This window comes from Pinus tabuliformis, chromosome 6 (genome assembly GCF_031772625.1).
Source record: "Pinus tabuliformis cultivar Carrire ecotype Pingquan chromosome 6, CPIR1, whole genome shotgun sequence".
In the NCBI taxonomy this organism is placed as follows: Eukaryota; Viridiplantae; Streptophyta; class Pinopsida; order Pinales; family Pinaceae; genus Pinus; species Pinus tabuliformis.
In genome coordinates, this window is record NC_142292.1 from 1,358,468,754 (window position 1) to 1,358,757,111 (window position 288,358).

Below are 288,358 nucleotides of genomic sequence, written 5' to 3' on the forward strand. Positions count from 1 at the left end.
AGCACAAACCATAATCACTAGTGCCACGCAAATACCTGAAAACCCACTTCACTGCTGTCCAGTGCTCCTTCCCAGGTTTTGACATAAACCTGCTCAATACTCCCACTGCATGTGCAATGTCTGGTCTAGTACATACCATTGCATACATCAGGCTACCCACTGCACTTGCATATGGAACACGGGACATGTCCTCTTCCTCTTCTTGTGTCTTGGGACACTGTTCAGCAGATAACCTCACGCCTACAGGAATAGGAACCTTCACTGGTTTACTATCCTGCATATTAAACCTCTGGAGTATTGTCTCGACATACTTCCTCTGGTTTAACCAGAGCTTCCTCTTTGACCGATCTCTTTTAATTTCGATGCCCAAAATATAGTTTGCAGCACCAAGATCTTTCATGTCGAATTTGGAGGACAATTGGGTCTTCAAATCCTGGATAATTTCTTTGTCATTTCCAACCAGCAACATATCATCCACATACAAGACCAGATAAATAATACGGTCACCAATTAATTTAAAATACACACAATGATCTGCTTTGCTTCTGGTGAAGCCAAGTCCCCGTATAAATGTATCAAATTTCTGATACCACATCCTTGGTGACTGTTTTAACCCATACAGAGACTTCTTTAACTTGCATACCAGTTCTTTCTTACCCTTCACCACAAAGCCTTCAGGTTGCTTCATGTAGATTTCCTCTTCCAAATCCCCATGAAGAAATGTTGTCTTCACATCCATCTGTTCTACCTCAAAATCAAAAGCAGCAGCAACAGATAAAAGTAATCTAATAGAAGTTACCTTGGCAATAGGAGAAAAAATATCACCAAAATCAATTCCCGGCACCTGGGAATAACCTTTTGCTACCAACCGAGCTTTGTATTTCTCCACCTTTCCTTCTGCATTTGTCTTCTTCTTGAACACCCATTTGCTACCAATGGGTTTCCTTCCAGCCGGCAACTCCACCAGATCCCAAGCCTCATTTTTGTGCAAAGATGCCATTTCATCGACCATGGCCTCTTTCCAGAGTTTTCCATCCTCTGAATCCACTGCTTCCTTCATAGTTCTGGGATCATTATCAGTAACAGACAAAGCAAAATTTGAACTGAAAGCAAATGGACTATACCTTTCTGGCTGCCTTCTTTCTCGAACTGATCTTCTCACAGCCGGAGTTTGTGGCTCTTCATCTTCTGATTCCTCCTCTGCTGCAGAGTCTGATTCTTCCTCCTTTGGCTCAAACTCTATCTTCTCAGGTTCCTTTGGTTGGACTTCATGTTGAATAACATCTTTTACCTCTCTGAACAACACATCTCGGCTGTACACAACCTTCCGTGTGACTGGGTTCCAAAGCTTATAACCCTTTAAACCATCCTTATACCCAATAAAGATGCACTTTTCAGATTTACTATCCAACTTGGTTCGTTTCTCCTTTGGAACATGTACATATGCATCACATCCAAATACCCTTAGATGTGAAAGAGAGGGTTTCTTACCAGTCCATACTTCTTGTGGAGTCTTATCCTCCAACGCTGATGAAGGTGATCTGTTGATTAGGTAACATGCAGTATCCACCGCCTCTGCCCAGAATTCTTGTCCTAACCCGGCACCACTGAGCATGCTTCTTGCCCTTTCCATCAACGTCTTGTTCATTCTTTCTGCGACTCCATTTTGCTGAGGTGTATATGGAGTAGTCTTCTACCGTGCTATACCACACTTATTACAAAATTCTTCAAATTCCTTGCTGCAAAATTCTCCACCATTATCTGTCCTCAGCACCTTTATCTTCTTCTCTGTCTGATTTTCCACCAGAGCCTTAAATTCTTTAAACCTGTCAAAGACTTCAGATTTCTTCTTAAGAAAATATATCCATGTATTCCTTGAGAAGTCATCTATGAATGATACATAGTACATAGACTTACCTAGTGATGGAACCTTCACAGGTCCAAACACATCATTGTGCACAAGCTCTAATATCTATTTCGTCCTCTTACCACCAGAGGGGAAACTCACCCAATTCTGCTTCCCATATACACAATTTTCACAGAAATCAAAATCCACAGAGCTATTATTCATACCTTCTACCATACCTTTACCATGAAGTATTCGAAGGCCCTTCTCTCCAATATGTCCAAGCCTTTGATGCCACAAGATGGTCTTCTCTCCAGAGACCACTAGATTCTCTACTCCATTTTCAGGAACCATAGAACTATTGCACCCATCAACAACAGTGCTACCTTGCAGCTTGTACAGAGTTCCAATCCGAACTCCCCTCATTAATATCAGTGCTCCTCGAACCATCTTGCAGGTATCTTTCTCGAACATCATCTTTACACCTGCATCATCCAACTTGCTTACAGAAATCAGATTTCTGGCCAATGCAGGAATATGTAGAACACCCGGAAGTGTTCTAACCCTTCCACCTTGCAACTTCAACTTTACTTTTCCCCGACCAATTATTCTAGCCTTCGTATCATCTCCTAAGAAGACATCACCACCATCGTATTTCTCATACTCGTAGAACCACTCTCTATGGGGAGTGAAGTGAAAGGATGCACCTGAGTCAATCAACCATGCCTCATGATCTACATGTGTACTTGAAGAAGCCAAGTACACATCCCCACCTTCATCTGAGGTGGTTTTCGCCTCTGCAGAAGGAGCATCATCAGATCCCTTTCCTTTATCAGGAGCTTTAGATTTGCAATCCCTTGTGAAGTGCCCTTCCTTTCCGCATTTCCAGCACACCACCTTTGTAGGTTTTCCTAGAGATTTAGATCTCCCTCTAGATTTAGATCTCCCACTCGATGACTTATTTTTGTTTCTGTTCTAGGACCGTCCTCGTACAGACAAGGCATCACCATTCTGGTTGTCCATATTTTTCCATCTCATCTCCTCCGTCAGCAAGGCTGAGACTATTTCATCAAACTGCAAAGCAGTTGCATTGCTACCTATTGCAATAACCAGACTATCCCACGAATCTGGTAGAGAACACAACAGGCTGATGCACTTATCTTCATCTGAAATTTTAATATCAACAGATAATAACTGACTTACCACAGTATTAAATGCATTAAGATGCTCTGTCATCGAGTCTCCATCTTGCATCCTCAGGTTATACAGCTTTTTCCGCAGGAACAGTTTATTCACCAGAGACTTAGATTGGTACAAAGTCCCTAACTTGACCCACAAAGCCTTTGTCGTAGCTTCCCCTGATACATTCAGCAATACTGAATCCGAGACACACAATCGTATTGTGCTCTTTGCCTTCCGATCCAACTTCTTCCATTCTTCATCGGTCACTCCCGATGGTTTAGTACCCGGATCTACCGCGATCCACTGACCTTTATCCACCAACAGATCCTCCATCTTGAGTTTCCACAATTCAAAATTCTGACCATTGAACTTCTCAATCTCTATCTTTCCACTGCTTGCCATCTTCTTTCACCACCAGAATCGATCTCGCAGATCTCCCACTGAACAGGGTCTACCACAGGCCCGAGCGAAACCCCTCAGCAACAAAGGCGTCCCCTTGAAGCCAAAATAGCTCTGATACCAAATGTAGGTTTTAACCCTGTACAGAAATTACCTGCATATGAATTCTTAAACAAAGAAAATAAACAATGCGAGAGCATAACCCATAAAACACATATGCACAGAGATTTTTCCCTGGATCCCAAAACCGGGACTACCAGCTTGATTTTTCATTATATTCCTTTCAATGTTACAATACATATTTATACATGCCGAAGCATCCAATACCATGGACCGAAAACCATCACGTCCAAAAAACATGTGCGAAAATCATGCACAAAACCATAGGTGGGTCCACCCAACCTAACATATGGTCCAAAACCAAATTTTTTTGGGGCGCTGCCCCGGACCCCATAAAGTGGGGTTACGGGTGCCTTTCAAACCCCCTATTAACTACGTGGAAATAATATAACACAACCCAACATCTGTGAGATCATAAATGTTAGCAATATCTTCATCCTCTTTCTTGTATCCTTGAGTAATCATAAGCTGAGTGGTCCAAGATCTTTCATCATGCGTGTTTAGCTGGTAGTGACGCTGGTAGCTCTCAATCAGAAGCCAAATCAAAGGGAATTTAAACATAATTCCTATCCAAAAATCTCCCATTGATGAAACAATTCGTGCATACTCGGGAACTCGAGTAACAACTATTACAAAATTATGAAATCCAAAGGGATCCCTTATCTGTGAAGTTTCGCTATTGGCTTCTGAACATTTCAACCTTTCCACCAATAATCTTCTATTTAGCTATGCAAAAACATTAAGACAAAACCCAATGAATTTTCTCATGTACTAGGATGAATTTTCCACCATGTTAGGAGTACTAAGAAATATTTTGAATTCTTGCCTCAGGGAAGTAGTCATACCAGGCTCTGATCTTATTCAACGTTGATGTCTCTTCATTCCTATCAGATGATGTCTTGGCAAGAATCCAATCGACTTGGATCCTCATAAAAGATATGAAGGCCTGTAGTTGTAAGTCTCCAACATAAGAAAAAATGTTTATAATCATTTGTAGACTGGCATGTTCAACAAATATATTGTGCAAAAAGAGTTCACACAACAAACTTTGTTCATCAAAAGCATAGGATCTGAATACATTTAAAAGAGTTCTAGTAGAAACACCCTTATAGGGTCTATTCTCATAGATATATTTTAATTGGAAAAGATAAAACTTTTCCCACCAAAAAACCAGATAAGATGGAGATGACACTCTGCAACCCAAAAGGTTCAAGGCTAACTCGTACATTTCTCTTTTATCTTCAGTCAATTCCTTAATTTCTTGTTGCAAATTCTGTCTATGTTCTTCCTTCTTCTTCTCATATTCCTTTCTCTCCTATTGTATGAATTATTTTGTCAGAAAATCCTCATCCCATTGATCCTTATGAGTGTGAATAATATTTTGATTCTCCTCTAAGGATATCACTCCCTTTTTCAGGGAGAGTGCCAACTGTTTCCAATTCTACAGTTCAGAAAACAATAAAAGTTTTTCTAAGTGCCAAGTTGCCTCAAGGTCTACTGTAATGGAAGGTGTAACAACATCTTGAGATTGGAGTTTTTATGCCTTAACTCTCGATTCCTATGTAATAATAGTTTCATCGATAGGTTCTTGTGGATTAACTCTCACTTTTTCTTCTTGAAAAACTTCTGCCTCGACTGTTGGTTCTTGTGTAACAACAGTGTCATCGACAGGTTCTTGTGTTTCAGTTTCAAGGTCAAATTCCATAGGGTGCTTTTTTTGTTTCCGTTTCCTGTGTAACAACAATGTCGTCAATGGGTTCTTGTGCAACAACTCCCCATGGTTTTGTTTGAGTTTCCTTCGAGATGGTTTTTGCATCACAGATTTTATACCCTACTATTGCCAGCCCTTTAGAACATGTTGTACATACAGGCCCCTGTGTGGTTTATGCTCCCAAATTATCGACAGCCTCTGCCAATGTGTCAAGACCCGCAACCCTTGTTTCCCTTTCCCTATCCTCTAATTTTCGCTTCAATTCTTTGTTTTCTACTTCTAATTCTTTAATTTTGAGCAACAGGGCTTGGGTTTCATTCTTACCTGGTGAAGGAGTATCTTGCTGCTTGGCCTGTTCTTCTTTCTTCTATTCCTTTGCGCCTTCATGCTTGTTGAACCTCTTTTCAGATGGTGGCAAGGGTTTTGATCGAGTGCCAATTTTGACCCTTCTCTTTGGTTTTCTACCATCAATAGGTATTTTCAGAAATCTTTTCCCGATTTTGACTCTAGAGGATTGCCCCTGCTTCTCAACTACATCAGTTATTCTTGAAGCATCTGTGGCGGTTTCAACATGTTTCTTACGTGAATTTCTTGTCTTTTTCTAATGAAATCCTCCAAGCTTTGCCCTTGCTGCTCCAGGGCCTCCAATATGATCAACTTTATAAGTCCATGATTAGTGATAGAACTTTCTCGGTGTGAGCAAAACCTTTACCACAACTGCCATATGCTTCAAGTTCTCCAACAGGAAATAAGGAAGATTGATCAATTGCCTATGCCAAAGATGATTCAACAGTGGAAAACGATAATTAAAAAATATCGTTTCATGCCCCTCACATGTAATATATTTGATGATAAACAAAGTAACATCATTCCAAGGTCATGGAAGGGAAAGGCAGTAAATTCCCCTTCCCTTCTTAACCAATTTCTCCTTTCCCTGCAGGAATCTAGTCTTCAGGGATGGGTCATTGATTTTCCATTTGAACCATCGTTTTCCTTCAGATTGAAGTGTTGTTACTCGAGAGACTTCTTCCTCTGTAACCTCCAACTTTAAACCTCTAACCTCTATTTGGTTTTTTTCCAAATTGAAGGAAAATTCTAGAGCAACTCTTTCATCTAACCCTCTTAGTCACTCAAAAAATTCGAGCCACCCTGCTTCTCAAAATATTTGGCAATCTTGTGGGAAATTCTCTAAATCCTTTATGGAATGTGGCTCATGTCTTACCACTGCTCCACCCATACTTCACTGTTACAGTTGATCCTTACTGCACTTCTGTCTGCTCACTATCACAATTCTTAATAAATCTATGCAATCAAGATGTGGAGCCTCGTTTGGGTGGATATCAGGGCAGTAGGAAAGGGTTTCAAATAAGGAAATCATGCAATGTGGGTTGTCATTTTGTTATTAATCTAAAGGTATGGAAGTATGGCTCAAATAAGGTTCACACTTGATGAAATGATTGCTCATAAAAAGGTGATAATGATTACAGGATTTTCCTCTCCAAAACAAATTATATTATGAATCACAAAATTATTAAGCCCTCGGGACTTAAATGTAAAGCCCATCCTCAACCGTAAAAATAGAATGACATATTAATTGCCATAACAACTAAGTAAAGTAAAAGAAATATACCTTTTTGAATGGCTTACCAGTGGGTGATGTAATTGATATCGACGACGACCACTAGTGACAAGGATTATTGAGGCAGACAGTTGTAACCGGTTCCCTGCTGTAATCATCTCCCACTAGATAGGTTGTCACAAATGTAACAAAAAATGTATTTCCTTGTGATAGCTAAATATTTATAGCAAAACTTTTATTACAATAAGATATGCACTGGAGAGTGTTATGCTCTTGAGGGGATTGCTAAAAATGATACAATAAAATGAATAAAACTAGACTTGTAACAACATAATATATATGTGTAACAACATGCCATTACAAAACATATTAAAAAGAGAAATATGTACCAGCTGCCACAAAGTAGTTTTCAGCTAATACAATTGTCTACCTTCATCCCATAAGAGGTTTTCATAGGAAGATTTATTATTATTATTTTATTTTTTATTTTCTTTTTCCTTTTTATTTATTTTTTATTTTTTATTTATATATTTTTTGGTGTGTCATCTTCCAACAAAAGTTTGTTTTCAGCTGCAATGCTTATTGGATTTTAAGAATTTGATAGCACAAGAGAATTTTCCTCTGCTTCCATAACTTGGAGATAAGGTCCCGTGACAATGTTAACAAATTAATCCTTCGAGGTAGGTTTATTGTATAATCGAAAACGATGCCCATGGGGAAATAATGACACCTTCAAATTGGATATGGTAACTAATTTTATAGTCCCATTGTCAAAGACACTATCTACCTCATTAGGACCTATATACCTAGTGCAGAGCTTCTCTTTGAACTCTTTCAATCGTGAATCATAAAATAGAGCCCAATCACTATTGGACTTAGATTTTGACTACTTTTTTACAGTGTTTCTAAAGCTTTGTCCTTGTTTAAGACTCCTTTTGCCTTTCTAATCACCATCCTTTCTTATCCAGTGCCTCATTTTGACTAAAAAAGGTGATTTGGACTCTAAGGTATGCAAATAACTCAAACATGTCATTTCTCTTTATTCTTAAGAAATTTGATGTTGAATGCTACCTAATTAACTAATCTACGACTTTAAAAGGTACTAATCGAATTTCCTGCAAATCAACTATCTTTGGGCAGATCCGTGATTTCCTGCAGAATACCAAGGATTTAATGCAACAACGTTGATTTCGTGCAGCAACGCCAATTTCTTTTAGAACGCCGATTTCCTGCAATAGCTTCCTTACAGTAGGCGGTTTTCTTATAGAAGCTATGAAGGTTAAAGATGTTCTAATAATCCTCAGGAGAAATGGGAACATGGGTTTTGTTTGAAAACCCATCCACATGGATTCTATCCTACTGAATGTTCCAAATTTGGTTTTCCTAACTGCGCAGGTTTTGTTTCAATCATCTATGTTGAATTGGGGAAAGTGGTTCATGATCAGCAAAGTTGGTTTTGATCCATGCTTCCAGTCATGGACCAAACCAACTATCTCCATACGCTGTATTTCTTTATTTTTAGCAATAACTGTAATGTTTACTTAATTGGGCAAAGGCACTGGTCTGCAACTTGTATAAAAAAATTTTATTCAATTTATATGGGGACAGAGAGACATACACCAAACTTCTGTATTGTTGTGTAATCATTTTTATTTTCAGATTAATGCAACTAATGTTCTGCTAATCTTGTTGTAAAGTTCTTTATTAATCAAGGGGTTGTGAGTGATGGAGGGCCCCCTTTACTCACAACTCCAGTAGCTAGTGCTTGTTACTTTATTTGATTTTCTGTATTAGAAATAGATCTGTACACAGTTCCATTCTTATTCCTTGTTTTTACAACAACACATGAATTTAATGATTAATGGTTGAGTTTATTGGATGAATGATTTAAATTTTATTAAAGGATAGATCTAGGTATGCATCTTGTTCTTAGATTTACATTGTGAAATTGAGATTGAATGGTTGGGAATGGGTGTGATATAATTGTTTTTGTTTATCTTCAATCTTTTTTGGATTTGCATAAGAAATCTTAAGTGTTGTAGAGAGATGACTTATCTACTCCATAGCCTTTGTTTCTAAGTGTAGATAGAGAGAAGAAGGATTTAGGATTGTGTGTGGCTTTCATACACTAAAAGTGTCAACTTGCATATATTTTGGATTGTGCCTCACAAGGTTACGATTACCCCTGGTTGAGAATTTATGTTTGTCAAATTATAAGTTTATAATTTGCCCCAACATTTTGGCGCCGTTACCGGGGATGTGCTAAGGGATGATACTGAAATTGTTTTAGTATGACTTTTTTTTGTCTAAGTTTTTTAGGACAAGGGAAGTCAAAGTGATAAGACATGGGTAAGGCCTACAAACCTATGAAAACTAGAATTCGCCGAAGCTACCTCCTGATTGTTTGGTAAGTAGAAATTCTAAACTTTGTCTATATAACGTATGAATAGGGGCCAATATACTAGAACCAAATTTTCAAATATTTCTAGTGGTGGTGTGAGCACTACTTCGTCCACTAAGAAACTGGCATGGAAAAATAAGTCTATAAAGAACAAAGCAAAGGAAACAAGGGAATCTAAACTGACAACTGATAGTCATGAACAAGGATCGATAACTAATCCTAAGCAGATCAATACCCCCATAGCAGATAAGGATCCTTCTATTATAGAATCTTCTATTGTTTCTCGTCAAGGATCTCCTCTTACTAGGGGGACATAATATTTGTTTAGTGGTTATCCTGAAGAGGAATTCCTCTTGCATCCTATTCAAGAAATAGAGTTCCAGACAATTGACTCTGAAGGATTTGTAGCTCACCAGGGTCGAAAGGGTTCAATATGGCTCATATAGAGGGTACTCGTACCACAAATGGGAAATATCATGAGAAGGGATAGGAACCAGTTACATTCGAATTTCCTATCAAATATTTTGTTGGAGCAAGTCAGATGAAAAACATTCCTCCCTCTTCTTTTCTTAATTTTTGTGGTACCTCTGGTGAACATCCTGATGCCTTCTTATTTGAGTTTGATGTATTATGCAAGAGCTACAATTATTCTTCAAATTCTCAAAAGTTGAAGTGGTTTCCTACCACATTAAAATATGTAGCCCTCAGGTGGTTTATGGGATTAAGTGCAAACTCCATTTCAACATGGGATGACATGAAGAAGGTATTCTTGAGAAAGTATCAAGATTATTGTAAAACTAGGAGATCAGAGAAGAAATATTTGGCATGACCTAGAAGGAGGAGGAAAGCCTAGAGGACTTCTTGGAAAGATTCCAATACAATTTGTAAATATCCAAGATGAACCAGCTGAACAAAGAAACCTTCAAGAAAATTTTGCTAAGGTCCATAAGACTGGAGTCTCTTAAGGTTTTGAACATGATGGGAGCAGGTGATGTATCAAAATTGAGTTATTATGATGTCTACGAGTTATGTTGACAGTATTCAAGGGGAAATTCTAAGGTTGGGAGATGATCAAGAGATACTTCTTCTAGATTCACTAAATTAGTTGCAGGGACTAGGGTAACCAGAGATGAAATGGGTAATTTATTTGAAAATTTTAAAACCGACATTCTTAGCACTTTGTCTTTACAGTTGGATGTTTTGCAGGCTAAGAAGAAACATGAGGAAGTGGAAAAGGACCTAGTTGTGTTCTGCTCCAAATGTAGGAAAAAACATCCCTTGAGGGAGTGTCCGGCATCCAGCATAGAGGTATGTCAAATCTATGAAGTTGATCATTCTACTGATAAATTTCCTTCTCTTCTAGAGATTAAAGAAGCATACTTAGCAGATCAAGAAGTTGTCAATGCACTTTATCCAATGACACCTCCAAAGCCATGGAAACCACGTCCTGCAGGTATGGCACAACAACATTTTCAATTTCCTTATACCCAGAATCAAATGTGGAATTTCCTAATAACCTAGTAGCCCTGGCCTCCACAACAACCTCGGCAAGGAAACTTTCCTTACCTTGTTGCACCAAATTATACCCCTCAAAAATTTTATTGACCATAAACCATAGCACAACAAGTGGCTCAGCCAAAACTACAACTTCAGTTGCCTACCCCACCGACTCAACCACGTCCCACACAACTTCCTTCCCAACCAGTATCCAATCCCAACAATAAATATGTCCAACCTACTCACAATGTTGGAGCAACTACTTATCCCACTTGTCTTACCTATTGTATCACACCTAAGCCTCTGCAGGAAATTTTTGTACCTTTGCTGCAGGAATTTCCTGCACCTCTGCAGGAAATTAAACTTAGGTAAGGAAGAGTGGTGACCTAACCAGGAAAATTGAAGATATTATAGAGGAAGAAGCCCTGATACACTTGAAACAGAAAATATACAAGAAACAATAGAGAAAAACATTCCAAGGTCACAAAAACCTTCCTCATCTCAAATTGTCCAGCCTCCTTTTCCAAAGAGGCTGGGGGTGAAACAAATAATGAAACAACGCAAGTTTGATCTAGTATCCGAATTAATAAATGTATGCATCAATATTTTGTTACTACAAGAAATTAGGGACATCCCAATTTACGCTAAAAATGTAGGGAACTATGCACCAAAAATCCAGGGAGACAAAGAAAAGAACCCTCTACAATTCAAGTAGGTGGAAAACTTGCAAGCCTTATGTCTACCGAATTTACCACTGAAATGGATGCAGACCTTGGAATCCCTATGGTTACCACCTTCATCAACGGATATCTAATAAGAAATAATTTAATTGATTTAGGTGCAGCCATTAATCTAATGACAATGGAAACATTGTCCCATATAGGATCCTTTGACTTACTTCCTACCCCTATTGTGTTATAATTAGTGGACAAATCTAAGGTCAAGCCAGAAGGTTTATTGGAAGACATTGTCATTTCATTAGATTCCTTGGAATATCCTACAATATTTTATGTTCTTCAGCCTAAAAGCAGTTTGGGAGGGCACCCTATGATCTTGGGGAGACCTTGGTTGGCTACAAGAGATGCCTTCATTGTGTGTAGGCCAAGAAACATGACCATCACCCATGGGGCTGAAACTAAACACATCAAAATATATCCCCCTACTAAACCCCTCTTAAAATCATAAGATACTCATTGGATTGATGAATAACATAATTCAGAAATAATCCATCTAGTTTTGACTATATCCCAAGCTATGAGCCTTAAAGAGAACACTGAGGAAAATTTAATTAATTTCTATATTTCAAATCCTGATTTTTCTCAGCATTCAGAGGGATAGTCAAGTCATGAGACAAATGTCATTGTTGATTTGCTAGAGAAAAACTTCCAAGATCATAATACAACAGCTGAATTAAATTCAGCCTTCTATCTATATTTCCTACATGTTCAATGACTGAATGTGGAAGCAAGGTAATCAAAATATTTCCCGAAAAACTTAAAATATCAATTCTACCTTAAATCATGAACAAGAAAATCAATTAAGTCAGACATTGAAAGACTTTTCAGATACATTTACTTGGGAATATACGGATATTAGGGGTATTCACCCGAACACTTACACTCATCATATTTATATAGAAGGAAATGCCAAGCCTGTAAGGAAACCACAAAGGAGGATGAATCATGCTTTGAGAGAAATTGTAAAATATGAACTTCAGAAGCTATTAAATGTAGGATTCATTTATCCTATTTCAAACATCCAGTGGGTATCTCCATTGGTTATTGTCCTTAAGAAGAATGGGAAATGGCGAGTGTGTGTAGATTACAGGGAACTAAATAAATCTACATTAAAATACCATTTTCCCTTGCCTTTTATAGATCAAGTGTTTGACACCTTAGCAGTAAAGATGTACTTTTCTTTCTTAGATGGGTTCAGCGGGTATAACCAGATCAGGATATCTCCATAGGACCAGGATAAAACAACACTCACATGTCCATGGGGTACTTACACATATAAGGTATTGCCATTTGGTCTATGCAACACACCAGCCACATTTCAAATGGTGATACTTGGTATTTTCTCTGATCTTTTACATGATTGTGTAGAAGTTTACATGGATGATTTTATGGTAATGGTTGATACTTTTGAAGAAGCTTTATTTAATCTTAGAATATTTTTGTAAAGATGTAGAGAAACTAATATTTCATTAAGTAATGAAAAATGTTTTATGATCATGACTAAAGGGATTGTTTTGGGTCATCATGTTTCTATTGCAGGAATTAAAGTTGATCCAGAAAAGATCAAAGTGATTGTGAAGATGCCTCCACCAACTAGCCAAATGGGAGTCAGAAGTTTCCTTGGACATGCAGGCTACTACATAAGGTTTATTGAAAATTTTACCAAGGTAGCCTCACCGCTATTTAAATTATTAACAAAAGAATATAAATTTTGTTGGAATGATGAATGTCAAACTGCATTTGACACACTCAAGGATAATTTTTCTTTAGCACCTGTCTTAAGAGGACTAGATTGGAAATTTCAATTTCATATTTCCACTGATGCCTCTGATTCAGCTATAGGGGAAGTGTTGGGCCAAAAGGAAAACCTCGTAACCTATGTTATTTATTGTGCTCGTAAAAATTTAACTCCTGCTGAATTAAATTATATTGTAACTGAGAAATAATTCCTTGTTGTGGTTTATACTATTATGAGTTTAGATATTACATCACTATCTATGAAGTTTTCGTACATACTTATCATTTGGCTATTTGGTATCTCATGAATGAACAAGTTACTAATGATAGAATTACTAGATGGCTTTTTTTGCTGTAGGAATTTGACATCACAGTATTGGATGGGCCAGGAAAACAAAATCAAGTAGCTGATTTCCTTTCTATGCTCAACCATGAAGGTGTGGATGTTCTTGTTAATGATAGCTTCCAAGATGAGAGCTTGTTTTCCATTTCTTCCAAATCACCTTGGATTGAAAATATGGCTAATTATCTTGCTAGAGGGAAGTTACCACCTTACTTTTCATCTAATCAGAAAAATAAAATAATTAGAAAAAGTGTTGCTTACTCTTGGATAAAAGGAGACCTGTTTTTCACTGGACTTGGTCTGATTATTCATAGGTGTGTCAGAGACGATAAGATATATGACATCTTGAGAGCTTGTCACTGTTGACATTATGACACAGGTTTGGCACTATGACATAGGTTTGGCGCTATGACACAGGTGTTGTCCTTAATGGAAACTCACTCAGATGACAGATCATAGTTCAAGCTCTCAGAATGAAGGAAAAAGAGCTATACACAGGTTCCCCTTGACCAAGCCATGTATACATGTGGGTTCACCAACCAAAAGGCGCGTATGCGTATACATGCACTTTCATGCAAGGAAAGGTGTGTACATGTTGGAGAATTTGGTTTTGGTCTGTGGTATTTAGACCATTGTATTTAGACCCATGGTATTGGTCTAAGGTATCTTGTCCGAAGTGTTGACCCTAGGTATTTGGTCCAAGGTATTGAGTCTAAGTGGTTTTGGACCATGGTATTAAGTAAGGCCTAAGACTATAAAAGGAGGAGGAGATCATTAGGCAAAATCACTCGAGTAACTGAATATCTAATAAAGAGAAAGATCTAGAATACTGATCATTGGGTTATGGTGCATAGTTGGATCTGAATCAAGGAGGAACCTGAGTGATTGAAGAAGGATAAGTTCTATTGATGGGACAAGATCTTAAGGCTTGAAGAGAAGTATATTTATGTGGTTTTGATCTTTTATCTGAATAGTTGGTGCATGTCATAATCTGTAAATCTGATGATCTGGGTATAACTGATGTCTGAATAGTTGTAAAGTTTAAATCATCTTTTACATATCTGTACGCAGGTTCATTACAGCAAGGGTGTGTATACACACTGGTTCAGCATTTCAAAACAACATATATGGAGGTTTGTCTTAAGCGAAGTGCGTATGTTTTAGCTACTTCTATTTTCTATTGCAGTGCTTTGGGTTTTGGCTTGGGTTCCGTGGTTACTATTACTGTGTTCTGGTTACAGCTTTCAGAAAAGTGATTGTTTGATTCAGTTTTGGTTGGTACAAAGGAGATTGGTTGATGAAAATATATTTGATGTTTGATTGATGTTATTGATGGATCCAATCTGAAAATTTATGAAATGTGGTCCCTGGAATAAAAGAGAAGGTTGTAGCCTTCTGTAGGTCAACACCTACATACTAGTACATCAACTAGTACAAGAACTAAGGGGGTTGTAGCTCCCTTCCAGGAGAAGCTAGAGAATGAGAGAAGGTTTTTTCCTTCCACAGGTAGAAGCCAGCATACTGGTATAAGACTGCACCAGTATAGAAATATTGTAAAAAGAAGTTTCTTATTAAAAGAAGATAAAGACAAATTACAACAGGTGGTTTTCACCCACATTGGGTTTCCACCTTATATCTTGTGCTCTTGTGTGTGATTTTCTGCTTTGTTTTTACTGTACCTGGTTATTTTTATATGGTTCTGATGCACAGATTAAAGATCAACATCTGATGAATTAACTAAATTATAAGTTTGTAGGATATACACTAGTTTTCTTAACAACAGTTGCGTATATACGCAAGAATCATTAGCTAAAGTAGCGTATACAAATCTAATTGTGAAAAGAAATATTATTGAATTGCTAATACTGACACCCCCCCCTCTTAGTATTATTTCCAACAATTGGTATCAGAGCATGTTCTTCAGAAGAAGCTTGATCGCTTGAAGGAAGATCTATCATCATGAGTAACTACAAAAGAGAGGCATCCATTAGACCACCAATATTTGATGGGAGCAACTTCATCTATTGGAAGGTAAGAACCACAACCTATATTCAATCTCTTGGAACCAATGTTTGGGAAATCGTGGAAGGAGGATACACTTTTCCATCAGCAATTCCTAGAGATATGGTAGGTAAAAAGCAGTATGAAACAAATGCCAAGGCTGTTAATACTCTATTAGGGAAACTGTCACAATCAGAATTTGTCAAGGTTATGCAACTCAAAATCGCCAAAGAAATATGGGACAAGATCATTCTAAGCTATGAAGGATACGATCAGGTAAAACATGCAAAACTACAATCTCTCAGAATTCAATATGAAACTCTCAAAATGCACAATGATGAAAGTATAGCTAACTACTTCTTACGTATAGATGAGATTGTTAATCACATGAAAAACTTCAGTGAAGAAATAAAAGAAGTTACTTTAGTTGGAAAGGTTTTAAGATCCTTGTCTTCTAAGTTTGAATCAAAAGCTTCTGCCATAGAAGAAACGCAAGATCTTCAGAGTATCACTATGTCACAGCTGCATGAAATCCTAACTACTTATGAAATGATAAAAGTGGGTCCATAAGATATGAGAAAAGCCGCATTCAAAGCTCAAGAAAAGGAGAACTTAATGAATTAGGACATACATCAGAAGCAGAGGAAGAATCAAACTTTGTCAAGAACCTTCAACAGGTTTCGGAAGATTCAAAGGTAAACTACCTTTCAAATGTTTTGCTTGTGGAAGAGTCGGTCATTATGTTGCCAAATGTCCTCACAAAGATAAGCTTGATAAAGGTAAGGAATCAGCAAAATGGAATAGAAAATGAAGTGTAAATAAGAAGAGCTACTATACGCATGAAGATAGCGATGGTTTATCAAATAGTGATGAAGATGAAAATAGTAATGATTATAGACTTCTGATGGCTTTTGAAGATGATGATTTCTTGGATTCTTTAGATGAAGATGGTCTTTATGAAGAAATTTCTAAACTTAAAATTTGTTTAAAAGAAAATAATATGATCATAGATACTCTGACATTTCAACTTGCTGAAAGGGAAAAACACAATGAAAAATTAGAATGTGAAATTGTGGGACTAAGAAAAGATATTGAGAAAACAAAAGCCCTCAATCTTAGATTTGCTAAAGGATCAGAAACTTTAGATGAAATTATCAAAGTACAACGTTCTCCTCTAATAAAGATAGGTCTTGGATATACTGAAGAAGCATCTCAAACACAGAAGTCGTCAACGTCCAAAAGATATCTTGATGTAGTAAGGAGAAGTGAAAAATTTGACAATCGTTAGCAAAGGTATAAAGTAGATCACCAGGTAAATCGAGTTCAATCTACTTCAAGGATGAACATAAGCTATAATCAACCACAGGTAAATCATTCTCAATCTGCTTCAAGAATGAATCACCGGGTCAATAGGTTCGATAATCACGGGAATTTCTTTAATGGCCAATGTTTTTCGTGTCATAACTTTGGACACAAAGCTGCTCAATATGTTGCTTACAAGACCATCATGACTAGAGAAGCATGAAATCAAAGGAATGTGACTCGGATCATGAAAAGGAACTATAATAACTTTTCTACTCTTGAAATTGAAATAGAATGCTCTATCTATAACAACTTCGGTCATGAAGACTCTTAATGAAGGAGTAAATTTCGGCAAACATCTCAGAAAGAGAAAGCTTCATTCAGTCCCAAAACATTGAGAAAGAAAGAACCACAAACTGAAAAATGTGGTATAGCCTTATATGAAGAAGGACAAGAAAATCAATGGTACATCGACAGTGGATACTCGAAACACATGATAGGTGATAAAGAAAAAAATTCAGTCATATAATGCCTTAGAAAAGGAAAGGAAGGTTTCATTTGGAAATGACACTCCTGCAATCATAAAAGGTAAAGGCTTTGTTCTCTTAAAAGAAAAGGTTAAAGCTGGGAATGTTATGTATGTTGATGGTTTAAAGCATAATCTATTGAATGTCAGTCAAATGTGTGATCAAGGAAACAAGGTAGTATTTCGATCAAATGGATGTGTTGTTCATGAGCTTGATACAGGAGAAATAGTGATCAAAGGCATAAGAACTCCAAATAATTTATACATACTCAAGGGAGGACAACAATAGTGTTATCTCATCAAAAATGATGAACACTGGCTATATAAGGAAAGCATCCAAATACTAGGTTGTTCACGATCTTCCTGACATGAGAATTCCAAAAAATACAATATGCAAATCATGTCATTTGGTGAGCAAACCAAAGCACATTTCCTTGAGAAGGAAGGATCAGATAGTAAGCCTCTTGAACTTGTCCACACTAATTTATGTGGTCCAACAAGGAAAAAGTCACCTCGTGGAGAAGAATACTTTATATTGTTCATTGACGACTTTTCCAGAATGTGTTGGATAGGACTTCTAAAGCATAAAGATGAAGCATTTGAAAAGTTAAAAGCCTTCAAAGCTTTGGTTGAAAATGAATCAGACCGCAAAATCAAATTCCTTAGGTCTGATCGAGGAAGGGAATTTACCTCAGATGAATTTTTTGACTTCTTTGAAGAACATGGACTAAGAAGGGAATTCTCTACCGCAAGGACTCCTCAGAAAAATGGAGTGGTAGAAAGGATAAACAAAACTATTCAACAAATGGCTTGTGCTATGCTAGATGAGTCTGGAACTCCTGCAACCTTCAAGGGTGAAGCTGAATTTTTTGTCATCGCTATTCTGAACAAAACAAACTTTCAGGTAAATAGCACTCAAACTCCACATGAACTTTGATATGGTAAGACTCCTACTATAAAATACTTCAAAGTTTTTGGAAGCAAATGTTGCATCAAAAGGACTAATGAAAAAATTGGCAAGTTTGAACCTAGAGAAAATGAAGGCATTCTCGTTGGTTACTCTTCTCGAAGTAAAGCATACAAGTGTTATAATAAAAGACTTGGGAAAATTGTTGAAAGTATTGATGTTGTGGTTGATGAAGTAGGAGAAAATCCAAAGCAGGTAAAAAATGAAGAGTGGGAAGAAGATGAGGATTATCCTTCCACATCAAACCAAACTAATGCTGAAGAAGAGGAAACCAATGAAGCACCAGAAGAGTAGATAATGGCAAAAGAAAAGACTCCATCTAGATATGTTCAGAAAAATCATCCAGAGTCTCAAATTTTGGGACAGAAAGAGGTAGGTGTGCAGACAAGAAGAACTATTACAGAAGCTTCAAGAAATATAGCATTTCTTTCCTCCATCAAACTACAAAATGTACATGAAGCATGCAAAGATGAATGCTGGGTCAAGGCCATGAATGAAGAGCTTGAGCAAATTGAAAAGAATAATACTTGGAAATTAGTTCCTAGACCTCATGATAAGAATGTCATAGGAACCAAATGGATATTCAAAAACAAGTTGAATGAAAATGGAGAAGTTATTAGAAACAAGGCTAGACTTGTTTGTAAAGGGTATGCTCAAAAAGAAGGTATAGGCACCTATTGCTAGACTTGAACCCATAAGAATGTTCCTTGCTCTTTCTAGCTTTCAAAAGTTCAAAGTATATCAAATGAATGTGAAATCTCCCTTTCTTAATGGAGATATAGAAGAAGAAGTATATATTGAGAAACCAAATGGATTCATCCTTGGAAATGATCCAAAACTTGTATGTAGACTCAGAAATGCTCTCTATGGTCTAAAACAAGCTCCAAGGGCCTGGTATTATTGTCTTGACAAATACCTTCATCAACAAGGTTTTTCAAAAGGATCAGTTGATAGAAATCTATATATAAAAATTGGCAATGATAAATTGTTAATACTTGTTATGCATGTTGATGATATCATCTTTGGTAGCAATGAAGAAGCCATGAGTCAAAACTCAGCTTTGGTAATGCAGAAAGAATTTGAAATGTCCCTGCTTGGGGAGCTCATATATTTTCTTGGTTTACAAGTTCAACAAAATAAAGAGGTATTTTTCTATCACAAACCAAGTACCTCAAGCAGATCTTGAAGAAATATGGCATGGAATATTCTAAACTAGTATGTACCCCTATGGTAACAGGATGCAACCTCAGCACTAATGATGAATCAATAGCAGTACATCAACCAACCTACAGATCCATGATTGGTAGTCTGCTCTATCTAACAGGTACCTGACTAGACATCATGCATGCAGTAGGAATAGTTGGAATATTCCAAGAAAATCCAAAGGAAGCACACCTTCAGGCAGTGAAAAGGATTTTCAAATATCTTCAAGGAACAAAAAACTTTCGTTTATGGCATCCTAGGGATACAGATCTTACACTTCATGCATATACAGATGCAGATTGGACAGGAAGCATGGATGACAGAAAAAGCACTAGTGGTGGTGCATTCTATATGGGTTCCAGATTAGTATCTTGGTTCAGCAAGAAGAAAAGTTCAATTGCATTATCTACAGCAGAAGCAGAATATGTGGCTACTGCATCTTGTTGCACAGAACTCCTTTGGATGATGCAAACATTGCAAGACATTCATATCACATGTACTCCACCCATCTCCATTTTATGTGATAATACAAGTGCAATCAGTATTTCAAAGAATACATTCATGCATTCCACGACCAAGCAGATACCTATCAAATATCATTTTCTCTGTGAACAAGTGCTTGAACAAAAGGTCAAATTGGAGTATGTTCCCTCCAAAGAACAACTTTCTGATATATTCACCAAACCACTACCCAGAGAGACATTTGAATATCTCAGACAAAAGCTCAGAGTAGCTGATGCATCATCTTGCTGTTGAAACCTATCTGGTTCAGAGAAAAGTGGTTGTACATGAGTTTCATGAAGCGTATCCGTGTACATACGCTGGTTTCTATAGATACAGTTGCATATATGTTGGTTTGAAGAAAAAATAGTGGTCCAGACTCATGATGAAAAGAGTCTGATATGGGTCTGATAGTGATCATATGGCACAGGTTCAGGGGGAGCATATACTTCTAATAATGCATTGTTGGCATTATCTTAGAAGATCTGGGTACAATTTCACAGCTGTTTTTGATACAGGTGGAACAGGTGCAAAGGGAGATCATTGTTGCTGGTCTAGATGGTGACTGACAAATGTTGTTGATGATAGTTGTTGATGACTATCATAGTCTTGTTTTAGATATTTTGTCTCTATGTCATGTATATCCTTTTCAAGGTCATGTAACGACCTATTTTGTTTCCCCATTATGACTGGGATGGATGATGTAATGTTCTTGTTTTATCATGTATAAACTTTTGGTGTATCCCCACTTGGTTGGTTGGATGAGTCAATCTTGGTATATCCCCACTTGGTTGGGAGATGGATGTATGTATGAGTCCTTGGTGATGGGAAGGTCATTTATGATGTATAGAGTCATGTTCTTCTTGTAGAAACTCTTTTTACAGACCCTGCATACAGTCAGGGGGAGCATGAACAACACACTTTAGCATATCATAGAATTCAGCATGTACTCAGGGGGAGCATAACCCTTTGCCCTTGATGACAAAGGGGGAGAGTGACTCGGGGTTGCCATGTTGCCATCAAGTCCAAGGGGCGAGATTCTTAGCATTATGACACAGGTTTGGCGCTATGAGACAGGTGTTGTCCTTGATGAAAACTCACTCAGATGACAGATCATAGTTCAGGCTCTCAAAATGAAGGAAAAAGAGATATACGCAGGTTCCCCTTGACCAAGTTGCGTATACACACGGGTTCACTGACAAAAAGGCACGTATGTGTATACACGCACTTTCACGCAAGGAAAGGCACGTACATGTTGGAGAATTTGGTTTTGGTCCATGGTATTTGGACCATGGTATTTTGACCCATGGTATTGGTCCAATGTATCTTGTTCGAAGTGTTGACCACAGGAATTTGGTCCAAGGTATTGAGTCTAAGTGGTTTTGGACCATGGTATTGAGTAAGGCCTAAGACTATAAAAGGAGGAGGAGATCATTAGGAAAAATCACTCGAGTAATTGAATATCTAATGAAGAGAAAGATCTAGAATACTGGTCATTGGGTTATGGTGCATAGCTAGATTTGAATCAAGGAGGAAACTGAGCGCTTGAAGAAGGATAAGTTCTATTGATGGGACAAGATCTTAAGGCTTGAAGAGAAGTATCTTTATGTGGTTTTGATCTTTTATCTGAATAGTTGGTGCATTTCGTAATCTGTAAATCTGATGATCTGGGTATAACTGATGTCTGAATAGTTGTAAAGGTTAAATCATCTTTTACAGATTTGTAAGTAGGTTCATTATAGCAAGGGCACATATACACATTGGTTCAACATTTCAAAATAGCGTATATGTCGGTTTGTCTTAAGCAAAGTGCGTATGCACGTAGGTTCGACACGTTGAAGTAGTGTACACCACATAATATATGTTTTAGCTACTTCTATTTGCTGTTGCAGTGTTTTGGGTTCTGGCTTGGGTTCTGTGGTTACTATTACTGTGTTCTAGTTACAGTTTTTAGAAATGTGATTGTTTGATTCAGTTTTGGTTGGTACAAAGGAGATTGGTTGATGCAGATATATTTGATGTTTGATTGATGTTATTTATGGATCCAGTCTGAAAATTAATGAAACATGGTCCCTGGAAGAAAAGAGAAGGTTGTAGCCTTCTGTAGGTCAGCACCTATGTACTAGTACATCAGCTAGTACAAGAGATAGGGGGGTTGTAGCTCCTTTCCAGGAGAAGCTGGAGAATGAGAGAAGGTTGTAGCCTTCTGCAGCTAGAAGCCTGCATATTGGTATAAGACTGCACCAGTACATAAATATTGTAAAAGGAAGTTTCTTATTAAAAGAAGATAGAGATGAATTGCAGTAGGTGGTTTTCACCCACATTGTGTTTCCACCTTATATCTTGTGTTCTTGTGTGTGATTTTCTTCTCTGTTTTTACTGTACCTAGTTACTGTTATATGGTTCTGATGCACAGATTAAAGATCAACATCTGATGAATTAACTAAATTATAAGTCTACAAGATATACGCTAGTTTTCTTAACAACAATTGCGTATATATGCAAGTTTCATTAACTGAAGTAGTGTATACAAATCTGATTGTGAAAAGAAATATTATTGACTTTCTAATACTGATTCACCCCCCCACCCTCTCAATATTATTTCCAACAGTCACGATGAACCCTGTGGAGGAAAATTTTCAGACAAGAGAATAACCTATAAAATCCTCCTCTCAGGTTATTATTGTCTAAGTATTTTTAAAGATGAAAAGGAGTACATTTGAAAGTGTGACAACTGCCAAAGAATAGGGCAACCTGTTCAAGTAAATGAAATGCCTCTGTAGACCCAAGTTCTCATAGAACAATTCGAGAGGTGGGATTTTGATTTTGTAGGCCCCATTAATCCCATGTCGAAAGGTAAGAAGTATATTTAGTGTGTCCTGATTATGTTACAAAGTGGGTGGAAGAAAAAGTAGTGCCTAAAGCAATAGAGAGAATACTGGTAGATTTTCTCTTTTCTGATAGTTTTGTAAGATTTTGGGTACCAAGGGAAATTGTTACTGATCAGGGCACCCATTTTGTATCTAAACTTGTGCAGGGAATTGTAAAGAAATATTAGATCACTCATAGGAAGTCCATTCCCTACCATCCATAGGCCAATGGGTAGGTGGAATCAACAAATAAGGTGTTGGAGACAATCCTGACTAAGACAGTGCAACTACATAAAAAAATATTCGTCAGATCGACTTCCAGAAGCCTTATGAGGCTATAGAATTACTTGGAGAAACACTATCATCTTCTCTTCATATGAACTGGTATATGGAAAATAATTTTTATTGCCAATTGAATTTCAGATTGAAACTTTTAAGATGGCAGCAGATTTGGGCATAGATTTCACCGAGGCACAACAACAGAAGATCCTGCAGCTCAATGAACTAGATGAGATTAGGAAGGATTCTTTTCAGCATACTAACCTTATCTAGTAGCAAAGGGATAAATGGCATGATAGATACATTAAGAAGAAGCAGTTTAAGGAAGGAGATTGGGCATTGTTGTTCGATTCAAAATTCAAGAATTTCAAAGGAAAGTTTAACACACATTGACTTGGTCCTTATGATATCGAGAAAGTCTTTGATAATGGATTTGTTTGAGTCAAAACAATAGATGATGAAAATGTCACCTTGTTGGTTAATGGGCATAGACTCAAATTATATCAGAAGCCCCAGTCTAAGGATAAATTTTTGGAGGAGATTGTGAAGAAGAAAGAGTTGGAAATGGTAGGAAAGGGGGGTATCTCTTTCATTACCTCTTCTTGATTTTCTGCCATAATAAATTGAGCTTAGTTTGTTCCTTCTCGTGCTCAGTAAGCCATGAGAGGAGTGTCTATTGTATACAAGTTTATTCCTTCTCCAGCTCCAGTAGACTATCTACAGAAAAGGAACCTCATTGGAGTTTTCTTTTTCAGTATTTCAGACTCTCTAAAATTGAAATCTGGTGAGGATGAATTGCCTTGGGCTCATTAAAATCACAAGACAGTATATCCCTCAGGATTCCCAAGTAAATTTTGTTTCATATTTTAATAAATATTTGATTTTCTTGCATTGGACTGATGTGGGATTCTCTAAGGCCCTCCTTCCAATAGTCTTAGCCCATCGACATCAACACATTATCTGGGTTCAAGATCAGAGATATGTGATGCGTTGAAGCCTGTATACATCAATGAAAAACCATCTCACCTGCAACAATGGAGATTCATCAAGGTTCCTTGACTGCTGGATCCTATAGGGGGTTTGACAATAACTTATCTATTCACACCTGCTAGGATGCATCGATTGTACCTTGGTCCTCACTTTCATTATTGATGATAAGCCTTACGTTGGTTAACAGTTGATCTTAATGACTGGTAATCCAACAAGATCATTGCACATTGAACTTTGACACCTTTATTCATGTAGCAGTGAACTGTACAAGGATAGGTAAAGATGGAGTTCAAAATTTTTCCTGCCAATAGATCTATGTAGGTTTTGGCATCCTTTTTATAGTATTTTTTGTTGATTTATTCTTCATTAGAGTTTATTTTCTTGATCCTTCACGTTTTTTTATGTATTTTATCATCCTATTCATTCCTAACTCCTTTTAGTATTTTTATTTGTTTAATGGGCCTGAGCCCCATATTTTATTGTTGACCCTATTATATATATATATATATATGTATGTATGTATGTATGTATGTATGTATGTATGTATTATTTTTATTTTATTTATTTTTATTTATTTATTTATTTATATATATATATTTCATTTGACTTGTGTATATTTTTGTTTTATTTTATTTATTTTTCCATTAATTATTTTTAATTTAGTTTATTTTATTTCCATTAATTATTTATCAAATGATCTTGCCTCGATTAGGATCTTCGCTCATTTTTATAATTTTTGACTCCCCTTCTTTAAAGTTTTTTTGTTTTTTTGTTTTGTTTTGTTTCTAAATATTATTTCTCAGAAACTAGTTGTTTAATATAGCGGTTACTTATTAATATTTGTTTTTAATAAAGTAATAAATTAACATCACAATTTAAATATTATTTTTCAAAAACTAGTAATATTTGGTTTTGTTTAATATAGCTGCTACACATTAATATTTTTAATAAATTAATAAACTAATATGATTATTTAAATATTATTTTTGGAAAACTAGGAATATTTAGTTTTAATAAATTAATTTAACTATTATTTTTCAAAAACTAGCCATTTAATATAGTCGTTACCTATTAATATTTTTAATAAATTAATGAAATAATATCATTATTTAAATATTATTTTTCAAAAACTAGTTGTTTAATATAGCCATTATTGAATAATATTTGTTTTTAAAATATTAATAAATTAATATCATAATTTAAATATTATTATTCAAATATAGTCATTACTTGAAATTATTTCTCTACATTGCTCTCTATTTAAGCCTTTGCCATAGTCCGTCTCTTCATCTAGTCCTAATGATGAACCACACTTGTTGGTTCGAAACACATTGGCCAAAAATTTATCTTATGTGATTTCTACTGAAAGACTTTGCTTAATAGATCAAAGACTAGTTAGCAATAAATGAGGCAACAACTTATAACAATAAATTTTCATTATCATTTTGTTAAAAATACAGTGGGATTAGTTCATAGGCATTTTTATTTCCTGTAGAAGTTATGAATTCATGCAGAAGGATTTCCTGCAGAAGAATTTTCATGTAGCAGAATATTGGTTGCTGCACTCCAATATTATTCAAATTATTCCAACAAAACATCTCTTCAAGGATCTGTCAATCATTAATTTGATTAATCGAAGTATTCAAATCTAATCAAAACCATGAGATTTCCCGATCCTGTACACGATATGGTTTTTAAAATGATTCATCATTACAAAGAAAGGGCATGCATCATCTCGAGGTACTTAACGGTCGGATTATAAGTTACAAAGGTAAAGTGCAATGTCAATTGCTTGAGGATTAAGGTAACGATAATTTTTTTTTTACATTTTTGCATCATTATGAGTCACGATCATCCTTGTTCAAAATGGAGACTGTCGCATGTAGGGTTCCACTCTTGATGCACCTTAAAATGTAAAACATTCATCTCTCTAATGAAATATTGCATAATGGATCATGATTTTAATCATGATCATGTTCTGCGCTACACAGACTTGCCTTTATTTCACTGTCACTTGCCTAATCGAGCCCTCCTCATTCCATTTGATCTCATAACAGTCCGTATAGGTTGTGGAAAATGTTGAAAGGGACAAATTGAAACCTTGCTCTCCCCTACTCATAACACATGGAAAAAATGAGGTCAGCTCTCTGATTTGAACCACAGGGTCCAGAGCTATTGGATGCATACCCTCAGAGCAAAAAACGATTGGAGAAGGCAGGGTGGCTACCATTTTTTGTGAAGTTCGATGGGCACAATTTTGAAGTGACCCGGTCGTTTTCTTTGAACATGAATGGAGAATGGGTTCAGGTTGGCAATGTGAAGTTTAGATTAATCAAAGAATTGGTAGCTCAAGCCTATGGTGTCCCATGAGAAGGAGAACGTTGGTTTAAAAATCAACGAATTGATAAGGAGATCTGTGGACCTTTCCTGAAGAAGGAGCATGTAAATCCAGATTGGGGAAAAGGAATTCAGTAAAACTATATCCGAAGTAAGTATTAGCACCTTCTATTTCTACTTCAAAAATATATTACATGTGAGGGTTGGTTCAGGTTGGCTTTTATGTTCCACATTTGGCTTCTTAGTTACTTTTGAGACAATCCTATGAATTTACCTCATTGTTTGAGGATGTCTCTATTCAAAATGACTACTTCCACTCAGAAGAGGGCAGCTAACATAAAGGAAATCCTCTACCACCATGGTCTAGTTAAGATTATCATGCTGAAAGTGTTTAGGAAACAAAAGAAAACTTGGGGGGAATTCCTGGTGCAAAACTATTTCGTGGATGAGGAAGAGGTGCCTAAATCAGAAACTGGAGATGCAGAGTCAAGTCAAAGGCTAAAGAAAGAGCCCTGAACTCCTACAAAAATAGAGAAAGTGCCTAAATTGCTAGAGAGGGAGGAGGCAACACCGAGTCAAAAATCCAAGAAAAAGTCACGGACCCATAGCCACGGAGAAGTGTCGAAGATCAATAAGGCTGAGCGAAGCCCGAAACGAGTAAAGAAGCCTTGAACCCATATTCAACTAGAGAAAGAAGAGAATGTTATGGTAGTCAAGGAGATTTACTAGGTGCAACTCCTCTTACCAGGCGCTTTACTAGGAGCCAAGAGACTAAGCTGGCCGCACAAGAAAGCGAAAAGGAGGGAACACCATAGACAATGGTGCAAGAAGACTAAGGAGTCCAAAGGGAACCAAATATAGATCAATATGGGTGAGATTGTTACTCAGGAGGACTAGGAAGAAACATCCCAGGAAACCCAACAGATGAAGGAAACCGTGGAGAAAACCTTTGAGGACCATCAAGAACTGGAGGGCCATAACTCTCCTCATTCCCCTCATGAAGATGAGGTGACCTCCAAGAGAAAATGATCGCGCAAGGAGCTGGATGAAGCTATAGTTGAGCTTATAGTGTCTGAAAGGGTCATGCGGAAAGAAAATGCAACTCTTAAAGAAAATAGTTTGCACCTTCAAAAAGAGTTGGATGAGTGGAAAACCAAGTATCAGAAGGCAAACAAGTTACTGAAAAAGAACCAAGTCCAAATAGAACATCTGCAGAAGCACAATGAGGAGTACAAAGACAGAGTCAAGGAGGTTGAATCCAACAGAGCATAGTTGGACCAGTTGGCTGTCATGGCTGCAGCACAAGGAGAAAATTGAATTTTCTTATATATATATATATATATATATATATATATATATATATATATATATATATATATATATATATATATATATATATATATATATATCAATTTTTCTTGCATAGGGACATGCAAGATGCTAAGTGTAGGGGAGATGTTGGGCCTATATTTTGACTACTTTTTGACAGTGTTTCTAAGGCTTTTACCCCCTTTAAGGCTCTTTTTCCTTTCTAGTCACCATTATTTTTTTATCCAGTGCCTCATTTTGACCAAAAAGGGTGATTTGGACTCTAAGGTATGAAAATAACTCAAACGTGTCATTTCTCTTTATTCTTAAGCAATTTGATGTTGAATGCTACCTAATTAACTAATCTATGATTTTGAAAGGTAGTAATCAAATTTCCTGCAGATCAAATAACTTTGGGAAGAACTGCGATTTCTTGGAGAAGACCAGGGATTTCCTGCAGCAACATTGATTTCCTACAGCAACAATGATTTCTTACAACAACGTCGATTTCCTATAGAACATTGATTTCCTTTAGCAACTTCCTTATAGCGGGCGTTTTCCTATAGAAGCCATGAAGGTTAGAGATGTTTCGATCATCCTCAAGAGAAATGGGAACTTGGGTTTTGTTTTAAAACCCATCCACATGGACTCTATCCTACTGGTTGTTCCATATTTGGTTTTCTTAACTACCCAAGTTGTGTTTCAATCATTTCAGCTGAATTGGGGAAAGTGGTTCACAATCAGCAGAGTTGTTTTTTATCCATGCTTCCAATCATGGATCAAACCAACTATCTCCATACGCTATATTTCCTTATTTTTAGCAACAATTGTAATGTTTACTTAATTGGGAAAAGGCATTGGCCTGCAACTTGTATAAAAATAATGTATTCAATTTATATGGGGGAAAAAAGACACATATCAAACTTTACTATTGTTGTTTAATCATATTTATTTTCATATTAATACAAGTAATGTTCTGTTGATCTTGTTGTAAAGTTGTTTATTAATCAAGGGGTTGTGAGTGAAGAAGGGCCCCCTTTACTCACAACCCTAGTAGCTAGTGTTTGTTAATTTCTTTGTTTTTCTGTATTAGAAAGAGATCTATACACAGTTCCATTCCCATTCCTTGTTTTTACAGTAGTGCATGCCTTTAATGGTTAATGATTGAGTTTATTGCACGAATGATTTAAATTTGATTAAAGGATAGGTCTAGGTATGCATCTTATTCTCAAATTTACATTATGAAATAAAGATTGAATGGTTGGGAATGGGTGTGATTTAATTGATGTTGTTTATCTTCAATCTTTTATTGATCTGCATCAACAATCTTAAGTGTTGTAGAGAGATGAATTATCTACTCCATAGCCTTTGCTGCTAAGTGTTGAGAGAGACAAGAAGGATTTAGGATTGTCTGTGGCTTTCATACACTAAAAGTGTCAACCTGCATATAAAATTCATTTCACCTCACAAGGTTACGATTACCCATGGTTGATAATTTATGTTTGTCAAATTATAAGTGTATAATTTGCCTCAACAATCGCCTTTCTGAAATACCTTATTTTTTAAAAAATTGTGATGCCACTTAGCCCTCTATTGTTGGATGATATTTGTTTGTTGAATGGAATCCAATGTATTCTCAACAAGTTCACTTAACTGATTTAACTGATGTTTCTGCGCTATAGTCAAATCTAGGTTCACTTGCAATGTTGTTTTGAATGTTTTTACTTCAAACTCGATAAAAAAAAATGGGTTTTTACAATATACCAATTCATATGGTGAAAATCTAGTAGTATTTCTCCATATAGTTCTATATTCCCATAGTGTTTCTGGAAATTTTTCAGTCCAGTTCCTGTGGTGGATGGCTACAATCTAGGTGAGAATTCCTTATATAACTTTATTGGTTCTTTCTACTTAACCATTTTCCTGTGGATGATATGCTGAAGTAATCATGTGACATATCTTATATTTCTCAACTAACTTATGGATCAAATGAGATGTAAACTTCGCTCCTCCGTCTGTCATAATTACTCGAGTTACTCTAAAGTGAACAAAAATGTCTTCAAACAAAGAGTCTAAAACAACATTCTCAGTTTCCCCGGTTAATGCCTTTGCTTCAACCCATTTTGTGACATAGTCTGTACAGACTAGAATGTAGGACTTCTACTGAGATGAAGGATTAATTGGTCCTACAATGTCTTGATCCCACTTCTAAAATAGTTCCAAAACTACTTGAGGTTGTAACGACATTTCATCTAACCGGAGTGGTTGACCCATTCTCTGAAAGTTTTCACATCCCTTTACAAATTTCTTTGCATACTAGAATATGGTAGGCTAGTAATATCCATTCGAAAGCACTTTATACTCTATCCCTTTGTCAAAAAAGTGTCCTCCACAAGGTTCCTCATGGCAGGCTTTGATGATATAAAAAATCTCATCTTCTCTAACACAACACCTGATCTGTTAATCTGGCCCTTTGTAATAAGGCTATCCCTTTACCCAAGAATATCTTGCACTCTGCTAAACGACCCTCTTCCTTTCTCTTGAGGACAGATGTTGTGGAAATATCCCTGAAGAAAGATAATTAGCTATGTCTCCATACCATGGTGAGTAAGTTGAAATAGCAAAAAGCTATTCATCTAAAAATAATCTTCAATGGGCATGTAATTATCATCAATAGTCAGCCTAGAAATAAAATCACCTACTGCATTATCTTTTCCAGGTTTATCTAACATTTTTATATCAAACTCTTTTAACAACAACAACCAATGTGTAACCCTACCACTAGTGACATGTTCATTCATTAAAAAGAGAATGGCAGAGTGGTCAGTGTGCACAAATATTTGATAACATGTGATGTAGTGCCTAAATTTATTCATAGCATGTACTACTGCAAGAAACTCTTTTTTGTAATGGTTTAATTTAATTCTGCTAGAGTTAGGTTCTTGTTGATATAGTAGATGGAATATGGTTGTTTGTCTTCAAGTTGACCTAACAGAACTCCTATAGCAGCATCAGATGGATTAATTGCTATATGGAATGGTAGATCCCAATTTGGTCCTGACAAAACAAGAATTGTTGATACACACTGCTTTAATTCTGCAATGGCTTGTTCACATTTCCTTGTCTAGACAAATTCCACATCTTTAGTAAGTAGAGAAAATAATGGGGATGCAATCTTTGAATTTTTCCTATAAATATTTTGTAATACCTTGCATGTCCCAAAAAAATACGTACCTCTTTTTGTGTTTTGGGAGCTAGAATTTTCACAATTATTTCTATCTTAGTAGGGTCTACCTTTATTCCCTCAATAGAGATATAATGCCCAAGCATAATTCCTTCATTCATCATCATGTGACATTTTTTAGTTCTTAAAGAAATATTAGTTTGCTCACATTGTTCTAATACATTTTCGAGATTGTCTAATGATGGTTCAAAATCATCACCATAACGTGTAAACTGATCCATGAATACTTACAAATAGTCATTTAGCAAATCTGCAAATATTCCCAATATTGCCCTCTGGAAGATTGCTGGTGCATTATAGATTCCAAAAGGGAGAAATTCGTATGCAAAAGTCCCACAAGGGCAAGTAAAGGTGGTTTTATCCTAATCCTCTAGATAAATCTGTATCTGATTATAGCCACTAAACCCATCCAAGAATGAAAATAATTTCTTTCCGGATAAGGTGTCAAGGACTTGATCTATGAATGGTAAAGGGAAATGGTCCTTTTGAGTGTCTTTGTTAAGCTCCCTATAATTCACATATATCTTCCACTTGCCATTGTTTTTAGGAATAATAAAAGGTGGAGATACCCATTGGCTGTCGGAGGGATAAATGAAGTTGGCATTTAGAAGTTTTTGCAATTCTTCTTTCACTACTTCCTTAAGTGATGGGTTCATACGTTGTTGTGGCTGCCTGATTGGAGTGAAATATCCCTTCAAGTAGATGTGGTGAGTGCATAGGTTAGGGTGAATTCATTTCATGTCTGTGTAATCCCATGCAAATGCCTTCCTATGTTTTTGTAATAGTCATAACAACACCTTATTCTGCTCAAGAATCAGGTTAGGGTTAATATTTAAACCTTTTCCTGGCTCTATTTCCACTGGGCTACTTTTGAGATTCAGGTTGGTTTTCATATGTTGTAGACTTAAATATTCTATGGTATCTTCCACCCCTAAATCATCGATAGAAATAACAACAAGGGAATTACTGATAAATCCATTGATAATATCATCCTCTATTTCATTCTTAAAATATTAGGCTTTGCTAAGAGTGAGGAGTGTTTGCGAATAATCTGATTCAGCTTCAAATTCATCCCATAAGCGATTTTCCAAACCTTTACTTGGTTTTACAAGGGGTAAAGGATGAGGTTCTTTGTGGCTTGTTCATATGAAATTGTCATATAGCCAGATCTACAGCCTATGAATGCATCTGCAGTGGCCAACCAAGCCCTTCATAATATCAGGGGATATTCCCCCCAAGTTTGATTTGGTTTGTAAAATAATAAATTCTGTTGGATACTTCCAGGAATCCACTGTGATCACTATGTCTTCCACCATTCCTTTAGGTTTAACACGTGACCTGTTTGCCAGTGCTAGCACTATAGGTGTTTGTCTTAGCCTGTGTAATCATAAAGTGGTGAAGATGTCCTTCGTTAATACATTGATTGATGCCCCTAAATCAATTAATGTATTAGAAATGGGCTTCTCATCAATATAAATAGTGACTGTAGGATTCCCTGGATCATTATATTTAGTTAAAAGAGGCCGACCGATCATCAATTCTGACATTTTTCCCATCACATGGATGGTAACAAGGTCTTTGGGCTTCCTTCTAGGTTTATTGACACATAGATCTATTACTATTTTCATATAAATGGGGACATCCTTAATAGCTTGCAGTAAGGGAATACTTATGTGCAAATTTTTTAACTCCTTGAGAAAATCATATTCGGGTTGTGGAATCATCCCAGTTTCAACTAGTCTTTGTGGATTATGGGGATCCTTAGTTACCATAACAACTACATTGACTGTGATAGGTGTATCATTTTTATTCAAATCAGTTGTTACAAGTGTAACAGCCTCATCAAGGTCCTCAATATCATCCTTAGATGATTCACATTCCTCTTTAGTAATAACAAGGGAGCTTTTTTGATTTACTACTTTTCGTGATCGAAGGTGGATTTCATTACATCCAAAAGGAGTAATCTAGTAAGTCTAGAAAGAAGTGGGGGCTTCTATATTCTAGGCTACCTTATTATTTGGGTTACTATAGGTAATTGGGGTCGTATGGGAGGAGTAGTAGCAAATGACGAAAGAGGTGGCAGTTGCAATTGTTGTTGTACTGGTAGTGTAGGAGGGGATGGACCTAAAGAGTTTCCCCTCCAATTATGAGGCTAAGAATATAGCTGAGATGGAGGATACTAAAAAGGTGGAGAAGGAGACCATTGGTTCCACGGTGAAGGAAATTGAGTTGGAGGAAGAGTGGAATACTGTCATGGAGATTGATGAGCATTATATACATTATTCCATGGATTAAAAGAAAAATATTGAGACATACCTAGTGGTCATGGTTTCCAAGGCTTCCTGGACCGGATAAAGTAGGAAGACTGTACTTCTTCACTTGATTCCTTGAGTATTGCTTTTAGTTTGGGAAGCTCTAGACAGTAGCATGTAGAATGCTCTAGATCACAAATATTGCACAAGTTGATGTTGTTAACTCTACATTCCTTCAAGGAATGTTTCTCTTTACATTTTTGGAAGAACACAACCAATAGTTTATCATCTTCATCCTGTTCCTTTTTCACTTGTGTTGTCTTCAGTTGGTCAGATAAGGTACTAAGAAGACCAGTCTTAAGATTTCCGATCTCGACTTTGGCCACACCTCCATTTGCAAATTTTTGTATTCTAACAAAGGCATCCCATGCCATATTTCTCCCCCATGACAATCCTCTCGAACACCATAAACAGAGTTTTATTATCTCATCAAATGGATCTTGAGATATATATCCTTGTCCCAATAGGTTCAACATGTCGAGACAATCATCTCTCATTCCTCATATAAATTTTATTTTCAAAATATCTAAATCGAAATTGCTACATTTGGATCTCTATAGATTATAATGGAATCATTCCACATAAGCTTCCAAGATTTTTTCTTCCTTCTGTGTCATTGTAAATATCTCCTCTCTCAAATCTTTGGTCTGGAATTATCCCTGCTATTTCGGCAGAAATGTAGTATTCATGTCTCCCCATGTCCAAATAGTAGTAGAACCTAGTCCCATAAACATCTTAGTGCTACTCCTTTCATAGTATTTGGGAATAGTTTTAGCTTTTGATCATCCCAAGTGTAGTCATATCTCTTGCATAGAACATCAAATTCAAACAAAAAAAGTATCAGGATCTTCTATAGTCAATCCTTGAAAAGATGGAAGGGATGATACAAGAATATATTTCATGGGAGCTTTTCCCCTTATATCACTTATTGGAAATTCAAAAGTGGTAATAGTGGCATATGTTCTATCATTGTTATTGTTCTTATTATCTCCCATTGTGTATTATCTTGATTCTTGTTCTAATGAGTACCCTCCCAAAGATTGTTCGGGTGAATGTTATGTGGATAAAGGTTATTGTGATGATTTTTCAAGTTGTTCTGGGGCTAGTTGTTTTACTACACTGCCTGAATCTGGGTATATATAATAAAATAATGTTCTTCCTATTCTAGTTATTGGCACCTCCTACTAGTTTTCCCCTACCCTTCTAAACCAAAATTATGGCCACTAGTCTCTCCTTGTTGTTCCTGAGTTGAATCTACATATTTTGGAGTTTGTAGGCTAGTTTGAAGAAGGTGGGGTCCTAAAACAGAGGAACCGGATATTCCTGGTTTTGATGTAGGAGTAGCAAATTTCTGTGAACTTGTTTTTCTTGCATCCCTATGAAAATTTGACTTCTCTCTCTACTTTTGATATCAATTCTTGAATAAATGTTTTTCTCCGTAGATCCGTATTTTTCTTGTTCCTTTTATGACCTTTTTTTCCTGTAGATTTATTAGAGTTCCTATGTTTCGTTATTCTTTACTCATACATCCTACACATGGACCCTATGTGTAATTATTTCACACCCTAAGTGTCTCAATTACTACAGTGGTGAGCCCACTCAGGTATGTTATAGCGATGCATAGGCTCTTATCTCTCATCTTACCACCCAACACCTGTGCAATTAGAAACATTGTATCAAAAGAAAATTCAAGAAAAAACACTCTCTGATTGTACCGTCAACTGCCTTCCTCGACAATGAGGCCAAAATTTTTGTGCTATTTTATTCACTCTTAAAACAACTGAATCACAAACATTAATTATCAACTAGGGTAGGTATTTTATTTCAAAGGAGTTGGCACTATTTGTGTCGATACATGAACAACCAGGTAACACAAAAATGTTGTTGAACACACTTGCAGAATTTAAAACATTCTTGTAGAAATGAAACTCACACTTGCAGAAATTAAAGAACACACTACAAATATGAAACTCATTCAACAAAGAATAAATTCACACTTCATAAGCTTCAAAAAATAAATAGGTGTGTCATGTGTTATTAACTAGAGTGAAACAATAATATAAAGCAACATACCATAAATCTAAAAACAAAAGTGTGTCTATTCAAAAATATATGCAACAAAAATATGAAATTCACATCAACATCTAAGAAAATAAATATACTACTAATATTGTGATCCCTGCTAAAGAGGAGGGTCCTTCCTCCTTAGCAGGGTGCAGGAATGGAATTAAACTACTTAAAGATTCAACACATAAATTGCAAAATCATCGCCAAGTACTTGCTGTATTAAAATAGCTAAAAGATACAAGATCAAAATATTAGTATTGTTCTAGATGTTTTCATCCCCTTCTCATAATACTGGGTCTTTTTACAAAGTCTTGCAGAGCCCCAAAAATAGGAAGCGAATCAGTCATGAGAATCTTACGGTTCTCATGCTAATCAATTTAACAGAAATGAAATAAAATAGAAGTTGTTACAACCATTCTTCAATTAAAGAACTATTATGGTTACACTACTTTTTATAGCTATAATGCTCAGGTTTTTTCAACCTTCCACATAGAGTTACATCTCATGGTTTTCAATAATTATCTCTAAAATAGTGGCCACGTCTTTAACAATTTGTAGTGTAGCAGAAACGTCACAATGTAAAAAAAAACTCGTGGTGTAACAACAATCTTTAGGGTGTAACAACATGTAACAATAGCAACTTCTTGCCCATAGTCTTTGGTAATTACAACAACACCTGAAATAAAAACACCCAAAAGACCTCTTCCATAATTGCCCTAGTCAGTAATTCCAAAAAGACATTGTTTCTTTCAATACTTAACAAAAATGGCATAATAATATGTCAGAGAAAAAAATTGCTTCTTAACTAGGGAGAGTGACATTATGTCAAGGGATTGATGGATTCAATGAAGGGAAATGGACAAAAACAAGGAAAAGGGTGCATGAAATATCCTTAAATAATGCACCCAACAATTAGAAATCAATATATACACTAAAACCAATGCATCATGTGTCAACAACCAAATAGGAGTAGAAATCAACCTCTACACTAAAATCAATGCATCTAATGCCTGTTATCAAATGGGACTAGAAATCAACTGTTACACTGAAATCAACTTATCTAATGCAAGAAATCAAATATGATTAGGAATCAACAACTAAATTAATCAATACATATTTTTAATGGAAAACCAAAATACTCATGAATTTCTAAATCTAAAACCTATCTATGTATTTGTCTATGTTTATCCGTTTCTTCTTCCCTCACTCTCCAACTTCCATATCCATGTATATCTCTCTCCCCCTCTCTCTATCTGTGCCCCCCTCCCTCTCTCCCCAATCTTTCTCTCTCCCTATCCCTCCCCTTCTCTATCTCTCTCTTCTTCCCTCTCTCCCCCTTCCATCTATATCTATACCTCCCTCTATCTCTCCTTATTTGTCTCTCCATCTCAACCCCCCTAGACACATGTCACACACTTTCTCTCTCTTCCTATCTCTCTCTCTCTCCCCCCCTCTCTCTCTCCAAATCGATCTATATCTCTATCTACCTATGTCTCTCCTTCTTTATCTCTCTATATCAGCCTACAAACATACACACACTCTCTCTCTCTCCATATCTCCCTCTATCTCTCTCTCTATCTCCATATCTATCTCTCTTCCTCCATCCCTCTCTTTGTCTCTCTCTTTTGATCTATTTTAGTGAAAAAACAAATTATTCATGAATTTCTAGATCTAACTTCTATGTATGTATTTTTCTCTATGTATCTCTTTCTTCTTCCCTCTCTCTCTACCTTCCATCTATGTGTCCATCTCCCTCCCTCTCTCCTTCTCTCTCTCCCCTCCCTCTCTCCCATATCTCTCTCCACCTTTCCCTCCTTATTTCTATCTCTCTCTTCTTCCCTCTCTCCCCCTTCCATCTATATCTATATGTCTCTCGATCTCTCCTTATTTTTCTCTCTATCTCATTCCTCAAAAAACATATCACACTGTCTCTATCCCTCCATGTATATCTCTCTTCCTCCCTCCCTCCCTCTATCTCTCACTTCTTCCCTCTTACCCTGTCTATTTGTATCTATATCTCCATCTGTCTCTCCTTATTTATCTCTTTGTATCATCTCACAAACATACATACTCTCTCTCCAGATGTATGTATGTATCTATCTATCTATCTCTCCCTCTCCCTCTCTCTCTCTTCCCCTTCTCTCTTTCTCTCTTCCTCTCCTCTATCCATATCTATCTCTTTTCCTCCCTCGCTCTCTTTGTCTCTCTCTTCTTGCCTATCTCCCCCCTCCATATATATCTCTATTTCTCGTTGTCTCTCCATCTCACCCCCCAAACATAAACTCTCTATCTCTCATTGTCTCTCCTTGTTTGTCTCTCCATCTCACCCCCAAACATAAACTCTCTCTCTCTCTCTCTCTCTCTCTCTCTCTCTCTCTCTCTCTCTCTATCTATCTATATATATATATATATATATATATATATATATATACCCCTCCTTATTCCTATCTCTCTCTCTCTCTCTCATTTCCCCTTCTCTCCCTCTCTCTCCCCTTCTCTCTATCTTCCCTCCCAGTCTCCTCTCTCCCTCACTCTCTCTCCCACCTCCATATTTATGTCTCCGCCTCTATCTCTTCCCCATCTTTCTCTATCTATATCCTCTCCTTTTATCTCTCTCCCTCATTTCCTCTTCATCTATCCCTAGTCACTCCTTGTTTCTCTCCACCTCTATCTCTCAATGTATTGTTTCTTCCTTTCCTCTATTCCCCCCTCTAAATCCATCTCTCTCCCTCCACCCCCCCCTTTCTCTCCCTCTCCCTCTTAGATCCAATCCCATTGCACTGTATTAAGAAAGTATCTAATTTAAAAAACATAATTGGTTGTAAAATATTAAATATATATTTGGATCAATCACGTGAAAGAAAATACAATAATATAAAACTTAGAAGAATCATGCAATATATTTCCTCTATAATTGAAAGTCGCTTTGTTTTCTCTCTTCACTTGGATCCTTGGTTAAGATGCATCTATCTCAGTTATTTTTAATATTATTTATATTATATAAATTTCACATATGTATATAAAAGTTTTCTAATTTTTTATTTGATTAAAGCCTCCACTCTATGGGAATATTTTTAGTAGTCATGAGCACGGAGGGATGGAGGGTTTAGATATATCTCAAAAGTGATCATAACCCTTTTGCTTTTAGATAAATTAATTTAAATTAAAATATTTATAAAATATTTTATTGTGAATTAAGTTATGGCTTTGGGCACTGGTATTGATAAGCCATGGTATTGGCGCATGGTATTGTAACATAATAATTAAAAGCCTATATCCATAAAATAATAATCAAAAGCCTCGTAGAAACACAATTGAATATCAATGGTGCTAATTGGTAGGATTTTCTAATTAAACAAGCGAATTGATGAGTGATGAGGGAGCTCAGGATTGTTTAGTGGTGGTAGCACGGTTAGGGTTTCCTCCTCACTTCCTGAAGCATCACAGTTTCTAGATCACCATTTCCTCAACCACTTAATCATCTTCACCATCACGGTTGGCATCAACTCTTTAGATTTGCTATCATCGGACCACCCTTCGTTGTCGTCGGGATTTTCTGCACGATGTTGGACATAGACGAAGATGTGGTCAATTATTCTACTAACCCTAACCCCTATGAACCTATCTGGACATGCCCTAATGATCGACCAGAGGTTTCAATTGCTGGGGTTTAGGGTCCACCATTTCCATAGTTTTTTGTTACACCTCCTTCCCATGTCAACCCCAGTCCTTCCTCGTCCGGTCTATTGTTTACTGTCCTCTCTATCAACTCCCTCGATCTTGACTGCCCACCCCTATCACCGACTACCCTCCACCTACTTGCCTCTTGCACATTGCCCTCCCCCCATTTTGAACCATTGCCTTATGATACTTCACCTCACCAAATAACCAATGATCTCCTCTCCTGTGTAGGGTTTTATTCTACGACTGGCCCCTCTCATCTATCATCTAATACTTTCACTCCCTCTGTGATGGAGTCGGTTCCCACATCCTCGCCTTCTGGTTGCTTCAATACACTGGTGATAAAATCTTGGGATAACTCCTCGCAGCCTCAGAAGGATTAGCAGGGTTCACAAGATCCCTTACAGGATCACCCAACTGTGTCGCATACTAGTAATAAAATGTTGAATGTGTTAAGGCTACCAGTAAGAATTTAGCATTAAAATTTGGTGAAGGAGTTCAAATGGGGGAATTTTTCAACACAAATAGCAAGGTTTTAGTGTCAAAGGTTGAGCTTATTCTGCTTCTTTCCTTCGCCTCTAGGTCAAGGATATTTGCGGGAATATTTTCAAGGAAATCTCGAACGTTCATACACTGGAACATGGATCATTTTCACTTATCTTCTAAATGGAAGAGTACACCACATGGGAACTCTTTGGGTATTGGCATATTGAGATGGCCCCAGTCTTTCTTAAGCGCTGGAGCCCATTATTCGATCCAGAACGGGAAAAAATTGGTGTTGGACCACTATGGGTTAGGTTTCCAAGGTTACCCCTCCACTTTTAGTCTGAAGACATTTTCACTTGCATCAGGAATGTGCTTGGTACCTTTCTGGATTACGACAAGATGTATGTCAGCTCTAGCAATTAATCTATGGCTCGTATATTGGTATACCTGGATACTAGAGAAGGGTTGGAAGATAAAATCACTCTTCAGTGGAAGAACTTCACACGCATTCAAATCTTGGATTATGAAGGAGTGCCATTCAGATGTCGAAGGTGTCATAAAGCTGGACATATTTATAAGGAATGTCCTCTGATTTGCTCGACTGTCACTCCTACCAAGGGTGCCAAGTATACTGCTCTTGTTGCACCCTCATTAGTGGTTGGAAAGCCACCTTAGTCCAATGTACCTCTGGCGATGGTAGGAGGATCAACTCGTCTGCCATCTACTGCCTCCCCTCGTCCTCCCTCCCCACCAATGACGAGATCCCGGGCTGCAACTACAACTGCTCACTCATCGAATACTCCTCCCTCTTGCTCTGTATCTGAATTTTCTTTAAATTGCATTGTTTAGCACTTGCATACTGCATTTGCATCTATTCCAGGAATTACTTCCGCTGCTATTACCTACCCCTAGACCTCCACCTACCTTCTATCTCGACTACTCCCCCTTATATCCCTAGTTTGGCACACTCATCCCTCCACTTGGATCCCTCGACTACCTCAGCTCACTTTCATACCTACAACCTCTGATCCCATGCATCTCATCCACCTTAGAATTTAGGGATTGTTTTAACCTCCCCACCTCGCTCCTCCAAGACCACTAGGGGCTGTCAATCATACATTTCCAAAGCTATCTTGCAGGCTAGGGTGGAAGTGGTGCATAGAAGACAATCCAATCTTTATTGCGTACTTAGAGCACTGACTACCCTCCCTTGGCCACCCTCATGAAGTGGCTTTCCTTTAACTGCAGAGGACTAGATAGCCCTCCCAAAAGAGTAGCCCTCAGATAATTATTTAAATTTGAGAATTTTGATATTATTTTCCTTCAAGAAACCCTTGTTTTGGCTGACCTGGTCGTTCCTTTTCTATAATCATTGAAGTCGAGATGGAAATTCCATGCACTTGATGTCATTGGGCCATCCGGAGGTCTTTCTCTGGGCATAAACCCTCACACTCTCCAGCTCAAAGCCTCCTATGGAGGATCTAGTTTCATCAGCATGGACATATACTCCTTGGAATTTGGCTTAGATCTCAGGGTTCTCAGTTTATATGCCCCCTGTCATAACAGAGTAGATTTTTGGAACCACCTCCTCAATCTATCTTTTGTCAGATATGAAAATATCATTTTTGGAAGGAATATGAATTTCTCCATTGGATATGGAGAATGTTGGGGGTGAAATTCACAAGTGGATCCCTTATCTGACACTATGGAGTAGCTTCATGAACAACACCACTTGATTAATATTCCTCTGATCAAATCTCAACCTAAATGGCTTAACAAAAGAGCTAGGGATGCATCTCTGACCTGATGTTTGGATAGGTTCCTCATCAAAGAGCCTCTTGTAAGAACCCTTTCAAATTATAGATAGTGAGTTGGATATGATGGAATATCTGATCATTCTCCCATTTTCATGGAGTTGTTGGGTCCTTTCCAGAAGCCTAGTGCCCCTTTCAAATTCAATTCCACCTGGTTAAAGGATCCAAATTACATAAATTTGGTCACGGATTACTGGTGCTCTCATCTACCTACTTTGGGGAGAACCATTGCTAAAGGATTCTTTCATAACCTTCTTGAAATCAAGAGATTATCTATCAAATGGGAAAATACAAATGAGATCGGGATGATCAGACTCTCATTACCATTGAGTCTAATCTGGCCGACCTTCTGGATGAGAAGGGACGAGGATTCATATCTGCGGAGGCTAAATCAAATCTCATTGAACTGGAGACACAAAGATCCAAAATTCTTAAAGATCGAGAAGAAACATGATGCCTTAGAAGTCAAGTTATTTGGCTTCAGGCTGGAGATGAGAATACATTTTTTTCCATAATTATGAAAAGGGAAGGAAGGTGAGCAACACCATTTGGCACATGCCATCTGAGGATGGTCAACTCGCTACATCCTTTCATCAACTGACACACCTAGGCAACTCACACTTCCAGAAGCTTTTCAAGGCTCCCCCAAGTGACACCCTTGTTGAAATAGTGCAGATAGCTCGTCTCTTCCCTTGGTTTTTTGACCCAGAAGAGGCTGGGGAGATCACAAATCCTGTTACTATGGGAGAATTGGAAAGCATGCTAAAATGGTTAAAAAATGATAAAAGTCCAGGACCAAATGGATGGACCATTGAGTTTTACTTATCCTTTTATGATACTATTGGAAAGGATATTCTAAAGGTGGTGGAGGATTATAGGATTTCAGGGAGAATGTACGAGGCCATCAACTCTACCTTTATCTCCCTCATTCCCAAAATTGACTCTCTTCTATCTTTCAATGACTTCAGACCTATTTCCCTCTACAACTATCTATACAAGATCATAGCAAAAAAATTGCCAATAGACTTAAGCTTATCCTATCATGTCATATTTCTCTAGAAAAAAATTCTTTCCTCCATAATAGACAGATTCATGAGGCTATTCACACTACTGAGGAAACCCTCCACTCCATTAAGATAAGAAAGCTTAAAGGTGCCATTCTAAAAATTAACGTCTCAAAATATTTTGATGGGGTGAGTTGGCTCTTCCTCAAGATGTTTCTCACCCACTTAGGCTTTCCTCCTCCTTTCATTAATTGGGTCATGTGCTACATCAATCATATCTATTTTAGTGTCACGATCAATGGATCCGCTTCCAACTTTTTTCATGCAAAGCATGGACTTAGACAAGGATGTCCCCTCTCCCCACTCCTCCTTCTGCTAGTCATGAAGGGGCTTAGAAGATTAATAGCCTCAACCAAAATAGAGGGGTGATTACAGTGTATCCATATATCAAACCAATGTATTCTCACCCACCTCCTATTCATCTATGATGTGTTCATCTTTCTAAATGGAGGCATTAGGGACATCACTGCATTCTATGACATCTTGTTGCTCTTCTCTTCCGCCACAGTTATGGAACGTTATTGATTGAAATCTACTATCACCATCTAAGCTTGTACCCCACAGGAAGCTCAAGTTGCACAATAGAAATTCTCATTCCAGAGCCATGAACTGGATGATGGGATCAAATACCTTAGGTTATGGATAAAACCACATTGCTACAAGATTTCTGACTGGATATGGCTTGTGGTTAAGATAAAAAATAGATTACTCAACTAGAACCAAAGATTCCTCTCTAGAGCAGGTCGATTAGAGCTAATTAAATTAGCCCTAGAGGCTACACTTATGTATTGGATGTCTCTGACATGGATCCCGAAAGGAATTTTATCCCAGATACAAAAAATTTGTTGCATATTCCTTTGGAATGGTTATAAGGAAGGAAAACATTTGGCCTGGGTGGACTGGAAACACATTGCAATTCCAAAGAAATGGGGCAGTTCGGGATTGAAAGATCTATCCTACTTTTCTCATGCTCTCACTACAAAGATGGCATGGCTTATCCTTATCTCTCATAGCCTTTGGACAGAGGTGACCTACTGCAAATATATCAGGCCACATCAGATAATGGATTAGATTCGTTTGCCTACATGACAGAGAAAGGGGACAACCATGGTTTGGCAAGTTGTATTACATACCTTACCCACCGTTAGGAATGGACTCACTTGGAGAATTAGTGATGGTCTATTGGTGCACATTGGAATTGACGCCTAGACAAGCTGTGGAAACATGTTTCGCCTCCCTCCTAATCTCATTCAATTTCTCAAGAGTGGAGATATTACCATGATTTCTCATATTGCTGACCTTGGGAATAGAACAGTTTTCACACAAGCATTAGAAATAGTTGAGCATCTAGGCATTCATGTGCATTGGAATCAAGATTGGGAGGGATATATTAATGTGTTGTCAGAGTCCCATGTTCGAATAAGGAAGGCGATGATGAACTCGTTTGGGACCCTGCTACTCATGGCACTTATTCCCCCAAATTTGGTTATCCCATCACACATGTTGCCCATAGTCTGCTTGAGCTATTATATTGGTGGCATAGTCTATGGGAATTAAAAGCTCCTTTGCGAACTAAATTATTCATGTGGAATTTCTTATGGAACAGGACACCAACATGGGTCAATCTTATGAATCAATTCTTCTCTGGACCATTGTTGTTCGTGCTCTGTCAACAAGCAAAGGAAAATAATGATCACCTTTTTCTGTTATGCCCATCGATGCTTCACATCTGGGAACATATTCTAGACACATTATCCTTAACCTACAGATGGCATGGTTTCAATGTCCTATAAGCGTGGGATCTCTGGAGAGATGATATCTTGAACCATAAATTACATTGTCTTCTACTACTTATCTGTTGGACTATTTGGTTCATGAGGAACAAGATTATTTTCAGAGTTATAGTGGTTCGATGGTTGTCTTCCATTGCCAAAATTGTATCTACATATCATGAAATCTCAGAAGAGAATCACACCCCTGCTAGCCACATTGTGGCACCTAAAGTCATCGATCGCACTCTACCTTGGGCATATTTTGATGAGGCAGCACGAGCACAAGCATTTGGGGAGGGTTATAATATTGCACAAAATTAAAAATCACCTCTACATAATTTAGAAGGGTTTAGGGATGGGGACAAACAATTTTGAAGAATTGATCTCTCTTAGACACCTTCCATTTTTCTCTCACACATGCATGCAATCACATTCAGATATTTGGAGATTCAAAAATCATCATCAATTGGTTCAACAACACATCTCCATGTCATATGCACTCTCTCAGAAACATTTTGGATGAAATCATGATCTTAAATTATCAATTTAATTATATCTCTTGTCAAAACATTTAAAGGGAACGTAATTCGATTGCCGACCAACTTTCCAAGGAGGCCATGACACATCCCAGAGGACTGTGGATAAGTCAGGAGAAACTAGCAGAAGAGAATTACCAGTATTATCATCGCCCCTACATAGATCTGTTGGGCATGGAATCCCCCCAAGGCATGTTTTGGGGCTTAAAGCCCAAGTTTTGACCAAATCTTGTTGTAAAAGCTCCGCAAATTGCGGGTGCGGGGCGTGAAAGTATGATAGATTCACAGGGTTGTCCGCCCTAGTTTTGTAATGTAATGTTGGCTGGATAGACCTACCCATGGTCCGCGGACAATGGGATTGTATAAATAGAGTGAGGCTCTAAGTGTAGAAGATAACTAAGGAATAACAAAGAGAATAGAAGAATGAGAAGTCTACGTGATTGAGTCGAAGGGTAAAGTGTGTATGTGGGTCGTAGAGTAGGAGAAGGCTCTGCAACTAAGTGTGCAAAGGCCTAGTAGTCCACATCTAAGTGCGCAGGGTGGGTTGAGTCTGTAACCATTGAAGAATAAATAAAGAGAGGTTATGCTATAATTTTGTGTATCTCTTCCTGGTTTAATGCATGCAAGATTGTATATAATTTGAAAATATATTGTTTATTTACTGCGTGAATCTGTATGAATGCTTTGTATTTTTAAGTATAACTTAAGACATTTAAGTAGGCGAAGGTGCTTAAATAATATTGGAATATAAATAAGATCTTGGGTAATAGCACAGGGCGTGGCACAACCCTTGGTTAGGGTTGTACGAAGGCAGGGTATCAGGCCACGAGGAACAGAAGGTGCGCGAAGCCACCTACGTGAAGGAACAAACAGTCGACCAATTGAACTCATTAGACATCTCTAGGGTGCGGAAACTTGGTTCTAGCACCCTCCCATACTACTTCGGGTGAGACCTCAGTCCGCGCTCTGTGGACTGTTTCCGAATGGGCCAGTAGTACCAGGATTTATTTGGCTAATTAACTCTGAACCTAGGTCAGGCCCCAACAAGCCAACCAATGTTTTTGTTGCCAGGACCAAGATCTGCATAGAGATTTTTGATGTTGTATCACTAGAATCCGACAAAGGAAGGAATTGAAGAGTGGTTGGATAGAAAGATTCACAAGTTCGTGGCGCAGGACAACAGGAAACCACAACTATCAAAGGAAGAGTGGTTAGATTGCTACTTGTATATGGAGATCCACAAAATTTTCTTTTCATCCTTCCCTACTAACTTGTACAAGTGGATCACGAAGCTAGCAGATAGCTAAGGAAGGTGTAAACTCGACAAACCTATTGTGTGGATTCCAGAAGTGGTGCACAGACTGGAAGCATCAGAAGATAAGATCGTGCACATTGTCGATCACTGGCTCGATCGAATCATAGGAGAATTCATCACCAAATTTGTAGTAGATACTTTAGTTAGCTATAGCGAGGTAGAATGATTCTTCCTCAAGGGACCGCGAGGTAAGTACGTCAAATATTTGAACACTTGGATTAAAATGCTACTATGTGAAAAGCGGGTTATGCAAATAAATTGAAGTTTGGGGTTACGTGAAGCGGGAGAATCTACATAAATAAAGGTAGCACAAAACTAGAGACTAGCCCCTTGATTTCACCTCCGAAAGGAGGCAAATAAGAGCTCGAGAATGTCTCACCAAGAATTCTAATCAATTTGATAAGGTATAGAATTCCGCGCATACCACCCCCACCCACACCACCACCAATTTCACTGTCTTCATCCCCAACTTCGCCCATCCCACCTCTGCCACCACCGCAAAGCAATATGGAAAGCAAAATAAAGCTACTAGTGTTCAAGGGAGTAGGGAATGAAGATCCATACCAATTTTGGTTCATGTTAAAATCTGTATGGGAAGCACACGGTGTCACAAACAACAATATAAAGAAGGCAACATTGGTCAGCGCTCTGCATGATCACACGCTGACCTAGTACATTAAGCATTCCAATGATGATTTGAATGCAGGGATAATGGATATCCAAGTTGCGCTAAACAAGGAATTTAGTAGGCCAAAATCAGAGGCACAGTCGATCATTGGATTCAAGGAAATGAAAATGATACCAGGAGAAACCCCGTGGGAGTTGGATCGAAGACTGAAGTGCACAATTCGTGAAGCGAACATGACCTTAATAGATGGGCAACATTGCGAATGGTTTGTAGCCTCATTAACACCACATCTACAGAACGCGCTATCACAACAAAGGCTAACCACTCAGGCTGAGGCTTTGGAGGTTGTGATGAGATTGCACGAGACTTCGATACAAGATCCTAACTTGGGAGCCCAATAGATTCATGCACAGTTGAAAAACTTGTGTCTTGGGTTGCAGAGTTTGAAACAAGACAGGATGGCTCATCTAGAAGTGCACAACAAGGTATGGTTCGTAAAGTGCAACGGCTAGGGGCACGAAAAGGACCACTGCTTAGTGTTCGCGAATTACTTTGCGCGACAAGGACCAATGCCATTAAGACCAGAGGCACAAGCAGGACCAAGTGCGGTGCGTACATTATGATGCACGATTTGTTAAATAGGAGGAAAACATGCTACAGATAACTGCCATCTACTACCGAAGTATACATATAATTCCCAGCAGTTGTTCTGTAATTTTTGCAGGTCAGTAGGCCATGATGAGTGCACCAGTAGAAGTTATGAATTGATGATGGATCACACTCCTACCTACAGAGTTCAGGCTAAAACATGGGCCCTCAATCAAAAAGTAGCAATGGCACACACTGGATTTTAGGGGCACAGATGAGGATGAGGTGGAATGGGACCAGGAAGAGGTTGCAGACAACGTATATGTTACAATTGCGGAGGGTTGGGGCATTATGCCCACGATTGTACGAATCCAACGAGACCATCATGATTATATTGTACATAGTTTGATCATGAGACGGAGGACTGTCCCACACTGATAGCGAGGTTTCACAGTAAAGGACAACTCCAGCCTCCCCTGACTCAGAACCTACAAATGATGAGGTATGAGCCACATGAGGAAGACCCTAATGTAAATATCGTGCTCTAGAGTGGTATTATGACAGGGGATGACAAGGCAAGCAGCCTAAAGAAGTACCTAGGTTTGCAAGGCTCCAACAAAGGAACCAGAATTTAATTTGGAGCGCGCTAAGGAGACCTTCATGGAAGTTAGGAGAAGCTTTGCAGATGCCTCTACTTTAGGAAGTAAAGACAGACTAGAGCTAAAAATGGACCCATCGATGCTCACTACATTCGTAGAGACCTGCGTGAAGTTGTTGCATGACAACAAGGCTATGAAGGGGCTACAAGAACTCATAACTAGATGCGCTGGGACCACGCCAGGAGAATCACGCATAGTCAAGAAGCACACGATGAAAACAGAAAGGGAGATGATATTGACCGCGCAGATAAGGGAATATGAGATGGATCAAGTGATCCTGGATCTAGGATTAGACACGAACGTCCTTCCAAAACAGACATGGGAGCTCATGGGCAAGCATGTGTTGCAATGTTCTCCTATCTAACTACAAATGTCAAACCAACAAAAGATCCTACCTAAGGGGAGACTGTGGGGAATTACAATAGATATTGAAGGAGAAAGCCCTCTAGCAGATTTCGAAGAGATAAATATTGTTGATGATAGAAATCACTACCCCATGCTACTGGGAATAGATTGGGCCACTGACATGAAAGGAGTGATAAATCTAAAGAAACGCAAGATGATTTTTGAGAAAAAGTCTCTGTGGGTAGTGGTATCTTTAGACCCTGCAGAAGATCATGCTACACAGAGCCAGTGCAGGACTACAACAATGACAATGACTTGGACTGTATCTACAAAATAATAGCACGAGATCAGGACTGGGTAAATCCAACTACGGATGGCCAAATCTCATGGGAGCATAAAAGCTCCTGCACATCATATTCTGACGAGGAGATAGAGCGATGGCAGAACTGTTTACACGAGGTAACAACACTCAACTATAACATGGTGACAAGGTCGCTACGCTGCGTAGCAATAGAGGTAAGAGATTTGCCTACGTATGATGGGTTGAGTGAGGTGGATGATTTCTTGAACAAATTTGAAAGGGAAGTATGAGAACAGCAGCGTTTCAACGCTCTGAAATGGGTACTGGGAGCTACACCCATAAGATGGTGGGGTACGCACCAATGAAGTTTTGATGACTAGTGCAAATGTAGAAGGATGATGCACATGCGGTTTGGGAAGCCTCAGATGCAATTAAAAGACAAGTATGATGGACAAGATGATCCACGTGCAAACCTCACGAAATCGACAAAGGTCTATGGGGAAGAGCCCCAATGTGAGTGGGTGCACCTGTTCTGTCATACCCTGGATATTATACCCATGAATTGGTATATAGAAACGGTGCTCTGCCATGGCACGAACAAATGGGATATCTTACACGAAGGATTCCTGTTAACCTTCACGTTTGAGGATTGTTGGTGGGATACTATTGATGATGTGCTACAAGTAGTAAAAGAAACTATCTTTAAAATACCCCAAGAGCCAATGGAATTGAATCAGCCTAAATGGGTGACGCAGCTGAGCTGCATGCTGGAGTGTTACAACATAAACATTGAAGAAGATGACGAAGATTTGTGCAAAGTTAACATTCTAGAAACTGAAGGTTATCGCGATGTTCAAGGGTCATTTATTGAAGACCATGACATTACCGCATCGGTAAAAACAAGTAGGTAAACATTGGTACAGAGGCTAAACCAAAGTATGCAATGCTTGGCGACTACTGGGATGATGCCACAGTGGATAAGGTCACTGAGTTACTCCGTGAGTACCAAGACTTATTCCCGACCATGATCACAGACTTAAAGGGGATCGTTGGCGATTTAGGGATAATGAAGATCACCCTAAAACCCGACACGAAGCCAGTTAAGTAGAGACCTTACTGCTTGAATCCGAAGTACAAGGAAAAGGTCTACGTAGAACTAGACAAAATGCTCGCAGTGGGAATCATTGAACCGGTGGAAAAATTCGATTGGGTAAGCCCTATGGTAGTACAGGAGAAGAAGCAGAAGGGTGAGATAAGAATATTTGTGGACCTCAGGAAATTGAATGATGCCTGTGTGCACGACCCATTCCTGACTACGTTCACAGACGAAGTATTGGAAAATTTTGGTGGGAAAGAAGCATATTCATTTACTGATGGGTTGTCAGGGTACCACCTGATCAAAATCACGTTGGAAGATAGGAGCAAGACTGAGTGTGGCTGCTTTCAATACACCATTATGCCATTTGGGTTAAAGAACGTGCCAGCCATCTTTTTGCGCATAGTTGTTGCATCATTCAATGAGTATATCCACAAATTCGTTGAGATATCTCTAGATGATTGGACTGTATTTAGATTGGTTAAGCACCATGTAGTGAGCTTATGCTTGGTTCTGGATACTTGCCGATGACACCAAATCATGCTGAACCTGAAAAAGTGTACGTTCCTCATTCTGCCCCAATCCTGGTCTTCTTGAAATGGGTTGTGGAGTTTCATGTCCATGTGGATGCGTCATCTATAGCGCTGGGAGCAGTGCTCACACAAGAAGGTGGAGTGGTCTTTGATCACCCTATCGCATTTTCAAGTCGCAGGTTTTCCAAAGCAAAAAAAAACTATTCCACAACCCAGTGCGAGGGATTGCCTATGATGGCGCACTGCAAAAATACGACACTATTTGCTAAGAGGACATTTCAAGATGTATACAAACCATTCCACGCTAAAATAATTGGTCAATAAGCCTGTGTTGGGGGGGCGCATATGTAGGTGGATCTTATTATCCCAAGAGTATGACTTTGAGGTCTTGGTAAAGAATGGATTCTTGAATGCAGGACCGGATCACTTGTCGCGTAATCTGACGGGCGAGGAACCTACTAGTTTGGAGGAAGGATTACCTGGTGCACAACTCTTTGTTGTGCGCATTGCAAATGGACACTTTGAAGATATAATCCACTTTCTGACAATAGGGACTGCGTCGAAGGAATACTCCATCCAGCAGAAGAAGGAACTGGTGGTGCGCGTGGCTGATTTTTCTGTCATCATGGCACACTTATCCAAAATGGGAAATGATGAGATATTGTGAAGGTACATACCTGAATTTGAATGAAGTTAGATCCTCACAGAAGCACATAGAGGTACTACAAGAGGACACTATGCAAGATGAGTGACTGCACAAAAAATTCTCCGCATAGGGTTGTGGTGGCCAACCCTTCACAAGTATTCAAAAGCATGCTACAAGGCCTGTGATATATGTCAAAGGACAGGTAAACCATCGCAGAGGGATGAGATCCCTTTGAATCCACAAATCACACTGCAGCCCTTTGAAAATTGTGCAATCGACTTTGTAGGACCTATCAAACCTCAAGGAAAAATGGGCACGCGATACATCATCGCCATGATGGAGTACCTGACTCATTGGGCAGAAACGTAGCCTGTCAAAGACTGCATGGCCACCATGGCTATGAATTTTTTGTTTGAACACGTGTTGACTCGATTTGGCTATCCAAAAATATTAATGAGTGATCGTGGTACACATTTCCTGAACGAAACCATCAATGCACTAACAAAATAGTTCCACGTGTATCATCAAAAAATCACATCGTATCACCCACAAGCCAATGGGATAGTAGAAGCATTCAACAAAATACTAGAGACTGCGCTAACCAAAGTATGCAACACACAACGGAGCAATTGGGACCTGCCCGTAACTACAGTACTATGGGCTTATAGGAAAACATGCAAGAAACTGATGGGACAGACACCTTTTTGGTTAGTTTATGGTGTGGAAGGTGTCATGCCAATGGAGTATATTGTCCCTAGTCTACACATAGCAACGCTTATGGGTATGAAAGACTATGAAGCCCTAGAAGAAAGGCTTCCACAATTGGAAGAACTCGAGGAGGAACAGTTCCTGGCTGGCTTTCATTAGCAGGTGTAAAAACACTGTGAGAAGGCCTGACACGATCGCCATATTAAGTTGTGCACCTTCAAGGTGAAATTAATGATTTAGTGATTTTGTATGATAGTAAGTTTGATAAATTCCTGGGAAAGTTCATAATGCATTGGTTGGGACCATATGTTGTTAAGGAGGTCACAAATGGAGGCACGGTACAACTAGTCAAACTAAATGGAGAGCCTTTCCGAGGCAAAGTGAATGGCAGCCCCCTACACGGGTGGCCTAGCTTTCTGACTAACCGGTAGGAGCATAGTCTTCGCACTCCAAGGATCTTGACAAAGGCATGGGACTATAAACGAATACAGGCGATACCGACACAGATGTGGAGAAGCACTTCCGACACAGAGGCCTCAGAACAATGTATCCAGCAGATATAGCAAGCAACAACTCAATATGCTGCTGACCTTGCGGCAATTCGAGAATAGTTAGAGGGACTCTGTGCAAAGATCTTCGCACCGACAGAGTGACTCAAGGGCGACTCAAAATTTTTGTGTTGGGGGCCTGTTGGGCATGGAATTTCCCCAATGCATGTTTTTGGATTTAAGGCACAATTTTTGACCAAATATTGTTGTAAAAGCTCTGCGAATTATGGGTGCGGGGTGCAAAAGTATGATAGAGTCACAGGGTTGTCCACCTAAGTTTTGTAATGTAATGTTGGCTGGATAGACCTACCCATGGTCCGCGGACCATGGGATTTTATAAATAAAGTGAGGCTCTAAGTGTAGAATATAACTAAGGAATAACGAAGAGAATAGAAGAATGAGAAGCCTACGTGATTGAGTCGAAGGGTAAAGTGTGTTTATGGATCATAGAGTAGGAGAAGGCTCTGTAGCTGAGTGTGCAAGGTGGGTCGAGTTTGTAACTATTGAAGAATCAATAAAGAGAATTTTTGCTATAATTCTGTGTATCTCTTCCTGGTTTAATGCATGATTGTATATAATTTTCAAATATGTTGTTTCGTTACTGCGCAAACCTATATGAATGTTTTGTATTGTTAAGTATAACTTAAGACATTTAAGTAGGTGAACGTGCTTAAATAATATTGGAAGATAAATAAGATCTCGAGTAATATCGCAGGGTGTGTCATAGACCCTGGTTAGGGTTGCGCGAAGTCAGGGTATCAGGCCACAAGGAACGAAAGGTGCATAAAGCCACTTGCATGAAGGAACAAGCAGTGGACCAGTCGAACTCACCAGACATCTCCAGGGTGCGAAACCTGGTTCTAGCACCCTCCCATACTACTTTGGGTGAGACCTCAGCCCGCGCTCTGCAGACTGTTGCCAAAAGGACCAGTAGTACAGGGATTTGTTTGGCTAATTAACTCTGAACCTGGTTCATGCCCCGACAAGCCAACAAGATCTGTTCTATCAGCGAGCCATTAGGCCCTAATTTTTGTAGTATATAGCAGTGATTTATATCAATTTTTGTCTTTATACATTGTATATATCCTTTATATGAACTCTTTTAGTATACCCTGCATGGTAAATTATGTATAGACTTATATTTTCAATGATCTCTGCCAAACATATTGATATGCCATAGAAGCATCTACTACATGTAATTTTTCTATACTAATGGAAAATTACGATTTTTCCTCGGGGAAAATAAAAATCAAAAGCTTAGATGTCCCATGGTATTAATACACCATTTTATTATGATTTTCTTTTATCTAAAAAATTCTTCGTAATTTATTAATAAAAACAAAATTAAAATATAGTAATTGCAATTTATTATTTTTATTACTTGTCTCAAACAAGTTTATTACATTAAGAAGGACTAAAGAGAACATGGAAGATTATGTTATTTATTTAAATTGTTATTATTATTATTATTATTCGTTATAATATCATTGACATTAATAATGTTGACATACAATCTTTCTAACATTACATATAATGCCTACACATATACCCTATACTAAGTTGTAGAAATGTCCTAATATTAATATAATATATTAAGATAATATAAACATAATACTAAGAAAACATGAATTGTTAAGTCTAAATTTATTAACTTTGTCATTTTATAATTAATTGCAATAATAAAACTAACTCATAAATAAATTAAATTAAATAATCAAATATATAATAAACTAATAAAATTTAAATATATTTTATTTATATATACACATATATGTCATATTTAAATATTATTTATATATACATACCAAACATTATATATATATATATATATATATATATATATATATATATATATATATATATATTATTTAATTATTTATTTAATAATAAAGTATAAAACAATTATTAGTTATATATATATCCTAATTAACATTTACCATTCACATTTGTTGGAAAGAAACATAATTAACTTGATATATTACTCATACTTATTGTATTTGTGTGTGTATATATATATATAGATATATATTCGTGTGTGTGTGTGTGTGTGTGTGTATGTATGTTCAATCTCTGCATATAGATGGTTGGCTTGTCTACATGAGTATGAGACCAAAATTATTAATATTTCTTTGGTTTATTAACTCATAAGTTTCATATGTGGTATAAAATACATGTTATGGTATGTAAGACATGCTATAACCCTTATGATTGAAAAAATAATCAAACTCTCGTGAAGGCATTTGATCATATGCCACTTGGTGATGTGAAAATGTTGGAAAGAATGTGTTTAGATCTATCGTCTTTGATGGTTATGGTTTTTATTGACATCCGGTGGAAAGGTTGTTGTTACATGGTAACTGCCCTGTCACTCTTGCACTTTTGGCAACTTATTCGCTCCTTTTCTGTTGCAGAGAATGACTTTACAACTTGGGTGGTAACACAACTTTGACTAGTTTTGGGATCGTTCTTTCTGACATTGTTCACTTGTATCAATAGGTAATTCATAAATAATTATTTTTGCAGTGATTTTTCCTTCAACATTTTGTTTTCTTGTTCCTTGAACAAATTAATTATGTGCTTCTCTATTTATGAATATTTCAATCTCGATGCTAGGGTTCTTAAGGTAGCTGGTGCCATGGCTATTTTCCAGAAATCCTCTCGAAGATTCCAGAGATTGATTTTGCCAGACCCATCTTAAGGATTTACTTCTGTAGTAAGTGATTAAACTTGTCTATTGATTTCATTCTTTTTAGGTTTTAATATTTAATCTTCAGGGAAAACCCTAACAATTTAGAGTGGTAGGTATGTCATTTCTATGAAGAAAGAAGCTACAACTTCAGGTAAATCCCTCTCTTCTTATGAGTTAAATTCTTTCCAATTCAATGGATTATATATCAGCCCTAAATTTCCCTTTGTTTTCTCACTTCAGGTGTGATCCACCTATCCATGACCTTTAGTAATCCACTGTCAAGGCTAGGCTAGGATAAAATCCACTGTCAAACCCAGCAAAACCCATTGGATGATGAAGCTAGAAGATGTTGAGGCATGGTTGCTTGGAATGAGGAAGATCTTCAGATTTCATAGATATTCAAAGAACATGAAATATAAGATAACCACTTTCAACATTAAAGGGGAGGAAAATATATCGTGGGAGGATGTGAAGAATGTCAAGGGAATTTGGGAATGAGACTTGGTTTGGGATGAGTTCGAGAGGCTCTTCAAGAAGAAGAACTTATGAGAGAGGTACTATGATGGTATAGCTAAGGATTTTTATGAGCTACATATGGGTTCTATGACAAATGATGAGTACACTAACATATTCTTGGATTTGTTGAGGTATGTGCCATATTTTAAGGAGGAGAAGCCTAAGATTTAAAGATTCATCAGTCGATTGTCTGCAACATATAGAGATTGGATTGAGTTTGATGATCCTAGATCATTTTACAAATCCATCCATAAATTGAAGCATTGTTATGAGCATTCAAACCGAAAAGATGAGCGTAAACATGACTTGAAGGGAAATTAGAATGTAAAAGGAAAATGACCACTGAAGTGGGGAAGACCTCAAGATGCAGGTGAAAAATAAAATGTTATTCCTTATAAGAAGTTCAACATAGTTGAGATGGAACATGGGTCGCATCCTAGAGAGTAGCATACTAGAGGTGATAGTAGAGCACCATTGTAGTGTTAGATATGTTGGAAAGATCACCAAGGATTATCCACTGTACTAGGGAGCTAGGCCTCAGATCTATAGTGCTCAGCGGGTGCAAACAATTGGGGATGTTGGTCATAGTATTCCTTGGATTTTTGCAGCTATGGAAAATAGGTAGGTGAATCATGAAGCATCTATAATTGAGATCAATGGTAGGCTTAGTGATAAAGTTATTTCTATTTTGAATGATCCTGGATCTAATTATATTTATGTTAATCCTGACCTAGTAGATAAGTGTCGCTTGAGAAAACAAGTGCATGTAGAGTCTTGGTCGGTGTAGTTTTCTGTAGGTACAAAGAAGAGAGTTCATCACTGCGTAAGAGCTTGTGCATTTGAGTTTAATGGTATGACTACATCATCAAATTTGAATGTAACTACATTGGGATTGTATAGTATGTTTTTGGGTATGGATTGGTTGTATCTTCACAGGATGAAGGTAGATTGCTATGACAATTATTTTGATTGTTTGGATGATAATGGATAGAAGAGAATATTGCATGGGAAGAAGAATCCTAAATTAGTGAGGATGGTTACCGCTATGCAGGCTAAGCATAGTTGCAGAAAAGGGTGTGTGATGTTTCCATTTCATATTTCCACTGACAAGGGTAAGGATGTTGAGGATGCAGAAATATTCAAGAGGTACCCTGTATTGCATAAGTTTTAGGATGTGTTTCCAGCGGAGATTCAAGAGTTTCCTCCACAAAGGGAAGTATACTTTTCTATTGAGTTGGTACGAGGGGCATCAAAAGCATCAAAGGCACCTTATAGGATGAGCACTCCAGAGTTAGTAGAGTTGAAGTTATAGTTGAAGGAAATTCTTGATAAGGGATACATTAGGCCAAGTGTAGCACCTAGGGGTGCACCAATATTGTTCATCAAGAACAAGGATGGTACTCTTAATTTTTTCATTGATTACAAGCATTTGAACAAGGTGAAAATCAAGAACAAGTATCCATTGCCAAGGATTGACAACTTGTTTGATTAGTTGAAGGGAGCATAAATGTTCTCAAAGATAGATTTTGGATCATGATACCATCAAGTACGCAACAAAGAAGAAGACAACTACAAGATTGCCTTCAGGACTAGGTATGGGCATTATGAGTTTTTTGTAGCTCAATTCGATTTTACTAATGCTCCAACTACATTTATGTGTTTGACGAATAGTGTGTTGCATCCTTATCTAGACAAGTTTTTTATTGTATTCATTGATCTCATCTTGATATATTCTAAGAATGAGGAAAAGTATGTTAAGCATTTAGCAACAGTGTTGAGATTGCTAAGAGAGGATCAATTCTATGTTAAGGTTATCAAGTGTAGTTTCTTTCAGACAAAAGTACACTACTTGGGACATAATGTTTCCAAGAATGGAATAGCAGTAGAATCAGAAAAGATAAAGGCTATGATGGAGTAGGTAACTCCTAGAAGTGTGTAAGAAGTCAGATCATTCATGGGCTTAGTAGGTACTACAAGAGCTTCATTAGGAACTTATCACTTATTACATATCCTATTACATCATTACATAACAAAAGGTAAGAAGTTTGGATAAACAAAGGTGTGTGAAGCCAATTTTGAGTAGTTGAAGTAGTTGTTGACAAATTCCCTAGTGTTAAAGATTGCAGGTTCGGATAAAGAGTTGGTAGTATGTACATATGCTTGTAAGAGAGGGCTTCGTGGAGTCCATATGTAGGAAGGATAAGTTATATTCTAGGATTCCAGGAAACTGAATGAGAATGAGCATAACTATGAGACTCATGATCTTGAGTTGGTATCTATTATTCATGCCTTGAATATGTAGAGACATTATCTTCTTAGCTGGAGGTTTTTGTTGATGAGCAATCATAGTGGGTTGAGATATCTATTTGACCTGCCAAATTTGAATGTCAGGTAAGCTAGATGGTTGGCTACCCATAGTGAGCTTCACTTTGAGATCAGGTACATTAAGGGAAAGTAAAACAGGGTTGTGGATGCTCTCATCAGGAAAGTGCAGTTGAACCATGTTGCAACAGTGAGCTCATATGGGATAGATTTATAGGATCAGGTATTACAGGCATGCAAATAGGATGATAGGTGCAGGGAGCTTACGCTCAAGTTACAATAGGGTACAAGTGATCAGGATGTGGATTATCATCTTACAATAGATCACTTGGTGAGATTTAGGGATATGATCTATGTGTCTTATGTCAATGAACTCAAGAATCTTATATTGAGGGAGTTTCATGTGAAACCATATTCAGGTCACCCAGGATATAAGAAGACATTGATATCAGTGAAAAAGTTCTACTAATGGCCAAATATGAAGAAGGAAGTGGTAGAGTTTGTGGCAAGATGCTTGAACTGTCAGTAGGTTAAAGCAAAGTGTAAGCATCCAGGTGGGTCACTTCAACCGATTCTAATTCCATAATGGAAATGGGAGGTCATTTCCATGGATTTCATTATAGTTCTTCTGAGCAAAATGAGGAAACATGATTGTATCATGGGTTTGGCAAACAGGATGAGAAAGGTATCTCACTTCATTCCAGTGAAGACTACCTATTCAGCTAGTGAGGTAGCACAAATCTTCATTAGGGGATCGTGAGATTACACGATGTTCTAAAGAATATTGTGTCGGACATGGATGCTAAGTTCACTTCCATGTTTTGGAAGGAGTTATTTGTAGGATTGGGGAAAAAATTGGCCTTCAACACAACTTATCATCCACAAATAGATGGAGATATTAAGAGGGTCAACAATATATTAGAGGACATGTTGAGGATATATGTCATGCTTCAAGAGAGTAGATGTGAGGAGTACCTTCCATTGGTTGAGTTTCCTTACAACAATGGGTATAATGAGTCACTGAGGATGAGTCTATTTGAGGCACTATTTGGGTGGAGTTGTAACACTCCCATCCACTGGAGTGATCCAGTGAATATGGTACTTATTGGACTGGACATGTAAGTAGACATGGAATAGGAAATGTAGGTTATAAATAAGAACCTAAAAGAAACACGAGACAAGCATAAAAGTTATGGAGACTAGTTATAAGAGCTCCTTGAAGATTGGATCATGTGCCAAGTTGGCACCACGGATTGCATACCTTCTGACATCCTTGAGAGGATTGGACCGGTGGCCTACAAACTTGCACTGCCTCCAATAATGAAAATCCATGATGTTTTTCATGTTTCATTGCTTAAAATATGTGTAAAGGATGTTGATCATGTTATTGATTGGTCTATATTTTAGGTGGAGCAAGAAAGATAATTCCAGTCGGAACCCCAATGCATATTGCAGTGGAAACATCTTGTGCTCCAGAATAGAGCACTCGAGAAGGTTAAAGTGTAGTGGAATAACTTTGGGCCTGATGAAGCTACATAGGAGATGGTTGATCAAATGTGGGCTATGTATCCTTCATTGAAAGAGTCTTGGTATTTTTACATATTTATGTATGATTTTTATTTTAAATACCATAATGAGATAAGTTATAAATCTCCAATAAGCGGTATGGTTGTCATGTTGTTATATTTGTCATGATGGTTTTGCTTTGAGCAGGATGTTATTGCAAATAATACAATGAGATGGGTTATAAAGCTCCATAAGCAGTATGCTTTTTTCTCTTCAACACTTTTTCTAGGTCTAGGTGTGGCTTAACACTGAGGATGATGTTCCCCAAAGGAGGAGGGGTCTGCAATAGTCCAAGGTTAAAATTTTATGTAATAAAAGTTAATAAAGGTAAAATAAGACCACGGGAAAGGGACACTTATTCCAAGTTGAATGTTGGGCTATATATCCTAGTAGGCATCACTTCTTGTGTTTTATGGCTAAGGGTAAATTGGCAAAGGAAATGGCTTTGGATTTGGAAAGGAAAAAAGGTATTTCTGGCACATTATTTATGAAAATGATGGAAATTAAGAGAAAAGGAAGGTGAAAGGTCATAGGTTGCATGTGAGGAGGAAAATGAAGGAAAATAATGGAAAATTGAAGAAGTTAGGGGCCTCATCAATAAAAAGACCTCAAAGCATCAGTTGGTAGCGTTTTGTCAGCTTTTTCCATTTTAGTGGTAGAATTGTCTCAGAGAGGAGAATGCACCAAGAGTAGAAAGAAAGTAAGCATGCAAGGAAAGGAAAGGAAAGGAAAATAAAGGAAAGAAAAGGAAGGAAAGGATCAAGTAGCTTCAACAAGAGTACTTGTAGGTAACAAATTGCATGTGTGATTTCCTAGTTGGTTTTGAAATGCATGATATGTTCATGTTGGTGTTTGGTTCTTTTGTTGTCATTAGAATGGGTTTTTCCGAGTTTGATAGTGGATTTTAGCCTAGCCTTGGAATTTCTGAATAGCCATGATGTGATGGGATTATTATCGATTTGAGCTTTGGTTTCCAGATGGTTTTGGAATCTAGGGTGAGGTGGTCTTGGGAAAATTCCCAAAGGCCTAGGAATCCCTTTACCGATAATGAAGGGATACACGGTAAAGCCTGAGGGTGGAGAAATGAAAATTCCTCAAGGATGCTAAAGAAATTCATAGGCATCCATGCTTGGTTCTATTTTGTGATCCTGACACTAGCTTAGGTGTCATCACAGTATGGAGAGGGTGAAGGTGGTTTATCCTCTGGATTCCATTGGTTGTCTTTGGATTAGTTCATCCCATGAGATCCCACATTCATTCTTGGAATATCGTATGGCGGTGATAGGCTAAAAGAAAGATATGGTTCAGCCAATCTATGGTCGGGTGGAATGTGGAAGTCCTGAACCTGGTTGGTAATTTCCTATGGTTAATAAAAGATAAGTTTTCTCTTGCTTTTGGTAAGGAAATATATTGGCTATTATGCGGATTTAATGGTTGTTCTCTTATGGTTATTTATCTGCTTATATGTTGGTTATAAGTATGGTTTTATGACAGATCTAAGTCATTATTCTATTCATGCTTTTACTTGTAGCTGAATAAATAATTAATGCAAGACCTAATTAATGTTATGACAACGATTGTGAGAAAGGAGATACCCTTCTAAACCTCAAATAATTTTTCAGTCCCTTTTGTTCAGAATTGCATTCACGACCTATAGGTGACATATCTACCAAGTGTTTGAAAGAATGTCAGTCCTAGTTTGGGATGGTTAGGTCAAGTGCTAGTTCCAAATTTTGGTCTACAAGCATTGTCTTCATGTCTTTCATGAGTTCTGGAAGTTTCATAACTTTCTGGGCAGAGGCTAAGCCCCAATCCTGGAAAGTAGCCTTAATTGTTGTAGTTGCTGGCACAACACTGGCAGAAAAGGGCCACAATTGTACTAATGTAGGCCTATGGGAGTGACTGGGAACCCATAGTCACATGGAGGCCTTGGCAAGGGAGCGACTGGGGCTCTAGGTTAGGAAAAGGGTGAGTTGTCTCAGGGGTTGGACACTTGGAGAGGTTGGGTTACTCTTGGAGGTCCCGTGGCACCCGAGGGAAGTCAGTAAGGTCTTGTTGTTTCGACTCCATTTCCTTAAGGTCATATACGAGGTTGAGTCATATCATAGTAACCCATAATCTCATGTTTGCCCCAAGTAAGCTAGTGAAAGTGGGTAGATGTGAGAGGAGGTGATGTTACAAGATAACCTCCCTTGAACTTCACTGAGTTATGTTTGATCACATTTATATTTGGTTATCTGATATTGTATGCTCTTAGGAAGTAGAAGATCAATATGACTCGAAAAATGGTGGATTACAGTTCACATGATTCTCCCTATAGATTAGATGAACAACACGATGATGAGTACTCCCCTCACATAGAACATACATTGAGAAGTTAGAAAGCAAAAATAAGAAGTTGTAAGGTGGATAGTGACATGATAATTCAGTGATAGGAAAGACTTGCAAGGGAATAGGAAAAAAAATCATAATTTAATGCATTCATCCTTCATAGTCTATCATATTTGCATAGACAAGGACCGCTTAGGATAAGTCATGGATAAGAGAAAAGGTCCAATGGGGAATATGGTAGCAGCTCTCAATTAGGATACACGTTTAACAGGGATGGTAGGTTCATTTATACTCATAACAGGTGGGGAAATAACAATGGGCTCTATTCTAGTTTGGTTCAAAGATACATCACCGTCATCACTGTCACCATTTGTATAGTAGGAGTGAGAAGTAATACTTTTCAGAGAGATATTATGATGATAAGGCTATGGATTTCTACAAGTTCAAGATGGGGTCTATGCTAGATGAAGAGTATACACGTAGGTTTTTGGAGTTATTGAGGTATGTACCATATCTTAAGGATGAGAAAATGAAAGTTCAAAGATTTTTTAGTGAATTTCCATTAGCATTTAAGGATTAGATTGAGTATGATGAGCCTCAAACATTGGAGGAATACATTGCGAAGTTGAAACATTGTTATAAGAAGTCTAATCATAAGTAGTACCCTAAGAAGGGTTGGAAAGGTAATGATAAGACAAAGGGAAAGTGGGATAGGAAGCGAGAAAGACTTTAGGATGCAGGTAATAAGGAGAATGCAATTTCATACAAGAAATTCAATGTAGTTAATAGAGGACAGGGATTCTAGTCTAAGGAGAAAAATAAGGGTGATGGCAGGAAGCCTTTACAGTGTTGGGCTTGTGGCAAGGATCATCACAAGAGAGATTGTCCACAACATTAGGGTGGTAGACATCAGATTTCCAACGCTCAAGAGACACATATAGGGGGATTTTGTACAAATTATCCCTCACATTTATGTATCATTCAATAATATGAAGGATGATCATCACACATCTAATATCGAGATGGAATAAGTGCATGTTGCATCTTGGTTGGTTCAGTTGGCTACAGGTACTAAGAAAAGATTTCATCATTGGGTACGATCTTATGCATTTGAGATAAATTGTATGTCTACATCAACATATCTAAATGTTCTTCTGTTGGGATCATACAATATGTTGTTGGATATGGATTGGTTGTACATTCATAGGACAAAGGTAGATTGCTATGATAAGGATATTGAGTACCTGGATGATGACGAAGAGAAGAGAATATTGTAGGGTAAGAATAAGATTACATCAGTGGGAATGGTTACAACTATGCATGCAAACTGTAACACCCTCCTCCCACATCTACCCAAGCAACTGGACAGTCGGGGTAAACATGTGACAAGAGGCCACTATGATATGATTTGACCTCCTAAATTATATTAAGGAAGTGGAACTGATAGAAACACACCTACAGACATCCAACATCATCAACAAAACTCTTAGAGGACAAGTCAACCACCTAGACAAACTATCCATGGGTCCCATTATTTTTTTAGGTCTCTTGGGCCATAGTCACTCTCATGCTATGGGCAAGGGAGTGACCGAAAACCTAAAGTCATTGTCACAGGCCTACCTACCATCAACTATGGGTCAAAATTGTCAGTGTTGTGCCAGCAAACCTAGGTTTTAAGCCCATTTTTCAAGCTCAGAGCCCAGGACATTTACTAGAACTAATCTCTCTCTTCAAATCAGTGAAGTAACAAGGAAATGAAAGTACTAAAGAAAATACTTTTTCAAGGCCTTGATATGATCCCTGCTAGCCATGACAAGCATTTCATCAAACATATCATTGACATGTAACCTACACGTGTAAACAACATAACTAAGTGTAGGGAACTTGTACTTATCTGAGATTCGTTATGAAGAATTTTCTCCTTATCACATTAATTGTCATTTCATCCATTAGGTCATAGATACATTGATCATTCAATAACAATTACGAACATGATGAGAGCCACTCAAAGCTATTGTCATAAAACATGAACATAACCAACACAATACGGACAAAAATATCAATGAAATCGAAACCATATATACCACATATAATCCATCATAATAATCATAGGAATATTAGGAGAAATAACCTTTCATTAATGCTACAAAATCCAAACTAGGGATGGGACTTCCACATTCCACCTGACCATAGAATGGATGACCCAAATATCTCTTCAACCATTCACCCCCATGCCATATTCCAACCATGAATATGGGATCTCATAGAACAGATCAATCAAAACTCATTCAGGGCTTCCAGAGGTCATCCACCTCAACCCATCAAATAATGATTCCACCTCACGATCGGACATCACAAAACCAACATTAGATCGGTCTTTATCCCATCCTTCCAAGGCTCTAGAGTGTTTGTTTCAACCCATATCCCAAGACTAGTAACTCAACCCACAACTTTTACTAGGTTCCAAAGCATTTGTCCAACCAAGTCTATGGGACTAGTAACTCAACCCACAAATTTTACTGGGCCCCAGAGTGTTTGTCCAACCAAGGCTACAAGACTAGTAACTCAACCCACCAAGGGCTCTAGAGTGTTTGTCCAACCAAGGCTACGAGACCAGTAACTCAACCCAAGTTGTTACAAGGCTCTAGAGCTTTTTTCCAACCAAGGATATGGGACTAGAAACACAACCCAAGCCATTACAGGGCTCTAGAGCATTTGTCCAACCAAGGCTATGGGATCTAATAGCTCAACCCAAGCTAAGGAAACATGTGAATCAACCAGAAAATAAAGAAAATAAACCCATAACACCATGACTATCCAAAAAATGGCAAGGCTAGGAAAATCCATTGTCAAACCAGGAAATCCTCCATGGCAATGATAGATCATGACCAAGAAACCACATGCATGTGCCATGTGTTAGCGCTTGGAATTCACCTAGGCTGAGATAGACAAACTCTCAAGGCTACATCAAACCATTTCACCTCGTAGCTAGCCCTACGAGGTATGAGAAGGCTCTCTCGGGTCAGATTTGATAGATCTTATAATATAATAAGCTGACCAATTAGGATCAAAGATATTAGGCTAGTAAATTGATAAGGGGGGTTGATTTAAAGATTTTTTGGGTTTTTGGTGGCAATTGGAGGGAGTGCAATTTAGGGTGCGGGGATTGAGCTCAGTTTTTGCAGGTGGGTCTTTGGGGCAAGGTAGGAGTCTATGCTGATGCCTTTAACTGAAAGAGATGATCAGGGAAGAAAGAAAAGAGGCTAAAGAGGGCAAACAATGAATTCGAATCCTCTCTAGACAGTGGAAAACATAAATTTTAAACAAAATTGAAAGCTGAGCATGGCATGCATGAATTCAAACTTTATCACTTCTTTTGTTTAAATAGCAGCAAGAGATCAAGAAATGGAACACATAAACACACTTACAATAACAGTAGGAGACACACCATCAACATAATAATCCACAAGAATCCTCAATGAAGTCTGCAAAACCCTGGCCTTCCTTTTCCTCAAATTGCAGAAAATACAAGTCAAAAATACAATAGCACTTCTCCCTCTAGAGTCCAACCATCAAAATGAGAAAGAGAAGGCATAATATAGAAGTTCAAACCTCTTTCCCCACCTCTAGGGGTCGAGCTCAGCTTCCTAGGAGCTGTTGCAACTAATTCTAAATCAGTCACTAGATAATAGGCCAGCTCAACAACTTACCTCTAAAACTTAGGAAGCTTATCTATGCATTAAATATTCACTATTTACATTAAAGAAGCTTCTAGAAGTGGTAAAGAAGAGTAAAAGTATCTAATGCCATGAAATTTACACAATAATCCATCATTTACATGCCCAAATAGTCAACCAAAGTGAAAATAGTGCTTTTCTGGCCGAACTAGTCAAAAATTGGCAAATCTGGAGGTTTTGGTCGCGCCCCTGGAAGTTCTGGTCGCGCCCCTTTGCAGCTACTTTTGAGTGGGTTCCACTGATCCAAATCAGGTGCAAGATGGCTCATTGGAAAGCTTAGCCTGTCTACTTTCCATCCCAAGTGGAATTTCTGGATTTGGTGTTGATTTGACCCCTCAAAAAACATTTCTCCCAAGGTCACTTTCTGCAACTCAAAAAGTGGGCAGAAAGTCATTTTTAAGGTGTATTTTGAGCTTTTGGAGGCTCAAAACTCAAAATTAGGCTGCCCCCAAGTACTGGTAATTTTTCTTTTTGCATGCCCTTTCCAAAAATGCCAAGTTTGCAAAATTCCGAGCAGCCCTTCAAAATGGTCTCACCCGGGGTGAGACCAAACCGTGGGCAAAACCTGTAATTTTACCAAAAATTTGCAAAATGCTCCAAAATTCTCAAAATTTTCAGATTTTGATGCTAGATCAAGGCTGATCAGTACCATGATGAGTGAGGGATGCCTCAGCCAAGATGCGGAGTGGATTTGTCCTTTTCTTCTTCTTCCGGGCCTCTGACAGCTCTCTTTGGAGAATTTTTATTCTCGCCTTGCAAACATGTAATCTTGCCCAGTAGTGTGTCTTCATGTTCCGGAGCAGCTTGTTGTCACGGTTTGCCTTGTCTAACAGTCCCTCCAAGCGCCAATTTTCTCGGATGAGCAATAACTCTCTATCCATGGGCAGTGGGTCCCCAAGCCTCCTGCGATTGATGACTCGGTCAAATCGCATCCTCCATAACTCATCCAACTCCTTCTCGGTCTCCAGCTGTTTGGTCCGCTGCTCTAAATAAGTGATAGTCCACTGAGCCATCTCAAGCTTCCGCTGCAACACAAGGTTCTCTTCCTTGAGCTCATAGAAATCTGAAGAAGGAGGAGAATGAGCATCACGACCAGTGAAATCATCATGTGCCTCGCCAACTGCCTCATCCTCAACCATGGGCTGCTTGCCCTCTCGTACTGCCTGTGCCGATGAAGAAAGCGAGGCCCCTTCCACCTGATGTGGAGATAACACTCGCTGCGCTGATGATGAAGACGAGACCCCTTCCACTGGCTGTAGAGAAAGTACTCGTCGGGCTGCTGCAAATAAGGTCCTGTGACCTCTCTGATATGTGACCCGAGGAGAAGAAGCCATGTGTCTCGGGATGCTGGTCTCGGGCTGATGTGATGGCCCTCCCTCCTCATGAATTGCCTCAGGCCCTGAATGTGGCTGTGTGAAAACATCTCGGGAGATGAAATCCGCCCAAGGGATGCCCTGCTGGCTCAGCTGATGGGAAACTACTAGCTGAATAAGACCATGATGGCATTGGCTCCGGAGCTGCTGTACTGGAGTCTGTCTCCGAAAGGTAGTGGCTATCCTCTGAATGTCATGAAATAAGAATGTCGAAATGTTCATCATCCTCACTCTGGTGAAGTGCATCATCATGCGGATATGACAAGAAAATACTCGTGAGAATCTCCCCTCGCATGTGAAGTAGTGCATAATGAGTCTCATGGTGTCTATATACTCTGCTCGGAGGAACTTGATAGGAAAGTTCCTTGTCAAGTGATGCACATGGGCAGGCCTAACATATGGCTCATAGTATACCAGGTCCACCCACTTGCGCTTCGGCCACACCTCACCCACATTGGGTATCCCGGTAGCATCTGTGATAGCCTCTGGAGAAAACACAAAATTCACCCCTGCAAGGGTGACCTGCCTGTCATGGAGATGGAGGACAAACAACCGGGCCAAGTCTCTGTGATGCTGGATGTGTGACAGCCTCTCACAAAACTGAAAACAAGCCATATGCTGAAAACAAGACACTGCCAATGGGCAAGCCTGCAACTCTGTCAATGATGTGGGCTCTTCCCTCTTGTGATGACCACCCTTGCCTCCCCTACGAGGCCTCTGCTGTATCTCAATCTCAGTAGATGATGATCGGTCATCACCTTGCTCATTAGTCTCAGTGGTTGACATGGTGTTATTGAGCAAGGTGGAATAAATAAGTCAAAATGACCGCTGCCCTGCCTGCAAAATGCTGTTTTCAAGGGGAAACATCATGAGGGATATGTTAGGGGAGGGAATTTACATATAGGAAAGGGAAAAAATATATATATAAGCAGGGAATTCTGAAGGAAAACATCACATAATGCTAAACATGTCATTCCATCTTTCATCATTTGCAAATGAATACTGTATTAGGGAAATATGTTTTATGATCACCAAGGGAAAGGACAATATAGATTTTCATCATGGAGGGAATGAAAGTATAAGGGAATAGAGTAGCATCAATCATAAACATTTAACAGGCTGCTGCTTTTATATTTTGTCTTCAAATATCTTTCATGAGCATACTCTGTTTTTTCCACATTTTGAAATGACCATTTGATGCTAATATGAAACAGGGATTTTGGGTATTAGATTGTAAGAAGAAGGGAAGGGGATTGCTGTGATCATGTTACAATGGAAGGGAGAGGGAATTGATAACTTGGGAATTAGGGAAAAGAGAGGATATTAGGAATTAGGTTTGGGGGGACAGTGAAACCCTTTTAATAATCACTGCCAACTAATTTTTGTAACAGCAATTCATTTAGGACAGTGGCAGCTTCATCATGCTTTTACCATGGGGAATTAGGGTTTGACTGTGTGCTTTGATCATAGGGAGGGACATTCAATTGCCTAGGGAGTTTAACTGAAGGGACAAGCAATTGAATTTGGGTTTACATAGGGAAATAGGTAGGGAAAAACAGAGTTTTGAGAAAGGGGATGAAAACCATGCTAATACAAAACCCTAACACAGCAAGACTGCTTCTTTTGATAACTATGCAGCTGTATTTTTGATGAATTTTGTGATGACTTTAACACAGCTTTGAATCTTTGACATATACACAGCAAGATGACACTTTTCTTTATTTTTTATAAGGCTATGCAAATGACATTTTCACTGTTTTTACAATTTCTTATGTGCATGCCTTGTCATCACTTTTTATTTGTTTTTTTTTTTTTTTTTTTTTTTTGTGTAATGTTTCTTTTTCATTTTGCTGTGTTTTTATACATGAATTGCTGTGTGTAGTAGTGCTTAGGGTTAGAGCATGATACATGGTAGAAACAGGGTTTGGAATAGGGTTCAGGAGGGGTTAGGGTTTCATGGAATTTGGGGTAGGTTTTGAGTATTTTCTTTGCAAATGAGATTAATAAAAATGACATCCTAACACCTGTGATTTTATATTGGGAAAATGAATGGAGGGACTAAGGAAAAAATTGCCTTGAAAAACAAACATACTACCTAACATTAGCATGCAAAAACATCAAGTCATTTTAACCTATTTTCTATGGATTTCCTTGCATAAAATCATGACCATAATCTTCTTTTGCAACCCCAACACCATTACACAAAACGTGGAGGAGGCATACCTTTAAAAATTGGAGTGAATTTGAGTGAATTTGAGCGTTTGGGAGAGTTTTTAGGGCGGGCAGACTTTTTGGTCGCGCAAGCTGCCAGTTTGGTCTCACCCCTCCGTTTGGTCGCGCCTGTGTAATTTAACACAGCGCGTTGGCCTTTTTTTGGTCGCGCCCCTCCGTTTGGTCGCGCAGCCTCCAAAAGACTGAAACTTCTGCAATTTGCCCAATTCTGCCCTCTAATCGCCTTTTGCTTGTAATTTCTTGCTCCAAATGCACAATGAAGACCTTTCAAGAGGGAATTTGCTTTTATAGGCTCATATTTAAAAAAAAATTGACTTTAAAAACCCACTTTATAATGTTTAAACCTTTGTATTCTCTTTAACACTATTTTAGAGTCTTTTTGTCCTGGAATGAGCTTTTTGATGCGTTTAACTCCTTTCTTTTTGCAGGTTGACCGCCTGAGGGACTGTAGTGAAGGAACCAGGGTTATTGCCGGCACTTTTACAAATTTTTGAGAATTTCTTTATTTTTTCAAAATCCACATGACCTTGTAATTAAAAACAGTGTTTTTAAATCCAAGGCATAAAATGAGCTGTAGCTGAAGAAGATGACAATGAAACATATGTACAAAACTCCTTCCGGCTTGCTGGGCACTTACTGACCATGACTCATGACCTTAAAATGATTTTGACTCAAAACCCTAAACCTAAGACCATGGGACTTTAAGACAAAAACAAGAACAAGCCTGACTCAATTATATTGTTGTATGACCTGATCCAGCAAAGCCAAGAAGACAAAGACCAGCTCCTCCATTCAGTGTTATGGCATGCCTAGCGGGATGCAAAACTGACACTGATGAGACACCTATAAATGCATATGCAAAGAGTTATTGATCACTGATGGAGGGCTCAAGACCGACACTAACACCATGCATGCCAAAATTAGTGAAGAAATCATACATGCAACTTGGTACTTGCAAAAAAATCTGATGTAGCTGCTAATCCCGATGCCCTCTTGTGCTTTCCTGCTCTTCCTTTGCCTTCTTGCTCCAAAAATCCAAGTATGCCACACCCGCCAAGAGTGCTCCAAGAAAACTTTAAGTATCCAAGAGTATGAGAGAGAGAGAATAATTAAAGAGCTCCAAAACTGAACTAACCAAGTCTTCCCCACTGATACTTTGAAGCCTGTTTATTAATAAGGCCTCTATTTTTTCATTTTCCATTATTTTCCTTCATTTTCCTCCTCACATGAAACCTATGACCTTTCACCTTCCTTTCTCCTAATTTCAATTATTTTCTTAAATAAAATGCCAATTAATTCCTTTTGCCTTTGCTAATTTCCTTAGCCATAATAAATTGAATAAACACCCACTAAGATGTTTACCCCACCATTCAACTTGGAATACATGTCCCATCGTCCATGGTATTTATATATTTATACACGGGATTTTCACCAGGGTTGTTACAGAACCCTCCCCCTTGGGGGAACACCATCCTTGGTGTTCAATGGCACCTATACCAACAAGACTGTGTAAAAAAAACATACTTCCCATGGAGCTTTATAACACAGCTCATTGTAGTATTTAGAATGAAAGACCTGCTCAAAAGAAAAACACCATGACAACATACCGCATAGTGGAGCTTTATAACGCAACTCATTACGATATTTACAATGGCCACATATACACACACATTTTCTCAACCAACAAATAACCATATTGTCTATGGAGCTTTATGACACATCTCGTTGCAGTATTTACAATGACCACTACTGAAACATGACAATCATATTGTTTACTAGAGCTTTATAACATATCTCATTATGGTATTTACAACAACCACATATACAAATACACATTTGCTTAAACTAGGAAATAACCATACTATTTATGGAGCTTTATAAACTAGCTCGATAAAGTATTTACAATAATATAAAAATATATACATTTTCTCAACCAACAAATAAAAGGATACGAGGCCCGTATCAATCAATAGGGGAATCCAGAGGCTCACACCTCCACCTTAAAAGTAATACCAGCATTCAACTCCTTCCCAGGAAGTCCAGAATCCACTACAAGTCAAATCTACATCCAATTTCCAACGCTATAATCCTGCGCCAATTTTCCTCTTAGTAAACAGTTACCAATTCATTTTTCCAGGGCGCACTCCCAGTGCGCATATGGTTCCATCTGGAAATTCTCATGACCAAAAAAAATCCATACGTGGTCATCCCTTCTTTGGTACACAGTCCCTCGGGAAATCTGGTCAACCCTTCCGTGCAATCACTCACCTTCCAAGTTCAACTGGCACACCTTTCCCAAGCAATCCATCCCTTTGAAAGCCTTCCTCACATCAGAAGGTAAAAAAACCAAGGAATATCCCTGCCTCAAAAACATCATACCGGTCATAGCATGCTCATGGAAATCAATGGACACTATTGGGCACCAGTGTCCCATAATGGCCCTGCTCCTAAAGGCTTTACCAACATACTTCTGCCTGTTTTCAATTTCTTTGCTACTGCTACTAATTATTGTAGTTTATTTCAGCTACTCAACCAAGCATGTTCATGCATTCCTGTTCCAAGCACATAATTTCCATTAGATTCAAAATAAATTGAAATAACTTCAAATCATACCTCAGTGGTGGCCCGTCAATAAGATACATTTGCAATTTTGTTCACTTCCTGTCACAACAAGTCAAACTAGCATATTTGACCAAATCCTCATGTATAAACATATCACATCAGGTTAGCTCAAAACATAACCACCATAGATAAAAATCATAAATCACGTGTAACCATCATAAACCAGAATCATAGATCACATGTAATCAACATATACCAAAATCATAAATCACATGCATAATAAAACTGAAATGAGATACTGATCCTTTAATAAATCCTTAGCTTCTGCCTTTGTCCTTATTCCATATGCACTCTGGATTAGTTGTCAGACCTGACAACACCCAATGCCTTCTCCACAACCATGTGCACATACCCATAGTGTGCAACACACATAGACAACCACGCACGCCATACAAAACCATGTGATACATGCACCTACACCTGATATACAACACATACACCTATACCCAATGTATAACACAATATCTTACATACTCCTACGTCCAGTGTAGAACATGACACAACACGTATATGTACACAATGTACATCACAAGACATGCATCCGCATACAACCTGTGATAGCACAAATGCATACACATACACTTGATATACAACACAACTCATACATCTATACCCGATGTACAACGTCACACAATACATGTACTTACACCTAGCATACAACACAACAAAATACATGTATTACAAAAAGTAAATCACAAGGAATACACATGTCATGATACCATGACTAAACAATGCACATACATAGTATCGCATGCCCACAATGCCTCATGTACGACATGCATGTAATACCACATGTATACTAGTACCATATGTACAACATGTACACAATACCACCTGTAAAAAGCACCACCTACACCACGTGTGCATAGAATCACATGTACATGGCACCACCTACACAACATATACACACCTCCACATGTACATTGCACCACCTGTACAATGTGTACACAATACCACATGTACACATTACCACATGCGCACATGTACACGACACTACATGCACACAATGCCACATGCACGACATGTACACAACACTACCTACACACAATGCCACTTATACAACATGTACACAACACTACATGCACACAATACCACTAGTACAATCATGCACACCACACCATATGTACATAACACCACATGTACAATAGGTACACAACACCATATGTACATAGCACTGCATATCCAACATGTACATAGCATCATCTATACACAACACCGCATATCCAACATGTGAAAAGCACCATATGCACACAACAATGCATATCCATCATGCACACAATACAATATGTACACAACACCGTATATCCAACATATACATAGCACCATATATACCCAATATTGAATGTGCAACATTCATACAAAACTATTTGTACTACACCATGTACATAACATTACATAATCAACATGTATACACACTAAATATACACCACATTGCTTGCACACAACATCACAGGTGCAACAAGTACAACATATTTGACATATTCACAACAGTCTTACCACACATCCAAAACCACACTGACTCTTCACCAAGAAACCTTGCTTCCAGTGTCTTATCCATGCTTGTCCCAACATGCCACAAACCATACTAGTTTCACTTTGTTGAAGTATCCCTCAATATAACCTATCCATAACATAATCATCGACATAATACAAGCATACAATATAAATTCATATTCATATGATACTGACCTCATATGTTTGTCATGACTACTCTTCCCACTTGATTCCTCATAGACCAGGAACCTCTTCATGTCATTTTCCTACGTAACAATCATTCCTCTAGAAGAATGATTCCTGGTGACCCTATCAGACAGTGACATAGATACATGTACACATACATATATCATAAAATAATAATGATCTCATCAGTCAACATCATACATACATACATATGTACATATAAACATTAGCATAAATTAATCATGATTCATGATCACCCTATCAGACATGTCATACATACACGCCTACATGTATACATATATAAACATCAACATAATCATGATCACAACAAAATTTCCATATCTTATAAGGTCAAGGTTAAGAGAACTTCCTTTATTCATGTAACACATCTGCAATATTAAGAACAATAGTTCCCAACATAGCTAAGGCATATGACACCTCAAATCCATTCACCTTACATTTTGTAGTTACCTTTTTCATTTCTGCACTGCCACTGTCCATTTACCACAATGGAACCATCCAGTCTAACTGAATGTCATATTCTTACCTTCCACTGCACTTACTCATGCACCAAGCTTCATCTGAATCTTACACTACCTTTTGGGTACCACACAGCTCTCCCGAGCTCCATCAACTTTCCTCTTTCCCAACCAATTCCCAAGGCTCAAAACATAAAAGGAAAGTCAAGAAAAAATAAGAAGAGTATCATGAAAACCAATGAAAACCAATGAAAACAATACAAAACCACAACAAAAGTGGCAAGGCCTTGCACCAGACATAAACAAAACTACAAATCAAGCTCAACAAATCATAAAACACCAAAATCACAAGACTAGCAAAACACACGACTCAATCCCCATGGTTCCCAAGCAAAGCTCAACTTGACTCTTCTTCAATCTTTCATGGAAACTTCTCTTGCAATGAAACTCCCTACATCATATTGTCATAACCACATAACTATTAGTGCATACATAAACATAACAATACACCAATTACCTCATTTTGTCGTGCCAATCACGTTGCTTGCAACTGAACACATCCACGCCATCTATCAAGGGACTCCAATCCTTTGACAGATCCACCTGTAACTAAAGACTAGCTAATATACTTTTCAAGTACATGTTCATGAATATAACATGTATCCACATAATGTCAAACAAGATTAAGTTTAAGAAGAATTCCTATAGGCAAAGCACTCATTCATTTGGAATTAGGGTTTCCAAACATAGTCAAAGGAATTATTGTCCAACTCCTTCCTTTTACCTTTTTACATTGCTACAATTCGAGGCTTACTATGCACTGTCACATCACCCAACTATTAGTGATATAAACATATCAACTATTGCCTTGTCAGGCTAATACCAGTATGCTTCTTGCAACTTCTCACTCACGTCAACCACATGTTCCAAATATCAAGACAATCATATCTATTAATTGAATTCAACCTTTACCAAGACTAACAAACATGTCATAATCCATAGTCATTAGACATAATGCTACAACTATCACCTACTACACTCAAGTACCTACCAACTGTCTCAACACATATTTATTAGTGAAATCATCTTAAAACAAGATCATTGGAACTCATATTATGCAATTCATCAAACATTCAGCCAACTTGCAAACATACCATGTTAAATGAATCAACCAGATGACGTAATAGACACCAAACATTTGAACACCAAATAGATGACATAATCAAACAATCAAGCACCAAATATACGACATAAGCAAACTCATACCTTAATTTATTTTAAGGGAGGCTATCTTGTCTACACAATCAATCTGGGTTAGCACGATACGACTTCACAACATATCACATCAAACCTAAATCATGACATCCATAGCAGTAACTAGCTAACATGTTCACATCATAAGCTCATAAGCATTTTTTGTTCATGCATAACAATCACATATGTACGATCAATATAGATTAGTAAGACACCATATCACAAAATATGTCAGCTCATACCTGAATATCACAACCATAACCATATGCATAGGTCAAACCAAGTTAACACAATACATATAACATTAAGATATTCAATACAATGAACATAACCATCACACTTATGACCAATCCAAATTACAACCTCGACATCTCAATGAAATAACCATAATTATCAAATTAACCAACATATAACAACAATTAGTTAACATATAACATGTTCATCAACAACATACGACCTAATCATCAAGCTAATTATCATATAACAACAACAACAAGTTAACCTATAGCATACTCATCAACAACATATAACATGATCATAAAGTTATCTAACATAAAACAAAAAATATCAAGGCATAAAACTACAAGTTACTATCATTCTTGACTATCCAACACATGTGCATATAAATACACTAATCAACTAACATCTATCATGAATGTAATCGTATCATCAAAATACATGTACATAAACCTAATGTATATAAAACTAGTGCATATAAGTATCCTTAACTTACATGCATGCCAAATATACCATACCTGTATGACAATATGCTCTTATCCCAAATTCTAATACTACAACCCCACTTTGATAGTCTGCATCTCCTACTTTATCTCAGCCAACACGATAGCATCATAAAAACCAATAGCATCATTATGACCTAATTTTCATACAATGACTTCACAACGCATATTTGACCTACTATTCATGCATAACTATAACCAAGGTCATACATGCATAAAAACTGCATATATACATATAACGCATGACTACAAAACCATATACACACAATTCTAGCTATAGTCCAGCCATCAATGCATGACCATACCAACTTTACACACCATGACCTCATGCATGACAACAACAACCACCTCACATGCACTTGATAATATGTGATCACTGACATGCATAATAATGCATAATCGACCATACACACATGAAGACATACTCCTCGACAACACCTTCAACCTTCACATGGCAACATCACTACAACCATGATCAACACCATGCAAATGCAACAAACACATGGACTACATGCATAAGGAACACATATGCAACCAATCATGAAAGCATGATCAACACACAACCCAAGGAAAGTGCAACCATGCTCTGATACCACTCTGTAACACCCTCCTGCCACATTTACCCAAGCAACTGGCCAACCGAGGTAAACATGTAATGAGAAGCCACTATGATATGATTCAACCTCCTAAGTCACATTAAGGAAGTGGAACCGACAGAAACACACCATACAAACATCCAACATCATCAACAGAACCCTCAAAGGACAAGTCAACCACTCAGACAGCCTATACCTGGGTCCCACTGTTGTTTTAGGTCTCTTGGGCCATAGTCTCTCTCTTGCTATGGGCAAGGGAGATACCAACAACGTAAATTCGCTTTCATAGGCCTACCAACCAGCGAATGTGGAACAAACTTGCTAGTGTTGTGCGAGTGACCCTAGGATTTAAGCCACTTTTTCAGGCTCAGAGCCCAGGACACTACCTAGAACTGATCCCTCTCTTTGAATTAATGAAGTAGTAGGGAAATGAAAGTACTAAAGAAAATACTTGTTCAAGACCTTGACTGGATCCCTACTAGCCATGACATGCATTTCGTCAAACATATCATTGACATGTAACCTACAAGTGTAAACAACAAAATTAAGTGTAGGGATCTCGTACTTATCTGAGACTTGTTATGAATCATTTTCTCCTTATCAAATTAGTTTCCATTTCATCCATTAGGTCATAGATACATTGATAATTCAATAGCAAGTAAGAACATGATGAGATCTACCCATGGTTTCTACCATAAAACATGAACATAACCAATATTATAGGGACATAAATATCAATGAAGTCACGACCATATATACCACATATAATCCATCATAATGATCATAGGAATACAAGGAGAAATAACCTTTCATTAATGTTGCAAAATTCAAACCACGGATGGGACTTCCATGTTCCACCCGACCAGTTCTACCAAATATCTCTTCATCCATTCACCCTTGTGCCATATTCCAAGCATGAATGTGGGATCTCATAGAACACATTAATAAAAGCTCATTCATGGCTTCTAGAGGCCATCCACCTCAACCCATCAAACAATGATTCCACCTCATGGTCGAACATCACAAAACCAACATCAGATCGGTCTCTACCCCAGCTTTCCAGGACTCCAAAGTGTTTGCTCCAACCCAACTACCAGGACTAGTAACTCAACCCACAAATTTTACTGGGCTCCAGAGAGTTTGTCCAACCAAGGCTATGGGACTAGTAACTCAACCCACTAAGGGCTCTAGAGCATTTATCCAACCAAGGCTATAAGACTTGTAACTCAACCCAAGATGTTACAAGGCTCCAGACCATTTGTCCAACCAAGGATATGGGACTAGTAACTCAACCCAAGCCATTACAGGGCTCCAGAGCATTTGTCCAACCAAGGCTATGAGAACTAATAGCTCAATCCAAGCCAAGGAAACATGAGAAGCAACTAGAAAACAAAGCAAATAAACCCACAACACCATGGCTATCCAAAAAATGGCAAGGCTAGGAAAATCCACTATCAACCCAGGAAATCCTCCATGCCAGTGATAGATCATGACCAAGAACCCACATGCATGTGTCATGCATGCCAAAACTAGTGAAGAAATCATACATGAAACTTGGTACCTGCAAGAAAATCTGATGTAGTTTCTGATCCTGATTGCCTCTTGTGCTTTCCTTCTCTTCATTTTCCTTCTTGCTCCAAAAATCCAAGTATGCCACACCCTCCAAGAGTGCTCCAAGAAAACTCTAAGTATCCAAGAGTATGAGAAAGAGAGAGAATAATGAAAGAGCTCAAAAACTAAATTGACCAAGTCTCGCCCACTGATCCTCATAAACCTTTTTATTAATGAGGCCTGTATTTTCTTTATTTTCCATTATTTTTCTTCATTTTCCTTCTCACATGTAACTTGTGACCTTTCACCTTCCTTTTCTCCCAATTTCCATTATTTTCATAAATAATATGCCAATTAATGTCTTTTTCCTTTCCAAAGCCTTAGCCATTTCCTTTGTCAATTTCCTTACCCATAATAAACCGAATCAACACCCATTAGGATGTTTCCCCCACCATTCAACTTGAAATATGTGTCCCATCATTCATGGTATTTATATATTTTTACATGGAATTTTCATCACGACTGATACACAAAGCACAGTAGCAGGAAAGGGCATGTATTTTTTGTATTTCATATTTCCAGTGACAAAGGGAAGGACATTGAGGATGTTGAAGTCTTGAAGAGGTATTTAGTTTTGAAACAATTTCAGGATGTATTCACAACATTTATTTTAGAGTTATCACCTCATATGGAAATGAAATTTTCTATTGCGTTGGTACCAAGAGCAACACCAACATCAAAGTCACTTTACAAGATCAGCATTGCAAAGTTAGTGGAATTGAAGTTGCATCTTAAGGAAATGATTTATAAGGGATACATTTTGCCAAGTGTGTTACCTTGGGGTACACCAATATTTTTTGTGAAGAAGAAGGATGGTACTCTCAGGTTATGCATTGATTATAGGCAGTTGAACAAGGTGATGATCAAGAACATGCACCCTTTGGCATAAATTGATGACTTGTTTGATCAGTTGAAGGGAGCAATGGTGTTCTCAAAGATTGATTTGAGATCAACATATCATCAAGTACGCATCAAAGAAGAGGACATCTACAACACTGCCTTCCAAACCAGGTATGGGTGTTATGAGTTTGTCATGGTTCCATTTGGTTTGACTAATGCTCCAGTTTCTTTCATGTGTTTGATGAATAGTGATTTGTGTCCTTATCTAGAAAATTTTGAGATAGTTTCATTGACGACATATTGATATATTCTAAGAATGAGGAAGAGAATGCAGAACATCTAGCAACAATGTTGAGATTGCTAAGAGAGAATGAGTTGTATGCCAAGCTTAGCAAGTGCAATTTCTTTTAGAAAAGAATTTCGCTACTTGGGGAATGTATAGCAGTGGACTCGAAAATATCAAACCTATCATGGAGTGGGAAACTCCTAGGAATGTGCATAAGGTTAGATAATTTATGGGATTAGTAGATTATTTCAGGAGGTTCATAAAGAACTTCTCATGGATTTCCTATCCTATTACATACTTGCAGAGAAAAGGAAAGAAATTTGAATGGACAGAGGAATGTACAACTAGTTTTGAGTAGTTGAAGTATTTGTTTATGAATGTCCTCATCTTGAATATTGTAGATACAGACAAAGAGTTTGTGGTATGTACAAATTCTTGCAAGAGAGGACTTGGTGGAGTCTTGATGCAAGAAGGATAGGTAGTATGCTAGAGTCAAGGAAACTAAAAGAGCACGAGTAGAATTATGTGACTCATGATCTTGAGTTGACAATGATCATTCATGCATTGAAGATGTGGAGACATTATCTTCTTGGTAGGAGGTTCATTTTGATGAGTGATCACAGTGGTTTGAGGTACTTGTTTGACCAAACTAATATGAATTTCAAGCAACTAGGTCGGTGGCTACGCTTAGAGTAAAGAGAACAAGGTTGTAGATGCTCTTAGTAGAAGAGTGTAGGTGAATCAGATTGGAGCAATGAGTTCTTATGGCACAGACTTGGCAGAGAAGATCTTGCATGAAATATAGGAGGATGACAGGTACCAGTAGCTTAAGCACACGTTACATCAACATGGTATAGGTGACTAGGATGTGGATTATCATCTCATGACTAATGGCTTGGTTAGATTTAGGGACAAGATCTATGTTCCATACAACAACAAGCTCAAGAAGCACATCTTGAGGGAATTTCATGTCAATCCATATTCAGGTCACCCAGGATATAAAAAGACATTGACAACAGTTAAAATGTTCTATCACTAGCCGAAATTGAAGAAAGATGTGGCTGAATATGTTGTGAAATGTTTGGATTGTCAATGTGTAAAATTAGAGTGTAAGCATCTAGGTGGGTTATTGCAATTGATTATGATTCTAGAGTGGAAATGGGAGGTCATTTCCATCAACCTCATTACAAGTTTGTTGATGAAATCCAAGCAGAATGATTCTATTATGGTTGTGGTTAACAAGTTGACCAAGGTAGCTCATTTCATCACAGTTAAGTCTATGAATTTAGCTAGTGACATAGCTCATATTTTCATCAAGGAGATAGTGAGGTTACATGGTATTCCTAAGAAGATTGTGTCAGACAGAGATGCCAAGTTCACTTCCATGTTTTGGAAGGAGTTGTTTGTAGGTTTGGGGATAGATTTGGCCTTTAGTACAACTTATCATTCATAAAAAGATGGATAGACAAAGATGGTTAATAGGATTCTTGAGGACATGTTGAGGATGTATGTCATGCATCAACAATGGAAGTGGGAAGAGTATCTTCCACTGGTTGAGTTCTCATATAACAATAGGTATCATGAATCTTTGAAGATGAGTCTATTTGAGGAACTTTATGGACAAAGTTGTGATGCTCCAATCAGCTGGAGTGACCCAGTGAACATGGTATTGATTGGACCAAATATAGTGGTAGATATGGAATAAGAAATGTAGGTTATCAAAAGGAATCTAAAAGAAACACATGATAGATAAAAGAGTTATGCATATTACCATAGGGTATTTAAGGATTTTTAGGTTGGGGAGCATGTGTCATTTTGCATCAAACCCAAGAGGAGCTCCTTGAGTATTGGATGATGTTCCAAGTTGGCACCTTGGTATTGCAGGTATTTCGACATCCTTGAGAGGATTTGACCAGTGGCCTACAAAGTTGCACTACCTCCGGCAGTGAAAGTCCATGATGTCTTCAAGTTTCATTGCTTAAAATATACATGAAGGGTTTTAATCATATCATTGACAAGTCTATAATGCAGGTGCAACTAGAAGGAGAATTTTAGATGGAACCTCAGTGCTTTTTGTAGTGAATGATTCTCATGCTATGAAATTGAGCACTTGAGCAAGATTAAGTGTAGTGGATGTTGTGTGTAGAGCATGATTGTTCAAAGGTCTTTGTTTCATCTCAATGTATACCCCAGGAAGTTTGTAAACCCCTCCACGTGGGGGGGTGCGAGGGGGACTTTGTTATAGAAATTTTTGTGCCTTACATCATTGAGCATGAAATGTCCATAATTTAAGGGATCCAAAGTCCCTAAACATGTTGTTCCTACCCCTAGAGGAACAAGGCTAACTAACCACAGCAATTCACAGAAGTTCTCCACCTGAAATAGCTCAAAAACAAGTCAATTCAGGATCATGTCAACTGCTCCACTGAGCATCTGCGCTAAATGTCAACTGCTCCACTGTCTACCTGCGTTGAATGTCAACTGCAACAAAGGATACCTGCGCTGAGCGAGTTTGGACAAGTGGCAGGCTCATTCCTCAATGTGTCAATGCCCAGGAAGCTTCCAAAATGACACTTGTATCAGGGAATTCGACTGGTGATGAGTAAGAGGTTCCAAATCTCCAAGGGGAAGCAAGAACCTCCAAGTGGACTCAAGAACTGAGAGAGGGAGAGGACACTAGTCAGATCTCAAGCTGACTCATCCTCTCTCCAAAATAACTATATATAGATCTCTCCTCCATGAGATCTAGAGGCTAGAATTTTGTTATTGCAAAGAATTGTTGTTGGTTTGAGACTGGAATCATTGGGTGCTTAATGCTTTGAAGGGAGGTGAAGATAGGAATTCCATTCTGCTGGGAAGGAGATGCTGGATTGGAGCCCTCTGGGTTGTATCTCTTCCTAAACCTTGTTATTTATCAATAAAGCTATCTTGGTTTTCTCCTATATACTGATGTATCTTTGATGTATGATTGCATTAGTGTATTTGATTTATTTCTAATCCTGAATCATTTATGAATATGAATATCTTCCTTTGTGTTGTGTTCTTCTCTTGTCTCAAGTAGCTGTTCTCTTGTGATCTTGCAGGAAGGAAAGTAGCTGTTCTCTTGTGGTTTTGCGAGGAGGCAAGTAGCTGTGAAGAACCAAAGAGAAGAGGATCTAGATCAAGGGACAAACGGAAGACACCGGTAAGTCCATTGATCTCTCTTCTTTCCCATTTCATAAAGGAAGAAACCAGAATCGCTGTCTCTGTTTGTTGCTAAGGCACTGTCACACCTTAGGTGGATAGGATCGTCCTGCATAGGTATTTTTCCCCACAACAAATTGGTGACTCCGCTGGGGAGATTTGTTTTAGTCATTTTATTTGTGTTTACATCATTGTTTACCTCATAGACTTAACAGCAACAATCGAACTGCTTCTGCAAAGTAGACTGTTGCTGCCTTGATCCTTCACTGGATTTTGTCTATGATCTGAACAATGGACTCACAAATGACTTGATGATCCTTTGTGATAGATCTTAGTACCCTCTCAAAGCATCCCTCTGATTATACCTTGCTTGTGTTTCTGATTTGGCCTGAAACAGTTGATTTTTGAGCGTTTTGTGACCCAGAACCCAAGGGAAACGAGAGTTTCTCCTTCAGCGCAACTGCTGTGAAGGCAGTCTGCATTTCAACGCAGGTCCCGTGAAGGCTACCTGCGTTGAATGTCAAACCCACAGTGTTGGACTTGCGCTGAACCAGTTTAGCCTTGTGCAGCTGGGGTTCTCTGCTGTCTGTTGCCCTGTTTTGATCTCTGTTTTTTGCAGCCTTTAACCAGCATAGGTACCAGTCTGATAACTCCTTTTCTTTGCTTAGATTCCGCCTCCTTTTGTACAAAAGACTGTGAGTGTTTTTATGTGTTTTTACGTCATTTACAGTTTTCCTTTGCATGAGTGAAATAATCATCCTGTAGCCCTTGATTCAGATCTGATTGACTGTGATCTTAGGAGAGAGTTCATTGGCTGTTTACAGTTGATTATACATTTGCTTTTGCTTATTGGTTTGAGTTTGTCTCTTTTAAGTGTCGAAACAAGTATTCATTTCGAAAGTCGCAAAGTGATTGTAATCTCTTCTACCCTTGTTGATTTCGAAAAAAGTAAACTTGTTTGTATCTGTCATTTAAAAGAAAATTCAAAGTTGTACAAAAAGCTTTCTTTGTAGGCATCAATACTAAGAAAGCGGAAAACAAACACCTGCATTGTGCATTTGCATTTTGATAAGTTTGCATGCTTGATTTAGGAAGAGTGCATTAGAGTGTGCTGATTGCTCTTTGAGAAAAGATGGTGTCTTTCTTTTCCCTTAGTAGCTAGGATTTTCAAAGTTGAAAAGATTATAAAGCTTGCTTATCATCTTAGACTGCATTTAGGAATTGTACCATACATCTCGTGGTGATCCTGAAAGACAAACTTCTAAAAAGATCAACTTAAAATAAACTGAATGAACCTAACAACGCTTTGCAACATAACGCACAACATAGAGGTCTAGGCTAGAGACGTGTTCCGGCGTCGTTAAGCCTGGTGACTGTCGATCTCGTGGAAGGTGGGTGATTCCTCCTGAGGGACGATAGCGCTAGTACGGATTGTGCTCCCACATACCGTCGCGTATATATTGGGAGACCCCTATAGGCATATATCTTTTATCCTTAGGAAGCCGTGTCGGCCGCCCTACTGATCGCAATGCAGTGAACACAGCATTCATGAAGATCGACCGCCCGTACCTTAAAAAGTATTCTGCGGTTTTGCGAAAAGTTTGGCACACCCTCTGCCTAGAACTCCAGAGCAGTTTCTTTTGGCCTTTTTCAGACTCTATAATAGAAAAAGTCCATCCGAGCATTTGTCACTTTGGGCTCGTTAAAACATCGAAGGAGACTAGAGTCATCTTTAGCTTTTTCTCGACTCTTTAAAAGTGAAAAAGCAAGTTGTGTCTAAAGCGTCGTTAACAATTTATTTTAAACGAAACAATCACCCATTATTCCCACGTTGATCTTTAGGTTGAAAAGATGGAGCACACCAACCAAGGAATTCCCCTTGGTGGAAATCCTAGTCCCTTCTCCTCTTGGGGAGATGTTGGTGCGCCCCACATGGCCACATTGTCGCTTCCAGGATTGACAATTGGCCTACCAGTCTGGCTCTTTTCAACCAATGTCATTCAGAATACCACAATTCCTGAACAGTCGAGTCAACAGTTAGACCAGACAAGAGTTACCCACCAGCCTTCAACTTCATCTTCCTCTCCTCCTTCCTCTTCGCTTGACGGAACCGGTAAATCAAAAAACCGAGTTCCTAAGGAGAAGAAGGAGAAGAAGAAGAAAGAGAAGAAGAAGAAGGAGCCAAAGGCGTCTGGGGGCAAACAAGTGTCGTCTGACAAGAATCCACACACAGCACTCGTAAGGCCTAAATCGCCATGCGTCATATGCAAGGGAGACCACTTCCACCGAGATTGTCCCTGTATCCCTCGGATACTAAGAGACTGGTCCCCCCGTTTGCACAATTCGGTAGCATCGACCTCTGATAACCATGTCGACTGTTCACCGTCAACTAGTGGGAGTGAAGCCCCAGGACAGAATGGGAAAGCTAAATTTCCCTGCAGACTGTGTGAAGGCGATCACGCCATCCACCGTTGTCCCTTCTTAGACGAGGAAAAAAGAGTTCTGGAAGATCGCCCGATTTTACGAGCGCATCTTCCTCCTGGATATCAAAAACTCTTGCCAAATCCCTCGCTAGTTGAGAACCCGGCTGACCGGCCCAGGTGGTCAGCCGAAGCACCTGTCATTGGAGATGAACCGTCTGAATCCATACCTGACGAAAGTCTAAAGGTTGAAACGGCAGTTGACCCGGTTTTGCCTTCAGAGGCTCTATCTTTGAATGACATCATCACAGAGGAGAATAAAGACGACACCGTCCAAATTCTCTTCATCAGCACTAACTCTGATGATCGAGGGGGCAATGCCACCATTCCTTTATCGCAGGAAGGAAGTTCATCAGAGCGATATCCGGCCGTATATTCGGTCCCACAACCAAGCAACCTGGTTGTGTCCTTTGACTGTAACCAACTAGGCAGACCCCGCTTGCCAGCTAGCATACCATTCAGAATTATTGTCCAAATATACAGAATGGTAATGGCTGGTACAGTTATTGATGAAGGGGCATCTGTGAGTATCCTTTCCTCTATTGCTTGGAAAGCGCTTGGTTCGCCAGTGCTTTTGCCTGAAATGAGAAATCTATCAGGCTTTGATAAGGGAACCAGTCGCCCTTTAGGGATCCTCCCCAATGTGCCCATAACATTGAAAGGGAAGACCGTTCAAATGAACGTGATGGTCGTTCAAGGACCCTTGGATTATAACCTACTCCTTGGATGAGACTATATATATTGCATGGGAGCCATCGTCTCATCACTCTTTAGAGTAATGTGTTTTCCGCATGAAGGAAGAATGGTCAAGCTCGTGGACCAACTTTCATTCCCCGGATCACGCATCGCAAATAGTCATGAACCATCCCTAAATGGTCTATTCACGCAAGAAGTGTCTCAAACCACGGTCCGTCCTCCTGATGAGTGCGAGTAATCCGGGAGGATATGACTGGAACCCAGGGGGCATGCATCCTGGTCTGCTTCGGCAGAGAACTTTGGGTATAGGGTAGGTTTCCGCGGGAGAATATGACTAGTCCGTACCCCGTCCGTCTAGGAAAGAGGGTTGTTCTAGAATAAGATTCTTTTGTCAAAGTTATGTGAGAGGACAGAACCCGTCGCTCACCTTTGTCTATTTCGGTAGACATTGCTGAGGAACTGTTTTGTTTGAAAGATTAACGAGACAATCTTTGGGTAACCTGAAAGAGGTTAGCCTCTCTCGTTAAAACAAATGTTTTAGCGGAGGAGAAGTAGAGGTAACCTTGAAATTCTGCTTTATGCCTGGGGGCATGCAAACCTTTTGGAGTGCAAGCAAGGGGCGACTATTTATTTTTTTAAAATTTTTAGGTCCTCCCTTTAAACCTGTGGGTCTAACCCTTTAAACTCGTAGGATTAGTCGTTTCTGAACTTGCATAAAGAAAGGATGCGGAGCAAAGCGTAGTGAGATGAAGCTCCATAAAAAATAGCGATCTCCAATGAGACACTCTCATCATATGACTGGTATAATCGAGCAGTTTTAACGTGGAATTTATGCTCGTTAAAAAATAGAAAAGCGATATCGAGCAGTTTTAACGCGGAATTTATGCTCGTTAAAAAATAGAAAAGCAATAACGAGCAGTTTTAGCATAAAGTTCATGCTCGTTAAAAAATAAATGCAAGATCCGAGCAGTTTTAGCGCATAGTTCATGCTCGTTAAAAAATAAACATAAGTTTGAGCAGTGTTTTGGCGCATTCAAGCTCTTTAAAAAATGAACCCATCCCGGTAAATAACCATTGTATATGTAACCTTATCTGCCATAAAAGCCTTGGTCGTGTTTGCACCATCACCTCCACTTTTCATTTGGCCGATCGTTCACCTCCATCTGATTGTTTACCCATTTTGAGGAACAGCTGCGAAGAGTGATTTCACCTAGCCATCCTTGTGTGCCGTGATTGGAGAATTCCAACCTGTACCTGGAATCAGCTGCTAACCCTGTTTATCACTCGTTCCTCAAAAGACGAGTCTTCTTTAAGCTCTTTTCAACTGACTCGTAAAATATGAAAAGATTGCCGAGTTTTGGCCTTCCAGCTCGTTAAAGCGACCGGAAGAGCTATCCCTCCTCTAGATTTTAATCTTTTTGGACCTGAGGGATTATTGCACAAAAAGATCGAGCGCTTGTTTTGTTCGGCTTGTTAAAACTATCGAAAACTCATCCCTTCTGTATTGTTTTATACTTTTTCGGACTTAAGGGATTAGATGACGAAAAAGGAATTTTGGAGTTAACTTTACGTACCTTTTCAGACTCTCTAAAAATGAAAAGGGACCGAGTTGTCTTTGTCGTTAGACTCGTTAAAATCACTAAATAGCAACAAACTTGTCTTTAGACGAGAACGAGTTTCACTATCGCTAGCCTCGTTAAAACATAGCGATGGGCTTGCCCGAAGGGCAGGTTATAGAACAAGCATATGTTATCCTCCTCAAGCTTGACAAAAATAAAGAGGTACTGGTCAGCAATGACTGGGGAAAAATTGGGAGAAAACTAAAGAAAACTTTGATGGTAGCAAGTCGCTCTTGAACATGACACTTTTCCTCCGTACCACAATCGGGTTGGGTTGTTTCATTCACCGGTCACATCACCATGGTCTCCCCATACCATCCATAATTGGGGTAATGCTACCGATCCATCGCATCAGTGTCGCCATATGTTCAAGAGAAGTTGTTCAGAAAGAGTCAACCGGGTCCCATCCACTGCCATACATTATCCTTCATCCATTCATGACCGCCACCCTGAATCATATGTCACAGATCGTTTTCACCTCCATCAAAATCATTAGCTCCGTTCTGTGTCACTGATGTGGGATTCATTAAGGCCCTCCTTTGACGGATCGCTTCTTGTTGACATCAGCTCATTATCCAAGAAGTTGATCTAGGAACACCCCCTCAGTACTTTGAAGCTTGCATGCCTCAATGGCAAGTTTCTCACTTCCGGCGACAGGTATACATCAATGACCTTCGACCAGAAGATTTTGGGTGGTGTTCAACGCCAAGTCCTGTATTCACACCATGTGAATTGTACTGCAGTACCTTGAGGGTCATTGTCATTATCGGTGATTCCTCTTGCGCTTGTTAACGGTTTACATCATTGATCGGTAATCAATCGATGTCTTTCCATGTTCGACTTCAGCGCAATTCTCACATGGATCAACTTGTACTTAGAGTGAAGATCGAACGAGTTTGAAGACCCCGGATCTAGTTTCATCCATCTGGGCTGCGATATATATTCAGGAAAAATAAAGACATTTGACATGTACATCATTGCAGCAGATGATCATCCTACTCAAAGGATGATAATTTCACCAAAAATTATCAGTCTACCATCAGACGATTGTCTGTGCTATGTACAAAAATGAATTTATAAAGCTGAGCATGGGAATGCCCGCCTCAGCCAGATCATGAAAGCAGTATGAATCATAATGTATTGTATTGTATCTTATTACAGGTCTCCTCCCAGAAAATGGATGAACTTCGGACCCTCCTGGATAAAGCATTTCACCCGATAAACGGCCTCATACTTTAGGGGGCAACTGTTATAGACATTTTTGTGCGTTACAGCATTGAGCATGAAATGTCCATAATCTAAGGGATCCAAAGTCCCTAAACATGTTGTTCCTACCCCTAGAGGAACAAGGCTAACTAACCACAACAATTCACAGAAGTTCTCCACCTGAAACAGCTCAAAAACAAGTCAATTCAGGATCATGTCAACTGCTCCACTGAGCATCTGCGCTGAATGTCAACTGCTCCACTGTCTACCTGCGTTGAATGTCAACTGCAACAAAGGCTACCTGTGCTGAGCGAGTTTGGACAAGTGGCAGGCTCATTCCTCAATGTGTCAATGCCGAGGAAGCTTCCAAAATGACATTTGTATCAGGGAATTCGATTGGTGATGAGTAAGAGGTTCCAAATCTCCAAGTGGAAGCAAGAACCTCCAAGTGGACTCAAGAACTGAGAGAGGGAGAGGACACTAGTCAGATCTCAAGCTGACTCATCCTCTCTCCAAAATAACTATATATAGATCTCTCCTCCATGAGATCTAGAGGCTGGAATTTTGTTATTGCAAATAATTGCTATTGGTTTGAGACTGGAATCATTGGGTGCTTAATGCTTTGAAGGGAGGTGAAGATAGGAATTCCATTCTGCTGGGAAGGAGATGCTGGATTGGAGCCCTCTGGGTTGTATCTCTTCCTGAACCTTGTTATTTATCAATAAAGCTATCTTGGTTTTCTCCTATATACTGATGTATCTTTGATGTATGATTGCATTAGTGTATTTGATTTATTTCTAATCCTGAATCATTTATGAATATGAATATCTGCCTTTGTGTTGTGTTCTTCTCTTGTCTCAAGTAGCTGTTCTCTTGTCGCAAGTAGCTGTTCTCTTGTGATCTTGCAGGAAGGCAAGTAGCTGTTCTCTTGTGGTTTTGCGAGGAGGCAAGTAGCTGTGAACACCCAAAGAGAAGAGGATCTAGATTGAGGGACAAACGGAAGACACCGGTAAGTCCATTGATCTCTCTTCTTTCCCATTTCATAAAGGAAGAAACCAAAATAGCTGTCTCTGTTTGTTGCTAAGGCACTGTCACACCTTAGGTGGATAGGATCATCCTGCATAGGCATTTTTCCCCACAACAGACTTGTCCCCCCGCAGGGGTCCAGGGGGCTGATCCCCCCTAGATGGGGGGTTCGAGGGCCAACGGTCCCCCGGTGGGGGCTCGGGGCAGTGCCCCCGAAGCTAAAAACAGATGTAAAATTTCCTTGTAAAAGTATAGTAATTTCTAGAATTTGTGCCATTCATTAGGCGAATGATCTGATGGTAGAACTTATGTTTAGTTTAGGGTTTTTTTCCCTAGAAGGCAACCCCTGTCTTTGTATGAGGGAATTGTGTTTGAGGCTGTGTAATAGATGTGTAGACTGTGAGTGAGAAACAGAGAGGTGAGACTGTGAGCGAGAAACAAAGAGGTGAGACTGTGAGAGAGAAATAGAGAGGTGAGACTGTGAGAGAAAACAGAGGATATTATAGCGGATCTGCTGTAGGTTGTGTCTCTTAATTTTGTTGGATAATAGAAAGGAAGGACTGGCTATTCTGGGTGGACGTAGCCCAAACTGGGTGAACCACGTATATCTATGTCTCTCTTGTTTTATGCATTTTCTGTGTTTATATTTCAGCAATATTTTATGTGTTCCATTGCTCCGTAATATATAATTTTATAACATTGGAAGCACTTTGGGCCCAATGAAGCTACATGGGAGATCTTTGATCATATGATGGCTATGTATCCTTTTCTACTCGATGGTTGAACAAATGTATTCTGATATATGTGTTTGATGTTGTGTTTTCGTCATCTCTCTCTCTCTCTCTCTCTCTCTCTCTCTCTCTCTCTCTCTCTCTCTCTCTCTCTATATATATATATATATATATATATATATATTTCCATTCAAATTGTAAAGTGTGTTTCACTCTTTTTTACGAATTTGTGTTAAAAATAGTTCTAAAGCTCCAATAAGCGGTATGGTGTTCATGGCATGATTTTCATGGTCTCAGCAGTATGATATGATGTAAATGCTGCATTGAGCTGTATTATAAAGTTCGATTAGAAGCATGTGTTTTGACAGTTTATATGTCTCGTTGAACACCAAGGACGGTGTTCCTCGATAGGGGTGGGATTTGTAACAACCCTGGTTGATTTCCTATGTAAATAAAAATAAGACCAAAGTCATGGGAGACGTATTCCAATCTGAATTTTGGGAAAAACATAGTGATGGGGTATCATTGATGATTAATTAATGGACATGGAAATTTTGAAAGGCATTGACAAAGGCAAAGTAGCATTAATTGGCATTCAATTATGAAAATGAAGAAAAATAGGAGAAAAGGAAAGTGAAGAAACACAAAATTTCATGAGGGAAATTGAAGGAAAATGAAGAAAATAGAGGTCTCAATGATAAAAAGGCTTTTGAGGATCAATTCATAGCTTTTTTGGGTGTTTTTTGTTATTTTAGTGTTGGAGGTTTCTCATTCTCTCATACTCTTGCACGCCTAGAGTATTCTTGGAACACTTTGGCATACATTAGATTCAGAGAAAGAAGGTAAAGAAAAGCAAGAAAGCACAAGGGAACAAGTAGACCAACAACTACAACTGGGTTGTTTTGAAAATAATAGGTTGCATGTGTAATGTCCATGCCGAGTTATGGATGCATGGCATATGCATGTGATTATCTGGTTATGTGTTTTCATTGGCATGGAGGATTGTAGGGATTGACAGTGGTTTTAACCTTTTGTAGCCATTTTTTGGATAACCATGGTGTTGTGGGTTTTTCCACTTGATTGTTTTTTTTATTTTTTGTCATAATTCCTTATGGATGTGTGATGGAATAAACGCTCTAGAAGCCTTGGGACAACTTGGGTTGAGTTACTAGTCATGGAGCCTAGGTTAGGAAAAATGATATAGATCCCTTGGTGGGTTGAGTTACTAGTCCCTGGAGTCGGGTTGGACAAATGCTCTGGAGTCGTGGAAAGGTATTGATTAAGTTACTCGTTCTTGGAGCCCTAGATAGCTTGGGTAGGGACCAACCTGGTTGCTGTTATTGATATCTGACCATGATGTGGAATCACTAGTTGAGGGTTGAGGTGGTTTGGCCTCTAGAAGCCTTGGTTTGGTTTTATCTCAGTTTATTTAATCCAGGTGGATATTGGTGGCCACCCACCAATTCCACTTGGACCCCCACCATTGCTTCTTTTAGTTTGTCAGTTTCCTCAATTGTAGCACAATTTACTATTTTTAGCAGTTTTTCGAGTCCTAAACTTCTAGAGCCATTTTGAGGCCCTAAACGATGTTTTTTGGAAATCTACCACTAACGATTTTCTATCTAAAATCATCTTTTCTATCATAGTCCTCGAAGAGATATTTCCAATGGGTTATCATGCGTGTCAAATAGAGATAATATGACCAAGTCACGACCCCAGGAAGTTGGCTGTCCAACTCACCCCAACGAGGCCCATAAATTCTTGGTGTTACATCTCCTCGGGTTAGGGATTTTATTGTTTAGGGTTTGCTCTTATTTTTCAATACTAAAAAGGCCCTTGAGCCTCATTGTAAGGCAATTCAGAGGCATGTAGTTGCCACATCTCTTCTCAGAGATAAGCTACAATCGCCCTAGCTGGTTTATTTCCATTTCTGTTTGTAAGCATATTTCAACATTTTACATTAATGAAATGAAGTATTATTTCTGCTACATCTCTGTGTTTATGGTTATCTCTGTAATTTGTTGCGTTCTTGTTTAAATCCGAATTAGTGATATCAAAGCTGTCTATTTTTTTTCTCTATTTTTCTTTACATGTCCCCAACGAGGTCAGGATATAAGGAGTTAGGGCTTGAACTAGTCAAACCATTGCAAGACCAACCTCGCAAATCCTGACGACCTCCCATGGCGGATGAAAAGAAAGATGAGGGGTCAGGAGATCTTATCAAAATATTTCTCAAAGAAGCCCTCAAGCAAAAAAAGAACGCGATGATGGATAACTTTTCCCAGATCCTTCAACAGCTACCCATGGGCGATGCATCGGCTTCCAACAGCTACTCTGGAAATGCCACACCGTTTAAGGTACAAGTTAATTTTGAAATCCCCATATTCGAGGGTTAGATAAATGCAGATGCCATCGATAAATGGTTAAATATGCTAGAGGGTTATTCTTCTGTTCATGATTTTTCCAGTCGAGAAAAGATTATTTTTTCTCTTCTCAAAGAAACCCCCCACTTCAAGGACTGGGGGGAAACCTACTGCGAGTAGAAGGATGAAAGTACAGGCTCACTATTTTTAGCCGCACCCACATGGAATTCATTCCGGGATGTCATCGAGGAGCAGTACTACCCTGTCGGAAGCTATGAGAATTAGTACATAAGTGGACCACGTTGTGGCAGGGAAGGAACCAAGATGTGCTGGAGTTTACCAATATTTTCCATGCCCTTCGCACAAAGTTGGGTATTAAGGATTCGGAGCAGCATTTGGTACTCAAATACCGCAGTTGCCTGCACAAGTACATCCATGAAGAAATAGAATTCCTAAACATATCCTCACTCAGCACGGCATACTGATATGCCGTCAAGGTCGAGCAAAAGTTAAAACATAAGAAGCGAGACTTTGGATATGCGAATCCAAAGCAAGGGAAAGGTGCCCCCAACTGTAGAACAAAGGACAAAGCCAAGGCAAGGCGGCCCAAAACAACCCGCCAAAACTTCAAGCAAAGAAGAGTGTCGTGAAGCTGAAAAAGGACACGAGAAAGTGGTGTGAGTTCCATAAGAGCTCCACTCACAACACAAGTGAGGGTCGGGCCAAGCAGTCACTGGTGGCCAAGCTAAAGATTTCAAAATCATATGCATGTTCTAACTCTGAGTCAGAACTCAACAAGGGGAATGACAAAGGAAAGCAGATTATCAATGCGAAGCCCAACACCACTGTTGCCACCACAACGATCCAGAAGAAGGAACCTGAAGATGTAGAGGAGGAGGAGCGTCTCTTCCACTCCCAGATGTGGGTAAAGGGCTCCCAGCTACAGTTCATTGTCGACAGCAGGAGCTAAAAGAACCTCATTTCGGTAGAGGTCGTGAAGCGGCTAGGCTTACTGACCACAACACATCCACAACTGTACACCATCGGGTGGCTTCACCAAGGACGAGATCTTCGCGTGAGCCAACAATGTCACCTTCCATATAACATCAAGCCCTTCACAGATGAGGTATTACGTGACATTGCTCCCCTTGAGGTTTGTGATGTATTATTAGGACAACCATACTTGTGGAAGCGACACACTGTGTATAAATCAAGGCCCCGTGTTGTTATTGTTACTTTGGGAAATAAGTTGTACAGGATACCAGAGGTAGCACTGCCTACCACCATCTCTTTTGTTGCTGAAAAACAATGCAACAAGCTCATTTCCAAAACTAGGAAAGAAAATTTCCTGATGATACGCCCTCAAAGAAAGAATAAGATAGTAGCCACGACCTCTAGACAAGGCCCCTCTGCACAACAACTACAGATGGACAAGGTCGTGGAGGAGTATGAAGACATCCTCACCTCCCTTGCAGGGGTTCCTCTGCGCTGTCAGGTCATGCACTCCATTGATATGACCCTAGGTGCGCTGCTGCCCAATGGACCAATCTACTGGCACTTCGTTCTAGAGAATGATGAAATCAAGAGGCATATTTAGGAGTTGTTGCAAAAAGGTCACATCCGTCTGAGTTCATCGCCCCGTGGGAGCTTGATCGTGTTGGTATAGAAGAAGGATGGGACTTGGAGACTCTGTATTGACTATCGGGTGCTGAATAAGATCAGTTTCCGTAATAGGTACTCGATCCCATGAATTGATGACCTCCTGGACCAAATAAAGGGGGAAAAATATTTCAGCAAGATCGATTTGAAGACATGATATCACCAGGTACCAATCGAACCCCCCGATGTGTGGAAGACTACCTTCAAAGCCAAGGAGGACCTTTTCGAATGGTTGTTTATGCATTTCAGATTGACGAATGCTCCTTCAACCTTCATGAGGCTAATCAATGACATCTTGTGGCCATTCAACAACTCATTTGTAGTGGTATACTTGGATGACATCTTGATCTTCAGCCAAAGATGGGAAGAGCACCTCCACCACATCTGACATGTTCTCCAAACACTGCAGCGACACAAGTTATGTGCCAATTTGGAGAAATGCACTTTTGGCATGACCCAGGTTCAGTATCTGGGATACATTATTGATGAACATGGGGTGCATGTGGATCCAGCCAAGATCTAAGTCATTCGGGATTGGCGGTCTCCAACCACTTTGACAAAGCTCCGCAGCTTTCTAGGTATTGCCGACTTCTACTGTAGGTTCGTGTTGGGATTTTCTCAAATCACTTGGCCCTTGAGTCAAGTCACCAAGTGAGGAGTGAAAGAAAAATTCTTTTGGTCTGAATCTCAATAGAAGGCATTCACAGAGTGAAAGATCGCCTCTACTCGGCACCAGTTCTCGCATTACCAGACTTGCAACAACCATTTGAGGTCAAGACAGATGCCTCTGACTATGTTATTGGGGCAGTCCTTACTCAACATGGGCATCCAGTGGCATATCATAGTGATACACTTTTAGACACAGTCTAGAAGTATCCCACTTATGACAAAGAGATGTATTTCATTGTGCAGGCCTACCAACAATGGAAGCATTACATTTTGGGGAAGGAAACAGTCATCCACATAGACCACCGATCCCTGTAGTTCATACAAACCCAAGGGAAATTGCAGAACGATCGCCATCAGAAGTGGTCCACATACCTGCAACAGTTCCATTTAAATATCAACTATAAGAAGGGCAGAACCAATAATGTTGCAGATTGCCTTAGTCGACCACCGATCATGGTGTTAACCACCGTGCTCAGCTCTGGTGCGCACAAGACTTTTGATTGGCCACTTCTCTACAAAAGCAACCCAGAATTCGGCTACACATGTAGAAATTTTGAATAATATGAAACTTATTCATAGAGATTATCCTGATTATACACTATTGCGAAATACATGCATAATACATAACCTCTTCTACGTTGATCATCAATTTAGCAGCATTAAGAACAATGAAACATCAATCGCATGCGCACATTAACACATTATGTAACCCGGGGAAAGCATACAGCTGAAAACCCCACACTATCTGTATATTATAATGATTGAGAACATGTAACAATACATAGTACAATACTTCTCACAAGTACTTAGTACTATCTCCACCTGTTACACACAAACTAGCTCAGATCTGAATCAATCACATGTTCAAATCTCCTCCACTGTCTGCCTGCCTCCACTGCGCAATACTAAGTGAAAAAATCACGTGAGCACAGGCTACAATTACCTTGGTATTGGCCCACACTATGCAGTCCTCATTGGCATAACTCAATCCCATTGATTGTACAAGATCTCATGCACAACTATAGTCACAACTGATAGCAATCTCAACCTCTAACACCTGTCTCCACTGAACTGTCCATGCACTGAGTTAACTGATGTATTCTTTAGTTGCTTTATGAGTTAATAATTAGTGAATTAATTTAATCAATTAATTCACAAAACTCATCACTAGTGTATTCTTTAGTTAGACTAAAATACAACTAGTTTAACCAAGTCCAACTGAATACAACTCCATCAACTCCACAATCAACTCCACCAAACTCAACCACATGAGTTCTAACCGAAGTCCTACATGCAATAGCTCACTGACCCACAAAGAAAGCATATTTCCTTCTGATAGCTGCATGTGCCACATCTGTAGCTCAAACTGAAATGCTCCAAGAGGATAAGGTAATGTTTATAGTCCAAATATTATTATGAGCTAATAATATTCGACTATTCTATTTTTAGCCTAGCAGTCTAAAAATAGAAACCGCCCATATGTCTAAAAATATAAGTCCATCTATTTTTACCAACTAGACCAATCATCCACAAATAAAATCCTGCAACTCGTAGACCATGATCCATATGTCTAAAAATAGACATAGTCTAAAAATAGACTTTGCGCCAAAAATAGCCTGCGGACCAACTTAGTGAAGGCAACTCCTTTCCACTAAGCTCCATCATCTTGTTGCATTTTCAACAAAACACACCAGAAACACTTAAAGGGTCAGCATGTTCCATATTTTCACCTCCAGGATGCCCTGTTATGCCACCTGGGTCACCTTTGTGTTCCTTCAAGCGAGCGTGACAAGATGATTTGGGAAGCACACTACAGTCGAGCCGCTAGACATTTTAGGGTCGAGAAAATGGTGGTAGTGGTACAGAAGTATTTCTATTGGCCAAATCTTCTACAGGATGTCGGGAAGTACATAATATCATGCATTGCTTGCGCCATTGCCAAACTGACCATCAAGAAGCAAGGCCTCTATACCCCGCTGCCTACCCATAGTCGGCCTTGGGAATCCATCTCCATGGATTACATGTTAGGCCTTCCTTCCACTAAGCATGGAAACGGCTGTGTTTTTGTTGTCATTGATAGGTTCTTGAAGATGGCCATTATAGCGGCCTGCAAAAAGAATATCACAGCCGAAGCCACTGCTAAACTCTTCCTTGAACAAGTGTGGGTATACTTTGGGATCCCACAGCCTATCATCTCAGATCGGGACAGCAGGTTCCTCAGTACATTTTGGTCTAGTCTCTTGTCGATGCTAGACACCAAACTCACTAAGTCCCTAGCCTTCCATCATCAAACTGATGCCTAAACAAAGGTTGTCAACAGGATGATCATACACATTTTGTGCATGTATAGCTTAAAGCATCCACGCACATGGGACGAGAGCCTCCCCTATGTTCAACACAGCTACAACCGGGCTCTCCACAGCTCGACTGGCCACAACCTATTTTAGGTGGGCTTGGGATTCCAGCCATTATGTCCCATTGATGTGGCCATGCCATTTGCAACTACTCACACAAATTCGGCTCATGTCTAGTCCGAAATAGATAAGGAAAACAACTTCATTGAGGAAATTTATCTCAGAAGGCTTACAGCGTAATAATGCATTTCTTTTACCAAATAGGGATGCTAAGTAGACATCTCCAATTTAAAGTTTAAATTTGAAAATGTTCATACTTCTTAATGTTAGGGATTTACTTTATACTGATGTCATATGATTTTTGTTTAAATAATTATATGGGACCCATATTTTTTAAACTGAAATACATATTTGTATTAAATACTTTTGATAATTAAGAGATAAATACATATTTAGAACATATTTGTTTGAAATACTTTTGATTATTAAAAAATAAATACACATTTAAATTGAGATTATTATATAAAATTGAATTGAATTAAAATAACAAATTGTGAGATTATTATATTAAAAATATTGTATAATTAATACATTTTAATTTAATATTTGAAAGCATTTTTATCCCTATTAAATTTAAAATAATATTAAAAATTTCAATATATAGATGGCTATTAAGAACTTCACCGGCCATCTATATATGTTATTTGGTATTTAGAGCTACAGCGGTCTGAATGATAACAAAAAATATATATTAGTGCTAAACTGAAAGAAAAAATAAAATAAAAATAAAAAAATATCAGAGCTTAACGATATTAAAAAAAAAATATTAGAAATGAACAATAATAAAAGGAAAAAGATATTAAAGATGAACTATTAAAAAAATTAATATTAGAGTTACGGTACTCTCACTGTCACTTTTTCCAGATAAAAAAAATAAAATAGTGGTCTGACTGATGAAAAAAAATTTAAAATAATATTAGAACTGAACAATAACAATTTTTTTTGAGAGTTGAACGATTAAAAAAATAAAATTGAGCCCAACCACCGAAAAGAAAATATTAGAGATGAACGATAACAAAAAAATAAAATAATATTAGAGCCACGGGAGTGTCACTGTCACTCCTTTTTTCAATGAACGGTAACAAAAAATAAAATATTATACGAATAAATTAAGATACTAATATTTATCTGGTAGTAAAACAGAGAATTAATATATTCACTATTTTCTCCAGTAAAAAATATATTTAGCATTCAAACATGCTAAAAAATTATATTATTTTTAAAAAACCTCTTTAGAACTGTAAATAATGCATGTCCCGTTTGCCCTTTGTGTCTGTGCCGTCAAGACAATGACGGGGACTCGGGACTAGGAGGTGGAGTAATCGGGTTGGGACGAGGTTCACTATCTTTAATTTCACAGCTTGGTAATTCATTAGGTGCTAATAAGTTTTCTTACTGTCTCATGCCTTTTACCGATTCTCCTTCCAAAGTCAGCCCTTTGTTTATAGGTGACAATGCTACCTTGAATGCCACAGCTGCCGCTGTCAGTTCAACTCCTTTTGTTCAAAACAGAGCGCAATCAAGTTTCTATTACCTTTCGTTGGGAGGAATTAGCGTTGGAGGTGCATTATTATTGGATATCCCTGCTGCTACTTTTGATATTCAAGAAGATGGTAGTGGCGGATTTATGATAGACTCTGGAACCACTCTCACATATTTGTATGAAGATGCGTATCATGTTTTGAAGAAAGCCTTGATTTCTTCCATCAACCTCTCACGAGCCGATGGGTCGCGAGTCGGATGACCCACAAGAGGGGATTAGTCCATGTTGTGAAAGATATTGGGAGTGTTCAACCAATATCCAAAGCATCCATGTTCTTGTAGATCCCATTGTCAATAATGAAATGTAGTGCGGTCCCCTTCACCCACATCTATGAATGGAAGAGGCATTTCCCCTCCTCCATATCCTCTCGCTCTTCTGGTTGGAACTTTGAAGATGCAATGGTAGCACTGGGTTCTACATCAATGACTTTCTTTCCTTTATCATTTTCTAAATCAGAATGTGTGTAATCAGAAAATGTGCTAAGATCCATCTCTTTAAGATCATAAATAGCTAAGATATGTTGGAATATTATCTTCAATATATATAAATAGCTATTGATAAATTGCTCATATATTAAAGTGATATAAAGAATAAATTTACATTATAATTTAACAAATTATATTTTTTCACCAAAAGAATATTTTTAAATAAAATAGAATTGACAACTAGTGCATCCATGTTTGACAACCAGAGAGGGTGAACAATAGATTGTCCCCACATGTGGAGAAGTTTAGGAAGAAAACATTCAAGGAAACTCAAGTGAGGAGACATTACTAATAAACCAATGTGATGAGCATGATCATGAGGGGCAGCTGACAAATATAGTATGTAGGATGAGCCATTTCTGGAGAGTCAGTCAAAGGTTCAAGTTGTAGCTATGATAGTTGAGCATCCAGTGTAGACAAATACAAAGGCATTCAGTAGGGCACCATAATTTCTGATAGAGGACTTTCAGGAAAATATCATGGATTTCAAGATAGATCTTATGATGTTGACGTTGAGAATTTGGATAGTACGATACATTGTCTTACAGGAGAATAGGAAAATTGAGGAGCTCATAGGAGTAAGTGTTGAATCAACCACCAATCTTTGTAGTGTTGAAGAACAACTCAAGTCCCTCACAAGGCAGCAAGAGGAGTACAGCTAGGACTTCTAGAGCAACCCTCTACAGGGGTACATAGATAAGGCTTGCAACACTACCAACCTGCCTTTACACATTGGAGAGAGGGGCAGAGTTCTCCCAATGGATCATGTTGGGTGACCGATTGGAGCAGCATGAGTTGAGCATCAGGAAACATAAGCATAGTAGACTTATTCCATGTGTAGGCATCCTTGCATTAGATCCTTCCCACCAGGTGGACTGGTGAGAGATTATGAGTTGGAACTTTATCGATGGGATGATTCTTAGGTGGATACCCTTATCCAAGGGCATATTGCAGCTGGGGCCCTTAAGCACAAGCAGTGATGGAGGGCTGAGATGGTATCATAATCCACAGGTCCTAGGGTGGCATTGGGATCCAGTTGAATCTATTGAGGGAAAAATTGGTCGAGGGATTGTTTGGAATCTAGATATCGAAGTATACATTTAGGATCATTTAGCATGGAGGCATGAAATAACACATTGGTTTGTATGGGATCCATGTATGAGTATACAGTTGGTTTTATTGTGGATATAAGTGGATTGCTTGAGGGAAAGCAATCTTTGGGTGAGAGGATTTGTAATATCCCATTTTTTATGTGGTAAAAAGGGTAAGAATCTGCCTATGGTATTTGCCCGTGGGATTGGCCCATAGTATTTTCCTTCATTTTTTGAGGAAAAATAATAAAATAAGGTTTCTAGAGAGTCCCCCAAACCTATTAAAGGGGACAGGAGCTAAGCATCTGGATCATCTTGAGTTTTTCTATCTTATGCTATGTTTGTTGAGAAATTTGCGTGGCGAGTTCCACTTTGATCCTAGGATGAAAACTCCTCAATGACATTTGACATTGTGTGGTGGAACCATTTTGGATTCACAAGTGGGCTTAAGAGTCTTATATTACTTATCTTTTAGCAATTGTACATGCTATTGGTAGGAGTTTCAGTCTTCCTTTCATAAGTATGTATCTTGTTTTCAGTTATTAATATAAATAACAGGTTATATGTTCAGATCCCTTTGGTGTTCAATGTTTTGTTGAAAATATTTTAATTAAAATACTCAATTGTGCCAGATATATTAATATTAGGATCTTACATTATAATAAGTAAACTAATTCATATATAAATATTGCATTAGATAATCAAGTGTCTAATAAATTATTATTTAAATATATTTTATAGACATATATATGAAATTTTACATATGAGATTCTACATATATTATACTTAAGTATTATTTATCTAAAAATAAAATATAGACATAATAGCACTTTAATATTACCATAAATATCAAGGATCTATTTGTCTTTGTAATATAAGTTGTTTTTTTTTCTTATGGAAAATATTTATATCTCTATTTCTCTTTTATCTATATATATATATACACTCAAAACTTTAAAAGATAAATAAGTTGTATCTTCACTTTTATCATTAATATCTATAAATGTGGATATGTGGAATATGTTATAGATATTTTGAAATATTATATTTATTATATATAAATAGCTATTTATAAATTGATCATAGATTAAATTGACCTAAAGAATATATTTATATTTAACTATTAAATGAATCATAATTAAATATGTAAAACTATGTAATGGTAATTAATAGTTTAAAGTAGGAGGACGTGGATACCTGAGCAGGTCCCGAATAGAGGAACGTTAGGGTGGAGTGAAGGACAAAGAACTAAGGTTAAAGGCTGTTACAGAGGCATTTCTCGACGGAAGGACACAAAGGAGGGAGGTCCACTCCCTCCTATAAGCAGGCTATGGCCAGCAGGGGCAAAAGGAAAATGTTAGAGAGCCTTCAGAAGGAAGGAAAGGAAACAATGAAGAGGAAAAGGATGGAACTAAGTCAAGGGAGCATATGAGCACGAAGGAAAATGAGGAAGAAGACAAGGAGCAAGGAACAAAAGACAAAGCACACATGGGACCATGTAAACACAAGGCAGCGGTTACTCTCAGAGTCATTTTAAATGATCTGATGCTGCAGGTGCACAGGGACCACATGTAGACATATGCAATCATTTGTAAATTCATGGGTTTACAGCCCATTGTAAAAGACCTACAAATGCAGATTAAATACCACTGGAAACCAAAAGGTAGCATTGACCTACGTCTTGGGTCTAAGGGTTTCTTCACTATCGTATTTGCAAATATTGAAGATAAGGATAAAGTGTTTGAAGGAGGGCCTACTTTTATGCTGCAGTGGGCCTCTATATGCGACCATGGATTATGAATTTTGTTCCGGAATGTGAAACCTTTACATCGGTCCCAATTTGGGTAAGACTCTACTCTCTACCTCTTGATTACTGGAAAATAGAATCCTTATCTACCATAGGAAATAATTTAGGACGTTTTGCCAAAGCTTTTGAGGCCACTAGAAGGGGAAAGTATACTTCCTTTGCTAGAATCTGTGTCGAGATGGATCTCTCTGGAGCTCTGCCAGATGAGGTTATCTTGGAGGTATTTGATGAAGAATGGGTGAAAACAGTAGATTATGAACACATTCCATTCGAGTGTCGTAAATGCCACGAGCATGGGCACCTGTTCAGAGATTTCCCTATCAGTAAAATAGAGAATAAAATCAAAATTGACACAAAGAAGGAATCCGAAAGCTTCCACAAGGTGGCAAATAAAGCAAAAGGAGGTAAAAGAGGGCCAATGGCACATAAATCAGAAGGGCAACAAACTAGCCAGAACAAGTTTCAAGTCCTCGAAGAGGATGAAAGTATAACAGAAGCAGACCAGGTAAAGGAAGGAAGTCTAGTGGAGGAGGGGAAAGAAGAAGATAGTGAACAAACATAAGATAATAACAAATAGAAAGAAACTATGATGAGTGATGCAGAAATAGAGATGGACCATGAAATGACCCAGAGTGAGATGGAAATAGAGGACCATGAACTACAGGAAATTCTTGAGAAAGAGAACCTAGATTTGGAAGGTTTCTTGAATCAAGGAACCAGAGAAGGGATATACTTATTACCTCTAGAGGAGTTCAATAGAGTTCAGCAGCTGTTTATATGGAAAACCCAGAACAAAAGGGTGGAAAGACAAAGAAACAGAGATAGGAAAGGTAGTGAAGGAGTGAAAACAATGAAAACCACAGCAGGACTAGCACCCAAAAACCCAGGAAAGAAAAGAGGAAGAAAAAGCAGAACGAGCTATTGATGGAATGTGGAAAGCTAATGATAGATTCAAGTAAGATGAAAGAGATATCCAGTTACTCCTTTACCAATATCTAATTATGAAGTTCACTTCTTGGAATATCAGGGGTCTAGGTAGTAAAAGAAAACAAAGATTACTGAGTAACAAAATGAAAAAAGCAGCTCAGGATGTGATCTTCATCTAGGAAACCAAGTGTTCCATTCAGAAAATAAAAGATATCCATAGTAAATGGCTCAATAGACTTGAGTTTCTGGAAGTCAAAGTAGAGAATACAGCAGGAGGTATACTCACTCTTTGGAACCCACAAAAAATTAGCATAATTAATGCTGAGGCATCTAGGGATTATTTATCTATGGTCTTTCAACCTATGGGAGACAATGAAACCTACCTGGTTATGAATGTGTATGGCCCTAAAAGAATGGATGATAAACTTAAATTTTTAAATTCACTGGAGAATATCAGAGATAGATATGCAGGAATAACCTGGATCTTGGGGGGCGATTTCAACATGATCAAATCACTTTCAAAGAAAAAAGGGGGAACCAGAGCTCTAGGAAAAGACTCTTCAACATTTCAAACCTTTATTGATAAGATGAAGCTAGTGTACATTGTAACGAGTAATGGAATCTTTACTCGGAACAATAAAAGAGGAGGAGAGTCTCAGGTGGCCTCAAAATTAGATAGATTCATAATCTCAGAGGACCTTATTCTCAATGACAAGGAAATAGTATCAATATTTCTCCCCTTTGGAGGCTCAGATCACTGGTCGGTTCAACAGGAGGTTCAGGGCATTGGTACCCCTAGGAACAGACCTTTTCGATTTGAGAACATCTGGCTTCCCCACCTAGATTTCATCAGCAACATAGCCAAATGGTTGTAAGAAGATTTAAACATTCAAGGCACTAGAATGTTCCTTCTACAGAAAAGAATAAAACACATCAAACTCTAACTTAAAGATTGCAACAATAATGTATATGGCAATAGTTTTTAGGTGAAAAATTTTGTTGAAGGTAAAATGCAGGAATTCAACCAAGCCCTTATCACGGAGGGCTTTGATAAAGTCAAAAGTGATCAAGTCAGAAAATATCATCAAAACTGGGAGAATTTATGTAAACAAGAGGAAATATTTTGGAGACAAAAATCTAGAGTTCAGTGGCTAAAAGAAGGAGAACGTAACACTAGATTTTTCCACAAATCCACCATGGAAAATAGAGCTCATAACAAGATTTATTTTATCAGGACGGAGGAGGAAATATTCTCAATTCTCATGAAGAAATAGAAGCAGTTCTATTTCAGCACTTCGAAGCATTGCATAGGAAACCTGTTATGATAGAGAACACTCCATCAGGGACTTCACTAAACATATACCCAGGCTGGTGTCTAGAGAGGATAATTTCAACCTTTACAGGCCAGTGACTGAAGAGGAGGTTAGTGGGGTACTCAAAGAAATGCAGAATGGTAAGGCGCTAGGCCCAGATGGTTTCAATGTTGATTTCTTCAAAGCTTGTTGGAATATTGTCAAACGAGATATTTTGAATGTAGTAGAAGACTCCAGAATGAACAGAACTATTTTGAAGGCTCTGAATACCTCTTTTATAGCCCTGATCCCTAAACAGGAGTTGGGTCAAACCCCTGATAGGTACAGACCAATAGCTTTGTGCAATGTGGTTTACAAGATAATATCAAAAGTTATTGCCAATAGACTCAAACCCCTCCTTCCTACCCTAGTTTCTATGGAGCAATCTGGATATGTGGAAGGAAGGAAAATCCTTAATAACATCATTCAAGCACATGAAGTGGTGCACTCTCTAACTAGCAAGAGAAAGGCTGGAATGATCATGAAATTGGACATAGCCAAAGCTTATGATAAGCTGAATTGGACCTATATCAAGAAAGTTCTTATTGCTTTCGGGTTTGATCACAATTGGGTGAGATGGATCCTTGCTCTGATTACTTCTTCTAGTTTTTCAATTTTGGTCAATGGTTCTCCCTCGGAGACCTTTATTCCTTCTAGAGGCCTTAGGCAGGGTGATCCACTTTCTCCCTTTCTCTTCATCTTCATGATGGAAGGACTAGGTAGGTCTATCAAGCATGCAAAAGAAGTTGGAAAAATCAAAGGTCTCCAACTCTCTGACAATGGACAGGCCTTGACTCATCAACAATTCGTTGATGATACCATGCTGCAAGGAATTCCCACAGTCAAAGAAGCTCTTGCGTATAAACAAATCCTCAGTGACTTTGCCATGGATTCAGGTATGGAAGTTATTCTCTCCAAATCTAAGATTTTTTTCTTCAATACCAATATTGCTATTCAGAGGAACATATCTAGAATTCTGGGCTTTCGAAGAGATTCTCTCCCCTCAAAATATCTAGGAGTTCCTCTAACTGCTAAACCATTACACAAGAGCATCTGGGAACCAGTGATTAGAAAATTTCTTGATAAAACCAAGAAATAGACTATAAGATCCTTAAACTTGGCTGGTAGGTTGGTGTTCACGAAGGTTGTACTTCAATCAATCCCAGTCTTTATGCTCTAAACTCTCCCAGCTCCTAAATGAGTCCTACATCAATTGAGAAACATAGAAAGAGACTTTCTATGAGGCAAGGGGGAAGAAAAGAAGAAATGGGCCTTAGTAGCCTAGGAAAAAGTTTGCAAACCCAAAAACCAGGGGGGTCTGGGATTGGAGGATACTATGATTATTAGCAAGGCTTTAGGAGAAAAATTATGGTGGTGCTGGATAATAGAACCAAAGGCTCAATGGGCTATTATTTGGAAAGAAAAATATGCTAGCTCATGGCAAGATAATGACCACATAAGGATGGATGGTAATATAAAGGGATCACACATTTGGAATAAAGCTTGGGAAATTAGGGGCTTAGTTGAAGATAACAGCTTCTAGGAAATTAGAGAGGGAGACTTAACTTTATTCTTGGAGGACAAATGGCAACAAGAAATTATTCTGTTAAAAGAGGATTTGGAGGACCTCAAAGATGAGGTAGAAACTAAGGGGCTTTCCAAGGTTAAGGATTTTTGGGACCAAAACAACAGTATAGGGAAATGGAGAAATTCGAAGAAATTTGATTTCAGAGATGACAGCCCCCTAGAAGCTAAGGTTGAGACACTAATGAAAGTGTTAGAACAAAGGAAAATTCTAGTATCAGGGGGGCAAGACCAGCTGAGATGGGGCAACAACAATGAAGGTAACTTTAAACTCAAGGAAGCAAAACTCATACTCCTTGAACTAGATTCCCATGCTCCGGATAGGATTTGGCAAAATCTATGGAGGCATCAAGGTTGGATGAAAATTAAACTCTTCATATGGCTGGTTCTGCATGGGAAAATTCAGACCTGGGATAACATTCGGAAGAGGGGTGTCTTGGGGCCTTCCAAATGCCATCTCTGTGAAGCTCAAGAGGAAACAATGGAGCACCTTCTCAACAAATTCATTTTCACTTCCAAGTTATGGGATGCTTTTTCCTCCATCTTCCAACAGTCTGATAAGGACAATGGAAGTATTATCAATATCCTTATCATCTGGAGAAGAAACTTTTCAGATAATAAATTTCTTGGTTCTACTTGAGCCCTTACACCAAGCTTCATTATTTGGAATGTCTAGAAAGAAAGGAACAATAGAATCTTCAAGAATGTTAAGAAACCTTCCCAATGCCTTTATGATCTGATCCTAAAATAACTTAAGGAGATGATTGGCACTATAGTTCGAAATCTCCCTATGAATCCTCCTTCAACAATAGATTTAAGGATTCTTTGTCAGCTAGAGTTGCAGGGACTTATTCCTCAGGGCTTGGGTAGGAAAGTTTCAATTTTGGATCCTGAGCTAGATTTCTAGCATCCTCCCCCTAAGGGTTTTCTGAAATTCAACATTGATGGGGCTTCAAAAGGTAATCCGGGCATGGCCGGCTATGGAGGGGTGTTAAGGGATGAAAATGGAAGTATTTTGTTCATCTTCTATTGCCATTTAGGAAGAGCCACCAACAACATGGCAGAATTAATGGCTATGGAGCATTGTCTAGAGTTCCTGGTTCAGAATAACCGCAAAAATGTGATCATTGAAGCTGATTCAGAGTTAATCATTAACTCGGTCAAGAGAATTAGCTGGGGCACAAAGCCAGAAAAAGCCTCAAGAAACTGGAGGCTGGTACAGGTCTTTCAACGGATTCACAGCCACCTCCAGAAACTAAGAACAGTGAGTTTTATACATGTGCGAAGAATGGCCAATAAACTTGCAGATTTTTTGGCCAATCAAGGAGTGATTTGCACAGATAATAGGGTGGTGACGAACTAGCAAGAGCTACCTCAGAATAGATTAAAAGCGAAATGTCAAGACCTAGCAGATGAAGATAAGACAGTGTTTATGAAAAGAGCCATGGAGGCGGGGTACAGATGACCAGCAGTTTTGTGTTTAGTGGTTTGCTCATAGTTGGGTCTTTTGAGGGGTTGCTCACAGTAGGGTCTTTTGAGGTTTGTTTAGCAGTTTTCTCACAGCTGGGTCAACCTTTGAATCCAGGGTTAATATGTTCATTGTAGTTTCCAGTTGCAATAGTGCGGGGGACTTGGTTTTTTGGTTAACAGGCATGATGGCGGTTGCTTTATGTCACATCGGATTAGGAAGGGTAGATGTAGCAAGAGGTCGGGAGCCGGGAACTCTCGGTGGTCGTGAAACCAGGGGTTTTTTCTCTTTGTTCACATTATCGTGGACTAAGCGATTTTACGGTGATTACAGCCATAGCAAGTGGGAAGTGTTTTTTCCCTTTCGGGAGTGATTCCATTCAGCGTGCTCCACATGGAGGTGGGGTTGGGAGGATTACTGCCCTTATCGCATGCTATTGTTCGTGAATGTAGGCGAGTGCGATATGATCCTCAACTGTCGGATCTTGCAAGGCAGATCTATGGTTGAGATTGATCGAGCGTGTTGGTGGGTCCATATGGTAAACGTCATGCTGCTTAGCATAGCGATATTAGCCATAACCGTTGGATCGAGTGGGGAGGTTCGATGGTTGAGATTTAAGAAGCAAGTTAGAAAAATGGCGGGAAGTAATTTGTTCTTGGGGGCAAGAGGCTTATCACTCATTTCACTGATTCATGAGTAAGGGAGTTGTGTGGATTTGAAAACTTTTTAGTTTGGCACTTTTGTTCCTCTTTGGGTTCGAATCCAGTTTCTTGTATTTTTCTTTAAAGAGTTGTAAGGTTTGATTGTAGGGGGTGAGGCTTTTGCCTTGAGCCTGGTTTCAGGTTTTGCTAGGTTCTCTCCTTCATCCACAGCCCATCGATATTGTTGTATTTTATGTACTTTTTTTGTTGTTTAATGGAATAGAAGGTTCGACGCTTGCATTAGCAAAAAAAAATTAATAGTTTAAAGTAATTTAAAGTTATGTGTCACTTAATTGTTGTTATAATAAATAACTTTATGTTAATAGTATATTAAGAGAATATAATTCTAATAATATGAAAACATAGATTATAGACTCTAAATTTATTAATTTTATCATTTTATAATTAGTTGTAATAAGTAAACTAATTCATATATAAATATTACATTAGATAATCAAGTATTTAATAAATTATTATTTAAATATTATATATATATATATCTATATATATATGAAATTTTACATATATCATATTAAAATATTATTTATTTGATAATTAAGTATTTAATAAATTATTATTTAAATATATTATATATTTATATCTATATCTATATCTATATATATATAGATATATGAAATTTTACATATATCATATTAAAATATTATTTATTTTAAAATAAAATATAGATATAATAGCATTTTAAGATTATCATAAATATCAAAGATCATTATATCATTAGATTTAATTAGTATAATAGATATTATAATATTTAAATCTGAAATTAACTTAATATTGGTTTAAATATTAAATGAATCTAAATTGTAAAATTATATTACTTACCTATTTACTTAGCAAACTATTTTTCTCCAACAATAATTATCAAAATCGTTCTTCATAAGATAATTAAAGATTTTTACATTTTAATTTAAATTGATATTAAATTTTAAATAATATTCAAAATTTCTAAAATTTCATCAACCATATGAAATTAAATATATATAAAAATATTACAATTAAAAAATCTTAAAAGCTCCCACATTCTTGTGGATCTCATTCTCTTCTTCTAAAATACATAGAAAAATAAATAAAATTTCACCTTAATAATATTAAAATAAAATAAAATATTTCATAAATAACTTTTAATAAAACATTTTCTAATAAAACACAATATGTATCCATTCTGTATATATATTAAACAATAGCTGCACATTCAAAGTGTCGTAGATATTTTTTTACTTAAATTTTATATTAATAAATTATATTTTTTTCACTTGAAAATACCTTTAAATAACATAGAATATTAAATTATTAAATTTTGTAAATCTTATAATAACACATTACATTATGCGATATGAGTGCGATGCAAAACCTAATATGTTTTGCTTCGATGATCTTAATGTGTAATTACAAGGATGCTCAATCATTACACTAGGGAATCCATATTTATTTGGTCTTCAAATAAGGGGTTATCAAAGTTAATTTGAACCTTTAAGAGTGTCACAACTCTGAAATTGTTTCTTGTTTAACATTCCTCATTCACTACCAATAGTTATCAAAGGATGTGGCAAGATTCCCCATCATCTTATTCCTCTGTTACATGAGTGCTTCCTCAAGCAACAACTTGATAAGATCTCCTAATTTGTCACATGTCTTTTCTTTTTCCATGGGAGGTGACTTGCATTGGTGAGAGTGGTTATCCTCATGTGAAAATAGCATGAGATTCAACTCTCTATACCTTGACCTCATGAAAGATATGTGCTAGAAAATGTCGAGAAGATTGCTTTGATACCACTAATCTAGACACCTTTAGGAATGAGACAAAATTTCGATGATAGAATATGTTACAAAAGGATAGAAAATAATGTAAAGGAAATATGATAATAGAATATAATAGAAGTGCAAAGAATATAATGAGTAGAAAATAATAATATGAAAAGAGTTTAATTTCTTTTATTAAATGGTAATATTATCATAAGTCTACATCGTTAGAAAAATTCAAAGGTGAATGTCTGCATTTATATATTATCATGAAGTGCATTTTCACATAGAACTCACACACTTGCATTATTTGTTTTATTATTAAATATCATGTCTTAAGACCATTGGTAATCAGTATGGGTGGATAACATGGGTAAATACCATGGTGAATGCCATAGGTGAATACTATAGAGAGTTACTAGGGCAAGGGCCATGGGTGAATTTGTGGAAACTTTGAGCTTGTAACCTCTCAATGGAAAAAATATAAGATTAATTGTATTAATTCAATAAAAATAATGTATATCCACCAATTTTCACATAAACCTCATTACAAGAGCATTGTGTCCAAACCTTATAGTTGTGATATATAATAAGACAGATTAATCATGTTGATCCCATGAAAAGGATGGATTAGTCACCAATTTTCTCTCAGATCATGATAGTTCTATCATTAAAATTATGCATAAAAAAATTATATTGACTATATAACTTAGTAAATTTGCCAATAAAAAAAATACATTGTTATATCAAAATTACTATAAAACGTCACCAAATTATTATATTAAGAATTAGAAATTATTTGAAATAATTAAAAATGATATGGGTGTTAATTTATAATAATAATAATTTGTTAATTGTTTTAACTTGGATAGTTACTTAGAATAATTGTCCTTCTTCTTATCTAAATTCCAATCATAAAATAACTTCTAAAAATTAAACCAAATATAATGAATATAAATAATCAAAAATATCTAATTCTAAATCTTTTGTACCAAGCTATATTTATTATAATTATGGCTAAACATTTATTGTCACCTAAGTATTGGAAGCATTGCTTCACCGGGAAAAAACTAGTTGATAATGTATTGTATATACTAGTTTTAAACTAAGCTAATATGGTAGTTGATAATGTATTGTATATATTAGTTTTAAACTAAGTTAATATGGTAGTTGATAATGTATTGTATATACTAGCTTTAAACTAAGCTAATATGGTAGTTGATAATGTATTGTATATGTTAATTTTAAACTAAGTTAATATGGTAGTTGATAATGTATTGTATACTAGTTTTAAACTAAGCTAATATGGTAGTTGATAATGTATTATATATATTAGTTTTAAACTAAGTTAATATGGTAGCTGATAATGTATTGTATATACTATTTTTTAAACTGATCTAATATGGTAGTTGATAATGTATTGTATATACTAGTTTTAAACTAAGCTAATATGGGTGGGTGCTTCGAGAAGAGGCCAAATAACATGTCAAACCACAAAGTTTAGTTAGAATTTAGTTAAAATCATCATGATAATCTTAAGGAATTATATGATTTTTGAAACTTTTGCTTAAAATAAATTTTTTTTTTTTTTTTAAATATTCATATTAAATTCAAAATAGCATTAAAAGTTGACCCGGGTGATGGAGTGGTTAAGGAGCCATAGTGGCGATGTCAGAAATTGGCCGAAGCGAGGACTGCTTACCACAACTCGCATGAGGGAAAGGCAGAACGTGGAGAGGTACCGCCGAACAGTCGAGAGAAGTGGTGTGAGGAATGTCAGGACTAGGAGAGGTGGGAAGGACGGTGATGAAGGAAGGATAGGACAACAGGGTGATGCGAGGAGGTATGAGAAAGGGAGTAAGGAAGGAAGGATGGGTAGAGTTAGAGAGGAGCGAAGAAGAAGCGCGATGAGGAAGCCAGACAAGCAGCCAGAACACAGGAAGCGAAATCCCGGGTATGTCTTCTGTCTATGCTTTGTAATTCGAATAGCAGATTGCAATATGTTGGGTGGGGTTAGAAACAAGGGTCTTGGGGAGAAGGCAAAGCCTAGTGAGAAGGTGTTGCCGCATAAACAGCATAGGAATTGGGGGAAGAAAGACCCTGATAACTCGACTCCAATCTTGTGATTGACTAGGCTAATAGGAAAGTGGATGCTAATATTCCAAGTATGCTAAAAAATAATAAACTTAAAAAGTCTCACATTCTTGTGCATCACATTCTCTTCTTATAAAATAAATAGCAAAAATTAAAATTGAGCTTTTATAATATTAAAATAAAAAACAACAAAATAAAATAAGATATTTTACAAATGTCTTTTAATAAAACGTTTCTAATAAAAAAGAATATATATCCATATTATATTATATTATATCATATTATATTATATTATATTATATATATATATAAACAAAAGATACAGCCTAAATGTTTTTTAATTATATTTTTTCACATAAAAATATTTTTAAATAAAATAAATATTAAAGTACTAAATTCTAACTGCAGCTAACAAATGTTTTTAAACATAAATTTTATAAAACACATTATATCGTTAGCAGAGTTAAGTGTAGTTCTTCTCCCCCTACTGTGGGTGGGAGGCAAGAAAGACATGAAGAAGCGTGCGTAGCATGCGTATAGGTTAGGGTTTAAGGGATTCTATGAGGCAATTTATGAAATATATATATATAAAATATGCGGACCATCACGGTTTTTAATCAAGGTTTATTAATTGTAATAATAAATATATGTATTGGAGTAGACTTGGATCTCCAAAACTAGAGAGCAAACGAAACGACTTCTAATTGTAATAATAAACGTATGTATTACTTTAACTGGACTTCGATCCCCAAAATTAGAGATCAAACGAAATTAGAAATTACTTTTGAATGTACTTCTATCTCCAAATATAGAGTAGAGTTCAAACACACATTATTTAAAGAACTAATTCTATGTCCAATAGACAGACAGAGAAATCATCCCCTCTCCTCTGGTAGAGTAAACCATTCGCTACGCCTCAACGTACGTACGTGTTTTCCATTCACGAAGCATGGCTGCACAATCTCCTTGCAGTGCTCCCTGCAAACCCCTCCTTATTCATTTGTTGTTATTGCTGTCCCTATTACCATTGATGCAATGCAGGCCGCTTGGGCGCAAGGTTCCAGTGCCTGAGCAGAAACCCGCTGTTGGGTTGAGAATAGATCTGGTGCATAGAGACTCATGGCTTTCCCCATTCTTTCCAGGGAATATTACGTCCACTGAAAGGGTTAAGCGAGCAGTGCAACGCAGTCAAGCAAGGGTTCAAGCACTGCATAAATCTGTAGTTCTAAAGGCTGCTGCTCAATTAGCTCATAAAAGTGCAAGAATCCAAGCTCCGATAAGTGCAGGAAGTGGAGAATTTTTTATGGAGGTAGGAATTGGTGAGCCGCCTTTATCATATTCTGGAATTCTAGACACGGGCAGTGACTTGATATGGACACAGTGTTTGCCCTGTGATTATTGCTATAATCAAACCTCTCCAATCTACGATCCTATCCAGTCCTCCACTTTCATGACCGTCCCATGCAATAGCTCTGAGTGCCAGGCAAAACCTAATATGGGTTGCAACGCTGATCATCTGTGTAATTACAGGTATGCGTATGGTGATGACTCCTTCAGCACAGGGACCCTCTCAATTGAAAGGTTTACCTTTTCATCAGAGTCAGTCGACGAGATTCAGTTTGGTTGCGGCGTAAACAATGAAGGCCACTTCGGCCAAACAGGTGGAATGGTAGGCTTCGGACGAGGTCACTTATCTTTAATTTCACAGCTTGGACGTTCAGTAGGAAGTGATAAGTTTGCTTACTGCCTCACGTCTTTTAATGATTATCCTTCCCGAGGCAGCCCTTTGTTTATAGGTCACACTGCTACTTTCAAGGGCGCGGCTGCTGTCAGTTCAACTCCTTTTATTCAAAACAGCGCAGCATCAAGTTCCTATTATCTTTCGTTGGGAGGAATTAGCCTTGGAGGTGCACTATTGGATATCCCTGATGATTCTTTTGATATTGATCAAAACGATGGTAGTGGCGGATTTGTGATAGACTCTGGAACCACTTTCACATTTCTGTATGACGGTGCATATCAAGTTTTGAGGAAATCCTTAATCTCTTCTTCCAGTCACTTGCAGCAAGTGGATGGGTCAGACATCGGACTAGACCTCTGTTTTAACTTTCCAGCTAATAACGATTTTAACTTTCCCACTTTAACATTCCACTTCGAGGGAGCAGATTATAATGTGGAGCCAGAAAACTACATGTACGTTGATACCAGTGGTGTTATCTGCCTGGCAATGCTACCTAGTCCAAACATGTCCATATTAGGCAATTTTCAACAGCACAACTACCAAATTCTCTATGACGTCGGCACCAACATGTTCTCTTTTGCACCCGCAGTTTGTGATGCCTTGTAAGCGAGCACATGGATACCTGTTTTCTCTCTCCTAGACTATTAGATTAGATGATTAAAGTGGGTTGCTGCGGGTCTTTGAAAAAAAAAATTGTCATAGAATTTTATGTTTCTTCCTAGGATTTCGTTCTGCTCAATTATCAGCATATGTAAACACTTTTTTTTTCAGACTATATGCAAATATGTAATTAGCAAGGTTGCTTTTGTGATTTCAAATTCATTGGGCCATGAATTCTTTACTGTGTATGGAATATTGATCAAATTCATTAAACCATAGATTGTGTATGGAATATAGATAATTTAATGAAAGGCCAACGTCATTCAATGGTATATTCAGGGTAATATTAACTATTAAAATACTAAGAAAAAAAAGAAAAAATTGCTGAAAGCTTATCATTCTAAAATGGATTAGACAATAATGATTTTTTTGAGATTGAACATTGCATTTATAATTTGTCATGTAACTGTTGCATGTTTTCTTGAAGCACAAGAATTGACTGAATCGTGCCCAGTCATTCAAACAGATAGTTAAGGCCCTGAACTCTGAGGTAATATACCCTGAACTGTCGTAATCTGTCCGATAAATAAAATCTCATTTACTCAACTTTGAGTTGAAATCATATAAACTTACCTAACTCACAAAAATACAACAAATACAATTGAAATCAATTTATCAATTTTGTGAGCAAACAGTCGAACATATGTGGATTGAACCCTCAACGTTTCAAGAATCCGCTCTCATATGCATGAGCAAACTTTACTACATGCTATAACTGAAACCCGTAAGAACGAATTGGTGCTAAACCCAGAAAAAATTACCATATAGAGAAGAGGAAACATAGATTAATTTGTATTGTTTAAAAGACATTGCAACAGGATTGCTCATTCCAGTAAAGAGAGTAATATGGCAGCCGAATCACCTATTTGGGTCTCAGTTCCTACAATTACTCTCTTGTAACCCTAAGGTAGACGCATAACAACATTATCAACTAAAATGTCGGCAAGACCGGCCATAGATTAACTCTATTTAATCATCTCCGGAAGTTCAAAAGGTGACCCTGCATAAAGCAAAACCCTCAGTGGCTAGAGTAACCAACCTGGAGCATGGAAGAGAAAAATCATAAGTGGATGCCACGCCTTGTTTTCCGAATTGTTGAGAAAAGGAGTTGCTGGGCGATACTTAACCTGCCGTCAGATTTAAGAGGTGAGTTAGAGAATTCCAGCAGAGACAGTTAAGGAACCAAAGAAAAACACGCTTGTAACAATATAGTACCTGTAGAGTGGTGTTGGGGTGACAATGCACGCCTGAGTGAGTGAAACAAGACTGTAATTAAATTCCATAAGCATTTATCAGTTTCCTTTCTTTTGCAAAGGATTCGATACTGTTTCCAGAGAAAACGGTTTCCAACAATTACCTGAGGAAGGAAGCTGACCATAGCCTTTCCTTCACCTGTGGATGCAAGGCCGAAACCTGTAAGAACAACCTGCATTGACAGTGCAACAAATTAGGGCTTCTATATAGATATAACCGTCAACGAGGGTCAACGAGGGAAAGAGCAAGAAGCCTAATCTCTTCAAAATATATAGCAATCAAAATACTCGGTGTACCTGCAAAGGAGACGACCTCTAGTGTACTTAACCTTCTTACACCATGGAAACCAAACATGCAGGTTGCAGAGCGCTTAACCCCAGCAGCAAAATGACTGAATGAACCTCGTCTTTGGAGCCAGATGGGGAATTGGTTACCTCAACCAACCCGCCCTGAATGTTGAACCTCGGATTAGTGGAGGTCCATCGCACGGTATGCTGAGCTCCAGGTGTCCAAGATCATGAGAGGTCCATGGCACAGTATGCTGAGCTCCAGGTGTCCAAGATCATGAGATATTTCTAGATACGAGTACATTGGGATAAAGAGTTGAATTTAATAAAGTCAGGTGTGCATCTGTGGGGGGAGGGTTGTAAATATTAGTCATTAACCTTATTACTCAACAGTAACATTAATGCATTGGTAATCGAATCTTTAAAGGTGTATGATGGCCTGATATCAAGCGATAAAAGGTGTATTATAACCATGTATTAATTCCTATAACTACAAAATTTCAATTTTTATTAAGTCAATGGGTGAGTGTCCAACTCACCTTTCCACCTCATAAGCAAGCCCTACAACTTTTCTTATAGATAAATGTTAATACGTATATCACGTATCAAAATATTAATAGTTTCCGATGTTTAACCTAAAAAAAATCATTCTCCATTTCCCATCACCACTTGACTTTTGCTAGGCATTGACATGTCTTTAGCCAAATAGCGTTGTTAACATCTATCACATATTACTCATTATGTCTACTTAACATGAACAATCGTTGAAATTATATTTTTCACATCATCATATAATTTACACATGAAATTATATTTTTCTTGGTTCCGTTGTAAGGTTCCATCTTCAGGCCCAATTTTTTTTTAAGGTTATCTTTTGTATTTCAATTTGGCTCATGTGTTGATGTGTTCAGCTTACAACCATAAACTAACAAGGACCCGGTGTAGAAGTCTTATTTTCTGTTGATATTCCATTTATCAAATCATAACTATATATGACTTACGAGGTTTATGGTAATACATTAATACTCTGATATCGATTTGCTTATGATAATTCACTTATGAGGTTTATGGTAATACATTGATACTTTGATATCAATTTACCTATGATAAATCACGGGTTGACCATATAGTAATGTCAATTGTAGGGAAGGTCGTTGTTAAGTGATGTTCATTACATTGACTTGATATAAAAATACTTAAGCATTAAACCTTCTAGCTAGGAGATGTGTTGATAAATTCCCCACCACATTACTTAGTTTTGGGTACTTTTTCGATATAGCACCTAGTGCTAAGGGTTCATACTTTGAAAAATTCATGTATGGTTGTGTAGATCTCAACAACGTGGAAATGTGGGTTCAACACCTGATTATCTCTTTGTTGCCCTATAAGGGAAAAGGTGACAAAATAAGTTTGGGATTATATATTGTAGATATGAATAGTCTATTAGCGTGGACGTGGGATTCCAAGCCCAAGGGGTTCCCACTCAACTAAAAAAGCTCTACATACAACAAACTCACAATGAGGCCCAACTCAGTCTCACACAAACAAATTCTAACATTAGGACACCAATCCATACATTCATGTGTGGTGAGACAGTTGGGTTCTTTGGGTGAAACCCATGAGGTTAGGGTTCAAATCACATTGAGTATATTGTCCTACTATGGTGTGCAGCTCAAGGAGTAGACTCCCCCCTAGCGTGAGCCTCAGCTCTTGCCAAAATCATAAAAAATCATAAGAAATTAGTATATCTCACTTGCAGGTTGTTGGATGTACTCTTGGTGTTATAGTGGCAGCTACAAGAATTGATCCTGGGTCTTCCTTAGATTAGGTACCGATTCACCACGTTGTTAAAAAAAACATTAGGACACTAATCCAACATTAGGGTTCATAAGATGATTCTTTCATATTTTTCTCTTCTTTTAAAGTATATTTCTAATGCCCCTCAACTCTCATGCCAAATTATCTCATTTATTATTATTGTCATTTTTTAAAACTCCCTTATTTTATTATTTTCCTCTAACCTCCTGTATTTTATTTTTTTTTTTCTAACTTCCCTTTATTTATTACTTTCTTCTAACTTCTTTTATTTTATCATTTTCCTATAACGTCTCTTACTTTATTATTTTCTTCTAACTTCCCTTATTTTATTTGTTTCTTTTATTTCAATTGTTAATTAGATATTCATTTTTTATACTTCCTCTACGACGGTTCTCATGAACATATTTTTTCTTAGTTTTAAAATTTTGTTTCTTTTATTTCATGCACAACTCCTCCCTTTAAATCTAGAACCAAATCAACATTTTATTTCCATTATTTCTAAATTATAATATTCCCCCCACATGTTTTAGGATGGATAAAATACTTAATCAAGTTAAATTATATTTTTTCTTAGTTTTAAAATTTTGTTTCTTTTATTTCAACCACAACTCCTCCCTTTAAAACTAGAAGCAAATCAACATTTTATTTCCATTATTTCTAAATTATAATATTCCCCCATGTTTTAGGATGGATAAAATACTCAATTAATTTAAATTTACTTTATTTGATATTTTTTTAAAGTTTCATTTATTTCTATCTCCATAATTGTCTTTTCTAAAGATTTTCTAATTTCCAAATAAAATATAACTTTAAACTCACTTTTGACATGTATTGTTTGACTTCAGTGCTTTGACACAATGACTTAAAATTCAATCTACCTTTTTATATCCCAATACCAATGGTGCCAAGTTGATTGTTCCCTTCAATAACTGCTCAGATAGTTCTAAGGGTGTTACAATACTTTCCTTTCAAATACCTTTTTGTGTTCAGATACCAAGAGTGTCAATTTTGTTGTGCCCTTCAAGAACTCCTCACATTGTTCCAAGGGTGATAAAACACTTTCCCTTCAAGCATCTATGACTAATATAGCAATTTCTTTAATTTGAATGAATGGCAAGTAGATATAAATATACATTTATTTCTCTCATTAGATAGACTGATTTCTTAATGACCTTTGTTTATTTTTAGCAGAACTCTTTTTGTAATTACATCTATAATATCATTGTAAGAATTAAGCTTATGCTTTTGAGAATGATCTCTAGTGAGAAATTTGAGTACCTCAGTGGTCAAATGATACATTAAGAAATTGGTCCAATATATAGAGGGGCACACAATCAAAACTAAAAACATACCCATATTAGTGATGAAGTTATATCTTTCCAAGTTTTATGACTTGGTTTCATGGAACATTTCAAAAATATTATTAATTTTCATTGGCTTTAATGTAAACATGGTGAATTGGATTATCAATTGTGTTCATTTATCCTCATTTCTAATATTAATGAATGGGGAAGGATCTAATATGTTTAGGCCCTCTACAGGACTTCGACTAGGGTGTGCCCTCTCTCTATACTTAGTTTTCATAACTTTAGAGTATCTTAGTTGGATGATAATTAGGTCTATATAGTCTCAGCCCATTCAAGTAATTTTGATGGGAAAAAGCTTACAAGTCACTCACCTATTACTTGTGGAAAATGTACTTTTATTATGATATTATAATGATAGTGAAGGTGAGTGATTTAAATGGATCATACAATCATTTTGTAACGTGACTATCATGAAGGTTAATATCAAGATATTTACTATATACTTTTTTGACTTTGTGGATGGAGTCAAGCAACTAGTGAAAAAAAATTTAGTTATTAGGATAATGGTTTAAATGGTGGTTTCAATTATTTTGGATTCAATATTAAGCCAAATGACTACATAGTAGAGGACTAGAAGCGATGAAAGGCTAAAGAGGTAAATATAATATACTTCTAGTGTCATCATTAGATTCCAATGGGTTGAATAGTAGTGTTGGAGGCTATTCATGTTTATTCCAATTTGTGAGCTCCAATCCCTAAAATTATCTTAAATAGAATCTATAAGATAACCTTTAATTATATGTTGTAAGGATCGAAATAATATTTGGGGGTCATCTTGTTATTTGGTCTCAGATAGCTCCTCCCATGAAGCAAGGATGTTAGGGGCTTAAGAGTATTCTTAATTTTGGGATAGTTTTCTTCATTAGGATTTAGGGAAAATTTATGGAGGTACCTTTTCTATTACCAAATATAATTGGATTTATCACCATGACGAACATGAGATTCTCCTTCCTATGGCTCATTAAACATACTAGGTAGGATTCTTTAGAAGGATGAACTTATAGTGCAAGCATATGTTATCCCATTTAAGCTTGCAATTAAAAATAATTGCGGTACCTGCTAGAAATGGTGGGGGAAAATTTGGAAATCTAATCAGTTGTGTCGGAAGCTCACTCTTGAACATGATACTTTCTGCTTCATGTTGAGTTGGGATACCCTCCTTTGTATCATTGAACTTCCTGGGTTGGGCCATTCATTTTTTCCTTTTGTTTAATCTCCACCACGTCGTCATGACCACCGATCCTATGGATCCAAAAGCTGTCAAACTTCTAGTTGTGTCACCGATATGTTCAAGAGTTGTCCTTCTGCAGTTACACTTACCTCTGATTCTTTGTATCATCCAAAATCATTATGCATCCCTTTGTCTTGTGTCAATGATGTCGGATATGTTATGGCCCTCCTTCAACACAGTTGCTTCCTATCGACTTCAACTCATTATCCGAGAAGTTGACCGAGAGACTCCTTTCCAGTACCTTAGAGCGTGCATGCCCTAATGGCAAGTTCTTTACACTCGACGACAAGTTCACATCATTGGATTTCGATCGAATGATTTCATAGGTGTTCGACTTCAGTTCCTCTATTCACATTCCGTGGATTGTGCTGATAGTACCTTGAGGACCATTATCATTATTGGTGGTTTCTCTCACGCTTGTTAACAGTTTACATCATTGACTGGTAATCAAGCGACTTTCTAGCATGGTTGACATCAACACATCTATTCACATGCTAGAATTTGTACTTTGATCGGGTTGTGTTAGAACGCAAGACCCTGGGCTTAGATCTCAAAAGTCCAGGTTGTAAAGTGACGTGATATGATTATGTTGATATATATGTTCAGATGGATGGCTGTGACCATACCATGAGTTCTCATATGTGATCCTTCTCATTAATGGATGGTTGTGACCATACCTTGGTCTCGATATGATCCTCTTTATCGAATGGGTGCACCCATACCTGGATCCATTTACATGATCATTCTCTGGATCGCTGCATCCATACCACGATTCATGTGTCATTTGATAGAGTTTTCAGTTATGTATATGTGTTTGTACTTTCTTGCAAGTTTTCCGACGACAGACTCTGGTTCCCCACACTAATTCATAAAGCATCTCATCCCTCACTATATTTCGGCCTTCATGCTTTAGGAGGCATCTATTACACAACATTTTGTCACTGTCCTTGTACTCCCCGTTCGTTGATACTGGAGGACCTCTACAGTGAACCCTACATGCTTTCCCTTCATGAAGAAACTCCCATTGTGTCCCTCTTCATGAACAGAACAATTCCCTTTTGCACCATTTCCCCCAAATCTTATGTTTTTCTCAATTTACAAGACCGGCGCTAATGACCTTTGTCCTCCTCACGCCAATATGTAGGGATTAACACTGTCCTTAGCATCGACTGGAACCACTGAGAAATAAGGATTCGAAGCTTCTAGCTCTACAAGCTTCGTAATGGAAGTCTGGTAAATGGTTTCGCTTAATGTCTCTTGACCTGTTAAGTTCAATTACAATTTGTCTATTATCACTGTTGTTGTTTACTTGTTTCAGGTGTTCAAAGAAGGAAACAAGAGATTGGTAGAGCGAGCAAGCAAGGTCATCATCAAACGGGATAAGCGTACTAAGAGGTAGGCCCTCTTAATTGGTTCTAACCTAAGGAAATTTTCCATGGAATGTATCAATTGTGGCTAGACCCATTATTTGGCTAGAGGAATTGTTTGTGTCTGCACTCATAATTTTACTTCACCACACATCCATCTTAAAAACTTTATTTTGAGCTCTGAAGAATTCCTAGCCACTCCCTTGCCCTATTTCTTCCATCATTCACCTTCCCTAAGCCATATACCACCTTTGAAATCACTCATATTTATCTCTGCCGGATCTTGTAGGAGCATTAGGGCATCCTGGAGGAAGCATTAGGACATCTTGTAGGATGACCTGTAGTGGCCTGTTTTGACGCTGATTTCTGAAAAAGGCATCCAGGAAGATAGAAGAAGACCCCTACTTGCCTCCCAAACCATCAAGACTTCCATCACCATATCTAATGCACCTACCACATCACCACAAAGATTTGGCATTCACATTTTCACAAAAAGGGACAAAAAAGGAAAAAAGAGTTATTGTGTTCATTCATATGCACAACAGTAGAATGTTTGGTTATTTTAGATTCCAAAAAAGGAAAAAAGAGTTATTGTGTTCATTCATATGCACAGCAGTAGAATGTTTGGTTATTTCAGATTGCATGCCTAAGACAGTTAGGATTACACACATGTTAGCTTAGAACTCTTTTGAAGTAAGATCTCTTAGCGATTAGTTAGATGAGTGTTGTGTTTAAAGCATTGATTTTAGTCTTTCCTTACCGCAGTAGACAATCTTCTAATTCTCCCAATTAGCGCAAAATTCCCCTTTCTTCATTGGTAGTCAAACTTCTTCTGAATCAATAGAAGGCTGGTTTGAGAAACCATAGTGGTCTATCACCAACTCATTAATGACAAAGAGTGGATCCGTCACATCTGCTTGTGTATACAGCACTGTCACCTCCAAGTTTGTATGAACCCCGGGTTGATAAAGTAAAGTTGGTTGCCCCAGGAGTTGCGACATTCTTGTTACAATACTGGTGCTCATCAATATTCTTGTTGCTTATAATATTGACAGATCCTCTAGTCTAATAACAATAAACAACAACATTCAGTATAGACACACGGGGAGTTGAAGGTGTGAAATTTCAGTATTTCACTTTCTATACATGGATCCTATGAAGACAAGCCGCGTATACACGAGTTATGTGTTGAACAGCCATGTATGTTTTACTTTGATAAGGAAACTATTAGATAAACTCAGGAAAGGGCTCTAATAGACTTCATACAATTATTGATTGGATTTCCTGTTCTGTTGATTGATGATTACACTCTGTTGATACTATTTAGAAGTGCTTTTAGCTTCTATAAGTTGTTGATACCTTGATGGATGATTGATTGATGAAGATAATTTAATGTCCTAAGTAATGGAGAGTTGATGTGATCATATCTAACATTTAAAAACTGGCACAGGTTCAGGGGGAGAATTTGTTATGCTTCTAATAATGCATTGTTGGCATTATGTTTGCTTGATACATAATAATGCTTATCAATAGGTGATGTTGTTTATGTTGCTAAAGTTCTTGATTATGATATCTACTTGAGTTACATATTGGTGAAATAAGTTCTTGATTAAGTTGTGTTGATGTGATAATTCTTATTTCTATGAATAATGATGTTGCTAAGACAGGATTATTGATATGTTACTACTACATCTACAAGATGATACTTGGAAACATGGCATCTTTTACGATGATGAAGAATGATGAGACACTGCCCTATCTTACTTTATCACGATATGTTTGGTCCTCACTTATGTTGTTGTTGCTACATACCTAGTCATAGATTGATGATATTGAAGGTACATTACCTTATCTCACAAATTGGTGATGGAAATATATAGTTTGTTGTTCATGGTGTTGTTGATATATTTTCATGGTGAAAATCATATGTGGTGTATGATAATTGCTAATGACTATCATGGTCTTATTGAGGTTCTTTGTCTTAGTTATAAATGTCTTATCTATCATTTGATGTAAAGGTCATGTAAAGACTTATGATGTACTCATTTTCAAATGTATTCATGTATGGACTATTGTGCTTTGTAACCCGAGTGTGCTAGGGAAGTTGATGTAATAATGATGTCAAGTATGTAAAACCACTATGATTGGGTGATTGATGTAAGTTTGAGTCCTTGATGATGAGAAAAGTGACATGATTCATAGAGTGATGTAATTCATTGAACATCCTTTATAAATTTCAGCATGTGCTCAAGGGGAGCATGGTTAGTATTCAGTGTTCATACTCAGCAATTCAGTTCCACAGAAGCCTTCATTCAGCATTGGTTAGTCCTTTGCCCTTGATGTGAAAGGGGGAGAGTAACTTGGTGTTTGAAAAGTTTGGTGCTTAGCTTGATGTGTTTTACAGGGATCTACATGTTGTGGTGACCAAACACCAAAATGGTTTCCATCAAGTCCAAAGGGGGAGATTGTTGGCATTATGACTGATGTGTTGTCCTTGACTGCAACCTACTTGATAAGTGGTCCTTAGATGGAAACCAACTTGATACAGATGTCAACAAGATGTTTCTACATATGTGACCGAGAGTTTGGACAAAGGAATAACAGTTCAAAGACAGAGGAATGATAAAGATGACGATTGAAGAAGCACACATAGGTTGTGTGAAGCAAAGTCGTGTACACACATGGGTATGAGGAAGCAAAGGAATGTACAGTTTCTGCACCATGGTATTTTAAATACCAAGGGCCCTTACCATGGTATTTACCTATGGTACTAAGCCTGTCAACGGATGTTTTGATCCCATCTAAGAAAACCATCAACTAGAGTATGGTTTTGACCTGTGGTATTGGATAAGGGATAAACTAAATAAGGAGATGAAGGTCAAGTGGTAGTGAGTGTGAAAGTGATGAATATTTTATGAAGAGTTAGATCTGAAGAAAATATGCATGTAATGGGTTGTTGATGTTTTGCTTGATCTAAAACTAAGTATGCACCTGAGAATTTGATGATGGATCAAATCTAATAGATGTGAGATGACAATATTGATTATGAATGGATTTTATCTGTGTTGGTCATGTCTTAACACGTGATTTTTATGTGTATGTTGACATGTAGGTATGTCTAAAGTTTTATGATGCGGCGAAGTTTTGTGCTAGTAATTACAAATCTATATGCGGTTTTTATAACTTGAAAGGTGAATATACACGTGGGTTTGATACTGGTAAGTTGCGTATATATTTTGATCTATACGCAGGTTTATTTCCTGAAAAAGGTGTATATACGCAGATTTGTTTTAAGGAAAGCGCGTACATAAACTAGTGTTTTGATGAAAAGGTTGTTTGATCGGTTTAATCAGTCTTGTTGTGTTTTTGTTCTCTATCAATGAAGTCTTCTTAATGATATGAGCTTAACAATAATGTTTAAAAGATGAATTGACCAATTGAAGAATGTTGAAGATACATATTGTTTGTGATTGAAGCTTAGTAAAGGTTTATGATTGTTTCATAATAATGCAGTGGATCTGTGTATGATTCATTGTTTATTTCAGAGTGACAGTGGTTTAGTTTTCAAGATTCATTGGTTTAAGATCTGTACACAGGTATGCTTCATGGAAAGCGCTTACACACATGGGTTTGCTACTGTAAAGTAGCGTATATATTTTGATATAAATTTTATTAGGGTTTGGAGTAATGGAATATGGTTTTTGTTATGTGCAATATGTTGATTGGTATTCTGGTTATAGTGATTTGACTGTTCTGATTGTTTAAGTTTGGGTTTCAGTTGATTCAAACTAGGTTGTGCCCTATCTCTTTATTTTTAATAACTTTGGAGTGTCTTAGTTGGATGATAATTAGGTCCACATAATTTTAGTCCATTCAAGTAATTTCGATGGGAAAAAATATATAAGTCACTCACCTATTACTTGTGGAAAATGTCCTTATATAATTCTATTGTAATGATGTTGAAGGTGAGTACTTTAAATGGATCATATAATCATTTCGTAATGTTACTAGCATGAAGGTTAATATGGAGATATTTACTATATATTTTCTTAAATTTGTGGATGGAGTCAAGAGACTAGTGACAAAGATATTTAGTTATTAGGATCATGATTTAAATGGTGATTTAAAGTATTTGGATTCAATATTAAACCAAATGACTATGCAGTATGGGACTAGAAGTGATGAAAGGCTAAAGTAGAAAATATGATATGTTTGTAGTGTAATCATTAGCTTTCCATTGGGTCAAATTGGAGTGTTGGAGGCTGTTCATATTTATTGGAATTTTCTAGTTCCAATCCCTAAAATCATCCTAAATGGACTCTATGATATAACCTTTAATTATATGTTGTAAGGATCAAAATAATGTTTGGGGGATCGTGTTGAAATTTAGTCTCAAAATCTCCTCCCACGGAGCAAGGACGTTATGGGATTAAGAGTATTCTTAATTTTGGGATAGTTCGAGTAGGTAACAAGTTATAGGTTTTCTTCATGAGGGTCTAGGGAAAATTTATTGAGGCATCTTTCTATTACCAAATTCATCTCAATCGGGTCTACTTCGAATTGGTTACTCCCATGACATAAGACCCCTCGAAATCCCTCCAACCAATGGGTGGTGATATGTCAAGCATTTGAACCTATAGTTGGTTCTTATCTTTCTTAGTGACTCGAGTATGGATCTAAGGTTTGCATTGGAATGGATGCTATAAAAAAAACTAATGAAATCTCCTCCCAAGTGTGTTGATCATGTTCCTTTAGAAAAAGGGATTTTGCAGTGTAAATAGAATAGTACATGAGAATACGACTATGATATGGCATCAATGATGACTTTCTACATCAGACCTAAACCTTGAAGCTACATGGCATGATGATTAGGGATGGTATATCGCACAAGTCAATAATGCACCTATGAGGGTCAACGAAGGCAATGATAAATTGGTATGAATGTATAATTCCACACGTGGAAATCACATTAGTAAAGTAGGATACAATGATTAGGTTATTATAATATGGTTGTACAAAATATTTGGAAGATCGAAGAACCTCTCAAAAGCACATCGTTATTCTAATTCATACATAAAAAATTGATTTAGCATGATCTAGGATGAAAATAAATTATTGGGGCACAAGTATATGTATCATATTTTGAAATCCAAAATGAAGATTCATGTCATCTATTTTCCATTGTCTTTTCATAAGAATAGTTAGGGATAATATGGAAGGTCTCCTCAACTTATAAAACCTTTAAGATTACACATCAGTTGAATATTGCCTCATATCATGTGTTGCAAGGCTGAATTTAAAAATATATTGGGCCCTTCCACTCATTTTGGTGTGGGAAGTTGAGGTCCCTTATAATAGGAATTATTTTGAATACATTTTCACTTGTCCATACTTGGTTGTGATTAGGGGTTTAACATGTTTTGATCCTCTAGTGATTTTGAAATTCCTTTGGCTCATGTTAATTTAGATGGCCATAAAATTGATCATTCTCAACCAAACATTGGTATATGCTTAGGGATGTAGCACTATTAGAGGCTTCAATCTCTTGATGACCTCAATCGAGATATTTTGGATCATGGTTTTTGTTAGAACAAAGCTTGCAAGTTTTATTCTCTGCTACAATTTCCAGAGTTAGGATCCATGAGAGGTAGCTAGTCCATGTTAGGAAACACACAAGCATCACTGCACCTAATGTTCAACAATCTTCCCCCTAGTGCAAGTCTAGCGAGTTTTAAAATTGACACATGCCACCGTCATAGTACTTGTTGGAATCACAATTGTCATTAGGAAAAACCCTACATGAATTAGTCTCTACTACAATCGCTAAGGTTATGACCCACAAGAGGTGATTAGTCCATGTTGTGAAAGATATTGGGAGAGTTAAACCAATATCCAAAGCATCCATGTTCTTGTAGATCCCATTGTCAACAATGAAATGTAGTGCGGTCCCCTTCACCCACATCTATGAATGGAAGAGGCATTTCCCCTCCTCCATATCCTCTGGCTCTTCTGGTTGGAACTTCGAAGATGCAATGGTAGCACCGGGTTCTACATCAATGACTTTCTTTCCTTTATCATTTTCTAAATCAAAATGTGTGTAATCAGAATATGTGCTAAGATCCATCTCTTTAAGATCATAAATAGCTAAGATATGTTGGAGTATTATCTTCAGTATATATAAATAGCTATTGATAAATTGCTCATAGATTAAAGTGATATAAAGAATAAATTTACATTATAATTTAATAAATTATATTTTTTCACAAAAAAATATTTTTAAATAAAATAGAATTGACAACCAGTGCATCCATGTTTGACAACCAGAGAGGGTGAGCGACAGATTGTCCCCACACGTGGAGAATTATAGGAAGAAAAAATTCAAGGAAACTCAAGTGAGGAGACAGTAGTAATAAACCAACATGATGAGCATGATCATGAGGGGTAGCATGACAAATATAGTACGCATGATGAGCCATTTTTGGAGAGTCAGTCAAAGGTTCAAGTTGTAGCTATGATAGTTGAGCACCCAGTGCAGATAGATAAAAAGGCATTCAGTAGGGCACCATAATTTGCAATAGAGGACTTTCAGGAAAAGATAATGGATTTCAAGATAGATCTTATGATGTTGACGCTAAGAGTTTGGATAGTATGAGATATTGTCTTACAGGAGAATAGGAAAATTGAGGAGCTCATAGGAGTTAGTGTTGAATTAACCACCAATCTTAGTAGTGTTGAAAAACGACTCAAGTCCCTCACAAGGTAGCAAGAGGAGAATAGTTGGGATTTCTAGAGCAACCCTCTATAGGGGTACATAGATAAGGCTTGCAACACTACTAACCTGCCTTTATACATTGGGGAGAGTTAGGCAGAGTTCTCCAAATGGATCATGTTGGCTAACCGATTGGAGCAACATGAGTTGAGCATCAGGAAACATAACCATAGTAGACTTATTCCATGTGTAGGCATCCCTGCATTAGATCCTTCCCACAAGGTGGACTAGTGAGAGATTATGAGTTGGAACTCTATCGATGGGATGATTCCTAGGTGGATACCCTTATCCAAGGGCATATTGCAGCTGGGGCCCTTAGGCACAAGCAGTGATGGAGGGCTGAGATGGTATCATAATCCATAGGTCCTAGGGTGGCATTGGGATCCAGTTGAATCTATTGAGGGAAAAATTGGTCGAGGGATTGTTTGGAATCCAGATATCGAAGTATACATTCAGGATCATTTAGCATGGAGGCATGAAATAACACATTGGTTTGTATGGGATCCGTGTGTCAGTATACAGTTGGTTTTATTGTGGATATAAGTGGATTTCTTGAGGGAAAGCAATCTTTAGGTGAGAGGATTTGTAATATCCCATTTTTTATGTGGTAAAAAAGGTCAGAATCTACCTATGGTATTTGCCCGTGGGATTGGCCCATAGCATTTTCCTTCATTTTTTCAGGGAAAATAATAAAATAAGGTTTCTAGAGAGTCCCCAAAACCTATTAAAGGGGATAGGAGCTAAGCATTTGGATCATCTTGAGTTTGTCTATCTTATGCTGTGTTTGTTGAGAAATTGGCGTGGCAAGTTCCACTTTGATCTTGGGATGAATACCCCTCAATGACATTTGACATTGTGTGGTGGAACCATTCTGGATTCACAAGTGGGCTTAAGAGTCTTATATTACTTATTTTTTTAGCAGTGGTACATGTTGTTGGTAGGAGTTTCAGTCTACCTTTCATATGTATCTTGTTTTCAGTTATTAATATAAATAACAGGTTATATGTTCAGATCCCTTTGGTGTTCAACGTTTTGTTGAAAATATTTTAATTAGAATACTCAATTATGGCAGATATATTAATATTTGGATCTTACATTGTAATAAGTAAACTAATTCATATATAAATATTGCACTAGATAATCAAGTGTCTAATAAATTATTATTTAAATATATTTTATACACATATATATGAAATTTTACATATGAAATTCTACATATATTATACTTAAGTATTATTTATCTAAAAATAGAATATAGACATAATAGCACTTTAATATTACCATAAATATCAAGGATCTATTTGTCTTTGTAATATAAGTTGTTTTCTTTTCTTATGGAAAATATTTATATCTCTATTTCTCTCTGATTGATATATATATATATATATATATATATATATATATATATATATATATATATATATATATATATATATATATATATAGTCAAAACTTTAAAAGATAAAAAAGTTGTATCTTCACTTTTATCATTAATATCTATAAATGTGGATATGTGGAATATGTTATTGATATTTTGGAATATTATATTTATTATATATAAATAGCTATTGATAAATTGATCATAGATTAAATTGATCTAAAGAATATATTTATATTTAAATATTAAATGAATCATAATTAAATATGTAAACTACGTAATGGTAATTAACAGTTTAAAGTAGGAGGATGTGGATATCCGAGCAGGTCCCGAATAGAGGAACGTTAGGGCGGAGCGCAGGACGAAGAACTAAGGTTACAGGCTGTTACAGAGGCATTTCTCCATGGAAGGACACAAAGAAGGGAGCTCCACTCCCTCCTATAAGCAGGTTGTGGCCAGCAGGGGCAAAAAAAAATGGAAAATGTTAGAGAGCCTTCAGAAAGAAGGAAAGGAAAAAGTGAAGAGGAAAAGGATGGAACTAAGTCAAGGGAGAATATGAGCACAAAGGAAAATGAGGAAGAAGACAAGGAGCAAGGAACAAAAGACAAAGCACACATGGGACCATGTAATCCCAAGGCGGTTCTTACTCCCAGAGTCATTTTAAATGATCTGGTGTTGCAGGCGCACAGTGACGACATGCAAACATATGCAATCATTTGTAAGTTCATGGGTTTATGACCCACTGTAAAAGCCCTACAAATGTGGATTAAATACCACTGGAAACCAAAAGTCAACATTGACCTACATCTTGGGTCTAAGGGTTTCTTCACTATGGTATTTGCAAATATTGAAGATAAGGACATGGTGTTTGAAGGAGGGCCCTACTTTTATGCTGCAGCAGGCCTCTATATGCGACCATGGATTATGAATTTTGTTCCAGAACGCGAAACCTTTACATCGGTCCCAGTTTGGGTAAGACTCTACTGGCAAACATAATCCCTATCTACCATAGTAAATAAGTTAGGATGTTTTGTCAAAGCTTCTGAGGCCACTAGAAGGGGAAAGTATACTTCCTTTGCTAGAATCTATGTGGAGATGGATCTCTTTAGAGCTCTGCCGGATGAGGTTATCTTGGAGGTATTTGATGAAGAATGGGTACAAACAGTAGATTATGAACACATTCCATTCAGGTGTCGCAAATGCCATGAGCATGGGAACCTGTTCAGAGATTTCCCTATTAGTAAAATAGAGAATAAAAGCAAAACTGACATAAAGAAGGATTCTGAAAGCTTCCACAAGGTGGCATATAAAGGAAAATGGTGTACAAGAGGGCCAAAGACACATAAATCAGAAGGGAAACAAGCTAGCTAGAACAGGTTTCAAGTCCTCGAAGAGGACGAAGGTATAACAGAAGCAAACCAGGTAAAGGAAGGAAGTCCAGTGGAGGAGGGGAAAGAAGAAGATAGTGAACCAACACAAGATAATAACAAACAGAAAGAAACTATGACGAGTGATGCAGAAATAGAGATGGACCATGAAATGACCCAGAGTGAGATGGAAATGGAGGACCATGAACTACAGGAAATTCTTGAGAAAGAGAACCTATATTTGGAAGGTTCCTTAAGGAACCAGAGAAGGGATATACTCGTTACCTCCAAAGGAGTTCAGTAGAGTTTATGGAAAACCCCGAATAAAGAGGTGGAGAAACAAAGAAACAGAGATAGACAGGAAAGCGAAGGAGTGAAAACAATGAAAATCACAGCAAGACTAGCACCCAGAAACCCAGGAAAGAAAAGAGGCAGAAAAAAGCAGAATGAGCTATTGATGGAGTGTGGAAAGCTAATGATAGATTCAGGTAAGATGAAAGACCTATATAGATACTCCTTTACCAATCTTTCATTATGAAGTTCACTTCTTGGAATATCAAGGGTCTAGGTAGTAAAAGAAAACAAAGATTACTGAGTAACAGAATGAAAAAAGCAGCTCTGGATGTGATCTTCATCCAAGAAACCAAGTGTTCCTTTCAGAAAATAAAAGATATCCATAGTAAATGGCTCAATAGGTTTGAGTTTCTGGAAGTCAAAGAAGAGAATACAACAGGAGGTATAATCACTCTTTGGAACCCACAAAAAATTAGCATAATTGATGCTGAGACATCTAGGGATTATTTGTTTTTGGTCTTTCAACCTGTGGGAGACAAGGAAACCTACCTGGTTACGAATGTGTATGGCCCTCAAAGAATGGATGATAAACTTAAATTTCTAAATTCACTGGAGAATCTCAGAGACAGATATGCAGGAATACCTTGGATCTTGGGTGGCGATTTCAACATGATCAAATCACTTTCGGAGAAAAAAGGGGGAACCAAAGTTCTAGGCAAAGACTATTCGGCATTTCAAACCTTTATTGATAAGATGAAGCTAGTGGACATTGTAATGAGTAATGGAATCTTTACTTGGAACAATAAAAGAGGAGTAGAGTCTCAGGTGGACTCAAAATTAGAAAAATTCATATTCTCAGAGGACCTTATGCTCAATGACAAGGAAATAGTAGCAAGAGTTCTCCCCTTTGGAGGCTCAGATCACTGGCCGATTCAACTAGAGGTTCAGGGCATTGGTACCCCTACGAATAGACCTTTTCGATTTGAGAAAATCTGGCTTTCTCACCCAGATTTCATTAGCAACATAGCCAAATAGTGGTTACAATATTTAAACATTTAGGGCACTAGAATGTTCCTTCTATAGAAAAGAATAAAACACATCAAACTCTAGCTTAAAGATTGGAACAAGAATGTATATGGCAATATTTTTGAGGAGAAAATTTTTGTTGAAGGTAAAATGCAGGAACTCAACCAAGCCCTTATCATGGAGGGCTTTGATAAAGTCAGAAGTGATCAAGTCACTTGATATCATCAAAACTGGGAGAATTTATGTAAACAAGAGGAAATATTTTGGAGACAAAAATCTAGAGTTCAGTGGCTAAAAGAAGGAGAATGTAACACTAGATTTTTCCACAAATCCACCATGCGCATAGAGCTCATAATAGGATTTCTTTGATCAAGGACAGAGGAGGAAATCTTCTCAATTCTCACGAAGAAATAGAAGCAGTTCTAGTTCAGCACTTTCGAAGAATTGCACAGGAAACCTGTTATGATAGAGAACACTCCATCAGGGACTTCACTAAACATATACCCAGGCTGGTGTCTAGAGAGGATAATTTCAACCTTTACAGGTCGGTGACTGAAGAGGAGGTTATTGGGTTACTCAAAGAAATGCAGAATGATGAGGCGCCAGGCCCGGATGGTTTCAATGTTGATTTCTTCAAAGCTTGCTGGAAAATTGTCAAACAGGATATTCTGAATGTAGTAGAAGACTTTAGAATGAACAGAACTATTTTGAAGGCTCTGAATACCTCTTTTATAGCCCTGATCCATAAACAGGACTTGGCTCAAACCCTTGATAGGTTCAGACCAATAGCTTTGTGCAATGTGGTTTACAAGATAATATCAAAAGTTATTGCCAATAGACTCAAACCCCTCCTTCCTACCCTAGTTTCTATGGAACAATCTAGATATGTGGAAGGAAGGCAAATCCTTAATAACATCATTCAAGCACATGAAGTGGTGCACTCTCTAACTAGCAAGAGAAAGGCTGGAATGATCATGCAATTGGACATAGCCAAAGCTTATGATAAGCTGAATTTGACCTATATCGAGAAAGTTATTATTGCTTTCGGGTTTGATCATAGTTGGGTGAGATGGATCCTTGCTTTGATTACTTCTTCCATTTTTTCAATTCTGGTCAATGGTTCTCCCTCAGAGACCTTTATTCCTTCTAGAGGCCTTAGGCAGGGTGATCCACTTTCTCCCTTTCTCTTCATCTTCATGATGGAAGGACTAGGTAGGTCTATCAAGCATGCAAAAGAAGTTGGCAAAATCAAAGGTCTCCAACTCTCTGACAATGGACAGGCCTTGATTCATCAACAATTCATTGATGATACCATGCTGCAAGGAATTCCCATAGTCAAAGAAGCTCTTGTGTATAAACAAATCCTCACTGACTTTGCCATCGCTTCAGGTATGGAAGTTAATCTCTCCAAATCTAATATTCTTTTCTTCAATACTAATATTTCTATTCAGAGGAACATATCTAGAATTCTGGGCTTTCAAAGAGATTCTCTCCCCTCAAAATATCTGGGAGTTCCTCTAACTGCTAAACCATTACATAAGAGCATCTGGGAGCTGATGATTAATAAATTTCTTGATAAACTAGGAAATGGACTATGAGATCCTTAAACTTGGCTGGTGGGTCGGTGCTCACAAAGGTTGTACTTCAATCAATCCCAGTCTTTATGATCTTAGCTCTCCCAGCTCCTAAAGGAGTCCTGCATCAATTGAGAAACATACAAAGATACTTTCTACAGGGCAAGTGGTGAGAAAAGAAGAAATGGGCCTTAGTAGTCTGGGAAAAAGTCTACAAACCCAAAAACCATGGGGGTCTGGGATTGGAGGATCCTAAGATTCTTAGCAAGGTTTTAGGAGAAAAATTATGGTGGCGCTCGATAAAAGAACCAAAGGCTCAATGGGCTATTATTTGGAAAGAAAAATATGCTACCTCATGGCAAGATAATGACCACATAAGGATGAATGGTAATATAAAGAAATCACACATTTGGAATAAAGCTTGGGAAAATAGGGGCCTAGTTCAAGATAACAGCTTCTGGGAAATTAGAGAGGGAGACTTAACTTTATTCTGGCAGGACAGATGGCAACAAGAACCTATTCTGTTAAAAGAGGATTTGGAGGACCTCAAAGCTGACGCAAAAACTAAGGGGGTTTCCAAGGTTAAGGATTTTTGCGATCAAAACAACAGTATAGGGAAATGGAGAAATTGGAAGAAATTCGATTTCAGAGATGACAGCCCCCTAAAAGCTAAGGCTGAGACACTAATGAAAGTGTTAGAAAAAAGGAAAATTCTAGTATCAGGGGGGAAAGACCAGTTGAGATGGGGCAACAACAATGAAGGTACCTTTAATCTCAAGAAAGAAAAACTCATACTTCTTGAACTAGATTCCAATGCTCTGGATAGGATTTGGCAAAATCTATGGAGGCATCAAGGTTGGATGAAAATTAAACTCTTCATGTGGCTGGTTCTGCATGGGAAAATTATGAGCTGGGATAACATTCAGAAGAGGGGTGTCCTGGGGCCTTCTAGATGTCAACTCTGTGAAGCTCAAGAGGAAACAATGGAGCACCTTCTCAACAAATGCATTTTCACTTCCAAGTTATGGGATGATTTTGCCTCCATCTTCCAACAATCTGATAGGGACAATGGAATTATTATCAATACCCTTATCAACTAGAGAAGAAAATTTCCAGATAATGAAGTTGTTGTTTCTGCTTGGGCCCTTACACCAAGCTTCATTATTTGGAATGTTTGGAAAGAAAGGAACAATAGAATCTTCAAGAATGTTAAGAAACCTTCCCAATGCCTTTATGATCTAATCCTAAAACAACTTAAGGAGACGGTTGGCACTATAGTTCGAAATCTCCCTACGAATCCTCCTTCAGCAACAAATTTGAGGATTCTCTGTCAGCTAGAGTTACAAGGACTTATTGCTCAGGGCTTGGATAAGAAAGTTTCAATTTTGGATCCTGAGCTAGATTTCTGACATCCTCCCCCTAAGGGTTTTTTGAAATTCAACATTGATGGGGCTTCAAAAGGTAATCCGAGCATGGACGGCTATGGAGGGGTGTTAAGGGATGAAAATGGAAGTATTATGTTCATCTTCTATTGCCATTTAGGAAGAGCCACCAACAACATGGCGGAATTAATGGCTATGGAGCATTGTCTAGAGTTCCTAGTTCAGAATAACCGCCAAAATGTGATCATTGAAGCTGATTCAGAGTTAATCATTAACTGGGTCAAGAGAATTAGCTGGGACATGAAGCTAGAAAAAACCTCAAGAAACTGGAGGCTGATCCAGGTTTTTCAACGAATTCATAGCCACCTCCAGAGCCTGAGAATAGTCAGTTTTATACTTGTGTGAAGAATGTCCAATAAACTGGCAGATTTTCTGCCAATCAAGGAGTGATTTGCACAAATAATACGGTGGTGACGAACTGGAAAGAGCTACCTCATAATAGATTAAAAGGGAAATGTCAAGACCTAGCAGATGAAGATAAGACAGTGTTTATGAAAAGAGCCATGGAGGCGGGGCACAGATGACTAGCAGTTTTGTGTTTAGCAGTTTGCTCACAGTCGGGTCTTTTGAGGGGTTGCTCACAGTCAGGTCTTTTGAGGTTTCTTTAGTAGTTTTCTCACAGGCAGGTCAACATTTGAATCCAGGGTTAATATGTTCACTGCAGTTTCCAGCTACAACAGTGCCGACGACTTGGTTTTATTGTTAACAGGCAGGATGGCAGTTGCTTCAGGTCACATTGGATCGGGAAGGGTAGATGCAGCAAGTCATTGGGAGCCGAGAACTCTCGGTGGTTGTGAAACCAAGGGTTTTTCCACTTTGTTTGCATTACTGTGGACTAAGCAGTTTTCCGGTGATCGCAGGCATAGCAAGCGGGAAGCAGTTTTTCCTTTTTGGGAGCGGATCCATTCAACGTGCTCCACGTGGAGGTGGGGTCAGGAGGATTACCGCCCTTATCGCACGCTATTGTTTGTGAATGTAGGCAGGTGCGATATGATCCTCAATTGTCGGATCTTGCAAGGTAGATCTATGGTTGAGATTGATCGAGCATGTTGGTGGGTCCGTATGGTATACGTCATGCTGTTTAGCATAATGATATTGGCCATAACCATTGGATCGAGCGGGGAGGTTCGATAGTTGATATTTAAGAAGCAAGTTCTGAAAATGGCGGGAAGTAATTTGTTCTTGGGGGGAAGAGGCTTATCACTCATTCCATTGATTCGTGGGTAAGGGAGTCATGCGGATTTGAAAACTTTTTAGTTTGGCACTTTTGTTCCTCTTCGGGTCTGAATCCAGTTTCTTGTATTTTTCTTTAAAGAGTTGTAAGGTTTGGTTGTAGGGGGTGGGGCTTTTGCCTTGAGACTAGTTTCAGGTTTTGCTGGGTTCTCTCCTTGGTCCATGGCCCATTGAGATTGTTGTATTTTATGTACTTTTTTTGTTGTTTAATGGAATAGAAGGTCTGACTCTTGCATTAGCAAAAAAAATTAATAGTTTAAAGTAATTTAAAGTTATTAATTTTATCATTTTATAATTAGTTGTAATAAGTAAACTAATTCATATATAAATATTACATTAGATAATCAAGTATTTAATAAATTATTATTTAAATATAAAGATATATATATGAAATTTTACATATATCATATTAAAATATTATTTATTTTAAAATAAAATATAGATATAATAGCATTTTAAGATTATCATAAATATCAAAGATCATTATATCATTAGATTTAATTAATATAATAGATATTATAATATTTAAATATGAAATTAGCTTAATATTGGTTTAAATGTTAAATGAATCTAAATTGTAAAATTATATTACTTACCTATTTATTTAGCAAACTACTTTTCTCCAACAATAATTATCAAAATCGTTCTTTATAATATAATTAAAGATTTTTACATTTTAATTTAAATTGATATTAAATTTTAAATAATATTCAAAATTTCTAAAATTTCATCAACTATATGAAATTAAATATATATAAAAATATTAAAATTAAATAATCTTAAAAGCTCCCACATTCTTGTGGATCTCATTCTCTTCTTCTAAAATACATAGAAAAAAATAGAATTTCGCCTTTATAATATTAAAATAAAATAAAATATTTCATAAATAACTTTTAGTAAAATATTTTCTAATAAAACACAATATGTATCCATTCTATATATATATTAAACAATAGGTGCACATTCAAAGTGTCGTGGATATTCTTTTACTTAAATTTTATATTAATAAATTATATTTTTTTCACTTTAAAATACCTTTAAATAAAATAGAATATTAAATTATTAAATTTTGTAAATCTTATAATAACACATTACATTATGCGATATGAGTGCGAGGAAAAACCTAATATGTTTTGCTTCGATGATCTTAATGTGTAATTACAAGGATGCTCAATCATTACACTAGGGAATCCATATTTATTTGGCCTTCAAATAACGGGTTATCAAAGTTAATTTGAACCTTTAAGAGTGTCACAACTTTGAAATTTCTTCTTGTTTAACATTCCTCATTCACTACCAATAGTCATCGAAGGATGTGGCAAGATTCCCCATCATCTTATTCCTCTGTCACATGAGTGCTTCCTCAAGCAACAACTTGATAAGATCTCCTAATTTGTCACATGTCTTTTCTTTTTCCATGGGAGGTCACTTGTGTTGGTGAGAGTGGTTATCCTCATGTGAAAATAGCATGAGGTTCAACTCTCTATACCTTGACCTCATCAAGGATATGTGCTAGAAAATGTCGAGAAGATTACTTTGATACCACTAATCTAGACACCTTGAGGAATGAGACAAAATATCGATGATAGAATATGTTACAAAAGGATAGAAAATAATGTAAAGGAAATATGATAATAGAATATAATATAAGTGCAAAGAATATAAGTAGAAAATAATAATATGAAAAGAGTTTAATTTCTTTTATTAAATGGTAATATTATCGTAAGTCTACATCGTTAGAAAAATTCAAAGGTGAATGTTTGTATTTATATATTATCATGAAGTGCATTTTCACATAGAATTCACACACTTGCATTATTTGTTTTATTATTAAATATCATGTCTTAAGACCATTGGTAATCAGTATGGGTGGATAACATGGGTAAATACCATGGTGAATGCCATAGGTGAATACTATAGAGAATTACTAAGGCAAGGGCCACGGGTGAATTTGTGGAAACTATGAGCTTGTAACCTCTCAATGGAAAAAATATAAGATTAATTGTATTAATTCAATAAAAATAATGTATATCCACCAATTTTCACATAAACCCCATTACAAGAGCATTATGTCCAAACCTTATAGTTGTGATAATAAGACAAATTAATCATGTTGATCCCATGAAAAGGATGGATTAGTCACCAATTTTCTCTCATATCATGATAGTTCTATCATTAAAATTATGCATAAAAAAATTATATTGACTATATAAGTTAGTAAATTTGCAAATAAAATAAATACATTGTTATATCAAAATTACTATAAAACGTCACCAAATAATTATGTTAAGAATTAGAAATTATTTGAAATAATTAAAAATGATATGTGTGTTAATTCATAATAATAATGATTTGTTAGTTGTTTTAACTTGGATAGTTACTTAGAATAATTGTCCTTCTTCTGATCTAAATTCCAATCATAAAATAACTTCTAAAAATTAAACCAAATATATTGAATATAAATAATAAAAAATAGCTAATTCTAAATCTTTTGTACCAAGCTATATTTATTATAATTATGGCTAAACATTTATTGTCACCTAAGTATTGGAAGCATTGCTTCACCGGGAAAAAATTAGTTGATAATGTATTGTATATACTAGTTTTAAACTAAGCTAATATGGTAGTTGATAATGTATTGTATATATTAGTTTTAAACTAAGTTAATATGGTATTTGATAATGCATTGTATATTCTAGCTTTAAGCTAAGCTAATATGGTAGTTGATAATGTATTGTATACGTTAATTTTAAACTAAGTTAATATGGTAGTTGATAATGTGTTGTATATACTAGTTTTAAACTAAGCTAATATGGGTGGGTGCTTCGAGAAGAGGCCAAATAACATGTCAAACCACAAAATTTAGTTAGACTTTAGTTAAAATCATCATGATAATCTTAAGGAATTATATGATTTTTGGAACTTTTGCTTAAAATAAATGTTAATTTTTTTTTAAATATTCATATTAAATTCAAAATAGCATTAAAAGTTGACCCCCAATCAGGGTCATGGAGTGGTTAAGGAGCCATAATGGCGATGTTAGAAATTGGCTAGAGCGAGGACTGCTTACCACAACTCGCATGAGGGAAAGGCAGAATGTGGAGAGGTATCGCCAAACAATAGAGAGAAATGGCATGAGGAATGTCAGGACGAGGAGAGGTGGGGAGGATGGTAATGAAGGAAGGATGGGACAGTAGGGTGATGTGAGGAGATATGAGAAAGGGAGTAAGGAAGGAAGGATGGGTAGAGTTAGAGAGGAGTGAAGAATAAGCGCGATGAGGAAGCCAGACAAGCACCCAGAACACAGGAAGTGAAATCCCGGGTATGTCTAATGTCTACGTTTTGTAATTCAAATAGCAGATTGCAGTATGTTGGGTGGGGTTAGAAACAGGGGTCTGGGGGAGAAGGCAAAGCCTAATGAGAAGGTGTTGCCACATAACTTAGCAACTCCTTTTCTCCCACAATAATTTTTTTATGACATATTTTAATTTAAGTTGATACTAAATTTTAAATGATTTCGATTAAATAATCTTGGTATCAGTGATTGGGATGGTGGACTGAAGGGCAATTGCGAACTCGAGGGTGTGAAACTAGGATTACAGAGGGCCTCTTCGGTTGCTCCCCATGAAGCACAGTAGAGGAGGGAGCTCCACTCCCTCCTACAAGGATGTGACTACCGACAGAGGCAAGTCACCACTGGGAAGAGTCAGAGGTTCTGGTGAAGAAGGGGGAAAAAATAATTAAAAAGATTGTAGATGGGGCTAGGTCTAAGGAAAACAACAGCGTAAAGGACAAAGAGGAATCCTGGAAGTCTTTGATGAGGAATGGGTCCAAATGGTGGATTATGAGCATATCCTGTTCAGATGTCGTAGATGCCACGAACATTGTCACTTGATTACAGACTATCCTTTTAGCGAAGTAGATAAGAAAGGAAAACCTAATACTGGGAAGGAGACTGAAAATTTTCAAAAAGTGGTAAGTAAAGGAAAAAGAGGTAGAAAGGGAACAAGGCAACAATGCAGCGAGGAGAAAAAGTTCAACCTGAACTGGTTTCAAGCATTGGAAGAAGAGGAAGAAATGACAAAGGAAAATCAAGCAATGGAGGAAGGAACTAAGGAAAAAGAGATGGAGGATAACTACAATATAATACAAGAAATTTGTAACAGGAAAGAAACTATGAATAGTGAGACTGAAGAAGAAATGGATATGGAGATGACCCAAAGTGAAACAGATCTGGAAGACCATGAACTGCAAGAAATTCTAGAAAAGGAACACCTAGACCTGGAAGGGTTATTGATGCATGGTACCATGGGAGGGATAGAATCTCTACCCCAAGAGGACTGCAATAGAATACAACAACTATTTCTATGGAAGTCTCAGTAAAGAGGGTTAGAAACAGGAACAACCACCGACAAGCTGGAAAACAAAGGAGTAAAAACAATGAAACCAACCCCAGGACTAGCTCCTAGAAATGTGGGTAAGAAGAGAGGCCAGAAAAAACAGAAGGAACTTTTGATGGAGAGTGGAAAGCTCATGATAGATTCAGGTAAGATGGAAGACCTAACCAATTACTCCTTTACAAATCTTTAAATATGAAATTTACATCTTGGAATATTAGAGGTCTAGGAAGTAAAAGAAAACAAAGATTGCTTAGTCATAGAATGAAATAAGATATGTTGAATATGATTTTCATCCAGGAAACGAAATGTTCCATTTAGAAAATAAGACTCATACATAGCAAATGGCTCATTAGATATGAGTTTCTAGAGGTTAAAGCTAAGAATAAATCGGGGGGTATTCTCACTCTTTGGAATCCGCAAAGGATCAGAATTATGGATGCAGAGGCATCAAGAAATCATCTATCAATGGTCATTCAACCGGTTGGGGTTTCAGAAAAATTCCTAGTTACAAATGTTTACGGTCCTCATAAATTAGAGGAAAAACTAAAATTGTTAGAAGCCCTTAGTGACCTCAAAAGCAGATAGATTGCAATGCCTTGGATCATGGGAGGAGATTTTAACATGATCAAATCTCTCTCGGAAAAAAAAGGAGGCACCAGAGTGCTCAAAAAATACTCCTTAGTGTTTCAATTATTCACAGACAATATGAATTTGGTTGAGTGAGATTCAAGTAATGGCCTTTTTACCTAGAACAATAAAAGAGGAGGTGAGGCCCTGGTAGCGTCTAAGTTAGATCGGTTCATGATATTAGAGGAACTAATGTTCCTTAATAGTGAAATAACAGCCAGAGTGCTTCCTTTTGGAGGTACAGATCATTGGTCGATTTAGTTGGAAATCAAGGGTATAGATGCTCCCAGGAATAGACCCTTCAGATTCGAAAACATCTGGCTCTCCCACCTGGATTTCATTAGTAATATTGAAAAATGGTGGGCTGAAGACTTGCAAATCCAATGTTCCAAGATGTACCTTCTGCATAAAAGACTAAAGCACATTAAGTCCAGACTAAAGGAATGGAACCATAAATATTTTGGGAACATTTTTGAGGAAAAACAATTGGTGGAAATCAAAATACTAGAAGTCAACAAGGCTCTGATAAGCAGTGGATTTGACAAAGCCAAAAGCGAGCAAGCTGATAAATACCAGCTAGTTTGGGAAAATTTATGCAAACAAGGGGAAATATTTTTGAGACAAAAATCCAGAATTCAATGGCTCAAGGAAGGAGAACGGAACACCATATTTTTTCACAGATCCACAATGGCTAACAGAGCTCACAACAAAATCTCCATGATTAAAGATGAAGGAAGGGAAATTCAGACCACTCATAAAGACATTGAAGCTGTGCTAGTTCAACATTTCCAGAACATCACTCGGGAAAACACTCTAGACAGGGATCAGTCCATCAGGGGAATAACATAGCATATCACCAAACTAGTGTCTAGAGAGGACAATCTTAACCTCAATAGACCAGTTGAGGAAGAGGAGGTCAGCGAGGTTCTCAAAGATATGCAGAATGGCAAAGCTCCAGGCCCAGACAGTTTCAATGTGGATTTTTTTAAAGCATGTTGGCATACTGTCAAAGAGGACATTGTGAATGTGGTAGAGGATTCCAGGAGAAGCAAAACTATACTGAAAGCTCTCAACACCTCCTTTATTTCCCTTATTTCCAAGAAGGACACAACTTAATTCGCAGACAAGTACAGACCTATTACCTTGTGTAATGTAGTTTACAAGATAATATCCAAAGTAGTGGCCAATAGACTCAAACCTCTCCTCCCCTCGCTTGTTTCTGAAGGGCAATCAGGTTATGTGGAGGGAAGACAGATTCTAGACAACATTATTCAAGCTCATGAAGTGGTGCACATGCTAACCAGTAACAAACAGGTGGGGATGATCGTGTAACTGGATATTGCCAAAGCGTATGACAAGGCGAATTGGAATTACATCAAGAAATTTCTCTCTACCTTTGGGTTCGATCACAACTGGGTCAGATGGGTCATGGCGCTGGTGACCTCCTCCAGCTTTTCCATTCTAGTCAATGGCTCTCCCTCTGTTATCTTCAATCCTTCTAGAGGCCTTAGGCAGGGAGACCCTCTCTCCCTTCCTCTTCATTCTCATGATGGAAGGGCTTGGGCATTCCATTAAGCAGGCCAAGGTGTCTGGAAGAATTAGGGGTCTTCAAAATTCTAAAAATGGTTATGAGTTGGCACATCAAAAATTTGTTGATGATACCTTACTGCAAAGCATTCCTACAGTCAAAGAAGCTTTGGCCTACAAGCAAATTCTTAATGATTTTGCCCTGGCTACAAGTATGGAAGTCAACCTCTCTAAATCAAAATCTTCTTCTTTAACACTAACATTGCTATCCAAAGAAATATCTCAAGAATTCTCGGCTTCCAATGAGATTCCCTCCCCTCAAAATATTTAGGAATACCTCTCACTGCCAGACCCATGCAAAAGAGTATTTGGGAACCAGTCATTAATAAGATGTAGGACAGAGTAAAAAATTGGACCTTCCGTGCCTTGAACCTGGTTAGCAGGTTAGTTTTGACAAAGGTTGTTCTTCAATCCATCCATGTTTTCATGTTATCAGCTCTCCCAGTTCCAAAAGGTGTCTTAGACCAAATCAAAGAAATACAAAGAGACTTCCTGTGGGGAAAGGAGGAAACTAGAAAGAAATGGGCCCTAGTTTCCTGGGAAAAAATATGCAAACCCAAAAGTTAGGGGGGACTTGGCTTGGATGATCAAGAGATTCTTTGTAAAGCTATAGGGGCCAAACTATGGTGGAGATGGGTGCAGGAGCCAAAAACTCAATGGGCTAGGATATGGAAAGAGAAATATGCTAGCTCATGACACAATAATGATCTCATAAGAATGTCTGGAACTATAAAAGGCTCCTACATATGGAACAGACCCTGGGAGAACAGAAGCTTAGTTCAAAAGAACAGTTTCTGAGAAATTAGAGCAGGAGATCTCGCTCTTTTTTGGGAGGAAAAATGACAGCAGGAACCAACATTATTAATAGAGAATTTTATAAGCCTTAAGTAGGAAACGGATGCCCAAGGGTTAATCAGAGTTAAGGATTTTTGGGATCTCTCTCATACCTCTGAAAAGTGGAGAAGCTGGAGAAACATTGAATGTGGAGAAGACAATCCCCTAAAAATCAAAGTAGAGGCTCATGGGGACTTTCTCAAGAAAAGGATGATCTTAATAACAGATGGGCAGGATCAATTGAGATGGGGGAATAATAAGCATGGAGCCTTTGATCCCAAGGAAGCTAAAGGTTTTCTACTTGGGTTGAATGATAGCGTTCCAGACAAGTCCTGGACGCATCTCTGGAGGCAACGAGGTTGAATGAAAATCAAGCTTTTTATGTGGCTAGTTCATCACAAGAAAATTTTGACTTGGGACAATATTAGGAGAAGGGGAATTTTGGGGCCTTCTAGATGTCATTTCTGTGAAGAGCAAGAGGAGACAATGGAACATATTCTGAATAATTTCTCTTATACTACCCGGCTGTGGGATTCGTTCTCTTCAATTTTCCACTAGTCAAATAGGGACAGAGGAAGTGTCATTAATACCCTAAACCACTAGAGAAAAGACTTCAAGGAGAATGAAGTCCTGAATTTGGCATGGACCTTCACACCCAGCTTTATCATCTGGAAAATTTTCAAGAATGGTAAGACCCCAGTACAACTTCTTCTTGATCTTATCTTGAAATAGATCAGAGAGACAGTCAACTCTACTGTTAATAACATCCCCACGAATCCCCCCTCAGATGTAGAACAGAGAATTCTCAGGAAATTGGGATTGCAAGAGACAACTCCTCAAGGTAGAAACAGTAAGGATAAAGCCATGGCTACAGAGAAGGACTACTGGTAACCCCCACCAAAAGGCTTTCTGAAATACAACATCGATGGGGCCTCCAAGGGCAATCCGAGAACCGCTGGTTATGGATGAGCTTTAAGGGATGATGAAGGCAATATTATTTTTATCTTCCACTACCATTTAGGGAGAGCGACTAATAATATGGCGAAAGTGATGGCTCTGGAGCAGTGTCTAGAGTCTCTATCACAGAATCGTTGCTCAAATATCATTGTGGAAGCAGACTCTGAGATAACCATCAACGCAGTGAAAAGAATCAGTGGTGGTTCCAGGCTGGAAAGAGTCTCGAATCATTGGAACTCGTCTAGGTTTATCAAAGAATCCAACTGTATCTTCAGAGCCTTCGAACCATAAGTTTCAACCATGCTCGCCGTAATGCCAACAAACTGGTCGACTTACTAGCCAATCAAGGTGTGAACAGTGTTGAAGGTGGAATGGCGCAAAAGTGGCTTCAAATACCTCCAAGTTGTTTAAAGGCTATCTGTGAAGATCAAGCTGCTGAGGACAGGGAGGTTTTCTGATTTCGAGCTGGGTTGAAAACCACAAATTGATGCCGCCGGGGGATACTAACTCAGCCCTAAAGGATCAGCTAGATAGGTTGAGAGGCTTGGGTGGGCTCATCTCCTCTCGATTCATTTCGACCGGGTTTCCCAGGTTTTTCGTTGGCACCCCAAAAAATTTGCTCATGAATAGACTTGGGAGCAGCTTCAGGTTTCTTGGTACGAGATTGCAGCAGGGACATTCTATGGGATACAGCAGTAGGTGCCCTCTTCCCGCCTCCGGGTTAGCAGTCCTGGCGATTGGCGGGTTTCTGGTGATCGCGCATATTCAAAGCAGTAAGTGGTTAGGAAATTGCGAGAGCGATCTCATAGAGCGCTCGACACGTGGCATGGTGGCCGGAGCGGAAACCACCCTCCATCACGAGTTAAAGTGTGTGTGGGTTAGGTGTTGCGAAATTTTTCCTGGCCGTAGGATCTGGCAACCGCAATGGACGGTTGGGATGGTATGCACTGCTTAGTGGGGCCCGTTGGGCCATCTCCCCGTGTTCGTATGGCACGCCCTGTCCTTTCCTTACTTTATGTTCTTTGGGGGGTCAGGTTTGACCACTGTCACTTGTTGGCTCCAGGAGATGCTTTGTCCAAATTGTTTTGGTCTTTCTAGGTTTTTCTAGAGTTTTGTACTTGCATGAGGTAGTGGGAGGGTCCTTGTCATTGGCAGGATTACCCGTTCTCCTGTGTTCTAATTTACTGAGTTTCTGTACACTTTGTAAATTATCCTTTGATTTAATGAAATAGAAGGTTCGGCTCTTGCTTTAGCAAAAAAATAAAAAATTAAATGATTTCTTAAATTTCGTTAGCTATATAAAAATCAAATATATATAAAAACATTAAAAATTAATAATCTTAAAAGATCTCACATCAGATTGTCTTCTTGTATAGACAGCAAAAATTAAAATTGGACCTTTATAATATTAAAATAAAAAACAACACCAAATAAAATAAAATATTTATTAAATATCTCTTAGTAAAATGATTTCTTAGTAAAATGATTTAAACTAAGCTAATATGGGTGGGTGCTTTGAGAAGAGGCCAAATTCTTAAAGATTTTGCGTTGGCTACAAGTATGGAAGTCAAACTCTCTAAATCAAAAATCTTCTTCTTTAACACTAACATTGCTATCCAACGAAATATCTCGAGAATTTTCGGCTTCCAACGAGATTCCCTCCCCTCAAAATATTTAGGAATACCTCTCACTGCCAGACCCATGCAAAAGAGTATTTGGGAACCAATCATTAATAAGATGCAGGACAGAGTAAAAATTGGAATTTTCGTGCCATGAACCTGGCTGGCAGGTTAGTTCTGACAAAGGCTGTTCTTCAATCCATCCCTGTTTTCATGTTATCAGCTCTCCCGGTTCCAAAAGGTGTCTTAGGCCAAATCAAAGACATACAAAGAGACTTCCTGTGGGGAAAGGAGGAAACTAGAAAGAAATGGGCCCTAGTTTCCTTGGAAAAAATATGCAAACCCAAAAGTCAGGGGGGACTCAGCTTGGATGATCAAGAGATTCTTTGTAAAGCTCTAGGAGCCAAACTATGGTGGAGATGGGTGCAGGAGCCAAAATCTCAATGGGCTAGGATATGGAAAGAGAAATATGCTAGCTCATGGCACAATAATGATCTCATAAGAATGTCTGGAACTATAAAAGGCTCCTACATATGGAACAGACCCTGGGAGAACAGAAGTTTAGTTCAAAAGAACAGTTTCTGAGAAATTAGAGCAGGAGATCTCGCTCTTTTTTGGGAGGAAAAATGGCAGTAGGAACCAACATTGTTAATAAAGAATTTTATAAGCCTTAAGTAGGAAACAAATGTCCAAGGGTTAATTAGAGTTAAGGATTTTTGGGATCTCTCTCATACCTCCGAAAAGTGGAGAAGCTAGAGAAACATTGAATGTGGAGAGGACAGTCCCCTAAAAATCAAAGTAGAGGCTCTTGGGGACTTTCTCAAGCAAAGGATGATCTTAATAACAGATGGGCAGGATCAATTGAGATGGGGGAATAACAAGCATGGAGCCTTTGATCCCAAGGAAGCTAAAGGTTTTCTACTTGGGTTGAATGATAGCATTCCAGACAAGTCCTAGACGCATCTCTGGAGGCAGCGAGGTTGGATGAAAATCAAGCTTTTTATGTGGCTGGTTCATCACAAGAAAATTTGACTTGGGACAATATTAGGAGAAGGGGAATTTTGGGACCTTCTAGATGTCAGCTATGTGAAGAGCAAGAGGAGACAATGGAACATATTCTTAACAATTGCTCTTATACTACCTGGCTGTGGGATTCGTTCTCTTCAATTTTCTAGCAGTCAGATAGGGACAGAGGAAGTGTCATTAATACCCTAAACCACTGGAGAAAAGACTTCAAGGAGAATGAAGTCTTGAATTTGGCATGGGCCTTCACACCCAGCTTTATCATCTGGAACGTTTGGAAAGAAAGAAATAAAAGAATTTTCAAGAATGGTAATACCCCAGTACAACTTCTTCTTGATCTTAGCTTGAAATAGATCAGAGAGACAATCAACTCTACTGTTAATAATATCCCCATGAATCCCCCCTCAGATGTAGAACAGAGAATTCTCAGGCAATTGGGATTGCAAGAGACAACTCCTCAAGGTAGAAACAGTAAGGATAAAGCCATGACTACAGAGAAGGACTACTGGTAACCCCCACCAAAAGGCTTTCTAAAATACAACATCAATGGGGCCTCCAAGGGCAATCCGAAAACCGTTGGTTATGGAGGAGCTTTAAGGGATGATGAGGGCAATATTATTTTTATCTTCCACTACCATTTAGGGAGAGTGACTAATAATATGGCGAAAGTGATGGCTCTAGAGCAGTGTCTAGAGTTTCTATCACAGAATCATTTCTCAAATATCATTGTGGAAGCAGACTCTGAGATAACCATCAACGCAGTGAAAAGAATCAGTGGTGGTTCCAGGCTGGAACGAGTCTCGAATCATTGGAAACTCGTCTAGGTTTATCAAAAAATCCCACTGTATCTTCAGAGCCTTCAAACCATAAGTTTCAACCATGTTCGTCGTAATGCCAACAAACTGGCCGACTTACTGGCCAATCAAGGTGTGATCAGTGTTGAAGGTGGAATGGCGCAAAAGTGGCTTCAAATACCTCCAATTCGTTTAAAGGCTATCTGCAAAGATCAAGCTGCTGAGGACAGGGAGGTTTTCTGATTTCGAGCTGTGTTGAAAACCACAAATTGATGCCGTCGGGGGATACTAACTCAACCCTGAAGGATGAGCCAGATAGGCTGAGAGGCTTGGGTGGGCTCATCTCCTCTCGATTCATTTCGACCGGGTTTCCCAGGTTTTTGGTTGGCACCCCGCAAAATTTGCTCATGAATAGACTTGGGAGCAGCTTCAGGTTTCTCGGTACGAGATTGTAGCAGGGACATTCTATGGGATACAACAGTAGGTGCCCTCTTCCTGCCTCCGAGTTAGCAGTCCTGGCGATTGGCGGGTTTCTGGTGATCGCGCGTATTCAAAGCAGTTGGTGGTTTGGCAATTGCGAGAGCGATCCCATAGAGAGCTCGACACGTGGCATGGTGGCCGGAGCGCAAAACGCCCTCCATCACGAGTTAAAGTGTGTGTGGGTTAGGTGTTGCGAAATTGTTCCTCTCCGTAGGATCTGGCAATCGGAATGGACGGTTGGGATGGTGCGCACTGCTTAGTGGGGCCCGTTGGGCCATCTCCCCGTGTTCGTATGGCACGCCCTTTCCTTTCCTTACTTTATGTTCTTTGGGGGGTCAGGTTTGACCGTTGTCGCTTGTTGGCTCCGGGAGATGCTTTGTCCAAAGTGTTTTGGTCTTTCTGGGTTTTTCTTGAGTTTTGTACTTGCATGAGGTAGTGGGAGGGTCCTTGTCATTGGCAGGATTACTCGTTCTCCTGTGTTCTAATTTGTTGAGTTTCTGTACACTTTGTAAATTATCCTTTGATTTAATGAAATAGAAGGTTCAGCTCTTGCTTTAGCACAAAAAAAAAATTAAATGATTTCTTAAATTTCGTTAGCTATATAAAAATCAAATATATAAAGATCAGATTGTTTTTTTGTATAGACAGCAAAAATTAAAATTGGACCTTTATAATATTAAAATAAAAAACAACACTAAATAAAATAAAATATTTATTAAATATCTGTTAGTAAAATAATTTCTAATAAAATAATATATATATATATAACAAAAGATAGAGACTACATGTTTTTTTAATTATATATTTTATTAATAAATTAGATTATTTTTACTTGAAAATATTTCTAGTAAAATTAAATCTCTTTACAACTCTAAATAATGCATAGCATGTGTTTGTAATAAAATTTAATTTTTATATAACCTGGAAAATTAAATTATTTATGTTTGCGTTGGAAATGACAAAAATAAAATTGAAAGCTTCCACTACCACGTCAAGTACATGAAAAAAAAACCAATCAACGAGCAAACTTCTATTTATAAAAAACTAGAGAGCAAACGAAACGACTTCTAATTGTAAAAAAAGTAGAGTAAAGTTTATATTACTGGACTTGGATCTCCAAAACTAGAGAGCAAACGAAACGAATTCTAATTGTAATTATGAACGTATGTATCCCCAAATTAGAGATCAAACGAAATTAGAAATTACTTTTGAAAACCATTCGCTACGCCTCAACGTACGTACGTTTTTTCCATTCAAGAAGCATGGCTGCACAATCTCCTTGCAGTGCTCCCTGCAAACCCCTCCTTATTCATTTGTTGTTATTGCTGTCCCTATTACCATTGATGCAATGCAGGCCGCTTGGGCGCAAGGTTCCAGTGCCTGAGCAGAAACCCGCTGTTGGGTTGAGAATAGATCTGGTGCATAGAGACTCATGGCTTTCCCCATTCTTTCCAGGGAATATTACGTCCACTGAAAGGGTTAAGCGAGCAGTGCAACGCAGTCAAGCAAGGGTTCAAACACTACATAAATCTGTAGTTCTAAAGGCTGCTGCTCAATTAGCTCATAAAAGTGCAAGAATCCAAGCTCCGATAAGTGCAGGAAGTGGAGAATTTTTGATGGAGGTAGGAATTGGTGAGCCGCCTTTATCATATTCTGGAATTCTAGACACAGGCAGTGACTTGATATGGACACAGTGTTTGCCCTGTGATTATTGCTACTTTCAAGGGCGCGGCTGCTGTCAGTTCAACTCCTTTTATTCAAAACAGCGCAGCATCAAGTTCCTATTATCTTTCGTTGGGAGGAATTAGCCTTGGAGGTGCACTATTGGATATCCCTGATGATTCTTTTGATATTGATCAAAACGATGGTAGTGTCGGATTTGTGATAGACTTTGGAACCACTTTCACATTGCTCATTCGAGTAATGAGGTAATATGGCAGCCGAATCACCTATTTGGTTCTCATTTCCTACAATTACTGTCTTGTAACCCTAAGGTAGACGCAGAACAGCATTATCAACAGAAGTGTCGGCAAGACCGGCCATAGATTAACTCTATTTAATCATCTCCGGAAGTTCAAAAGGTGACCCTGCATAAAGCAAAACCCTCAGTGGCTAGAGTAACCAACATGGAGCATGGAAGAGAAAAATCATAAGTGGATGCCACTGCCTTGTTCCGAATTGTTGAGAAAAGGAGTTGCTGGGCGATACTTAACCTGCCGTCAGATTTAAGAGGTGAGTTAGAGAATTCCAGCAGAGACAGTTAAGGAAGCAAAGAAAAACACGCCTGTAACAATATAGTACCTGTAGAGTGGTGTTGGGGTCACAATGCACGCCTAAGTGAGTGAAACAAGACTCTGTAATTAAATTCCATAAGCATTTATCAATTTCCTTTCTCTTGCAAAGGATTCGATACTGTTTCCAGAGAAAATGGTTTCCAACAATTACCTGAGGAAGGAAGTTGACCATAGCCTTTCCTTCACCTGTGGATGCAAGGCCGAAACCTATAAGAACCACCTGCATTGACAGTGCAACCAATTCGGGCTTCTATATAGATATAACCGTCAACGAGGGTCAACGAGGGAAAGAGCAAGAAGTCTAATCTCTTCAAAATATATAGCAATCAAAATACTTCGTGTACCTGCAAAGGAGACGACCTCTAGTGATGTCTAGTGTACGTAACCTTTTTACGCCATGGAAATCAAACATGCAAGTTGCAGAGCGCTTAACCCCAGCAGCAAAATGACTGAATGAACCTAGTCTTTGGAGCCAGATGGAGAATTGGTTACCTCAACCAACCCGCCCTGAATGTTGAACATCGGATTAGTGGAGGTCCATGGCAGGGTATGCTGAGCTCCAGGTGTCCAAGATCATGAGAGGTCCATGGCACAGTATGCTGAGCTCCAGGTGTCCAAGATCATGAGATATTTCTAGATACGAGTACAGTGGGATAAAGAGTTGAATTTAATAAAGTCAGGTGTGCATCAGTGGGGGGAGGGTTGTAAATATTAGTCATTAACCTTATTACTCAACAGTAACATTAATGCATTGGTAATCGAATCTTTAAAGGTGTATGATGGCCTGATATCAAGGGATAAAAGGTGTATTATAACCATGTATTAATTCCTATAACTACAAAATTTTCCTATAACTACAAAATTTCAATTTTTATTATGTCAATGGGTGAGTGTCCAACTCACCTTTCCACCTCATAAGCAAGCCCTACAACTTTTCTTATAGATAAATGTTAATACGTATATCATGTATCAAAATATTAATAGTTTCCAATGTTTAACCTAAAAAGAATCATTCTCCATTTCCCATCACCACTTGACTTTTGCTAGGCATTGATATGTCTTTAGCCAAATAGCGCTGCTAACATCTATCACATACATGAACAATCGTTGAAATTATATTTTTCACATCATCATATAATTTCCACATGAAATTATATTTTTCTTGGTTCCGTTGTAAGGTTCCATCTTCAGGCCCAATTTTTTTTTAAGGTTATTTTTTGTATTTCAATTTGGCTAATGTGTCGATATGTTCAGCATAAAATAACAAGGACCCGGTGTAGAAGTCTTATTTTCTGTTGATATTCCATTTATCAAATCATAACTATATATGACTTACGAGGTTTATGGTAATACATTGATACTCTGATATCGATTTGCTTATGATAATTCACTTATGAGGTTTATGGTAATACATTGATACTTTGATATCAATTTACCTATGATAATTCACGGGTTGACCATATAGTAATGTCAATTGTAGGGAAGGTGGTTGTTAAGTGATGTTCATTATATTGACTTGATATAAAAATACTTAAGCATTAAAGCTTCTAGCTATGAGATGTGTTGATATGTGTAATTCCCCACCACATTACTTAGTTTTGGGTACTTTTTTGATATAGGACCTAGTGCTAAGGGTTCATACTTTGAAAAATTCATGTATGGTTGTGTAGATCTCAACATCGTGGAAATGTGGGTTCAACACCTGATTATCTCTTTGTAGCCCTGTAAGTGAAAAGGTAACAAAATAAGTTTGGGATTATATATTGTAGAGATGAATAGTCTATTAGCATGGACGTGGGATTTCAAACCCAAGGGGTTCCCACTCAACTAAAAAAGCTCTACATACAACAAACTCACAATGAGGCCCAACTTAGTCTCACAAAAACAAATTCTAACATTAGGACACCAATCCATATATTGATGTGTGGTGAGACGGCTGGGTTCTTTGGGTGAAACCCATGAGGTTAGGGTTCAAATCACATTGAGTATATTGTCCTACTATGGTGTGCGGCTCAAGGAGTAGACTCCCCCCTAGTGTGAGCCTCAGCTCTTGCCAAAATCATAAAAAATCACAAGAAATTGGTATATCTCGCTTGCAGGTTGTTGGATGTACTCTTAGTGTTATAGTGGCAGCTACGAGAATTGATCCTGGGTCTTCCTATTCACCACGTTGTTAAAAAAAAAACATTAGGACACTAATCCAACATTAAGGTTCATAAGATGATTCTTTCATATTTTTCTCTTATTTTAAAAGATATTTCTAATGCCCCTCAACTCTCATGCCAAATTATCTCATTTATTATTATTGTCATTTTTTAGAACTCCCTTATTTTATTATTTTCCTCTAACCTCCTCTATTTTATTATTTTTTTCGAACTTCCCTTTATTTATTACTTTCTTCTAACTTCTTTTATTTTATCATTTTCCTATAACGTCTCTTACTTTATTATTTTCTTCTAACTTCCCTTATTTTATTTGTTTCTTTTATTTCAATTGTTAATTAGATATTTATTTTTTATGCTTCGTTTACGAGGGTTCTCATGAATATATTTTTTCTTAGTTTTAAAATTTTGTTTCTTTTATTTCATGCACAACTCCTCCCTTTAAATCTAGAACCAAATCAACATTTTATTTCCATTATTTATAAATTATAATATTCCCCCCACATGTTTTAGGATGGATAAAATACTTAATCAAGTTAAATTATATTTTTTCTTAGTTTTAAAATTTTGTTTCTTTTATTTCATGCACAACTCCTCCCTTTAAAACTAGAACCAAATCAACCTTTTATTTCCATTATTTCTAAATTATAATATTCCCCCCACATGTTTTAGGATGGATAAAATACTCAATTAAGTTAAGTTTACTTTATTTGATATTTTTTTAAAGTTTCATTTATTTCTATCTCCATAATTGTCTTTTCTAAAGATTTTCTAATTTCCAAATAAAATATAACTCTAAACTCACTTTTGACATGTATTGTTTGACTTTAGTGCTTGGACACAATAACTTCAAATTCAATCTACCTTTTTATATCCCAATACCAATGGTGCCAAGTTGATTGTTCCCTTCAATAATTGCTCAGATAGTTCTAAGGGTGTTACAATACTTTCCTTTCAAATACCTTTTTGTGTTCAGATACCAAGAGTGTCAATTTTGTTGTGCCCTTCAAGAACTCCTCACATTGTTCCAAGGGTGATAAAACACTTTTCCTTCAAGCATCTATGACTAATATAGCAATTTCTTTAATTTGAATGAATGCCAAGTAGATATAAATATACATTTATTTCTCTCATTAGATAGATTGATTTCTTAATTACCTTTGTTTATTTTTAGCAGAACTCTTTGTGTAATTACATCTATAATATCATTGTAAGAATTAAGCTTATGCTTTTGAGAATGATCTCTAGTGATAAATTTGAGTACCTCAGTGGTCAAATGATACATTAAGAAATTGGTCCAATATATAGAGGGGCACACAATCAAAACTAAAAACATACCCATATTAGTGATGAAGTTATATCTTTCCAAGTTTTATGACTAGGTTTCATGGAACGTTTCAAAAATATTATTAATTTTCATTGGCTTTAACGTAAACATGGTGAATTGGATTATCAATTGTGTTAATTTATCCTCATTTCTAATATTAATGAATGGGGAAGGATCTAATATATTTAGGCCCTCTACAGGACTTCGACTAGGGTGTGCCCTCTCTCTATACTTAGTTTTCATAACTTTAGAGTATCTTAGTTGGATGATAATTAGGTCTATATAGTCTCAGCCCATTCAAGTAATTTTGATGGGAAAAAACTTACAAGTCACTCACCTATTACTTGTGGAAAATGTACTTTTATTATGATATTGTAATGATAGTGAAGGTGAGTGATTTAAATGGATCATACAATCATTTTGTAACGTGACTAGCATGAAGGTTAATATTGAGATATTTACTATATACTTTCTTGACTTTGTGGATGGAGTCAAGCAACTACTGAAAAAGATTTTAGTTATTAGGATAATGATTTAAATGGTGGTTTCAATTATTTTGGATTCAATATTAAGCCAAATGACTACGTAGTAGAGGACTAGAAGCGATGAAAGGCTAAAGAGGAAAATATAATATACTTCTAGTGTCATCATTAGATTCCAATGGGTTGAATAGTAGTGTTGGAGGCTATTCATGTTTATTCGAATTTGTGAGCTCCAATCCCTAAAATTATCCTAAATAGAATCTATAAGATAACCTTTAATTATATGTTGTAAGGATCGAAATAATATTTGGGGGATCATCTTGTTATTTGGTCTCAGATAGCTCCTCCCATGAAGCAAGGATGTTAGGGGCTTAACAGTATTCTTAATTTTGGGATAGTTTTCTTCATTAGAATTTAGGGAAAATTTATGGAGGTACCTTTTTATTACCAAATATAATTGGATTTATCACCATGACAAACATGAGCTTCTCCTTCCTAGGGCTCATTAAACATACTAGGTAGGATTCTTCAGAAGGATGAACTTATAGTGCAAGCATATGTTATCCCATTTAAGCTTGCAATTAAAAATAATTGCAGTACCTGCTAGAAATGGTGGGGAAAAATTTGGAAATCTAATCAGTTGTGTCGGAAGCTCACTCTTTAACATGATACTTTCTGCTTCATGTTGAGTTGGGATACCCTCCTTTGTATCATTGAACTTCTTGGGTTGGGCCATTCATTTTTTCTTTTTGTTTAATCTCCACCACGTCGTCATGACCACCAATCTTATGGATCCAAAAGCTGTCAAACTTCTAGTTGTGTCACCGATATGTTCAAGAGCCGTCCTTCTGCAGTTACACTTACCTCTGATTCTCTGTATCATCCAAAATCATTGTGCATCCCTTTGTGTTGTGTCGATGATGTGGGATATGTTATGGCCCTCCTTCGACACAGTCGCTTCCTATCGACTTCAACTCATTATCCGAGAAGTTGACCAAGAGACTCCCTTCCAGTACCTTAGAGCGTGCATGCCCTAATGGCAAGTTCTTTGCACTCGACGACAAGTTCACATCATTGGATTTCAATCGAATGATTTCACAGGTGTTCGACTTCAGTTCCTCTATTCACATTCCGTGGATTGTGCTGATAGTACCTTGAGGACCATTATCATTATTGGTGGTTTCTCTCACGCTTGTTAACAGTTTACATCATTGACTGGTAATCAAGCAACTTTCTAGCATGTTTGACATCAACACATCTATTCACATGCTAGAATTTGTACTTTGATTGGGTAGTGTTAGAACGCAAGACCCTGGGCTTAGATCTCAAAAGTCCAGGTTGTAAAGTGATGTGATATGATTATGTTGATATATATGTCTCTTTCAGATGGATGGTTGTGACCATACCATGAGTTCTCATATGTGATCCTTCTCATTAATGGATGGTTGCGACCATACCTTGGTTTCGATATGATCCTCTTTATCGAATGGATGCACCCATACCTGGATCCATTTACATGATCATTCTCTGGATCACTGCATCCATACCACGATTCATGTGTCATTTGATAGAGTTTTCAGTTATGTATATGTGTTTGTACTTTCTTGCAGGTTTTTCGACGACAGACTCTGGTTCCCCACACTAATTCATAAAGCATTTCATCCCTCACTATAGTTCGGCCTTCACGCTTTAGGAGGCATCTGTTACAAAACATCTTGTCACTGTCCCTGTACTCCCCGTTCGTTGATCCTGGAGGACCTCTACAAGTGAACCCTACATGTGCTTTCCCTTCATGAAGAAACTCCCATTGTGTCCCTCTTCATGAACAAAACAATTCCCTTTTACACCATTTCCCCCAAATCTTATGTTTTTCTCAGTTTACAAGACTGGCACTAATGACCTTTGTCCTCCTCACGCCAATATGTAGGGATTAACACTGTCCTTAGCATCGACTGGAGCCACTGAGCAATAAGGATTCGAAGCTTCTAGCTCTACAAGCTTCGTAATGGAAGTTTGGTAAATGGTTTGGCTTAAGGTCTCTTGACCTGTTAAGTTGAATTACAATTTGTCTATTATCACTGTTGTTGTTTGTTGTTGTTTACTTGTTTCAGGTGTTCAAAGAAGGAAACAAGAGATAGGTAGAGCGTGCAAGCAAGGTCATCATCAAACGGGATAAGTGTACTAAGAGGTATGCCCTCTTAATTGGTTCTAACCTAAGGAAATTTTCCATGGAATGTATCAGTTGTGGCTAGACCCATTATTGGGCTAGAGGAATTGTTTGTTTCTGCACTCATAATTTTACTTCACCACACATCCGTCTTAAAAACTTTATTTTGAGCTCTAAAGAATTCCTAGCCACTCCCTTGCCCTATTTCTTCTGTCATTCACCTTCCCTAAGCCATATACCACCTTTGAAATCACTCATATTTATCTCTGCCGGATCTTGTAGGAGCATTAGGGCATCCTGGAGGAAGCATTAGGACATCTTGTAGGATAACCTGTAGTGGCCTGTTTTGAGGCTAATTTCTGAAAAAGGCATCCAAGAAGATAGAAGAAGACCCCTACTTGCCTCCCAAACCATCAGGACTTCCATCACCATCTATAATGCACCTACCACATCACAAGAAGATTTAGCATTCACATTTTCACAAAAAGGGACAAAAAAGGATAAAAGAGTTATTGTGTTCATTCATACGCACAACAGTAGAATGTTTGGTTATTTCAGATTCCCAAAAAGGAAAAAAGAGTTATTGTGTTCATTCATATGCACAACAGTAGAATGTTTGGTTATTTCAGATTGCATGCCTAAGACAATTAGGATTACACACATGTTAGCTTAGAACTCTTTTGAAGTAAGATCTCTTAGCAATTAGTTAGATGAGTGGTGTGTTTAAAGCATTGATTTTAGTCTTTCCTTACCACAGTAGACAATCTTCCAATTCTCCCAATTAGTGCAAAATTCCCCTTTCTTCATTGGTAGTCAAACTTCTTCTGAATCAATAGAAGGCTGGTTTGAGAAACCATAGTGGTCTATCACCAACTCAGTAATGACAAAGAGTGGATCCGTCACATCTGCTTGTGTATACAACACTGTCACCTCCAAGTTTGTACGAACCCCAGGTTAATAAAGTAAAGTTGGTTGCCCCAGGAGTTGCGACATTCTTGTTGCAATACTAGTGCTCATCAATATTTTTGTTGCTTATAATACTGACAGATCCTCTAGTGTAATAACAGTAAACAACAACATTCAGTACAGACACAGGGGGAGTTGAAGGTGTGAAATTTCAGTATTTCATTTTCTATACATGGATCCTATGAATACAAACCGTGTATACATGAGTTATGTGTTGAACAGTCGTGTATGTTTTAATTTGATAAGGAAACTGTTAGATAAACTCAGGTTAGGGCTCTAATAGACTTCATACAATTATTGATTGGATTTCCTATTCTGTTGGTTGATGATTACACTCTGTTGATACTATTTAGAAGTGCTTTTGGCTTCTATACATTGTTGATACCTTGATGGATGATTGATTGATGAAGATAATTTAATGTCCTAAGTAATGGAGAGTTGATGTGATCATATCTAACATTTAACAACTGGCACAAGTTCAGGGGGAGAATTTGTTATGCTTCTAATAATGCATTGTTGGCATTATGTTTGCTTGATACATAATAATGCTTATCAATAGGTGATGTTGTTTATGTTGCTAAAGTTCTTGATTATGATATCTACTTGAGTTACATATTGGTGAAATAAGTTCTTGATTAAGTTGTGTTGATGTGATAATTCTTATTTCTATGAAGAATGATGTTGCTAAGACAGGGTTATTGATATGTTACTACTACATCTACAAGATGATACTTGGAAACATGGCATCTTTTATGATGACGAAGAATGATGAGACACTGCCCTATCTTACTTTATCATGATATGCTTGGTCCTCACTTATGTTGTTGTTGCTACATACCTGGTCATAGATTGATGATATTGAAGGTACATTATCTTATCTCACAAATTGGTGATGGAAATATATAGTTTGTTGTTCTTGGTGTTGTTGATATATTTTCGTGGTGAAAATCATATGTGGTGTATGATAGTTGCTGATGACCATCATGGTCTTATTGAGGTTCTTTGTCTTAGTTATAAATGTCTTATCTATCATTTGATGTAAAGGTCATGTAAAGACTTATGATGTACTCATTTTCAAATGCATTCATGTATGGACTATTGTGCTTTGTAACCCGAGTGTGCTAGGGAAGTTGATGTAATAATGATGTCAAGTATGTAAAACCACTATGATTGGGTTATTGATGTAAGCTTGAGTCCTTGATGATGAGAAAAGTCACATGATTCATAGAGTGATGTAATTCATTGAACATCCTTTATAAATTTCAGCATGTGCTCAAGGGGAGCATGGTTAGTCTTCAGTGTTCATACTCAGCAGTTCAATTCCACGGAAGCCTTCATTCAGCATTGGTTAGTCCTTTGCCCTTGATGTGAAAGGGGGAGAGTAACTTGGGGTTTGAAAAGTTTGGTGCTTAGCTTGATGTGTTTTACAGGGATCTACATGTTGTGGTGACCAAACACCGAAATGGTTTCCATCAAGTCCAAAGGGGGAGATTGTTGGCATTGTGACTGATGTGTTGTCCTTGACTGCAACCTACTTGATAAGTGGTCCTTAGATGGAAACCAACTTGATACAGATGTCAACAATATGTGTCTACATATGTGACCGAGAGTTTGGACAAAGGAATAACAGTTCAAAGACAGAGGAATGATAAAGATGACGATTGAAGAAGCACACACAGGTTGTGTGAAGCAAAGTCGTGTACACACATGGGTATGAGGAAGCAAAGGAATGTATAGTTTCTGCACCATGGTATTTTAAATACCAAGGGTCCTTACCATGGTATTGACCTATGGTACTAAGCTCGTCAACGGATGTTTTGATCCCATCTAAGAAAACCATCAACTAGAGTATGGTTTTAACCTGTGGTATTGGATAAGGGATAAACTAAATAAGGAGATGAAGGTCAAGTGGTAGTGAGTGTGAAAGTGATGAATATTTTATGAAGAGTTAGATCTGAAGAAAATATGCATGTAATGGGTTGTTGATGTTTTGCTTGATCTAAAACTAAGTATGCACCTGAGAATTTGATGATGGATCAGATCTAATAGATGTGAGATGACAATATTGATTATGAATGGATTTTATCTGTGTTGGTCATATCTTAACGCGTGATTTTTATGTGTATGTTGAGATCTGGGTATGTCTAAAGTTTTATGATGCGGCGAAGTTTTGTGCTAGTAATTAAAAATCTATATGCGGGTTTTATAACTTGAAAGGTGCATATACACGTGGGTTTGATACTGGTAAGTTGCGTATATATTTTGATCTATACGCAGGTTTATTTCCTGAAAAAGGTGTATATACGCGGATTTGTTTTAAGGAAAGTGCGTACTTAAACTAGTGTTTTGATGAAAAGGTTGTTTGATCGGTTTAATCAGTCTTGTTGTGTTTTTGTTCTCTGTCAATGAAGTCTTCTTAATGATATGAGCTTAACAATAATGTTTAAAAGATGAATTGACCGATTGAAGAATGTTGAAGATACATATTGTTTGTGATTGAAGCTTAGTAAAGGTTTATGATTGTTTCACAATGATGTAGTGGATCTGTGTATGATTCATTGTTTATTTCAGAGTGACAGTGGTTTAGTTTTCAAGATTCATTGGTTTAAGATCTGTACACAGGTATGCTTCATGGAAAGCGCTTACACACATGGGTTTGCTACTGTAAAGTAGCGTATATATTTTGATATAAATTTTATTAGGGTTTGGAGTAACGGAACATGGTTTTTGTTATGTGCAATATGTTGATTGGTATTCTGGTTATAGTGATTTGATTGTTCTAATTGTTTAAGTTTGGGTTTCAGTTGATTCAAAATAGGTTGTGCCCTATCTCTTTATTTTTAATAACTTTGGAGTGTCTTAATTGGATGATAATTAGGTCCACATAATTTTATTCCATTCAAGTAATTTCGATGGAAAAAAATATATAAGTCACTCACCTATTACTTGTGGAAAATGTCCTTATATAATTCTATTGTAATGATGTTGAAGGTGAGTACTTTAAATGGATCATATAATCATTTCGTAATGTTACTAGCATGAAGGTTAATATGGAGATATTTACTATATATTTTCTTAAATTTGTGGATGGAGTCAGGAGACTAGTGACAAAGATATTTAGTTAGTAGGATCATGATTTAAATGGTGATTTAAAGTATTTGGATTCAATATTAAACCAAATGACTATGCAGTATAGGACTAGAAGTGATGAAAGGCTAAAGTAGAAAATATGATATGTTTGTAGTATAATCATTGGCTTTCCATTGGGTCAAATTGGAGTGTTGGAGGCTATTCATATTTATTGGAATTTTCTAGTTCCAATCCCTAAAATCATCCTAAATGGACTCTATGATATAACGTTTAATTATATGTTGTAAGGATCAAAATAATGTTTGGGGGATCGTGTTGAAATTTAGTCTCAAAATCTCCTCCCACGGAGCCAGGACGTTATGGGATTAAGAGTATTCTTAATTTTGGGATAGTTCGAGTAGGTAACAAGTTATAGGTTTTCTTCATGAGGGTCTAGGGAAAATTTATTGAGGCATATTTCTATTACCAAATTCATTTCAATTGGGTCTACTTCGAATTGGTTACTCCCATGACATAAGACCCCTCGAAATCCCTCCAACCAATGGGTGGTGATATGTCAAGCATTTGAACCTATAGTTGGTTCTTATCTTTCTTAGTGAGTTGGGTATGGATCTAAGGTTTGCATTGGAATGGATGCTATAAAAAAAACTAATGAAATCTCCTCCCAAGTGTGTTGATCATGTTCCTTTAGAAAAAGGGATTTTGCAGTGTAAATAGAATAGTACATGAGAATATGACTATGATATGGCATCAATGATGACTTTCTACATCAGACCTAAACCTTGAAGCTACATGGCATGATGATTAGGGATGGTATATCGCACAAGTCAATAATGCACCTATGAGGGTCAATGAAGGCAATGATAAATTGGTATGAATGTATAATTCCACACGTGGACATCACATTAGTAAAGTAGGATACAATGATTAGGTTATTATAATATGGTTGTACAAAATATTTGGAAGATCGAAGAACCTCTCAAAAGCACATCGTTATTCTAATTCATACATAAAAAATTGATTTAGCATGATCTAGGATGAAAATAAATTATTGGGGCATAAGTATATGTATCATATTTTGAAACCCAAAATGAAGTTTCATGTCATCTATTTTCCATTGTCTTTTCATAAGAATAGTTAGGGATAATATGGAAGGTCTCCTCAACTTATAAAACTTTTAAGATTACACATCAGTTGAATATTGCCTCATATCATGTGTTGCAAGGCTGAATTTAAAAATATATTGGGCCCTTCCACTCATTTTGGTGTGGGAAGTTGAGGTGCCTTATAATAGGAATTATTTTGAATACGTTTTCACTTGTCCATACTTGGTTGTGATTGGGGGTTTAACATGTTTTGATCCTCTAGTGATTTTGAAATTCCTTTGGCTCATGTTAATTTACATATCCATAAAATTGATCATTCTCAACCAAACATTGGTATATGCTTAGGGATGTAGCACTATTAGAGGTTTCAATCTCTTGATGACCTCAATCGAGATATTTTGGATCATGGTTTTTGTTAGAACAAAGCTTGCAAGTTTTATTCTCTGCTACAATTTCCAGAGTTAGGATCCATGAGAGGTAGCTAGTCCATGTTAGGAAACACACAAGCATCACTGCACCTAATGTTCAACAATCTTCCCCCTAGTGCAAGTCTAGTGAGTTTTAAAATTGACACATGCCACCATCATAGTACTTGTTGGAATCACAATTGTCATTATGAAAAACCCTACATGAATTAGTCTCTACTACAATCGCTAAGGTTATGACCCACAAGAGGTGATTAGTCCATGTTGTGAAAGATATTGGGAGTGTTCAACCAATATCCAAAGCATCCATAATCTTGTAGATCCCATTGTCAACAATGAAATGTAGTGCGGTCCCCTTCACCGACATCTATGAATGGAAGATGCATTTCCCCTCCTCCATATCCTCTGGCTCTTCTGGTTGGAACTTCGAAGATGCAATGGTAGCACCAGGTTCTACATCAATGACTTTCTTTCCTTTATCATTTTCTAAATCAAAATGTGTGTAATCAGAATATGTGCTAAGATCCATCTCTTTAAGATCATAAATAGCTAAGATATGTTGGAGTATTATCTTCAGTATATATAAATAGCTATTGATAAATTGCTCATAGATTAAAGTGATATAAAGAATAAATTTACATTATAATTTAATAAATTATATTTTTTCACAAAAAAATATTTTTAAATAAAATAGAATTGACAACCAGTGCATCCATGTTTGACAACCAGAGAGGGTTAACGACAGATTGTCCCCACACGTCGAGAATTCTAGGAAGAAAACATTCAAGGAAACTCAAGTGAGGAGACAGTAGTAATAAACCAACACGATGAGCATGATCATGAGGGGTAGCATGACAAATATAGTACGCAGGATGAGCCATTTTTGGAGAGTCAGTCAAAGGTTCAAGTTGTAGCTATGATAGTTGAGCATCCAGTGCAGATAGATAAAAAGGCATTCAGTAGGGCACCATAATTTCCAATAGAGGACTTTCAGGAAAAGATAATGGATTTCAAGATAGATCTTGAGATGTTGACGCTGAGAGTTTGGATAGTACGAGATATTGTTTTACAGGAGAATAGGAAAATTGAGGAGCTCATAAGAGTAAGTGTTGAATTAACCACCAATCTTAGTAGTGTTGAAGAACGACTCAAGTCCCTCACAAGGCAGCAAGAGGAGAATAGTTGGGATTTCTAGAGCAACCCTCTATAGGGGTACATAGATAAGGCTTGCAACACTACCAACCTGCCTTTATACATTGGGGAGAGTGGGGCAGAGTTCTCCAAATGGATCATGTTGGCTAACCGATTGGAGCAGCATGAGTTGAGCATCAGGAAACATAACCATAGTAGACTTATTCCATGTGTAGGCATCCTTGCATTAGATCCTTCCCACAAGGTGGACTGGTGAGAGATTATGAGTTGGAACTCTATTGATGGGATGATTCCTAGGTGGATACCCTTATCCAAGGGCATATTGCAGCTGGGGCCATTAGGCACAAGCAGTGATGGAGGGCTGAGATGGTATCATAATCCATAGGTCCTAGGGTGGCATTGGGATCCAGTTGAATCTATTGAGGGCAAAATTGGTCGAGGGATTGTTTGGAATCTAGATATCGAAGTATACATTCAGGATCATTTAGCATGGAGGCATGAAATAACACATTGGTTTGTATGGGATCCGTGTGTCAGTATACAGTTGGTTTTATTGTGGATATAAGTGGATTTCTTGAGGGAAAGCAATCTTTGGGTGAGAGGATTTGTAATATCCCATTTTTTTATGTGGTAAAAAAGGTCAGAATCTACCTATGGTATTTGCCCGTAGGATTGGCCCATAATATTTTCCTTCATTTTTCAGGGAAAATAATAAAATAAGGTTTCTAGAGAGTCCCCAAAACCTATTAAAGGGGATAGGAGCTAAGCATTTGGATCATCTTGAGTTTGTCTATCTTATGCTGTGTTTGTTGAGAAATTGGCGTGGCAAGTTCCACTTTGATCTTGGGATGAAAACCCCTCAATGACATTTGACATTGTGTGGTGGAACCATTTTGGATTCACAAGTGGGCTTAAGAGTCTTATATTACTTATTTTTTTAGCAGTTGTACATGTTGTTGGTAGGAGTTTCAGTCTGCCTTTCATATGTACCTTGTTTTCAGTTATTAATATAAATAACAGGTTATATGTTCAGATCCCTTTGGTGTTCAACGTTTTGTTGAAAATATTTTAATTAGAATACTCAATTGTGCCAGATATATTAATATTTGGATCTTACATTGTAATAAGTAAATTAATTCATATATAAATATTGCACTAGATAATCAAGTGTCTAATAAATTATTATTTAAATATATTTTATACACATATATATGAAATTTTACATATGAAATTCTACATATATTATACTTAAGTATATTATTTATCTAAAAATAGAATATAGACATAATAGCACTTTAATATTACCATAAATATCAAGGATCTATTTGCCTTTGTAATATAAGTTGTTTTTTTTTCTTATGGAAAATATTTATATCTCTATTTCTCTCTGATATATATATATATATATATATATATATATATAGATATACACTCAAAACTTTAAAAGATAAAAAAGTTGTATCTTCACTTTTATCATTAATATCTATAAATGTGGATATGTGGAATATGTTATAGGTATTTTGGAATATTATATTTATTATATATAAATAGCTATTGATAAATTGATCATAGATTAAATTGATCTAAAGAATATATTTATATTTAAATATTAAATGAATCATAATTAAATATGTAAAACTACGTAATGGTAACTAATAGTTTAAAGTAGGAGGATGTGGATATCCGAGCAGGTCCCGAATAGAGGAACGTTAGGGCGGAGCGCAGGACGAAGAACTAAGGTTACAGGCTGTTAAAGAGGTGTTTCTCCATGGAAGGACACAAAGGAGGGAGCTCCACTCCCTCCTATAAGCAGGTTGTGGCCAGCAGGGGCAAAGAAACAATGGAAAATGTTAGAGAGCCTTCAGAAAGAAGGAAAGGAAATAGTGAAGAGGAAAAGGATGGAACTAAGTCAAGGGAGAATATGAGCACAAAGGAAAATGAGGAAGAAGACAAGGAGCAAGGAACAAAAGACAAAGCACACATGGGACCATGTAAACCCAAGGTGGTGCTTACTCCCAGAGTCATTTTAAATGATCCGGTGTTGCAGGCGCACAGGGACCACATGCAAACATATGCAATCATTTGTAAGTTCATGGGTTTATGGCCCACTGAAAAAGCCCTACAAATGTGGATTAAATACCACTGGAAACCAAAAGTCAACATTGACCTACATCTTGGGTCTAAGGGTTTCTTCACTATGGTATTTGCAAATATTGAAGATAAGGACAGAGTGTTTGAAGGAGGGCCCTACTTTTATGCTACAGCAGGCCTCTATATGCGACCATGGATTATGAATTTTGTTCCAGAACGCGAAACCTTTACATCGGTCCCAGTTTGGGTAAGACTCTACTGGCAAACATAATCCCTATCCGCCATAGTAAATAAGTTAGGACGTTTTGTCAAAGCTTCTGAGGCCACTAGAAGGGGAAAGTATACTTCCTTTGCTAGAATCTGTGTGGAGATGGATCTCTCTAGAGCTCTGCCGGATGAGGTTATCTTGGAGTTATTTGATGAACAATGCGTACAAACAGTAGATTATGAACACATTCCATTCAGGTGTCGCAAATGCCACGAGCATGAGCACCTGTTCAGAGATTGCCCTATTAGTAAAATAGAGAATAAAAGCAAAACTGACATAAAGAAGGATTCTGAAAGCTTCCACAAGGTGGCATATAAATGAAAATGATGTACAAGAGGGACAAAGACACATAAATCAGAAGGGAAACAAGCTAGCCAGAACAGGTTTCAAGTCCTCGAAGAGGACGAAGGTATAACAGAAGCAAACCAAGTAAAGGAAGGAAGTCCAGTGGAGGAGGGGAAAGAAGAAGATAGTGAACAAACACAAGATAATAACAAACAGAAAGAAACTATGACGAGTGATGTAGAAATAGAGATGGACCATGAAATGACCCAGAGTGAGATGGAAATGAAGGACCATGAACTACAGGAAATTCTTGAGAAAGAGAACCTATATTTGGAAGGTTTCTTCAATCAAGGAACCAGAGAAGGGATAGACTCGTTACCTCTAAAGGAGTTCAGTAGAGTTTATGGAAAACCTCGAATAAAGAGGTGGAGAAACAAAGAAACAGAGATAGGCAAGGCAGCGAAGGAGTGAAAACAATGAAAACCACAGCAAGACTAGCACCCAGAAACCCAGGAAAGAAAAGAGGCAGAAAAAAGCAGAATGAGCTATTGATGGAGAGTGGAAAGCTAATGATAGATTCAGGTAAGATGAAAGACCTATACAGTTTCTCCTTTACCAATCGTTAATTATGAAGTTCACTTCCTGGAATATCAAGGGTCTAGGTAGTAAAAGAAAACAAAGATTACTGAGTAACAGAATAAAAAAGCAGCTCTGGATGTGATCTTCATCCAAGAAACCAAGTGTTCCTTTCAGAAAATAAAAGATATCCATAGTAAATGGCTCAATAGGTTTGAGTTTCTAGAAGTCAAAGCAGAGAATACAGCAGGAGGTATAATCACTCTTTGGAACCCACAAAAAATTAGCATAATTGATGCTGAGGCATCTAGGGATTATTTGTTTTTGGTCTTTCAACCTGTGGGAGACAAGGAAACCTACCTGGTTACGAATGTGTATGGCCCTCAAAGAATGGATGATAAACTTAAATTTCTAAATTCACTGGAGAATATCAGAGACAGATATGCAGGAATACCTTGGATCTTGGGTGGCGATTTCAACATGATCAAATCACTTTCGGAGAAAAAAGGGGGAACCAAAGTTCTAGGCAAAGACTCTTCGGCATTTCAAACCGTTATTGATAAGATGAAGCTAGTGGACATTGTAACGAGTAATGGAATCTTTACTTGGAACAATAAAAGAGGAGGAGAGTCTCAGGTGGCCTCAAAATTAGACAAATTCATAATCTTAGAGGAACTTATGCTCGATGACAAGGAAATAGTGGCAAGAGTTCTCCCCTTTGGAGGCTAAGATCATTGGCCGGTTCAACTAAAGGTTCAGGGCATTGGTACCCCTACGAATAGACCTTTTCGATTTTAGAAAATCTGGCTTTCCCACCCAGATTTCATCAGCAACATAGCCAAATGGTGGTTAGAAGATTTAAACATTCAGGGCACTAGAATGTTCCTTCTATAGAAAAGACTAAAACACATCAAACTACAGCTTAAAGATTGGAACAAGAATGTATATGGCAATATTTTTGAGGAGAAAATTTTTGTTGAAGGTAAAATGCAGGAACTCAACCAAGCCCTTATCATGGAGGGATTTGATAAAGTCAGAAGTGATCAAGTCACTAGATATCATCAAAACTAGGAGAATTTATGTAAACAAGAGGAAATATTTTGGAGACAAAAATCTAGAGTTCAGTGGCTAGAAGAAGGAGAATGTAACACTAGATTTTTCCACAAATCCACCATGCGAATAGAGCTCATAACAGGATTTCTTTTATCAAGGACAAAGGAGGAAATCTTCTCAATTCTCATGAAGAAATAGAAGTAGTTCTAGTTCAGCACTTTCGAAGAATTGCACAGGAAACCTGTTATGATAGAGAACACTCCATCAGGGACTTCACTAAACATATACCTAGGCTGGTGTCTAGAGAGGATAATTTCAACCTTTACAGGTCAGTGACTGAAGAGGAGGTTAGTGGGGTACTCAAAGAAATGCAGAATGATAAGGCGCCAGGCCCGGATGGTTTCAATGTTGATTTCTTCAAATCTTGCTGGAATATTGTCAAACAGGACATTCTGAATGTAGTAGAAGACTTTAGAATGAACAGAACTATTTTTAAGGCTCTGAATACCTCTTTTATAGCCCTGATCCCTAAACAGGACTTGGCTCAAACCCTTGATAGGTTAAGACAAATAGCTTTGTGCAATGTGGTTTACAAGATAATATCAAAAGTTATTACCAATAGACTCAAACCCCTCCTTCCTACCCTAGTTTCTATGGAACAATTTAGATATGTGGAAGGAAGGCAAATCCTTAATAACATCATTCAAGCACATGAAGTGGTGCACTCTCTAACTAGCAAGAGAAAGGCTAGAATGATCATGCAATTGGACATAGCCAAAGCTTATGATAAGCTTAATTGGGCCTATATCAAGAAAGTTCTTATTGCTTTTGGGTTTGATCATAGTTGGGGGAGATGGATCCTTGCTTTGATTACCTCTTCCATTTTTTCAATTCTGGTCAATGGTTCTCCCTCAGAGACCTTTATTCCTTCTAGAGGCCTTAGGCAGGGTGATCCACTTTCTCCCTTTCTCTTCATCTTCATGATGGAAGGACTAGGTAGGTCTATCAAGCATGCAAAAGAAGTTGGAAAAATCAAAGGTCTCCAACTCTCTGACAATGGACAGGCCTTGATTCATCAACAATTCGTTGATGATACCATGCTGCAAGGAATTCTCATAGTCAAAGAAGCTCTTGTGTATAAACAAATCCTCACTGACTTTGCCATGGCTTCAGGTATGGAAGTTAATCTCTCCAAATCTAATATTTTTTTCTTCAATACTAATATTTCTATTCAGAAGAACATATCTAGAATTCTGGGCTTTCAAAGAGATTCTCTCCCCTCAAAATATTTGGGAGTTCCTCTAACTGCTAAACCATTACATAAGAGCATCTGGGAGCCGATGATTAATAAATTGCTCGATAAGACTAGGAAATGGACTATGAGATCCTTAAACTTGGCTGGTGGGTCGGTGCTCACAAAGGTTGTACTTCAATCAATCCTAGTCTTTATGATCTCAGCTCTCCCAGCTCCTAAAGGAGTCCTGCATCAACTGAGAAACATACAAAGATACTTTCTACAGGGCAAGTGGGGAGAAAAGAAGAAATGGGCCTTAGTAGTCTAGGAAAAAGTCTACAAACCCAAAAACCATGGGGATCTGGGATTGGAGGATCCTAAGATTCTTAGCAAGGTTTTAGGAGCAAAATTATGGTGGCGCTGGATAAAAGAACCAAAGGCTCAATGGACTATTATTTGGAAAGAAAAATATGCTAGCTCATGGCAAGATAATGACCACATAAGGATGAATGGTAATATAAAGGGATCACACATTTGGAATAAAGCTTGGGAAAATAGGGGCCTAGTTCAAGATAACAGCTTCTGGGAAATTAGAGAGGGAGACTTGACTTTATTCTAGGAGGACAGATGGCAACAAGAACCTATTCTGTTAAAAGAAGATTTGGAGGACCTCAAAGCTGACGCAAAAACTAAGGGGATTTCCAAGGTTAAGGATTTTTGGGATCAAAACAACAGTATATGGAAATGGAGAAATTGGAAGAAATTCGATTTCAGAGATGAAAGCCCCCTAAAAGCTAAGGCTGAGACACTAATGAAAGTGTTAGAACAAAGGAAAATTCTAGTATTAGGGGGAAAGACCAGCTGAGATGGGGAAACAACAATGAAGGTACCTTTAATCTCAAGGAAGCAAAACTCATCATTCTTGAACTAGATTCTCATGCTTTGGAAAGGATTTGGCAAAATCTATGGAGGCATCAATGTTGGATGAAAATTAAACTCTTCATGTGGCTGGTTCTGCATGGGAAAATTATGACCTGGGATAACATTCAGAAGAGGGGTGTCCTGGGGCCTTCCAGATGTCAACTCTGTGAAGCTTAAGAGGAAACAATGGAGCACCTTCTCAACAAATGCATTTTCACTTCCAAGTTATGGGATGATTTTGCCTCCATCTTCCAACAATCTGATAGGGACAATGGAATTATTATCAATACCCTTATCAACTGGAGAAGAAAATTTTTAGATAATGAAGTTGTTGGTTCTGCCTGGGCCCTTACACCAAGCTTCATTATTTTGAATGTTTGGAAAGAAAGGAAAAATAGAATCTTCAAGAATGTTAAGAAACATTCCCAATGCCTTTATGATCTAATCCTAAAACAACTTAAGCAGACGGTTGGCACTATAGTTCGAAATCTCCCTACAAATCCTCCTTCAGCAACAAATTTGAGGATTCTCTATCAGCTAGAGTTACAAGGACTTATTGCTCAGGGCTTGGATAGGAAAGTTTCAATTTTGGATCCTGAGCTAGATTTCTGACATCCTCCCCCTAAGTGTTTTTTGAAATTCAACATTGATGGGGCTTCAAAAGGTAATCCGGGCATGCCCAGCTATGGAGGGTTGTTAAGATATGAAAATGGAGGTATTCTGTTCATCTTCTATTGCCATTTAGGAAGAGCCACCAACAACATGGCAGAATTAATGGCTATGGAGCATTGTCTAGAGTTCCTAGTTCAGAATAACTACCAAAATGTGATCATTGAAGCTGATTCAGAGTTAATCATTAACTGGGTCAAGAGAATTAGCTGGGGCACGAAGCCAGAAAAAACCTCAAGAAACTGGAGGCTGATCCAGGTCTTTCAACAGATTCATAGCCACCTCCAAAGCCTGAGAATAGTCAGTTTTACACTTGTGCAAAGAATGTCCAATAAACTGGCAGATTTTCTGCCAATCAAGGAGTGATTTGTACAAATAATAGGGTGGTGACGAACTGGAAAGAGCTACCTCAGAATAGATTAAAAGTGAAATGTCAAGACCTAGCAGATGAAGATAAGACAGTGTTTATGAAAAGAGCCATGGAGGCGGGGTACAAATGACTAGCAGTTTTGTGTTTAGAAATTTGCTCACAGTCGGGTCTTTTGAGGGGTTGCTCACAGTCTGGTCTTTTGAGGTTTCTTTAGTAGTTTTCTCACAGGCAAGTCAACCTTTGAATCCAGGGTTAATATGTTCACTGCAGTTTCTAGTTGCAACAGTGCCGACGACTTGGTCTTTTGGTTAACAGGCAGGATGGCAGTTGCTTCAGGTCACATTGGATTGGGAAGGGTAGATGCGGCAAGTGGTCGGGAGCCAGGAACTCTCGGTGGTTGTGAAACCAGGGGTTTTTCCTCTTTGTTTGCATTACGATGGACTAAGAATTTTTCCGGTGATCACAGCCATAGCAAGCGGGAAGCAGTTTTTCCCTTTTGGGAGCGATTCCATTCAACATGCTCCACGTGGAGGTGGGGTCGGGAGGATTACCGCCCTTATCGCATGCTATTGTTTGTGAATGTAGGCAGGTGCGATATTATCCTCAATTGTCGGATCTTGCAAGGTAGATCTACAGCTGAGATTGATCGAGCATGTTGGTCGGTCCGTATGGTAAACGTCATGCTGCTTAGCATAATGATATTGGCCATAACCATTGGATCGAGCGGGGAGGTTCGACAATTGATATTTAAGAAGCAAGTTCTGAAAATGGCGGGAAGTAATTTGTTCTTGGCGGGAAGAGGCTTATCATTAATTTCACTAATTCGTGGGTAAGGGAGTCATGCGGATTTGAAAACTTTTTAGTTTGGCACTTTTGTTCCTCTTCGGGTCTGAGTCCAGTTTCTTGTATTTTTCTTTAAAGAGTTGTAAGGTTTGGTTGTAGGGGGTGGGGCTTTTGCCTTGAGACCAGTTTCAGGTTTTGCTGGGTTCTCTCCTTGGTCCATGGCCCATTGAGATTGTTGTATTTTATGTACTTTTTTTGTTGTTTAATGGAATAGAAGGTCTGACTCTTGCATTAGCAAAAAAATTAATAGTTTAAAGTAATTTAAGGTTATTAATTTTATCATTTTATAATTAGTTGTAATAAGTAAATTAATTCATATATAAATATTACATTAGATAATCAAGTATTTAATAAATTATTATTTAAATATATATATATATATATATATATATATATATATATATATATATATATATATATATATATATATATAATTTTACATATATCATATTAAAATATTATTTATTTTAAAATAAAATATAGATATAATAGCATTTTAAGATTATCATAAATATCAAAGATCATTATATCATTAGATTTAATTAATATAATAGATATTATAATATTTAAATTTGAAATTAGCTTAATATTGGTTTAAATGTTAAATGAATCTAAATTGTAAAATTATATTACTTACCTATTTACTTAGCAAACTATTTTTCTCCAACAATAATTATCAAAATCGTTCTTCATAAGATAATTAAAGATTTTTACATTTTAATTTAAATTGATATTAAATTTTAAATAATATTCAAAATTTCTAAAATTTCATCAACTATATGAAATTAAATATATATAAAAATATTAAAATTAAATAATCTTAAAAGCTCCCACATTCTTGTGGATCTCATTCTCTTCTTCTAAAATACATAGAAAAAAATAAAATTTTGCCTTAATAATATTAAAATAAAATAAAATATTTCATAAATAACTTTTAGTAAAACATTTTCTAATAAAAAACAATATGTATCCATTCTATATATATATATTAAACAATAGGTGCACATTCAAAGTCTCGTGGATATTCTTTTACTTAAATTTTATATTAATAAATTATATTTTTTTCACTTGAAAATACCTTTAAATAAAATAGAATATTAAATTATTAAATTTTGTAAATCTTATAATAACACATTACATTATGCGATATGAGTGCGAGGCAAAACCTAATATGTTTTGCTTCGATGATCTTAATATGTAATTACAAGGATGCTCAATCATTTCACTAGGGAATCCATATTTATCTGGCCTTCAAATAAGGGGTTATCAAAGTTAACTTGCACCTTTAAGTGTGTCACAACTTTGAAATTGCTTCTTGTTTAACATTCCTCAGTCACTACCAATAGTCATCGAAGGATTTGGAAAAAATTCCCCATCATCTTATTCCTCTGTCACATGAGTGCTTCCTCAAGAAACAACTTGATAGGATCTTCTACTTTGTCACATGTCTTTTATTTTTCCATGGGAGGTCACTTGTGTTGGTGAGAGTGGTTATCCTCATGTGAAAATAGCATGAGGTTCAACTCTCTATACCTTGACCTCGTGAAGGATATGTGCTAGAAAATGTCGAGAAGATTGCTTTGATACCACTAATCTAGACACCTTGAGGAATAAGACAAAATATCGATGATAGAATATGTTACAAAAGGATAGAAAATAATCTAAAGGAAATATCGATAATAGAATATAATAGAAGTGCAAAGAATATAATGAGTAGAAAATAATAATATGAAAAGAGTTTAATTTATTTTATTAAATGGTAATATTATCATAAGTCTACATCGTTAGAAAAATTCAAAGGTGAATGTTTGTATTTATATATTATCATGAAGTGCATTTTCACATAGAACTCACACACTTGCATTATTTGTTTTATTATTAAATATCATGTCTTAAGACCATTGGTAATCAGTATGGATGGATAACATGGGTAAATACCATGGTGAATGCCATAGGTGAATACTATAGAGAATTACTAGGGCAAGGGCCACAGGTGAATTTGTGGAAACTATGAGCTTGTAACCTCTCAATGGAAAAAATATAAGATTAATTGTATTAATTCAATAAAAATAATGCATATCCACTAATTTTCACATAAACCCCATTACAAGAGCATTATGTCCAAACCTTATAGTTGTGATATATAATAAGACAGATTAATCATGTTGATCCCATGAAAAGGATGGATTAGTCACCAATTTTCTCTCATATCATGATAGTTCTATCATTAAAATTATGCATAAAAAAATTATATTGACTATATAAGTTAGTAAATTTGAAAATAAAATAAATACATTTTTATATCAAAATTACTATAAAACGTCACCAAATAATTATATTAAGAATTAGAAATTATTTGAAATAATTAAAAATGACATGTGTGTTAATTCATAATAATAATGATTTGTTAATTGTTTTAACTTGGATAGTTACTTAGAATAATTGTCCTTCTTCTGATCTAAATTCCAATCATAAAATAACTTCTAAAAATTAAACCAAATATAATGAATATAAATAATAAAAAATAGCTAATTCTAAATCTTTTGTACCAAGCTATATTTATTATAATTATGGCTAAACATTTATTGTCACCTAAGTATTGGAAGCATTGCTTCACCGAGAAAAAATTAGTTGATAATGTATTGTATATACTAGTTTTAAACTAAGCTAATATGGTAGTTGATAATGTATTGTATATATTAGTTTTAAACTAAGTTAATATGGTATTTGATAATGTATTGTATATTCTAGCTTTAAGCTAAGCTAATATGGTAGTTGATAATGTATTGTATATGTTAATTTTAAACTAAGTTAATATGGTAGTTGATGATGTATTGTAACTAGTTTTAAACTAAGCTAATATGGTAGTTGATAATGTATTGTATATATTAGTTTTAAACTAAGTTAATATGGTAGTTGATAATGTATTGTATATACTAGCTTTAAACCTATATAATATGGTAGTTGATAATGTATTGTATATACTAGTTTTAAACTAAGCTAATATGGGTGGGTGCTTTGAGAAGAGGCCAAATAACATGTCAAACCACAAAATTTAGTTAGACTTTAGTTAAAATCATCATGATAATCTTAAGGAATTATATGATTTTTGAAACTTTTGCTTAAAATAAATGTTAATTTTTTTAAATATTCATATTAAATTCAAAATAGCATTAAAAGTTGACCCCCGATCAGGGTCATGGAGTGGTTAAGGAGCCATAATGGTGATGTTAGAAATTGGCCAGAGCGAGGACTGCTTACCACAGCTCGCATGAGGGAAAGGCAGAATGTGGAGAGGTACCGCCAAACAATCGAGAGAAGTGGCATGAGGAATGTCAGGACAAGGAGAGGTGGGGAGGACGGTGATGAAGGAAGAATGGGACAGTAGGGTGATGTGAGGAGATATGAGAAAGGGAGTAAGGAAGGAAGGATGGGTAGAGTTAGAGAGGAGTGAAGAATAAGCGCGACGAGGAAGCCAGACAAGCACCCAAAACACAGGAAGTGAAATCTTGGGTATGTCTACTGTCTATGTTTTGTAATTCGAATAGCAGATTGCGGTATGTTGGGTGGGGTTAGAAACAGGGGTCTGGGGGAGAAGGCAAAGCCTAGTGAGAAGGTGTTGCCGCATAACTTAGCAACTCCTTTTATCCTACAATAATTTTTTTATGACATATTTTAATTTAAGTTGATACTAAATTTTAAATGATTTCGATTAAATAATCTTGGTATTCGTGATTGGGATGGTGGCCTGAAGGGCGACTGCGAACTCGAGGGTGTGAAACTAGGATTACAGAGGGCCTCTTCGGTTACTCCCCATGGAGCATAGTAGAGGAGGGAGCTCCACTCCCTCCTACAAGGATGCGACTGCCGGCAGAGGCAAGTCACTGCTGGGAAGAGTCAGAGGTTCTGGTGAAGAAGGGGGAAAAAATAATTAAAAAGATTGCAGATGGGGTCAGGTCCAAGGAAAACAACAGCGTAAAGGACAAAGAGGAAGAAGACAAAAGCCAGGGAACAAGGGACAAAAATCAAAAGGGACCATGCAGACCTAGAACGGAGATTACTCCTAGAGTAGTGTTGAATGATCCTGCTCTGTAGAAGCACAGGGAACATATGGGGACTTACGCCATAATCTGCAAATTCATGGGAATTTAGCCCTCTAAAAAGGCTTTACAGGCATGGATCAAATACCACTAGAAACCCAAAGGTAGTATTGAACTACATCTGGGGTCAAAGGTTTTTTCTACAGTGGTATTTACCAATTTTGAGGATAAAGACAGAATATTTGAAGGTGGACCCTACTTTTTTGCAGCAACAGGCCTCTATATGAGGCCATGGAAGATGAAATTCATTCCAGAAAGAGAGACATTCACCTCGGTACCTATTTGGGATAGGCTCTATTCCCTACCTCTCGATTACTGACAACATGGGTTGCTTGCTGCCATTGGCAATAAACTAGGTCATTTTGTTAAAGCTTCGGAAGCCACAAGACGAGGTAAATATACTTGCTATGCTAGGATTTGCGTAGAAATGGATCTATCAGGCGCTCTCCCGAATGAACTAATCCTGGAAGTCTTTGATGAGGAATGGGTCCAAATGGTGGATTATGAGCATATCCTGTTCAGATGTTGTAGATGCCATGAACATGGTCACTTGATTACAGACTGTCCTTTTAGCGAAGTAGATAACAAAGGAAAACCTAATACTGGGAAGGAGACTGAAAATTTTTAGAAAGTGGTAAGTAAAGGAAAAAGAGGCAGAAAGGGAACAAGGCAACAACGCAGCGAGGAGGAAAAGTTCAACCTGAATCGGTTTCAAGCACTGGAAGAAGAGGAAGAAATGAAAAAGGAAAATCAAGCAATGGAGGAAGGAGCTAAGGAAAAAGAGATGGAGGAGAACTACATTATAATACAAGAAATTTGTAATAGGAAAGAAACTATGAATAGTGAGACTGAAGCAGAAATGGATATGGAGATGACCCAAAGTGAAACAAATCTGGAAGACCATGAACTGCAAGAAATTCTAGAAAAGGAACACGTAGACCTGGAAGGGTTCTTGATGCATGGTACCATGGGAGGGATAGACTCTCTACCCCAAGAGGACTGCAACAGAATACAACAGCTGTTTCTATGGAAGTCTCAGTAAAGAGGGTTAGAAACAGGAACAACCACCGACAAGCTGGAAAAAAAAAGGAGTAAAAACAATGAAACCAACCCCAGGACTAGCTCCTAGAAATGTGGGTAAGAAGAGAGGCTGGAAAAAACAGAAGGAACTTTTGATGGAGAGTGGAAAGCTCATGATAGATTCGGGTAAGATGAAAGACCTAACCAATTACTCCTTTACAAATCTTTAAATATGAAATTTACATCTTGGAATATTAGAGGTCTAGGAAGTAAAAGAAAACAAAGATTGCTTAGTCATAGAATGAAACAAGATATGCCGAATATGATTTTCATCCAGGAAACAAAATGTTCCATTTAGAAAATAAGACTCATACACAGCAAATGGCTCATTAGATATGAGTTTCTAGAGGTTAAAGCTAAGAATAAAGCGGGGGGTATTCTCACTCTTTGGAATCCCCAAAGGATCAGAATTATGGATGCAGAGGCATCAAGAAATTATCTATCAGTGGTCATTCAACCGGTTGGGGTTTCGGAAAAGTTCCTAGTTACAAATGTTTACGGTCCTCAGAAATTAGAGGAAAAACTCAAATTGTTATAAGCCCTTAGTGACCTCAGAAGCAGAAAGACTTGAATGCCTTGGATCATGGGAGGAGATTTTAACATGATCAAATCTCTCTCGGAAAAAGGAGGCACCAGAGTGCTCAAAAAAGACTCCTTAGTGTTTCAATTATTCACAGACAATATGAATTTGGTTGAGTCAGATTCAAGTAATGGCCTTTTTACCTGGAACAATAAAAGAGGAGGTGAGGCCCTAGTAGCGTCTAAGTTAGATTGGTTCATGATATCAGAGGAACTAATGTTCCTTAATAGTGAAATAACAGCTAGAGTGCTTCCTTTTGGAGGTTCAGATCGTTGGTCGATTCAGTTGGAAATAAAGGGTATAGATGCTCCTAGGAATAGACCCTTCAGATTCAAAAACATCTGGCTCTCCCACCTGGATTTCATTAGTAATATTGAAAAATGGTGGGCTGAAGACTAGCAAATCCAATGTTCCAAGATGTACCTTCTTCATAAAAGACTAAAGCATATTAAGTCCAGACTAAAGGAATGGAACCAGAAATATTTTGGGAACATTTTTGAGGAAAAACAATTGGTGGAAATCAAAATACTAGAACTCAACAAGGCTCTGATAAGCAATGGATTTGACAAAGCCAAAAGCGAGCAAGCTGATAAATACCAGCTAGTTTGGGAAAATTTATGCAAACAAGGGGAAATATTTTGGAGACAAAAAGACAGAATTCAATGGCTCAAGGAAGGAGAACAGAACACTAGATTTTTTCACAGATCCACAATGGCTAACAGAGCTCACAACAGAATCTCCATGATTAAAGATGAAGGAAGGGAAATTCAGACCACTCATAAAGACATTGAAGCTGTGCTAGTTCAACATTTCCATAACATCACTCGGGAAAACACTCTAGACAGGGATCGGTCCATCAGGGGAATAATAGGGCATATCCCCAAACTGATGTCTAGAGAGGACAATCTTAACCTCAATAGACCAGTTGAGGAAGAGGAGGTCAACGAGGTTCTCAAAGATATGCAGAATAGCAAAGCTCCAGGCCCAAATGGTTTCAATGTGGATTTTTTTAAAGCATGTTGGCATATTGTCAAAGAGGACATTGTGAATGTGGTAGAGGATTCCAGGAGAAGCAAAACTATACTGAAAGCTCTCAACACCTCCTTTATTTCCCTTATTTCCAAGCAGGACACAACTTAATCCGCAGACAAGTACAAACCTATTACCTTGTGTAATGTAGTTTACAAGATAATATCCAAAGTAGTCGCCAATAGACTCAAACCTCTCCTCCCCTCACTTGTGTCTGAAGAGCAATCAGGTTATGTGGAGGGAAGACAGATTCTAGACAACATTATTCAAGCTCATGAAGTGGTGCACATGCTAACTAGTAACAAACAGGTGGGGATGATCATGCAACTGGATTGCCAAAGCGTATGACAAGGCGATTTGGAATTAAATCAAGAAAGTTCTCTCTACCTTTGGGTTCGATCACAACTGGGTCAGATGGGTCATGGCGTTGGTGACCTCCTCCAGCTTTCCCATTCTAGTCAATGGCTCTCCCTCTGTTATATTCAATCCTTTTAGAGGCCTTAGGCAGGGAGACCCTCTCTCCCTTCCTCTTCATTCTCATGATGGAGGGGCTTGGGCATTCCATTAAGCAGGCCAAGGTGTCTGGAAGAATTAGGGGTCTTCAAAATTCTGAAAACGATTCTGAGTTGGCACAGCAAAAATTTGTTGATGATACCTTACTGCAAAGCATTCCTACAGTCAAAGAAGCTTTGGCCTACAAGCAAATTCTTAATGATTTTTCCCTCACTACAAGTATGGAAGTCAACCTATCTAAATCAAAAATCTTCTTCTTTAACACTAACATTGCTATCCAAGGAAATATCTCAAGAATTCTCACCTTCCAATGAGATTCCCTCCCCTCAGAATATTTAGGAATACCTCTCACTACCATACCCATGCAAAAGATTATTGGGAATCCAGTCATTAATAACATGCAGGACAGGGTAAAAAATTGGACCTTCCGTGCCTTGAACCTCGTTAGCAGGTTAGTTATGACAAAGGTTGTTCTTCAATCCATCCCTGTTTTCATGTTATCAACTCTCCCGGTTCCAAAAGGTGTCTTAGGCCAAATCAAAGACATACAAAGAGATTTCCTGTGGGGAAAGGAGGAAACTAGAAAGAAATGGGCCCTAGTTTCCTGGGAAAAAATATGCAAACCCAAAAGTGAGGGGGGACTCGGCTTGGATGATCAAGAGATTCTTTGTAAAGCTCTAGGAGCCAAACTATGGTGGAGATGGGTGCAGGAGCCAAAAGCTCAATGGGATAGGATATGGAATGAGAAATATGCTAGCTCGTGGCACAATAATGATCTCATAAGAATGTCTAGAACTATAAAAGGCTCCTACATATGGAACAGACCCTGGGAGAACAGAGGCTTAGTTCAAAAGAACAGTTTGTGAGAAATTAGAGTAGGAGATCTCGCTCTTTTTTGGGAGGGAACATGGCAGCAGGAACCAACATTGTTAATAGAGAATTTTATAAACCTTAAGTAGGAAACAGATGCCCAAGGGTTAATCAGAATTAAGGATTTTTGGGATCTCTCTCATACCTCCGAAAAGTGGAGAAGCTGGAGAAACATTGAATGTGGAGAGGACAGTGCCCTAAAAATCAAAGTAGAGGCTCGTGGGGACTTTCTCAAGCAAAGAATGATCTTAATAACAGATGCGCAGGATCAATTGAGATGGGGGAATAACAAGCATGGAGCCTTTGATCCCAAGGAAGCTAAAGGTTTTCTACTTGGGTTGAATGATAGCATTCTAGACAAGTCCTGGACGCATCTCTGGAGGCAGCGAGGTTAGATGAAAATCAAGCTTTTTATGTGTCTGGTTCATCACAAGAAAATTTTGACTTGGGACAATATTAGGAGAAGGGGAATTTTCGGGCCTTCTAGATGTCATCTCTGTGAAGAGCAAGAGGAGACAATGGAACATATTCTTAATAATTGCTCTTATAGTACCTGGTTGTGGGATTCACTCTCTTCAATTTTCCAGCAGTCAGATAGGGACAGAGGAAGTGTCATTAATACCCTAAACCACTAGAGAAAAGATTTCAAGGAGAATGGAGTCTTGAATTTAGCATGGGCCTTCACACCCAGCTTTATCATCTGGAAAATTTTCAAGAATGGTAAGACCCCAGTACAACTTCTTCTTGATCTTATCTTGAAATAGATCAGAGATATAGTCAACACTACTGTTAATAATATCCCCACGAATCCCCCCTCAAATGTAGAACAGAGAATTCTCAGGCAATTGGGATTGCAAGAGACAACTCCTCAAGGTAGAAATAGTAAGGATAAAGCCATGACTACAGAGAAGGACTATTGGTAACCCCCACCAAAAGGCTTTTTGAAATACAACATCGATGGAGCCTCCAAGGGCAATCCGAGAACCGCTGGTTATGGAGGAGCTTTAAGGGATGATGAGGGCAATATTATTTTTATCTTCCACTACCATTTAGGGAGAGCGACTAATAATATGGCAAAAGTGATGGCTCTAGAGCAGTGTCTAGAGTTTCTATCATAGAATCATTGCTCAAATATCATTGTGGAAGCAGACTCTGAGATAACCATCAACACAGCGAAAAGAATCAGTGGTGGTTCCAGGCTGGAAAGAGTCTCGAATCATTGGAAACTTGTCTAGGTTTATCAAAGAATCCAACTGTATCTTCAGAGCCTTCGAACCATAAGTTTCAACCATGTTCGTCGTAATGCCAACAAACTGGCCGACTTACTGGCCAATCAAGGTGTGAGCAGTGTTGAAGGTGGAATGGTGCAAAAGTGGCTTCAAATACCTCCAAGTTGTTTAAAGGCTATCTACGAAGATCAAGCTGCTGAGGACAGGGAGGTTTTCTGATTTCAAGCTGTGTTGAAAACCACAAATTGATGCCACCGGGGGATACTAACTCAGCCCTGAAGGATGAGCCAGATAGGCTGAGAGGCTTGGGCGGGCTCATCTCCTCTCGATTCATTTCGACCGGGTTTCCCAGGTTTTTGGTTGGCACCCCGCAAAATTTGCTCATGAATAGACTTGGGAGCAGCTTCAGGTTTCTCGGTATGGGATTGCAGCAGGGACATTCTATGGGATACAACAGTAGGTGCCCTCTTCCCGCCTCCGGGTTAGCAGTCCTGGCGATTGGCAGGTTTCTGGTGATCACGCGTATTCAAAGCAGTAAGTGGTTTGGCAATTGCGAGAGCGATCCCATAGAGTGCTCGACACGTGGCATGGTGGCCAGAGCGGAAACCACCCTCCATCACGAGTTAAAGTGTGTGTGGGTTAGGTGTTGCGAAATTGTTCCTAGCCGTAGTATCTGGCAACCGGAATGGACGGTTGGGATGGTATGCATTGCTTAGTGGGGCCCATCGGGCCGTCTCCCCGTGTTCGTATGGCACGCCCTGTCCTTTCCTTACTTTATGTTCTTTGGGGGGTCAGGTTTGATCGCTGTCGCTCGTTGGCTCCGGGAGATGCTTTGTCCAAATTGTTTTGGTCTTTCTGGGTTTTTCTGGAGTTTTGTACTTGCATGAGGTAGTGGGAGGGTCCTTGTCATTGGCAGGATTACCCGTTCTCCTGTGTTCTAATTTGCTGAGTTTCTGTACACTTTCTAAATTATCCTTTGATTTAACGAAATAGAAGGTTCAGCTCTTGCTTTAGCAAAAAAAAAATTAAATGATTTCTTAAATTTCATTAGCTATATAAAAATCAAATATATATATATAAATATTAAAAATTAATAATCTTAAAAGATCTCACATTAGATTGTCTTCTTGTATAGACAACAAAAATTAAAATTGGACCTTTATAATATTAAAATAAAAAACAACACCAAATAAAATAAAATATTTATTAAATATCTCTTAGTAAAATGATTTCTGATAAAATTATATATATATATACCAAAAGATACAGAGTAAATGTTTTTTTAATTATATATTTTATTAATAAATTAGATTATTTTTACTTGAAAATATTTCTAGTAAAATTAAATCTCTTTACCACTCTAAATAATGCATAGCCTGTGTTTGTAATTAGAGATCCCCAAAATTAGAGATCAAACGAAATTAGAAATTACTTTTGAATGTACTTCTATCTCCAAATATAGAGTAGAGTTCAAACACACATTATTTAAAGAACTAATTCTATGTCCAATAGACAGACATAGAAATCATCACCTCGCCTCTGGCGGAGTAAACCATTAGCTACGCCTCAACGTACGTACGTGTTTTCCATTCACGAAGCATGGCTGCACAATCTCCTTGCAGTGCTCCCTGCAAACCCCTCCTTATTCATTTGTTGTTATTGCTGTCCCTATTACCATAGATGCAATGCAGGCCGCTTGGGCGCAAGGTTCCAGTGCCTGAGCAGAAACCCGCTGTTGGGTTGAGAATAGATCTGGTGCATAGAGACTCATGGCTTTCCCCATTCTTTCCAGGGAATATTACGTCCACTGAAAGGGTTAAGCGAGCAGTGCAACGCAGTCAAGCAAGGGTTCAAACACTATATAAATCTGTAGTTCTAAAGGCTGCTGCTCAATTAGCTCATAAAAGTGCAAGAATCCAAGCTCCGATAAGTGCAGGAAGTGGAGAATTTTTTATGGAGGTAGGAATTGGTGAGCCGCCTTTATCATATTCTGGAATTCTAGACACAGGCAGTGACTTGATATGGACACAGTGTTTGCCCTGTGATTATTGCTATAATCAATCCTCTCCAATCTACGATCCTATCCAGTCCTCCACTTTCATGACCGTCCCATGCGATAGCTCTGAGTGCCAGGCAAAACCTAATATGGGTTGCAACGCTGATCATCTGTGTAATTACAGGTATGCGTATGGTGATGACTCCTTCAGCACAGGGACCCTCTCAATTGAAAGGTTTACCTTTTCATCAGAGTCAGTCGACGAGATTCAGTTTGGTTGCGGCGTAAACAATGAAGGCCACTTCGGCCAAACAGGTGGAATGGTAGGCTTCGGACGAGGTGACTTATCTTTAATTTCACAGCTTGGTTCAGTAGGAGGTGATAAGTTTGCTTACTGCCTCACGTCTTTTAATGATTATCCTTCCCGAGGCAGCCCTTTGTTTATAGGTCACACTGCTACTTTCAAGGGCGCGGCTGCTGTCAGTTCAACTCCTTTTATTCAAAACAGCGCAGCATCAAGTTCCTATTATCTTTCGTTGGGAGGAATTAGCCTTGGAGGTGCACTATTGGATATCCCTGATGATTCTTTTGATATTGATCAAAACGATGGTAGTGGCGGATTTGTGATAGACTCTGGAACCACTTTCACATTTCTGTATGACGGTGCATATCAAGTTTTGAGGAAATCCTTAATCTCTTCTTCCAGTCACTTGCAGCAAGTGGATGGGTCTGAAATCGGACTAGACCTCTGTTTTAACTTTCCAGCTAATAACGATTTTAACTTTCCCACTTTAGCATTGCACTTCGAGGGAGCAGATTATAATGTGGAGCCATAAAACTACATGTACGTTGATACCAGTGGTGTTATCTGCCTGGCAATGCTACCTAGTCCAAACATGTCCATATTAGGCAATTTTCAACAGCACAACTACCAAATTCTCTATGACGTCGGCACCAACATGTTCTCTTTTGCACCCGCAGTTTGTGATGCCTTGTAAGCGAGCACATGGATACCTGTTTTCTCTCTCCTAGACTATTAGATTAGATGATTAAAGTGGGTTGCTGCCGGTCTTTGAAAAAAAAAATTGTCATAGAATTTTATGTTTCTTCCTAGGATTTCGTTCTGCTCAATTATCAGCATATGTAAACACTTTTTTTTCAGACTATATGCAAATATGTAATTAGCAAGGTTGTTTCTGTGATTTCAAATTCATTGAGCCATGAATTCTTTACTGTGTATGGAATATTGATCAAATTCATTAAACCATGGATTGTGTATGGAATATAGATAATTTAATGAAAGGCCAACGTCATTATAGGTTGTTACTAATTCAATGGTATATTCAGGGTAATATTAACTATTAAAATACTAAGAAAGATTTAATGAAAGGCCAACGTCATTATAGGTTGTTACTAATTCAATGGTATATTCAGGGTAATATTAACTATTAAAATACTAAGAAAGAGAAAAAAAAATGCTGAAAGCTTATCATTCTAAAATGGATTAAACAATAATGGCTTTTTTGAGATTGAACATTGCATTTATAATTTGTCATGTAACTGATGCCTGTTTTCTTGAAGCACAAGAATGGACTGAATCCTGCCAGTCATTCAAATAGATAGTTAAGGCCCTGAACTCTGAGGTAATATACCTGAACTGTCGTAATCTGTCCGATAAATAAAATCTCATATACTCAACTTTGAGTTGAAATCATATAAACTTACCTAACTCACAAAAATACAACAAATCCAATTGAAATCAATTTTGTGAGCAAACAGTCGAACATATGTGGATTGAACCCTCAACATTTCAAGAATCCGCTCTCATATGCATGAGAAAACTTTAATACATGCTATAACTGAAACCCGTAAGAACGAATTGGGGCTAAACCCAGAAAAAATTACCATATAGAGAAGGGGAAACATAGATTAATTTGTATTGTTTAAAAGACATTGCAACAGGATTGCTCATTCCAGTAATGAGAGTAATATGGCAGCCGAATCACCTATTTGGTTCTCAGTTCCTACAATTACTGTCTTGTAACCCTAAGGTAGACGCAGAACAACATTATCAACAGAAACGTCGGCAAGACCGGCCATAGATTAAGTCTATTTAATCATCTCCGGAGGTTCAAAAGGTGACCCTGCATAAAGCAAAACCCTCAGTGGCTAGAGTAGCCAACCTGGAGCATGGAAGAGAAAAATCATAAGTGGATGCCACTGCCTTGTTCCAAATTGTTGAGAAAAGGAGTTGCTGGGCGATACTTAACTTGCCGTCAGATTTAATAGGTGAGTTAGAGAATTCCAGCAGAGACAGTTAAGGAAGCAAAGAAAAACACGCTTGTAACAATATAGTACCTGTAGAGTGGTGTTGGAGTCACAATGCACGCCTGAGTGAGTGAAACAAGACTCTGTAATTAAATTCCATAAGCATTTATCAGTTTCGTTTCTTTTGCAAAGGATTCTATACTGTTTCCAGAGAAAACGGTTTCCAACAATTACTTGAGGAAGGAAGCTGACCATAGCCTTTCCTTCACCTGTCGATGCAAGGCCGAAACCTGTAAGAACAACCTGCATTGACAGTGCAACAAATTAGGGCTTCTATATAGATATAACCCTCAACGAGGGAAAGAGTAAGAAGCCTAATCTCTTCAAAATATATAGAAATCAAATTACCCGGTGTACGTGCAAAGGAGACGACCTTTAGTGTACGTAACCTTTTTATGCCATGGAAACCAAACATGCAGGTTGCAGAGCGCTAAACCCCAGCAGCAAAATGACTGAATGAACCTCGTCTTTGGAGCCAGATGGAGAACTAGTTACCTCAACCAACCCGCCCTGAATGTTGAGCATCTGATTAGTGGAGGTCCATTGCACGGTATGCTGAGCTCCAGGTGTCCAAGATCATGAGATATTTCTAGATACTAGTACAGTGGGATAAAGAGTTGAATTTAATAAAGTCAGGTGTGCATCCGTGGGGGAGGGTTGTAAATATTAGTCATTAACCTTACTACTCGACAGTAACATTAATGCATTGGTAATTGAATCTTTAAAGGTGTATGATGGCCTGATATCAAGCGATAAAAGGTGTATTATAACCATGTATTAATTCCTATAACTACAAAATTTCAATTTTTATTAAGTCAATGGGTGAGTGTCCAACTCACCTTTCCACCTCATAAGCAAGTCAATGGGTGAGTGTCCAACTCACCTTTCCACCTCATAAGCAAGCCCTACAACTTTTCTTATAGATAAATGTTAATACGTATATCAGGTATCAAAATATTAATAGTTTCTGATGTTTAACCTAAAAAAAATCATTCTCCATTTCCCATCACCACTTGACTTTTGTTAGGCATTGACATGTCTTTAGCCAAATAGCGCTGCTAACATCTATCACATATTACTCATTATGTCTACTTAACATGAACAATAGTTGAAATTATATTTTTCACATCATCATATAATTTCCACATGAAATTATATTTTTCTTGGTTCCGTTGTAAGGTTCCATCTTCAGGCCCAATTTTTTTTTAAGGTTATCTTTTGTATTTCAATTTGGCTAATGTGTCGATATGTTCAGCTTACAACCATAAACTAACAAGGACCCGGTGTAGAAGTCTTATTTTCTGTTGATATTCCATTTATCAAATCATAACTATATATGACTTACGAGGTTTATGGTAATACATTGATACTCTGATATCGATTTGCTTATGATAATTCACTTATGAGGTTTATGGTAATACATTGATACTTTGATATCAATTTACCTATGATAAATCACGGGTTGACCATATAGTAATGTCAGTTGTAGGGAAGGTCGGTGTTAAGTGATGTTCATTATATTGACTTGATATAAAAATACTTAAGCATTAAACCTTCTAGCTTGGAGATGTGTTGATATGTGTAATTCCCCACCACATTACTTAGTTTTGTGTACTTTTTCGATATAGCACCTAGTGCTAAGGGTTCATACTTCGAAAAATTCATGTATGGTTGTGTAGATCTCAAAAACGTGGAAATGTGGGTTCAACACCTGATTATCTCTTTGTTGCCCTATAAGGGAAAAGGTGACAAAATAAGTTTGGGAATATATATTGTAGATATGAATAGTCTATTAGCGTGGACATGGGATTCCAAGCCCAAGGGGTTCCCACTGAACTAAAAAAGCTCTACATACAACAAACTCACAATGAGACCCAACTCAGTCTCACAAAAACAAATTCTAACATTAGGACACCAATCCATACATTGATGTGTGGTGAGACGGCTGGGTTCTTTGGGTGAAACCAATGAGGTTAGGGTTCAAATCACATTGAGTATATTGTCCTACTATGGTGTGCAGCTCAAGGAGTAGACTCCCCGCTAGCGTGAGCCTCAACTCTTGCCAAAATCATAAGAAATTGGTATATCTCGCTTGCATATTGTTGGATGTACTCTTAGTGTTATAGTGGCAGCTACGAGAATTGATCCTTGGTCTTCCTTAGATTAGGTACCGATTCACCACGTTGTTAAAAAAAACATTAGGACACTAATCCAACATTAAGGTTCATAAGATGATTCTTTCATATTTTTCTCTTCTTTTAAAAGATATTTCTAATGCCCCTCAACTCTCATGCCAAATTATCTCATTTATTATTATTTTCATTTTTTAGAACTCCCTTATTTTATTATTTTCCTCTAACCTCCTCTATTTTATTATTTTTTTCGAACTTCCCTTTATTTATTACTTTCTTCTAACTTCTTTTTTTATCATTTTCCTATAACGTCTCTTACTTTATTCTTTTCTTCTAACTTCCCTTATTTTATTTGTTTCTTTTATTTCAATTGTTAATTAGATATTCAATTTTTATGCTTCCTTTACGACGGTTCTCATGAATATATTTTTTCTTAGTTTTAAAATTTTGTTTCTTTTATTTCATGCACAACTCCTCCCTTTAAATCTAGAACCAAATCAACATTTTATTTCCATTATTTCTAAATTATAATATTCCCCCACATGTTTTAGGATGGATAAAATACTTAATCAAGTTAAATTATATTTTTTCTTAGTTTTAAAATTTTGTTTCTTTTATTTCATGCACAACTCCTCCCTTTAAAACTAGAAGCAAATCAACATTTTATTTCCATTATTTCTAAATTATAATATTCCCCCCACATGTTTTAGGATGGATAAAATACTCAATTAATTTAAATTTTCTTTATTTGATATTTTTTTAAAGTTTCATTTAATTCTATCTCCATAATTGTCTTTTCTAAAGATTTTCTAATTTCCAAATAAAATATAACTCTAAACTCACTTTTGACATGTATTGTTTGACTTTAGTGCTTTGACACAATGACTTAAAATTCAATCTACCTTTTTATATCCCAATACCAATGGTGCCAAGTTGATTGTTCCCTTCAATAATTGCTTAGATAGTTCTAAGGGTGTTACAATACTTTCCTTTCAAATACCTTTTTGTGTTCAGATACCAAGAGTGTCAATTTTGTTGTTCAAAAACTCCTCACATTGTTCCAAGGGTGATAAAACACTTTTCCTTCAAGCATCTATGACTAATATAGCAATTTCTTTAATTTGAATGAATGCCAAGTAGATATAAATATACATTTATTTCTCTCATTAGATAGACTGATTTCTTAATGACCTTTGTTTATTTTTAGCAGAACTCTTTGTGTAATTACATCTATAATATCATTGTAAGAATTAAGCTTATGCTTTTGAGAATGATCTCTAGTGAGAAATTTGAGTACCTCAGTGGTCAAATGATACATTAAGAAATTGGTCCAATATATAGAGGGGCACACAATCAAAACTAAAAACATACCCATATTAGTGATGAAGTTATATCTTTCCAATTTTTATGACTAGGTTTCATGGAACATTTCAAAAATATTATTAATTTTCATTGCCTTTAACGTAAACATGGTGAATTGGATTATCAATTATGTTAATTTATCCTCATTTCTAATATTAATGAATGGGGAAGGATCTAATATATTTAGGCCCTATATAGGACTTCGACCAGGGTGTGCCCTCTCTCTATACTTAGTTTTCATAACTTTAGAGTATCTTAGTTGGATGATAATTAGGTCTATATAGTCCCAGCCCATTCAAGTAATTTTGATGGGAAAAAGCTTACAAGTCACTCACCTATTACTTGTGGAAAATGTACTTTTATTATTATATTATAATGATACTGAAGGTGAGTGATTTAAATGGATCATACAATCATTTTGTAACGTGACTAGCATGAAGGTTAATATCAAGATATTTACTATATACTTTCTTGACTTTGTGGATGGAGTCAAGCAACTAGTGAAAAAAAAATTAGTTATTAGGATAATGGTTTAAATGGTGGTTTCAATTATTTTGGATTCAATATTAAGCCAAATGACTACATAGTAGAGGACTAGAAGCGATGAAAGGCTAAAGAGGAAAATATAATATACTTCTAGTGTCATCATTAGATTCCAATGGGTTGAATAGTAGTGTTGGAGGCTATTCATGTTTATTCCAATTTGTGAGCTCCAATCCCTAAAATTATCTTAAATAGAATCTATAAGATAACCTTTAATTATACGTTGTAAGGATCGAAATAATATTTGGGGGATCATCTTGTTATTTGGTCTCAGATAGCTCCTCCCATGAAGCAAGGATGTTAGGGGCTTAAGAGTATTCTTAATTTTGGGATAGTTTTCTTCCATAGGGTAGTGGACCAGAGTCTATAATCCCAGAGGCAGGAATGACATAATAGGCACATTGATGGGTGCATGAGTTCATATAAAGTAACCCCAAAAAAAATTTCTAACACAGAGACCACAAAAAGTTACCAAGCCACACAAAGTGGCTTCAGTCACTGCATCATTCCAAGCACTATAGCCACCAAAAACCACCCCAAAACATTTTCCTATTGATAAAATATATAACAAGTACAAAAATAAGGGGAATAAAATACTTGTGATTTTCTAGGCCAACATACTCATTTTTTGTAGTCTAGCAGAGAGAGAGAACCATCAATGTTGGTTGTAGGGCTCAGAGCACCATATTTGTTACAATAATCAAGCTTTTGATAATCCCCATAGTTGAAGGCAACCATAGGGTTGAACTCCCCTTCCTCAACAGACTCCTTGAAAATGAAATGCCATAGACCTAATCGAAAATTCGCATGAGGGAGCATGACATGACCTCGACCAAGTATGTGAGCACAACAAAAACTGAAAGCCTCATGCCCAAAGTCATCTTGGGGAACAATCGAAGACTTGTTTGTGGCAACTGAGCCAACACCCATGAAGCAGATAGTCAAAACCCTAACACATGTGAATTCCATTTTTTCCATTATCCTAAAAAAATACTATCCTAATTAGTTTACTTTCACTTTGTTATTATTTTAAATATAAAGAAAAAAGAAATGTTATTTTCTTAGTCCATATAATAGATTGATCTTTATTTAAGTTCAAGCAAATTTAAAATATATAAGTACCATTGGATGGGTTGATAAAAATATAAAAAATAATTGTAAGACATGAAGTATGCATACTCAAAACTCTAATTACGATAATGAAGATAACCTTAAGAAAACATGCATGTTATTTAACTCTGAAATACCAACCAATATTATAATATATTAAAATATCCATAAAATAAAATGAAATAAAGTTAAAAAAAAATATTATTGCATAAAATGCAATGTTAGCTTAGTGATTGTCTTTAGAGGATTGATTATCAAATTTCTTTATAATTTACCTATTTACTAGATGGTTTCATTTCTTTTTTTTATCCATAGTGAAATATTAATGCCTTACATCTCTTCTATTAAAAATATGATGGTGTATAGATTTAACAACAAATTCTTTTTGTGACTTTTTATTGGTATGCTTAGCCACATTATGACAATGTATAATTTCAACAACAATTTTTTTTAGTGTGAAGATGGGAGGAGAAGTGTAGGGCCTAGAGAAAGAGAAAAGTAGGCATGTAGGGAGAAGAGGTGTTATTCCCATAGAAAAGTGTGCAGGTTGGTATGGAATCTATTGAAAAAAATTCTCAACCAATAACCAAAGACATGCAATTAGTCACTGGGCATATTAAGTTGTCTTCACAATAAACATTCATCACATACCACCAAAATACTGGAGTGGGTAAAATACTCTGCATCTCAAACCCATGCAATGCAAGATGTAAAGAATGGAATATCTAAATACATTGGGAACAATATAAATCAAGGTTTTTATTTCCATTGCATTTAATTGTTTTGCAGTGGTGAGAGAAATAGTTCAGGGCTAGATGTTTTTGGAAGTCAAGGTGGAACATAAGGTATATCCTACATTTATCTCTACCAAAATAATCAATAGCCATAGACTGCAACACCAATACATAGATTGTGTGTTGGGTCAATAATAAATAGTATTAGCTATTACCAATGTAAACCTGAAAAATAGGGTGTCCCACCTACAATGCTTGTGGTGTGACATTCAATTCTGATAGGCTACTTCAAGAGTACAAACATGACAGAAGGCTTACTTTTTTGGGCACTAAAATTTTGGTAAACCAAATGACTATATTGCATCTAATTTTGTTAAAATATATGATTATATTGCATCTAATTTAGTCACAGAATTAAAATTTTGTGTATTAATTTTGTAAATTGTATTAAACATTTTCCATGAATCATTAAGAGATTCATTCTTTAAATTTCAAAATTTCAGAATATATATTCATGCCAATGGATATATTTTTCTCTCATATTGTTGAACTTTGTTATACTAAATCCACTCCTCGGATATGACAAGAAATTTAATTAATAAAATGTTGCATACAATAAGTATGATCACTCAACTATTTTGTTAGAAAAAATATTTTTCACTTACAATGAGTTGAAGGTTGGAGTTGAAAAAGTTGTTTACATGCATGCATTATGCATGTAAGTCGTATCAAAATGTGTATTTTCATGATGCAAACACTAGTTCTACTTAGGTAGTTAGGAAGGAGAACACTAGTCCCATTCTAGTAGCCAGTAAGGTAAGAAGTCAGGCTTGAGCACCACAAAATTGAAATCTGAGTGAAACATGATAAATATATAATAGGACATTTGGATTTATATCTAGAAGGAGACGGGAACAAATATAATTATTATAAAGCTCATATAAATATCACTGAAGTGGGGATCGAGTTGCTTCATTATGGTGCATACTCAATGAAAAAGGGATAGACCATAGGGGTTTGTGAGTGGATAAAAATAGCTCATAATTAATAAATAAAAAACATTAGTAAATTAAAGGGTGTGCATATTTCAGTAGACATATTGACCATCAAGAATCTATGGATGTATTTGATTAGGATATGACTTGGATTACATGTTCTTCCTTGGGCTCCTAGATAGGTCATTTGCAAGGTAGATATCATTGCAATTTTTCTGATACTATACACAAATGTAGGAGTATAGTATGCTAGGGTAAAGACATCAACAAAATATTAAGTAATGAATTGAGTTTTAGTAGTTACACATCTCTTCTGTTGCAAGGAAGAAAAAAAAGAGAACAAATGAGGTGAGGATTTCAACGCTAGAAGAACAATTGATGTGAGGCATGTCATAACCATGAAAATTTAACAACTTAAACACTAAAATTTATTTACTTACATCTCTAATGTCTAAAAAATTAAAAAAAAATAATAATGAGAGCATGAGTAGAAATGAAGGAGACATCTTATTCTAGGTGTTTTTTGCAACTAGTTTGTGTCTAAGAAAAGCCCCCAAGGGTAGTTTTACTTGGTCTCTTAGGTTGGCAACCACTAATAACAATAGTAGAGATTCAAACGAGACAAATCTTGGGTGGAGGAACCATGTTTGCATTTGAATAATCTCTCAGTGCCTCAAATGAACTTGGCATCGAAGGCTATGTTCCTTTTTAGAAATTGTGAACTTAAATTTCGAATCATCTATAATTTTTATGTTGAGGCCTTTGTTTTTTTTTTAAACTATAAGGCTTTTAGGTTTTCTCCTCTCATCCTCAAGGTTTCTTTCTTATGTGATTGAAACTGCAAGGATTTCAAGTTGGCTCCTCTCATCCTTTAACATGAATACAATGAAATATTTCTGTGAAATAGGTCATGCAACCAATGAGTCCTCTTACATAAGTTGTTGATCTAATTAATCATAAGAATTGATTTCTCCATCAACTACATCAATACTTCATCCACTTTTATAAGTTAAGTTGGGACAATGATTGCCATAAAGTAAGATTGGATGGGAACGAGGTGAATTGGGATGAGAAGAGATTTGGTAGTGAATTGGGATGAGAAGATATTTGGTAATGTTCATGGAAAGTGTACATATGAAGTTGGAAGTTCATTTTTTAAAGGACGAAGCAATGGCTTCATGCAGTTACTGAATGAGAGGCCATTCCATTATTTCATAGAGGTAATAATTAAATTTAACAATTTCTCCAATGTTTAGATGGGTCCATGCATATTTAAAGTGCTCAATGGCTCCATCATTTAGGAAAATACCAACATTGACTATTGTGTCAAAACGTTAACAAGCATTGACTATTGCTTTATATAACGACCTATAGGCAACACGAGGCATAAAATGTTGTGTTAAAATGTTAACAAAAATAGACATATACTATTGTGTTTTGTATTAATGAACCAACCATTTATCCAATAAAATAAATTATGTTTTCTTCTTTTTTTAAATAATTTAATTGTTTGACAATTTCCAAGAAAATAATCCCTTCACCAAAGGGTATTTAGTCCCGTCAATTATATTTAACTAATAAAGAAAACATATAAACTTTTTCGAAATTAATGAAATGTTTACAACCATTTAAAAAAATAGTGAAAAACAAACATTCGAACAAAATGAGACTAACACAATCACAATTACTAATGTGGTTAATATACACCGATTGACCTCATTTTCATATGATGATTGGCATATAAAAGGTGGACAATAGTAAATGTGGTTGTGCTAGATATAGTTGACATTTTTGGGGTGGATTCATTAACCGTGGTTGACTATGGTTGATGAGGGTTGATGAGGTTGGGCAGTTGGTTTAGCTTACATTAAATAGAAATGCTAATGTTATATTGATGTGGATTGAAGTCATGGTGGACCTTGGTTTTCCATAAATACATTAATTGTCCATGTTGGTTGACCTTGTTTGATCATATTTATATCAATTGACCATGTTCGACCATTCCAACTATAGAGATCATAATATACCATTTTGGTTGATTACTGTAACACCCTCCTCCCACGCTTACCTAAGTTGACTGGTCCACCAGGGTAAACATGTGACGAATATTTACTATGATATGATTCAAATCCCCATGTACAGTTAAGGAAGTGGAATCGACACACAAAAAACCAAACTGACCTTTCTTGGGAGCTACAGGACCCCTAGGGACTAACCAACCACTCCAGGTTCCCAACCCCTGAGTTACCTTGGTTTTTTCTTATTTAGACTCATAATAGATCCCATAAAAATCCATCCAAGTGACTAAAACTCTCTAGTTTCTCTCACAACAAGGAATCCATGTGACTGCAACCCTTTTTAGGCAGTTTTTTGCCATCAACCCCGAATTTTGAGCCACGTTTTCAAGTCTAGGACTCAGGCCTCTACCCAAAACTTGATGAAATTATCATAAATTATAACTAACAAGAAGACAAGGCCTCTAATGGGAAACTTGAACAAGGACCTAATCAGAATCATTCTAACCACTACAGGCCTTTTGTCAAACACATCATAAATATGTAATGTATTGGTCATATAAACACATTTGAACATAGGGACCTCATACTTATCTGAGATTTGTTAAGAAGGTCCGATGCCCTCTCACAATATATGCATTATCATCTATTAGGTCATACATTCATTAAATTTTAATTTACTAATCAAAACATTATGAGAGCCATAACCAAATTTTATCATAAATCATGCTTATAACCATCATATAATGAGCAAAATAATAATGATAGCATAACCTTTAAAACCTCATAATAACAAGCTCATTTTCACATGGAACACAAAATGAAAATAGCTCTTATTAACATATGAAAAGGCAAACCAAGTCAGGGACTTCCACGTACCACCTGACCATAGATTGGGCTAAACTAAGTCTTTCTTTCAACCAATCACTCCCATGCTATATTCCAAGCATGAATGTGGGACTCACAAAAAAACTGACCAAGGATTCGTTAGGATTTACCGTATATCACAGAAATACAGGTCAATGATTCCTAGGCCTGAAACCCTCATCTATACAACCAATCTTTACTGCAATCTCTCCAAGGGATTCCTAGGCTCAAATAAGGAACACACACTACCAGGATTTACTACAATCCCACCATATATCAGCCTAAGGATCACTAGGCCTATACAAGTATGGATGCCTACAGATCTCTCCACCTAAACCATGAAGAATTTATCCATCTCCACACTCTATGCTTTACCGTGTATCTCATCATTAGTGGTCAAGTGATTCCTAAGCCCAATGAGGGTGATCACAACGATGATTTACCATGTATCTCACCATTACCGGTCAAGGGATTCCTAGGCCTTGTGGTTCTTCCTGAGACCTTCCCACTCAGTTTTGAAATCATCCAACAATATAAATCAAACAATTAAGAGAAACCCCATCATACCATTGCTATCTGAAAATGGAAATGAAATGCGGAAAACCACTGTCACACTTGGAAAAACCCATGACAATGGCAACATGGGAACCAAGAACACACAAGAATGTACCATGCATGCCTAAAATAGCAAGGAAATCATACATACAAATCAATGCCTGCAAGTAATATCGTTGTAGCTGCTTGATCCCACTCTTCCTTTCTTGACCTTTGCTTTCCTTTACTTTCTTGTCCTTCCTTCGCCTTCCTTCCTCCAATGTTAAAGTGCTCCAAGAGTGCTCCATGTGTGAGAGAGAGATCGAAAACTGAATTGAAAAAATGTTGTGAACTGATCCTCAAAAGATTTTTTTATTAGTGAGGCCTCTATTTTCTTCATTTTCCATCATTTTTCCTTCATTTTCCTTCTCACATGAACTTGTGATCTTTCACATTGCTTTTCCCCTAGATTCCATTATTTTGATAAATAAAATGCTAATTAATGTCTCTTTTCCTTTCCAAATCCTTTGCCATTCCCTTTGTCAATTTCCCTTAGCCATAATAAACCAAATGAACACCAACACTAGGATGTTTTTCCCAACATTCATCTTGGAATACATGTCCCATGACCTTGGTCTTATTTTACCTTTGTTAACTTTATTATATGGATTTTTAACCTGGGGCTCTTACAAAACCCTCCCTTTTAGGGGAAAATCATCCTCGGTGTTCAATGACACCTACAACTAGCAAGACTACTGAAAATAAAAACATACTACCCATGGAGCTTTATAACTTAGCTTGATGTGGTATTTATAATGATCAACATGCTAAAAAGCAAACCAACATGAAACCAATACCGCTTATTGGAGTTTTATAACACAACTCATTGTAGTATTTACATCCATATATATATATATATATACCAAAACTACTTTTCCTCAACAAGAAAACAACGAAGGATACATAGCCTGCATCTGATCAACCATCTCCCATGTAGCTTCATCCGGCCTGAAGTGCTTCCACTACACTATAACCTGCTCGATTGCTTAGTTCCAGAGAATGAGCATCTTTCTCTACAAAGTACACTGAGGTTCTGGCTAGAAATATACTTCTAGATGCACCTACAATACAGACCAATCAATAACATGATCAACATCCTTTACATATCTTTTAAGCAATGAAACATGGAAAACATCATGGAATTTCACTGTCAAAGGAAGTGAAATTTTGTAGGCCACTGGCCCAATCCTCTTAAGGATCTTGAAAGGCCCACAATACTGAGGTGTCAACTTCACACATGACCCAATCCTCAAGGGGCTCTTCTTGGGCTTGCTACGCAAGTACACACATTCCCCAACTTAAAAGTCCTTAAACAACCTATGTTGATCTACATGATTTTCTATCTGTCTTGTGTTTCCTTTAGATTCTTCTTGATTATCTGTATTTATTATTCCATCTCTGCCAACATATCCAATCCTATCAACACCCCGTTCACTAGATCACTACAACTAATAGGAGTATTACCACTCTTCCCATATAATCCGTCAAAGGGACTCATCCTTATCATCTCATTGACCCTCTTTGTATGTCCATCTATCTACGGATGATAAGTTTTGTCGAAGGTGAAGTCTTTACTCAAACCTACAAACAACTCTTTCTAGAATCTAGAAGTGAAATTAGCATCTATTTCCGACATATTCTTCTTTAGAACTACTTCAAAACACCACACAACCTCACTATCTCCCTGGTGAATACCCGTGCTACATCATTAGTTGAATACATAGATTTGACTACAATGAAGTGTGCTACATTTGTCAACTTGTCAGCCACAACCATAATAAAATCATGTTGTCTAGATGTCCTCAGAAAACCTATGATGAAACCCATAGAAATGGCCTCTCATTTCCACTGTGGAATTTGAATCGACTGTGGTAATCCACTTGGATGCTTACACTCTGCTTTTAATTGTTGACAATCCAAACATCTAGCCACAAACTCTACCACTTCCTTCTTCATATTCAGCCAATAGTAGAACTTTTTCATCGTTGTCAATGTCCTTTGATATACCGAATGACCTAAATATGGATTAACATGAAATTCCCTCAAGATAATCTTCTTGAACTCACTGTTGTCTGACACATAGATCTTGTTCCTAAACCTGATCAAACCATCTGCTATGAGATGATAGTCCACATCTTGGTCACCTGTATCCTTTTGTAACCTATTCCTAAGCTCCCTATACCTGTCATTCTATTATCCTTCCTACAATATCTGATCCTATAGATTTGTCCCATAAGAACTCACAGTTGCTACATGATTCACCTACACTCTTTTGCTAAGAGCACCTTCAACCATATTCTCTTTACCTTTAATGTAATTGATCTCAAAATCAAACTAACTGATTGTGACCAAACATCTAGCTTGCCTTGCATTCAGATTCAGTTGGTCAAATAAGTGTCTCAATCCATTGTGATCACTCATCAATATAAAACCTCCTACTAAGAAGATAGTTCTTCTACATCTTCAATGCATGGATGACTGCTGCCAACTCAAGATCATGTGTCACATAGTTTTTCTCGCGTGCTTATTCAATTTCCTTGATTCATAGCACACTACTTGTCCTTCCTACATAAGGACTCCATGAATCACTCTCTTTCAAACATTTGTACATGCTACAAATTCTTTATTTGAATCTGCAATCTTGAGAACTGGAGCATTTGTCAACAACTGCTTCAGTTTCTCAAAACTTGCTACATATTCCTCTGTCCATTTAAATTTCTTCCCTTTTCACTACAATGATGTGATAGGATATGAAATCCATGAGAAGTTCCTAATGAACCTCCTGTAGTAACCTGCTAACCCCATAAATTACCTTACCTCATCCACATTCCTAGGAGTTGCCCATTGCATGATAACTTGCATATTGTCGAGATCCACTACTATGCCTTCCTTGGAGACAACAAGTCCCAAGTAATGTACCTCTATCTGAAAGAAACTGCACTTGATAAGCTTGGCATACAATTGATTCTCTCTTATCAATCTCAACAATGTTTCCAAGTGTTTGGCATGCTCTTCCTCATTCTTAGAATATATCAATATATCATCAATGAACATAATAAAAAAACTTGTCCAGATAAGGATGCAACACACTATTCATCAAGCACATAAAAATAATTGGAGCATTAGTCAAACCAAATGGAAGTACAATAAACTCATAATTTCCATATATGGGCTGAAAAGAAGTCTTGTAAATATCCTCTTCTTTGATGCATACCTGACGGTATCTAAATCTTAGATCAATCTTCAAGAACACTGTTGTTCCCTTCAACTGGTCAAATAAGTCATCAATCCTTGGAAATAGATACATGTTCTTGATGGTTACCTTGTTCAACTTCCTGTAATCAATGCATAACCTAAGAGTACCATCCTTCTTCACAAATAATATTGGTGCACCCCAAGGTGACATGCTTGGCCTAATGTATCCCTTGTCAAGAATTTCTTTCAATTGTAACTTCAATTCTACCAACTCTGGTGTTCTCATCCTGTATGGTGCCTTTGATGCTGGTGCTACCCCTGGTACCAACTCAATGGAAAAGTCCACTTCCCTGTGAGGCAGAAACTTTGAAATCTCTGTAGTAAATACATCCTGAAACTGTTGTAAAATCGGCTACCTTCTCAATACCTCCGCATCCTAAACATCCTTACCTATATCGCTAGAAATATGAACTATAAATAATACACACCCTTAAATCCTATGACTGCCCTTTTCATGCATAGTTGTAACCATCCTATCTAATGTTTACTTTTTATTACCATGTAAGGTCCTCTGTTCTCCATTGTCATCCAACCACTCAATAGCCTTGTCACAACAATCCACATTAGTCTTGTCATGATACAACCAGTCCATACCCAATATCATACTATACGGTTCCAATGGAAGTACATTCAAATGCACTAATATAGGCATACCATTCAAATCAAATGCACAATCTCTTACCTAATGATGAATGATTTTCTTTGTACCCGTATCCAACTACACTAACCAATATTTGACATGCACTTATTTACTCAAAGCACACTTATCCAATAGGTTAGGATTAACGTAACTATAATTGGATCTAGGTTCAATCAAAATAGAAACCACTTGATCACAAAACGTATCGTCCATCTCGATAATAGATGTTTGGTGATATTCCTACATATTATCTAATGCTGCATAGATCCGATAAATGCTCTTCTCAACATTCCAAACTATCTACACTTCCTGTGTACTCTAAATTTGAGGCCTACCACCCTGATATTGCAGGAAAACTCTCTTAAGATGCTTCTTTCCACATATCCAATGCTGCAATTGTCCCTTACCATCACCTTTAATCTACTTCTCTCCAGGCTGTGACCCATGTCCATGTCCAAGTACATTAAACCTCTTGTAAGGAACAACATTCTCTTTTTCACCTACATCTTGAGGTCTTGTTCACTTCGGTGGCCACTTTTCCTTAGGTTTTTCTTTCCCTTTCCAAAGTTGTTAAGATTTTTTCTTATGCTTTGATTTCTCATAATGGTGCTTCAGCTTCCCAATGACTTCTTCATGTGACTAAGGTCTATCATACACAATCTGATCTTTAAATGCTAATGGTAATCCACTGAAAAAACTATGAACTTTGGCTTTCTCATCCTTAATATAAAATACATACCTCATCAACTATAGGAACTTGTTCATATACTCCGCATCTATCATTGATCCCATCTTTAGCTCATAGAATTCCTTAGATTTACTGTCATAGTACCTCTCTGAGAAATATTTCTTCATGAAGAGTCTCTTAAATTCATGCCAACTCAACTCTTCTATCCTAATGTTTCTAGACCACTTCACATCTTCCCATCAGATGTATGCTTTTCCTTTGAGGTCGAATATAACTATTCAGACCTTCATGTTCTCTGTGTAATCATGCAACTCAAATAACTTCTTCATCCTGAGTAACCATATATTTGAATCTTCCGACTTCCTCAAATCTCCATCAAAGGTAGGTGGATTTTCTTTCTTGAACTCAACTAGAAAAAATCCCCTATCATTCCTCTTGTAAGGATGATAATGATGATGAACATGGTACCTGTTGGAACCAGAGATAGAATAGAACATGTGTCCATCACCTCTCCTATCAGGTATATCCAAGAACTCGTCTCATCTCTATCTGACTTGTGTCCACCATAAGACCTACTGCCATATGCCTCATTAGTCCTATCCTCCTGCCCATGGTTGACCTTAAGCAGACCCTATCTCTGCAAGTTTAATAAACTATGAAGGATAATTTCATTAACCTCTGCTTGTTTCTCCCATTCCTAAATGATATTTTCATTATCTTCTTTGTGACTTCTTACTTCTCCCTTCAAACTTGTCGATGTGTCTGCTATGTTGGGAGAGTACCCATCACCATGTTGCTCATCTGATCTATAAGGAGAGTCTCGTGAACTGTAGTCTACCATCCTTCTAGTCATATTTGATCTTCTTACTACAAGTATACCATGTTAGCTAAACCAAAATATATACAAAATTCACATACCTCAGTATATCTTAGGGGAGGATATCACGTCTATAAGATCAACTAGATTAGCACAAGACATGTATAATCATAGGCATATAAGTAAATAGACATCATTTCAACCATTATCCAATTACCATGCATAGATATACCATAACCATGACAATGTATTCATAACGACATATAGGAACTAACATGCATAGCAAATGCATAACCAACATGCACTCATGACGACCACATCCAACAACAACACCATCAACTTCCAGATGGCGAAACAACTGCAACAATGACCACCAACATGAATACGCAACAAATATATAGACCAGAAGCATAAATAACACATAAGCAATCGACATGTATGCATGATAAAAACATTCTTCCCATCCATTCCAAGGGGTGAACCATGCTTTGATACCACTTTGTCGTATCAGATATCACCCAAAGAGAACAAAAACCAAAAACCGCCCAAAGGGAACTGAACCCACTCTGATACCACTCTGTAACACCCTCCTCCTACATTTACCCAAGCTAATCGGTCCACCAGCGTAAAAAAGTAAGGAAGAGTTACTATGATATGATTCAACTCCCCATGTATAGTTAAGGAAGTGGAATCAACATACCAAACACCAAATTGACCTTTCTTAGGAGCTATAGGACCCCCAGGGTCTAACCAACCACTCCAGGTGCCCAACCTTTGAGTTAGATTGATTTTTGTTGAGTTATACCCCTAAAAACTCCCATGACAAGCCCTTCGAGTGACTGGAACTCTCTTGTCGCTCCCACAGAAAGGAATCCATGTGACTGAAGCCTTTTTCAGGTGGTTATGTGCCTACAACCCCAAAATTTGAACCACTTGTTCAAGGCTAGGACTCAGACCTCTGCCCATAACTTGATGAAATTATCAGAAATGATAACTAACAAGAAGACATGGCCTCTGACGCGAAACTTGAATAAGGAGCTAACCATAGTCATCTTAACCATGATAAACGTTTTGTCAAACACATCATAAATATGTAATGTATTGGTCATATAAACACATTTGAACATAGGGACCTTATACTTATCAAAGATTTGTCAAGAGTGGTTGATGCCCTCTCACGATATCTGCATTACCATCTATTAGGTGATACATTCATTAAAATTTCATTTAATAATCAAAACATGATGAGATCCATAACCAAAGTATGTCATAAACCATGCTTATAACCATCGTATAACCAACATAATAACAATGATAGCACAACCATTAAAACTAGATAATAACAAGTACATTTACACATGGAAAACATGAGGAAAATAGCTCTTATGAACATATGAAAAGGCCAACCAAGTCAGGGACTTGCACGTACCACTCGACCATATATTGTGTTGAACCAAATCTTTCTTTTAGCCAATCAACTTTGTGCCATATTCTAAGGATGAATGTGGTACTGACAACAAAACTGATCAGGGCTTCCTCAGGCTTTACTATATATCTATCCAATATTGGTCAAAGATTCCTAGGTCAGAAAGCCTAATCTATATAACCAGGTGTTACCACAATCCCACAAGAAATTTTTAGGCTTAAAAAAGAAACATACACTACCAGGGTTTACCACAATCCCACCATATACTGGTCCATAGATCACTAGGCTCATATAATCATGGATGCCTCCATATATCTCCACCTAAACTGTGAGAAATTTGTCCATATCCACCCTCTAGGATTTACCGTGCATCCCTCCATTATCCTTCAAGGGATTTATAGGCCGAAAGAGGGTATTCACAACAAGGCTTTACTGTGTATTTGACCATTATTGTTCAAGGGATTCCTAGGGCTTTTGCTATTTTCTGAGACCACCCCACTCAGTTTCGAAACCATCCAGAAATCCAGCTCAACCAAGTAAGAGAAACAACATCACACGATGGCTATCTACAATTGGAAATCGAGAAATGAATACCACTATCACACCTGGAAAAACCCATGTGAATGACAACAAGAGAACCAAGAACACAAATGCATGTACCATGTGTGCCAAAACTAGAAAGGAAATCATACATGGAACTCGATACCTACAGGTAATCCCAATGTAGCCAATTTATCCCACTCTTCCTTGCTTGATCTTTGCTTCCCTTGATTTATTGTCCTTCCTTTTCCCTCCTTCCTCCAATGCTAGAGTGCTCCAAGAATTCTCTAAGTGTGTGAGAGAGAGAATGAAGAAAGAGCTCCAAAACTGAATTAACAAAAGGTTGTGAATTGATCCCCAAAATCCTTTTTATTAGTGAGGCCACTATTTTCATCATTTTCCATCATTTTCCCTTCATTTTCCTCCTCGCATGCAACCTGTGACCTTTCACCTTCATTTTCTCCTAATTTCCATTTTTTTCATAAATAAAATGTCAATTAATGCCTCTTTGCCTTTCCAAATCCTTTTCCAATTTCCCTTAGCCATAAAAAACCAAGTGAACACCCACACTAGGATGTTTTTCCCAATATTCATCTTGGAATACGTGCCCCATGGTCTTGGTCTTATTTTTCCTTTATTAATTTTATTACATAACCTAGGGCTGTTACAATTACGGTTGACCATGGTTGATCATGCTTGACCATTGTTCACCATGGTTGACCTTAGTTGACCTTGGTTGAGGATGTGCGACAATGTTAACCATGTTGATCTTAATTGACCTTGGTTGACCATGGTTGATCATGGTTCACCATTATGGTTGATCATGGTTCACCATTATGGTTGACCATGGTCGATAATGGTTGACCATGGTCGACCTTGGTTAACCATGTTGATCTTGGTTAACCATGGGTGATCTATCCAAGTTAATATTAATAATCAACCATGGTTGATCATGGTTGACCATATTCAACAATGATTGATAATGGTTTACCATAGTTGACAATAGTTAACGCTGACATGTTCTCATTGACAATGGTTTACCATGGCTGACAATGGGTACCATACTCAACCATGTTTGACCATGGTTGATTGTGGTTGAAAATGTTTGACCATGGTGGACCATGGTTGACCATTGTTAATCATGGTTAACCATGGTTGACCATAGAGACCTTGATTGACCATTATGGTTTAACATATTCAACCATATAGACCTTGGTTGACCATGTTCAACGATTCTAACCATAGAAATCTTAATTGACAATTATGGTTGATCATTGTTGATCATAGTTAACCATGCTCAAACATTGTTGATCATGATCAACCATGGTTAATCATGGTTGATGTTGGTTGACAATATTCGACCATTCTAACCATATTCATATTAGTTGACCATTATTGACCATAATTAATCTTGGTTGATCATGTTTTACCATGGCTGATCTTGGTTGACCACAATTGATCATGCTTGGCCATGGTTGATCATGGTTTACCTTAATTAACCTTGGTTGACCATTTTCGACCATGTTAACTGTTATCACTCAGGTTGTCCTTTTGGTCAGCTCAAAAGGATACGGCTGAGGTAACCACAGACCAATCTTTGGACTGCAGGTTCTAGCGCACCCGCAATCAGAGAGGGCTCTCTCTTTCTGATTTAGCTTTATTGATAAGGTTTTTAGGCTAGTTATTGAGTTCAAGGGGTTTTGTTTTGATTTTGGTGGGAAGGATGATGCTTTCAAGTAAAGAGGCAGAGATAGCATGAAAATTTTAGAACCATTGGGCGTGGAGTCAAGCAGTAGGACTGCTAGTGCGTTTTCTTGGTCACAAGAGGGAATTATGGAGCAAGACAGCTGCATATGAAACAATATTTCAAGGTAAAAGAGATGGATTAAACGCTAAGGAATGAGGGACAATTAAGAATCTCTCATTCAGGTTAGCAGAAGGAAGATAAATGATCCCTATCTAGGAGCAGCTAAGAATTCCTAGATAACAGTCATTCATATGTGAAATAGATCAAACACGAGCCATAAGAGAATTCATATTTATGCCTAAATCAAGAGGAAAACATTAAAAAGCCACATAAACTGAGCATAGAGTGCAGCTAAGAAAATTCTAAACCAATCCTTTGTTCAGTGACTTGAGCATATGTGAAATTGAAATAACAGAGGTAAGGAACACTTATTGATTCATACTACAGCACAAGAATTCCACATTCAATTCTTCAAACCATTAGACACAGAGCAGACAGTCATTCCTCCAAAGCTTTTCAGCAATCTTTGATTAAGTAAAACATCTCAGATATAGTGCGAGTCTCTAATGAAGATTATCAACCAACCAACCCTTTTTACAATGCAGAGGGTCATATAAATAGGGAAAATTATCCAAAATTAATCTATTACAACCGACCTAAACAGGTGTAAAAAGAAAATGATTACTTTAACCTAGTATTATCCAAAAATAAATGCATGAAAATATCTTTGAGTTGCGCTAAGGGCAGCTGTATCAAACTGAGTTAATGTCTGTCCTGGGTGGCTTGGTGCAGTCTTTCTGTAATAACTGTGATTTGTCTTTTATCTCCACCTCTAACTTGATTCTGCTGCTGTTCAGTGCCATTAATGTGCACTAATCCCAACCTTAATGTGCACTAATCCCGACTAGATAAGTTTTTAAATGGCCTTAACTGCTCTGCTGACTTTGATGGAGGCTTTTAATTTTCACTTGCTTTGATGTTGTTGAACTGATACTCTTTTCCGCTTCATCTTTCCTCTGATACACTTTGGCGCTAAACCTGGCCTCTTTAATGTCTTCTGAGTGCTTTAGACTATCCTATCGACCTTTTATGACTGCTGCTCGGCCCTCTGTTGCTTTAAAAATTGTGTTTGCCCCTTTCTATATGCCTCACGAAGAAATTTTGGTCATTTTGCGCCTTTTGGGCCTGCTGGAGGCCGAGCGGTGAGGGGCTTTCCATTTCGGCCTATTTCCCGTAGCCATGCGCGATTAGTGCTAGGCGCTAATCGCGCATGAAAAACTGCCTCAGATTCTGATTCCAGGCTTCCTAGGCTGCGATTTGCGCCTTTCGCACTTTTTGACGGTGACGTCAGCGGCGGGTCCCAGTATGGCAGTGACGTGGTAGGGTGACATCAGCGGGGTGATGTCAGCAGTACGGCTGGGTGATGTGGCGGTACGGTGGAGGAGGTGACGTGGTAGTACAGTGGCAACTACGTGGCCAGGACACGGTGGCAGGAGGCCGACGTGGGATGGTGATGTGGCAGGGTCACGTCAAGCTGACGCAGGAGGGGGAGAAGCGGTATCTGGTTTCGGGCGCACCACCTTTCCGCGTAGGTGGTTTCGACAGAAGGGGCTCCGCCACAGCCGGGTGGGCGACGCGTGGCGGGAGTACGGCGGGAAAACCATCGATCTCCCGGACGTGAACCCTCAGCGGCTTCGGAGATGAGAAGACCCGCCCACCGTAGATCTATGGCACCAGCGATCGGACGGCTAGCGGAACAGATGAGGTGGCGAAGTGATAATGGATGGGGCCCGCGTGAATATTCAAATTTGTATGATTGCGCGGGGGGGGGTTAGACTTTGGTTTAGTAGGTTTTTTGTGGGTTTTTCAAGGTTTGAGCGCCGGGATGATAATTTAATCAAATATTTTTTAAACTAAGCCCGAACTTGTGAGTGCAAGGGGTTAAAAGGGATGAAACGTTATGGGTAAAGGGGTGAGAAAAAGGTTATTTAACTTAACCAGATGTCAAGCTAATCCCAGGTTTAGGACGCAGTAGGCTAATACTGAGTCACAGATGAACTCGGCATTTTCCAAATTGATATATCTAGGGCTAAAATGCCAGGGGATGGGAATATGTAAATAGGGAGATTTATTAACATATTTTTAGTAGGGGAAGGGGGAACAGATAGGGAGCTACATAGTAAGAATTGGTAGTTAATATGAAAGTGTGAAGAAAGCGCTAAGTATGTGAATCTTTAGGCTATTAGGGGGGATAGAATTTGTAGAAGAGATATCAGCACTCCTAAGTAAATTAGATCTCTACTTAGGCAAATGTTTTATGAAACATGATGAAACTGAGAGGCTCAAGCAGATCTTGACCTCTTCAGGGAAGTTAGTGAGTGATTTAGGGAATTAGAAGAAGGGGGAGTTTAGACATGCCTCGCTTGACCTGCTCTAAATGAAAAAATGCCTTACAATTGTGATCTGTAGTAAAATATCACTTTGAAACACAAAATTGATCATAAATCAACATTCTGCAACCTCAAAACTACCTACCCAGCCTACTTACCTAACATTTTTTCTTCTTTTGGTTTGGGTGCACTTAGACTTGCAGACCCTACTTTACAATTTTTCTTTTGACTGCCCTCCTATCTAAATCTGCACTTATTTCTGCCAAGGGCCCAGATTAAGCAGTTGGGCTCCTTTGATTCTCTACCTATCTACAAATCTGCCAAGATTAAGCTGTTTGGACAGATATTCATTCTCTATTTCTAAAGCAAGAAATTGAAACCTAGGGAAGCCAAGATTAAGCTGTTTGGACTTCCCTTAACAGAACGTTCTTCAAAAAATGGTTAAGTCATGAAAATTGGAATACAGTAGTGGCATTTAGACTGGCACACTTTCATGGCCTCTTCTTTGACCTCTTTCTAGAAATATGGAGCATTGCAGCATGCAAAGTATGACATATTTGGCATGTAAAAAATGTCAATCATGAAAGATGAACACCTGTTGCAACAGGAGGCTAACAGTGGCTCCACTTGGGGATGGATTTTCCTTGTGAAAAGCCAAGAACAGCAGGTCAGACTGCCTTGATCTTCTATTGTTGCTGTAGACTGAAAAAACTTCTTTGTGCTGGCTGTTAAGAGTGTGAAACTTTGAAATATGAACAGCTCTCTCCTCAACTGAATTACTGTGAACTGTATAGCATCGCCTGCTTTCTTCTGCGTGCTTAATGTTATGTACAATATTGCTTGAGCATTGTGCCATTGAAAAATATAGATCAAAACTGATGTGTTTCTTTTAGCTCTGGTCTAGAAACAGTTGCTGAAAGATTGCTCCTCTCCTATTGATACTGTTTGACTGAAGACTGTAAGCTGCACACTGTTTTGCTTTTACCATGAATTTCTGTGATATGACAGTGCTACTCTTGCTATTTTGCAGAGATTAATGCAGAGATAGAGCCTTAAAAAATGGAATTCTTGCATTAACTATGTCTTCGCAAATTTTGCTGCTGCTCCTCTAACACTCAGACTGCTTATACAAAAAATAAAAACAAAGTGCTGATATATAAAAATATCAATGTACAAAGAAATATGTACAGAGCTACTTTGTATCCTTTTAAAAGGGATGATGGTAATGTTTTAACATTCGACCATTAACAGGGCCTTCCTTAGTAGTGCTGCCCTCTAGAGATTTGAGAAAATATGTGTTATTCCCCTGAACAACAGAAATAACAAATGGCCCTTTCCATAAAAAATCAAATTTTGCATGTTTTCCCTTGTCTTCTCTTCGTGAATCCCGTCTTAGAACTTTGTTGCCAATGTAGAAATCCTCAGCCTTAGCTCTCTTATCAAACATCTTTTTGAGCTTTTCTTGCAAAATTTGAGCTCTATCATAGACTTGCTCTCTGGTTTGCTGAAGATGAATGGTCTGATTAATTCTTCGTTGAATGTGATTTGGTTCAGCCTGAATCTCCTGTAACAGTTTGATAGTAGGGATGCCCAAAGATGAAGGAAATCTAGCCTCCATGCCATATACTAGCTCATAAGGGCTCATCCCAATGGATTTCTTGGTTGAAAGTCTGTCTGCCCATAGGGAATTTGTGAGCTTTTTATGCCAGTTCTTCTTGTTTTCTTCTAAGATCTTATTGATAATATTAATTAGACTTTTATTTGAGGATTCGGCCAAGCCATTACCTTGAGGGTAATAGGTCGTAGAGTGGCCCAAGGTAATATGAAATTTATGGCAAAAGTTGATCATGTTTTTGGATTTGAAAGCAGTGGCATTGTCAGTAATGATCTTCTCAGGGCAGCCAAATCTAGAAAGGATATTGCACTCAAGGAATTGGATAATGATGGTGTCATTGGCTTGCCTGCATGGGATGGCTTCAACCCACTTAGTGAAATAGTCGGTGGCCGTTAGAATCCACTTGTGCTAGCCTGAGGAGGAGGGATGGATTTCTCCAATGAAGTCAAGACCCCATTGTTGAAAAGGCTTTTTAGTTGAGATGGGTTTAAGGGGCAGGGGCAACAACTTTCTTTTGCCCTCAAAGATTTGGCATTTGTGACATGAAATGGCAAATTTCTTTATATCTGCAAAAAGAGAGGGCCAATAGAAACCAGCCCTTAAAATTTTATCAGCAGTGGACTTCCAATATAGATGTCCTCCACAGTCACCTGCATGGAATTCTTTCATGACGTTGTTAGTTTCACTCATGGTTAAACAATTAAGCAATATACCTTCATGATTTTTCCAAAATAAAGCACCATCTATGACACAAAACTTCGAAGCTTTCATCTTTAAAAATCTTTTCTTGGTTCTGGACAATCCTGGGGGAGCAAACAGGTTTAACAATACAAAGCATATATCAGCATACCATGGGGATTGCAAAAAGGTTTCACTGATCTGTGGAGTCGCCAGCTCCTGTTCATTGTCCAATTGGTTAATGTCTAAGGCTTGAAAGTTTGTTTCGGACATCAGTTTGGCTAAACCTTGTCCCTTTATGAGCTTGGTTGGTTTTATTTCTATGTCATATTCAAGGATGTTTGCAATCCATTTGCCTCTTTTTCCCTCTAATCCCTCTTGGGTTAATATGTCTTTTACAACAGCATTTGGGACATAGGCAATCACATGTGAATATAAAATGTAGACTCTGAAATCCTTGATGGCCTTAACAAGGGCATTGGCCTGCTTTTCCATGATTTGGTAGTTCGAAGGGGCATCTCTTAAGGCTCGGCTAAAAAATGCAATTGGATTTTCATTTCCTTGATCATCGTTTTGCAAAAGGACAGCAGCTATGGTGTGATCAGATGCAAAAGAAAATATGATAAAGTCCCTATCAAATTGTGGACTTGTGAGGACAGGGGCTTGGGTTAAGGCAGATTTTATGCCCTCAAAGGCTTGTTTGGTTTCAAGAGACCATCTTACCTTGGCATCCTTTTTTAACATGTTGCTTAACAGTCTTATCAGCTCAGCTAGATTTGGGATAAATCTCCTTAGGAAGTTGATCTTCCCAAGGAATGCTTGCAACTCTTTTATGTTCCTTGGATATGGGATTTGGAGGATGGCTTGGATTCTTTCAGGATCAATTCTAATCCCATCTTTTGATATGATATGGCCAAGAAGCTTGCCTTCTTCAAGGCCGAAGAGGGACTTCTTGGGGTTCAAGGAAATGCCATATTTCCTACATGTCATGAATATTTGCCTCAAATGTTTTAGGTGCTCTTGATCAGATTTGGAGAAGGGGGTTAAGTCATCAAGGTAGACAACTAGGAAATCATGTATTTCCTTGGAAAATGCAATATCCATTTCCCTTTGAAAGGTAGCACCAGCATTTTTAAGTCCGAAAGGCATCTTCACATACTTAAATGTTCCCCACGGTGTGGTAAAGGCAGTCTTGTCTTGGTCATCCGGGTGAACCAGTATTTGATTGAAACCTGAAAAGCCATCTAGCAAAGAAATTCTAGATGACCCCACTACTCTCTGCAGAATATGATTCATTTTGGGCAAGGGGTAGTGGTCTTTTAGGGAGACTTGGTTTAAATTTCTTAGGTCTACACATAGCCTAATCTCACCTGTATTCCTTCTTGTGGGAACAAGATTGGATACCCATTCAGAAAATCTGATGGGTGCTATGATACCTGCTTCAAACATTCTTTTCACTTCCTTTTCAATCAGAGGGAGAAGCATGGGATTGATTTTCCTCAGTTTCTGCTTGAAGGGCTTTTGGTTTGGTTTTAAGGGAATGGTGTGTTGGATTACTGAGGTGTCATAGGACTTCAAGTCCTCATAACTCCAAGCAAATACATCTTGGAATTCTTTGAATAAATCAACATATTTAGGCTTTTGATCAGGTGGCAAATTTTTGGATAATTTGATCATTTTGGGCTTCTCTGTTGTTCTGATGTTATGTTCCTCTATAGCATTGTTTAGGGGTTGCATTTTTGGCTTCTTGGGAACATCATTAGCATCAAACATATCTTCTAACGGAGTGAGGCCAACAGGGAGAAGGTTATCTTTCAGATCAACGATCTCAGCCTCTGTTTCGGCTATTTCCTTCCAATGCATCTGTTTCAGCTTTTCTATGTTTGTATTATCAAAAACAGTTGGGTTCAGCATTCGTTTGGTTGTTATAGGTGTTACAGCCTGCTGACTTTCATTTGTTCGCTGTTGTTCATCCGTCATACCATCCATGTCAATGTTAATTTTTGAAAACTCATGCTGAAGAGTGAGGAAATTGTTAATTTGGGCATCATTTTTGAACACTTGCCAATCTTTAACATTATTTGGGACAGCAAGCCTATGTTTTATCTCAGCAGTAAAATGGTGATTTGGCTCAAAGGGGAGCTTGCATGTACTAGCAAAAGTGGCTAGGTTGTGTGCATGAATGTTATGCTCTCTTGAAATCGTGGCAAGCTTGGATTCAGTGAATGAATTGAGTATACTAGTGGCAGCAGTCCTATAGGCCCTCATTCTATTGTCATTGGTAACAAAGTTACCTTTCATCTGTTGTATGATTAAATCGGAGTCACCTAAAATGGACACTTTTGCAGCTCCTAGAGCCTTGAGTAGTTTAAGGCCTAGGAGGAGAGCCTCATACTCTGCCATGTTATTGGTGCATTTGAAATTTAGTCTGTAGGCATGGCCTTCTGCATGATTGTTATGTGTATTATGAATCCATACACCTGCCCTGCTCCTATCTTGTTGACAGAGCCATCAAACTCTAAATACCATGTGATTTCCTGATTTTGGTTAGTGTCAAGAGTTTCAGTCATTCTTGCAGTGGACAGATTTGAATTTTCTGTTTGGGGAGGTTCTTCTAGCATGCTGGTTGCATTAACTGTTTTGACAGTTTCATCAGTATGGGCAACTGATTCTTCATTGATGTGTGTGTTCAGTTCTAAAGGCAACGGCTTGCCATCAATGGGAGGACTTGTTTCATCATTAAATAAAATAAAAGAATCCATATCAGAATGGATTGAGTAAATGGGAAAATTTTCAGGCTTGCTCTCACTAGTTACCACATACTTCATCAGTGTTTCTCTATATAGTCTCTTTGGTTGCCCAAAGATAGATATAGTGGCATAAGAGAGATCTAATTGGAGGGATCCTTGGAGTTTTGCTCCCCAAGATCTTGACAATAGCATGCCATACTTTGGTGGAATGTCAGCAACCACCACATCCATGAGGATTGTCTTGTTAGGAAATTGGACTAAGGAGACACACAGGTCTTTTATGAGGCCTAAACACTTGACTTGACTTGAGTCAAAGGAGAATAGATCTTTGTAGGGTCTTGTAACATCAAGGTTCAGTTTTTCCATTAGAGCTTTGGGCATAAGGTTGTGTGAGGCACCTGAGTCAAACATAGCATTGTGCAGGACTTTTTCATGTATATGTAAACTGACATAAAAGGGTAAGACAGATCCATATGTTGATTTTCCATTAACTTCTGGACCGAATAGTAGCTCAAGCTGATCATCAAGAATATTGACATCATCCTTGACTTCTGGCATTTGAAGTGATCTTTGAATTTGTTGCCTATACACATCATGTTTAGTAAGTTCAGAAAAGGGGATGGATATCTTCAATTTACCTATTTCTGCCTCTAAGTCAAATGATTTTTCAGATTGAGTTTTAGTATTGTGAGAGGCAGGTTTCCCTTTTTCCATTGGAGTATCAGCAATTTGGTCTTGTTTATCAGCGTTAAGGGAAGTAATTGCTTGCGGTTTTTCTGTTTTAGGAGGGCTTTTTGGAATGCTGTTCAAATTCTCTTTTGAGGAAGAAGGTGGAAGAGGCTGATCAATAGAAGGCTGCATTTCTGTTATGTCCTCTACAGTCACTTGATGCAGGTTTGGGACAGGTATATCAGCTGGTTCTGTTATGACGGCCTTGCCTTTAGTCTTGTTGGGCTATTTGCCATCCTTTGGTTTGCTAGGTTCAGAAATATCAATGGTCCTAGTTCTCAGCTTATATTGTTTGTGGACCTCATAGACAGCAGTATCATAGCCTTCTTTAAAATCAAAAGACTCACTAGACTTAGTCTGAAATTGATTAAAGTCGTGCTCATCTTGGTCTTGTTGAGTTAGGAAAATTTGTTGCTCAGCCCTTGAATCCACTAAGTTCATGTGAGTGTCCTCTCTGGGCTCACTAGATGTAGATGCTTCCGCATAATTTTCATGAAAATGGGGTCCTATATCATGGTCTAGGCTAGACCTACCAGCATTTGTGTTTTGCGTTTTCCTAAAATTTAGGTTCCTTATGGTATTGGACTGTTGTCCTTCCCATGATGATTTCCTCTCAACACTTTCTACTCTGTCTCCCATCCTTTGCATGCCACTGATAATAGCATCAAGTTTCTGATCTAAGGATGAGGGTTCTTCTTTGAAGGTGGTTCTTCTCTCCATTCTAGCTCTGTTTCTTTTGGCAATTAGGTTAGCCTGTACGCTAACAGCAACATTTTGCATGTCTGCAAGGGTTTGAGGGGATCTTTCTTTTAACTGGTATCCCATATCTGGGTCGAATCCATGAGGGAATTTATACAAGGAAAGGTCAGGTGGAGGTCTTAGGTTCTATGGTATTGCATTATAGACATTGTTGAATCTTGCACAGTAATCTAGGACAGACTCTTGAGGGCCTCTTTTTATTGTATCGTATTTAGCTAGTATGTGCAATGGGTCTTTCTTTTTTTCCCATCTGTTGGTAAAGGATTGATAAAGCTCATCCGGAGTGGTTATAGAATTTGGAGCAAGTGATTTGAACCAAGTTCTTACATCACCTGTTAAACTTTGAACAAAAATTTTCATTCTCACACTATCATCATCTATTTCATAGTTCTCAAAATAGTCTTGCATCTTCTTGGTATGCTGAAGGTCTATGCAAGTACGAGTTCCATCAAAATATGTGATTTTAGTTTGATAATCGTGAGGCATAGCCCCAGGATTTGCAAGTAATTGCAGGGGTGCATATCTATTAGCCATATTCACAGGGATAGGTGGAACAATAGGAACAACAGGGACAATTGGAACATCTGTAACAACAGTAGTGGTAATGGGAGTATGTGCAGTGAATGGAGTTGTGGAAGGAGTGCTTTGGGAAGTAGATGATGAACAAGGGGAAGCAGGGGTTGAACGAAATAAAACTTTGACAAGGGTTGGAACATTGCTTGTGTGAACTGCTTCAGGACTATTATCAGCAAAATCTTCTCTTTGTTCTTGCTTCCTAAGGATCTTTGGGATTAAGTTCAGATTTTCAAAAGCAGCCGGGGGATTTGGGTCTGGATTTGACCTAGTATAACGAGAATTCTTTTTGGGAGCCAGATTCTAATTTGTTTTGGTATTTTCTGTGAATGTTTTTTTAGAATTAGCAAGGAACTGATCAAATTTTTGGAACATCTATCTGCAGTTTAAAACTAACATGAAGATTGACTGAAGCAGCATTTATTTACTCCTGTAAATGCAAATCAAGAACAGTTTCAAAGGCTTCTTGGCCGACATTCAGACTTCATCTGTAGTTTTAAGGAATAGATAGCACTTGAACAACTGATTTTTGTTCCCATGGATTTTTTCCAACTTGATTTGTGAAATTAACTGAGGATGTTCCCTAGTGGAGTCGCCATTATGTTATCACTCAGGTTGTCCTTCTGGCCAGCTCAAAAGGATACGGCCGAGGTAACCACAGACCAATCTTTAGACTGTAGGTTCTAGCCCACCTGCAATTAGAGAGGGCTCTCTCTTTCTGATTTAGCTTTGTTGATAAGGTTTTTAGGCTAGTTATCGATTTCAAGTGGTTTTGTTTTGATTTTGGTGGGAAGGATGATGCTTTCAAGTAAAGAGGTAGAGATAACATGAAAGTTTTAGAACCATTGGGCGTGGAGTCAAGGAGTAGGACTGTTGGTGTGTTTTCCTGGTCACAAGAGGGAATTATGGAGCAAGACAGTTGCATATGAAACAATCTTTCAAGGTAAAAGAGATGGATTAAAGGCTAAGGAATGAGGGGCAATTCAGAATCTCTCATTCAGGTTAGCAGAAGGAAGATAAATGAGCCCTATCTAGGAGCAGCTAAGAATTCCTAGATAACAGTCATTCATATGTGAAATAGATCAAACATGAGCCATAACAGAATTCATATTTATGCCTAAATCAAGAGGAAAACATTAAAAAGCCACAAAAACTGAGCATAGAGTGCAGCTAAGAAAATTCTAAACCAATCCTTTGTTCAGTGACTTGAGCATATGTGAAATTGAAATAACAGAGGTAAGGAACACTTATTGATTCATACTGCAGCACAAGAATTCCACATTCAATTCTTCAAACCATTAGACACAGAGCAGACAGTCATTCCTCCAAAGGTTTTCAGCAATCTTTGATTAAGTAAAACATCTCAGATACAGTGCGAGTCTCTAATGAAGATTATCAACCAACCAACCCTTTTTACAATGCAGAGGGTCGTATAAATAGGGAAAATTATCCAAAATTAATCTATTACAGCCGACCTAAACAGGGGTAAAAAGAAAATGATTACTTTAACCTAATCTTATCCAGAAATAAATGCATGAAAATATCTTTGAGCTGCGCTGAGGGCAGCTATATCAAACTGAGTTAATGTCTGTCCTGGGTGGCTTGGTGCAGTCTTTCTGTAATAACTATGATTTGTCTTTTATCTCCACCTCTAACTTGATTCTGCTACTGTTCGGTGCCATTAATGTGCACTAATCTCGACCTTAATGTGCACTAATCCCGACCAGATAAGTTTTTAAATGGCCTTAACTGCTCTGCTGACTTTGATGGAGGCTTTTAATTTTCACCTGCTTTGATGTTGCTGAACTGATACTCTTTGTCATTTCATCTTTCCTCTGATACACTTTGGCGCTGAACCTGGCCTCTTTAATGTCTCCTGAGTGCTTTAGACTGTCCTATCGACCTTTTATGGCTGCTGCTCAGCCCTCTCTTTCTTTAAAAATTGTGTTTGCCCCTTTCTGTATGCCTCGCGAAGAAATTCTGGTCATTTTGCGCCTTTTGGGCTTACTGGAGGCCGAGCGGTGAGGGGCTTTCCATTTTGGCCTATTTCCCGTAGCCATGCCGCTAATTGCGCATGAAAAACTGCCTCAGATTCTGATTCTGGGCTTCCTAGGCTACGATTTGCGCCTTTCGCACTTTTTGACGGTGACGTCAGTGGCGGGTCCCAGTACGGCGGTGACGTGGCAGGGTGACGTCAGCAGTACGGCCGGGTGATGTGGCGGTACAGCGGAGGAGGTGACGTGGTAGTATAGTGGCAGCTACATGGCAAGGACATGGTGGCAGGAGGCCGACGCGGGATGGTTACGTGGCAAGGTGACGTCAAGCTAACGCAGGAGGGGGGAGAGTGGTATCCGGTTTCGGATGCATCTCCTTTCCGCGTAGGTGGTTTCGGTAGAGGGGGCTCCACCATAGCCGGGAGGGCGACGCGTGGCGGGAGTATGGCGGGAAAATCGCCGATCTCCCAGACGTTAACCCTCAGCGACTTCGGAGATGAGAAGACCCGCCCACCATAGATCTGTGGCACGGGTGATCGGATGGTTGGCAGAACAGATGAGGCGGCAGAGGGATAATGGACGGGGCCCGCGCGAATATTCGAATTTGTATGATGCCGCGGGGGGGGGGGTTAGACTTTGGTTTAGTGGGTTTTTTGTGGGTTTTTCAGGGTTTGAGCGTCGGGATCATAATTTAATCAAATACTTTTTAAACTAAGCCTGAACCTGTGAGTGCGAGGGGTTAAAAGGGATGAAACGTTATGGGTAAATGGGTGAGAAAAAGGTTATTTAACTTAACCAGATGTCAAGCTAATCCCAGGGTTAGGACGCGGTAGGCTAATGCTGAGTCCCAGATGAACTCGGCATTTCCCAAACTGATATATCTAGGGGTAAAATGCCAGGGGATGGTAATATGTACATAGGGAGATTTATTAACATATTTTTAGTAGGGGAAGGGGGAACAGATAGGGAGCTACATAGTAAGAATTCGTAGTTAATATGAAAGTGTGAAGAAAGTGCTAAGTATGTGAATCTTTAGGCTATTAGGGGGATAGAACTTGTAGAAGAGATATCAGCACTCCTAAGTAAAGCATATCTCTACTTATGCAAATGTTTTATGAAACATGATGAAACTGAGAGGCTCAAGCAGATCTTGACCTCTTCAGGGAAGTTAGTGAGTGATTTAGGGAATTAGAAGAAGGGGGAGTTTAGACATGCCTCGCTTGACCTGCTCCAAATGAAAAACTGCCTTACAATTGTGATCTGTAGTAAAATATCACTTTGAAACACAAAATTGATCATAAATCAACATTCTGCAACCTCAAAACTACCTACCCAGCCTACTTACCTAACATTTTTTCTTCTTTTGGTTTGGGTGCACTTAGACTTGCAGACCCTGCTTTACAATTTTTCTTTTGACTGCCCTCCTATCTAAATCTGCACTTATTTCTGCCAAGGGCCCAGATTAAGCAGTTGGGATCCTTTGATTCTCTACCTATCTACAAATCTGCCAAGATTAAGCTGTTTGGACAGATATTCATTCTCTATTTCTAAAGCAAGAAATTGAAACCTAGGGAAGCCAAGATTAAGCTGTTTGGACTTCCCTTAACAGAACGTTCTTCAAAAAATGGTTAAGTCATGAAAATTGGAATACAGCAGTGGCATTTAGACTGGCACACTTTCATGGCCTCTTCTTTGACCTCTTTCTGGAAATATGGAGCATTGCAGCATGCAAAGTATGGCATATTTGGCATGTAAAAAATGTCAATCATGAATGATGAACACCTGTTGCAACAGGAGGCTAACATTAACCATGTTGATATTGGTTGACCATTTTTAATGTTGGTTGACCATGGTTGATCTTGGTTGGCCATACAATAGAGATCTTGATTAGCCATTATGGCTAATCATGGTTGGTCGTGGTTGACCATGGTGGATCATGGTTGACCATTATGGTTAACCATGGTTGATCATGGTTGACCATGTTCAACCATTTTAACCATGTTGATCTTTTTTGACCTTGGTTAACCATGGTTTACCATGGTTGATCTTGGTTGACCATGGTTGACCTTAGTTGAAGATTCTAACCACGTTGACCATTGGTGGTCATGGTTGGAAATAGTGCCCTTGGTTGACTATGGTTTCTCATGGTTGACCATGGTTGGCTATGGATGGCCACGGTTAGCCATGGTTGGCCATGGCTGACCACAGTTGACCATAGATACCTTGATTGACCATTATGGTTGAGAAAGTTTGACTATTGGTTGACTTTGTTTGGCTATGTTCGTATATTTTTTATTAATATTAATCAATAATATTAAAAGGTGATTATGTTTTAGCAAAGTTGAAGAGTGTTGACTCTCAAACATAGTTAAACAAGTTGAACATAGTCAACAACATTAGTAAATGTAGTTGACTAATGTTGTAATGTTACATTGTAACATTGGATAAATGACAATGTAATGTAACATTGCAACAAGGTTTGTCACATTGTGGCAATGTTTGTCACATTGTGATGTTGGATAGATTTATATACCATTCTGACATCACAAGATGTTTGATGTTGGATAGATTTATGTACCATTTTGACATCACAACATGTTTGATTATTGATATTTATCAATAATATTAATAGGTGATCATGTTTGACTAAAGTTGAAGAGTGTTGATTGTTAAACACGGTTCAAACATAGTTGAACATAGTCAACCACATTAGTCAATGTTGTTGACTAATTTTGTAATGTTTCATTGCAATGTTCGATCAAACATAGTTAAACATAGTCGACCACATTAGTAAAAAAATGTGTTTTAAACCATATTAATATTAATATTATTAAACATTGATTATTGGTGAGCATTGTTTAATAATGGGTGAACATGGCTTGACCAAGTTCACCATGGGTGAATATGGTTTGACTAATTTGACCATGGTGACCATAGTTTTCCATAATAGACTATGGTTATCTATATTGACAATGAATGGCTATGGCCAGCCATGTTTTACCATGGTGACCTAGGTTGACCATATTTGACCATATTAACCATGGCTAAACATGATTAGCCATGGTTTCACATGTTTAGCCATAGCTAAGCATACCTTTCTACAATAGATTATGGTTTCCTATTTTGACAATGGTTGAACATGTTCAACCATAAAGACCTTGGCTGACCATGTTAAGCCATTCCAACCTTAGTTGACCCAAGTTGGCCATAAGGAATTCATAGAGCAAGGGGTTTTCTAGGTTAAGAGTGTTGGCTATGGTTGACCCTAGTTTACTAAGGTTGACCAAGGTTAACCATGGTTGACTAAGGCTAAATAAGGTGTTGTATCATTGAGGATGGCTGATAATGAGTGACAATGATTAAGCATGTTGGCAATTTTTAACCATATATGACCATGTTTGAGTTGTTTTTACCATGATTGATTAGAATGTAAATATTATTAATGCTATTTATTAATATTAATCTTAATGTTATTTAAATTAACATTATTAATGTTAATTATTATATTATTATCCAATTTTAAGGTCAGACCACAAACTGGTGCATGAGACCCCCTTGTTTGTGGGACAAGGGACCCACCTCCGCGCAACAATTTGACTACTAAGTCTACAAAGGCATACATACTCTACCCCCCTGTGGTTTTGAATCCGTGACCTCTTAGGGGGATCACATGCTCTTAACCATTAGACCCACTCAAGTTGTATAATTTCATTAGGAAACACATTCTCTTAACCATTAATATTATTAATAATGTAATCATTTTCTTAGAGAGAATATAATTTTTAAAATTTATTTTTTATTAATAAACATATTATTAATTAATAGAAAGAAAATATTAATATTATTTGTCAATATTAGTGTTAATACTATTTATGCTAACAATGTTAAAGTCCTTAATAATATTAGTATTATTGGTAAAATATTGTTAATCTTAATGTTATAATTTAAATATTATTACTAATATTATGGTTGTTTTGTTTAATTAAATGTTAATTATTTTAAAAAATTATTATGATTAATAACATTATTTTTCTAAACATTATTAATATTGTATCAATGATGTTGTTAATGATATCGTTTTTAATATTAATTTGAATGTTATTGTTATTGTTATTATTATTCATGATGTCACATATTGATGATATTATTATAAAATTAATATTATTAAAAAACCTAAAATCTAAAATTATAAAACATATATATAAAAAGGAAATAATTATCATTCTTCATTAAAAGAGACATTGGTTACAAGGTCAAAACTCTTTACATTTTTTAGTGTTTTCATAGGCTTTACTGTTCCAATACATCCACAAAAGTTTTTTATTTCCTCTTTGAGATCTTCTAGCTACAATTCTACATTGGTATCCGCCATATACTTCACAAAAAACTCCTAAATACAAAACATACATGTAGAACACATTCCAAATTTAAAATTTATCAGGTTCCATATGCTCCAACTTATGCAACTGCGTCCTTGTTTTCTTCCTCTAGATTATGTGCCCTTCTTTCCTCCTTGTTTATGGATGCCTCCACTCCATTTATTCTAAGATTAAGTACCGCAATATCTGTCTCCACTATTGCCAAATTTTTAAATAATATTCTCTGAATCCATTCATATTTTTCTCCAATAATTCTAGTTTTGCATCTTTCTCCCTCCCTACCAATTCCTTTCTTTTACTCACTATCTCCACTAATGACACCATTGCCTTCGACATATTATCTATGGATTTTGGTTTTTTACTCACTATCTCCACTAATGACACCATTGCCTTCGACATATTATCTATGGATTTTGGTTAACGCTCGTGCTCCTGTTCGCTAGAATGGGCCTCTATAGTCTCTATTTCTATCCACTTGCAACTTAGAATTTAAAGAAGAATGATATGCTAGATCCCAGGCGTGTTTGGCATTTCATTAGCAAGCACATACTCTATATAAGCTGGTGAGACTCGAAAATTAAAGCGACATTGTCTAAGTGGGAGATTTATTATCCAATATGCCCTAATCATCTTATTGCAAAGATAATCCATTTCGAACATGGATTTACCTGCGCAACTTGCTCTGCCTTAGATCACATTTAATTCAACAGAACGAAGTCTTGGTGCTCTATCCCATTCTTTAATAGGAGAGAGATTATCATACTTGAGTGCTCTCCACATTTTTCCTCCTCGCCATCTTGCAATATGAAACACGTTTTTATTTCTAGAGAAATGTTATCTTGTCTATCATACACATATCCATCATGTGAATTTATATTCCAATGTTTGTTCTGTGTCAGGTTATAGGGTATGGTTTCCGGGGATGGCATGATTGGTTTTCCGAACATCCCTTTATTTTTCATATACTTTATTATTCCCATTGATCTCCTATAATATACTTCCTTTCTCTCCATATATTTCTTAAACATCGTGGAAAAGGTGTAAATAAAACTTGTGCTTCATCTATCATTATTACACCTTGCTTTAAAATTGCTACTTTATTACCTAGTTTGTTTGCTTCTAGGTTCATTTGTTCTTCCCATTGATCTCCTAGAATGTACCTCCTTTTTATCCATATATTTCTTAAACATCATCGCAAAGGGGTAAATAAAATTTGTGTTATATATATCTCCATTACACCTTACTTCAAAATTGCTCCTTTATTACCCAACTTATCCACTTTTGTGTTGATCTTCTTGTAAACATAGTATAATTCAATCTCATCAAATTTCTTCAATGACAAAGCTATCCTATATTCTGATTACTTTTTTTATTACTAACATTAAATCTCAAAATGATAAAACCTATTATTATACACACGGGGCTTCACTAGGGGAGCAATACCATACCACATGGGTTCATATTGGGGGATATGTTTTGAGGAAGAAAAAAAACATAATATATTAGAGGATATATAGGGAGTAAAGGGTTTTTATATTGACAGGTATAAAAAATGGAGCTCAAAGTTAATGAAAAATTATAAAAGGTATAAAAAATGTTAATGAAAAAATGGATACCTACCATATCTAGTGAAAGTAGGGGTTTTTTAAATTACGAATATGTATTAGGTTCATATTGGTAGGGGTCAAATAATGTGACGTTTAGAAGTAGTTTCCAATATGTAGTCAAATTAGAGATATTGTTTAGTATACGACAAACACACATGATATGTCAAAGGTTCATTGAGTGAAACCCCATGTTATTATAAAACTTAATAATATAAAAGCCTAAAGTTATAAAAGAAATAGAACCTATATATAACATTATAAAATCTAATAATATAACATTATAAACCTAATGAGCTAAAACCTAATATTATAAAAACCTAAAAACCTAGGGTTATAAAAAAATAAACCATAAAACATAAATTATAAAATCTAATAACATAAAGTTATTTAAAGTTTATGAGAAAATTCTTCCACGTAAATAAGAAGTTGGGTGTTCTCAACACCCTTACTACTCGGGCCCTAAGGATATCTGATGAAAGGAGCTTTGAGAAAGAGAAATCGCATCTCCTTAATGTCTTTGTTGAGAATGGTTATAGTAGATACCTGGGTCAGGAGGCTTTCCTCAAAGTTGCCAAAAATTCGTCAACTAAAAAAGATCCTAAAGAATGGGTCCCAGGGGTCCACCTACCATTTGTGCAAGGGACCACTGATAAGATAGCGAGGATTCTTATGAAACATAATGTTCCCTCGACCTTTAGACCCCTTAAAACCATTCGTAATTCCCTCCGATCAGTGAAGGATCCTATCAACCCCAAGGACATGAAGGGTGTCTATATGATTCCTTGTTCCTATGGGACCCCCTATATTGGTGAAACTGGGCGCTCTGTTAATCAGAGGATTAGTGAGCATGCGGCTGACCTTAAACATTGGAGAACCAAGTCTTCTGCACTTGCAGAGCATGCGGAGAAAACCAAACATCATGTTTGTATTGAGGAGGCTAGTGTTATTGCTAGAGTTTCGCAGTTCCATCACCAAAAATTTAGGGAAGCCCTTGAAATTGAAAAAAGGCTGAGCAATCTTAATAGAGAGGATGGCTGGAAGATCAGTAGTTGCTGGGTCCCATCCCTTGCTTCCTAGTCGTGTTCTTCCCTTCCTCCCCTCCCGCCTTTTATAGCTTGTTGTTAGTTTCCCCTTGTTATCCTTTAACCCACTCTCTTTTACCATAGTTCTTTGTTCCTCTTTGAGGGTTAGTTTATATAATATAATATATTCAAATAGCCTTTTGTTTAAAGATTTTTATTTTTTAACAATTAAATAAAATTAAAATATATATTCTTATTATTTTAAACTTTAAAATAACAATTCTAGCAATATGATTTTTTTGTTTTCTTTTTAACAAATTATTAAATAAATAAACAATTAAATAAAATTAAAATATAAATTCTTATTATATTAAACTTTAAAATAACAATTCTAACAATAGGTTTTTTTTTTTTAACAAATTAATAAGTAAATAAACAATTAAATAAAATTAAATTATAGATTCTTATTATATTAAACTTAAATTTATTTATAACAATCCTAACAATAGGATTTTTTATTAACCTCTAAAATTTAAAATAAATTTGAAATAGTTAATACCTTTGATGTATTTTTAATTAAAAACCCCCCTTTGATTTAATACTAATATAACTAACTATTGATTTAATAATTATTTAAATTCTTTAACTTATTTTAATTTTTAATTAAATTGCTCTCCTTTCCCTTGGTCCTGTTCTGCTAGCCATTTCCAAGTCAAATATAGCCATTGAAGGTCCTGCTCTAACTATTTAACATGTAGCCAAGATCTAATTCTTCAACTTGTCCTGACGATGAACCACATTGGTTGGTTCGAAACGCGTCGAAAAATGTAATATCATGTGATTTACACCGAAGAATTTTCTCATAAACTTGATATGGATCACATAAGCCTCAATTCAAAAATTATTTAAAGTTACAAACATCTAATACTATAAAAACTTAAAGTTGTAAAAAACTAAATTATAAAGCCCTAAAACTTATTCGACTAGTTAAATGGTGTGAAACTAAACGCAGTGATCCACTTGCCGATGACTCAGTAAAATGTTTCTTTGACCATATGCAGCTGCATTGGAGCAATGTGAACTACAGAGCACAAAGACATTATATAATTCAATGCACCATAATGCACGCAAGACACGTTTTAATATAGAATCTAATTTTTATTAATTCTTATATGCGGTTAATTGCAAATCATGTTTTCTAAATTTTATTTTATAACAGGAGTTATCATTTGAAATTTTATTCAATGTTTTAGATGTAACTATGAGAATATATTAACTATGAGAATATTTCTTTATTTTTCATTGAAATTAGAGGTTTATTTTACATTACACTATGATATGTAAGGGTGTCTGTCAGTAATTAAAGTTTAAGTTTTGTTCATATCTATTAATTTTTTTTTTAGTTTAAAAATAAAATAATAAAATAACTATACAAAATTTTTATATAATGTTTGTTCATAAAAAATGTTAAATCCTTATTTAAGATGGATCTACACATTATCATCAAATTAGAATTTGTAGTTTAAAAAAATATTAATCTGAATATTTCACTGAGCCTGTTGGGTTGTTGGGGCCTGACCTATGTTCAAAAGTGATTTAGCCAGACAAATCTAGAAACTACTGGCCCTTTTGGCAATAGTCCGCAGAGCGCGGACTGAGGTCTCACCCGAGGTAGTATGGGAGGGTGCTGGAACCAGGTTTCTACACCCTAGGGATGTCTTGATGAGGTCTAGGAAGTTCGCGAGCCAATCCTGCGCGCCTGCACTGTTATGTACAATCGTCCGACCTTCGCGTAGTTCTGGTATAGAACGCGAAGAGGCGCTATCTAGATCCTTTACCCTTACTGTGTTATTATTATAGATCTGAATTAATTTTTTGGGCCCAGTAGTCTTTATCAAACATTCAACATTCATAACAAGTGCGTGCAATCATAAATTGTAAAGAGATGCATAACAATATAATAGAAGTATGAACACACATATCTACGAGCGGATGCACAATATTTCAAAATCAACTTATCTTTCTTTAAACCTCTGTTCAGTTACAATCCCAACTCCGCCCTGCACACTCAGCTATAGGGGTCCGTGCACACCGCTGCGGACTCTACTAGGCCTCTATGCACACAGCTGCAGAGCCTCTCCTTACTACTATAACCCAAGACTCAAACTTACAGACTCAAAACAAAATCCTTATCCCAAAACCATATTACTTCAGACCAAGATTCCTAAAAACTTCCTTTTACCCTTAAAGCCTTGCTTTATTTATAAATTCCCATGGTTCGTGGACCATGGGTAGGCCGACACATTCCATATTGAATTACAATATTTTAGGGCTGAGTACCCTAGACTCTCGCACTCTGCGCCCACATTTTGCTGGGTCTTTACATTACATTGACCGAAAACTGGGCTTTAATCCCCAAAAACCCACTATGGGGGGATCTATTGCCCAACAGACCTCCAACACAATCATTGTGACTTGTCCCAAGTCACTCGGTTGGTGCAGTGATCTTCGCGCACGCAAAGTTCATCCAACAACCTCTATGCTTCACTTACATCTGCAACACATTCTTCCAATGTCCATTGTACTCATTGTGCACGTATCTCTGATGTTTCATTGTCAAGTGAAACTCCTTGCCTGAGTGCATATATGCCCTGCATCTGTGCCAGCTTTCCCTCGATCTTGGCTATGACCATGAATGCTTCCTTGAGCCAAGGCTAGATGTGTTCTTTAAGAACTGCTTCTTTCTGATGCGCGACGTCCACCTGCTCCTTTAGAGCCTGGGCCTCCCTCATCTTGGCTAGTAGTTGAGTAAGGGCAACTGTCTGCACGGTCCCCCAGACATTGTCGTAGGCCTACTGCAATTCCCACGCTTCTATCTCTAACCATTGTAGCATTGTGTCTTCCTAAAGTGAAGTGAGGGTGAAGAGTGACTGATCTAATAAGCCTGTGCAATCCTGTATGGTGTGCTCTATTGCTTCCAACCCTGATTGAATGGTGCGATGCCGCTGCTCTCTGACTTCCGGCGGTGTAGAGGGATACACCTTCACCCTCAGCTTTGCGATCTGCAGGTTGGGGTCCATCTAGATCCTTGTTTCTTCCTCCATTGCCTCGTGGAATCCACTGGCTAGTTTGTGGATCCTTATAACTACTGGTAAGTTTGCTGCAATCTCTAGCTTGGGGATGCGGCGACATGCTTCCTCAATGATTTGCTCCAACTACTAAGCTTGTGCTACCACTTCATTGTGTTGGAGGCTCAGCTACTCGATGTTGATTCGTTGTTCACTGAGCACCTGTACTACGCGTCCTTCCCTAGCGTAGAGCTCTATCGTCGCTCCATCCTACAGCTGGTATAATATTTCTTGTGGAAGGGGAGCCAAGTTTAAGCCACGTCCTTGAGCCGGCTTACTATAGCTATGTCCTACGTATTGTCTGTTGTCAGTGCTCCTTTTGGAAGCGCAATGGTATTTAACATTTTGGCCCACAACAATTGCTCAGTTGATAATGTACTCGTAGCCCCAACTACCATTCCCTGCTATGGGGCCCACACCTGAAGTTCCTGGAGTTGCGCCTTGAGCTCCCCCAACACATTCTGCTACTCTGTCATTGCCTCCTGGAGTGCCTCCCTGGTGACTTTGCAAACTGTGTCGCCGATGTCGTATAGGTCACCCTCAATCAGTGTAATAGGCTCCCCATCCAACTTGGAAGCCTTGGTCTTCTTCCGTAGCCCTCTTTGTTCTGTCCCGCGTAGCTGTTTCAATTGTGTCAAGGTGATGCTTGGGTCCGCGCCTTTCATTGTATCATATGTCCCCTGTCCTATGGTTAGGTTAAGGCCTCTTTATTCTTGCATCGTAGTGGCCCCTACTGCTATTGCATTTTCTGCAATGACCTTCACTGCCTCTCGAGATACCTGTACTTCTTCAGCTAGCTATTCGTTCCGCTTCTATTGTGCTAGCAGCTTGGCGGTAGCCTTCTGTTTTTAAATCTCCATCTCATCACACACTACCACATCTAGTGCACGCCATTATGGTGGCCATGTGTCGAGCACCACGAAAATAATGTCATCTATTGCGATGATGGGGAGCGTGGTCCACTTCAGCTTCGGATCCTTCCTTGCCCTGATATACACATTGTGCATATCTGTTTTAAAGTCTGCAAAGCTCCTTAGACTGTTGTATATCGAGGGGGATAGGCGTGGCCGCTTGTTGATCCATAGTCGTACGCTTGCCTCCATTAGTACCCAAAAGATCTTGGTTTCTCGAATTCACGTGGCATCTTTCGTCACCCATAATGATGCGGATTTTGTTGCCTCTGGCTAGTGCTGGTCAAGGGGAGGAAACTTACTATCCTCAGGCAATTCTCCTGTAACCAACAGGATGGATAAGAGCAACCACGCCTAGTGGAAGTTATTACCCTACTCTTGGGCCTCCCTACAATTCATCAGGAACTCCTCACAGAGGAACTGTGACCAGTTGAAGCATACCCCTTCTGCGCATTGCTCGGACAACGCGATGACTGATGCTGGTACCTCATTGCCACAACATTTTCTCATCACCTTTCCTGCCAAAACTACGTAGCGACACGGGCCCCGTTGTCTTGAATGCTAGTAATAACGTAACCCCTTTGCTTTTTCACCAACTTATATTTATTTTTCATGGCCTCCACAATCGCCAAGTCTCCACTTGTACCAGCTATTTCCACGGGGTCCCTTCATGTACAAGGAAGCCAAGAAATCCTATGAATGAGCTCTGTCGTGATGGCAATGGGCTCCTCCAGCCACAAGTACCCATCATGATTGGGTCCCGATGAAAGTGTGGAATCGATAGGAAGTGGAGTAGCCTGGCCTCCTCCACCTCGCACAACCATTTCTGTGGCTGCAGTGTTGTAACCGCCCCTTCCATGCTTTGTTCCATCAGCTGGCTATTTTCCAAATGAGGGAACTTCTCACTATCCGTGAGGTCCTAGTCTTCAAACTTCATAGTGGGTATGCCGCCCACAGCCAAACCTTCGAACAAAACTCCCACGGGGAGGAACGGGGTGTTGAGTGTGCTTTTAGCGTCATCCAAAACTTTAGGTACCTTTACCCTCCCTTTCCACGGAGGGGCATACTTAGGCAGCTTTGCTGTGGTGCTTACCGGCTAGATGTCTTCTTCCATTTCTTCCTCTGGTTCTATCTCTTCTACAAAGGTCTGAGGATCCTCCTCCTCATCATCACTCTGAATATTAACTGTTTTGCCTTTTTCTTCCATCGACAGCTTGCGAAACAACGGATTTCGCAGAGACATACAGACTAGTCCTGTTACCTGTGGATCTTTTTTGGGCCTCCACATCTAGGCCGATTTTGGAATTTCTGGCGCATCCCCCACCGGTGACATAGGGCTCGGTGTGGCTTCCTCGGTAGTCGACATTGCTCTGCTCAAAAGCTCCTGCGTCTCTTTCGGTAATGCTTCAAATACTGAACTTGCTGTCAAAGCCTCTAAAGTCGTAAAGTCCATGCACAATAACTGAATTCTCAAGATGCCAAGCGTTGTTCGGTGGATGACCATATGGGATTTATCGGCCTGCCGGAATTCAAATTCAATCGTTGCCCCCTTTTTTGTCTCATTAATGCTATATTGGCAGCAGATCGTTTCAAATATAGCTCTGATTCCGTGTCTTGATTGCTCGTCATCCGCTCCTTGTTGCCTTAAATTGGACATCTTGTCATGAACAGTGACACCAATGGTTACTTTCCACCCTATCCGTGCAGCAGCGCAATCCCTTATGCGCAAGCACGATCTGTGCGTCATAATGATCCTACGCGTAACTTCCGGGTCATGCAGCTCCCATACAGACTCTTTTATAGTCCTCGCTCTCTTTCAATTGCTTGAAGTGTTGAGACTGTGCTTCCTATGGATAGTCAGGTGGTCCCACTACTGGTGCGAGGATTCAAGGTACCTTCCGGCTTGGTATGCGGACCTCTCTTAGTTACCCTTGCACTAATCAGTGCCTCACATTCTTCCTTATGCGGTGCACTTCCTTGGTTGCTTTTACTAATAAAGTGCAGTCGCAACCATGGTAGGATGGCCAAAAACCCCCGGTGATAATCTTCTAGTATTGTGATGGGTTGCCCATACGTGGCCCCATCCTTTTGTCAATGCGTAATGCTTGCGAGATTTTGGTTTCCAGCTTTTTGATATCCTCACCCATTAACATGCTTTCCTGCTTCAGTCGTACTCGATATTCTTTGAGTTCGCGAAGCTCAAGGTTCCCTCACTCAATGGCTTCTTGAATCTGCATATGTTCGTCCTTGCGCGGCTGCATAATCTCTTTTCTCTAGTCCTCGCATGCTATCGCAATTATTGGAGTGATTGCGTGAGGATTCTTTCCCAAAGCTATGGCCTTGACTCTGCTCATCATCTTTGGAACCATTTTCATGCTTAGGTTCTTGCACATGGCCCTATAGGCCCATCGGACCGCTGGTACACACAAGTCCCAATCAGTTCGTCCTGTCTGGTAGACTTTGTTCATGATTCCGCATAGCTTTGTGAAGGCTCTAACATGGAATTTTTGTCACTTTCCCTGCTACCGCATCAGGTTCTGATTTTCGATCCTTAGTCTGGGAGATGCTTGCACAGCACATGTCTGCACCCATCAAGAGAAGTGGGCATGCAAACTGCTTCGTCCTGGCTGCCCGACTCACGTGCATCGTTGGGGACTTCCAAATCGTAAGCGCATCCATCTTCTACGTTTGTGCTAGTTTCCAATATTCTTCTGGTGTGTATTCCACCATCATGCAGTTGTTGCATGCAACGCCCATTCCAGTGCACCATACCGCTGCTTTTTCGGTATTGCACATTCAAATTTGTCTAAGAATTCATCCACTCTTGTTACCCCATCATATGTTGGCAGTTCCCTTTCTTTGGTCGTCACGCACTGCAGTGATCTAATCATCATGTTGTAATTCAGCATTGTTACTTCATGCAACTATTGGGTGTGGAGCCTAATTATCTTTTGTATTCAAAGGTATCGCCGCATTGGACCCTGGCTCGAAATGGGGCAGCAACGCCGCCCATAAAATATTCACTGCAAGGGGGGTCTAGGGGGGCGGTTGCGACCTTTGGGGAGCCCACCCCTGGCAGGGGGTTTCGGGGGCAGCACCCCTGAAGCTAAGAATAGATGTAAAATTGCCTTGTAAAAGTATAGTAATTTCTAGTCAATCTGGGTCGTTCATTAAGCAGAGATCTCACGGTAGAAGTTATGTTTAATTTAGGGTTTTTTTCCCTAGAAGGCAACCCTTCACTATATATGAGGGAATTGTATTATATCTATGTAGATCTATATTCTGAGTGACAAAGAGAGAGGAGATTGAGAGCGAAGAGGGTGTTACAGCGGATCTGTTGTAGGTTGTATCTCCTCATTTTGTTCGATAATAGAAAGGAAGGATTGGCTGTTCAGGGTGAACATAGCCCAAACCAAGTGAACCACGTATATCTGTGTATCTCTGGTTTTATGCATTTTTTGTGTTTATATTTATGCAATATTCTATGTGTTCCATTGCTTTGTAATATATATAATTTTCTAACAGCAACCGATTCTGCCATCGTTTTATTTCTTCATCTGAATCTGAAGTACAGGAACAATTGCGCTCCCATGAGATTCTCCCATATGTTGTCGGGTTCACCCGATCCTCGTCTTACGCCGTTATTTGGTAAATGCAATCCAGCTCATCGGCATTGTCATTGTCACACACAGGTTCAGTGTAGCTCACTCCTTTGACTGGATCTAGTGGAACTACTACGCGTAGAAACTTTTTCTTGAATATCATGTTCCGCTTCTTTAGGTTGATGACTCCATTCATATCAATGGCCCAGTCTATTCCTAGCAACGCGGGATAAGGATTGTTCTCATCAACAATCTCTATCACTTCGAAGTTCGTCTACATGCTCACGCCTTCAATATCCACTGTTACCCCTTACAACCTCCCCATGGGAAAAATCTTCTATTGGTTTGTCATTCGCATTGAATCGGGGACCACTGCAACACAGGCCTGCCCATGCATTCCCATGTCTACTTTGGTAATACATTCGTGTTCAAACCTAGGTATAGGATTACCTCATCCATTTCATATTCACCAATCTGCGTCGTCAATCTCATTTCCATCCCAGTGCACAATACATGCTTTCCAAGCTTCCAGACTACGTGCGGTTCCCCTGACCCTGCACACCTAGTTATCAACTCATGTCATCCTTTAACTGCCTTATTATCGCCCAACAATTTCATGCATGTTTCTAGAAAGGTAGTTAGCATAGAAGTATCCATTCTTGGCTGTGGTTGATCCTTACTATCTGAAGTAGAGGCCTCCGCAAAGCTCTTCTTAGCTTCCATAAATGTCTCCTTTGCGCGTTCCAAGTCAAACTCAGGTTCTTTTGTAGGTGCCTTGCAAACCCATGTATCCTCCTCTAGCTGCTTCCCCTTATCTTCCCCTGTAGTCACACCACTTCGAAGCACCATATTCACATTTGGGTCTTCCTCGCATGGTTCAGACCTCATCATTTGAATATTCTATGCTGGAGTAGGCCGAAGTACCAATTTTTCGCACATCTGCGCAATCAACATAAGACAATCTACTGCTTCATGGTCGAATTGAGTACAGTATGAACAAGATAGTCTCGCCGGGTTGGTACAATCATGTACATAGTGCTCTGGTCCTCCGCAATTGTAACAGATTAACTATTTGTGGCCCCTTCCTAGCTCCATTCCTCCTTGTTCTTAACCCTGGCCCTAAAATCCAGTGCACCCCATCCCCGCGAATGGGTCAAGGCCTCACGTTTCTGTCTGCATTCTATATGCTGGGGTCCACTCCATCATCAATTCGTAGCTACGACAAGTACACTCATCATGGCCCACTCATCTATAGGAATTACAAAACAGTTGTTGGGGAGTCTGCGTATACTTCTGCAACAAGTGACAGTTATTTGTCGTGTTCTTTCCTCCTATCTGACAGATTTCGCACCATAGCGCGGGTGCCACACATGGCCCTACCTGTGCCTCTGGTCTCAATGGCATTGGTCCCCCTCCTACCAAGTAGTTCGTGAAGATTGGACAATGGTATTTGTCATGTCCCTGGCCTTTGCATTTTATGCACCACACTTCTTCGCATGCCTCTAGCCACGACGCCCTTTCTTGCTTCAAACTCTGCATCTCCAAGCATAGATTCTGTAGTTGCGCGTGGATTTGTTGGACTCCCAACCCCAGATCCTGTATCGGTGTTTCATGCAACCTCATCGTCATTTCCAAAGCTTCTGTTGTGACAGCACCGTCCTCAGGTGTGGTGTCAAAGACACCACAAACCACATGCAATGCTGCGCATCTATTAGCGTCATATTAGCCTCGCGGATTGTACTCTTCAACCTCTGATCCAGATCCCAAGGGGTCTCACCTAGAAACATCACGATCTCTTTAAATCTGATGATTGACTATGTCTTTGATTTCAGCTGCCTAAATTCTCTGTTCAACGCATTCTAGATCTTCACTATTCCTACATTTGGGTGATCATTTGAGTGCTTGATATACCATGTCAACGCGCAATCCTACTGCGTGCTTACTAATGTGGCCTTCTTAATGTTGTCATCCGTAACTTCGTCTGCTTCCCACACTGCTCTTACCACGAACAAGAACTGGTCTGGATCCTCATTCCCTACACCTCTGAATATGGGTAGCTTGATCGCGCTTGCCATGCTAAACCGTGGGGGTGGTGGAGGTGGAGGGGGTTGAAAATGGAGGTGAAGTAGGTGAAGCGGGTGATGGCGTAAGTGGAGGTGATAACTGTGGAATGCGCTGCCTTATCAAACTAACCACACTTCTCAGAGAAACCCGAGTTCATTCTTCCTCACTCTCTCTTCCTAATCCTTCGATACCATGTAGATATTTCCACTTTGCGTTGTTCCAAAAATCAATATATTTGCATAACCCGCTTTTCACATAACAACATCTTAATCCAGGTATTAAGGGATTTAATGTACCTACCTCGCGGTCCCTTGAGAAAATGTCGTTCTGCTTCGCTATAGCTCATGGTTGTGTCTATTGCAAACTCAGTGATAAATCCTGCTATAATTCCATCGAGCCAATGGTCCACAGCTCATGCGATCTTATCTTCTGATGCCTCTAGTTTGTGCACTAACTCTGGAGTCCACACTATCGGTTGATTGAGCTTATACCTTCCCTGGCTTTCGGCTGACCTCACGATCCAATCATACATATATGAAGAGAAGGACGTGAAGAATATCTCATGGCATTCCATATACACGTAGCAATCCAGCCACCTCTTCTCAGATATCTGCGGAGTTCTGTTCTCCTGTGTCACAAACTCGTGAAGTTTCTTGTCCAACCACTCTTCAATTTGCTTCTTTGTGGGGTTCCAATATTCTGACATCAGACATCCCTTAGGCAAATCCCAGTCCAAGCAACGAAACCATTTGTTGGCTTGTTGGGGCTTGACCTAGGTTCAAAAGTGATTTAGCCAGACAAATCCTAAAACTTTAAGAGAAGATCTTCAGCGAAAATCACAAGATAAATCATTTGTCGACGCGTTTCGAGCCAACCAGTGTGGTTCATCTTCAGCGAACTTGTCCTGACGATGAACCACACTGGTTGGTTCGAAATGCATCGACAAATGATTTATCTTGTGATTTTCGCCGAAGATCTTCTCTTAAACTTGATATGGATCACAGAAGCCTCAATTCAACAAATCCTGAAACTACCAGCCCTTTCGGTAACAGTCCGCAGAGCGTGGACTGAGGTCTCACCTGAGGTAGTATGGGAGGGTGTTGAAACTAGGTTTCTGCACCCTAGGGATGTCTTAATGAGGTCTGGGAAGTTTGCGAGCCAATCCTGCGTGCTTGCACTATTCCGCGCAACCGTCTGACCTTTGCGTAGTTCTAGTACAGAACGTGAAGAAGCATTATCTAGATCCTTTACCCTTACTGTGTTATTATTATAGATCTGACTTAATTTTGTGGGCCCAATAGTCTTTATCAAACATTCAACATTCATAACAAGTGCACGCTATCATAAACTATAAAGAGATGCATAATAATATAACAGAAGTATAAACACACAGATCTATGAGCGGGTGCACAATATTTCAAAATCAACTTATCTTTCATTAAACATCTGTTCTGTTACAATTCCAACTCCGCCCTGCGCACTCAGCTGCAAGGGTCCGCACACACAGCTGCGGACTCTACCAGGCCTCTGTGCACATAGCTGCAGAGCCTCTCCTTACTACTATAACCCAAGACTTGAACTTACAAACTCAGAACGAAATCTTTATCCCAAAACCATATTACTTCAGATCAAAATTCCCAAAAACTGTCTTCTACCCTTAGAGCCTCACTCTATTTATACATTCCCATAGTCCGCGTACCATGGGTAGGCCTACACATTATATATTAAATTACAATATTTTAGGGCGGACTACCCTAGACTCTCGCGCTCCGCGCCTACATTTTGTGGGGTCTTTACATTACATTGACCCAAAACTAGGCTTTAAGCCTCAAAAACCCGTTATGGGGGGATCCGCTGCCCAACAGAGTCCATATTAAATCCGTATTTAGGATAAAAAGCTATAATGATTATCATAAAATTAGAATCCTTAATTAAGAAAAAAATTAATATGTTATTCACTTCCCATAAAAGATGTCTATCAATTTAAATATGTTATATTTATTAATATTTTATATAACAAATTAAATATGTTATACTTATTAGTATTTTATATAACAAATTAATATGTGGTGAAATGAATTTGAATACGACGGGAAAGCTATAGTCCCTGCCATAGGCTGGTCAAACTATTTTTTAAGTGATATCAAAATTTGTTAGCATTCTTGTAGAAGAATAATGTAAATAGGATTTGCAACGAAATTGTTGGAGTGTGCAAGGCCTCTATAATATATGTTTACATAGAACCCATACAGGCCATCAGGTTATAGTAACGATCTATAATCCCCAGGTTGTACTTACCATTTGAAATGTATTGTAAGTGATAAAATATTTGAATAATTTTCCAATTAAAGTGAACTGCTCCTCTATTATAGTATTGAAATTTTCTGTATAATGAAAGATTTGGAAGATGATTAATAATTCTTTTGTTAAATATTTTGCAACTGATCTCACATTTATAATAATTCTTTTGGTATCCTTTGCTAAATATTTTGCAACTGATCTCATATTTATCTAAGACGGCAACAAATGCTATTTTTCAAAAACCCATAATAATCAGTGGGTGCAGGATGATGATAGAGTCTGCAGGAAAAGGACGATATTATAAGGAAACTGAGTAGAATTTTAATCAGAGCTAACTCAACAATCATTTTAGGAAGAATCCGATGATTCACTCTGAGAGGGTAGCCAAATTACTGGTATATTTAATTATATATAAAAATATGAAGAATTATATATATATTTTTTTTGCTAGAATTTATGTTAAATATTGATTTAATATGAGTAGAAATGGATTCAATTTTTTTCAGGGGTAAATTTTTTTATGAGCTAATAAATATTTTGTATAGTTATTTAGTTTTTTCTATTTTTAGATTTTAAAAAAAAATTATTTTGTTTGATATAAACAAAATTTCAATTTTAATGATGGATTGACAGAATTACACATCACACTGAGCTGTAAAATAAGTCTTTCAGCCTAATCAATATCTCAAAAACAAGACCAAGTTTAAATAGTAGAAACTATCTCCTATTGACAATGGTTGAAGATGGACATCTCTCAAAGAATGAGGGTGACAAAATTAACAGGTAGAAAAATAAAATCGCCTCTGAAATTAAACTGAGAATTTAGGTGTAGTTTTTGTAAGAGAAAATAACTCTAACCACCCAATTTTCTCCATGAAGTGCGATACTCAGTTTAAGTTCAATTTTGATTAGTTATGTTTTAGTTGAGTTTTAATCTAATTATTTATTACTAATGTCTTGTGAATAATCTTATTTGACGGTGATTAAGTAATATGAATACCTAATTTTCTCCATGAAGTGTTATAGTCAGTTTAAGTTCAATTTTGATTAGTTATGTTTTAGTTGAGTTTTACTTTAATTATTTATTACTAATGTCTTGTGAATAATCTTATTTAACCATTATTAATTAATATGAATATTGAATTGACTCTTTCTAATTTCGAATTTATTCTGTGTTTTCTGCCTTTACAATCTTTGCCATGGTATTAGAGAGCATGAAGATTTCTGCCAATTGTCAGAGTAAATTGCTTATGTGTATGTTGTCCTGTAGTCGCTATAAGTGTGGAAATATCTGCCAGCATTGAGAGTACATGTGTTGAGTGCGTGGAGAATTTGTTATCTGATCTATTGAGAGAAGGGAGGATCACTTAGTGAAAATTATTGGCGTAGAGTATATGTAGAAATGATGATGTAGATTGAATTGGAAGCGAGATTGGTGAGCTCGAAGAAGGCGGTTCTCATAATGTAACATTTGATCCGAAGGTTGAGAAAGTCAAAGAAACAACAAGAGTTGTTTGAGATGTATTTGAACAAGTTGGAAGCCAAAAGACAAAAGAATGCCTTCACAATAAAATGCATAAAATAATGTGTAGATGGCATCATTTTTCCCCTTATTGTATATGCAAAGACAAAGAGGTATGGGATAGGCTTTTGGAGGAGTTTTGGTGTAAGGAAGAGAAATCCAGTTGAAGATGAAAACAAAGGTAGAACTATAGCAAAAGATCTATACAAAGACAAAGAATTTGGTGAATTCCACTTGAAAGTGGATGACACCGACTTTGATTGGGAAGAGTCTGTAGAAGCAATAAAGAGAGAAAACAAATGCTTGTGAATTCCACTATTCTCAACCACAAGTGGAAAATGTTTTAGTGAATCCAACAACAAATCTTGTTGAAGATATTGAAGCTTCCATTGAATTAGTAGAAGATATGGTGGATCCAATAATTAAAAGTGATGATGTTCACTTTGATGAAGAACAATTAGCAAGTGATAAGTGGTTGCACATGATACAATAGAAACATCTCATTTATATGATGTTATTTTGGGAGAGAAACCCACTTGTGTATAGAAGCCAAGTGGAATACAACATGCTTGTATAAGAAGAGGTTGTTAAAGTATTGGAAAATGAATATTATGGTGCAAAGAAGGAAGCAACAAAGGCAACGAAGGAAGTGTAAGAGGAGAAATCTCTCATTGTAGAGCATAATGAACAAAACCAATATGGTTTTGAAGATGTTTTTTCGTATAAACTTAACTTTGACTTTAACTGTGGATGTTAGCAACAAAATTTGAAGAAGAATCAAAATTCCTTGAAGCATGGCTTGCAACATCATGTTTTTATGAAGTTTGTATAGAAGTTCCAACAATGTATATTGAAGGCAACATGCAGGATGGTGTAGAAAATGAAAATGTCCATGAAATTTTCATGTATTGGACTCTTGAATAAATAAAATTTTATTACGAACTTATGTTGCAACAAGTTGATGATTATGAACACACCATAGAAGATGATATGTGGCAACAATCCACATACAAGCATATTTTTGAAGAAATAGATACAATGCATGGACAACATGAAAAAACAATGAAAGAGTTGCACCAACAAATGAAAGAACTGAATTTGATGTCTACAACAAAAAGAAAAAAAATGAAATAATTAAGAGGATACAAGATTTGGAATAAAAAAAAAATCAACCTAAGCACTGATGTCAAAGTTTTTGAGTCATTGTAAGCCTAGATAAGAATCTTAGTTTAAATTTGTGTGGTTGTAATTAAGGGGAGTGTTGGAGAAAATAATTCCAATCACTAGATGAGATCATAGTGAGTTTAAGTTTAGTTTAAGTTAGTTAAGTTCTAGTTAAGTTTTACACCTGTCATTTATTATTGATGTCTCCTATATAATCTTATTTAACTATTACTAAGTAAGGTGAATATTGAGTTCTCTCCATTTCTAATTTGAATTCATTATCTATGTTTTTTGCCTATGCAAATTTTGTCAACTTTCTTATCTTATCATTGATAGTGTAAGTAGTTTTCTTATTTGATGGTGTAAACCTCCGAGTATGAAGCAAGCCAAAATTGAAATTAAACTAAAATTTACATCATTTCAAAAAAAATATAAAAAAAATTATGTATTTATAGACTTGTGAATCATAGAATGACATTCTTTAATATTTTTTTATCTTTTAATAAATAATAAATAAATAAATAAACAACAATTATGAAAATTACATATTTTTATTCATTATATAATGAAATATAAAAACACCTTATATAGATATTTAATAGATTGAAGTGGTAATTTATTTGAATTCAATGCAAGGCTCAATTAATATATGTTTTAGGTGTGTGGCGTAGTTATAATTGTAATATATTATACATTTTTACATCTTCAACCCTGTATCAATTATAATATTGATAAATTACACTTAATTATGTAAATGCATTTAACAAAAAAAATTGCTTGTATCTCACTGCCTTGTATTAATTATAATATTAATAAATTATGTTAATTAGCATAACTATTCTAACAAATATATTTATATTACAAATATATTTATATTTAATTTTTCTTGGTTCTGAATTTCATGGAAATTCAGGTCATATTTTGAAAAAATTTGAGATTTTTGTAAATCCAAGTAAAAGTTGTCACACTTTATAATTTTAGATGGCTTAGAGGTTTTTGATGGTGCTGAATTCATTTCCACAATCAAAAACATGATTCAAACAGTGCATCTACAAAAATTTTTGAAACTTTTTTACCCTGATTCTACCCACTTTTAACCATTCCGCCCAATTCCTTAGCCTCCCTAAACGATATATTATTTGGATAGTAATTTAAACAATATTGTAAAAAATGACTTTATATTATTATAGTATCTTAAGAGAATATAGGTGTAGTTGTAAAGAAAGTTCTTACTTTTTTAATATTATCTATTCTACTGCTGTGCGTGGGTGTTCCTGCATGGTTGGAGCGTACCCATCCCACCTTTCCGCTTCGATTCTTGTGTTCATGGCTCAGATTCCAAGCTACCAGTTCCATGCTACAGGTAATGTCTGCACTCGATTCCTGGCTTATGGTTTTATGGCTCTACTCATGTGCTATTCCATTTTTTCTTTAAACTTTATTGCAAAATTGCAGTCACATTTCCATTATCGTAGCAAAAGGTTATGGGTTTGATGATTCACCTCTATATTCTCCCTTTTGGCCAGCTGTATTTGCATGATTTTAGCTCTGGAGTTGAGATCCTTTATGGGTCCTATATTGTTTGAGAACTCGGTTGTAAGTTATACCCGGCTTGGATAATACGAAACTATCATCAAATTCAATGAGTTTAAGGGGATTAATAGAACTCTAGAGCTTTTCTTTGCCTGCCAATAATCCTATTTTTGATGAGCATTTTTATGTTCTTGATTCGCTCAATTTTCAACTCTAGAGTGACTTCGAAAGTGTCCATGAATGTATGTAGGTAATCTTTCTTCCCGTGAGCTTCTATACCTTCATTGTATTAAAAAATAGTTGCTTTCTAAAATAAAAATAACAAAAATTGAAAGTTTTAAATATTTAGATATTATGATTGTTGAGTTGAGAAACTTATCCTATAGTTTAATATGATGTAGAATCTTGTCCGTCGGTCATTAAAGCTCAATTGTTCATCAGTTATTAAAGTTGTGTTGTTTCTTTAGAAAATTGGAGTTTAAAGTTGTGTTGTTTCTTTAGAAAATTGGAGTTTAAAGTTGTGTTGTTTCTTTAGAAAATTGGAGTTTAATATTAGGTTTTATAATCTCGGTTTTAATATTAAGGTCATAATATTGAGTTTGATGTTATGGTATACAATATTATTTTTATAGTGTTGGAGTTTATGAAATTTCATTTAGCATTTGGTTTAATGTTGTCGAATTTGAATAATGTTAAAATCTATCAAACGTTGTATTATGACAAACATTGTCGGAATGTGTGAAACATTGTGCAATTTGACAAGTGATATGACAATAATGGTTGGAATGCTACGTTGCATTCTAATTTTTCATATGTCACATTCTTACATTATAATGAGGTTTCATCTTATAATTTTAGAATCATACAAAAATTAGTCGGATGTTTCATTGTGATAAACATTGTTGGAACGTAGCAATTAAACTAATACTCATTGTCGCAATGTTACATTACATTGCAATTTATTTTCTACCCTCGCTCAACATTACAAAATTAGGGTTTAAAATAAGGTTTTAATGTCACATTGTGACATCCAGAATAATTAATGTCACTATTGATTTGATGGTCATTGTCACAATGTTACACTGAATTACAATATATCCCTTGGGTTTATAGTATCAATAGATTGGGCTTATAATTTTGATTATTTTACTAACAATATAATCACTTTAGTTTATATTTCGTTGGGTATATAGATCTGTATTGTTTATAATATTGATTTGCAAAGTTTATTAATTGTTTGGACTTACTAATCACTTGAGTTTAAAATATTGATCGCTTCGGTTTACAGTCACTAGGGTTTATAATATCAATTCCTTCAGGTTTATGAAATTAATAATTTCTTGGTCAAATATGGTCCAACATCGCATTTTGACAAAGATTTGCTCAATATGAAAATCAACCATGGTCAATCATGGTCCAACATTGGATTGTGACAAAGATTGTCTCAATATGAAAATCAATCATGGTCAACCATGGTCCAACATTGCATTCTAGCAAAGTTTATGTCAATATGAAAATCAACCAATGTAAACAGTGGTAAACCATCTTTATCTTATGGTTTATATACCTTGGATTTATAATATTAATCCTTCGAGTTTAATATTATTCCCTTAGGTTTATAATATCAATCCCTTGGGTTTATTGAAGGGTTCATATTCCGTGGGTATAAAATAATTCATAACCGTGGTCACGTTGTGACAACGTTTGTCTCATGGTCCATTTTCGCATTATGAAAACCATGGTCATCCATGGTCCAACATCACATTGTGACAAAGATTGCCTCAATATCAAAACCAACCATGGTCCAATGTCACATTATGACAATGGTTCTCCCAATATGAAAATAAATCATGGTGAACCATGGTCACACATGGTGAACCATGGTCCAACATCACATTGTCACAATATGAAAATTCAACCATGTTTGTTTTATGGTTTTTAATATTTATCTTAGGGTTTATATACCTTGTGTTTACAACATTAATCCAATGGATTTAATATTATTCCCTTATATTTCTAGTGTTAATCCCTTGAGTTTATTAGTCCCTCAGGTTTATAATATTATTAATTCATTGGGTTCATTAATCCCTTGGGTTTTTAATCCCTATGATTTATAATATTAACTCCTTTGGTTGATTAATCCCTTGGATTTATTGATTGCTTGCGTTAATGATCTCCATGGTTTATAATATTAATCTTTTGGGTTTATACTATTAATAATTCCTTAGGTTTATTAATCCCTTTTGTTTGTATTATTAATCCATTATGGTTTTGAATATTAACCCCTTGGGTTTTTAATCCATTTGGATTTTAATATGAATAATTCCTTGGGTTTATAAATAATAAAACCATGTTCAACCATTTTCTAATGTCACCTTGTGACAAAGATTGTCTCAATATGAAAATCAACCTTAGTCAACCATGGTCCAACGTCGCATGTGACAAAGATTGTCTCAATATGAAAATAAATCATGGTCAACCATGGTCCAATGCTAGATTGTTGTAAAGATTGTGTCAAAATAAAAATCAACCATGGTCAACCGTGTTCATTTTAGGGTTTATATGAATTGGGTTTATAATATTAATCCCTTCGTTTTAATATTATTCCCTTGGGTTTATAATCCCTTGGGTCAACCATGGTCCAACGTCGTATTGTGACAAATATTATTTCAATATGAAAATCAATCATGGTGAACCATGGTCCAACTTCGCATTGTGAACCAATCGCATAGTCAACCATTGTCAATCATGTTTGTTTGAGGTTTTATTATATTTATCGTATGGTTTATATCTTGGGTTTACAACATTAATCCCTTGGGTTTTTAGTGTTAATCCCTTGGGTTTATAATATTATTAATTCATTGGGTTCATTAATCCCTTGAGTCTATAATATTAATCCATTGGTTTTGTTAATCCATTAGGATTTAATCCCTAGGTTTTATAATATTAATCCCTTAAGTTTATTGATTTCTTTTGTTAATAGTCCCTAGCGTTTATAATATCAATCCCTTGGGTTTATACTATTAATAATTATTTGGGTTTATTAATCCTCTCGGTTTGTAATATTAATCACTTGGGTTTTTAATCTATTTGAATTTTAATATGAATAGTTGCTTGGGTTTATAAATAATAGGCCCATGGTTAACGATGGTATAACACTGCATTGTGACAAAGATTGTCCCAATATGAAAATCAACCATGGCCAACCATGGTCCAACATCGCATTGTGACAAAGAATGACTCTATATAAAAATTATTTAGGGTTAGCCATGGTCCAATGTCAGATTATCAAAAATATTGTGTCATAATGAAAATCAACCATGGTTAACAATGATCAGTCATGTTTATTTAGGATTTATAATATTTATTTTAGGGTTTCTATACCTTCAGTTTATAATAATAATCCCTTGGGTTTAATATTATTCCCTTGGGTTTTCATTGTTAATCCCTTGGGTTTATTTTTCCCTTAGGTTTATAATATCAATCCTTTGGATTTATTAATCCAATGGTTTATAATCCTAGGGTATAATATTATTCATAGATTTTATAATATTATTCATAGGTTTTAATAATAATCTTAAGGTTTAATATTGTTTCTATATGAAAATCAACCATTGTCAACTAGGACATAGTCAACCATGACATGGTCAACCATGGTCCAACGTCGCATTCTGACAAAGGTTGTCTCTATATGAAAATTAACCATGGTCCAATGCTGCATTGTGACAAATATTGTCTCAATATGAAAATTAATCATGGTCAACCATGGTACAATGTTGCATTGTAATAAATATTCTGTCAAAACGAAAGTGAACCATGGTCAACAATGGTTAACTAGGTTTATTTTAAGGTTTATAATATTTATCTTAGGGTTTATATACCTTGGGTTTATAATATTATTCCCTTGGGTTTGATATTATTCCCTTGGTTTTGTTAATCTCTTAGGCTTATAATATTAATCCCTTGGGTTTATACTATTAATAATTACTTGGGGTTTATTAGTCCCCTAGGTTTGTAATATTAATCCCTTAGGGTTTTTAATATTAATCCCTTGGGTCTTTAATCTGACTAGAATTTAATATGAATAATTCATTGTTAAATAATAGGCTTATGGTCAACCATGGTCCAATGTCGCATTGTGACAAAAATTGTCTCAATATGAAAATCAACCATGGTTCAACATCACACTGTGACAAAGATTGTGTCAATATGAAAATCACCATGGTCCAATGTCACATTGTGACAAAGTTTGTGTCAAAATGAAAATCAACCATGATAAAGATTGGTCATCCATGTTTATTTTAGAGTTCATAATATTTATCTTAGGGTTTCTATACCTTGGGTTTATAATATTAATCCATTGGGTTTAATATTATTCTCTTGGGTTTATAATCCCCTAGGCATTTAATATTAATCCTTTGAGTTTATTAGTCTCTTAGGTAATCTAAGGGTTCATATTATTAGGGTATAATATTACTCATAGGGTTTATAATATTAAACCTAGGGTTTAATATTATTCTTAGGTTTTAAGATTGTCTCTATATGAAAATCAAATATGGCTAACCATGGTCAATCATGGTTAACGATGGTCAATAATCATGGTCAAATTATGAAAAATATTGTGTCATGGTCCAACATCACATTTTGACAACCATTGGCATCCATGGTCCCATGGTCCAATGTCACATTGGGAAAAAAATTGTCTCAATATGAAAGTCAATCAGGGTCAACCATGATCCAACGTCGCATTATGATAAATTTTGAGTCAAAATGAGATTTAACAATTGTCAGCAATGGTCAACCATGTTTATTTCAGGGTTTATAATATTTATCTTAGGGTTTATATATCTTGGGTTTATAATATTAATGAATATGAAAGTCAATCAGGTTCAACCATGATCCAACATCGCATTATGATAAATTTTGAGTCAAATGAGATTCAACCATTGTCAACAATGGTCAACCATGTTTATTTTATGGTTTATAATATTTATCTTAGGGTTTATATACCTTGGTTTTAATATTATTTCAGTGTCAATCGTGATCCAACGTCACATTATGATAAAGTTTGAGTCAAAATGAGATTCAACCATTGTCAGCAATGGTCAACCATGTTTATTTTAGGGTTTATAATATTTATCTTAGGGTTTATATACCTTGGATTTATAATATTAATCATTATGAAAGTCAATCAAGGTCAACCATGATCCAACGTCGCATTATGATAAATTTTGAGTCAAAATGAGATTCAACCATTGTGAGCAATGGTCAACCAAATATTTATCTTAGGGTTTATATACCTTGGGTTTAATATTATTTCCTTGGGTTTATAATCCCTTGGGTTTTTAATATTAATCCTTTGGGTTCATAATATAAATCCCTTGGGTTTATTAATCTAAGGGTCTGTATTCCTAGAGGATAATGTTACTCATAATGTTTATAATATTAATCCTAGGTTTTAAGATTGTCCCTATATGAAAATCAATCATGGCTAACCATGGCCAATCATGGTCAATGATGATCAATAACCATGATCACATTGTAATAAAGATTGTGTCATGGTACAACATCGCATTGTGACAAAGACTGTATCAATATGAAAATAAATCATGGTCAACCATGGTCAATCATTGTAAACCATGGTCAACCATGGTCCAACGTCACATTGTGACAAATATTCTCTGAATATGAAAATCAATCATGGTCAACGAAGGTCCAACGTTGTATTTTGACAAAGATTGTATCAATATGAAAATTGACCATGGTCAACCATGTTTTTTTTAGGGTTTATAATATTTATCTTAGGGTTTATATACCTTGGGTTTACAATACTAATCCCTAGGGTTTAATATTATTCACTTGGGTTTTTAATGTTAATTCCTTGGGTTTATTAGTGTCTTTGTAATGTCCCATATGAGAAAATTTTGGAACAAGCTCTTCACATAAAATTTGTCATACATTTAATAGAATATTGTGATGTAAAAATAAGCAAATAAAGCACTGAAATCTCATAACACAATGAATAGGAAATCCTCAGCTTTATTATATTAGAAAAATTGGGATTTACATGCAAATACAACCCATATAGTTGAGATCAATGGCCTCAGACAGATCTACAATAATGCCACAATCGACCTCCAAAACAAACTCAAAAACCAATACACTGCAACCTGTGAACCTTGAATGGATTCACCAAGGGAAAAGATGGGTACTCACCCACTCTCACTGAATCACCCAAGGCTTTCCATCCCAGAGCTATTGCTGGAGTGGAGAACCGGGTTCTCAACCTCACATACAAGAAAAAATAATCAAAACCAAGATGTAGCCAAATGACCTTCTCCTCCTCTTTTATACATCTCATGGATAGATCCCCAAGCCTCTAGAAGCATCTTATTTTATTATTATTCTAGAAGCTCCTCCATTGACTTTATCTTAAGTGACCCTTTTATTTTATTTTACTTAATTCACTTTTGACCCCTGTCCCCTAATTTATTATTTTTCCTTAATTAAATGACTAATTAAATTCATTTTTAACCAAGGAAAATGGTCAATCGCCCACCATGCTCTCTTCGGCCATTGGAAGTCACTTCTCAACATCTCATCCTATAGATCTTCTCATTTTGGTTCCAATGAGCTATTACACTAAGGTTTCCATCAATTAATCTCCATGGAATTCCACCTCAAGCATAATTAATTAAGTTATGCCGATAATAATCCCGTTTTATGGGAATAATCAGAAAGTCACGGCACCAAAAACAAGATGTGTGGAACTGCTCATGATGATGAATATGCCAATCGAATGTCATCAGACCCAATAATAACTCCTCCAAAATCCACCAAAACCCCTGATGACATAAACCTGCTCCACTAACCTGACCATCACCTGCCCTGGAAATGCACTTTAGCTGTACCATGGAGGAAAATACAAATGGGGACATTACAGTCCTCCCGCCCCAAGATTGCATGCCCTCAAGAAACCTAAATTTGTGGACCAATATGATGGCCCAACGCAACTGAGACCCAATGTTAGGATCCCATATGAACCACTGGGTGATGCTCTACTCCTATGTCAACCTACCATGAACGGACCCCTCAATGCTCAGATCCCGAACCAATCTCTATTTGAACTTGTCATTAGCAAATCCTCTTGAATCCTAATGTCGTAAAGAACAAGTATCAAGGCTCCAAAGCTCCTGCTCTTCTATAACTCCAACCATAAATGCTTCCCATCCACTGCGTACCAACTCATCACTCTCTCCAATCCAACCCTTTGGCATAATCCAAGGCAAGTCTCATCATATTGATGTTGTGCTGAAATACTAATAAGTGGCTAACCTACATCCCGATTCCAACTAAATCATGTAATATCCCTCACCTCTAAGGGCTCCTGCAGTACACTACTCCTGACTACAAATGATACTCCATCAATAGGGTACCAACTCATGATCTCTCGCCAATCCAATGCATGGACACCTATGCAAGGAACAAGTCTACTAGGATGAAATGGGTCCCTACTTAATGGATGCAACTTTATTTGGTAAATCAAATGGATATGTCTAAGGAACCCTACCCCTCTCACTATAATAGGCAAAAGCGGGCAAGATGTGCTACAAACCCTATCTATGTATTCTTAGAGTGGGATGATGCCTGAAAATGTTGTATCTCAGTTGACTGCCACTACATCGATTTGCGCATCATCAATGGGTAGACCCAAAGATGGATGCACTTCCATATCCATCGCCTGATAGGAAACAACACGCTCATCCAATCCACCAATCTCTTGCCAAACTATCTTGCCATACTCCAGCACCTCCTAAAGACATGTGTTTGCAAATACTACCACCCTGTTAGTTGTCTGCACATCTATAAGCTCCTTATCAATGGATGGCCCCAAGGATGGCTTCTCATCCTCCTCCATCATGGGCTCAACATGAACCTCCAATTGGCTCTCCCCAAAAAGCTCATCATGCATACCATGCATATCATCCTCTTGAGCTAATAAGTTGCTAATGTTGACTCATCACTGGTGACACACTGTCCTGAATGTCTCTCCTAAGACCCACAGACTACTCATCATATGAATTTGGCCCAATGTTAATATCTCACCATGACTCCTACTCCTCTATGTTATCTCTATGCTAAATCATCAACTGCTCATCTGCTCCCTGATCTCTTACCCACATGGGAACAATCAAATGCTTCTCGTACTCCTCTACCACACATGAATGCATATCTGGGCTACTGTCATCAACTCCATATGATTGCTTGTGCTCCTCTAAGGTATCATCGTATGAACACATGGACTCATCCATCGAAGAGTCGTCATCATGACAGACATGAAGAATATATCCCTGCTCTACCATTGTCATCTCCTCAGTGTCACTCAAGGATGAGTGGTGAGGTCCCCAAGGTCCTTTGCAGATGAAGAAAAGTCCCTTCCTCCTCATCTCATTCTTGTTACATGAGCCCCCAAACCTGATTCGCCCCCCCTGGTCAGTTGTCTCCTAAACAACCAAATGTTCTGCTCAACCAACCTCTTAGCTAGACCACAAGTGATTTGCGAGACCAACTACTTTCTCCTCCAAACAGAGAACAATCGAGACTACAACTCTTGACAGATGGCATCACAACCTCTCATACATAATGACAAGATGGACTGCATGTGTGCTATGACTCTGTCATGATGATTTTTCCTAATGTTGAAGAAGCATTGGAATATCTCTAAGATCAAACCATCACACTCTCAAACATGACTTCATATGTCCTAGCTATAGCCATAACCTCTAAAATCTCAAGCTTCTTCCCAAATTTAGGACCCACACTGTTGTCGAAGTCCTAAAAAGTATCCACTATCAGCTTGAAAAGTATCTTCATAACATCATCATTGTAAGGAGTTATAGGGGTGGTTAGTCTCATGATGCTACTAAGCCAAGAAGAAAATGGAAGTCTAACCCCTTCACAATGTTTTTCCAAGAAATTGGGTTGTATGAGAGCAAGCATAGCTGGTCTTAGAGCCCAAATAAGTTTCTGCCCTTCTAACTAGCTTACTTCAGAAATGAGTGCATCCGTTTCATCTAGTTTGAAAAGGACTTTCCATGGACCCTCATGTACTTTATATCTGTCCCAAGAGAAAAAATATTGTGTCCTATTTCCTATCCCTTCTGCACATCCTTTAGCTGTTATTTCTGAAGAATGGCATAGGCCCCTCTTGAGAAAGTTTTGTTGTTCAGTTTGGGTTTTTGGTCTATTATGCAGTCCACTAATGCATTGTTGTGTTGATTTAAGAGGTGTTTTAAATAATCCATTTTTCACTAGTTCATCACCAACTCACTCTCAAGCAATCAATGCCAATATCAACATGTGTTCTTTGCAAACTATGCTCTGCAAACACTATTAGCAATACTCTACCATTGTTCAACAATAAAAACCCTTTGCAGTATTATATATTCTCAGTAGCTATACAGGTCATCATAAAAATTAATTCCAGGACCCGCCCAACACTTTCAGCAATATGTAACAAATAGGAACTCATTCATATCTCCAATAGTCCATGTAGACATGCAAGGCACAAAAAATATTCAACAACAACATATGGTTATGGAAATGATGACTTTCCCCATAATTCATAACCCAGACATATAGCTCAACAAATAATGAATCACAACAAGGACGACTTAGGAAAATGGTATCATACTGAGCACATTAGAATGTCCACAGTATGATCATCGCCGAGTTTTTAGAAATATTTTTTGGAACAATCACATTAGGAAAAGAAATACCTTCACGCTAGTTCCCATCATTTCCCAACTCAGAAGTTGGGTGTTCTCAACACACTCGCTACTCGTGCTCTGAGAATCTCCAATGAAAAGAGCTTTGATAGAGAGAAATCCCATCTCCTTAATGTCTTTGTTGAAAATGGTTATAGTAGACACCTCGGTTAGAAGGCTTTCCTTAAAGCCTTCAAGAACTCGACGGTCAAAAAAGAACCTAAAGATCGTATCCCGGGGGCCCATATGCCTTTTATCCAAGGGACCACTAATAAGATTGCTAATATTCTTAAGAAACATAATGTTCCCTCGACCTTCAGACCCCTTAAAACCATTCGTAATTCCTTCCAATCAATAAAAGATCCCATCAACCTCAAGGACATGAAAGGTGTCTATATTATTCCTTGTTCATGCGGAACCCCCTACATTGGTGAGACTAGTCGCTCTATTAACCAAAGGATTAATGAACACACAGCTGACCTAAAACATGGGAGAACCAAGTCCTCTGAACTGGCAGAACATGCGGAGAAGATTAATCATCATGTTTGTATTGAGGAAGCCCAAGTGATTGCTAAGGTTGCGCATTTTCATCACTAGAAATTTAGGGAAGCTATTGAAATCGAAAAGAGGCATGTTAATCTCAGTAGAGATGATGGATGGAAGACAAGTAGTTGTTGGATCCCTGCCCTTTCTTCCTAGTCACATCTCCCCTCTGCTTCATTACCCTCCCCCGCCTCTATTAATAGCTTAAACTAAAAAAAATTACTCCTTTCCCTTTTTGCCCTTATCCTAACTCACTGGTTTGTTTCTCTTTAGATGGCTGAACGAATTAATTTAAAATGTTTCCCAACAACCGTTAATGATATAATATTACTTTCTACAATTGTTTAATAATATTTAATTTAAAGACAATGTTAAAGCAATACTATTGACTCATATTAAAAATTAATAATATTACCCTTGTTATAACTGACTAAATGAGTTAATATTATAAGATTACTATCGAGATTTATAATAGGAAGTTTATTACTATAATAATATTACAATTATAATTAATATCATTGTATCAAAGCATTTATGACTCGTTTTAAATAAATATTAATATTGTACATATCATTAAGATTGACTCGTAATAAATAGTAATATTATACATTAAATTAAATTATTTTTACCTTTGTTATAACTAAATGGTAAGGGATTAATATTACCCAATATAAGATTAATATTTAGATTTGAATAATATGGTTTGGTAATTTTTTTTTGTAAATTCTAGTCTATTATAGTATTATAATTTAATAAGATTTAGTATAATAATTTTATAAAACTTATTAGATAATCCAAGAATGTATCAAATGGAATCATATTTTATATATATATATATATATATATATATATATATATATATATATATATATATTCATTAATAATAATATTATAATTAAATAATTTTTAACCTACCTAATCTAGCAGTTTCTTAATCAATTGTGGCCTTGGTCCAATTAAGCCTAATATAGTCGTTTTTCCAGTCAAATCTAATGGTCTACCATCCCTATTTAACATGGAGCCATGATCTAATTTTTTCAACTTGTACGATGAACCACACTCGTGATTTTTTAATGTGATTGTTCCAAAAATATTTCTAAAAGCTGAGATAATGGATCACAGAAGCTTAAATTCAATCATGATCATAGCTACTAAAATCTTATGAAGACAAACCCATAATGATAATAAACACAACACATTAGATATAATAAAAACTTGGTATATCAGATCTGTAACAATTCCTTGAACTAGCTCATTCCGCTCTAGCCGACCTTCATAGAGTGTCTGAACCTCCTAGCCAACTCTATATTGTACTGGAATATTCCACCCTTAATGTTCATTGTTTTTCCCGTTATATTCTCTTATTTCACTTATTTGAATCACTGTGTAATGCGGTCAACAATTCGTATAGGTTTTCTTCTTGTTGAATCTGATTAAGGAGTGCAGAGTACTCAACAACACTTGCAGATCCTGGGTTATGATAACAGTTTTTCATGAGCTTGTTCCAGCAATGCAGTAATCAATACGTATGCTGCAACAACTTGCTAATATCGTGCATCGTCAACAACGTTTTACCTACCAATTAATAGCCACGTAGAGTATTATTATTCACCAGTGATAGAATCTTAACTCAGCCACAATAACTCAGTGTGACACGCTGCCTCGTAGTGATGCGACTTGACTGTGAGTTGTTATGCTAGAATATCAACATGGCCCCATGATAAAAATAAGAGTGTTGCGACAAATTCACTGCTCACAATTCACTTTCTTGATTTTATTCTTGAAATGGCGGCTGGACACTCTCAGTTGTTGCTCGGTCTACATCGTCAGCTACTTTGGCCAATCATGACTTGTGATTTGGTAAGCATGCACCACTATTCATTAGACTGTAAATAAAAATTCGATATCAACTTTATCATCATCAAGAAAAATAAAAAGGCTATGGCCTCAAACAAAGATGGCAAAATACTCCTTTGCCAAACACGTCCTCCAGCTAGGAAACTTGCACAGTCTTCAAGATGTAGGCAGATAACTCTTAGAGATGAATCATGAGTTCCTTGGGACCATTGCTGGGCAACAATGGAAGTTCTGAACTCTATATTTCTGTCTAAACTTGCCTTCTTCAAAGGTGTCGATTGGTGCAATAGGGTCTTCCCCTCCTCACCAACTCATCCTCAGGATTTCTGGGTAGTCCATAGTAATTATTGTGACTCTATCACAGGTAACACCCAGTAAATTTTGATCTAAATTGCTTCAAACTGACCTTTACGCTCAAGCCACACTTTTGTTGGATCAAGTCGATGGGTCATCAGGGCAATGCTGTTAGTTCGGGCAACAAAATTGACCTTCAGCGCTGAGCTCCACGTCTAATTAGTGTGTTGAAATCCTCTTTGCGTTTCCAAGAGAATTTCTCGGCTCTAGAGAATAACGCCAAACCTCTAGGATCACCAATTTCAATTCGTGCATCACAACTTGATGACTCACTTTTTCTTGGACTTCGGCTCCTTTCGTGATCTTTGATCTAAGAAAATAACGGCTTAATCCTGTGTTAACAATCGCCAATTGATCTATGTGATCGTTCTGTCTCACCCCTGCAGCTGAAAATTTCGTCGTTGACCCTTACATTCAGAAATTTGGGGTTCAATTTAAATATATTTCGGCTCCCTCAGATGGCTTTTGAAAAATAACATCTGTTTAGAATGAATGATGTACCGCCCTTTCAAAATCGCAATGGCTCAATCTTTGATTTCGACAGCTCTTTTCGATCCTTCTTTGATGCACCTAAATAGCTTCACGCCCTGGAATCACGAACAACCTTAATGAATGCGGCGTTGTCTTCCCTTTGGCTTAGCGGCTTACAGAATAAATATTTGATTTTATAGAGAATGATATGAAGGCCCACTTTGGTCTTCATAAAATAATACTTCAATCCCCAAAAAACAAATATTTGACCCTTAGGAACACACCAACTTTCAAAATGTAAGAGTAGGACCCTTCGATGATTTGATAGATGACCTTATTTTGACTTCCAATTTGTTGAATGATTATTAAGAAAAAGACAAATCAGAAAAAGAATTGTCTAATTGCTTAATTTGTAGGATGGCCAAGACATGGTTGAAAAAATTTAACGCTTAGCGGAACTACTCCAAATAATCTGAAACCCTTGCAACTGAAACTCCTCCCACTGAGTTAAGACTAAGGCTCTGATACCATTGTAATATCCCATATGAGAAAATTTTGGAACATGCTCTTCACATAAAATTTTCCATACATTCAACAGAAGATTTCCATGTAAAAATAAGCAAATAAAGCACTGCAATCTCCTAACACAATGAACAGGAAATCATCAGCTTTATTATATTAGAAGAACGAGGGTTTACATGCAAATAAAACCCATATAGCTAAGAGAAATGGCCTCAGACAGATCCACAATAATGCTACAATCGGCCTCCAAAACAAACTAAAAACCCAATACACTGCAACCTGTGAACCCTAATTGGATTCACCAAGCGATGAGATGGGCGCTCGCCTACTCTCACTGAATCACCCGAAGGTTTCCATCCTGGGGCTACTGCTGGAGTAGAGAACTGGGTTCTCAACCTCACATACAAAAAACAATATCAAAACCAAGATGTATCCAAATGACCTTCTCCTCCTCATTTAAAGATCTCATGGATAAATCTCCAAGCCTCTAGAAGCATCTTATTTTATTATTTTATTATTATTCTAGAAGCTTATCCATTGACTTTATCTTAAGTGAACCTTTTATTTTATTTTAGTTTATTTTATTTAAGTCACTTTTGGTCCCTTTTGATCCAAAATGGATCCTAAAACCTCTAAGTCTTCATGTATATTAACTATCGGAAACACTATCGCAAGGGAAAACAGTGAAAGATTGGCGGAAACAGAGCTAAGCGAAGGTTCAAATAACGCTCCACAGGAGCCATTGGATTGGACAAATCAATAGTTCAAATCAAATCGACAAATCGCATCGGAGGAGGTCAGCGGAGTATATCAGAGGCAGCCTTATGGGAAACGTGACTGCGACCCAGCGATACAACGTGAGCCATTGATCAAGCACACAAATCAACGGTGGACATGAATGGAAACATATTGCATCACAATTCTCTAAGAGGAGGACTTAAACACATCATAGCATGCTTAAGCGATATGTGTTGGCCGCATTATCGCATCGCAAAGAACCAAGGGACAAGGACGAAACCTGTAGACTTAAGACTATTAGATGAGCTCTTCATTGACAGTCGTTGGATCCGGAAAGGAATGGATGGTTGTGATTGAAATCGACAATCAAAACAATCGGGGTGATCGGAGATCAGGGATCGGGAGCGCAACAGAGAAAAGGACCGTTTGAGCAGCGATACCGCTGATGCGCTGATAGCCGATGAGGTCGATCGGAGCAATCGGGGATCGACAATCGGGTAATAAAAAGGGTTGTTGACATGCGATATGCGATTGCGACCAAGCTGGACCCAATAGGAATTATAGATGTGGCTCTATAATATTTGAGTTCCGATATAAAAGCATATGTTGGGTTTCTCAATGTTTTAATATATTTTGCATATTTCTGTTATAAACCCAAATACAAAGGAAACCATGGCATATGGGCGCTTGTGACTTGTGATAGCGATGCAACAACGAAACCGATAGGATTATAGGTTGGATTCAATATCTTTTGAGGTTCGGCCTTAGCAAATTTTCCATTTTTTTTAGTGTTTTCCCGGTATTTCTCTGTGTAAACAGAGAAGTGTAATTTCAGGGGATTTTCACCCCCACTGGTCCTTTCCATTTGAAAATAGGGGATTTTAGAGCATTTTGCAATGATTGTTTAACACTCTACAGGTATTTGAATGGACAACGGCCGGGAGCCAGAAGCCCAAGAATGAAGCTGAACTGACAGCGCCGATAGGCTTAAAAGCCATTCAATGGTAGAGCAGGGGGGAAGTAGTTGCTTAGATAGAGAGAGAGCAAGAGAAAGCAAAAGATGGAGAGCAAGAGGGAGAGTCTGTGTACTCTTGTAGACTTGAGGATTTCAAGTAAATCCCTATTGTTTTGTCATAGTTGTGTTGAGACTTCGTTTGAGCTCACACTTGTAATAATCTGCTCTTGAAGACATAATATAGAGGTTGACACTGAAAGCTGGACCAAGAGACTTAGCCAGGAAGTCTGGTGAACTGCTTTATTATTTTGGTTGTGTTGATGTGTGTATCTGTTATGTTTCCTAACTGCTCATTGTCTATATTATTCACAATCTTTTCGATCCGTTGCACTAAGTAATATAGGAATTCCTGCGCATGAGTCTGTAATACCTTAATATTAATTTAAGATCTCATTTTCATATCAAGTGGTATCAGATCATTAAGTTTTGTTAACATTAGACAAACTTGCGCTGGATTTTGAATGCTAATTAGATTAAAGCTCAGACTAGGAGAAGGAGAACTTGTTGAGGCTAATCTAGAGATTGGAAGAGTGTATTCTCAGAGGAGAATGATAGAAGAAGCTCCACTAGGATCAGAATCTCAATTCATGGACAGTTTTATGGCCATTCGAGCCATGGTAGAAGAGATGTATCTGGAATTTAAGAAGGGTCGAGGTGAAAGCACTTCAACACCCAAACCAGACAAAGGAATAGAGGAACCTTTTCTAGTTGCCCCTCCAGAAGGCAAAAAGAAAGAGGAAATGCCTCATCCACCATCTCCTCCATCATAAGCTTCATCATCCTCATCATCTTCTTCGCATAAAACTAGCCCTGATAAGAAAAAGAAGAAAACTTCTTTGATTAAATTAGATGTGAAGTTTGATTTGCGAATTTATGATGGAGCACTAAATGCAGAGAAGTTAGATAATTGGATACCACAGAATAATGTATATTGTAGGGTGCAGAACATTGATTCAGAAAGGAGGAAGATTCAGCTGTCTAGCCTTCAACATGGAGGAACTGCACTAGTATGGTGGGAAGGCAAGACACAAGCTGATCTACAAAAACATGGTAAAATCATTTCTACCTGGAATGAATTTGTTTATGCTATCAAAAAGCAATTCTATCATTTAGCTTACATGCAGCAGGCAATGATAAGTTGGCAAACTCTTCGCCAGTTGAAGGGTTAGAGTGTACAAAGTTATACTCAGGAATTCAGGAAAAGAGCTTTAACTCTAGGTATATCCTTGGACTTACCTAAGACTTTATTGAAGTATATAGGTGGTATGCATGGTTATTTAAAACATGCTATTCTCATGTTTAATCCCACTAGCTTAAATGATGTATCATTTCAAGCCACACATCTAGAAGCTAGAGGTAAGAATGTAAACCCAAAGGTTGGGGGATCATCTAAATATCCTGTAAGCAAGAGCAAGGAAAAAAAGAAACTGAAGTGGAAGGAGAGGAAAGCAACCATTGTACATCAGGATAAACCTTCATGCACTTAATGCAAGAAAGAAAGACATGATGAGGCACATTGATGGCTTTTGCATCCAGAACAGAGACCTAAGAAGTTCGGAGGAAGGAAGAAAAAGAATGTTGCAGCTATTCAGCAGGACTTGGGATCAGATTCAGGCGATGAAACAACAGTTGCAGCCATAGGTATTAAAGGTAAAGATTCTGAAGCATCCACAAGTAATTCTGCACAATCTGTTGATAACGAAAGTAATGAGAGGGAAAGAAATGAGCTTTTTCGTATTAGAGTAATTTCCAAGCATAATAAGATTGATACTTTGTTTGATAGTGGATCACAGGTAAATTTGATTTCTAAAACAATTGTAAAGAAGTTGGGATTACAAACAAAACCTCATGAGAAGCCATATCCATTAGGTTGGGTGTGTGATAAAACAAAGCTACAAGTAACGAGACAATCTAAACTTAGGTTTTCTATTGGATCAATATTTGTAGATGAGGTTGAGTTAAATATAGTTCCATTAGATATATGTGGTATTGTTTTGGGAAGTACATACTTGTATGATAGGAAAGCTATTTTCTATAGAGCTGAAAATAAGTATTAACTCACTAAATATGGAATGGAATATATTGTAAGAGCTTATAAACTCAAAGGAAACTATTGTCTCATAAACGTAGGACAGATGAAAATAATTGTGAATACAAGTAAGCAATTTTTACTAATGGTTGTAAAGGCAAAGGATCCTGAAAAATCCAATGCATTTGAAGGTTGTGATTCTAAACAGAAAGCTGATTTAGTTAAAGTTGTTTCTGAGTATGATGTTCTATTTCAAGAACCTAAAGGCCTGCCACCCAAGCGAGAAATAGTACATGATATTTGTTTTCAGCAAGATGCTCCCTTACCTAACATTGGAATGTATAGGTTGTCAGCTTTAGAGAATGTAGAGATAAAGAAGCACATACAGGAGTTCCTCGATAAAGGGTTTATATGACCAAGCACATCACCATGTGGATCTCCAATCGTGCTGGTGAGAAAGAAAGTCGCTTCGATCGTGGGGAATGTGCATTGATTACAGAGCACTAAATAAAATAATGATCAAGAATCGTTATCCTCTTCCTCGTATTGATTATTTATTAGATCAATTGAAAGAAGTAGTTTACTTTTCTAAGTTAGAGTTGCGAAGTGGTTACCATGAGACCATAGTTTCAAACAATGTAAACTTTGAAACGGGAACTGATACTGTTACCCGTTTTGTAGAAATAGCAAAAAAGTGACCCGATTTTGAAAAGGGGTGATGCAGAACACACATGTTTTGTAGAGATAGCAAAAAAGTGACCCGATTTTGAAAAGGGGTGATGCAGAACACACGTTTTTTTTAGAGCATAGTTTTTGGCACTTTAATTTTTTTTAATTTTTTTTATGTACATTGTGTTTTAGAATGGTAGTGATTTTCATGCTGATTTTAAAAAGTGGTTATTCTGCATCAGACCCTTTTTTTAAAAGACCTATTTTTTGACTTTAACTTTTCTAATGTATGTAATGTAAATAATTATTTTGTAAATTTAATAATTTTGGAAGTGGTCTTCTTCTTCATATTTTCTTGTTTTTATTTTTTATTTTTATTTTTTTTGCTAGTGAGTTTTTTATTGATTTGCATATTAAAAAAACAAGGTTAATATTTTGCATTTCCGATATTTTACATATTTATACATCGTTAATTAAATTTTCAATCCAAATGAAATAATTGTCTCTAAAAAACAAATATAAAATTATATATAAAAAAAGACAAAAATAAAAAATAAAAAGTGTTAAAAAAAATTATCTTATAAACCATAAAACACTTTGGAAAAAAAAAAAAAAAATTACATATATATATATATATAGTCGATAAAAATTGAGAAATTTAAAAAAAAAAAAAACATTAGCAAAAACTATGAAAAAAAATTTAAAAACAAACTAGTTTAAAAAAAAATAGAAAATTAACCAAAAAAAAATTAAAAAAACTAATAAAATAAATATTAAAAAAAAAGGGTTAAAAAAATTATCTCACAAACCATAAAAGAATTTGGAAAAAAAAAAAACAAAATATATATATATATATATATATATATATATATATATATATATATATATATATATATATTATATATATAATATATAAAACTAGTTTAAAAAAAAAAAGAAAATTAACGAAAAAAATTGAAAAACTAGTAAAATTAATATTAAAAAAAACAAAAATAAATTCAAATTATAAAAAAAAAAAAAACAAAAAAATACGTAATTTTTATTAAAAAGAAAAAAATGTAATTATTTTTTATCAAACATACATATTTAAAAAAAAAATTATAATTTTTTTAAAACATTTTTTATTTTTATTTTTATTTTTTCTTTAAAAATACAAATTATTAAATCTACGTTTTATATTCTAAAAAATAAACAAATAAATAAAACCTACATTTAAAAAAAAAATTACCTTTCTTTTTTTATTTTAAAAAAAATTAATAAAATTAATATTCTTTTTTTATTAAAAAAAAATTATAACTTTTTTTTAAACATTTTTTTTGTTTTTTATTTAAAAATATAAATAATAAAAGAAAATAATGATTTTTTTAAAGAAATATTTTTTTTTTATTTAAATATTAAAAAATTAAAAAAAAATAAAATAAATTTAAAAAATTCAAAAAATTAACATTTTTTTTTAATTATTAAAAAAAAAAATTATGAGTCCCGGCCGCCCGTGGTGGCACGGCCGTGGGCGGAGGGGCCTGCGTGCAGGCCCTCCGCCCACGGCCGCGCCACCACGGGCGGCCGGTCGGCGGCCCGTCGATTCTAGGAAGCAACGGGCCACCCCACCCACCGACCGCCCGTCGATTCCCGGAATCGACGGGCCGCCCACCGGCCGCCCGTGGTCGCGCGACGGTGGGTGGAGGGGCCTACACGGAATCGAAGGGCCGCCGACCGGCTGCCCATGGTGGTGCGGACGTGGGCGGAGGGCCTGCACGCAGGCCCCTCCGCCCACGGCCGTGCCACCACAGGCGGCCGGGGCTCATAAATTTTTTTTTTTTTAATAATTAAAAAAAAATGTTAATTTTTTGAACTTTTTAAATTTTTCATTTTTTTTAATAATTTTTTAATATTTAGATTATATATATATATATATATATATATATATATATATATATATATATATTTTAAAAAATCTTTATTTTTTTTTTTATTTATATTTTTAAATAAAAAACAAAAAAAATGTTTAAAAAAAAGTTATAATTTTTTTTTTAATAAAAAAAAATTGTTTAAAAAAGAATATTAATTTTATTAATTTTTTTTAAATAAAAAAAGAAATGTATTTTTTTTTTTAAATGTAGGTTTTTTTTATTTATTTATTTTTAACAATATAAAACGTAGATTTAACAATTTGTATTTTTTAAAGAAAAAATAAAAATAAAAATAAAAATTGTTTTAAAAAAATTATATATATATTTTTTAAATAATAAAAAGGATTGTTTAAAAAAAAAATTAAATTTTAATATTTTTTTTTAAATAAAATATGTATATTTAATAAAAAATAATTACATTTTTTTTAAATAAAAATTACATATTTTTTTGTTATTTTTTTTTATAATTTGAATTTATTTTTGTTTTTTTTAATATTAATTTTACTAGTTTTTCAATTTTTTTCGTTAATTTTCTATTTTTTTCTTTTTAAACTAGTTTTTTTTTAATTTTTTAAATTTTTTTTTCCAGTTTTGCTAAAGTTTTTTTTTATTTCTCTATTTTTACTTACTTAGTTTATATATATATATATATATATATATATATATATATATATATATATATATATATATATATTTTTGTTTTTTTGTTTTCCAAATTTTTTTATGGTTTGTGAGATAATATTTTTTAACATTTAGATTTTTCTATTTTTATCTGTTATATAAATATTTATATTTGTTTTTTAAGTAATCAACATTTAATCTTAATTTTAGTAGTTTTTATTTTTTATTTTTGTTAATTTTCTATTTTTGTAGTTCTAGTTGGTTTTTAATTTTAATTTTTAGTTTTTTTGTTTTTCCTTAATTTTTTTTTTTTATTTTTCTATTTTCACCTACTTTTTTTTTTTGTTTTTTTTAAATGTTTTTTTTTCTTTTCCATTTTTTTTTTGGGCAATGTTTTTTTATGTTTTACAAGATAAATCTTTTTCTTTTTTCTCTCCATTTTTTTAAATATTTTTTTTACTATTTAATTGTTTATAGTTTTTTTTTTTTTTTTTTTTTACCATTAATTTTGTTTTTTTTTACATTTTTATGATTGACTTTTTTTTTTTTTTTTTTTATTTTTATTTTATATTTTCCTTTTAGTATATATTTTAATCTGTGTTTTGTTATTTTTTTTAAACTTTTTTTTTGTGTTTTTTCATTGTTTTAATTTTTTTTTTATGTTTTTATTATTTTTTAAAATTTAATGTTTTTCGGGTTCATGATAAAATATTTTACACCATTATTTCTAAATGTTGAAATTTTACTTTTGAAAAAAAAAGTGTTTTCCCAGCATCAACACTTTTCGTTTTGAGGGTGTTTTTTGGATTTTTTTGCTCAAAAAATTTGTTTTCACCGCCATTTTTAAAACATGTTGAAAATTTACCCAAGAAAAAAAAAAGTGTTATTCTAGCATCAACACTTTTCATTTTTAGCACTGTTTTTGATGTTTTTTCAAAGTTTTTTGGCCAGAGTTCCCGTTTTGAGTTTATAGTTCCCGTTTCATAGTTTACATTGTTTTCAGAACAAGATGCATGGAAGACTACTTTCAAGACAAAGCAAGGACTGTATGAATGGTTGGTTATGCCTTTTGGCTTAACTAATGCTCCTGCTACATTTATGAGAGTTATGAATGATGTACTCAGACCTTTTATTGATGACTTTGTAATTGTTTATTTAGATGACATTCTTGTTTTTAGTAAGACATCGGAAGATCATGTAAAGCATGTAAAGTAGACTTTAGATGTTTTAAAAAGATAAAATCTCTATGTAAAACTGTTAAAATGTGAATTTGGCAGAACATCTTTAAATTATTTGGGTTATATTGTAGGGGGTGGTGAATTGAAGATAGATCCCTCTAAGGTTGAAGTCATTGTAAACTGACCTAAACCCAAATCTTCTACAGAGGTTAGGAGTTTCCTAGGGGTAGCACAATACTGGAGAAGGTTTATTGCTAACGTTTCTTTGATTGCAGCTCCATTACATGCTTTAACTGGATTGAAATGTTTAAGTGGGGAGAAAAACAGTAGAGGGCCTTCGACACCTTAAAATAGAAAATCAGTACAACACCAGTACTAGGACTGCCATATCTTCAACATCCATTTGAGATTGAGACAAATGCCAGTGATTATGCCATGGGAGTAGTATTGATGCAACACGATAAACCCATATGCTATCATTCTGATGCATTTACTTCTGCAGTTGTTAATTATCCGACATATGATAAAGAATTGTATGCATTAGTACAAAGCATGAAAAAGTGGAAACATTACCTAATGGGTAAAGAAACAATCATACATATAGATCATCCACTTCAATATTTTCACTCACAAACTAAATTGCAACAATCAAGACATTATAGGTGGATGGGTTTTCTACATCAATTTCATCTTCTCATCAGATATAAGAAGGGCATACACAATAAGGTTGTAGACATGTTATCAAGACCAATCATAAATGCATCTACTATACTTTAGCATAACTCAGTAATGCATGAAATTTACATTGAACAATATGCTCGAGATGTAGATTTTAAAGATGTATATGCAACTTTAATTCATGGAAAGCAAGTAGAAAAATTGGAATATTATGTAAAGAACCAACTCGTATATCATTTGGGAAAGTTATGCATTCCACAAACTAAAAGAGTTAAAATAATTCGAGAAGCACATACTTCTCTTATATCAAGTCATTTTGGTGTAAGTAAAACAGTTGCACAACTGCAAAGGTTTTGTTATTGGCCAAGAATGCATGAGACAGTTTCTAGATATATCAAAGGATGTACAATGTGTGCTACAAGCAAACCAAGTAATTCAAAATTAGGCTTGTACACTCCACTTCCAATTCCTTCTCATCCTTTGGAAAGTGTTTCCATGGACTTTGTTGGGGATTGCCAAAATCTAGAAAAGGTCATGATTATTTGTATGTTGTTGTGGACAGATTCAGTAAAATGTGTATTTTGATACCTTGTAAGAAGTAGGTTACAGCTGAACAAACAACAAAGTTGTTCTTTCACAATGTATGGGTTCATTTTCGTTTACCCACTTCTATTGTATCTGATCGAGATTCTCGATTTATTGGGAAGTTTTGGTCAAATTTATGGGAGTTGAAGGACACCAGGTTGAAGAAGAGCACAACATTACATCCACAAATAGATGGTCAGACAGAAGTGGTCAACAGGACAATGATCTAGTTGCTCAGAGGCTATTGTATCAAGCATCCCAAGCTTTGGGATGAGCATTTGTGTTATGTGCAACATGCTTACAACTATGCCAAGCACTCTTCTACTCAAAGATCTCCTTTTGAGACTTGTTTTGGTTTTATACCAAAGTCTCCCTTGGATTTTGTCTTTGGTAAAGACATAGCACTTGATGGACACAATGATGTGGACAAAGCAACCAAGTTCATTGAACAAATCTAGGAAATTCACTAGGTAGTATAGGAACAACTAGAAAGAATTCAAGCCAAGTACAAGGCAAGACATGACAAGCATCAAGTTGGGCATATTTTTGAAGTTGGTGATCAAGTCTGGCTGTACATCAGCAAAGACAGAATGCAAGGTGAAGGTAAGAAGCTAAAACCAATAAGGTATGGACCTTTGAAGATACTTGATAAAATTGGTGAAAATGCTTTTCTCTTTGATTTCCCAGCTTATATGCAGATCTATTTAGTAGTTAATGCAGAAAAATTGAGATTGTATGAACCTTCATTGATTAAGATCCTGAAGAGCAAAGTCAGTTGCCTTCTATTGAGGATCTATTGCCAGAGTATCTCAATGAGTTACAGGAAGACACAGTTCTAGACAGGAAGGTGAGAGCTACGCGTCAAGGGGACGTTGAGTACCTAAGAGTGGGACTCGAAGGTTCAAATCCAAGAAAATCACGATGGATAGAAGTTAAACAAGTGAGGGAGTTGTATCCTCACTTGATCGATGCCTAAAAATCCAACTTTTGGTGGTCCAAAAGCTTTTTGGTGGGAAGGCGTGATCCAAAATGGATCTTAAAACCTCTAAGTCTTCATGTATACTAACTATCGAAAACACTATTGCAAGGGAAAACAGTGAAAGAATGGCAGAAACAGAGCTAAGTGAAGGTTCAAATAGCGTTGCACAAGAGTCGTTGGATTGGACAGATCAACAGTCCAGATCAAATCGGCAGATCACATCGGAGGAGGTCAGCAGAGTATATCAGAGGCAGCCTTATGGGAAATGCGACCACAACCCAACGATACAACGTGAGCCTTTGATCAAGCGCGCAGATCAACGGTGGACATGAACGGAAACATGTCACATTTCAATTCTCTAAGAGGAGGAATTAAACACATGATAGTAGGCTTAAGTGATACACGATGGCCACATTATCGCATTGCAAATAACCAAGGGACAAGGATTAAATCCCTAGACTTAAGATTGTTCGATGAGCGCTTCAATGATAGTCTTTGGATCTGGAAAGGAATGGACGTCTGCAATTGAAATCGGCAATCGAAACAATCGGGGTGATCGGAGATCAGGGATCGGGAGCACAACAAAGCAAAGGACCATTTGAGCAGCGATACCGCTGATGCGCCGATAGCCAATGAGGCCGATCAGAGCAGTCAGAGATCGGCAATCAGGTAATATAAAGGGCCTTTGACATGCAAAATGTGATTGCGATCAAGCTGGACCCAATAGGAATTATAGATGTGGCTATATAATATTTGAGTTCTGATATAAAAGCGTTTGTCAGGTTTTTCAATGTTTTAATGTATTTTGTGTATTTATGTTATAAACCCAAATACAAAGGAAACCATGCCATATGGGCACTTGCGACTTGCGATAGCGATGCAACAACGGACCCGATAGGATTATAGGTCGGATTCAATATCTTTTGAAGTCTGGCCTTGGTGGATTTTCCACTTTTCTAGTGTTTTCCCAGTATTTCTCTGTGTATATAGAGAAGTGTAATTTCATGGTATTTTCACCCGCGCTGGTCCTTTCCATTTGAAAACAGGTGGCCACCATACCTTAGAGCGTTTTGCAATGATTGTTTAACTCTCTACAAGGATTTGAATGGACAGCGACCAAGAGCCAAAAAGCCCGAGAATGGAGCTGAACCGACAGCGCCGATAGGCTTAAAAGCCATTCAATGGCAGAGAGGGGGGGGAGCAGTTGATTAGATAGAAAGAGAGCAAGAAAAAGCAGAATATAGAGATCAAGAGGGAGAGTCTGTGTACTCTTGTAGACATAAGGATTTCAAGTAAATCCCTGTTGTTTTGTCACTGTTGTGTTGAGACTGGTTTTGAGCTCACACTTGTAATAATCTACTCTTGGAGACATAATATAGAGGTCGACATTGAAAGCTAGACCAGGAGACATAGCCAGGAAGTCTGGTGAACTCCTTTATTATTTTGGCTGTGTTGATGTGTGTGTCTGTTATGTTCCCTAACTGCTCATTATCTATATTATTCGAAATCTTTTTGATCCATTGCACTAAGTAATATAGGAATTCCTGCACATGAGTCTGTAATACCTTAATATTAATTTAAGATCTCATTTTTAGATTACCTTTCCCCTAATTAATTATTTTTCCTGAATCAAATGACTAATTAAAGTAATTTTTAACTAAGGAAAATGGTAAATCACCCACCATAGTCCCTCCAACCACTGGAATTCACTTCTCAGCATCCCATCCTATAGATCTTCTCATTTTGGTTCCAACGAGCTATTACACTAAGGTGTTCCATCAATTAATCTCCTCGGAATGCCACCTCAAACATAATTAATTAAGTTATGCCGATAATAACCCCGTTTTACAGGAATTATCAGAAAGTCACAGAACCAAAAAAGAGATGTGCGGAACTGCTCATGGTGATGAATATGCAAAGTAAATGTCATCGGACCCCATAATAACTCCTCAAAACTCCATCGGGACCCCTAATAACATAAACCTACTCCACTGACCTGACCATCACCAGCCCAAAAAATCCACTCTCGCTGTACCATGGAGGAAAATACAAATGGGGACATTACAATCTTGGGTTTAGAATATCAATCCCTTGGGTTTAATAATCTAAGGGTCCATATTCCTAGGGTATAATATTATTGATAGAGTTTATTATATTAACCATAGGGTTTAATATTAATCCCTTGGGTTTATAATCTATTGCATTCATAATATAAATTCCTTGGTTTATAATATTAATACCTTGATATCATTACTATAAATTGCCATTATAATTGCTATAATTATTATCATATTTATAATTTGATGATAATAACATTTTATAATATAATTATTATTATTATCGTATTGTTATTATATTTATATGTTTATTAATATCAATATTAATATTAATATATAATATTAAATTCATATCCATTAAAGCCTATTAGCATATATCAACCACATTTATTAATATAATATATTTGTCTTAGTATATTAGGTAATTAAATATGTAATAAGTTAACAACATTTAAATATATTATAATTGTGAAATATGTGTATTTTATGTTGACTATTTTTTATTTAATATGAGAATATAGACATTTCAATTATGGTGATCTTTAGTTGTTGGTTATAATGACTGTTATTTCTCCTATCTAAGTTCAATTGTCTTTGAGAGTGATATGATAATGAGACATGTTATAATATATATGTACTTATGTTAAGAGTATGGCTATCTTAGCAAAAATTAAAATTTCACTTTTATAATATTAAAAAATAGTCATTATAATAATAATAATAATAATAATAATAATAATAATAATATTTAATTTATTTTTTAATAAAAGGGAACATATTTCTAATTCAAACACATCATTTATAGACATGGAGACTGCATATGTTTATAATTTAAACATAAATTTTATAGACTTGGAGATCGTGATAAAATTTATACTTTATTAAAAATATTATTTGAATGAATTAATATTATGTTTTATTTAAATACTCTTTTTTGCATTAAAAAAATAGTTTATTTTCATTTATAATATTAAACTGAATTTCCTAGACATGCATATTGGAAGGTCAAACATTATATATATATATATATATATATATATATATATATATAGTCCCAAGAGTTAGCTCAAACTGTGAAGTCGGGGCCTCGCCAGATGGGAGGTCACAGGGTCAATTCCCAAAAGCTCTTGGGGTTAGGTCTGTGATGGCCAAAAGGTTTGATCCCCGCTGATCAACCTAGTCTAATGAATCGTGGACGTAGCCACCACCCAGTGACCAAGGGTGGTCGTGAACTACACACACACACACACACACACACACACACACACATATATAGGTTTCTAATTCTAACATACATTTTATAGACCTGAAGACGGCTTTCGTTTCTAATTTAAATATAAATTTTATAGCTATGAATGCTAGAGGTGGAGTGATAAAATTTATTTTTTATTAAAAAATTTCATTACTAAATTAATATTATATTATATTTATAGATTTTTTTCTTAGAACAATATATATATATATATATATATATATATATATATATATATATATATATATATATATATATATATATATTAAGCTTGGTAGGACCTTATTTTTCTATTTATAAAACACAAGTTTACACCACATATATGAGATAGGTGGCCTCAACTTGCCCAGTGGGAAACCAAGTATGTTGGCCACCTATCCTCATTATAATCCATCCAAAAACAATATAGTATGATTCGATCTAACCAAGCTATATATGTATCAGTATCATGATAAGAGTCTATGTGTCTATCTATCATAAGCATGCATCAGTAAAAGTAAATGCTACCCACAAGAAACAGAAAAAACATCCAAGAAATTGACTAATCCTTCTGTTCTTCTGAGGCAGACTCCACTGGGGCTGGGTCTTTGGCTGAGTCGCCAGGCATGTCAACAAGCTCAATAATGCAAGGGATGTGCCTTTGGATTCGATCAAGGCGAATGTCCTTCATACACAACTAAAATTGGATTGTCTGCAACTCTTTTTTGTAATTGGGCATGTTGTGGAGGATCATATCCATCCCCACTGACATTTTCTCCATTGCCTTCCCCATGAGGATCTTCATGAGCCAGTACAAATAGAGTGTCTATTTAAACTGGGTGAGTCTGCCCCTAGTATTCCCAAGATTCGGGATTATAGCCTGCTAATTCTCCATTTTCTCTTTGAACTCATCCTCCTGTTTTATCTTCCCCTCCCATTCGTCCAGAATCTTACAAATGCCTGTATCTATTCTTTCCCTGTAAGCTACTACTGCTTCGTTGATGAGGTGTTCTACAGGCTTCCTCCCACGCCTAGGTTCCGAGGTGCTCGGGTCTATGGCTTGAGTTGACTCGCTCTGCCCTCTGTTGCGTTCTCTCCCACATGCAGGTCAGGCCATATCTTCTCTATTACATGCCTATTCACACACGAGATGAATTAGCTCTCGAGACATGGTCTCATGCCTCTCCGGATTGATGCAAGTTCCCATCCCCTCATGCTTCCCATCATAATTGCCTCTACCCAGGTACCCCTCTGCCCCAAGATTTAGTGCCTCTCCTCTTCCTGGTGTAGTTGTGCCACTCTTCTGCCACTCACTTTGCTTTCTCACCTGCCTTCCGATAGCCTCACCACCCCCATGGTTTTTCCAATGCTCTCACCTACTCACAGGGGTGGTGTCATGGTGCCAGACCCAATTTATGCTTACGACTCTCACAGCGAGCCCATCGAGCTAGGTTACCGTCACTCCCAATCACATTGCCTTCCCTCACCCCTCTGCCCAGTGTTGCTGCCTCACACCTCTACCCAGAAGAGCTGCCTCACTTCTCTACTCCTCCCGTGGCCATCGCTCATGCTTAGCCTCAGTCTCCCCACCCTCATTGGTATACCAACTATCTCATTCACTCATAGGAGGGTTCTCTAGATCCCAACCCCAGTTTTCTCTCATGTCTCTCGCCTCTGGCCAAAACACGATCACTATCCCCCCAACTTATGCTGGTCTCCTCAGCCACTCCCCCAATTTCCCTCCCCTATCATCTCCCGCACCCCCCGACCATGAATTAACATAGTTACCATAGTAATGGGTTTGTAAGGCTAGGATACATACCTGGAAATGCTTCACATAGGTCGTTGCTCGTAGCTCTGCAATCTTGCGCCCTCGCTCCTCCCTCCTCCTCTAATGTCGACTATACTCCACTCTCTGTCCTGACTTCTTTCATAATCCCATTCCACCTTTCTCTGTTGCATCACCCTCCTACCTTAACTGCCTCACCTCCTTCTCCGTCCTGGACCTACCTGCCACTTTTCCCATCTCTTCTATCAGGTAGCATGCGGGAGGCCACTGCACCCATCACCATGAGTGTTTAGGGAGCGGTGGGTGGTACCCTTCCCTTAAACGTTATAACTATCATGTCTGACCGGCGTCTTTGTCTCCCTTGAGCGCACACCCTGATCGAGAGAAGATATAGTTTATTTTTTATTTTTTTTATAACACTGAACATAATTTTTCAAACATGCACTTTCATTACTAAATTACTATTATATTATATTTAAAGAATTTTTTACTTGGAAAAAGATATAGTTTATTTTTATTTATAACACTGAACATAATTTTCTAAATGTGAAATGTGCCAAAGACATATTTTTACCTAAAAAATTTATTTAAAAAAAATTAATATTATAAATATAAGTAAACTACATGAAAATATTTCTAAATAAAATAGAACATTAATTTATTCAATGACCTTCTCAGTAAAATGCAAATTTTATAATAACACATTACATCATGCAAACTGTAGTTAACATAGGTTTATAAATTTTATGAAGCACGTTATATGATGCGAACTGTAAATGGGATAGGTGTTTTTCATTATTTTTTAATCTCTCTCCAGATGTAAATAATGAAATACCTATATAATTTTGTTAAACGATGCCATGCAAAGATCCCAATTTCTTTTGGGAATGAACTCCCACTTTCAAATCAAATACATCTCCACGGGCGTCAATAACAAGATTTTATTTTTACTTAATAATGAAAAGTTAGATTGGCTTCGGATGCAAACATGCAAAAAAATTAAGTTAAAAATGACGTCGAACTCCAAGTCAATTCTCCGATAAATAGAGTGCATCACCTTGGTAGAGCAAACCATTATTTCGCTAAGCTTTCTGTATTTTCCTTCCCCTATGTGGCTATACACGAAACATGGCTCGACACTCGGCTACATCTCCTGGTGCCCCCTGCAAATTCCTTATTCAGTTGTTGTTGCTTTCCATATTACCTTTGATGCAATGCAAGTCGCTTATACCCAATAAGTTTTCAAGGCCCGAGCATAAACCCATTGTTGGATTGAGATTAGATCTTGTGCATAGAGATTTATCACTTTCCACACTCTTTCCAGGGAATATTACATCAATCGAAGGGGTTAAGCAAGCAGTGCGATGTAGCCAAGAGAGGCTAGAAAAACTGCATAGATCTATGGTTCTAAAGGCTGGTCAAGTCCCTCATTAAGTGCAGGAATCCAAGCTCCAATAAGTGCAGGAAGTGGAGAATATATGATGAAGGTAGAAATTGGTAAGCCATCTCTATCATATTATGGAATTCTAGACACAAGTAATGACTTGATATGGACACAGTGCATGCCCTGTGATGATTGCTCTAATCAACCCTATCCAATCTATGATCCTTCCCAGTCCTCCACTTCCATGATGGTCACATGCAAAAGTCCTCAGTGCCAGCAATGCCTTAACTCCTATTTCTTTGTTGATGTGTGCCATTACTTGTACGAGTATGTTGATTATTTCACCTCAGGAATCCTTTCATACGAGACGTTTACCTTTTCATTAGAGTCAATTGACCAGATCGTGTTTGGTTGCAGCCAAAACAATGGAGGCCACTTCCCACAAGGAGGTGTAGGCTTTGGATTTCACAGCTGTTGAAAATAGCAACAAGAAATGATAAAAATAGAATCCAAAATATTCCAATTTTAATTTTTCCTTGAATTAAAATTAAGAATTAATATGCGAATTTAGTCTCACCAGCTACTTGAAAAATAATTAATTAATTCATCTTGAGTTATTTAGTTTGAGAAATTCAATCTAGAAGTCTTTGTGAAGTCATGCAATAGTTATACCTTAAATTAAGGAGATTATCCCTTAATTAAGGAGATAAGAATGAGTTGTATTTGAGTTGTAATTAGTTATCTCAGTTAACTGAGTTAAGTCCAGTTAAATTAGTTCCAAACTATTTGAGAAACTAATTGCGAGTTTAGTCAATTAATGCATGCATGCATGAAACTAGTGTACTCCAGATAACTGAAGATTCTCTCATAAATAATTCATGCATGTCAGTTTAGACAAAGACCCAGTTGAGACTAAATACAAGGACAATGTACTATCATTTGGAAGAATTTTCCTATAAAGGAAACTCATCCATGCAGAAGGAATAAGGTTCCTTGAGGATTGCGTAGTTTTATAGGGTGTGAGATCAGTGTGAGTGACCAGTGTTACACTTGGTAACAATAGGATAACCCAGGAGAAACAACGCAAGGAAATAGGAAGCTTGGATGGCAGAGGAGAAGGCTTGTGAGAAGCTTTGTTAGCCTGTGAGAATCTAGGAGGATTATATTGAGAGCTGGCTAGCTATGAGAGCTAAAGCTTTGTGTAATCTTGATGTATTTCCACCTTGTATGATAATACAGATAGTGGGGTTTCTAGCTAAGGCTTTCCCCTTAGTATTCTTTTGTGTTTCATGTGCATTGATTCTTCTTATGGTTATATTTGTTCAACTAGATCTTTCTCAATTTTAAGCTTCCGCAAAGCAAATCAATAATATAAGTAGACTATAGTATTTTGCTTTGGTATATTTCATTATCGGGTTAATCTATAGTCAGATTTTCTACATAGATCTCAGAGGTAGATTTGTAGAGAATTTGCAATAATTTCTACATGGTATCAGAGCTAGCTGATCCATAGAGAAATTTCAACATGGTATCAGAGCCAGGTTTATCAGAGCAAAGGTTATCGTAGTAGTGAATAATATACGAAGAAGAGCATTCGAAGTAAAAGAAAAAAAAAGGGCCGCGAGTTTTCAGAGAATATCTATAAAATTTTGTGCAAAATTTTCAAAACCAAATAGAATATATAGATTCCTTGCGGAAAAAGACTCAAATTCAAAAAAAAAATCGGCTGAATCGGAGTTCGAATGAGGGAGATATCGCTGATTTAAAATCAGCTTTTTTTCTAAACAATTTCGTGACGGCGGGACAAATGAAATAGATTGGTGTGCTAGCCAAGAACCTATATGCTTTTGAGGTTCAAGATGCATGCAAAGCCTTGAGGAGCAAGGCAAAGGCTAGAGACTTTGTAGTTGAGAGGGAGAGTAAATTACCTCTCAATATGCAGTCCCAAAAGAAGTCTCAAACAATTGTGGAGGAGCCACAATTGGAGAAGTTAGCAGAGGGATCACATGCAACCATACCTCCAGGTGTGAGGTGGGGCGATGTGAAGTGATAGTCCCAAGAAGGCTGAACTTGGGTAGGGTCCATTAAGAGGTTTTATCTCATGGATCCTACCTTGCTACGGGAGCCAAAAGTACATAGTAGCGGGAGGAATCAGTGGGATTGATGCAGTCATAGATCAAAGTGACAAAGGCTAGAGAAGTCAGATATTGAAGAGCATAGAGAAGGATTGACAATAGTGCATAAAGACAGAGTCAGCCAAAGCGCAAAGTTTTTAGTCAACAGAAGAAATAACAGTCAGAGACTTTGATGACAGATGCATCATATTGATTCATGTTAGATGTTTTTTTGTTTCTAGTGTTGCTAGAGCAACAACACTAGAGAGAAGTATTGCATGCAGAACATTCCAAAGGTTTAGGATTGGGATCAAGTTGAATTCCTTTCTTGTTGAGAGGGCGTGTTGAAAATAACAACAAGAAATGACAAAAATACAATCCAAAATATTCTAATTTTAATTTGTCCTTGAATTAAAATTGAGAATTAATATTTGAATTTAGTCTCACCAACTGCATGAAAAATAATTAATTAATTCATCTTGAGGTAATTAGTTGGAAAAATTCAAGCTAGAAGTCTTTGTGAAGCCATGTAACAATTATCCCTTAAATTAAGGAAATTATCCCTTAATTAAGGAGATAAGGATGAGTTGTAATTAGTTAGCTCAGTTGATTGAGTTAAGTCCAGTTAGATTAGTTCCAAACTGTTTGAGGAACTAATTGTGAGTTCAGTCAGTTAATGCGTGCATGCATGAAACTAGTGTACTCCAAATAACTGAAGATTCTCTCATAAATAACTCATGCATGTCAGTTCAGACAAAGAACCAGTTGAGATTAAAGACAGGGATAGTGTACTATCAGTTGGAGGAATTTTTCTATAAAGGAAACTCATCCATGCAAAAGGAATAAGGTTCCTTGAGGATTATGTAGTTTTACAGGGTGTGATATCAGTGTGAGTGATCAGTGTTACACTTGGTAATAGTAAGATCACCCAAGAGAAACAGGGCAAGGAAATAGGAGGCTTGGAGGGCAAAGGAGAAGGCTTGTGAGAAGCTTTGTTAGCCTGTCAGCATCCAGGAGGATTGTAATGAGAGCTGGATAGCCGTGAGAGCTAAAGCTTTATGTAATCTTGATGTATTTCCACCTTGTATGATAATACAGATAGTGGGGTTTTTACCTGAGGCTTTCCTCTTAGTATTCTTATGTGTTTCATGTGCATTGATTCTTCTTCTGGTTATATGTTTTTAGCTAGATCTTACTCAATTTTAAGCTTCCGCAAAGCAAATTGATAGTAGAAGTAGATTATAGTATTTTTCTTTGGTATATTTCATTATCAGGTTAATCTACAGTCAGATTTTCTACATAGATCTCAAGAGGTAGATTTGTAGAGAATTTGCAAGAATTTCTACATGGTATCAGAGCTAGCTGATCCATAGAGAAATTTCTACAACATCTTGGTTCATTAGGACTAGGTAATAAGTTTTCTTATTGTCTCCGGGGTTTTGAAGAACCTTCTTACATGGTCAACCCTTTGTTTATTTGTTTATAAGCCACAGTGCTACCTTGAATTCCAAGGTTGTCAGTTCAACTCCTTTTATTCAAAACAACGCGCATTCAAGTTTATATTATCCTTCGTTGGAAGGAATTAACCTTGGAGGTATATTATTGAATACCAATGCTGGTATTTTTGATATTCAAGATGATGCTAGTGGTGGATTTATCATAGACTCTGGAACCGCATTCACGCTTCTTCCATTCACTTTCCACAAACCGATGGGTCTGGACTTGGACTTCACCTCTATTTTAACTTATTTCTTTCCTCCAATCAATTTCCGACGACTTTCCACTTTAAGGGAGCAGATTATATTTTGCAGCCAGAACACTATTTCTACGTTGATGACACCACTTTCTACTTGGCAATGCTGCCGAGTTCAAGCATGTCCATATTAGGCAATTTTCAGCAGCAAAACTACCAAATTCTCCATGACAACGGGAAGAACAAGCTCTCTTTTGCACCCACAGATTGTGATTCGTTGTAAGCAAGCACAAGGATAGGTGTTTTGTCCTATACATTCTACACCACATATTAGATGATTAAAGTCTGCTAATGCTAGTGTTTCATTTAAAAAAAATGTCATAGAATTTTGTGTCTCTTCCTATAATTTCTTTCTGCTAAAATATAAGCATATGTAAATAGGTTTTTAGACTATATGAAAATTTGTAAACAATCTAGTTTCTCTAGTTCCAAATTCATTGAACCATGGATTCTTTATTGTGTATGGAATATAAGGCCAAAGTAATAAAAGGTTGTTACTCATTCAATGAGATATTTAAGGTAATATTAATATTAATTGGGCTTGCCTCTCAAACTATACTTCAATTCTAATAACTGTGCATTAATACAAGAAAATGTATAACCGAGATAATGTTAATGGAGTCCTTCTCGAGGAATCAGAAATATTTTCTTAACTGTTGGACATGGGTATGTGTTAACATATTGCAAGTAAGTTCCTATATGAGAGTCTACGTGATTGAAATATGCCAATAATACATATTGGAATACAAATCTCTGGTCAGAACAAAACCTTGACCTGCGAAATAAAACATTCCTGTAGAAGAATAATCTAAATAGGCTTAGTAGCAAATTCGTTGGAGTGGAAAAGGAATTCAAATCTCCTAACTCCTCCTTGGCCAATCTGGTTCTGGGTACTCCCAACGATAAGGGTGATAAATTATAAGGAAATTGATTAGAATTTTAATCCGAACTAACCCAACAACCATGAAATTCTAGGAAGAATCCAATGATTAGATATTTGAGATGTGTGGTGAATCTACGACCTATTCAGTTATGGATAGCAATGTAAAGAATTATATATTTTTGGTTGAATAAAAAATCAATATCTTTTAGATCAGCGTCTATTCTTTGGTGTAAGGGATGAGACCGAATTCATAGAGTATAAATAAACTCATGTTCACAATTGTGGCATGACAAGATGGACACCTCGTTACATGATTAGCTGATAGAAAAATGAAATCCCCTTTGTAAATAAGCTAAATCTTATCTCTGTGATACTATTGTTATCGACTCTGACGCTTAGGCAAGCCATGTCGAAGTCAACGTGGAAATTAAATAATTATAAAATGGATGTAATCTATCACAATTGAAAATTTATGTATTTATAGATTTGGTATAATATTTGGAGAATATGTAAATTAGGAGAGAGTCGATTCCTAGAGCCTTAGATTAGGAATTTGTTCTTATTTCTTAGGAAGTTGTTCTAACTTCTCTACTTGTGTGAAAACTATATATTTTTTGATTGTAAGATGAAGATTGTAGAGCGTTCTGCCAGAGGTAGTCTCTAGGTAGAGCTCCTACCTACGAGCTACCCAGTTTGATTAATAAAGTTGATTCTTCAGTTTTTAACATGGTATCGGAGCTCCAGGTCTAGTGAGTCAAAGCAATATGCTTTGATAGCTGAGTGAGTGTCTAGGTGATGGAAGATAGGCCCCTACTGGTGTGAAGAAGGCCTCGTATGGTGAGGAAGCGTAGCATACAGATTTTTTTTATGATTCAAATTCATCATTGTTGTTCGTGAAGGAAGGAGGGTGCTGACCATCGTGAATTCGAGAGGAAAAAGTGTGATGATTGCTCATTCCCTTACAATGGTTCTAACCATCGTGCCCGATAATTGCAGATCTGGGAATCAAGATAGTGATGACCCGTTAACTGTGGTATAGCCTGCTCAGAGGGAATTGCTGGGTGTTGTTGCGTGTTGCTGCATAGCACACCTGTTGGTGGATCTGCTGGTACCAAAACAATTGCGTGTTGCTACCAGAACATAGCAGCGGAAGCGGAGACCATGAGGCTGAAGTCTAAGGCAAGCTGTTGGAAGATTTGTGGAGGCTGTAGTGGCACAATGGAGGTTGCGGATCAGTGGATCGCTGCAAGCCACAACACCAGAACATTAATGATCGAGGAGAAAGTCAATGTCTCCTGCAATTTCAAGGGATTTCTCACCATGAGAAAGCACATCTCTTTGCTCTTGTTTCCCCTTGTTGATGCAATTAGATAATCAAATTGGCTAGAATAAGCAGATTTGGTGCTTTTATTGGCGGAGATCTTCATCTAGAAGCATTGTGTAGTAGTGAGAAAAAATATTGCGGATTGAGTGAACTGCGCACCGACAGCCCGTGGTGTTGAGATCTGCAAATTGATTGCTACCTGGGTGGAGAAAGGTTTGACACAAGTTGATGTGTGAAGTGCTGGTGTGGAGGTCGAACCAGAGGCCGAGCGAAGGAGCCCGTCGTGGGTGACAAAGTGCTGCTGCATGTGTGCTACGAGAGGGTAGGTGCAACAAAAGCGTGGAGTAGCCCATATGATTAGTGGCTCTGTGGTTGGATTGTTGCTCAGCTCAGTAGATTGGGCAACCTTTGAGGGTGTTTGTGCAGTGGTGGCCATGTCAGATTAATGTGATGTGTTATACCCTCACAGTGTTGGCGGTGTTGGGAGGCTGAAAGTAGGGGTAAGGCCATAGTATTATTTAAAAAAATTTGGGGTTACGATATTATTATTTTTAAATTCGTGGGTGCATGTCCTTTATATATGAAATAAGGGAGTCAATTTTTTTAAAATAAAATAGGGGTTTGCATCTAAGAAAAACAAAGAATAATTTTGTGTTTTTTTGGCATCCAATTGGAGAAGTTGTTATTTTATTAAAAGAGAGCACCTATTCTTTTTTAGACTGCTCTTTGGATCCGGAGATAGATCTGTCTTTTAAATTGCTGGAGGTCATTTTTTTTTAGGGGAGATCTGTCAAGATGAACAATCAAATGACGGAGACTTATATGAACAAGAGAAATAAGATTGACAGTTCCAATTACTCCAATTGGAAATTTAAGTTCCAGACTCTATTGGAGGGGGAAAATGCATGGGTGATTTTAGTCGGTGATGAGTCGAATCTGACCCTAGATACAAGTGGAACAACAGCAACAATACAGGACTAGGAAAAGAGAGAGAATAAGGCAAAGGTGTTGCTCAAATTGTCTGTGAAAGATTGCATTATTCCTCATATTCGAGAATGTAAATCTATAACAGAAATATGGACAACTCTCGATGACTTGTACGAGATCAAGAAAACAAATCACCTATTGTTTCTAAAGAGAAAGATTCTCTCCATTAAAATGGAGGAGAATGAATCAGTAGCAGCATTCATCTCTCATATCAAGGAGCTTAAGAATAAGTTGGGCAACATTGGCGAAACAATATCAGACACTGATTTGGTCACGATTACCATGAATGGTATGACTGACGACTATCATATGTTCATCACTGGGTTGAATGCGAGAGAAAAACCCCCCAAGTTTGAAGAATTGACAAGGATCCTAATGCAGGAGGAGGAAAGGCGGATGAACCTGAAATCCCAGAGCTCAGATCTTGCCCTAATGGCAAAGAAGAATCCCTTCAAAGGAAAGGTAAATGTAGCACACAAAAGCAGAGGAACCCCACAAATAAAGCCACGTCCATCTCAAGGTATGTCTTCAAACAGAAGTGATTCAGGACAAAAATGTTTTTATTGCGATAGAGTTGGTCATATCGCTAAACATTGTCGGAAGAAGAAGTTTGATGAAGGTCAACAGAGACACAAGAAGCATGCAGGTCATTTTGCTGATGAAGAACATAATCAAAATCTCAGACTGTTTGTATTTGATTATGTGTTTTCTGTTAAGGACGATGAAGTGGAAACTTGGTTTGTGGACTCAAGAGCTTCCACCCACATGACATGAAACCTGCATTAGTTTGAAAATTTCAAAGAGACTAGTGGCGGAGAAAACATCTATCTTGGCGATGATAGAGGGTACCAAATCAAGGGATATGGTAATGTTCCTATTGTTTTTCCTGATGGAAACATTAGGCATATTCAAAATGTAATATATGTACCCAAAATAAAAAAGAATTTGATCTCTGTTTTGATGATAACGGATCAGAATCTTAAGGTATATTTTTTTAAATCTTATTATGTTATTAAAGATCCACTGGATCGTATGAAGTCAATTGCATCAGTTGTTCATGTGGGAGGTCTAGACAAGTTGAATGTGAGAAGTGCACCACACCAGGAATTGACATCAACAACTATGACAACAAAAGATTTATGGCATCAAAGATTCAGCCATATTGATTTCAATGACCTACAACTACCTCAAAAACAAGGTATGGTCAATGATCTCCCTGTTTTAAAGAATGTTCATGTTGATTGCGAAGCATGTGCTCTTGGGAAGATGCACAGAGATGAGTTTCTTGTAAATGTAGATAGAAAGAAGATAGATATACTAGAGTTAGTGCACCCTGATTTATATGGGCCAATGCAAACGAGGTCATTGAGAGGTGCCTATTATTTCTTATTGTTTGTTGATTGTTGTACGAGACTCACTTGGGTATATTTTCTAAGAAAAAATAGTCATACCTTTGAATACTTTAAATAATTCATAAGCATGATTGGGAAGCAGACAATAAAATTCATCGAGATTCTCCACTCAGACCTAGGAGGAGAATACAAGAAGGCTAGTTTCATCAAATGCTGTAAATACCATGGGATACTGCATCAGTTTACAGTACCCCACACTCCTCAACGAAATGAGGTTGCAAAGAGAAAAAACATAACCCTCATGGAGTGTGCTCCCAGCACGCTAAAAGGTAAGAATCTGTCTAATGGATTTTGGCTGAAGCAATAAATACTGCAGTGTATTTGAATAATAGGATTCCAACAAAAGGTATTGATTTTAAAACTCCTTTCAATGCTTTACTAGGATTTAAGCCCGCAGTAAGTCATTTAAGAATTTTTGGCTCCAAATCTTTTGCTCATGTTCCAAAGGAGGATAGGAAGAAGCTGGATTCAAAGGCCATTACCTGCATTTTTGTTGGGTATTGTACATATTTTAAGGCTTATAAATTGTTTAATCGCCCTACTCATAAATTCTTTTTAAGTGGAGATGTAGTATTTCATGAGCAGGTTAATGATGGAAACCATGAGAGTGCCAATGAAGAGTGGCACATGCCTTTGCTAATGGAAGAAGGGAGTGATGAAACAGGAGACAACCATGAGCAAAAACAACAACAACAGTAGAAACATAAAAAGGAAGTGGATGGTACAGATGCAGTTGTCAAGCCAAGTCCACCAAGGGATGATCAGAACAAATTTGAAGCCTCTCCACCACTCAGGAGATCAGGTAGGAAAACTCAATTGCTAGCAAGATATAGGGAGAATTATTTTATAACTAGTATGTTAAGTGTTGTTGAACCCTCTAGTTATAAAGAAGCTAGTCAATATAGTGAATGGATGGCAACCATGGAAGAGGAATATGAATCAATACTTAAAACCAAAACTTGGGATCTAATTGAGTTACCTGAAGGAAAACAACCCATAGGTTGTAAATGGTTATACAAGCCTAAATTCAAAGTAGATGGGAGTATAGACAAATATAAAGCTAGGCTGGTTGCAAAGGGGTACTCGTAAAAAGAAGGCATTCACTATGAGGAAACCTTCGCCCCTGTAGCTAAATTAAAAACAATCAAAATGTTAATTGCTTTAGCTACCAAACATCATTGGATGATCCACCAGCTAGATGTGAAATCTGCATTCTTAAATGGAAAATTGAAAGAAGAAGTGTATTTAGTGCAACCAGAGGGGTTTGTTAAACAGGGGGAAGAACATTTAGTCTGTAGATTGAAGAAATCATTGTATGAACTAAAACAGGCACCCAGGTCATGGTATGACAAACTTTATTCACTTTTCCTACAACATAGTTATAAAAGAAGCAAGAATGACCCTAATCTGTATATCGTGTTGGAAAAACAGGGGCAAATTGTTTTGATTTCTGTATATTTAGACAATCTTATCATTACAAGAAATGCATTGAACTCATTAAAGAAATCAAAGAGCAGATGTCACAGATTTTTGAGATGAAAGACCTTGGAGAGCTACACTACTATTTGGGTCTAGAAGTCTGGAGGGATTCTAGCTAGACTTTTCTATCACAGGGTAAGTATGTTAGGAGTTTACTGAAAAAGTTCAGAATGGATCAGTGCAAAGCTGTAGCAGTGCCTTTACAACAGAATACCAAACTTCAGAATGATGATGGTTCTAAGGAGGCAGATGCAACATTATATAGACAATTGGTTGGGAGTCTAATATACTTGACTACAAATAGGCCAGATTTGGCTTATGCAGTCAGTTTATTGAGCCAATTCATGTGAAAGCCTCTTGAGAGTCATTGGGTTGTAGGGAAAGGCATCTTAAGGTATCTACAAGGAACCTTAGACTTTGGTATTATTTATACTGATTCATTTGATGTTATATTGACAGGTTTTTCAGACTTTGACCTGGCCTGAAATCTAGATGACTGACGATACATAACATGTTATTCATTCAACATTAGGTCGAGGGTCAATGCATGGAGCAACAAAAAGAAGAACATAATATCCTTGTCTTCAGTAGAAGCTGAGTATCAAGTGATGTGTGCAACAACTTGTGAAGCAGTTTGGTTGAGGAGACTTCTCCATGATGCTGGAGAAGAACAGAAGGTTGCAATAGTTATCAAATGCGACAACCAGAGCTCTATCAAACTTACAAATAATTCAATATTTCATAAAAACACAAATACATTGATACGCAGTTTCATTTTGTCAGGGAGAAAGTTCAGTCAAAAGAAATTCAAATCGAATATTGTAATACACGTGACAATGTTGCTGATATTTTCACTAAGCCTCTCGGTAGAATCAAGTTTGAATTGTTTAGGGAAATGTTAGGAATAATTGTGAACCCCTATCTCCATCAAGGGGGAGTGTTCCAGATAATGGAGAATATGTAAATTAGGAGAGAATCGGTTCCTAGAGCCTTAGATTAGGAATTAGTTCCTATTTCTTAGGAAGTTGTTCTAACTTCCCTACTTGTGTGAAACTATATATTTTTTTTATTGTAGATGAATGTTGTAGAGCGTTCTGCTAGAGGCAGTCTCCAAGTGGAGCTCCTACCTGCAAGCTGCCTAGTTTGACTAATAAAGTTGGTTCTTCAGCTTTTAACAATCTATCACAATTTTATTTATGAAAATTTATGTATTTATTTTATTTATGAAAATTTATGTATTTATAGATTTGGTATAATATTTTCTTTGAATATTCTATAACATATTCATATTTCTTTAATTTTACTATGTATAGACAAGTTTGGAGAAATTTCATAATAAGTGGAAAAATAATAATTCATAATTATAAAAATAATACATTTGTTTGTAGTATATAAATAAATATAAAGGATAGGAAGACTATGACAGATAGGTAGTGGTTGCAGAGACCAGTCGTGCGGGAAGAGCCATGGCTAGGGTTTCTGGAATTGTGATCTATGCCACCGCCACTCTGCAAACCAAGGAGGGGAGCGTCCCAGGAGTAGAACGATGCCCTCATGTAGAAGGGCAAGCTGATCTCAACCCTCAGGCAGCGTTATGGTTTGGATTTGGATTAAGAAATGGTTTTTTTGACGCAAATCATTTTTCCCATAGGCCAGACATGGCCAAGTTTCTCAAGGTTTGGCCTTTCCACGGTTTTGAAACTGTGATCAAGGCGGAACTTGGCAGTAACAAAGCAGGGTTAGAAGGAGGGTCGACAACAGCCATGACCAATCATAGGTACCAGGAGATAGAAAAGGGGGTGGCGGAAAATAATGACAACTCACTAATAATTGAACCCAGGACAGAGGCGGTCTAGAGCCGAGGCTAGCTTTTATTCCGTAGATCTTCCTCCGACTTGTTCTGCTTGAATATGGCCAATGGGAAAGATGCAGAATCAATCGAGAAGTCTCTACTTTGGGACGAAGGGACCGCCTCCTCAGATCTGGAGAAGCCATTCAAGGCTTTGACAGATGGACGGGAGCATGTAGAGGATCAAAGGGCAGTCAGGGTGCCAAAGGTGGCTAATGTCCATACTTTTCTGGAGGACCGAACCATCATCATAGATCTTGGGTCATTTGAGCCCTTGAAGATGGCCAAGATCGTCTTCTGGAAGCAAAGGATTCCGAACGAAAAGACCATACCAGCTCTCCGTAAGGCAACTGGGGCAGATGCAGCTGAAGTCACATTTGCGGAGGGGAAAGACTCCCAGACTGGTTCCCAGCCCCAGATCGCCAGTAATGGCTCCAATGGGATAATACCAAAATGATTTCAAATATTTGTTAAAACCCCCACGGGGAAAACAACATTGATCTGGGCTCATGCTACAGACAGTGTTATAGACCTGAAGAATAACATTGCCAATCATATTGGCTACCCAGATGGACAACAACATCTATTAATTGGGGTAGATCACTACAGGATTACAGAACCATTAAGGATTACAACATCAAGCCAGGATCTACAATCATACTCAATATGAGACTTCGAGGAGGTGTAGAAACCAGCAAACAAACAGAAGGAGGCAGTGGGTCCAAAACAAATCACAACCCAGATCCACATCAGTAGCACAAAAGAGAAGGAACATCCTACAAGAATATATTACAAGGGGGAAAATCTCCTACAGCAGCTCCAAAGAAGGTTGGAACAGAACCCAGTCCATATATAGTGGAGCAACTGCAGCATACACCAGAACTAACAATGGATACATCAGAAGCAGAGGAGGTATGTAATAGCTATGCAAAGCAAGCCATCATTTGATGATTTAACGGATTTTGGCCTAAACCATTTGATATGTTCCATTGGATACTCACAGAATGGTCTCTAAATTGTGAGATCCATCTCTGCTCCAAAGGGTTTTTATAGTCAAATTTCAATCAACAGAGGTTAGAGATCTCGTGATTCAGGAGGGACCTTGGTTTTGGGGATCTTCAGGCCTCTTGATCATTCCATGGTTCCCAGAGTTTGATGCAAACACCTTCATTGTGTCCAGGATGCCCGTATGGGTACGCCTACATAATCTCCCTATATATTTCTGGGACCAAAAGGTTCTTGCATGCATAGGCAACACCATTGGCAAATATATCAAAATGGATACACAAAGAGTGGATGAAAGAATTTTTACCTTCGCACGTATCTGTGTGGAATTCGACCTCAGTAAAGGATTACCAGACTGCATAAAACTGAAACACAAAGATCGCAGCTGGACACAGTCACTAGACTATGAAAATACAGCACTCAGGTGCAGAATATGTCGGCAAACTGGACACCTTCAAAATGCATGCCTAGAATACAAAAAGGATAGCCACAGAAAGAAGAAAATCGACAAACATCAAAAGGGATGGCATTTCACTCCACCAGACCCAGAAGAGGAGGAAGAATATGAGGAGGAAGAACCCATCCTAAATGAGACAACCAAACAGAAACTCAGAAGACATCTCCACAAGAGCCTATGGAATCGCAATCGGGAAAGAATTCAAACTCAATGGAAATCAGTGGAACCAAAAGGCAGCACACATCAGACACCTCTGACTCAGACAAGGAAAACCCCCGACCTGGCGATGAAAACCCACTTCAACTTGTTCCCATGATACCATCCCAAGGAGAGTGGCGTAAGGTCGAGAAGAAAAAGGGGAGGAAAACATGATTTCCTCCCATAATGACATCTCAGTTGCTCTTGTTGGGGAACACTTTTTCTTGAGTTTTATGGTTTTTTTGTTTTTTTTGCTCACCATCTCGATAGGCACAGGCCTGAATATTGTACATGCTATGCATTTGCAATTCCTCATATATGAGGAGGCCCGTGCATCAGATCAGTGGTTTTTCCTTCATCTTTTTTTTAGACAAGACTAAATTTTCTCATCCTGTGAGCTCTATGATTTGCAAATCATACAACAAAATGAATGCTTCGGCATATACTATGTAATTTTTTATCTTTGATTATAAAAAGTTCGATTTTTTCTTTGGAAAAAATATAAATAAATATAAATACCTAAAAATAAATAAAGATATTATTTGAAAATTTGAAATTATAATTTATTTGAATCCAATAAAAGGTCAATTCATGTACTAAAGCATTTTATTTAAATTTTATGAATATTCTCTTAATAGTTAGTTATCATCTGTGATGATTAGAGTAATTATAATTCATGTTTATAGGGAGTAAAATTTGGAAGTGGATGTTCTGTCTAAAAAAAAGTTTTTTTTGTCTTGTAAAATGTTTTTCGAATTTCTGATTGATGGATTCATCTCTCTAGAGGTCTCCTTAGAGCTTTGATTTCTAGATTTCTTTTCCTATGCCTTTTCTTTGCTATTGATCTAAGCTTGTATTAGACTGACTCTTTGTTTTTTTTATTGGTAATGTATGGCCTCTTACATAATGTTTTGTTTAAATATATTTTTTTTTGTTCTAATTAACAATTTCTCTTATTTGGTCTCTCTCTTCCTCATCTATACTAAAAATATGTAACTTCTCTTTTTTATAAATATGTAGCTTCTCTTTTTTATAACGAGCCTAGATCCATCTAACTCTGGATCTATATATCATGCACCGAGAGGGATCAAATCCCTCAAGGTGCAAACCTTAATTTTGGAGTGTAGAATTTGAGGAAAGGTTTGCACCTTGAAGGATTCGATCCCTCTCGGCACATGATAGATCCAGAGTTAGATGGATCTAGGCTCGTTCCAACTGAGGGCAACAACCCCACATTTTTAGATTATCATTATTATGTATATGTTTGAGATAAACTTAATACTTTGAAATTTACAATATGTTTTCTTTGCCTGGCATTACCATATAATTTTGTTCTTTAATTTAGTCTATGTTGCTTTCCTTGAATGGTTTGTACATCTATGTTTGGATGTTTTGAGTGGTTTGTGTGTGTTTATGTTTGGATGCTTTAAGTGGTTTATGTGTTTTTGTGTTTGGATTTGGATGGTAATGTTTGTGAATGTTACAATTATTGTATTATATTTATATATGTGTATGTGATTGTCTATTAGTAATTAGTTGGTGATGAAGAAGGAATACAATCTTGTCAATATCTTGCAGGAGGATTGATACTGCACATCTAATTCATTTAATTTTAGGTATCACAAATTTTGACAACTAATTAATTCTTAATAATGTCCCTCTAGGTATTACTAAATATATCTTGAAAAGTAGTTTTAATTTTAAATTTTCTAAGTTATCTCAATCTGTTGAGATGATAGATATTGTTAATAACTTTAATTATGAAAAATGATGAAATATATTTTTTGAATGCAAAGTGACAATGTAATAGTGTTGAATGGAAAAAAATGTGAATAATAAGAATGTAGTAAATTAAAAATAATCTTCATTGTGATCAATCTCAAACTATTTTCTTCGTCTATTCTTATTGTCACCCTTGTTAGTTTTGCCATATTTTCATATCAATTATATGAAAAGTGCACTTGAAACCATGAACCATTCAAATATTTAGTCGATCTATTGTAGTAAACATCTTACCTTTCTCTCTTGCTCTCCAATATTAATAGGTTGAATTATAGTAACACACAAATCAATGCACATTGTCAATAATTTTTTTGTGCTTACACTAAAATAAATCACATTGTTAATCCAATCACTTTAAAATTAATGTACCATCATACATTATGTTACATCAAATCATAAATAAACATCTTCACGAAAATTAATGCATTTAATGAAAGTAATTAGATATGATTAAAAAAAACATCTACACTGAAATAAATGCATTTAACGAAATAAATCAAATATGATTAGAAAAAAAACATCTACACTAAAATCAATGCATCTAATGCAAACAATGAAATAGGATTAGAAATCAACATCTACATGGAAATCAATGCATCTAGTGCAACCAATCAAATATAATAAAAAATCCACATCTACACTAAAATCAATACATCTAGTGCAAGCAATCAAATATAATTAGAAATAAACATTTACACTGAAATCAATGCATCTAGTGCAAGAAATCAAATAGAATTAGAAAACATATACATTAAAATCAATGCATCTAGTGCAAACAATCAGATATGATTAGAAATCAACAATTACACTAAAATCAATGGATCTAGTGAAAGCAATCAAATAGGATTATATGTCATCATCTACAATGAAATCAATGCATCTAGTGTAAACAGTCAAATATGATTATAGATAAACATCTACACTGAAATCAATGCATCTAGTGCAAGCAATCAAATAGAATTAGAAAACATCTAAACTAAAATCAATGCATCTAGTGCAAGGAATCAAAAAAGATTAGAAATCAACATCTACACTGAAATTAATGTATCTAGTGCAAAGAATATTCTTCTCCCTCTCCCCCCTCCATGTATATCTAAATCTTCCTCCATCTCTTGGACCTTCTTTGCCTCTCTATCTCACCCTCAAACATACACACACTCTCTCCATCTCTCCTTTGTCACTCCCTCTCTCTCTCTCCACTTATCTCTCTCTATGTCTTTCTTCTTCCCTCCTTCTCTCCCCTTCCGAATCCATATGTTTGTCCCTCCCTATCTCCTCCTCTCTCTCGTCCTTCCTTTCTATCCCTTTCTCTCCCCCCATTTCTCTCTCTTTCTCTCTCTTCCTTCCAACCCTATCACTTTCTCCCTCCTTCTCTCCTTCTCTCTCTCCTCCTATCCCCCCTTTCATCTTTGTGTCTCCCTCTCTCTCTCTCTCTTAGCCTTATATCCCTCTCTCACTCCTCTCCTTCTCTCCCTCTTCATTCCTCCTTTCCCCTTCAATTTAGTTTATCTCCTTCAGTGCAAGAAATCAAATAGGATTATAAATCATAATATGTATTGAAATCAATGGATCTAGTGCAAGAAATATTCTTCTGTGTCTCCCCCCTCCATCTATATCTATATCTCCCTCCATCTCTCCTTATTTGTCTCTCTATTTCACACATGTTATCCACTGGGGTTTCACTCAATGAACCTCTAAAATATCACGTGCATTCATGGCATGCTAAACAATACCCCTAATTTGACTACATATTGTAAAATACCTCTAAAAATCACATTATTTAATCCCCTACCAATATGAACCCAATATACTTTCCCAATTAAAAAAACCCTACATTCACTAGGCATTGTAGTTATCCATTTTTTTCATTAACATTTTTTATATCGCTTTATATTTTTTTGTTAACTTTGAGCTCCATTTTTTATACATATCAATATAAAAACCCTTTACCCCCTAATATATGCGCAATATATTATATCATTTTCTGCTCAATATATATCCACGAATATGAACCCATGTGGTATGGTATTGCTACTCTAGTGAAGCCCCTGTGATGCTATCTCTCTCCATATTTATCTATCTATCCCTCTCTCTAACTCTATCTTCTTCCCTCCATTTCTCTCATTCCAACCCCATATCTCTACCCCTCCCTCTTTCCTCCTTTCTGTCACTCCCTCTATCTCTCCACCTCTACCACTCTATGTCTTTATTCTTCCCTCCCATAGATATCTATAGTTAATATATATCATGATATATTATAATATATTAATCTATATTATAATATACAAAATTTAATATTGTATTAATT